The sequence below is a fragment of the Sarcophilus harrisii genome, chromosome 3, assembly GCF_902635505.1.
Source record: "Sarcophilus harrisii chromosome 3, mSarHar1.11, whole genome shotgun sequence".
Classification (NCBI taxonomy): Eukaryota; Metazoa; Chordata; class Mammalia; order Dasyuromorphia; family Dasyuridae; genus Sarcophilus; species Sarcophilus harrisii.
In genome coordinates this window covers 440,342,207-440,630,564 of record NC_045428.1, presented here as the reverse complement: position 1 = coordinate 440,630,564, position 288,358 = coordinate 440,342,207, and the positions used below count along the sequence as shown (strand labels likewise).

At 34.6% G+C, this 288,358-nt stretch overlaps 3 protein-coding genes across 8 annotated transcripts; 1 reads left to right on the top strand and 2 right to left on the bottom strand.

Annotated features, from left to right (window-relative positions):
- Window positions 1–38,189: 38,189 nt before the first annotated feature.
- Window positions 38,190–44,034, bottom strand: AMER2 (APC membrane recruitment protein 2). Its single transcript, XM_012545186.3, has 2 exons — window positions 42,932–44,034; window positions 38,190–42,760 (listed from the first exon to the last, which is right to left on the bottom strand). The coding sequence occupies exons 1-2, from the start codon at window positions 43,992–43,994 to the stop codon at window positions 41,880–41,882; spliced, it is 1,944 nt and encodes a 647-aa protein (XP_012400640.2). The 5' UTR covers window positions 43,995–44,034; the 3' UTR covers window positions 38,190–41,879.
- Window positions 44,035–151,524: 107,490 nt separating this feature from the next.
- MTMR6 (myotubularin related protein 6) lies at window positions 151,525–209,469 on the bottom strand. Of its 4 annotated transcripts, XM_031960781.1 has the most exons (16): window positions 209,317–209,469; window positions 206,885–206,934; window positions 187,206–187,322; window positions 185,356–185,518; window positions 183,574–183,731; window positions 182,176–182,304; window positions 179,326–179,460; window positions 176,494–176,607; window positions 175,193–175,325; window positions 174,562–174,671; window positions 165,284–165,409; window positions 160,197–160,246; window positions 159,471–159,671; window positions 157,207–157,338; window positions 156,997–157,123; window positions 151,525–153,976 (listed from the first exon to the last, which is right to left on the bottom strand). In XM_031960781.1, the coding sequence occupies exons 1-16, from the start codon at window positions 209,357–209,359 to the stop codon at window positions 153,713–153,715; spliced, it is 2,052 nt and encodes a 683-aa protein (XP_031816641.1). In that variant the 5' UTR covers window positions 209,360–209,469; the 3' UTR covers window positions 151,525–153,712. The 4 variants fall into 4 exon arrangements, with proteins under 4 accessions (XP_031816641.1, XP_031816644.1, XP_031816643.1 ...); XM_031960784.1 differs by lacking the exon at window positions 176,494–176,607 and having other exon boundaries at window positions 209,317–209,465; XM_031960783.1 differs by lacking the exons at window positions 206,885–206,934; window positions 209,317–209,469 and adding an exon at window positions 194,226–194,512.
- Window positions 209,470–209,536: 67 nt separating this feature from the next.
- NUP58 (nucleoporin 58) lies at window positions 209,537–270,329 on the top strand. 3 transcript variants are annotated; one of them, XM_031960785.1, is made up of 16 exons: window positions 209,537–209,882; window positions 217,307–217,455; window positions 220,114–220,149; window positions 225,189–225,341; window positions 225,905–226,039; window positions 228,265–228,375; window positions 229,154–229,178; window positions 231,818–231,883; window positions 232,666–232,840; window positions 241,142–241,221; window positions 244,285–244,403; window positions 245,148–245,230; window positions 249,740–249,941; window positions 255,588–255,689; window positions 257,515–257,610; window positions 270,184–270,329. In XM_031960785.1, the coding sequence occupies exons 1-16, from the start codon at window positions 209,773–209,775 to the stop codon at window positions 270,264–270,266; spliced, it is 1,725 nt and encodes a 574-aa protein (XP_031816645.1). In that variant the 5' UTR covers window positions 209,537–209,772; the 3' UTR covers window positions 270,267–270,329. The 3 variants fall into 3 exon arrangements, with proteins under 3 accessions (XP_031816645.1, XP_012400646.1, XP_003764506.1); XM_012545192.3 differs by lacking the exon at window positions 270,184–270,329 and adding an exon at window positions 259,047–261,296; XM_003764458.4 differs by lacking the exon at window positions 270,184–270,329 and adding an exon at window positions 259,047–261,296 and having other exon boundaries at window positions 209,687–209,882; window positions 217,313–217,455.
- The last annotated feature ends 18,029 nt before the right edge of the window (window positions 270,330–288,358 follow it).

Genomic DNA, 288,358 nt, shown 5'->3' with positions numbered 1-288,358 from the left:
AAATGCTGTGTAAGCCTTTAAAAGCTACATGTTATCAGCTAAATGAGGAGAGTGGCTACAGAGAAATTCAAGTTGATTTAACCACTATGATTATAACTATGAACCCATACAAAATCTAATAAAAATGGCATTAAAAACTCAAAGACTTGCCAGAATCATACTGCTAAATCAGTCAATATATATCTATTTAAGCACTTACTATATATTAGGCACTTACTAATGGTGAGAGATTTAAAAAAAAGGTTCTTTGTCTTGATTAGCTCACAATCTAATAATAAAAACACCCAAATAATTACATATAAACAAGATATATGCAGGATAAATTGGAAATAATCAACAGAGGGAAGGTTCTAGAATTGGGTAGAATCAGGAAGGGCTTGAAGATAGGATTTAGTTTGAAGTGAGCAATGGAAGCCAGGAGGTAGATATGAGGAAACAAACAATCCTTTTAGTATATATATATATATATTATTTAGTATATAATATATATATATATATATATTAATATATATTTAGTATATATATATATATATATATATATATTATATGTGTGTGTATACACACACACACACACACACATATAAAACACTATACACAACAATTCTTTCAGAAGTATTACAGGATCAATCCTAATTGGTCTCTAATATGACTGAAAAGGAGAAGAATTTGATCATGTCCCACAGAAAGAAGCATAGCTAGTATCAGAACTCAAAGCCCTTTGCTCTGAGACTTAGGTCAAAGAATCAAATTAACTTCAGTGGCTCTCTATTAACTCTGAGAATCAACCTTAGAATCCTCTGTTGGTCATTCAAAGTCCTTCCTAACTTAATCCTTTCCTACTGCCTCTGTTTCTCAATCCTTCTATTTGATGATATTAACCTCCTGCCCCTTCCAAAAACAAGACATCCCATCTCTTGGTTCTGGGCATTTTTCTGGCTGTCCCCCATGTTTCTTTCCTCATCTCTGCCTCCTGGATTTCCTTAAGTCCCATCTAAAATCCCCTTCTACAAGAAGCTTTTCCCAACCTCTTTTAATTATTCCTTTCCTCTGGCAATTATTTCCTATTTATCTTGTATATAGTTTACTTGTACACATTTTTTCTCCCCCCAATTAAATTGTGAAATCTTCCAGGGCAGGGACTATCTTTTTGCCTTTCTTTTTATCCCCATAACAGAGCATGGTACCAGGCACTATAAGATACTATAAGTACTTAATCAGTTAATAAACTTTTATTAGCAATAACTTTTGTTATTTTATTAATAAATGTTTGTTGACTGATAACTCACTTCACTCTGCATCCATTCATGCAATTCTTCCAAGGTTTATCAAAAAATATCCCTTTGATCATGTCTGATAGTACAACAGTGTTCCCTCACAACTACTGGATAACTTCCAGTCTCATTCTAGCCACTTTACCCACGGTTAACTAAGCTGCAGATAAGGAATAAAATCCTCACTGATTTGAAATTCATCGTTTGTCCTTTCCTAGTTTCTCTTCTGGTGCAGATTCTAATGAACCTTGAGGTGATGAGTCAGGATTGTAAATAACATCTGCCTCTGCAAACAGCAGTTCTAACCCCAAGGAAAGAATAGTCTTTTCTGGGACAAACTATAAAAAAGTCTGAAAAAACAAACAATATACCTCATTTTTTTTGAGATCACAAACTACACACAGGAGGCATAATCACCATTAGGGTCATTTGAAGGTCTATGGTAAATGGACTGACTAGGATAAATGGCCAGATACTCCAGTCTCAGAATCCAATAGCAGTTGTTTAAACCAGACAGTCATGTCTAAGTGCACAGTAAAATGGCAAGAGCCAATTGGGCCTCTTTCCAAATCCTACTTTTCAATGATTGCTAACTGTAGAATTTAGGTAAGTTAAAACATCTATGTGCCTTAGTTTTTTCTCATGTCAAATGGGAATAGAAATAACATCTATCTCAGAGAGCAATTACATATGAATGGAGGGGAGAGGAGAGTGAAATTTTGTATATAATGCACTTTATCATCTTCAAAGAGTCAACTCTTATTATTACCATTATTATTATTATTTTCAGTCTCAGGCTCCATAACCTATCTTTCAACTCTTTCCTGAGGTGAAACTATGCTGAGATGGTCACAAATAGGAACAAAACTTATAGATGGAATAAGCAAATTTTTACCAGGTTCAATTTGAAGGGTTCTGGAAAGCCCTCCCCACCCCTGGAAAAAATTCCCCAAGACCTGTTTCTGGTGCTTAAAAACTCACCAAGATGGATTTCTTTAGCTTAAGTTATATTGCTCTTCATGCTACCTCAATTATCTTTTATATGTATGGCCTTCCTCTACTAAAGTCATCCATTTAGGTTTCACTGTAATGCAAAGATGGCTTTGTATTTTTAGGAAGCTATGGCAGCAGGCCAAAACCAATGGCCGGTTCAGCCAATCTGGAAAGACTTCAGGTATTATTACTATTACTACTACTACCACTACTACCACTATTATTACCAGTATTACTATTATTACTACTATTACTATCACTACTAACACTATTACCAGTATTACTACTATTACTATTACTACTACTACTACCACTACTATCACTATTATTACCAGTACCACTATTACTATTACTACTACTACTACTACTACTATTATTGCCAGTACTATTATTACTATTACTACTACTACCACTATTATTACCAATATTACTATTATTACTACTATTACTATCACTATGACTATTATTACCAGTATTACTACTATTACTACTACTACTACTACCACTACTACCACTATTATTATCAGTATTACTATTACTATTATCACTACTACCCACTATTATTACCAGTACTACTATTACTATTACTACTACTACCACTATTATTACCAGTACTATTATTACTATGATCACTACTACTACTAGCACTACTGCCACCACTACCAGTACCATTATTACCACCACCACTACTACTACTACTACTATCCTTACTAGTACTAGCATTCTACTAGCACTATTACCACTATTATTACCAGTACTACCACTACTACTACTACCATTACTACTACTACCTCCACCACCAATACAATTACTACTACCACTACCACTACTACTACCACCATCACCACCACCACCACTACTACTACTAGCAAGATAACTAACTGACATTTATATAGCACTTTAAGGTTCACAAAGGACTTTACAAACATCTCATTTTATATAATATAAATCATAACATCTTTCTCTGGGTGCTATTATTGCCCTCCTTTTATAATTGAAGAAAATGAGACACATAGTTAAATGATGTCCTCAGCTTATGGTACAGCAATATCTATAGGAGCTCTTTCTCATGCTCTTGAAGGGTAAATAAGGAGAGTAAAAAGTCAATCAATCAAACAATGAGCATTTATTGAATATGTACCAGATATTGTGCTAAGTACAGAAATACAAATACTTAAAACAATCTTTACACAAAGGAGGAAGTTCTGGAGAGCCTGATTGCCTCTAAAACTAATGTTTTAAGTTCATTATATGCTTGTATCACAAGAAAATGAGCTAGCACAAGTAACAGAAGGATTCATTTATTGGCTATAGAAGGAAAAACTTCAGGTATGTGTTTAAAGAGTCTTATGTGACTGCAGGTAATTATGAGGTAATTAAGGAAACTGCACCACTAAGGATAAGCAACTGCACCAAAATTGAGGTCTATCTAGGCAGAAGCAAGAGCACTCTCTTGGTTCAACTATGATCCTGTTTCCTTCTCCCTTACATGGTCATTGCTGGCAAAAGTTATTAATGAAAAGATGCCAGATGGAAATCGCCTTGAATTTGGAATCTAGGTCTCAGTTTCTTCCTCTGTTAAGTGAAGGGGATGAACTATGTGATCTATACAAATCCTTCTCCCACTAAATGTATGAACCTTATTAATACAGGAAATCCATACATCCTAGCAACAACCCAGAAGTCTGCCCAGAGAATAATAGAAAGGCCACTATATGAACAACATAGTTCTTCTCAGCAATTTAGTGGTCCAAGACAGTTTAAAAAAACTCCTAATGGAAAATGCTATCCACATCCAGAGAAAGAACTGATGGACTCGTGACTGTAGACAGAAGTATACTTTTTTTCACTTTTCTTTTCTTTTTTCTTTTGGTCTCTTTTTTTTCCTCACAATCATGAGTAATACAGTAAAATGTTCTACATGATTGCACATCTATAATCTATATCAAATTACTTACCATTTTAGGAAAAGGGGAAGGAAGAGAGGAAGGGAGAAAAATTTGGAATTCAAAGTCTTTTAAAAAAAAAGACTTTTATTTTCAAAATACCTGCAAAGATAGTTTTCAACATTCACCTTTGCAAAGCCTTGTGTTCCAAATTTTTCTCCCCCCCCCACTCCCCTCCTCTAGATAGCAATATAGATTAAACATGTGAAATTCTTCTAAACATATTTCCCCATTTCATGCTGCACAATAAAAATCACATCAAAAGAGGGAAAAATGAGAAAGAAAAAAAAGCAAGCAAACAACAACAAAAAAGGTGAAAATGCTATATTGTTATCCACATTCAGTTACCACAGTCCTCTCTGGATGCAGATGACTCTCTCAATCACAAATCTATTGGAATTGGACTGAATTACCTCATTGTTGAAAAGAGCCAAGAACATCAGAGTTGATCATCACATAATCTTGTTGCTATGTACAATGTTCTCTTGGTTCTACTCACTCCACTTAGCATCAGCTCATGTAAGTCTCTCCAGGCCTTTCTGAAATCATCCTGTTGAGTTTTTTAAAACAGAAAAATAATATGAAATTCAAAATCTTAAAAATAATGAATGCTAAAAATTGTCTTCATATATAATTAGGAAAAAATAAAATATTATTAGATTTTTTTAAAGAATAGAAAAGGATTGACACCCAATTTTAGATTTCCTAAAAATAGTTTAGGAACCCAGCTACCTAGAATGAGCTGATATATGTTTATCAAGGTTAAAGACAACATACATTGTCTTTCTCTCTGTGGAAGATGAAAAGAAAACCAAGGAAATGATAGAACATTGCTTGAGACTGAATGAAATTATAATAATTAATAATAGACAGGAGGCAGAACTATTCAACTCTTATTTTACATTTATTTTTCCCAATTGATAAAAATGATTTTTAATAAGGAAGTATGTGGCAGGGGAGGTCAACAGGAAATTGAAATCCAACATAACTGAAAAGCTAGTAAGAGAGCAAGCGCTCAACTGTCCTCAATGAATTGAGCTCATCATAATTAAAGGAACAATTCCTAGGGTATTGAAAGACCTCGAATACATGTTTGCTTAGCACTAGCAATGGTTCTTTAAGTGAATGAAAGAGTTACCGCCCAAGTGAATATGCACAGATGTAGTCTTGATGTTCAAAGAGAAGAAGATCAATTTTTCAACTATAAGGAGCTTACCTGAAAGTTCTGACAAAATTTTAGAATACATTATTAAGATAATGGCTCATAAGCAGTCAGGCAGATAAGTTTTGATGACTAAGAAAGAACATAAATTCCTCAGGAGCAACTCATTCCAAACTACCTTCATTTCTTTTTCTGACAGGATAGATGAAGACAATGTTGTAGATATCCTATATATTCACTTTGGACAAGATACAGAGTTGTATACTGGATGATAATACAGAGAACTGGATTTCAGGCCGATTGAATGACCAGACCCTAAATATAGTCATTAATGGCTTAATGTCAAGATAGAGGGAAGTCTCAAGTAGAATGTTTCAATGACCTGTCTTTGATCCTCTTCTGCTCAACATTTTTGTCAGACTTTAATGAAAGTAGATGCAGATAGCATGTTTCTCAAATAAATGGATAACATGAACTAGGAAAGATATCTTACATGTTCAGTGACAGAATTAGGATATAAAATGATCTTAACTTATTAGAACTTTAAATAATATCTAATAAAGAAGCAATTTAATAAGGAAACCTATGAAGTCCAATGCATATGTTCAAACTATCAATTGCACAGAGAGTATGAGACATATGCCTACACAAAAGTTCATCTGGAAAATACCTAGGGTTTTAGTGTATTACAAAGTCAACATAAGTCAATGATGGATATGACATCAAAAAACAACCTAATGCTATTCTAGGATTTCTTTGACTTATCAGCTGCCACAGCACTCAGGCTAGAAGATCACCTTTTATTTAGTGGGGTCTCTTCTAATAAAATCTAGAAGTAAAAATAATAAGGCTTACCAGGAATACTGTTCAGCTATAAAATGAATTTTATGACGTCTCAGATTCCTTCTCATCTGGTAAAGTTGTAAAATGGCATGATTGAAAGCTCATTTTTAGCCCAATTTTGCCACATCTGTTTTCCCAATAACTAATTCTTTAAAATGACGGAAAGTCTCTGTTTAATCATTGAAAAGCCAAGAAAAGAGAAAAAGAACTTCACAGAAATGCATAGAAAGATATTTTCTCTGTGGATAACAAATTAGGAGGAGACTTCTTAATTCTCTTAGGTCAGTGCTGAAGGGGAATAGCAAGAAAGTAATTTTTAAGAGTTAACAATTTCAAAAGTTCTCATCTTTGTCCTTAAATTCTCACTGTTGTCTATTTCCGTTTGTAAGACAACTAATAAGGACTTGATGGAAGTTCAAAGCAGTATATAGAAATTTAAAAACAGCTATTATTATTGACAAGTGTCTTCACAAGGTTAAAATGCCCTTTGTCTATTATGATTCCACCATTAACAAGCAGTAGAAAGAGCAAAAATAACTTATACATTCCTCTTCAGTTTCCTATAAAAAACACTTAAATCTGATAAGTAAAAAAAATTGCTAACGTAATTCTAAGCTCCTGTTACATAATTCAAAGACATTATAGGAGCTTCCTTTATTTTTTTTTAAATTATTCATAGCATAAATCTTGTAAAATATTTAAGTGCCTTTCCAGAACTGCCAGAGAAGACTGCTGATGGAAAGGCTTATCAGCAGGTATTTTTGACCACAACTGATAGAATCTGGAGGATATAGGTGGGGTAGAGAAGGGAAGAAAGCAAGAAAAGGAAAAGGCTTCAAAACTTTATAAAGGTTTTGATTTCTGCATGGCTTTTCTTGCTGAAAGTAGGAATGTTTTTCTTTTGAAAATAAGGCTTTACTGAGTGGGACTATTTGTTTCAAATATTATTCTTCAGGAAGAGACTTCAACAAAACAGAACCAAGTACATTGGGGAATAAAAATGTCCTCCCACAGTAAATGAGAAGTCACTCATTAGCAAAACACTGGGTGCTACTATGAAGACAGTTGTGCAGCTGGCAGAGATCCTGAGAGGAGAATTATTCATCACCATGGTTACTGAAGCTAGAAATATTACCTCCTGCAATCAACATAAACAAAGATTCTTTCAAGAAAGTGTAGAAACCCAAGACACTATAAACAATTATTTGAAATTGTAAGATGCATGGAAGTTAAACACATACCATGTTACTTCCCAGGCATAGAAAGCAAAAGAAGACCACCACACAAAAAGAGAATGTTTGGGGAAAGAAAAAAGGGAGATATTCAAGATACAAATCAAAATCCTCAAAAAGGATCACAGTTCTTTCCAAATATAGTATCAATCACTAGAAGGCAGCAGATCTGAATTTAAAATCTACCTCTGATCCTTGCTTAATGGGTGAGCTTGAGTAGGTCACTGTACTCCTTTATCTCAGTTTCCTCCTCTGTAAATTGAGGATTTTTTATGATTTATGATTCCATGACACTAGGGACCTTATTTAAGAGCAAATCTAATCAATCACAGGATCAAAGAATTAGAAGGAACTTCAGGAGCCATCAGATCCTAATTATATCTGAAAAGGAATTTCCTTCTACAACATCTCTGACAAGTTTTATACAATCTATGATCTCTAGGTCTCCAAAAACATTTTCCATATATAGAATCAAAGTCTACCTTTCTGCACGTTCTAAAGAGTGCTTCAATTTCTTCCACCTAGGATCAAAATTAGAGTCTTGGGCAAATCATATAACCTCTCTCAGCTTTAGTTTCCTCATTAGTAAAATGGGAATAATAATAATAGCACCTATAGCAACAGTTACCATGAGGAACAAATGAGAGATAATATTTGGAAAGTGATTTGCAAAACTTTAAGTGCCACATAAATTCTGGTTATTATTCCACTTGCCAGATATTCAAATATTTGCCAGCAGATAGTTCTCAACTTTTCTTCTCCAACCTAACATCTTTGTTCCTTCAGTTGATATGAATGATTTTAAAGATTCTTTGACATCTTGGTCACCTTGTCTGGATGATGATGTAGCTCATCAAGATACTTCCTAAAATATAGTTCTATCAATAGATAGTCTAGCAGTATTTTGACCTTCCCTGGTCTCGATATCATGTCTCTTAAGGATAAATAAGATAACATTGATTTATTGGCTTCATTATTACTCTGTTGTCCCATACTTGTGGTCCACAAATATCCCAGATTGTTTTGAAATGAATTTCTATCCAGTCACAGGTCCCCCATCTTTGATTCAATCCAACATTTATTAAACACCTATTAAGTGCAAATCTTGGGGGATATAAAGATAAAAATTAAATAGTCTCTGCCCTCCAGAGACTTACATGCAGTCAGAGGATACAATAGTTGGTTGTTGTCCGTCATTCTCAAAGAGGATATTAGAGTTGAGTTACAGTGTGTCCAACTGTGGCTGATCAGACCAATGTGAGTTTGGAATGCTCTGCCACAGGTTGGATACAAATAGTTCCTATGAACATTTGGGGTGGCTTCTCTGGGTTAATTCAATTCTGCTTTGTTCATACATACTCTGATGAGGGCATGTCATGCTGGATGGTCCTGTGCCAGTGTCTCCCATATCATACAAAAATTCTAAAAGTTCTTAAGAGAGACCTTGAAAGTATATTTGTACCCCCTTTTCTGGCCACCTTGTAAGTACGTGCCATGTGTGAGATTTCCATAAAATAGTCTTTTTGGCAAGTGTACATTTGACATTCCAACAATGCCAACCCAACAGAGTTGTGTTCTCTGCAGTAGAGTTGGAATGCTTGGCCGTTTAGTTCAAAAAAAGGATCTCACTATCTCTTATCTTATCCTTCCAGGTGATCTACAGAATCTTCCCAAAACAATTCATATAAAAGTGGTTCAATTTCCTGGCCATTATTCTGGCATACTATCCAGGTTTCACAGGCATACAACAATGAAGTCAGCACAATGGCTCTATTAACCTTCATTTTATAGTCAGTATAATCCCTCTCCTCTCTCACACTTTCCTTCAGAGCCTCCAAAAAAAATGAGCTAGCTCTGGCAATGTCTGTGTTAATCTCATTATCAATGAGAGGGAAGTTTGTTGCCAAATTGGTGTGTAAGTTGAGCCAACACACCATTGGCAACAATGGAGCAGAAAAGAAGTGGGCAGCTTTCAGAAACTTGGGTGTACAGTGCAGCATTTGCTCATCTGAGTTATAATACTCACAAACATCAAGACTAGTTTGATGAAAATAATGAGGAAATTCAGAAGCTGTTAAATGAAAAATGAGAACTCCACTGGGTATACCAGCAGGATAGTTCATCCTCTCTAAGAAGATAGTATTTAATTGTATCAAAAGTAAAGTATCATCATAACTTAAAGAGATGCAAGATTCTTGGCTCAGGGAGGATGCAACATAGACCAAGTAAATGAAAACCCAGAGTACAAGCCAGGAAAGCAGTGACCACACCTCTCCCTAGATCATACCATTGTGGAAACACTGAAAACTCACAGACCTCTCTCTCCTCCAGAACTAATTCTGAAAACAGCAGCACAAAAAACCTGAAGTTTGAGATAATGTTCCCTCCAACCCAGGAGCAGAGCCCAAATTTAACATAAAGTTAAAAGTCAAAAAATAGCCTAGGAAAATGAGCAAATACAAAAAAAATAATCTGACCATAAAATGTCTACTATGGTAACAGGGAAGATCAAGACACAAATTCATGGGGAAAAAACCAATGATATCAAAATAACTACAAGAAAAGATTCAAAAGGGAAAAAGTGTAAACTAGACACAAGCCCAACAAGAATTTCTGGAAGAACTCAAAAAGGATTTGAAAAAGCAAAGATGTATAAGGAAATTGGGAAAATAAATGGGATGAGATTGATGCAAGAAAGTTGTGTAAAGAGAGTCAGCAGCTTGGTAAAAAGAAACTCCAAAACATACTAAAGGTAAAACACCTTACAAAATAGAAGTAGCCAAATGACAAAAGAGGCACAAAAATCTGCTAAAGAAAAGAGTTCCTTAAAAAGCAAAAGTAGCCAAAGGGTAAAAGAGGTACAAAAATTCACTGAAAGAAAGATTTCCTCAAAAAGCAGAACTGGCCAAATTAAAAAAAAAAAATAGTACAAAAGCTCATTGGGGAAAATAATGCCTCAAAAATTAGAATTGGCCAAGTGGAAACTAATGACTTCATGAGATATCAAGAAACAATAAAACAAAATTTTAAAAATGGAAAAAATGGAAAACAATGTGAAATATTTTACTGGAAAACAACTGACCCCAGAAAAATAGATCCAGGATCTATGCTTTACCAATGGAATGTAAATTTTTAAAAGAATTATTGGACTACCTAGATGACATGGTCAAATCCGATTTCAAGATATAAAATAAACCCATATAAATCATCAGCATTTTTGTATCTGACTGACCAAATCCAGCAGAAACCATTAGAAAGAGAAATTCCTTTTAAATTTATTGCAGACAACATAAAGTACTTGGGATCCTACCTTCCAAAGCCAATCAAACTACCAAAAATTATTTTTATAGAGGTACAAAAAATTTCATATGGAAGAACAAAAGATCAAGAATATCAAGGGAATCAATGAAAAAAATATGTTGAGGAAGGTGGCCTACTAATACCAGATCTCAAACTATAATACAAAGCAGTAATCATCAAAATCTGGCACTGACTGAGAAACAGAATGTTGAATCAGTGGAACAGATTAGGTATACAATGCATAGTGATAAATGATCTTAATCATCTAGTGTTTGACAAATCCAAAGATCCAAGATTTTGAGGGTAAGAGTTCACAAGAAATAAAACAGATAATTTTTATTGCAATAAACTAACCATTTTGAAAAATGCAGCCAAGATTAGAAGGAAAGAAGGAAATTAGGAAACACATTTTGTAAATTTCTCTAATAATGGTCTTATTTCTCCAATTATAGAGAATTGAGTCAAATTTATAAGACTTTGAGTCATTTTCCAATTGGTAAATGATCACAGGCAGTTTTCAGAAGAAGAAATCAAAACTACCTATAATTCTATTTAAAATGCTTTCTAAAAACTAATGAGCAGAGAAAATCAAATCAAAACATCTTTGAGCTTCTACCTCATATCTACTAGACTGGCTAATAGGACAAAAAAGTAAAATAACAAATGTTGCAGAGGGTGTAGAAAGATAGGTATACTACTAATGCATTCTTAGTAAAATTGTGAACTGGTTCAACTATTCTGGAGAACAAATTATAATTATGCTCAAAGGGCTATAAAATTGTAGCTTAATAGAATAGTGTGATTTGAAATCATCTTGCAAATTTTTGCACTTAGAGAGGCAGAGAGAAAAACTTCCTACAATTATAACCCCAAAGTAAAATTAGTTGTTTTGAAAGCAATAAGAAACTCCTTTATCGCTGCAGCCTCATTCAAGTAGAAGCTGGGGATGAGCATTTGTCAGGAATGCCAGAGAAGACATTCCAGTTTATATGATCCTTAAGGATACTTCCATCTATGAGATTCCAGTAACTCTGACAGTATGTTTTTTACTGGGAAACATTATACCAGTGTATCCTTCCACCAAGGGATTGCTTTCTATTGATGCAGGTGCTGACAAAATCTTCCAAATATTCCTCAAATTTTTCTCCTTAAGTAATTAGGTAGGATTAGCTAAATCTCCCTACCCTTGGTGGAGATGTACTTTCAGCAACTCTTAAAATATATATACTCTAAGGACTTCCATTCTGCTCTCCTAAATTAGTTAGGGGACCACAGCATTCTCTCACCAATCAGAATTACATTTGGATCTGGTTAATTACAAAGTCAGTAAATGTTTGCCATGTGTTTTGAAAATGTGCTGTTCTATACAATGTGCAGTCATTGTACAGTATTGTTCTTATCCTGGTTTGTAGATAGGCATTAACTAACTCAAGAAAATAATGGATTTAAATGGTATATCGTCTCGTCTACAGCAAATTATTTTTGCAAGTAATAACAAAAGATAGATTCACTTTCTGAAGAAACTTTTTAATGGATAGGTGGATAAATATATTGATATTCTGCTTAGAGAACTTTAGTACCTGGAACCTGTCCATATTGCTGCCATGAGATCTAGTCTCACACTCTGCAATCAACAAAGTGCCACCTTGGAAATAACTGCAACAAACTCCATTAATTTTTAATTTGTGATAATGTGTACTCAGGGTAAGATGAAATTTGTTTATCACTGCTTCTAAAAACAGATTTGGGTTAAGATCTAGGATTAAGAGGCAAGGAGTCCATGGACATATTTTTGCATGTCCATGAACTTAGAAAGGAAAAAGTTATATCTTTAATTAGCCTCTAACTGAAATTTCATATTTTTCCAATTATTTGAAAACATTATTCTAAGAAATGGTCCATAAGCTTCACCAGACAGCCAAAGGAATCTATAAAACAAAATAGCTTAAGGATCGCTCTTTTAGGTGATGATGATGATGATGATGATGATGATGATGATTATGATGACGACGATGATGACAACAGTGGTATAAATAGCTAATATTGTCTATTGCTTTAAGTTTTACAAAATACTAGGGATAAGACATTTCATTTTATTCTCACAAAAACCCTATGAGATGGGTGCTATTATTATCCCCATTTTATAGAGGAAGAAATTTAGGTATAAAAAGGATATGGTTATAGATTGCCCCATGTCATACAACTAAGTCACTGTCTAAAACAGAATTTGAATTCTTCAAATACTTTAAGAATATTGGTTTTATTAATGTTGAGTATACCATCAATTCATTTTGATTCAATAAGCATTTATTATGTACCAACTCACACTGAGGACATATAAACAAAAATGAAAAAATATCTGCCCTCTTGTGTTCTATTGAGGAACCTACTCCAACAAAATATATAACAATCCCCCCGCATCTTTTTGTCATTTCTTGTTGTTCTTCCATCTTTCTTCCATATGTCTTCCATGGAAGAGTCATCCAAACAGTTAGTTCTTTTTAATAACTAGAGCATTTTGGATAGAGGAAGTACCCAAAATGATTGGAGGCTTCCTCTAGTTCTTTCAATATCTAGGGAAATACTGGACAGAAGTATATTCCTCTAACCTAATTTTGTTCTGTGTATCCCAACCAAATTGACTTTACTCATTCACACAATTAGATATTCATCAACAAGAAATTATGACCTATTATAGTTTTTACATTATAAAAATATCAAGAAATAGAGACAACTTGAAGAAAAAGAGAAGATTACATAAAAAGGACCTGCCAGGAACAGATTAAGGATAGATTTAGAAGAAATAAATCTTTTTTTATCTCTCAAAAAGGATGACCACAGTCAGCAATCTCTATTCTTGGAATCTGTATCACCAAATGCTTCTGCAAAAGTGTCAATCCACCACCATCTAGTTGCTATTGACAAATGCTGCACCCCCAGGTGATATCTCCTCCTCTCTCCTGCCACAATTTCCTATTCCCCTCCTCTCTTGCGGTTCCAATTGTTTGTTGGTTTGCTTTTTTGTTTTGGAGTTTGTTTTTTACGCCACTTCCATCAGAATTGATCATCATATAGTATTGTTGTTGAAGTATATAATGATCTCCTGGTTCTGCTCATTTCACTCATCATCAGTTCATGTAAGTCTCTCCAAGCCTCTCTGTATTCATCCTGCTGGTCATTTCTTACAGAACAATAATATTCCATAACATTCATATACCATAACTTATTCAGCCATTCTCCAACTGATGAGCATCCACTCATTAAGATACTTATCAAAAATTTGAGCACTTGAATCAATAGGAAAAAAACGTTCTTCCTGCCTCAGAGTATGTAATATCTTTCATCCTTCTGGCTGGCTGACAGTGAATTTTGAGAATTATAGTTAGGTTTGGATCTTTTCCCTGGCCATGAGCAAAGAACATCTAGATACAAAAAAAAGATTAAATTTACTGTAGTTTATATTTGGGCTATATCATGGCATGTCAGAAAGAGTAAGGATACTTGAGTTCACATGGTGGCTCTGATATTGCATATCCATATCTAAATGACCTAACCTCTCTAAGTCTCAATTTTCTCCCCTGTGAAATGGTGTTAATAATGCTTTCACTACCTATCTTTGAGGTATTGTGAGGAAAGTTCAATCTCATTTTACCTTTTATTAATTATTCTAAAAATATTTTCAAATTTTCAAGTAGAGATTGGGCTAGAAGGAATTGATCATGAGAAGAGAAAATGTAATTCTCCCTCATAGATTTTTTTAATTTCTTTTTTCAATCAATCAATACAACTTTATTAAGAGCCCTTTGTGCCAGACACTATGCTAAGTACTAGGAATACAAATACAAAAAGAAAGATATTTCTGGCCTCAAGGAGTTTACATTCTATTAAGGAAGATGACACATAAAAGAGAATTGGAAAAGGTGGAGGAAGGAAGGGATGATAGAGAAATCTGGAGAAGTGTAGATTGGTGGGAAATAAAGAGATGGCTAGCCTAGGTGCCCTCCTTAAAAAAAAAAAAAAAAAGATTCTGGGAGGAGCCATCCAATCAGAAAGAGAGACTCAGGGGCAGAGGTTCCAAAGTGTGAGTTCCAAGGTGTGATTTTCCAGGATGAAGAGGTTTCTGGGGCTTGTTAGAGAACTCTAGAGAAGTTCAGCCTAAAGTTTTCCCTTCTTGATGCCCAAACTTGATTGGGCCAATAGGTAATATTTGTTTTATTTTACATGGTGCCTAAATTTTAAAAGATGCATCATTTTTCCCTCTAAGGCTCTTCTACAAACTAAAAATACCCAGTTCTTTCAAAAGATCATCTTATAATTTGATTTAAAGTTCCCTTACCTTCCTCTAGGTTACTTCCACTTTGTCAATATCCCTTTTAAAATGTAACACTTATAACCTGATACCATATTCCAGATATGATCTGAATAAGGCAGATCCCAATGTTATTAACTTTTCTCTTGCCCCTGCCTACTATATTTCTCTTAATACAGCTAAAAGTTATTTTAGATCATTTGTTTCTCTCATCACACCGCTAATGCGTGCAGATAGTCCATGAGAATCCCCAAGTTCTATTCACATGGAATACTTGCTAGCTCTGTCCCTATTGTTCTATCTATGTCAATAGATGTAACTTGACCCTAACATAGTGATATAATTTTGGTCCTCTCCGAGAACAAAGGGCAACAATCAACCAAAATGTATCATCTCAGAAGCTGTAATGTTCACAACTCTCTTATCTCTATGCCCATTGCTCTTACAAAAATTCCCCAACTAATTCCTTATACTTCCCTTGTCTCTTCTGCTTCTGACCTTTAATTCCTTATTTTGGTCTGGTCACCTGATTCTTCAAGCGCTCTGCATATGTTATCTCTGAGATGTGTGCTATTATTAGCTTCATTTCACAGATGAGGAAACTGAGGCTAAAAAGGGGTTAAATGACTTGCATGTGGTCACACAGACAATTCTAAGGCTATATTTGAACTGAGGTTTTCCTGAGTTCTCCAAGTCAACACTTTATTCACTACATTGCTTAGAGGTCTACAATGTGAGTCATCACTGGAAGAGTTCCTCTTTTCAGAGAGGAGGATGTACTTTTCCTGTATAACAGTCTAGCTGTAGGGAGTTTGTGACTTAAAAGGAGATGGAAGGTGATACTGCAGAAAGAACATTGAGTTTGGAGAATAAGAACTAGAGTTTCAATCAGTGTCCAGCCTCTTCCTTGCTGCGTGCCCTTGACTTTGTTTTCTGAGGATCAGCCTAGATAAGTAATTTCCTTACCTACCTTGGAGACTAAGTTCAAATCTTGTCTTCTACAGATCTCATAAGATTCCCCTCTGCCATGCCATACCCCAACTCTCATCAGTAAGTTCATTCTAGGGTTGTGCTTTCTTTCCTGGCTGTGCTTCTTTCTTTCCAGATTTTTCCCAACAAGACTTTTCCCAAATACCTTCTAGTTTCCAGCTTTCATCCCACTCTGGTTTTCAGCTCCTTTTTATGTGTTGTCTTTCCCCATTAGAATATAAGCTCTTTGAGGGCAGGCTCTTTCTTTTCATTAAAGCTTTTTATTTTCAAAATATATACATGGATAATTTTCAACATTCACCTTTATTAAAATCTTGTTCTAAATTTTTCTCTCACTTCCCCCATCCCCTCCCCTAGATGTTAAGTAATCCATTATATGGTAAATATATGCAATTCTTCTATACATGTTTCCCCAAATATCATGCTGAAAAAGAAAAATCAGGAAAAAAATGAGAAAGAAAACAAAAATGCAAGCAAACAACAGCAGAGTAGAAATACTATGTTATGATACATACTCAGTCCCCACAATCCTCTCTCTGGGTGTCTCTCTTCATCACAAGACCATTGGAAATGGTCTAAATCACTTCATTGTTGAAGAGAGCCACATCCATAAGAATTGATCATCATACAGTATTGTTGTCGAAGTGTATGATGATCTCCTGTTCTGCTCACTTCACCTAGTATCAGTTCATGTACGTCTCCCCAGTCTCTCTAAAATCCTGCTGATCATTTCTTAATATTCCATACCATTTATATACCATAACTTATTCAGCCATTCTCCAACTGATGGGCATCCACTCAGTTTCCAGTTTCTAGGCACTTTTTTTTGCTTGTATTTACATCCCAGCACTTAGCATAATACCTGGCACACAGTGAGTACCTAATATGCTTATTGCCTCATCATGCCATCTGGTTTTCAGCATTTGTTTTAAGATACTTATCTATATATTTCTACTCCACCTATCGCCCAGCTCCCTAACTTGATCTTCACTTTCCTTTGCTTGAAAGCTTGATGAGGTATACTAAGCCTAAACATCCTAATCATGCTTTTGGAGAAACACTTTCTCTCTCTCTCTCTCTCTCTCTCTCTCTCTCTCTCTCTCTCTCTCTCTCTGTGTGTGTGTGTGTGTGTAATTTCATTAGAGAACAACACTTAGCACAGCACTTGGCATACAGTAGGGACTTAATAAATGCTTATTGATTGACTAGTTAGGAAACTCTCCCTGTTGATTTGCAATTTTTAGTCTTAGAGAGTTGTCTGAGAGGTTAGTAACTTGCTAATCACAGTGTCACTGTGTGTTAAAGGGAAGACTTGAATCCAAGGCTTCCTTTTGGAGGCTAGCTCTCTATCCATTATTCCATACTCTAATTATCTTTACCAAATGAATAAGCTATCAAGTGATTTGCTGCTTCCTTCCATTTTTCTTTCTTCCTTCCTCCCTCCCTCCCTTCTTCCCTCTTTTGTTTCCTTCCTTCCTCCCTTCCTCCCTTCCTCCCTTCCTTTCTTCCTCCCTCCCTCCTTCCCTATCTCCCTCTCTTCCTTCCTTCCTTCCTTCCTTCCTTTCTTTCTTTCTTTCTTTTTCTTTTGAAAGCACTAAGCATTAAATCTTCTATACAGTTTATAATTTGTATCTGTAGATGGAATACCCAGAGAGATTAAAGTCATGGGTTATTGCAGTAATTCCTCAGCAGAAAGGAGGTCTAAGTGTCTTTCCCTGACAGCCTCAGTCTGCTGGTCCATTACTCCCTACCATTATAATGTTCCTCACTGGTTATAAGGTAGCATAGAAAGTGAATTTCTTTATCTACAGATTAAGAGCTGATGGACTAAGTTGAAGATGAATGAGTACATTAATTTTATCAATGACCTGAATGTATCTAATACCAGCTAAAATGACATTTTTTTTTCTGCTGGTGAAAAAAAAAGTGGAACGGCTTACTTTAGGAAGCTGTATAATGTCAAGTAAAAACTCAAACTGTATGAATTTTTATCTCTTGAAAGTACCCAGGATAGACTCAAGGACCTTTTGAAGTCTCTTCTGTATCCCTAGAATTCAATTAACCCAAGGCCACACTTAAATACTGGCCTTTAAAAATGTGTGGGAACAAGTCAAACCAGATGAAAAATCACATTTTGGAGATTAAGGAAATCTATCCTTGTGAAAATCATTTTGAGTAAATTTTTATTTATTCTTTTAATACTTTGTTACTCCAATGGCATCCACTCAATGTCAACGAAATTAGAGAAAGACCCTATTACTTTTGGCAGATTTTGCTGGAGAGCTTTATGGGAAGAATAAAAAGGCACAAAGGTAATAATTTGTAACATCTGAGGAACCACCCTCATTAATAAAATCACAGATCCATCAAAAATTAGTGACATTTTTAGAAATCAAATTCCCCAAACTAGAACTACCTTGAGCCCTAAGAGAACAGAGCCTATCAATGGCTTCACCTACTTTATATCAACAGTTAGTCAACTTAGAGAACTTAAAAAACTTATAGAACAAAAAATTTATTTTAATGGGTTTTGAAGATGAGAAAGGAAGCATATTAATGGTTATAAAATAAAAGGTAATTCTAGACATAAAGGAAAATATGAAAGGAGTCATGAAAACTATTCAGGGAGGAAGATACATTGGAAGGCAGTTTTGAAACTGAAGAGTCTAGAATAAAAGGAAATAGTAGACTAAAAGATGCAGGGAGCAGGGGGAAAGTACATCCAACTGGTAAATTGGAACAAGATCATGTTTCTCTCTGCTATGATATTTAGAGCTTCAAATTTAAAAAAAAAATGAACAAAAGATCAATGTTTTCCCCAACAAGTGACTGATTCTATGACTGATTGGACTTTCTGGAAAGTGAAGTTCTCCTTTAGGTAAAGAAAACTGTTAACTACAGGCAGGCCAAACCTTGTAATTTGTGATTGTAAGCCAGACCAAATACATATCACCCAAACTGAAAAATCAAGATGTGACAAGATTATCCTGAAATGCAGTCCCAGAGGGAAAAGTAAGATTGAGAAGCTTGTTAAACACAGCAGGTTAGCATCTGGAAGTCAGTAAAAGACATAGAGCTAAGTGAAACTAACATCTCCTGGGAAAAAGAAAGGTGCTAACAGTTGATAAGGCAAGATCACTCTGGAACTCCCTAGCTGTCCACAAAACAGGCTTAAGACGAAGAGCATCCAGTCTTCATTTCCTTGAAAGTAAAAAAATTCCAAATGACCTTGGGTTTATTCTTAGTTTCTAGAGAAACACGATAATAATGAAAAGAATGCTGCATTAGAAGCCACAATTAAAGCTAAATTGGTTTAAAGTTCAATTGACCTCAGAAATAATCTTCCTGGGCCTTGGTTTTCTTATCTCTTATACAATGATGTGAAAGGAAAGTATGAAAGGAAATGAAAGGAGAGGAATTAAAGCCTCACCAGAATTGGGTTCAAATTCTGTCTCCAACATATGCTAAATGTGTGACCATGGGCAAATTGTTTAATTTTTCTTTTTATTTTATGTAAATTTTACAATTTATTTTAAACTTAAATACAAAATGAAAAAAAATCACCATATACACAGCAGAACATAAAATAATTCAATATAAAACAATAAATTTCCATCTCAAGAAAAACGTAGATAATAAATACTACACGTTTTTAAAACTGTCCAGCTTTTTTTTACTTTTGTAGATTTTCTTTTGTTCTCTACTGTGCACTTTTTACTTCATTTTTCCCTCCCTCCCCCCACTCATTCTCCCAAAAGCTATAATTAAATGTGAATATATATACATTTGAATAGATATCTATAAACATAGACACACATATTTATAAGACTGTACTATACTTATTTCTGCTTATCATCTGTTTTTCTGAAAGTAAGTAGCTTCTTCCTTCATACATCCAAGTCTTTATATATATTTCCAAATCAACCAGCTCATCATTTCTGACACTACAGCAATATTCCAACCCAATCATATTCTGAGAGATTTCCCCCAATTTTCTTCATTCTTTCTATTCTGGGCTACATAGGTTTTATTTATACAGGAACAATTTAGTTTATAATAATCAAAATTATCCATTTTACACTTCAATAATTTTTAAGCTCTAATACTACTGAATCTACTTCCTTTATGCCTTTTTCCCCCTTGTTTTCTTTGAAGTTCCTAACTCTTTTATTTTTTCAAATGAACTTTGTGATCATTTTTTCAACTCAGTAAGATTTTTAGTAATTTAACCGGGGTGACATTGAATAAATAGATTAGTTAAGTAAAATTGTCATTTTAAAAATGATATTGGCTTTACCTATCCAAGAACAATAAATATTACTTTGGATATTTAGATATAATTTTATTTGTATTAAAAATGCTTTATTTTTAGGTTCACATAGTTCCTGTGTCTGAGATTATTACTACCCATGCGTTTTTACATAATAAATTCTACTCCTATCCTTCATTTTATCTTTGTGAATATCTATTTTTATAATGTTTCCTGAAAGCAACATATTATTGAATTAAAATTTTTAATCTCCTATCCATTTCTGTTTCGTGGGTAAATTCATCTCATTCACATTCTAAGTGTACAGGTACTTGTATATCTTCTTAACATACTACCCCTCTGAGTCCCTCCCTTATCTTCTCCCCTGCCCTACTCCTTACTCTCTTATTTCTTTCTGAATTTAGAAGACTACATATATATAGTTCCCTATTTAATGAGAGTAAAGTTCCAGCACTACTTGTCTTCCCTGCTAACTTCTTTATCAGTTTTTTTTCTTTTATGTCTCATTTGTATGAGATAATTACTCCTTTTTATCTCTCCCTACATAGTTTTGTTTATTTTAGAATCACCCCATCATATTCATTCCAGCCCAATTCTTTCTTTCAAACTACCCAAAAATGATGATAGTCAAGGGTACTGCTAATATTTTCACATATAAGAAGTAAACAATTTGATCTTATCCAGCCCCTTATAATTGGTCTTAAATGTTTACCTTATATTTCTCCTGGATGTTATATATATATATATATTTCCCTTAAGTTCTGGGGCTTTTATCACAAAAACCTGAAAGTCTTTCATTTCATTAAATATCCTTTCTTTTTCCATTCAGGACTATGTTTAACTCTTCTGGGTAAGTTATTCTTGATTATAACTCCAGTTCTTTTGATCTATGGTATTCCAAGATCTACAGTCCTACAATGTAGTAGATACTAGGTCTTATGTAATCCTTATTGTAGATCCATGGTATTTAAATTGTTTTTTTCTTTTCATTGCTTCCAGTATTTTGTCCTCAACCTGGGAGATTTAAAACTAGACTATGATATTCCTGTAAATTTTCCTTCTGGGATCTCTTTAAGGTGATGATCAATGAATTTTTTTCTATTTCTACTTTGTCTTCTTATTCTACAACTTGAGAGCAATTTTTCATCATAATTTCTTGTAATATTTCTTTTAATCATAATTTTCAGGTAATCTGGCTATTCTTAAATTGTTTCTCCTCAATATATTCTCGAGATCATTTGTTTTTCTGGTGAGATGTTTCACTTTCCCTTCTATTTTTCATTCTTTTGATTTTGTTTTATTATTTCTTATTTCTTAGAATGTGGACTTCATTTGCCCACTTCTAGTTTTCAAGGAATTATTTTCTTCCTTAAGTTTTTGATTCTCTATTTTAAATTGGTTAACTTTTTTCATACTTGTCTTGGTTTTCTTGTATTTCTTTTATTTAATTTTTAAATTTTTCTTCAAGTCCTTTTTAAGTTCTTCCAAAAACTCATTTTTATGCTTGGAACAACCTTCATTGCAAAAAGAGTGAGTTTTTAAGTTCCATTATCTTCCTCTAAATATGAACACATCTTAATCCTAATGGTAGCTATCTATGATTGGACTCTTTCTCCTTTGCTTAATCATTTTTTAAAATTATTGGTTAATTTTGTTTTTAGCAGTGTGATCAAGTTCTAGTCCTGAAGTATGGGGAATGATACCCTCAGGTCCTTCTTATTGTTATTTTCTGAGATCTGTCCAGGGGTCCAACCTTGGGCTCTACTCTCACTCTTAAACCATGACTAGTGCTCCCAATCACACTATCCTGAAAATGATATTGCTTCCTTCAGAACCTCCAGTGGCTGCTAACTGTAGATAGCTCTCTGTCCTGGAAGTGAAAGTGCAAGCTGTAAGTGCCCATAGTCAGCAGGCCCCCACACTTCTGTTTCTGCAATCACTAGGGTTTCTGATCCTCACCTCTGTACTTGACATATCTCGATAATGGAAGGTCCTTCAGTCTTCTCCCACTCAGACATCAGACCCTAACACTGTCAGCGAAAGTGTCCAAGGTTGAGGGGCCTCCCAACCCAACTGCTTCTAGGCTTGTTTGTTAATTCTTCAGAGTCAGCCTGGAGGGGTTTGCATTTCACTCAGGCCCCCAGAGGTCTGGTGTTTCCTAGGGTGTTCTTAAATTGTTTTAGCAGGACAATTGATTTACTCTGACTTTTGTTTATTTCCACTGCTCTACATTCCCTCTGAGGCAGTATTCTTTTTTTTTTTTTTTTTTTTTTTTTTTTTTTTTTTTTGTGGAGGAAATTTGAAGAGCTGAAAGTTTTCTGATGAACTCTGCCATCTTCCCAGAATCCTCTGTCATTCGTTTTTCAAAATCATGGACAACTCTTCTAAGCCTAAAGTAATCTCTAGAGGAAAGTTAAAGAGTTTTCAGTTTGTATTAAGGTAGAGAGAGTTTCTATTGTAGAGGTTCTCTACACAGATAAAATCATTAAGACAGACTCCTTCCCCAAATCTACATATCTATATATTTATAATAATACTTGTACAATCTACTCAGAAGAATATCTTACCCTTTCTCCAATGTCTTCTCTCCTTTTTTTCTCCTTCTTTCTAATTGTTTTCCTGTTGTTATTTAACCCTTATCTTCTATAAGAATACACAAACTGTTTTACAGAGTTTATAAGCCAGAAAATAGTAAACTGTTGGTTTGTATATATTTAGTTTTCTATTTAAACATAGATAAATTTGCTTTTAGGAAAAAATGTATCTTGCAAATATGTATAATTTTCTAACTTAAATGCATTCTTTTACAAAATTGTCATCCAAAATATTTTGGAGGGGGGGATTATCATGAGAAAATATGGAAGCTATTTATTTATTTAGAATTTAAGTAAGCAACTTATATATTTCTGTCTTTTTGTTTCTACTTCCCTAAGGGATTCATGTATTTCAAATAAAATACCATAATACTTTAGATGACAAGTAGGATGATTTCAGAAAAACCTGGAAAGACTTGCATGAACTAATACAAAGTGAAGTGAGCAGAATAAGGAGAATATTGTGCACAGTAACAACTATATTGTACAATAAAGAATTGTGAATAGCTTCATTATTCTCAGCAATACAATGATTTAAGATAATTCCAAAGGACTCGTGTTGAAAAATGCTATCTATCTCCAGAAAAAGAACTAATGTTGGCTGAATACAAAATGATGCACACTATCTTTCATTTTCTCTTTTCTTCTTTCCTTTCTTCCTCCCTCCCTCCCTCCCTCCTTCCCTTCTTTCCTTCCTCTTTTCCTCCTTCCCTCCCTCTCTCTCTTCTTCCCTCTTTTCCTATTCTCCCTTCCTCCCTCCTTCCCTATTCTCTTTTTCTTCCTTTCTTTCTTTCTTTTTTTCTTTCTTTCTTCCTTTCTTCCTTCCTTTCTTCTTTCCTTCCTTTCTTCTTTCCTTCCTTTCTTCTTTCCTTCCTTCCTTTCTTCCTTCTTTCCTTCCTTCTTTCCTTTCTTCCTTTCTCTTTCTTTTTTTTTGTCTTTAAACAAAATGACTAAAATAGAAATGTTTTACATGATTATACACATATATTTGATATCAAATTGCTTACCATCCCCAAGTGGAGGGAGTGGAAGAAAAGAAGGATAGAATTTAGAACTCAAAACCTAAAATAATAATAATAAAATTGTTTTTACATGGAATTCCTACTAAATAGTAAACAAACAAACAAACAACAACAACCTCAATTCTAAGATGGTCAAAATGTCTTATCAGAACCACCCTGAGATGTAGAGACACAGGACAGAGTACACATGCATGCACCAGGACAGGCTTTAAAAAAGGGAAAGCCCTTATTGGAGCAAAGCCCGCCAATTATTTCCGCTTACTTCATTTTGCATCAGTTCATATGTATTTCCAAATTTTTCTGAATCAATCCTGCTCACTGTTTTTTATAGCACAATAGTATTCCATCATAATCACATGTTACAACTAGCTCAACCATTCTTCAATTGATGGGCTATTTGCCACCACAAAAAGAGCTGCTAAAAATATTTGTGTACATAGATATCCTTTTCCTTTCTTTTATCTCTTTGGGATATAGACTTATGGGTATGCGCAGTTTTGTAGCCCTTTAAGACATACTTACAAATTGTTCCCTAGAAATGCTGAACCAGTTCACAGCTTTTTCAAAAGTGCATTAGTGTACCTATCTTTTCATATCCTTTCCAGCATTTGTCATTTTCTTTTTTGTCATGTTAGGCAGTCTGATAGGTCTGAGGCAGAACCACTAGGGTTGTTTTAAATTGCATTTCTCTAATCAGTAGTAATTCAGAGCGTTTTTCATATGATTATTAATAGTTTTGATTCCTTATAGAAAATTTGCTATTCATATCCTTTTATCATTTATCAATTGGAAAATGACTTTTATTTCTCATAAATTTGGCTCAGTTTCCTATATATTTAAGCAATGAGATTTTTTTATCAGAGAAACTTATTTTTTTTTAATGGTTCCTAGTTTCTTGTTCTCTTTCTAATTCTGGATGCATTGGTTTGTGCAAAAACCTTTAAAATGTTCATATAATCAAAAGTATTCATTTTATTTCCCATGATCTTCTTTCTCATTTGGTTATAAACTCTTCTCTTAGCTATAGATCTGACAGGTAAATTTCTTTGTGTTCCCTTAATTTTCTGATGATTTCAGCTTTTGTAAGTAAATCTTATACCCCTTTTAACCTTATTTTGGGATACAGTATGAGATGTTAGTCTATAAATAATTTATCTTAAATTGTTTACAGATTTTTCCAGCAATATTTTCAGATTGGTGAGTTCGCCCCCAAAGCTTGATTTTTTTTTTTATTTATCACACTCTAGATTGTAATGGTCACTTATTACTGTGTATTATATGCCTAAGCTATTTCATTGATCCACCATGTTATGTCTTTTCTAGCATCAGATTATTTTGATGATTAGCACTTTGTAATACAGTTTGAAATCTGGTACTGCTAGCTTGCCTTTCTTTAGATTTTTGTTTTCACTGATTCCCTTAATAATCTTGATTTTTTTTGTTCTCCTGAATAAATTTTGTTATCATTTTTTCTAGTTCTATAAAAGAATTCTTTGATGGTTTCATTGGTACAGAGCTGAATAAGTATATTAATTTAGGTAGAATTGCCATTTTGTCATTTTGGATCAACTTATGCACGAGCAATTAATATGTCTCCAGTTTTGTTTTGTTTTTTTAGAACTGTCTATATTTGTTTTGCAATTGTTTTCATAGCATTCCTGAGTTTGTCTTGGCAGGTAGATGCCCAAGTATTATCTAAGGTTATTTTTAAATGGAAATTCTCTTTCAGTTTTTTTTCTGTTGGACTCTGTTGGCAATATATAGAAATGCTGATGGTTTATGTGGGTTTGTTTTATTTCCAATAACTTTGCTAAAGATGTTAATTATTTCAAATAATTTTAAAATTGATTCTCTGCGATTATCTAAGTATATCATCATATCACCTACTAAGAGTGAAAGTTTTGTTTCCTTGTTTCCTATTTTTATTCCTTGAATTTTCTTTTCTTCTCATTGCTATAGTGAGCATTTCTAATGCAATATTAAATAATAATGATGATAATAAAAATCCTTACTTCATCTCTGATTTTATTGGGAAGGTTTTGAGTTTATCGCTAAGAAGGATAACACTTGCTCTTGATTTTAAATAGTTACTACTTACCACTTTAAGAAAGATTCCATTGATTTTTATATTTTTTAGTGTTTTTAATAGGAATGGATGTTATATTTTGTCAAAAGTTCTTTTTGCATCTCTTGATATAATCACATGATTATTGTTTTTGTTACTGATATGGCCAATTATGCTTATTATTTTCCTAATATTAAACCAGTCCTGCATCCCTGGCATAAATCCCATCTTGTTATAATATATGATCTTTGTGATGTATTGTTGTAATCTCCTCGCTGATAGTTTATTTAAAATCTTTGCATGAATATTCATTAGGGAAATTGGCTTATAGTTTTCTTCCTCTGTTTTTGTTCTCTCTGTTTCAGGTATAAAAAATTTGTTTTTATCACAAAAAAATTTGATAGTATTCCTTTTTTTCCCCAAATAGTTTTGGGGTTAATTGTTCTTAAAATGTTTGGTAAAATTCATTTGTAGAATTAATATCTAATACTGAAGGTTTTTCCTTAAGGAGTTCATTTATGACTTGTTCAATTTATTTTTCTAGGATAGTGTTATTTAAGTATTCTATTTCCTCTTCTATAGAGTTGGAAAATTTATAATTTTGAAACTATACATTAATTTCCCTTAGATTTCCTGTTTTACTGACAAATGGGCAAAATATCTCCTAATAATTGCTTTAATTTAATCTTCATTGGTGGTACATTCACCCTTTTCATTTTTGATGTGGGTAATTTCTTTTTCTTCTTTTTCTTTTTTAAATCAAATTAAGCAATAATTTATCTACTTTATTGACTTTTTTTAAATAAAAACAACTCCTAGCTTTATTTATTAGTTCAATGGTTTTTTTACTTACAATTTTATTACTCTCTCCTTTGATTTTCTGGATTTCCAATTTTGTATTTAATTGGGAATTTTTAATTTGTTCTTTTTCTAGTTTTCTTAGTTGCATGCCTAATTCATTAATCTGCTTTTTCTTCTTTTTATTGATGTTTGAATTTAGTGAAATTATCAGTTGTTTCTAGGATCTATTTTTTGACCCACTCATTCTTTAGGATTAGATTATTTTATTTCCAATTAATTTTTAATTTTTGCTTCCATAGCTCTTTAATGAGTATAATTTTATGCATTATTATCTAAAAAGGGTGCATTTGATACTTTTTCTGCAATTTTTGCCAGGTTTTTATGTCCTAATATATAGTTAGTTTTGTGAAGGTGCTATAAATAGCTGAGAAAAAAGTAAACTCCTTTCTATTCCTATTCTACAAAGATCCATCATATCTAACTTTTCTAAAATTCTTTTCATCTCTAACTTTTTTCTTATTATTTTATATTTAGATTTATCCATCTCTGAAAGGAAAAAAAATTGAGATTCCTCCACTAATATAGTTTAATCATTTCCTTCTAACTTACTTAATTTTTCCTTTAAGATTTTACTGCTATGCCATTTGGTGCATATTAGTTTAGTATTGATATTACTTCCTTGTCTATGACACCTTTTAGCAAAATGCATATTCCCTGATTATGTCATTTAATTGGGTCTATTTTGATTTTGCTTTTTCTGAGATCATGATTGCTACCTGTGCTTTTCTTTACTTCTGCTGAAATATAATAGATTGATTCTGCTCCAGCAGCTTATTTTTAATTCTGTGTTTATCTTTCTGTTTCAAGTGTATTTCTTGTAAAATATATATAATGTATATATACATACATATATATAATAGTTGTATCCTGGTTTCTAATCTATTCTGCTATCCACTTCCATTTTATGGGCATGTTCTAATTCATATTCATATTTATCATTATTGTGTGTTTCCCTCTATCCTATTCTCTCTCTTTGTCTCTGTCTCTGTCTCTGTCTCTCTGCTTTCTGTCTCTCTGTCTCTCTGTCTGTCTGTCTGTCTCTCTCTCTCTCACACCCACACACCCACACACAGTTTTACCTTGACCCTTTTCTTTTGCTTCTGATCACTGCCTCCTTTAACCCACCTTCCCTCTTCTCACCCCCTCCCCAATTTCTCTTATACCCTTCCTCTTCTAGTTCCCTGCTGGGTAAGATAGATTTCTATGCCCAGCTGAGTGTGTGTGTGTGTGAATGTGTATGTATGTGTGTGTGCACAATACCATAGAGCATATAAATACAACCTAAATTTGTTTATTTGCTTTTGCTTCCAGATGTCAAAATTGAGACCACAATAAAAAGATAATTTTATTAATTTTTTAATTTTATACTTTATGACAGGAATTTTTAAATGCTCAATTAACAAACAAAAATTTTAAAATCATCATACATGAAACTGTAAACTCCATTACTTTGTTTCAAATGTTTAACTTTAACAAGATAAAAAGAGCAATCCTATTTCTGACTCCCTTACTGAATTCTTTTTATATGTATTTTTTCAGATTTTATTGGTTATTATTAATATTTGTTAATGAATATATTGCTATTTAGAGTCTGATTTGATGTACTGTCTTCTCCTATAACATTTATTCTTTGTATTTCTCATTTCTTATGACATAATCATATCTATATACAAGTCACAAACTGTTCAATCATTTCCTCAATCATCAAATGTAAGAATTGTTTTTCATTTTAGCTTTTGTAACTTCTGTTCCATGTGCCAATGACATGAGACTTTGTCCTTATTGATGGAGATGAAAGCCCTGCCCTGCATGAGGGGCAGGGCAGAGCTGAGAAGAGGTAAGAGCTTCAATTCTCAGCAGTCCCTCTTTATGGACCCTTCAACTGGGAGTCCCCTTTGGGACTCTCCAAGCAAAAATCTTCAAATGTGAGTCAGCTTTCACTTTGAGAAAGAAGCAAACAACCACATTTCAGGTTGCTGAAGGAGAAGACTATGAAAACATAAGAGTTAGCAGTCTCCATCAAATCTCTGCTCCCAACTTGCTACACTAGAACATTAAAATAATAGCAAAACAGAAATCAGAGCATATATATGCATGTATATTAATATATATAAATGTTTATATATGTGCTCTGAGCTTATATATATGCTCTGATTTCTGTTTTACTATTATTTGAATAAATGAGTTTCTTTACTTTTTGCTGTGTGTTCACTATGGATTTGGTATTTAATGGGAAGTCAAGTCTTAGCTATAGAGCTTGGGGCTCTACTTCCCCTTAGAAATATGGAAGTAACTAAAGATAGCTGGAAGCTAGATGAACATCTTTAAGGGAATTCCCTTTTAAGGGAATAGACAGTTATATTTCTAGTCCCATATCCCTTCTTTCTGAAAAGGACAAAGGAACTCAAAGTTAGAACTCAAAGTTAATGCTTTCCCTCTTGGCAGGAATGAACGTCTCCCTTGGACATAGGTCCAGGGAGAAGAGGCTGAAGGATGTCTATTTTTCCTCCTTTCAAATCACATGACAACTCCCTCACAATACAACCCGTAGGCCTCTCTACATATATGGGGTCTATTCTCTATCTCTGTGAATCAATTCATCCCATATGCTACTATGATTAATAATGTTTTGGCTATCTTTTTTCTAGTAAATTTATTTATTTTAATACATATTACTTTACAAATCATATTGAGAGAGAAAAATTAAAGCAATAAGAAAAACCATGGGAGAGATTTAAAAAACAGAAAAAAGAAGTGAAAATAGTATGTATTAATTTACATTCAGTCTTTTGAGTTCTTTTTATGGATGCAGATGGCATTTTCTGTACAGTCTATTGGGATTGTTTTGGATCACTGAACCACTGAGAAGAATCAAGTCTTTCAGAATTGATCATTGCACTTCTTCCTGTTATTGTGCATAATGTGGTTCTATTTGTTTCCTTCAGCATCCGTTCATGTAAATCTTTCCAGGCTTTTCTAAAATCAGTTTGTTCATCATTTTTATAGAACAATCATATTCTACTACTTTCATATACCACAGTTTATTCAGCCATTTCCCAACTGATGGGCATCCACTTCTTTTACAATTCTTTGCTACCACAAAAAGAGGTGCTACAAACATTTTTGCACACGTGGGTCCTTTCCCCTCCTTTAAGACAGGTAAGTTGCACTGTGCATAGAGAACCAGCCCTGGAATCAGAAGGACCTGAATTCAAACCAGCCTCAGACACTTTAACATTTACTAATTGTGGGACCCTAGGTAAGTCCCTTAACCCCAATTGCCCTGCCTCACCTCCTCTCAAAAAATACTGTACCAATTCATAGACCTACTGGTAATGGGATTGTATGCCTGGTCCTCCATAGCTCTGACAATAGCCTAATTTCCAGGTAAATTTTAAAGGATTCATTTCACTTCAGTTCAATTCATTTCTATTCACTAATCATTTATTAAGCCCCTACTCTATTCAAGGCACTTTAGAAAGGGATTACCACCAGCTAAAACAAAGTATTTATTATGCTCTTACTATGTTGATTATTTAAATTGGTGCTTATGTGTATTTTGTAGTATAATGTATCCAGAAGCCCCTGGGATATCTCTAAAGGGAACTTGGTAAGGTTCATATCACATTTTGTGGTAATCTGAGATGATCAAAGAAAGGTTAAAGATTCGACAAACAGCTTTTGTCTTCAGATCTAATCACCCAGAGTCTTTAATAAAGATATTAGAAATTCTTTGTTTCTTGATCATTTCCTTCCTCACCTTAATTTTTTTATTCATTCATAATAATAGCGTCTTCTGACACCCTATTTTTGGCTTATTGAATTACAATCCATATAGATTCATGAACTAAGTTGTTTATTTTGCTACTCAGTTTAATTCTTGTTATTCAGCCACAAAAGTCCCTACTTATGATCAGCACTATTCTTAGAAATGTAAATATTTTCCCCCAATTGATTTGATTATAATTTCAAAAATCTTCTGTTTAAATATAAATGTTTATCAAAAATTCATAGCATATCTAGGCATGTACATACTTTTAATCTTCATACTTGCCTAGGAAAGTTGAAGCAATATGATACACCAGGTAGAATGTCATCTGAAATTAGGAAGACATGGATGCAAAACAGTGTTCAGCTACTTACTAGCTATACAATCATGAATAAGCCATTTAATCTCTCTGAGTCTCAATTTGGAAATCTAGGACAGGGCTTCTTAAATTTTTTCCACTCATGGCTCCTGTTCATCCAAGAAAATTTTGTGGAATCCTGAGTATAATAAGTATATAAAATAAAAATCAAACATTTACTGATAATAAATCACATTTTTGTGACCCCCCCCCATATTTAGTAATAAGACTCCATATGGGGCCACAAACAACAATTTAAAAAGCTGGGATTCTACATCCTTAGAGCTTAAGCTTCAGATTTCTATTATCTTTCTAGTTTTCTCTGATACCACCCTTTATTTTTGTACAACAATGGTGTCTAACTCAAATAGAAACAGATCCCTGTGGGCAACATATTGAGTCAGAAATCCATAAATTAACATTAGATTGTTGTATTATATTTTTATTTATTTTTGTTAAATATTCCCCAGTTATATTTTTAATCTGGTTTCAACATTGTAGACCACATATTTGACACCTCTGCTGTACAAAACTGTGTCTAACTCCTACCCAACTCAGCTAAATATACTTTTGGTACAGCTTATATTGTCATCTTTCCTTTTTCATAGTTTTATTCAGAGCTTCACAATATATACCAAGATATAATAAAAACAAAAACAAAAACCTAAACTGTTCTGAGAAGTTCCCATTGAGTCATTTGAATATTTAAAATACATATAACCCCACATGTTTAACAGAAAGAAGAAGGAGAAGGAGAAGAAGGAGAAGGAGAAGGAGAAGAAGAGGAGAAGAGAAAAAGAAGAAGAGAAGAAGAGAAAAACAAGAAAAGAAGAGGAGAAGAAGAGGAGGAGGAGGAGAAGAAGAAGAAGAAGAAAAAGAGAAGAAGAAAAAAGAGAAGAAGTAGTAGAAGAAGAAGAAGATGATGATGATGATGATGATAAAGGGAGAAAGGTTTCAAGAAGAAAATAGAACATTTGGGCAGCTTCATGTCTCTTTGTCCTTATATTTGGGGGAGGTGAGGATGAAATTGTTTTAATCAATTCACTACAACTGATTAATTCATCTTTATGAAGAAAAATGGCAAGCCATTCCAGTATCTTTGCCAAGGAAACTCCATATGAGGTCTCAAAGGATGACTAAACACCCGAATAACAATTCACATGTGTGCAGTCTTGGAGCCGTCCCCAGCCACAAACAAGGGTCCCTCCTCTCAAGGTAACTGCAGCCACCAACCAAGAATGAACCTTCTCACATAAGCAGTGTAAAAAGCTAGCCATAGATTGGTCTTGTCAGAGGCAATCGCCCAAGGTTTGGACATACTTTTGCACACACACCCAGACCTGGAGTGGGGCAGCATATACAGCCCCCAGCCTCATCCTCCTGCCTGTTCTATGTTATCACTGAAGATGCATGTAATCTTGGGAAAGCTGCCACTAGAGAAACTAGAAAAAACTTTCCTATTTGTCACTGAATGCAAAATGACAGCAGGATTTATTGGCTGGATTAATCAAGCCACATCAAATGACAGTGACTCATTTTCATTTTAAGAGGTTTGAATGTGATAAGAAAAGTGCTCTTCACCTTGATGCTTTCATATTCACTAAAAGGGAGGCTATGTGAAGCAGTAGCAAGCTGAGCACATGATGGAACAAATGCTCATGCACTGGAATCAGAAAAATAAATGTACATAGCACCCCAGTAAAAGGTGTACAGGTTTGAAAATATAATCCCAATTATTCTATTTTATTAAAACGTGGAGGTGAGTTTTAAAAAAAAAGCACCATTCACTATTTATTATTTTTAATAGGTTTTGTAAATGTGTAAACACAAAAAAGTAATTCTAGGAGACAGTTTTATAAATTTACAAATGTTGGGGAAACCAGTGTTCTAGAAGACAGTTTTTCCAAAGTTTGGTGGAAATCTTGAAGTCAAGCTACTATAAAAATAACATCTGCACTAATTGGTTCAGAGGATAAAAGTGCTGGGGCTGAAGTCAGGAAAACTCAACATCCTGAGTTCAAATCCGGTCTTAGACATTAAAAGCTGTGTGACCCTGGACAAGTCACTTAACCTGGTTTGCCTCAGTTTCCTCATCCGTAAAATTAACTGGAGAAGATAAAGAAGGCAAACCACTCCAGCATCTTTACCAAGATACCTCCAAATGGGGTCATGAAGAGTTAGACATGATTGAAGCACAACTACAATGCCGCTCTTCCTGACTCCAGTCCCAGAGCTCTGTCCACTGTACGACCTAGACCCCAGCCTTCTTGTTGTTGCTCAAACAAAAAGCTTCGTCTCTTGACCCCAGGAATTTTCACTGGCTGTCCTCCATTCCTGGGATGCTCAACATCCCCATTCCTCCTCTCTGGTTTCCTTCAAGTATCAGCTAAAATCCGAAGCCAGTCCTTCCTAATTAATCTAAATTCTGGAGGTTTCCCTTTATTATTTACTATTTATTTTCTCTACATCTTGTTTAAAACATAGCTGTTTGCATGTTGTCTCTTCCATTAGACTGTGGGCAGAGATTGTCATTTATTTCTCTTTGTACATGATCTAGCATAGTACCTAGCACATATACATAGGCACATGATAAATGTTTATTAGCTGACTGACTAAGGATGTAAATTGTCAAATGTACTTTATAAAAAGGAGATCTGGGCAGATCTTCAAGCCAGTGTAGGCAGCCCTAAGAAAGTACTGATTTAGGATTAGTCATATGGTCTATTTAATTGGGCAATCATTTATTAAGTACTTTGTGTTATGTCCTGTGCTCCATGCTACAGATACAAAAATACAAATGAAACATTCCTTGCCTTCAAGAAGCTTGCATTCTACTACACGTACTGCAGATGAGGAAACTAAGACTCTAAGAGAATCCGAAGATTGCCCAAGTTCCCACATATAGGTGGCTAGTGGCTGAGCCAGGACAAGAGGGTGAGGTTTCCTGACTCCTCTTCTACTGTTCTCTTCCTTATTCAACATCATTTCTTGCTCTTGGAGTCAGTAGAGCTGAAAAGAACCCCAATATATTACCAGTAGTCTCACCATTTTAATAGCTTTCACTTACTCCACGATTTAAAAAAAAATGTCAGCCAAAGTGGGCATGTGGTCATAAAATTTGTGTGTATATGCAACAGTTCTAAATTGATTGATTAATAAATAGATTATTAAATGTAGACAATGTGGGAAAGGCTTGAGTGAGAAAAACTTCTAAATTGTAACCCTCTATAAACAAGATATCATTTGGTTAGGGTACATACAAACTGGGGTGTGTTCAAACTTACTTAGGAGAGCCCATTGTTCATTTTCAGTGTGAGCATTTATGCCTTGGAAATCAGCAAATGCTGCAAATCAAGACTTGATTTATTGTCTTATTGGTTGTCTAGACTTAAGGAAGGCATAAAGAAAATTACAATAATGCAGATTTTACTTTAAAGTCACGGGTATATTTTACACCCCATTCCCAGGAAAGCACCAGCATACCACTGCATACAAGTCAACTTTCCCTGGGAAACTTGAATTTTTTGAATGTCCTTGCTAAACATTCTGGTCATCCAAGTAGAGTTAGATGCATGATGAGTGTGAGCAGGCTGCAAAAGAGTGCTAATGGAAAAATTGAGCTAGAAAAGGAATATAAAGGAGGTTGTCAAAATTTAACTGAAGAAAGTAGACTAGTTGTGTGACCATGACTAAGAGGGACAACAGTGGGGTCACAGATTTAGAGTTAAAAAGACCTCAGAGGTCATCTGATCTAATGCCTTTATTTTATAGAGAAAGAAAGTGAGTTCCTAGTGATTTATATCCACATGATGCTCAAGAGAACTAGAGGATGATCCCCCAGCACGTTGGATAAACTCCCTTGTACAAAATTCATGAGAAGTATGGATGAGAATCACACAGGATGAGATGGGTTACATATGTACCATCAGAGGAAATATACCAATCAATTAAATCACATATTCATCTAAATATTGAAGTACACTGAGAAATGAGGGGGTCCATAGGAGGGTGGGCAAGGGAACCTATCCATTGAAATCACTGGAAACTGGACCAAAATCATTAAAATAAATATCCACAATCATTAAAAGCTGGGTTTTATCCTTCCAGTTCAAAAACAAAGTCAGAATAGAATTGAGACTTGAAACTACTTCCTAAAGTTGCAAAGAAAACACATTCATCTGCAAATCTGAAACTGTGATTGGCCACGATTTAGAGGTGACAGAGAGCCCAGAAAACACAGAGCTTTTGAAAAAAGCCAGGACCTCATTTCCCCAATTACAAATTACATTAAAGAGAGGGATGCCTCCATTAGCTACCCCTGGAACATGCTGAGAATCAGAGACAAGCCTGGGAGGGGCTTTTGAAAGAAGAAAAACAAAAGGGGAACGTGTTCAGAATGGCAGAATTTCTATCGGAAAACCTATTACCATGACAACTGAAGAGATTCTGTCTGTATGTTAAATGTTAATCTCAAAAAAGGGAGATACCTTTAAAGGAAACAGAGTGTTTGCCTACTAACTATAGAAGAAGAACAGATTTTTCTGTAAGTAGTTGAGAGCACTATAATCTCAGACATAAAACCAGTTTTCAGCTTTGTGGACTGGGAGTTAACGTCTCCCATTGAGCCTGTAGACTGAAAGTGACAGTAAACGGTTCTGATAATAATTTTATTCCCTAGGCTTTGTATAGCTCTGTTCACTAGGGCCAGGCTAGATAATACTAAGATGGGAGATCCTCCATTTCTGGCCTTTTTTAGGAAATAGAGATCCGGAAGGGAGTGAGGGGAGGGAGAAAACATCCATTACCAAAGGCATGAATATCCGGTACAGCCATGTTTGAGTTGTCAGTTCCATTAAAAAGAATTCTAAGAATACGAGAGCAGAAACCACCAGGGATAAAATGTACCACATTTCAGTCTTGGAACTCTTATAAACTGCTAGCCTCATCTTGTATTTGTGTGAGCTTGCATCTCAATAGATGAGAGGAGGCTTCTCTAAATCATCCCCTAAAAAGTATGGGCAGTTAGCCCTGTTAAGTGACTATTGTTGCAGTGAGCTGTCTCCTCTGTAGTGTTAACATAGAGGGAAAAAAAGACTTCTGACGAACAGTCCCCAAAAGCAGCCAACAGGAAAGCTTCTGAGCTAGCAAGGTTGCCAAAAAGATGGCTCCCTCTGAGGAGTCAAACACAACAGCACACTGAAATTTTTGACTGTTGAAGCTTTGTTTTCCAAACAAAAATTCACATTGTGGCCTTGTATCTCCCTTCTTTTGTTACTTTCTTGAAAAGGTCATTAATTCACCCTATTGAACATTGATCCCTAATCATTTAAATATATTGAAGTTGAATTTCCACAAGGGAGAATGAAAATATAAAATGGGGAAATCATTTCTCTACTTAACCCAGAATGGGAGTGAAGTATGGAAGCTAGGATAAGCTTTGAAATTTTTGCTTTTTTTCCTTCTTCAGGAAGTCACTTAGCCTAGATTCTACATAGCAGATTATAAACTCCACAAGGGAAGGAATAGCTTGGGTCTTTGTAACCCCAATATAAAGTTGTTTATATCTTAATCTAGATTTATTATTTTATCATCTGTGAATGGGGAATTCCCCATGTGGAAATTCTCTTCAATGAAAATTGGCAACTGATCCACAAGTTATTATCTTAGAGTTGCCTGTGGCTATCCAGACAGCATATGTAAAGCCTTCCTAACTCCTAGAGTAGCCATCTACCCCCTTCTAGACCACCTCTCACCATGCACAGGGTAGCTCTTAAATAAATGTCTGTTCTGTTCCATGGAATTGACCTCCTTGTTCCCCATGGTGATAAGACTACTGGCCCACTATTAATAATAAGAAAGTGAATATGCCATTTTCTAATTTTTAAGGACACAGATTTTTCTAAAATGTGAATCTCATGATGATGTCAATTGGAACAAATTAAAGGAAGACAAACAGGAATGAATGTCTTAGTTCCTGCCAGAAATCTAATGTTCAAACCAAAGGCCCATACAGAATCCAGGAAAGGAAGTCCCACACATATGTGGAATGCAAGGCAGAAACTCCAAGTACCATGCAGTACAAAGCACTACTCAGATTTTACAAAACTTGCTATGAATCAATATTCTGGACTTAGCTTCCAATTTCCTCTTCTATTCATGATATACTTACATACTAAGTGATCCCTGTAACATGCTTTGGGGTAATTAATACTAAGTTGCTTGAAACAAAAAGGAAGAGAGTCTATCCTTTAAAAGAGTTAGGAGCTTCAAAGTTGGTTCCTGCCAGAATGAAACTGTTGGATTACCTAATGTTTTAGAGAAAGAGTACTACAGAATTAAAGAGACATATCTCCAAAACAATTGATGGGTGAAATTAATTCAGTCAAGCATCTATCTGGCCAATTTATTGGGAAAAATATCAATTAAGTAATATGTGTAAGGTGCTTCACAAACTTTAAAGCACTATATAAATGCTATTTATCATTATTATCATCAATAATATATAATTGTTATTATTAGTTCCATAAAAATTGCTAAAATAAATCTTTAAAAAAATTTGTATTTTACATATCTACATTGTTGTGTGAAGAACTCTGTCTTGATATTAATATTGCCTTACCTTTTTCCTTCTTGAATGTTTGAACTTTAGACTGTATTTTTAGGAAGATCAGATGCAAATTGAATCACACTTCCCCACCTCCCATCTACCACAGTAATAGAAGTTTAATCTGTTTTTCCATCCAAGGTGAACATTGACTGGCTAGCTTCCCATTTGAGCATAGATCTAAGCTAAGTGTGAAATAATGAAAAGTTGTACAGAGTTCAGACAAAGAGATCCTGGGGACCTGAAAAGATGTAGTTACCTTGGTGACTATTGAGGCAGTAGATACCATACATGTTGCTCATTTGGGTGCAAGTCATTGAAGATTCCCTCCAAGACTAATGACTGGAAATTTTGATTCAGTAAGTCACCAGCTTCACAGGAATTAAGCAGGTTATTATTCCAAAGGGCAGATTACTTATAGAAAATATGCCTTTAATGCTCTTTTCCTATATCATTGAAATCATTATGGAACATTCCTCTTGTGGTCATGAAAATAGCCTTGGGAAAAAATTTCTCCAAATTGTCAAATGATGCATAAAAGCAACAGCTACAGCCTGAGTAGAGAGTTACTTCATATAATAAAGATACTTGTCATAGAGATGCGTAATAACAGGTTGTATTTATGAAGAGAAAACAAAGCAGGTCAGACAACTCATTGGACTGATGACCACTAAATTGCTTAGCTGTTCAACTAGAGTGACAGAATCAACCAATTCTTGGGGTTCTCTAATAACATCCACCATCAATACTTATCACATAGTAGGAATTTTTAAATAAATAATTGCTGATTGACTAAACAACCAACATTTATATAATGCTTTAAAATCTGCAAAGAGCTTTATCTTACTCAATCCTGACCAAAAAAAAGGAAACAAATATTTTTATTCCCATTTTACAGTTGAATAAACTAAAATTCCAAGAGATTAAGGACAAGGTCATGGTCACATATCTTGTATGTGTGAGAGGTAATAATATATCTGACCCTAAATCTTCCTGATTCTTAAGTCTGGTTTTCTGATGCTCAAGTCCAGCATTCTCTCTAGTAAGCAATGCTGCATATTCACTCTGTTAGATCTACCAAGCTCTTTGCTGAAAATGTCAGGAATGTTGAAATTATATAATTCTAGTGTATATTGGCTTTCAGCTCTGCTGTTCTTTTATAACCATTATTTAAAATGTAGTCATTGTAAGGCAATTAAATCATACTCAAAGGATTTACAAGAAAATGGAAAAGCTTTAGAAAAAAATAATCTCACAGACTAATAAATGAAATCATAGGCTCGTATTGGCTATCAGCCTCACAGAAATGTCCCTGTCTGTGTCTATAAAAGAGTTAACCATGTTTTTCTTACCACCCCAATGCCCTCTTAGTAAATAGTCACAGAGGCATTACATACCCCAAGACTTGACTCCTTTCTTCAATTGATAGACATAGAATTCTTTGGGGGCATAATAAGTGAGAAACATGAAAGAAAATGATAGAGAGAAAGGGAAAGAAAGAAATAAAAATATCTTTAATATTGAATAGCTAGTTAGTCATTCAGTAAAGTGTCCCTTGTTTATAACAAAGAGAACATGATATACAAATCCATTGAAGTGAATGAAGAAGTGGATCATAAATTCTTCTCAGTTGAAAATGTATTTCCCCTGGGGTTTAAATGATGTACCTTTACCTTTATAACTCTATGATCTGGTCCCTACAACCCTGGAATGTGCCATAATTCTCCAGTGTTCTCTCTCTCCCTCAATTTCCAGTTCTCTGTACAAATAGACAGACATATTTTTTCTGTGTATTCATGCAAAGGAGAATATCACTTGTATAGGGAGGAAAATGAGATTGAAAGAAAGATTCTTTGTCTTTTGGTTAGGATTGAAATTATGTTCTCTGCACTCATTTGAGAGAGTGAATTACATTTTTAGCCTTTAAAATCTAGAAGCCAGTATTGAGTCAAATGCAACCTACCTCCTTCCTGAACCAAAAACAATTGTCAGAATCTTTCAAAGAGGGAACCAATTAGCTTTTCTTTGTCAATTTATGCATGGCTAAGTAAATGAGCATATGAATAGGTTGTGTGTGTGTGTGTGTGTGTGTGTGTGTGTGTGTGTACTTGTGCATCTATAAGCAGGAGGAAGATATTTTGCTTCTGTGTGTGGTTATGGATACAGTATATTTAAGGCTGTGACTTTGAGTAACAGGGTCACACATATAGACAGCAGAAGGAAATTAAATATTAAAACATTACTTCAAAATAACATTAAGGATATACATTCCAGAAAGCAAAAATGTCAGGGGTCTGACTCTAAGAAGCCAAGGAATCACTTCTTCCTTATCCTTAAATCAGGTTAGCAGGTTTTAAAAAAAAAAAGAAGAAGAAGAAGAAGCAACCTGCTTTGAGTTTTTGACACAGATTTGCATTTCCTCTCTCTTGGGATATTTTGCATCAGGTCCTTAATATTATCAGAACTGTTATCCTATATTTAATTTTCCTTCTTGTTCTATTTAGAAAGCAGAAAAATACAGTAAAAAAAAAGTTTGCAAGTAGCAGTTAATCACATATGAAAGCACTCAGGTAAATGTGTGGTTATGTAGAAGTGTTTACATCATTTAAGTATTTATAGGTTCATTTAACTCTGTCTAATACTGATGCACTGAAACATCTCCCTGTAGACACTCTGGTCTATTGATTAAATAAGGGTAATCTGTTTCAAAATGCATATTATTTAATCATTAGACCTTAATGGCATTGTAGGAGCTGTTTCAATCTATCATCCAAATTTATAAGTAGGCATAGGATAAATCCTTATGAAATAAATTTCCTCTTTGAAAAATTAGACAATACACATTTATAGGGAAGCCACTTTAAAAAAAATCTTGGCATAAAAATATTCATTATACACAAACTTGACAATTTCATATTTTGAGTCACCTGGATCAGTCATTAAAACTAAAAACAAAAGCCAAATGTCATAAACAGCCAGATACATCTTTTTTCTTTTCATTGTTTTCTTTAGATGCTCCCCATCTTCATTTCCTCTGACTGAAAATTGACTTTGGAGCCAAAGACATTTCAAGCCAAATTAGCAAACCCCTGAAAACTGGGATTTTGTGAGAGAATTCTGACAGATTGTTACCAAAGGCAAAGACAAGCCAACCTCCCACCAACAGCCACAGACTAAAGGAAAAGAATCCATTTAAACAAACAGATTTGCTCGAGTTCACAGCCTTACATCAAAGATAGAATTGGGTTTAAGACAATTATCTTGCCTAGCTACAAAAACTGATTGCTTCAATTTTGGGTTTTACTGACAGATTTTATAAAATGTCAAACTGCAAAATAAGCATTTATCTACACATAAAGAATGCTGTATTTTATAAATGCAAAAAGTACTGTCTATTGGCATTTAGTGAAATATTTCCCTGATCCTGGTTTCTACAATGGATAAGTATTGAAGCAAACGTCTGCACCATTGAACTAGATGTGTCTGTTATTCCTCATTTCAATTGATCTAAACCAACAAATATATATATATATATATATATATAATACATATATATGTATCTGTGTATATATATACATATACACACACTCACATATATACATACATATATATAAATACATACATATATATACAGACACACATATATACTTCTGTTAATAGAAAGTCATCTCTTTTCATAGCTAGCAACCAAAAACCAAGTTACGTCTGTGGCCAATCACTGGTTCTCTTTGTTCATTGGATAAATACCTGGCTCATTCGACTTTGTGATTTTCCCCCATACAGTAGTAATGCAGAGAATAATTTCTCCTACCCATGGGGAAAAAGAGAAAAAAGTATACTGGAGAGAGGCCCTCTTTTTCACTTTGAGCTGTACCCTGGCCATTCTGGACAACTCTTGGCACAACTTAGCATCATGGCTAGATGTTTGCTAAAAGTTTGTTAAGGTCCTGTTCTGCAAAAGCAAGAAAACATAATCTCCATCCCAGTGTTTAGTGCTTCCCAAAACGTGGTAGAAAGTTAAAAAAAAAAAAAAGAAAGAAAGAAAGAAAGAAAAAAGTGCTTGAGAAGAATCTTCAGTGAAAAAGTTTGCTTGAGAAGGGAACCTAATGGGTAGCACCCCCCTCTCACATAGGCTGTATCCCTTTTCCCAAAAAACATAAATAATTCCAGTCCGGGCTATGTAGAAGAGGCTGTCCTAGAAGACTTTCCTTAAATGAAGCAAAACTTTCCTTAGTGGTTTCCAGTGAAATTGCCATTCCTGTGATGTGGTCTCTCTTGACCTTCAAGGCCTTACAACTTTTTCGCACCTTCATGGCAGGCTGCGGCTCTGATTGTGGTCCCAGCTAAACCCCTGTTGCTGACCCTCCGGACCAGCACTTTGGAAACAGGGATTTTTGTTCTGGGGATCTCACTCCTGGTCGGGTGATGGTGCACCACAGGATGGCTGGCAGGAAGGGACGCTAGATGTTTGATGCTGATGGGAATCTTGGAGTCCTTGATCAAACTGCTGGGTGTTTTCAGGGGGCAGGTTATGGTTACTGGAGACACTGGCTTGGAGCGAGACAAGGAGGTCACGTTTTCATCAGAGGGTAGACCTACTGGATTTTCCTCCGGATCTGTGTAGAGATCATAGAGAGCATCCCCACTGTAGCTGTCCCTGGGGATCCCTGCCTTCTGGGTACTGCTGGTGCTGTCTTCTTCTGGGCCAGGAGTGGTAGAATCCCAGTAGCCTTCATCACTGTTGGGGATACCTTCCTGCTGCTCTTTTTCTCGGTGCTTTGGATCCTCCTTCTGATGTAGCTCAATGGGAATTCTGCCAATCCTACTTCTTTTAACCAAGGAGCCATCCCTAGCTCCTTCCTTAACCCTGCCATCTTTGGAGGATTCAGGGGCTACCTTGGCTTCCTTGGCTGCTGCTCCTGCTGCTGCCTTGGCTGTGACACCTTGGGGCTCTTGTGCTTCTTGCTCCTCTGTCTGGGATAACATGTCCCAAAATTCCTGGAGGTAGGTGTCGTCCACTTCATCTGGGCTCGCCATCTCCTCCCCTCCTCCTTGGTAGGCCACCATGTTGGGGTTCTTTTTGGAGGGAGCTGGCTTGCCTGTCCCAGAGGCATTCTTGTCGCAGCTGGCACCTGCCTCATCCTCCTGGTCCGCAATAATATCTCCACAGCCTGTAAGAGAGTCAAAGCTTTTCAGTGAAGTGACGTCAGCAAACATCAAACAAATACGATCAATCGATGGCTCTGAGGGTGGATCAATAGAGGAAGGGTCAGGGGCAACAGTGTCAGGGCCACTGTTACACCCAGGTTCAACAAGGGGGATAGTCTTTATTGGAACGTCACCTGTTCTAGCCGCATCCTGGGCTGCCTGGCTGTCCCCAGTCCCGGGCTCCCGCGATTCTCTGGGTCTCTCCTCCTGCCGATACCCAGCGGCATCCTCTCCCCGTGTGTTTTTGTTGTTATGTAACACCGGACTGAGTGACTCCCCAGAATTCCTCACTTCGGGCTTGTCCACTGAAGCATTCACCTCTTCTCCCCCCCGGAACTCACAGGATGGCTCTTTTCTAATTTCCTTGGTGAGGTTCTCTGGTTCACACAAAGGTTTGGGAATTTCCTCCTTGATACACTCCAAGCTGGCTGTTAGCGAGCCAGGCAGAATGAGGCTGGACTGGATTTCAGAGGGTTCCTCCTTTTCCTCTTCCTTTCCATGTTTATCTTTCTTATGCCAGCGCATACTGCTAAAGATCCCTTTCAGCCCTTTCTTTTGTTTGCTGCCAGCCTTGTTTTGATCTGCATGCTCTCCTTTGCCATTCTCCGATCTCCCATTCTTTCTTAACAGCGAGAAAAAACTGTGTGACTTGGCCACGGAGCTGTTAGCTAGAGAACTCACAGTGGTCACCGCAGCTCTGGGGTGGGTATCCGCGTTCAGCTGGTCCCCGCTACCGCCGCCGGCACTGCCCCCGCCGCTGCTCGCTTCCTCCTTCTTGCTGCTTTCCAGCATCAACACCTCGGCTAATCCATCATGAGTCTTGCTTCTCACCATCCCCGTTTTACTCGAGCTTTTCCCATCCCCTTTGTTTTTTACCCCAAATATACTGGGCATAGTGCCACCCGATTTCCTCTTCTTAAATAATTTGAAAGCAGTTTTATTAATCTTCCCAGAGGGCTGCTCTGCTGCAGGAGTTTCGGCGGCACAGTCACAATGCAAGTCCATGTCTGCTGTGTGTGTCCCCGATTCTGCCTCCTCCTTCCTCCTGCAGACCCCCACAGATGCCTGATTGCTGATTCTCTCCCTGACAGCCTCTATGCTCCTGCTGCTGCTGCTGCTGCTACTGCTCATCTCCATGGTAACCAAGAGGGATAAGCAGCTTTCGTCAGTCATGGGCTGGAGCCAGGCCACTGTCATCCATATTCTAAATCAACCTGAGCCACTGTTGCTGCTGCTGCAAAAGCCACAAAAATAAAAGACCTCCTCCCTTCTCCAGAAAGGCTTATATAATAACCTAACCCACTTTAGTCTTGGCTTGGAGGGTTGTAGTGCCGATTCTTCCTTTTATCTCCTGTAGGCAACTAAGACTAAAGCTGATTATAGGAATGGACACCCATTGTATTCCTTCAACTCTTTCCATAAAATCCCAGTCTCCTTATACATCCCTCCTCTAGACTTGGTATTTCCCTGAACCCAGTGTGAGGCTACCAGCAATCCTTCTCCCCCCCCAAAAAAAAAGGGAAGGAAAAGTTCAGCTCATCATAAAACCCATAACTGTGTTATTATCTGGCCTTGACTTCATATGGACTCACTCCTTTCCCAAAGTCATTCACATCTGTCTACATCCCTGAGAGAGCAAGTTCAAAGAGCATGGACTATGCCTAGGTCTGCATTGTGTTCAATAATGGGTATTTCCAAGGCAGTGCATTATATGCTTATTTTGATGTTTAGAACTATTCCTGTCCAAGCACTAGCAATCCACCAAATGCAAATTATAGACGTCGCTGTAATAAAATTAGGGTTATTGTATAGGGAGGAGGCTGCCTGGTCAATTGTGATTTGAAGTTCCTATCCCAATTCCAATAACTTAAAAGTGAACTTACAAATCTACCACCTGACTGCCTTCAGTTGACATCTTTTGTGGTGGATAAAATAGAAAGGCTAAAAATTAAATTGAAGGGCACACAAGCATGTGAATTACAGTGTCTCCTCTACAGGTGGTCCTTTTAATTCACTGACCTTGACTCTCCCCTTTGCAATCTTCAAGTTATTGGCAACCTTCTTTTTCCTATTATCACCACTCCAATCAGCATAGCTGCCGTGACTCTGGTTGTTATTGTTGCTACTCCCATCCTTTTCCCTGCCCATGCTCCCAGGATGAAGAGTAGCTTCTCAAGTGAAAGAGAACCCTAAGAGAACATTTCATTCAGTGTTCCAAGGTGTTAGCACATTCAGAAAGGCAAAGCAATGGATCTATGTAGCATGAAAGCAGCAACTATTGTATCCCAAGCTAGTGAGTGACAGAGCCAAGATTTAAAGGCAGATTTACTCCTTCCAAATCCAGCATTTCTTACCCAAACAACTTTCTTGTAAAGAGGGAGAACAAGAGAGTCAAATGAGAAGTCTATGTAGCAAATCTCTACAGCTCTGAGGAATCTAATTATCTGGGTGGCTCTCTGTGAGTACAGACCTATTTTGTGCTCCACTGTGTTGTATGTACTACTAGGGAAAATCACATATAGTGACTTTTCTGTGCTTGGCTGTATTCAGGTACAGTATACATTAAAGATATTGTTTGAGTAGGATGATGTTGCAACAAGGTCAGCAATAACCATATCTTTGAGAGCATCTTTTGAGCCCTTCCCTAATACTCAGGTACTCCTATATTGAGGCTAAAAGAGCCTCCTAACCCTCAGCTGAGTCAGAGATATTCCTCCATTCTTCAGGGCTTCCATGGCGAGTGAGATATTAGTTCTGACATACTGAGCCAGGTTGAGGGTCCCAGGGGCAGCCTGGTTAGTATTCTATTGAGTTTTGTATCCATGTACTCCACTGACATCCAATTTATAACCACAGACACGTGACTTAATTGTAAGCAATCCATAAGGATAATGATGATAAGTATGATTACAAATAATTATGTGAAATTTTTGGGGGGGACAAAGGTTTTGGGAACGTTGTCTTTCCTATACTCCTTCCTTTCACCTGGCATATTATATTCCACCTATTTTTTTATTATTAGTTCCTAGGAGGGCTCATCTTCTTAAAACTGTATTTTCGTTGATCTTAATAAGTGCCAATCATTGCCATTTCTATTTTAATGAATTGTGGTTATTTTGTACCTGTGCCCTGAGGTAGTGGTGATGCTTGTTTTTAATGATGCATATTGCTCAAGAAAACTAAGAAATCAGAAAACATAGGGTTGAGAAAGGAATTAAGTCTCAGGATTCTTATTACAGTCTCTCTCAAGCCACTTCAGAACATGAGGTTTAAAGCATCTATCTTCCCAGAACTAGGATTTCATCAATGTAACTCTCAATGTGGAAATTCCCTTCCCTGATAAAGATCAACCACTCATTTGTAAAGTATAAGGCTTAGTTGCTAGGGGCACTGAGAGATTAAGTCTTACACAAATAAATGTCAAAGGCAAAACCTGAACCCAAGTCCTCTTGATTCAAAGAAGGTCTTGTAATGCAAAGTCTTAAAACAGAAGCTGAAATAGGTGGGATTTTTTAATAGTCTGATTCAGTCAGTTAAAATCAAGAACTAATTACATAGTAACTCAATTTAGTGGAGTTATCTTAGTCTCTCTCTCTCTCTCTCTCTCTCTCTCTTCTGTGTGTCTCTGTGTGTCTCTTTCTGTCTCTGTCTCTGTCTCTCTCTGTGTCTCTGTCTGTCTCTCTCTCTGTCTCTCTCTCTCTCTCTTCTGTGTGTCTCTTTCTGTCTCTGTCTCTGTCTCTCTGTCTCTGTCTCTCTGTCTCTGTCTCTCTCTGTCTCTCTGTCTCTCTCTCTCTCTCTCTCTCTCCTATAGTGTGTGCTTGTTATGTAAACACATCAGTATAGAGCAAACGTGTCAGCTGGGGCATTGAGTACCTGGGCCCAGAATAGCCAATACTGAGTTTTTTCTTTTAATGATACTTCCTATCAACCCCTAGGTACCTCCCCTTCTCCCACACACACATACTTAGGATGATGGTTCATTCTGACAACTCTGTTTGGGGGTGTCCTGAGTGAATGAATAAGTCAAAAACAATTGTGCAGGTTGAAAGCTGCCCTAGTTTCTGTCTCACACTCCATATGTTGCAAGAGTTTTCTGCAGCACTGAATTTTTTTTGAAGTTTTTTAACATACTTAAGGATTTCCCTATCTAGTGTCTGTTAATTGTAATTTCCTAACTTTCAATTAATAGATTCCTCTATTCAGAAAATTCATTAAGGGTCAACTGAAGAAATCTAAAAATATGCATTTTCTATATGATAATTATTAGTAACCAACATTCTGATGAACATTTAAGTTTGCAAAATACTGCTCTAGGTGGAACAATAACTATGATCCATGTTTTAGGAATCAGGAGCACCTGAGTTCAAATCTGGTCTAAGATACTCCTTGAGCTGGGCAATTCATTTAAAATGTCTGATCTTTAGAAGCTTAAAGAAAATGTGACTTATTGATAGTCACATAACTAGTATTGTGTTGGAATAGTATTTAAACCCAGGTATCTTGACTCCAAATCCAGCTCCCACTCAATTGTCAAAGGGATCCACAGATCTAACTCCTCTATTCAGTGAACTCTTAAGGGTTTCCTATTACATAGGATCAAATATATAATCCTCTGTCTGTCTTTTAGACCCCTTCATAACCTAATATCGTCCTATTTTCCCAATCTTTTTTACATGATTCTCCCTACCCTCTATGCCACGTACTCTATAATTCAGTATCACTTGCCCCCTTGCTGTTCCTCACACAAGACATTCTATCTCCTGACAGGGCAGTTCCATGCCTGGAACTCTTGCCTGCCCATCTCCATCTCCTGACCTCCTTCACTTCCTTAGTTTTCAACTAAAGTCCTTCCTTCTGCACAAAGCTCTCCCCAGTCTTCCTCAACCTTATTACCTTCCCTCTGAGGTTATCTCTAATTTATATTGTATAAAGTCTGGACATAGGTATTTGCATGTTGTCTCACCAATTAGACTGTGACCTCCTTGAGGGGAGGGAGTTTTTGCCTTTCTTTCCATCCCCACACTTAGCACAAGGCCTGGCACATAGTAATAAATGCTTGTTATAAGGATCTATGATGAAAAATGCTACTTCCAGAGAGAGAACTGATAAATTCTAATTGCACATTGAAACATATTTTTTTATTTTATTTTTCTTGTTTGTGTATGTTTTCTGTTCCAACACAGTTAATATAGAAATATTTTTTGCATGACTTCATATTAATAATATATATTTCTTGCCTTCTCAAGGAGTAGGATAAATGTGGAAGGGAGAGAGAGAATTTGGAGCTCAGAATTTTAAAAAGTGAATGTTTAAAAATGTTTAATTAATTGGGAAATATTTAATAAAGCAAATAAAATCTTTAAAAAAAATACTGAGTTTACTTGACTTTCTCCATTGGGTCACCATTAAAATATATAGTGAAGAAAGGGTTTTATAAGGGTGTGCTAGGCTACAGACAGACTCTGTTACTAAGAAGAAGCTTCCCTGTGGTGGGTCAAAGTCAGCTTCACTTACAGCTAAACTTTTGGAAGGTAGAAATAGAATTAATACTTTTTAGAAGCTAGAATATTTGTTGGAACAAATGCCTAAGCACTCCAGGAAATGATGGACACTATAACCTAGCAGTATCTATGCCTGAATGAGTCACTGACTTTTCAGGGAACAAAACAGTTACCTTTAATCACTGAAGGTTCAACTTACAGGATACCTTGTAAATTGAGCACAGAACCAAGTCACACACCGTGAATCCAGGCCTTCTCTAACCTTCTGCCTGAGGCTATATTTATATGAATATAAAACCAGTTGACTGAAAGAGGAAAAATCAGCCAATCCACCAGAATGTTTTTATTTACTGGAAATCAACATTTACTTGTGGTGTAGTAGAAAGAACCCCAGATTTAGAGTCAGAATTCTGGGACTCAGTGTTCTTATCAATAGAATGAAAAAGCTAGACCATATCATTCCTAAGGTCTCTATCAGCTCTAGGTCCTTTGAATTTCAAGTAAAACGGCTTCTTGTTGTTATCATTGTTGAGTTATGTCTCATTCTTCATGAACCTATTTGGGGTTTTCTTGGTAAAGATACTGGTATGGTTAACCATTTCTTTCTCCAGCTCATTTTACAGATGGGGAAACTGAGATAAACAAGATAAGTGATTTGCTAGGGTCACACAACTGTTAAGTAAAATCAAATTTGATCTCAGGTCTTTCTATCTTTAGGTCAAGCACTCTATCCATTTCACCATCTGAGCTCCCCACTAACCACTAAATCAGTGGTATAAAATTCAAATAGAAATGGGGTCACTAAATAGCAAATAAGGATACCTGGGGCAGCATATTCATTTAGAAGACCACAAATTGAGATTAACTGTATTTCATCAAACTTTATTTATTTTGCTAAATATCTCCCAATTATATTTTAATCAAGTTCAGGATATTGAAGGTCTATGTTTGCCACCTCTACTCTAAGTAAAATATCATCACTTCGGTTGGCAGTCAATTAGCATTAACCTACTATTCATTTAGCACTATGCTGAGTGCCAGGGATACAAAAAAAGGTAACAGACAGTCCCTGCTCTCAAGAAGCTTACCATAACCTTCAAGCAAGTGACATCTTGTTTGACCCAGAAGTCACAGGCAGAGATAGTAGGGAATATTCATGATCAAAAGACATCAGGATCTTCATTAAGCACCTAACTTCTATTCCAGTCAGGTCAGGTGGCCCCAAGCAACAGATGGGGTTCTACCACTAGGTCTTAAAGGCTGCCCAGGTACCTTTCCAATCTGATTGCCAAGCCCAGGTTTTTCACCCTTATCTCGCTGGTTTGTCAGGCCCTTTGACTCATCTAGAACGCCCTTTGTTTGGCTATAAATGGAAAGTTTGTTCTGAATTAATAGTGTCAAACTTAAATAGAATGGGGGCTAAAAGAATATTAATCACAATGGCCACTAAATTATACATAAGGATCCCTGCAGTCTGCATATTCATTTAGAAAATCACATATATACATATAAATTTCTTTTTTATTTGGTACATCAACACATTACAATCAGATGGGCTCTTAATCTGATTTGGGTCTTACTCAGGATTGTGGGCCACATGCATTTCACAGGTTTCATGTTTGACATCTCTGTTCTAAATGATGTCTAAGGCCTTTTGTAGGTTAAAATCCTAAGCAACCTTTTGGAATACAACCTTGCCCATAAGTTAGGAGAAAGCCTATGATGATCATGAGTCAGCTCATTGCTACCAGCAAAGAATATGGAGTCTACAAAGAAACCCACTTTTTATCTCCCCATCAGAATGGGGAGAAAGGATTACATACATTTTTACTATTGCTCTGGTCCAGGGCTGCTCTGTAAGGGTCCTGCCCTTGAGAACAATTTCAGCTGTGCAGCTCTGAAAGGGGGTTTGTCTAGGGTCAGGAGAAAAGTTCAATGACTTCTAAAGATGTCCAGCCTCATCTCTATGATTGTATAATAATGCTACCGCTTTGGAGGAACTTAGCTTTTGAAAGGCAGACTAATAAAGGGAAAAGTATAGTCCCAAGTACTGTGCTTGTTCACTCACCATCCCCCCAGCTTTTATTTTCTTTTTTTCCTTTATCATTTCATTTGGAAGTGGGATGGAGAAAAATGAGTGAGAAGGGAGAAAGGGGAGGAAAAACCTTCAAAAAAGTGCTGTTCAATAATGATAAAAAAAACTTTTAGAAATGTAAACATCAAGAGGGTTTTGCCAGAAAAACATGCTGAGTTGTCTTTTCTGGCATAAGGAATCTGTTGTCATTCAGAAACTTCTCTCTCTATGCAGCCAGCTTTCCTGAAAGGGAGACTGACTGAAAAGAGAAAAGAAATGAATGCAGGAGAGACAAAGGGACAAATGTGAAAAACCTTACCCCTTTTGCCAGAGAATCTTCTAAATAAGTCACTCTGATCTATGTCTTTGTCTAAAACTTCCAAGTTTGTTAAGTGGACTCACGACTGGTATTAACTATGAGGGGCAAAACATAAAGCAAGTCATCAGACACAAAAATCTCTGGTTAGAAAGGACAATTTCATTTCATCCCATGCTGCATCACAGATGCTGAAAATCCCACTCAACCTCCATATTTCCACATTAAGGAACTTAATCCAGTTTACCTCAATTCCTATAACTGTGGCATTAAGACAAAAGAAGAATTAAGAAACAGAAGGAACTTTGACACAAATGATCTATTCACCAGACCAAGCTACCAGGGTTTAGTATTTTCTTCTTCATAATTGTTTTTAGATAATTTTAAAGATTGGAATTGATTTTCCTCTTTATGTCCCAAAGGAAAACCTCCCAATACAGAAAGTAGACCTTCCCTGAACATTTATTCCTTATTCTCATTTTCTTTGATTCACTTGAGTGATACCTGGTAGAAATACCTTGGCCATACCTAGAACCCTTTAATCATCTTGTGTTCTGACTCTTGATGCAGATGTGCATCTGTTTTATGTGAGGAGGAAGAGGGAATCAATCAAGAGAATTCCCTCTTCAACCTAGAAGTTTGCTTCTGATATAATTAATTTACAGGATTATTGATGTTGTCATATCCAACTCTCCATGAACCCATTTAGGATTTTCTTGACATAGATACCAGTATCATGATTTGCCATTTCTTTCTCCAGCTCATTTTACAGATGAGGAAACTGAAGCAAACAGGGTTAAATGACTTCCTTAGGGTCTAAGCTGCTAAAAATCTGAGGTCAGATTTAAACTCAGATTTTCCTGACCCCAAACTCAGTGCTTTATCCAATGTGAGCTCTGACTGCCTCCTTAAAAGACTAAAGTTTTTTTTATTAAATCGCCTTATAAAAATTGGACCAGCCCACTGGCACTATCTTGAGAATCAATCTACAATATCTTTTTAGAAGATAAGACAACTTAATAGATCTCAATGACTGGGATTGTTCCCAAGATGAATTGATAAGTTTGTAATTGCCTCCATGGAACCTCTTAGAACATAAACATCACGGATGGAGACTGTTTCCAACACAAACTGATTGTCTCAGACTCTTGGAAAGATAGTTTCTTGCTTGGAGAAGTCACCCCTTTTTAGTGGCCTGTGAAAAGAGCTGTTTAGAAAAATACCTTTTTTTCTATTAGGACAGGGTGCCATCTTCCTCTAGAAATAACTAATATCTGCCTTTTGGCAAAGTATGTGAAATAATATATATGTTTACCCAGATCCTAGAGAAGTGTTCTTGAATAGCCTTTCACAATCACCTTAAGAGAAAGCCCAAGTTCAATAATCCTGAAAGCTAACCTTGCAGCTAGGGAAGAGAGATGTCTTACTTCTAACATCAACAGTTACTTGAACCTAAATCTTCTAGAAGTTGCAGTTTGATTTAAGTTGAAGATATACTAGCTGTGTGGTTCTGGGCAAGTCAGTTAATCTTTGTTTATTTTAATCCCCAGGAGAAAGAAATAGCAGACCATTTTAGTATCTTTGCCAAGAAAATCCTATGGACTGTATGGTTCATTGGCTCATAAAGAGTTGGACATGACTGAACAAGAACACTACCGTTACCACAATATTCCCTGCCTATTTTCAAGCAAATGTGTGAAGATTTGGTGAGCTTTCTTCCAGTCATGAATGACAGAGGAGCTAGTGTTATTATTATGAAAAGTTTTCTAAGTGGCCTTAGATCTGGAAGCACTAATGAGTGAGTCAGAAATGAGTTTGTTTACAAACCAATCAATGCTCCCTCTTCCTTTTTGTAATCTTCTAGTGAAGAACTCTTGTGTCTAGGGGAAGAAGGTAAAGAAGCTAGGTCAATGGCCTCAGCAGTCTTATCTCTCTGCCCCGTCACCATGTGTCCTTAATTAAATGGCAGTTCTGTTTCTTTTGTCTCATGTTTATTCTTTCTTAATTACAGGTGAATTGTTATCTTGAGACAGAGTATGACCTGTGAGCTTTGAAATGTCAGAAGAACCATTAGAAGCCCAGAAACTAAAAATACTAATTGAATTTGTCCATAGATGCCACAGCAGCCAAGTCTCCTGAAAAACTATTCCTGAGAAACAACTGCTTGATCTAGCCCAGCTATAGTGAATCAGCTTAGCAGCCAAAAACACTCAATCATGAAAGCAAGATAGCCATTTGTCTTCCTGTCTTTGCCACACTTTAAAGTCAATAAACCAAGTGAGGACGCCAAGAAGTCAGAAAAAGGATTGTTGAGACCCAAAGATATCCATCTTGGTTCCTTGTGTTCCCTACATGTGTTTCTCAGTATCTTGGGCTTCACATTTGAGCCAAATCTCCCCGGAAACTAAATATGTACATAGGGGAGGGTAGGCCTTGAATTGAGGTCTTGTTTTTATAACTTCCATCTTTTGCTTTACCATCTCAGTAAAAATTATGTGATGATAATTTGAAACTGAATTGCTACCCACTGATTAATTGACATAGGGAGATAACGACTAGTTATTCAATATTAGGGTGGAACATACTAGACATAAGTGTTAAAAGCCCCAACTCCTAACAGTTACCCCCAAGGAGATAATTTGTCAGCTTCCCTCTTTGGAACCAGCATGCCAGGTAACTTGGGAAAGAGGTATTACAAATGAACAAATAAATTCAGAGAATGCCAGTACAACAAGGAAGGAGTTGACTTCCTAGAAACCCCAAAGTATGTTTCTCTTCTGGAGAATTCAAGCCCTCAGAGGGACTCGGTAGGTTAAAATCGGGGAATAATTAGAATGTTTCTTGTCTCACAATGTTAACGTGCATATATTTTCAGGAGGGAGTACAAATCATAGGATGGTACTATCAGTCTGGGATAAGGGCAAAGACCATATAGAAATGAGTAGCCCACCAGAGAGAAGGAAAGGTATATTGATTGCTTTGCTCTTATTATAAATCCCTTTTTTGTGCTTTTTGCATTTTTTAATCTGATCCTTTAAGTTTTAGGCAGTTTTTCTATAGAGCAAAATAAAATCTATCCTCTACCTCAGAACTGCTTATAATGCCTTGAGTTTTTGTGCAGGAACTGAGGACCCCTTTCACTTATAACAAGCTATATTCTAAGATTTCTTAGAATAAACTCTGTTGACAATACGGGCCAAAGAGATGAATGGTCTTGTAGGGTAACCCTAAGATTAGATCTCAACCATGTGAATCCAGACTATTTATATTTTAAATGACAGAATCTTAAGCACTGGAAAGAAATTTTTGCCAAGATGTTACACTACAGTCCCTACCCACAAATTGGTTACAATTTGCCTGGATAGACAAGACAGTCATATAAAGTTAGATGGCAATAAAAAGGTTTAAGTGCCAGTTCAAAACTAAACTAGAAGAGATGTCATAAAGGCAGCAGATGATTTCTCACCAAATAAATTATATAGACAATAATTGTAGCAGGAATTTCAAGGAGAGATTGAACACTTAAAACTGGGATTATTGGGAAAGATTAGACAAAACAGATAGACTTGAGCTGAACCTAGTAGAATGGCTAGAGAAACAGCACAAAAAAGTGTCTAGAGAAGAAAACACAGGGCTATCAATGTAGATAGAAGCTTTAGCATTTAGACCACAGGGCAACAAAGTCAGGAAGAGGGATCAGGTACAGCTTATAAACCCACTTGGTGTACATGATGCTCTACCTAGGATAAGCTGGTTACTTGAAATTTCCTCAAAGTGATGCTTAACTCAGCTTTGGATTCTCAATACCTCCCCCACTACCCCAGCCTCCTCTCCCCTCTGATAGGAGGGATAGAGGGTGGACCACTAAACTCCTCCCAGAGTTTTCCTTTATAGAAAATAATATAAATGTCTAAGGTCAGATATATAAACTTGGTCTTCCAGACTTTAGACCCTATGCTCTGTCCACTTTCAGCTTTTTCTCTACTTTCCATCTGCAGCATTGCTTGGTTTGAACTCCTAGGTATGTGATTTCCCCTCACTTGATACTATCCTAGTGGCCCCCCTCCAGCTTCATTTTCCCCATTTGATTGTAAGCTCCTTGAAGGCAGGGATTATCTTTTTTTTATTTGTACCTCTACTGTTTGTCACAATTCCTGGCACATAGTAGGTACTTAATAAATGTTTATTGAATTGATTCCAAGGAAAGGCATCTATGACTTCCTTTCTTTCAAGGTTGGTAATGAACCATGAATTACTTAAAACCTGGTTTCAGCAGTACAGAACTATTGGTAACAAAGGTTGACTGATGTCATTCAAAAGTGAAGTATCAAGATGAGTTTAAAAAAAAACTTGGAAAGAATCCCTAATTAAGTGGTGATAGTGGGGAGGGGATGAGAAGGTTCTTTCCTTACACATGAATTTTCTATGACTCTAATCCACATCCTTTACTTCAAAGGGGATAGTCAATTGTATGCTTCATCTTTCTTTCTTTGTTTCCAAGGGAATAGATGCAGAAGTATCATTTATCCTATCTGGCTGAGAAGTTGGAAGCACACAGCATGGAGATCAGGGCCAAGAAGAAACCGGGGAAATCCTCAAGTGATGAAATGAATCTTCTCAGACTCGATTGCCGTCTGCATATCTGCAGTGTCTAACAGATGCCTTCCTCTCCTCACTGAGAGTATGCTTCCTCCAAAGGCACTACTACAAGCATGGTCAAAGAATAACAAATAGATCAGTTTGATTAGAGTGAAGAGCTTATGTTGAAAATAGTAGGAAAGGTAAGTTAGGGACAGATTGTCCAGAGAAATATTATTCTCCCAGTCACCAAAAGGTCAGCACTACCTTTGACTCTTCTTTCTAATTGGATCTCTGTCATACAATTCATCACAATCCGAATAGATAATTCTCCCTTTACATAGATTATTCTTTCTTTGTAATGTCATTTATGTTCATTTGAAATGTCATTTTCATTCATTTTTTTCTTTGGCATTTCTACTGCCACCATATTGAGCCAGGTATTACTATTTCATGACTATTTCCACAGCAGTTTAACTGGCTTCTTAGGTCCAGTCTGTCCCTTCATACTACCCACCAAAGGCAGATGATTGGTTTTTAAAATAAATAAACTTTGATTATATTGTTTTACTGTTCAAATACTTTTTGTGATTTCCCATTGAGAAGCCTAGGTATTATCCTTGATTTCTCACTTAACAGTAAGAGGCAGATAAATAGTAGTACAATGGACAGAGTATGAGGTCTAAAGTCTGGAAGACCAAATTTATATATCTGACCTTAGACACTTATTAGTTGTTTAACTCTGGGCATGTCACTTAAGTTCTGTTTGCCTCAGTTTCTTCAAGTGTAAAATGGAGAAAATAATAGCATCTATATCACAGGGGTTGGGGGAAGATCAAATAAGGTAATATTTGTAAAAAGCACTTTGTTTGAGGCCTGACATACATTAGGTACTATATAAATGCTTCTCCACTTCCTTACTTTCTCCTATCCACCCCCATAGGCAATCAGTTGCTGAGTGCTATTGATCTGATCTTTGCATCTGTCCCATACCCCTTCTCTCCTCCAACACTGCTCCCATCTTTGTACAGATACACTCACATCTCACACCTGGACAACTATAAGAGTCTGCTGGTTAGTCTCCCTACCAGCCTCCTTGCTTCCTCTCTCACAAGATGCTTCACCTCCTGACTCCAGGCATTTTCACTGGGTATTCCCAATGCTTGGAATTTTCTCCCTCCTCGAATCTCTCTCTTGACTTCCTTCAAATCTCAACCAAAGTCCCATCTTCAAAAACAATCTTTCTTATGTTCAAATAGCTATAAAGCTGTGCATACCCTCTGATCCAGCAGTGTCTCTACTAGATCTGTGTCCCAAAGAAATCATAAAAGAGGGAAAGGGACCACATGTGCAAAAATGTTTGTGGCAGCCCTTTTTGTAGTGGCCAGAAACTGGAAACTAAGTGGATGCCCATCAATTGGAGAATGGCTGAATAAATTGTAGTATATGAATATTATGGAATATTGTTGTTCTGTAAGAAATGATGAGCTAGATTTCAGAAAAGCCTAGAAAGATTTATATGAACTGATGTTGAGTGAAGTGAACAGAACCAGGAAGGAGAATATTGTAAATACACAGTAACAGCAAGATTATGGGATGATCAATTGTGATGAACTTGGCTTTTCCCATCATTGCTGTGATACAAGATAATTCCAATAGACTTGAGATGGAGATGCCATCCACATCCTTAGAGAGAACCATGAAGACTTAATGAAGTTCGAATCATACCATTTTCACTTTTGTTTGTTTGCTTGCTTTTTCTTCCTCCTAGTTCTTTCCCTTTCAGTCTGATTTTTCTTATACAGCATCACAAATATGGAAATATGGTTGGGATTTTTTTAAAGAATCCTTTCCCAATTTTCCTTAATGTTAGTGCTTTTCCTCTTCGATTACCTCCAATTTATCTTGTTTACAGATAGTTTATTATATGTTGTTTCCTCTATTAGATTGTGAACATGCTAAGGGCAGGAACTGGGATTTTGTTTTTTGTTTGTCTTTCTTTATATCCCCAGTGCTAAATACGATGGTTGTCAGGTGTTTAATAAATTTTTGTTGACAATGTAATTGAATTTGTTAATAAATTAGTTTCTTAATAAATTTGTTAATAAATTGAGTTTGTTCATAAGTGTTTGTTGAATTATACAAGACCAAAGGTGCATCATAAAGTAGCCCCTAGCTTTCCAATTTAATGGTAGATAAATCTATTATTCCAACAAACTAATTACCACTGCTTCATGAAAATTCCTTACATAGTCTGACTACAGCACTCTTAAAATAGCCTCTTGAAATTTCTCTATTAGTCTAAATCTGACCTTTCATATCCCAGCTATAGTTTCAATTCTTCAACAAAGCCCATTTTGTCTACAATGATAATTTTCTCCTCTGAATTCCTACAATACTGATAAGATAACATACTATTTATTTTTTCTTTCCTTCTATCCCTAATGTTTACTTAGCACACTATCTGGCACATAATAAGTGTTTAATAAATGCTGATTTGTTGTTGATTGACTCACTTGAAACAGAGTTCAGTGCTATTGCTTCTCCTCTTTCTTGCACTGTATCCAGAAGCTAGTTGATCCCCCATACACTTATTTTTCCCTGCTGGACCCGGGTTAGCCATATTAAGATTGATTCCAATGGGCCAAAAGACAAAGGAACCATCTCTTTTCAAATTTCCTCCTTGACACTTAAATCTACTTGTTGTCATAACTATTATTCCCTTTAGCTATGGCTGCTTCTCTGATTCCTTCCTATTGCCTTGAGTTTTCATCTTCCTTCATAGTTCTGTCTTCGAGTTTGTTCTCTGACCTGATTTTGTTGCTGATGCTGTGTGGGGCTAATCAATGGCTCAGACTAGTTTATCCTATTAGGCCAAAAGGTAAAGCTTTGCAGTGTGGTAGATCTTATTTGCAAATGGAATACCACCCTAACCCTAGTGGAAAACCAGCCAGCTTTTATGTCTTGTAAATCAGTGCTGCTTTCACATTGAGAAAAACAAATGGAATTTAAGCAAATTCAGAATCTTATATCATAGCCATAGAAAGGAAAAAAGCTGGTTCTTGGTGTTCTACATTTTCCTCTAGAGTTCTAACATTTCCCCCCCAAAGAATATTTAGAAGGAAATTCAGGATTTGGGTGAAAGGTTTTTGGAATTCTTAGGGTTAATTTAACAGATGTTCTGGGCATGTGGCTACTGAAAAGAGAGATTAATTTCTCATTAGCAGCATGCCAGAATATGAGACCAATGTAGCTTCCAACATTTCCAATTAACCCTAATGTATAATTGCCTATGTTGTGAAAAGTCTCCTAATAGCTCGATTCCAGCTTTCATTCCATAATTGTTGCTAGATATGTAGAGATTTTTACTTATTTGTACAACCTTGCCCTAACCAACTTTGTTGACTTATTACATATTTTTACTGCTCTACTTCACCTACTCCATAGTCCAAATAAACATTTAATCTCCCATATTTTCTGTGGGCTTTACCCCATTGGTTTCACCTCTTCCTCTGAGAATTCCTAGCTTCCTGAAACTCACTTTCAAACACAACCTTCTCTAGAAACTCATCTTAGAGTTGCACCTCAAATTACTGCAATTATCCAAATTTGAATTTGCTTTACAGATTGTCAGAACTAGAAACATCTGGGTTCAGATCTACCCCTAATATAGATTGCTTTTATGACCCTGGGCAAGTTACAGAAATTCTCAGTGCTCCTCTAGGGGTTATGCAACTTTTTGTGTCATGAACCTATTTGACAGGTGGAACCTATGGACTTCTCAAAATTATGTTTTCAAATGCATAAAATATATAGGATTACAAAAGAAACCAATCATATTGAAGTACAATTATAAAAAAATTATAATTTAATCATATAGAGATTAAAACCCTGTTCTAAGGTTACAAATTGCAGAGAAGGTATCAGTTTGCATCATTATAGGGAATATCCTTATCTGTTTCTTATAAAATGAAGTCATATGCTTGGTCCTTCTCCCTATACTTTATATGTACTTATTTATGTATATGACATGGATTCTGTGATAGAATGTTAGCTCCTTGAGGATGGGGACATCTTTTTTTCTTTGTCTTTGTATCCCCAGTTTCTAGCACAGTGCCTGATATATAACTATTGCTTAATAAATGCTGTAGAGAAGTCCATGTGGTGGGGATTGCATCAGGCACAGCTAACTGCAGATACTCACAAGGAGCAGGACCTCATTGGCCAGTCTCCATTACACTTGATTGATGGATTCTTCACTAGATTGGCTCTGAGGGGCAACCAAGGAACTGACAATCATTTCTCCTCCTCCTCCTCCTCCCATATTTCCCCTATTGCTGGTAGAAAGAAGCACTTTCTCTTATTCATTTGCTTGGTATTTGGCTATTGCTGTTTTTAGAAAATCTCTTCTAAAATGAAATAAAGCATATCACCAGTCTGGTGATGTATAAATTCTGCACTTTGCATGTGGGAGAGTTCAAGCAATCCAAATTCAACACTGCTCTCCCCCTCCACCCCCAACCTCCAAAACAGAGGGTTCCCTCTATTCCCTGCATAACCCTGCCTGGATTCTGGAGCTGGCTAGATGCCAGCCATGTGTCTCAGACAATTCCCCAGGTGCTGCATCAGTTCTTAGATGTTCAGAAACCAGGGAAAGCCCACAGCAAGAAAATTGTATAGTGAGTAAGAGGTCCAGAGACGGCAGAAAGAAGAAATTAGTGAAGGAGGGTGAGAGAAAATCACTCAAATGCAGAATGCAAATTGAGATGTAGATGTTTTCAGACAATTTGAGAATTTGGCTTGATAATACATATTGGTCACATTTGTATTTTTCTTTTTTCTCCCAAAATGGGAAATATGGGGAAGGTGGGTAGTAAAGAAAATAGATTTTTGTTCACTGAAAAAAAAATAGAATTTTATTTAAGAAAAAAAGAAAATCACCCAAACAACAAATCCTCCTACTTTCACCTTTACTGTCTTTTCCTGTCTCTTTCAGTTCATATCCTTCCATATCCCCTTCTGGATCCATATAATATAATAATAGCTAAGATAGCTTCAAGGTTTGTCAAGCACTTCACATTTCTTACCTCACTTCTTCTCACTTCTTGTCCTGTGAGGCAGGTGCCATTATTCTTATTTTACAGATGAAGAAAATGAAGTAAAGTAGTAATTTGCCCAAGGTCAACTGGCAGAGGTAATGACCTCCTGATTTCCCCTGGCCCTCTACCTATTCTACCTCTTAATTTCCCCACTAGTATAGTTTGTCCCCATGAATTGTAAATAAAAATAGGTGCAAGATTTAAAACATATCCTTGGGTACAAACACACACACACACACTTTTCTATTCTCCATCCTGCCTGTTAAGCATTTCAAACTCAACATGTCCAAAAAAATCCATTATCTTTCTCTCAAACCCATCTCATTCTCCAAAGTTCCCATTATGCCATGTCCTATCTCTCCTGTCTTTGAATTATCTCTTGTCCCTCTTGTGTCTCCTCACCTCAGCCTCTAACAAATAAAGAAGGAAAGAAGGAAGAAAGGAAGGAAGGAAGGAAGGAAGGAAGGAAGGAAGGAAGGAAGGAAGGAAGGAAGGAAGGAAGGAAGGAAGGAAGGAAGGAAGGAAGGAAGGAAGAAAGGAAGGAAGGAAGGAAGGAAGGAAGGAATATCTGTGTAAAAACAAAATCATTTTATGGTTATATTTTACAAGAAGAGCTAGTACTAATTTCTGCCCTCAAGGACTATTCCACTAATATTTAATAGATCTCTGAGACATAGACAGATCCAATTCCTCTCCCAGCTGGTGCCCAAAGATTCTTTTGTAAACTATCCACCAGGGATGCCTGTGCCCCTGAAAGAAATACTTTTCTCTTCCCTTGCAAATACCTTCATCAACATAGAGCCATTGGTTTGCAGAGGAAGATGCAAGTGACCCAAGATGATGTTAGTCTCTACACAACATTATTTTAATTATCATGGAAATTAAAGCTATAGGACTCAAGGCCAGAATCGCCTCACACTGGGTGCCTTGAACAAGTATAAGCCACCATAGATGGTTTTTGAATTGAATTGAACTGAAGCCAAGGCAATATGTAAAGCCTTCCTAAACTCTCCTGGAGATATGCTTATGTAGCATGGGGCCCAGGTGTTATACAGCAGCAGTGAGACCTAGCCATGTGTGAAATGATCTACTTCATTAATACTTTATTAATCAATTTTTCCCCATCATAAGCACTGAGCAAATAAGAGTAAGGGCTTTAGGAGGCTGGAAGAAAAAAGCAGCTTTAACCCATTAAAAAAATACATCTGCCTCCTCAAGGATTAATCCTGATATGGGCAGGCTTATTTGTGCCCCAGATCTCTTATCACCTACTGAGTTTTCTTCTCCTTCTTTAGGTTAAATCCCTGGATCTGGCTTCATGTGGCTTTCATTTATGTTTCATTTGTCACTTAACACAGCAAGGTTGTTGCTAAAAGGACAAAAATCCCAGCAGATGTATTCATTCTAGAATGATTCCTAGAAATACACCAGTCAGCTCATTAGCCCAACGTAACCACAGGGGTTTGCTTGGGGAGGGGGGTAGTTTGGGGGCTTTTTTGGTATGTTTTTTTTAGTTGGGCGCACACAGCAGGATCAAGCAGCTCTTACTTACTGAAGGGCTATTTTGCAATGGTTACAGAATTTACCCTCACAGAGAAGACCCATGCTTTGTTAACAGGTATTGTTAATGGGTTGTTTTCTGTTTTGTTTTATTTTGAACATGAACATTAAGGAGGCAAGAAAATGATTAGCTCAGTTACACTTTGTTCTAAAACCAAAGAAAAAATTATTGTTAAGCCAGAAAGAACAGCAAAACTATGGTTTAGGACTTTGGAATAGTCTTATTTGATTACCCATTTACTCCAGTTCAGATTAGGAAGTGATTAGCCCAGGAAGTCTGGCAGATGGAAATCACTATTATGATGCCCCATGTGGAGGTCCCAGTTTCTGAGGGTCTGTCTAATTAGGAAGCATGTAGTTACTTTTTTGGGGGAGCCTCTTCCTGGAGACAAGACAAGTTATGAGCCCCTATGAGTTTCACATCTCGATGTTTCTGAGAGTCCCTCTGATTTCCAAGAACAGAATCTGTTCTTGGTCTTTCTTTGTATCCTTAGCTCTTAGCCCAAAGTCTGGAATAAAGTAGGTACTTATTAAATGTACCTGAACTTGACTAAACTTGCCCTCATGTTTCTTAGGCTATTTGGGTCATTCTGAACCTACCTTCCTTCTCTCTCTCCCCCCACACAATCTCTCCACCCATTCACCATACAATGAGTTGAGTGACTTTGAGATTTTACCTGGTGTTTTAAAAATCCTTAATGAAATAGGATAGGGAAAGGATTAATTATTACTGTATCAAATTGGCAACTATTTCCAGAGCCAGTTTCAAACAACCCTGTGAAACAGGCAGAACAAGTACTTTGTTTGGTTTGAGTTCAGACCCAAGAAACAAAGAACCCCATTTCTCCCCATTTGATCCTTCCAATCTATGAGGCATAACTAACTAATACTGGACTTGGTTGATGCAAAATTCTTCATAGGGAAATATAGGGAAAGGGAAGGACAACTTCTGATGAATACCTCTTTCAACATAGATAGGAAAATGATGTAATTTATAATCTTAGAAAATTGCCTTAACAAGGAAAACACATAAGAATTTTATTGCTAAATTTTGAAATTCCCAGATCAAAGAGAAAATTTTACAAGAAAGAAACAAACCAAAAAAATTCAAATATTCTGGAACTACAATTAGAATTGTATGGGATTATCAGTAGCTATAATAAAAGATTGCAGGTACTGAATAATATATGTTGACAATCAAAAGAACTAGGCTTGCAGTTTAAAGTATCATATCCAGCAAAACTAACCAAACATTAAACAGAAAAAAAATGGACATTCAATAAACTCATAGATTTTCAGGACTTTGTATCAATCAAACCTGAATTCAATAGAACATTTAATATAGGAGTCAATATCAAATTTTAATTTCAAGGGACTCAACAAGAACAAGTTATTTATGTTTTTTACATGGAGATGTAAGCCATGTGTTTAAAATTGACATCAGTAAGTGAGCAGTGCAAAATAAAGATTAGAATACAGCTGAGTATGATCTGACTATAAAAAACAAAAGGGGGGGAGATAGAAATAGTAATTGTGCTATACAAACAAGGTGCAGAGGAAGAACTGACACAGAGGCTTTAGAGGAGGAATATTGGTAGTTCTGAAAGCCTACTAATATTGGAAATGGGTTTAATAGGGAACAATACATATACATATACATATACTAAAAAAGATATAGCATCCTCCAAAATCTATAAAGAAATGGGGGGGGGGAATCAATAGGAATAAGGGGGTATAGAAGGGTGTGTAGATTAATGAAGGAGAAAAGGTGTGTAGATTAATAGGAAAGGAACAAAGAGGGAGGCAAAGGGTGGTATGGAATAAGATGGGAAACAGAATGGTGTTTAGATTAATGAGAGTGGGATAAAGTGTGCAGATTAATGGGAATGGAATAAAGAGAGAGGTAAAAGGCAGAGGGAGAAGCTAAGGGAAGGATTTAAAGGTGGGAGTAATGGCAAACCAAGTTAAAGAGTAGAATTAAAGTGGAAAAGTTAGATAGGATAGAAAGGTAGAGATATATACAAACACTATAACAAGGTTCAGGAGTAGAATTTGTTAGGAAAAAAAGTAGGGCTAGTAATCATTTATCTCAGACAAAGTCAGATTCAATTAAAAGAGAAATAAATATACATTCCTATGTCAGCCATGTTAATATTGTTTTAATGCATGTGCATATATGTGTAAATGCATGTGTATATATGTGTGTGTGTATTATTCATATAGGTGTATATATGTGGGTGTCAATATGTATAGGTGTGTGTGTGTGACCATACCTGTGCTAACTATAGTGGTGGGGGTGATGAAAGGGGGAAAAAGAATAAAGTAAAAAGTATACAACAGAGAACAAAAGAATAACCTACAAGGAAGCGAAGATGGGCAGTCATGAAATATAATCTCTTCTATTATAAAAATGCTTTCTTGAAATGAAAATTTATTGTTACATATTTAGAAACCTCCCTGATGTTCCACTGGGCATATGAGTGTTTTGTTTTGTTTTGTTTTTATTTTCCTTTTATGTCTTTCTTTTTTCCTATTTTGTTTTTTCTTACATTGTATTTCTTTTTAAATAAATAAATATAAAAAAAGAAAAAAGAAAATTGCCTTCATCAACACGGTCATTGGTTTGCAGAGGAAGGCAACCCAAGCTGATATCAGTCTCTACACATTATTTTAATTGTAATGGAAATGAAACCTATTAGACTCAAAGCCAGAAGTGCTCTATATAGAACACCTTGTACCGGTGTGTGTCACCACAGATGTATGCTGAATTTAATTGAAGCCCGAGGCATTTAGAACGTAAGTAATTTGTTCAGTATCACACTGTAAAATATATCAAGGGGAACATGAGCTAAGTTTTTCCTGACTTTTAATGGGCCATATGGGAAATTTCTTTCTGACTTCCAAGAGGCATCCCATACCAAAGGGTCAGTTAGAGAGGTTAAGGAATTTGATCATTATCATATAACTAAGTATTAGAACCAAGATTGGAATTTAGGCCTGGTAACTCCAAGTCCAATGTTCTTTCACCCCACTGCCTTTTAGTTCTGACCTTTGATTGTTATGGGCTTTCTCCAGTCAAGCAGAGTACTTTCATATCTTAGCAAAGATGTCAGATGGATCCAGCTCCAGAAGGGCAGAGGCCCTTTTTTTTATTTAGCTTCCCTTTACAATATAGGAGCTGCTTGGTTTGGTCTCCTACCTGTGACTAGTATTATTCTTTGACTCTAAAGAAATGCAGATGGAAATGTCTGGACACTTTTTTAATCCAACTCTCCTTTTCCCAGCAGAAGGGTCACTTCTAGTCCCATTTCCTTTAGTAGTGAAGGGCATCATGTTTGGTTGCTCTTTTCTTTCAGCAAAGGACCTTGGGCAAACCTTGAGCACACAGGAAGAATGATACCATAAATAATGCAATCAATAATAAATAAGCTTTTTAGCTTTTCTGTGCTTTAAATTCCTCTCTCACAGATCTCACATGGATGTTTTTAGGAATCATTTGATTCCAGACTGGAAAGGATTTTGCAAAGCACAAAATGTTATAGAAACCATCAATATCCAAACAAATTCCAATTGCCTAGCCCTCTCCTCTATGGGTGAACTGGCTCTTTCCCCATGGATGTATACATTTTTTTCCTCCCACCTCTTCTGCTCTCTGGGAGCTAATGGCATAAGGGATCAAAACTTTACAACTGAAAAAAAAATGTAGCCATTTACTTTCTCTGCAGACAGTTGCCTGACTATTCCAAGTGATATGCCAACAGCATTGCTGAGAGAAAGCTAAAGCAGAACTGTGCCAATAGAGATCAATGAAGACCCTTGGCACACGGACTATACTGCAGAGAATGCCCCCCCTGCAGTTCCTGGATCATCACCAATTTCCCTCCACAGATGCTGAGGAGAGGGCTCTTTAAAACATGAATGGGTTTACCTTCCCCCCTGCAACACAGAAAGACAAAGAGAATTAACCCTAGCAGGCCCTCATTTAATTATCCCTGTTACCACATCTTAGTTTCTGACTGATTCTAAATGATTTACCCTTGCTGTAAACAATGTCTCTTTGTGGAGCTGATATGCCTGTTCCCCAGAGATATGTAAGCCACAAGGGTTGAAAGGGATTTGGGCATCTGAGTCTGAAGCAATTTCCCTGAATTTTAAAGGAAATTCATTTGAGTCATGAGATTATTGCTCTGCTTCCCCCTGGAAAGCAATATTGCTGGCTGGTGTGATGCAGGGATAGAATTTATTCATGGTATGATTTACTCAAGGTAAACAATTGTTGTATGTAAGTGGTACCTGATCTGTTAGCAAAAGCATGGAATCCAAAGAGGTAGGGGAAGATGACTTTTTAATGATCAATAATTTAGAGTAAGCATTTCGTGTGAGTGCTTCAAATCAACATCATTATCTTTAATTTTTATAAATCATAGCCCAAAAAGTGGGTTTCTGTATAATCAGAAACTTTCCATCTAACATTTTTATGTGCAGTCTTATGTGTTTCCCTCTTTGAGATTGTTCTTCCTCTTAACTTCTCACTCTTAAAATTCCTGGCTTCCTTTAAGACTCAGATCAAGAATCATCTCCTACAAAGGCTTTTCATGCACTTCCCAATCCCAGACACTGGAGCCTTCCTTTCTCAGATTATCTTCCCTTTATTCTGTATTTATCTTGTATGGTCTCTGCCTTATATATACAGTCTCCACCATTAGAAGATCCTTGATAAAAAAAGAAATGTTTTTGTTTTTTTCTATGTCTCCCCAGGAGACAGTAGACAGTAAGTGCTTAATAAGTGGTTTTTTAAGTGATTCAGAAGCAATGCCCCCAGACAGTAATGTATGAAACATTTTATAAATGTAGCATGTGTGCTCTGACCTTTTTTCTCAGAAATAGGCTGGTGTATCTTTGTCTCTTAGATCTCCAAGGAATAACCCTGAAGGATGAGGCTATGTCTTCTCTATATGATTGGACTGAGTCCCACTGGCTGTGTTCCCTCCATTGTTAGGGACTAGTGACTAGATATGGAAAGAAGTCTTTGGCAAAAATGGATAGCGCACTAAAAATCATATCACCTTTCTAACAAAGGACCATATAGTCAAAGCTATGATTTTTCCAGTAGCAATGTATGGCTGTGGGAGTTGGACTATAAGGAAAGCTGAATACCACAGAATTGATGTTTTTGAATGGTGGTGTTAGAGAAAACTTTTTTTAAAAAAAACTTTATTCTGAATTTTATTTATTTGTTTTATTAAAACTTTTTATTTTCAAAACATATGCATGGATAATTTTTCAACATTGACCCTTGCACAGCCTTGTGTTCTGAATTTTCCCCTCCTTCCCCCCACCCTCTCCCCTAGATAGCAAGCAATCCAATATATGTTATACATGCTAAAATAGATGTCAAATCCAATATATGTAAACATATTTATAAAATTCTCTGTTGCACAAGAAAAATCAGATCAAAAAGAAAAGAAAATGAATAAGAAAATTAAGTGTAAATGAACAACAACAAAAAGAGTGAGAATGTTATGTTGTGATCCACACTTAATTCCCACAGCCCTCTCTGGAGATAGTTCTCTTCATCACAAGATCATTGGAACTGCCCTCAATCATCTCATTATCGGAAAGAGCCACGTCCATCAGAATTGATCATCCTATAGTCTTGCTGTTGCTGTGTACAATGATCTCCTGGTTCTGCTCATTTCACTTAGCATCAGTTCATGTAAGTTAGAGAAAACTTTTGAGAGTCCCTTGGACAGCAAAAGATTATATCAATCAATACTTAAAGAAATTGATTCAGACTTCTTAGAAAGTCAAATATCTATTTTGTAAGGTTTTCTGATTTCCAAGGTTATGAAATGCTTACACTGAAAATTTAATGACTTGCTTTTCTTAATTCCTGACACCATTGGCTTGGAGGACAAATAATTCACCTTTCTTCCACCTACCCCTCCCATGTCTGCACCTCCCCCACTCTCTGCTGTCCACTGATAAATATTGTCTATGACTTTACAGAGGTTGTTGGTAGGCTTGGGAAAGCAAAAGTAGTGTGTAAATCAAACCCAGCAATGAAGAAGGGGGAGAGAGAGTTGCAGTAGGGCTAAGTTAGGGAAAGGAAAAGAGCTCAAAATGAGAGAGAGAGCAATAAAAGAAGGGGGGAAAGGGAATTCAAGAAGAGGATGAAATTAAGGGAGTAAAAAGAAAAAAGGAAGAGAAATTATATTGACCATATAGGGAATCTATTAACCACAGTGACCCAAGATGTCTTGGGGATCCCACTCCTGAATAAATTCCAGGCTTCTAATACTCTATCCCTGCCCTATTACCAAAGAGGTGCCATATCTGTGGTATTTAACCACAGTATTTTAAACCAGTATTTAAAAAGTCTTTTAATGCCTGTTTTATACCTTTCATCCTGCCCCACCCCCAGTCACTATCATCCAAGTTATATGTAGCTGCTTTCTATCCCCTAGTTCCTGCCCATGGCTCCTACTTAAAGCACAGGAATGAAGAGTCATGGGTAGACTCGAGATGTGGAGAGGCTCCAGTCAGTGAAATAAATGCTAGTACTAAAAGGAACTATCAGGAATTAAGTTAAAAAAAAATTTTTTTTGCTTTGTTCTCTCTACACATCTAAGCACAGTAAGATTAAACCAACTTCTCTCAGACATACAACTCTTCTCGCAAAGAACAAAGCTAAACCAAGTTGATAGATTTTGAATGTTATATGACCTATCACTTCCCTACAGGGTGTAAACTGAAAACATTTAAAGATTCTAAAATAAATTCCTACAAACACAAATTTGGTATTTTAGATAATCAGCACAAAACCTTCAGCATGCTGGAGAATAAACCTTTCTTTTTAAAACTAAACTTTGAAGTTGTTTACCGATAAAAAGAGCTATCCAGGAGGCAGTACTGAAATAGGATAGAATTAGAGTTATTTGGAGTATATCTGAAGAGCTCATCAAAATTTAAGAATACAGCATTAACAGATTTCCACCACTCAGGTCCGCTGAAGTATATGACAGGGCAAAAACCACTTAACTGAGACTAAAACAAATTCACATTACAGTCTTGGTAGGATTGCTGAAATTTTTTTTATCTTTATAGAAAATTAAAAATATTTTTCATGTATCACCTGAGCACCTAAGAATATTCCCCAAGCTATTATTGTAACCTTCTCTCTGAAAAGCTCCAATTCTAGCCATACCTTAAATTCAACAAAAATGGATATAATCATTATTTTCCAATAATGCCCCAAAGAAACAGCACTGTTAATGGTCTGTGAAAAGGGGGATGATAACTATTTTACTTTTTGTTTCCACCAATAGATAAATATTCTCAACTCACCATAGGGACAAGTAAAACAATAATCCCATGATGTCACTGATCCTCTTCTAAAATGAAGGATGAACAATAGCAACAGCAAACATTCCCAAAATTCGTCTGAGATCAGGGATGGGTAGAAAAGATCATGTTGAGCATTCCACACCAACCCAGGAGTAGCTGTTATTCAATCAAGACAGAGCAGCAATTAGAAATAGAATAGGGAAGGTATAATGGATATGTCAATTCAATTGCCACAATGATTTTTTTTAAACTTAAAAGAACCACATTTTTGTGTCTCCATCTATGATTTCATCAGTATGAGGAACTCTCATTATAGAAATTCCTTCCTCTGGAACTGTACCTTATAATCTAAAAGATATGTTGGAGGCACTGAGAAGACAAGATGGTCACATAGTTGATAGATCTCAGAGGCAGGACTTGAATTTAATTAGTCAGTAGCCACTTCTAGATGCCAGTAGCATCCATTATTCTGCATTTTGAATCCTGGAAAATAGTGACCATTTAATTAGGTAGCTAGGTGGTAGTGCAGGTAGATCCCTATATTTAAGGACCAAATGAAAGATACATTAAAAGTGTTTTGTGAATCTTAGAGCACTATATAAATGCTAGTTATTGTTATTGTTACTGTTGTTCAGTCATTTTCAATAACATTTGACATTCTGGATTTTCTTGGTAAAGATACTGGAGTGTTTTATCATTTCCTTCTCTACCTTATTTTACAGATGGGGACACTGAGGCAAACAGGGTAAAATGACTTGCCCTGCTCACATAGCTAAGAGTCCGAAGATAGATTTGAATTCAGGAAGATGTCTTCAACTCTGGATCAGCATTCTATCCACTGCATTATCTGGCTAACTCATCTACCTGAATATCATGGACTCATTTGCAATCAGATTTCTCCTACCAATCCAGATCCAATAACCTTTCTTCAATGTATATATAGTCTGGTCTGGAGCACTAAGAGGTTAAGTAACAATAATAATAATAGCAAAAATAGTAGCTAGCATTTATATAGGACTTTAAGGATTCTTCTTATAAATAGTATTTCATTTTATTTTCACAATAGCTCTAGGAGAGAGATATTATTATCCTCACTTTTTGATGAAGAAACTGATAAGTGATTCTTCTTCCTTCACCTGGCTGATCTTTGAGCAAAAGTCTGGAGAAATAGATTAGGAAAGAAATCAGTAACTGCTGAGGAGAGGAAAAACTATTGAGCAGGGGAGGCACTGGCTATAGGATCAGTGTCCAAGTTCTGATCTAAAGTGAGATGCATGGGAGTTGCAGGAACCTCAAAAGGCCTCTATTTGGTCAATATGCACTGTTTAGGCTTTTGGAAGCTAACTAAACTTCAATAAGTCAGAGGCAGACATAAATAGAGCTAAGAAGGGATAAGATGATTTATCCCAAAAAAACTCCCAATTGCACTCACAATGAAGAAATTTCTCAGTGAATTTATTCTTTGCTACTGGACTTAGATTCGAGTCTTATTTTGGATTTACCTGTTTCATATGAAATATATTTATCATATGTCTTAGTTAGTACATGGTAAGTTGACTGGAATACCTTAGAAACAAGCAAAATTCAGAGGTTCCCAAAGATACAAGGAGATATTCTTTGGGTAAGCAAAATATGATCAATTTATATTGGTCATATGCATTCTTATGAGTGTATATTACTGAAAAACTTCTAATATTGAAACTAATCTGTATATGACCTCAGTTGATACATATATTTTATTAGGGGTGGGAGAAGATAGGGAGTATTCAGACCTGTGATTTCCTCATTATAGATAATTCCTAATATGAAAACTTCTTCACAGACTGGAAACTCATGCATAACTTCCATAGCTCCTAGTTCCTATATTTAGAGCCAGAAGGGACCTCAGGGCCATCTAAAGTCTTGAGAGGTTAAGCAGCCTACTCATGACAGAACAAATAGTATTCATCAGAGAGGGGATTTGAACCCCAGGTTTTATTCACCTCACTGTATCACTAGCTAGTACAAATAAAAAATTACCCAAATAACTCACATTATTCAAATTCACACTATACATACACATATTTTACATCATTTTAACTTCAAATAATGCAATTTTAAATACATATGACTACTTCAGAGAATTCATTATTGACACTAAAGTGGACCTAGCTATAATTCTTGCCCATATATGGGTTACTGGAGCTGATTCCAGCACAATCCTTGTTCTAAGACCAATGCACACAGCTTCTATCCCTCTGCCCCTCTTCTCCTCTGACACAGAACTTATAGGTCTTTACCTTTCTTTCTTTCCCTTTAAAGTCAGGGATGTATTAAAGCTAGCTCTTAGGGGTTCCTGAGTAAATGGCACCTCACTTCACACTAAGAATATTTTTCTCTTTGGAAGTACTTTTCTGCCCCTAAGTCTCATCTTCTGTTTGTCTGGTTCTTCTCTAACTTCCAATTTAATTAGGAGGGAGGTCTGGGTCAAAGATAGATATCTTCATCTCTCTCCAGACTGCACTGGACTCTGCTTACCATGTTATAGAAACCTCCTTATATGTTAGAAGCTTGCACCATCCCAAGACTACTTCTCATATTGGAATTGTTCTCTACCCCTGAGCCTCAGCTTCTGATTGACTGGTTCCTCCCAGAACCTCAAACCCATTCTCCACTCCACTCCTCCTTTCAGCTCTCTTTTATATGTTATCTTTTCTCATCAGAATATAAGCTGGAGAGCCTTACTATTTTTCTGTTTTTATTTGTATTTAGAGTATTTAGCACAGTACCTGGTACATGCTTAATAAATGCTTGAACTGGCTCCAATTCATCCCACTTAAGGGTTTTATTTTTAATGTAAGCTCCTAGTTGGCAGAAATGGGGGAGGCATCTTCTTTCTTCTCTGTCTTCTCCAATGTCTAATACAGTCTCTACACAGTAGGTACATAAAATGTATTTGTTGAATAGACAAATCTCTAATTTCTAAAATCTCATGTTCACATTAGTTAATCTTTTATCTAGTTAGGTCCCAGCCCTTGGTCATCAAAGTAAAACTTCTTATAGACCTGTGCTTGTGCTCTTAAACTATTCTTGGCACTAATGATCTTTAAAAAATAATTAAACAGGTTTGATAAGTTATTCTGTCACTTATTCTTAGAAAGAATGAAAGTGTCAAAAATGAGTATGGGAAGAGGAAGAGATGTCAGTTAAGAATACCATAAAAGGCTGTGTAAATAAGGTTGGATGATGAGGAGGTTGGATGATGAATCTTTAACCTCACTGGAAAGGTTAATGTCATACTGATGCTACTTTGCTCGCAAGAAATCCATATTTCTTCATTCACCTGTCTGTTTCTATTTCCATTTCAGTCTGTATATCACTAGACAGTACCTTTTCTGAGGTAACATAATTTATGTGGTTGATCATAATCTTTGATTATTATGGATTATCTTTAAATTTTTTGTAATCATGGAGAATAATCTTATCTAAAAGTTTTTCAGCCACCAAGATATTCACTAGCATTCTTTTATGTGTGTACATCTCATACACACTAACATGTCAGTACTCCTAGGGTCATGGCTTCAGGATATGGAGTCAGAGAACTTAGAATCAAATTCCCAATCTACTATATTACTTATTTATCCTTTAGCACTTAACCTTTCTGGGCCTCATTTTGCTCCTCTGTAAAAGAAAGGATTGGACTAGATAACTTCTAAGAAGCTTTCTAGCTCTTAACTTGTGATTTTATGAGCTATGAAATTAAGTGATGGTTCAATCCACTTAAGCTAAAAGACGTCCTAGAATTTCTTGGTTAATGGGAATAGAAAAAATAGAAGATAGTTTTAGGAATTGTAGAATGGCTCCTAATAGCTCTGTTGTTATCCACTCATTTCAGCTATTTCCAACTCTTCAGGACCCCATTTGAAGTTTTCTTGGCAAAGATACCAGAGCAGTTTGCCATTTCCTTCTCTAGCTCACTTTACAGATGAGGAAACTGAGGCAAATAGATTAAATGACTTGCCCAGCGTCATACAGTTGGTAAGTGTCTGAGGCCAGATTTAAACTCCAGTCTTTCTGACTCTAATTCTATAGCCCAATCACTGAGGCTACTGGCTGCCCTTTTAATAAATAGAACAAGATAATTCAGTTTAACAAAAATGTTTTAAGTACTTATGATATTCAATGTACTAGGCCATGCACCGGGGATACAAAAATAACTAATAATATAGTCTCTTTCTACACCAAACAAATACACTTTCTATATGATCAAACAATACTTCATTCTCACAATAAACCATCTCTAACTGGCAGGTTTTCAGCTCTGAGGAATTTATTATAGTCCATAAGGAAAACGAAAGTCCATGAGAAAAACATGAATGTCATAGCAATCATAAAGTGACAATCAGCACCTCCTGCCTAAACCTGAGGAAACCAGGTAGATAAAACCAGGAGTCTGAACTCCTACCACCATGTATAGTTACTGAAGGGATATTCTCCATGTTCAAAGTTTCCTGCATTAAATAAAGCCATGTGGAGTGCAGGCTCAGGACCTAGACAGGGTTAAAGCCATCTCTATATGCACATTAAGAGCAAGGCAAAGGAAGACAATGATATTATTCTCTGGGATTAGTTTTATTCCAGTGCTTCTTCTCATCCCTATTTATAAACATTGGAAAGCAAAAGAGCAGTCCCAGCAAGAGCAGCTATGCTGGGAGATCCTTTTTTTTTTTAGTATCTCCAGCTCTTAGCACAGTGCCCAGCACATAGTAGGTACTTAATAAATGTTTGTTGACTAAGTAGTTCAGTAACAATGCTGGAAGACATCAGTAGTCCTATTGGGTTGTAGGTATGACTTATCCTTCACACATATGTTCTGGTTACATATGTTCCCTATATATGTGATTTCTGCTCCATGTGTGTTTCTTAGGGATAGCTAATCTTCCCATTGATGGCATTTATTTGGGGGTATGTCTCAGGTTTATAAGAGGAAAATGTTTTATTACTACTTTTCTCATTATGCTATTTAATGATTATGCTCTGAACCATGTTCTCTAGCTGCCTAGCAAAAATCACACATTGTGAGGGAAAGTGCCATTCACATCCAGAGAAAGAACTATAGAGACTGAATGTGGATCAGAATATAGTATTTTCACCTTTTTGTTGTTGTTTGTTTGCTTATTTTTTTTCTTTCTTGTGTTTTTCCCTTTTGATCTGATTTTTCTTCCGCAGCATGACAAATATGGAAATGTTTAGAAGAATTGCACATGTTTAACCTATATTGGATTGCTTGCTGTCTTGAAAAGGAGGGATGGGAGAGAGAGGAAGAAAAATTTGGAACACAAGGTTTTGCAAAGGTGAATGCTGAAAACTATATATATATTTGGAAAAATAAAATACTTAAATAAAAATTCAAGAAAAATAAACACATTTGTGGGGGCTTTGTGAGCTATGGTTTTAAAGGGATATGTACCTACATAGTGCCTTGAATCTGGGATAAACTCAGGGAGCATTTGAGATAGAAGGAGGTGGAATCCCTAGGTATTATAACCATATTACAATCATATCGAATCCAGTTTACCCTTTCAAGAAGGAAACTTTCCTTCTCTTAATCCCATTTTCTAATCCCCAATAAAGAAATTTCCTAAAACAATAAAAAACCTTATTTTAGGAAGATACCCGAGGACTTAGCTCTATCTAGATAAAACAAATATCAGTCTTCCAGAGAAAAGTTGTCAAACATAGGAATTTGTGACTGGTAACAATCGTTGGTGTGGAAACCAGATTAAAATGTAATTGAAAAATAGTTTTTAAATAAATAAAAATGGGATAAAAATATAGATAACAATACTTATTTAAACAAAGTCAATATATGGTCTAGCAGGGATCCTTATGTACAGATATTAGCTCCCATTTCTATTTGAGTTAACTCTACTTGTCTGGGTGATGAGGTCAGGGTAGCAATTCTTAGTATGAAATAAACATGTAGCAAATTCACAATGTCCATTATCTTTGCCAAAAGGTAGATTTATTTAGAAGAAGAGGTTACAAACATAGTAAGAGGCAAAATAAGCACCAGGAATGGCAAATATGAAATCGATAGGGGAGAGCAATAGGGTTACCAAGGAAAAGAGTTTGGAAGAATTCATTAAGAATACATAATACACATAGATTTACCATTGATTCTCAGGTTAAATCTATAGAAGAATTTATTGGACTAACCAAAATTAGCTATCAATTAAGGAGAAAGACACCATTAAAGAAAGGGTACTATGAAGAACAGAGGGAGAGTAACCTCATAGTGGGCTTGATCCTAAAGAGGACTTAGCAAAGATCTTCATCAAGAGCAGATCTTTTATAGAAGAAATGCAACCTTGAGAGTTTCTCAGAGGAAGTGAAGTTCCAAGGAAGTCAGAGGGAGGAGCCAAATGGAATACCTGGCCAATTGGGTCCCAGACCAGTCTAAAAGATATGATAATCATTATCTCAAAGATTGTTCAAAGATGTCCAGAGATTAGGGAATAAACAATGGAGGGTGATAAAGATAACTTTAAACAAACAGGATAGTCTGGGAATTGGTTGTGCCTGATAATTGCCAGATGGACTTCTTCCTGACAAGGAAAGTGAATAAGTCCATAGCATAAGGAGTTAGCAATCACAGAACAAAAGCTGAGAATGATGACTTAAAATTTTAATATAAAAAATCAAATTTAGCTCTACCTTAAGAGAATACCTATGAATGTTACAGGCTTTTTCACCTCCCAAACATACTCAGATCATGAGTTTCAAGGCACCATAGAAACCTCATATCAGCAATAGAGTAGGGATATAAATTAATAATTAAATGCATCAAATCAAAAGCTGAATCTTGCAATATCCTTATTTCCTCCTTGGAAGAATGATTTTGCAGGAAATGAGGCAAGGTCATGCTTCTTTGACATAGCCTCTGTGAATAAGTGAATCACATTGTCTCTGAAAAATGTGCTAGAAAAATAATAGAAAGAGCTATGAACGTGTTTAACATTTATTGGATTACTTGCTGTCTAGGGGAGAGGGGAGGGTGAAGGCAGGGAGAAAAAAATCTGGAACACAAAGGTTTGCCACAGTGAATGTTGAAAACTATCTTTGCATACATTTTGAAAAAAAAATCTATTATTTAAAAAAAATTAAAAGACTATGATATCTGTCTGTTCCAGAAAAAAACACTGAAAGCACTCCTATAAGATCAGAATAGGCATGGTTTCTAACATGTAATCCTATTAGTTTCTCTGTAATCATTTGCATAACAAGATCGATGTCTGACAGCCTATATGGTGAAGAAGCTTTGACTCAGTGTTTGGAAGCAGCTACAACAGATGTTCTCTTTGCTCATTTGAAGTATTTAGCTTCAAAAATTCAATTTGGGGCCTCCTAAACAGGCTAATGCAGTCAAACCAGTTTAATCTGTTATTGGTCTATCCCTTGTCTGAGTCCCAGGGCAATTTGATAAATGGATCTTATGAGGTAGTGTGGTGTTTACTGATTGGCGAGCAAAGTAGTGTCATTATCTGAATCTTTACAGAATCTGAAAATGGGGCTACTTGCCCACAAACCAATCAAAATTCTTCAAAATTTGAGGGGGGAAATGTCACTTTATTGATAGCCACAGAAAAAAGAGAAGCATATTCTGGCAAAAAAGTCATTTTAATCTAGTTTCTTCCAATATTTTTACGTGTATAGACCCTTTGGCAGTAGATGAAATCTATGGACTCTTCAGAACCGTAGTTTTAAAAATAGCATTACAAAAGAAACTATTTATTAGAAATATCTATCTGTATATATATTTAAAAAACAATAAATTCATTGACATCCCTAGGTCTATAGATAATTTATAAAGCTGATGATAATGACTCCTATTTACATAATAATATCTTGTATTTATATGGCCCTAGAAGAAGAAGGAAGAGGAGGAAGAGAAGAAGGAGGAGGATGAATAGGAGGGAAGAAAGGAAGGAGGAAGAGAAGGAGGGAAGGAGAGGGAGAGAGAAAGAAAAAAAGAAAGAAAGAGAGGGAGGAAGGAAGAAAGGAAGGGAGAAAAGAAAGAAGAAAGAAAAGAAAGGAGGAAGAGAGGGAGGAAGGGAGCAAGGAAGGGAGAGAGGGAGAGAGGGAGGAATGAAGGAAAGAAGGAAGGAAGGAAGAAAGAAAATATTTTTTAAAAATAATAGTTTTTTTTAATGATAGCTTTTTTCAAAATATTTTTATTTTCAAAATATATGCAAAGACATTTTTCAACATTCACCCTTGCAAAACCTTTTGTTCCAAATTTTTCACCCTCCCTTCCCTCATCCTTTCCTCTAGACAGCAAGTAATCCAATAAAAGTTAAACATATACAATTCTTCTATGCATATTTCCATATTAATCATGCTAAACAAGAAAAATCAGATCAAAAAAGGGGACAGGAAATGAGAAAGAAAACAAAAAGCAAGCAAACAACATAAAATAGGTGAAAAAAACTATGTTTGATCCTTATTCAGTACCTATACTTCTCTCTCTGGAAGCAGATGGCTCTCTACATCACAAGTCCATTGGAAGTGGCCTGAATCCCCTCATTGTTGAAAAGAGCCACGTCCATCAGAGTTCATCATCACATAGTCTTGTTGTGTGCAATGTTCTCCTGGTCCTGCTTATTTCACTCAGCATTAGTTCATGTAAGTCTCTCCAGGACTTTCTGAAATCATCCTGCTGGTCATTTCTTACAGAACAATAATATTCCATAACATTCATATATCATAACTTATTCAGCCATTCTCCAACTGATGGGCATTCACTCAGTTTCCAGTTCCTTGCCACTACAAAAAGGACTGCCACAGACATTTTTGCACATGTGGATCCCTTTCCCTTCTTTAAGATCTCTTTGGGATACCAGCCCAATAGAAACACTGCTGAGTCAAAAAGGGTATGCAGAGTTTGATAGCCCTTTGGGCATTGTTCCAAATCCAGTGTCTTGGTTTTCCCACATCCTCTCCAAGATTTATCATTATCTTTTCCTGCATTATTTCCTGCCAATCTAAGGAATATGTAGTGGTACCTCAAAGTTGTCTTAATTTGCATTTCTCTGACCAGTAGTGATATAGAGCATTTTTTCATATGACTAGAATTGATTTTAATTTTTTCGTCTGAAAATTGTCTGTTCATATCCTTTGACCATTAAAATGGCTTGTATTCTCATAAATTTAAGTCAATTCTCTATATATCTTAGAAATGAGGCCTTTACAAGAACCTGGAAACTGAATGGATGCTCATCAGTTGGAGAATAGCTGAATAAGTTATGGTTTATGAATGTCATGGAATATTATTGTTCTATAAGAAATGATCAGCAGGATGATTTCAGAAAAGCCTGTAGAGGCTTACATGAACTGATGCTGAGTGAAATGAGCAGAACCAAGAGATCATTGTACATGGCAACAATAAGATTATACCATGATCAATTCTGATAGACTCGTCTCTTTTCAAAATTGAGATGATTCAGTCCAATTCCAATGGACTTATGATGGAGAGAGACATCTGCACCCAGAGAAAGGACTGTGGGAACTAAGTGTGGATCACAATATAGCATTTTCACTCTTTTGGTTATTGGTTGCTTGCATTTTGTTTTCTTTCTCATTTTTTCCCTTTATGATCTGATTTTTCTTGTGAAGCAAGATAATTGTATAAATATGTATGCATATATTGGATTTAACATATATTCTTACCATGTTTAACATATATTGGATTACTTGCCATCTAGGGGAGGGGATGAAGGGAAAGAGGAGAAAATTGGAACACAAGGTTTTGCAAAGGTCAATGTTGAAAAATTATCCATGCATATATTTTGAAAATAAAAGCTTTAATAAAAAAAAAAAGAAATGAGGCCTTTATCAAAATTCTTGGGTGCAAAATTTTCCCCAACTTTCTGCTTCCCTTTTAATCTTGTCTGCATTGAGTTTGTTTATACAAAAACTTTTTACTTTAATATTATCAAAATTATTCATTTTGTATTTCTTACTGTATTCTAGTTCTTCTTTGGCTATAAATTCCTTCTTTCTCCACAGATCTGCAAGGCAGACTAGCTTTTGTTTTACTAATTTACTTATAGTGTCACTCTTTATGTCTAAATCATGACCATTTTGACTTTTTCTTGGTATAGGGTGTTAGGTGTTGGTCAGTGCCTAGTTTCTTCCATATTATTTTCCAATTTTCTAGCAATTTTTATCAACTACTGAATTTTTATCCCAGAAGCTGAGGTCTTTGGGTTTATCAAACACTAGATTACTATAGTCATTGACTATCGTGTTTTATGAACCTAACCTGTTCCACTCTGTTTCGTAGAGTAACCACCAAATGGTTTTGATCACCACTGCTTTAGATCTGATCCAGCTAGGCCATCTTTATTTGCATTTTTTTTCATCGATTCCATTAAAATTCTCGACCTTTTTTTCTTCCAGATGAACTTTGTTATTATTTTTTTCTATTTCTGTAAAGTAGTTTCTTGGCAGTTTGATTGATATGGCACTGATTAAGTAGATTAATTTTAGGGAGAATTGTCATTTTTATTATATTAGCTCAGCCTACTCATGAGTACTTGGTATTCTTCCAATTGTTTAGATCTGACTTTATTTATGTAGAAAGTGTTTTGTAATTGTGTTTATATAGTTCCTGACTTTATCTTGCCAGACTTCCAAATATTTTATATTATCTACAGTTATTTTAAGTGGAATTTCTCTTTATATCTCTTATTGCTGGATTGTAGGTAACATATAGAAATGCTGCTGATTATGTGGATTTATTTTGTATTCTGCAACTTTGCTAAAGTTGTTAATTGTTTCTAATAGCTTTTCAGTTGATTCTCTAAACATACCATCATATTATCTACAAAGAATGATGATTTGGTTTCTTCATTACATACTCTAATTCTTTTAATTTCCTTTGGAAGGAAGAAAATCTAATCAAAACATTCATCAACCAAGTCTGACATGATATGCAACATTCCTCATCCACAATTCCCCACTTATACAAAATAGATAGGAAGGTACATTCTCATATCTCTTCTGAGTCAAGTTAGGACCATTATAATTTTGAAGCACTCAGTTTCAGATTTTTTTTGTTCCTTCCATTTACATTATTGTAATCATTGTGTATAAAATTAATAGCTATAAGTGTATATACTTAATAACTATGTTACTCTGGACAAGTAATTTAATTTCTGTTGGCCTCTGTTCCTTTATCTATAAAATAGGGATATTTCTAGCACCTACTTCCCAGGGTTGTGAGGATTAAATGATATAATATTTCTAATGTGCTTTACAAACCTTAAAGGTTACATAAATACATCCTATTTAACAATAGCCAGCTTTTTAAAAATAGCAATGTTATCATAATTTTTATATTGTTTTCCTAGTTCTCCTAACCTTAACTTTGCACTAAATTATATAACTAATTTGCACTGTATATCTTTTTGAGAATACTTTCTAATATTTAAATAGAAGAAAGTATAGTGAAAGTTTGTAGGGGTGTCTGCCAGAATTCTGTGAAGGAACCTTGGAATAGAATAGAATAATAGCTAGCAAGAGCTTTCAGATTTGAAACATAATGAAGCACATTTAATTTTTTTATCTTGATACCCTAAAGTCTAAGAGCCAGTCTACATGATAATGCTCACATCCAATCCAAGATGGGAAGTTAAGTTTCTTTGTGAGCTGCAGATGTGCTGGAGCCTGGGGTGAGAGCTGGGGCAAAGAGGAGATCGATGGTATCAGCCAAACAGAACAATGGTACCCAGTGTCTGATGTTTACAGGGATCATCACAATGCTTCGTATGGTTGAATGCAGCTTTTCAATCAAGTTTGAAAACCCTTAACTGAGGAAATTCTGAGGAGGAGAAACAGTTGAGTTTGCAGGGAATGAACTAGGTCTGATCTCAGAGAGGGACATAGTACTTCACTTTGTCATAATTATTCACTGGACAAAGTACACTTACGATCCCATAGTTAACTCTTAGAGGATTTTCTTTGTGAGCCAGATGCTTGGACCAGACTGGTACTTATGTGATGCAGCCAAAAGTGTCAGTTATAGCATCATTTCTCTTTCCAATGTGTTTTTGTCTGGATGGGTAAAGAATCTATATGCTAATTTCATGAAACAGATATTGAGGAAAGGGACATGATCTAATCTAATCTAAATATTTGTTACTCATGCTGAAGGGTACAGTGCAAAACTACAGACAGAGTAGCCAAGATCTAGAGCAGGGAAAGAAAAGTCAGAAACAGAGCATCATCACTCAGGAAAAGCAATAAGAAGGAATAAGGTAGGGCTTTCAATATTCTCCTTTCTCCCCCCAGCCCCATACTCTCCCCTCTGCCTTCTATCCAACGTGCTTCTTCCCAGGATCTTAGCCCTGACTCTGACCCTACTCAGATTCCCCCTGCCTCTGGCTCATTTCTCATTGACCCTTTCCTCAGAGCTTTTTGCAGGATTATCCCACAGAGCTTCTTACATATACCTCTAGTATAAGAGATCCACTTCAAGGACAGTGGATGGATGCAGAAAAATAGGGAAAGAGAAAAGCCAAGCAATGACACTTGAAGGGGAACAATAATGAGATTTCTGCTTGAAAACTGCCAGAGAACTTAGAGCACAACCTCTGTATGAATGGGCATACCATATGCTCATTTCTGCAAACACGGAAATGACTGCCCTCCTGACACTCATGACTATTTCATACACCTGGAGGCAAGCCCTCAGTGAGTCTACAACGTTGACTCTTAAGCTTGTAAGGGCCCACATTTTCATGATGTGGTCTTAGATCATTCTGCCATGTCATTTTTATCAGAGCAATAGAAGCTGGGAATAAAAAGAGTTAAACCCTTTTATGAAACAGGAGCCAGTGTTCTTCCTTAACTGCCTAATACAACCAGCTTTGCATTATTCCCAAACACTGGCATCCAGCCTGCTGAGTTAGGGAACAACAGACGTTCCTACACAAGGGAGTATATAATCACTGTAGTGATTACTATTCAAGATACTCTCCATATCACAAACACATAGATATTCCTTTTTTCTAAACTTCTCTTTGTTTTTGCACAAATTGACTCTATAGTTGTGTGTATATACATATGAATTTAATTAATATATACATGTGTATATAATGTATATGTGTGTACCCTCATGCATTCCTGTGTACTAGGGCAGTCTTGACAAAATTGTGTAGTAGATTATATAGCTCTGGTACATTCTCATTCTCATTCATATTCTGGTACCTTTAGAGTCTGTCTCCTTCCTGGCATTTCCATCCAAGGACCTTTATGGATATCCATGATGTGTGCCATGCCCTTGATCTCAAACTATCAATAGAGGTTATAGAAATGACCTGAAAATAAACTGTTAGAAGACAAAAGGCAATTATAAAGCCTTGTAATCTGATTAGAGATAGTGAGATTTCAGTCTTGTGACAAGGCAAGCCAACAATACAGTTTAGGACAGGGGGAATATCCCAGTCCTTATATATGAATGGAGGGAAAATTGCCCATGAAGAATGATTTGCAGAATGCCGAGAAGAACATCCTATTCCCCCCTGCTTAACATGTTGCCTGACATTTATTCATTCATTCTTTCAACAGTTACTGAGTGCCTACACTCTGCAAGTTACTGATTACTGTTAGGTCTTGAAGGCTTTTCAGAATCCTTCTTAAAATGTATATAGCTTTACCTTATCTGCCAAACCCTCAGTAAGGATTATTTGCAACTACCTCTGAGCAAGACCCCAAGGAACAAGACATAGAATGTAGGTCTGTGCGAAAAGGAGAGGAAGAGTTGGAATTGGGGTTGGCAAGAATTTAGGACAAAGGCACTGGGGGAAAATGTGAGGGATCCAAAGAGAAATCATGCAGACGAAACAGGGTTTGTAATCAGACCAGTATTTCAGCAGCAACATGGCAGATCTTTGACTAGGAAAGGTCAGCACTGTACTTGAAGTTAAGTGGACAGTAGAGAGAAGCTCTGACAGGACTCAGCCAAGTATACTAATGATTACATTCAAAGAAGTCAGTTAAACTAGAAGAAGCAAATGATTACCGCAGATCCAGACAGACAAGGCACAGAATCAAGCAGACTGGGAACCAAGTTTGAATATGGGAGGAAAAGGGGGAGGGACCACAGGAAAAGGAATTAGGCAGATCAGAGGACAAAAATCCTAGGCAAAATTCAGAAACAAGAATGGGGCATGATATTGAGCCTATTTAGAAAAAGAATTCATATGCACATAAAAGTACCCCAGCCAGATTGCCTCAGGAGTATTCCTTTATTGTTGCCTGCCCCTAGGGGTTAATTTTCTTCCATGAAGGAGAACTGATACTTTCTCCTGTTAGAGACCCTCTTACAGTTGGAGTCACCCCCACTGTATGTTAATGGTAAAGTATATATTCTTGGATTTATCATTAAGGAGATCTTAATTCAAATCCTGCCTCAATAATTTATTAGATTAATGACACTGGTCAAAACATTAAAAAAACTGTGCCTCGGTTTCCCCATTTGTAAAGAACAACATTATTGTGAGTCTCAAATAAGAGAAAATGTGTAAAGTGCTTTGAAAATCTTAGAAAACTATTGAAATAGTAGGAATAAGACATTTACTAGCTGTGTTATCTGGGCAAGGAACTAAACTTCTCAGGTCTCAATTTCCTAACTTCTAAAATGAGAAGGCACTTTTTAGAACTCAATGGCTCCTAAAATCCCTTCCAGTTCTAAATCTATAATCTTATGGTCTTCTGCCTTCTAATCCCCTTGGTTCTTCCTTTTAAATGTTTTAGCCCAATCCCCTGGGGTGTCAAGGGGCAAAGTCTTTGGCACAAATGGAATGGATGGTGGTGGAAAGAATAGGCTGGGGGAGAGGGGGAGGAGGGGGAGCAGGACAAAAGAAAACAGGGGAGAAGAGAGAAAACTTATTTTGCTGCTGTCCTGTGGTGAAATACTTGCCTCTACCTTCCTGGTAAAGTCTGATCTCCAGCAAATTCTCTTCATTTTCTTTAATATGTCTTTCCAGACCTCACCTCGAAGAGTACAAAAAAAAAAAAAAAAAAAAAAGAGTAAGTCAACAAAGGATTGTCAAGTTGAACTTGGCATCTAAGGATGTTCTAAGCATCTAAGGAGTTCAGCATTTTAGGAGTCCACCCCGACCAAAAGTCCTTAACTTGGGGTTCAAGGACCCTCATGGGTCTGTGGATTGATATCAAGGAGTCACATCATTGAGCTTGAGTGGGAAAATAAATTACATCTTTATTTCAAGATGATTAATTTCCTTTATATTCCTGTGTATTCTATCTTATACATTTAAAAACGTTATTCTGAAAAGATAACTAATACACTTCACCAGATTGCCAAAAAGATCCATAATACAAAAAGGTTAAGAACCCATGAAACTAGAAAGAAGGAAATCTAGACAATTAATGGATCGTACAGAAGACAAAAGTAAGAAGCATAAATCTCAGCATAGCAGCATTTATGTTCTAATAATTTTATAATTATGATTTTTATGGTTTCTAATTTGAGACTTCTCCAAAGACAGACTTTCTGTGATGTAGAGTAAGTTTGGAGGTTTTGCTGACTGACCATGTATTTGAAAGGCCAAGAATGTATCTAAGAAAGTAGAGACATCAGGGATGAGTGGAAGATATTGGAAGTTGTAACACTGAGAATCCCTGATTCCCAGAATTCTTTGGTAGTTTGGGGGCAATAGTTCTTACATGGTTAAAGACTCAAGCTTCCAAAATTCAGTTTTGGCTTCAGAGATTAAAATTAGGAGGCATAGGAAAGGCTCACCCTAATATAGGGTGAGATCTCTAAACCACTGGACCAGGAAGTGAAGTTCAAAAAAAAAAGAGCCAAGACTGCAAACTAATCTAGCTGCACTTACAGTAGTTTTCCTCAAAATCATTCTTATCTAGAAGTGTCTCTGATCTTGCTTCAGTAGAGTCTGGCCCCTAAAATTGAGACTATCCTATGAAAGCTAAAAGGCCTCAAAGTTGGTGGGTGCTAAAAACTAGCTTTTATTCAAAAGTCCATTGTTCAATTTTCAGTATGAATGTTTACACCTTAGAAGTTGGTAATCTCTACAAATCAGGGCTTGATTTATTGTTTGTTGATTATTGAGACTTTAGAAGGTGACAAGAAATAATAAAACAGATTAAATTTTAAAGTACACCAAGTATAATTTTTTTTTTCAGAGATCCGGAATACCTCTGTCTCAAAACTACTTACTTCTCTAAAAAGAACATGAGAAGTCATTCTATTAGGATGAAGATGAAAAGGCTGGGAGGGTTATTTTGGGCTGCTTTTGTTTTGTTTTAAACCCTGTGAATTGCGGTTGATCCTATGGCTAAGGACAGCTACTTCTAAAAGAGTTACAAAAAAATGAACAGAGGTCCAGGCTTTTGAATTAAAAGAACATTGCAGTCTACTCTTTTCATGAGCTATACATAGCTATACATTCATAGCTATACAGCCACATGAGCAATAAGACTGTGTCTGACAGCATCCAGCAAAGGTGAGTTCAGCAGAATTATATCCAGTAAAGTTTATGTGTCCAATAAAACAACATCTTAACAAAGGGTAGACCAAGGGGAAGCAACAAGGGACTCTGACATGGATAATGTAAACACCATATGATGGTAGGCAGCAAAAGCTAGGGTTTGGCCATGTGAAGAATTCACAATGGCCATTCTCTTTGGCAAAAGGTAGATTTGTTTAGGGGAATAGGTTACAAACAAAATACAGTAGACACCAGGAATGGTAATATGAAATAAAGTGGAAGAGCATATGAAAGACAAGTTCCTTAGTGTAACAGTAGAATTATCACAAATATCCAGGAGAAAGGGAGCATCCCATAAGGCTGGGGCATGTCCTTAACTGGCAGGCTGTCCTGAAAGGGACTTAGCACCTTAAAAGAGTTAGTTAGCTGTAAGGAGAGAAGTGGAATTGAAAAGCAGAGTGGAATTAAGGGATATTCCACATGGAAAGGGAAGGGGAAGAGTCCTGAAGGAGGGCAGCAGCAAAGTCACAGCCCATAAGTAGACTTTATGAGGAAAATTTAATTTCAGGGTTGTGACTTGGATTTCTGACTGGACATGGTAAGGTGAAACTGTTCAAGATCCCTACAGAGGGTGGTTCTCAGGGGTTTGACATAATTTAGCTTTCTGACTGGATAACCTCCCTAGAAGGTGAGAACATGAAGCTCAACTGGTCTCTATTATTACCTTCTCCCTACCTGCCTCGGGGATCAATTCTTTAGTTTCCCTCTATCCAACACGCCATTCAGGACCTCATCAATACCACTAGACAACATTGACACTGTAATTTAGGATAATGCATAAATTGTCTCCTCTCTCCCTATATTCTGGCCATATTTGTTTCCTTGATATATGCTTCTCCCCAAATGTTCATCCATGTGTCCTCTTTTCTCAGGGATGGCATGTTAATTTGTGGGAGATTTATGAGGGAAATGTTCTATTGCAATGTTTCATCCTATGCTGTTTCACTAAATGCTTTTTTTAAAAAATAAATTGTGTCTAGTAAAGGTAAGTACATCACTGAGATCTCTGGAGCTATGATTTTGTCATTTCCACTAATAATATCATATCCATTTCTGATATGTTAAACCATTTAACAATGCCAAGGAATTTAATAGCAAGAAGCTTCATTTCTGGGTCTTTCAATAGATGTGGCTATACTATCTACAGAAGTGGTTGCCAGGCTGCATTTCTACAAAGGTTTTTTTCATAAATGACTGCAGACTGGGCTGAAAATGTTGCTCTTGGCCTTAGGGTCCTGGGCTTTCAAGACAGTGGTCAAGGAAGTGGTGGTGGTCTTGGAAGTGTGACTTTCTGGTGCATGTTCCTCCTGCTGTTTCAGCCAGGCTGATTTGTTTGTTTGTTGGGTGTACCTGTGCCTTGTGTTCTGAATTTTTCTGAATTCAGGGTGGCAATTATTAAAGCTAACTGAACCTTTCTCCACAGGTACACCTTCCCTAGATCAGGGCTTCTTAGATTTTTTTCCCATTTACAACCCCTTTTCATCCAAGAAATTTTTACACATCCTCAGATATTTGAGTACATCGATAGGTATGCAAATCAAATATTTACTGATGATAAATCATAATTCTGTGACCTTTAGTTATGTGGTAACCCCCCTTTAAGAAGTTTAACAAGCTTTGCCCTATTTGATGGCTATAATATAAATATTATCCCCATTTTATATACAATGAAACCGGGAGTCAGGAAGGCTGAATGACTTACTAAATTCACAACTAATAAGATCAGACCTGGGATTCTAAGCCTGGTCTTCTAAATCTAACTTAACTTAAACACCATTCATTCCCAAAGGAAAATCCCATCTGAATTCCAAATAACTAACTTACAAATGGTTTGTCTGACTCATTTGTCAGGGGTTACCACTTCCCTGATTCTGAAGCATGGTACCAGGAATGAGGGAGGTGAGAGATAATCCCTGTGCTCAGACCTAGAAAACCCTCATCTGGAATATTCTCATTTGGGTACCACATCTTAAGAAAGGCATTGACAAACTGAAATACACAGAGAGAACGGTGACTAGGGTGGTGAAGGGTGTGGGAAACGTGCCATCATGAGGATTTTCCTGAAGAAGCTGCTTGTTCCACTGTAACTGGCCACTGCTTCCAAGCAGGATTTCTTTTTCCTGTGACTCACTGCAGAATGGAATACATTTTTTTTGTTCTTAGCTCCTCCCCTACTTTCCTGTTCCGGAAACAGCATACAATCCTTTTCAGTGGGAGCTGCCCAAGATAGAAGAAATAGTCAAAGGACTTTTGGCAAGGTCATTGCTTTTCTATAACCCTGTTTTCTTCTTTGTAAAATAAAAGGGTTTGACTGGATCAAGGATTCTTTACCTGGGGTCCATGGATTCCTAACGGTCCAATAGATTTCAGAGAATCCATGAACTTGAATAGGGGGAAAAAAAAACTAAAATTTTATTTTCATAAATCTCTAACTAAAATTTAGCATTTCATTCTATTCTTTAAAAACATTCTAAGAAGGGGTTTCTGGGCATCCCCTGACTATCAAGGGGGTCCATAACACAATAAATATTTAAGAACCTCTAGACCAGATGGGCTTTCAGATCCCTGACAACTTAGATAGTTTGTGATTCCTTGAGTTCCTCTAAAAGTTTTTAATGCCACCTGACATGAGGGCAGACAGATACTACATAAACCAAATGGAAGGCCAAGAGGAGCACTCACAGGCAGATAAATGTTGTCAACTACTGGCTGGTCAAGATCAATCTTTCACAATTTCTCCCATGTTTCATAGACCCACAGAAGTCTTCACCCTTCAGGATCAGCTGCTGGTCTGGTGCTTACTTGAAGTCCTAGTTTCTATTAGCTGAGCCCACAATACTGCTTTGATATTCCACAGAGCAATTTTAATGTGGAAATATGTTTAGAAGAACTGCACATAGTTAATCTATTTGAATTACTTGCTGTCTAAAGGAGGGGGATAGGGAAGGGAAGCAGAAGAATTCAGAACACAAGGTTTTGTAAGGGCGAATGTTAAAAACTGTTTTTGCATGTATTTTGAAAATAAAAAGCTATTATTTTTTTTAAAAAAAACAGTATCTCAGACATCATATTCAGGCCTATCCAACCCTAAGGGACTGAGGAGTATAATATGTGTGTTGGGGGAGGGAACACACAAAGGAAAAATCGAGCAAGAGCTGAATGCATGGCATCCTTGTGTTCATGCATCACCTGATGGCTACTGCTGGGAGAATTTGTAAAGATCCACCCAAGCGTTTTTATTGGAGGGACAAAGGAAAGAATTGGGAAGCAGTATTCTCTCCCTCTCATTCCCTCCCAACCTCCAATAACTCCTACCCCTGCTGTGATTGTAAACTGACTTTCAGAGTATCCGATTTGAAAATAGCAGGATTATTTCTTCATCTGAATTAAAAACTAAAACAGATTACATGCTGACTTGTTTTAATGTGTTTGTTTTCTCACTCTCCAGGATTTGGGGTTTATTTAATTTCCTTTGCTAAGTTCTTAATGTGCCTTCCATTTCATTTAGCTATTTTCTAAATTTGGGTCTCCTAAAAACAAGGCTGCCCTTGGTTGTTTTTTTAAATAGCTAAAGATGCTCTAGTTTTTGCCTTGGATGAAACAATTCTCAGCATTGTTTTGGTGTACAGTGGAGTGTGTGGTGGAAAAACTCCAGAAGGGCATTGCAGCTCCAAAAAGGCTGTGCTACATGCTGGGGTTGAAAACAAACAAAGAGAGGTAGGAGGTCCAAGAACAATAAGAATGGGTTAAAGGATGGAGGCCTGGAAGGGAGTGGGGGAAGGAGGAGAGAACATCTAGAAGAAATAGGGGAGGAGAGAAGAGAAAAGGGAGAAATAGAAGAAAAAGATTTATTTTAGTAGAGAGGCTCTGGACTTACAATCACATTACAAGACTAAGTTCAAGTCTAGGTATTGGCCTTCAACAAGCCTTTAAACTTCCCTAAGCTTCAGTTTTCTTATCTGTATAATGCTACAGTGCAATTGTAAGGAAACAAAATTTACTTATGTTCTGAGGACTTCAACCAAAAGATCAGCAATCCCTGCAAAGCAACAACTCTTCAAAAAGTAAGTTATATTTCAGATATTGCCCAATAAACTGGCATTATAGGAACGTGTCTGGTGATGTTCTGAAACCATCACAAACTTAAGCTATCCCCAAACTATTACAAAGATTGGTTTGTGGCTTTTAGAACCCATGCATGATGCCCTAAATATCCCTTCATTGCCTTTGAAGTTGCTAGAGGGCAAGAATTCCAGGATCAGGGTTTCTAGGCCCCCTAATCCATTTTATCAATTGGAGCATGGAACGGCACTGAACAAACAGTGCTAGTGCTATTACTTTTACTGAGTTAGAACCAAATAAAAATATTCATATGAAAGCAATAAGATAATGCATTGCCTTTAAACCACTTTAATTGCATTTTTATAGTAGGTTGTTTTTATTTAAAATGAATTTAGCTTTCGAGAGTTTCTAATAGAAAGTTTCTGGAATGGAATTTGTCAAATTTGTAGCCTCTAAAAAATAATATGCTTTTACTGAAATGCGTCCATGGCCTCTGAGGGTAATGCGACAGATTCTCAGAGATGAATGTAATGGTCAAACATGCCTGAGTCTGCCAGGGGCTGACTTGCATGGACTCATTGGGGGAGAGTGTTCCCTCTGCCCAGGGGGATTATGGATACTCCGTTAGAGCTCTCTTTTTAAAATTCTTTTTAATGTGTTGTTCTTTGGGATTTGCTCTTGTTGTGTATTGTCACGATTTTAAGGTAGGAGTTGCCAAGAATAGCTTTTGTAGGCAGAAAGTGCTATGATAGGGAGAGTATGTCTTCTTTCTCTTCCTTATTTGTGCAGTATATTGCCTTTTCTTATAATTCAAATGGGAGTCTATTAAAGCTGGGCCTTCAGCAACATAACTCACAGGCTGAGGATGAGAAGCAGAGGAGCATGAGACATAAGTTTCATTAGTGATCGCCTTGTCCAACTTTCATTTTACAAAGTAAAATACTTGGCCGAAGTCACACTAGATAGACAGTGTAATCCAGATTCATACAGGTAGCATCACTGGGCTTCAATTCTAGGTATTCAGATTCCAAATCCTGTGTCCCTTCAGCACCACTCAAGTGCTTTTTTTAAAAACACACACTTTTAATTATAGTACACACTAGAGTCTTAGCCATAGCCTTTATTCTGACTTACTCAATTTAGCCATATTCTTCCCACCATGTGTATGCTCAAGTGCCACCTTCAGTCCTATCTGAACTTATGGTTGGTTGATCCTCCTATGTTCCTCTGGCTTCTCCTCCACTATATCAAGTTGTCAACAGGACATGGAGGAGGTGATGCATCTTGGGGAGGTATCTGTCCGCCTTAGCTACCAATGCCCAAAGAGTTCTACTGAAGCAAAGAAAGCCCCATGGACCAGAAGGTCTGCCACAATGAGCTTTAGGAACTCAATTCCTTTAAGGACTATGTACCTGTTATCTGTCGGATACTTGAAATGCAAAGACAATCCTTATCTTCAAGAAGGGGACATTGTACCTTCTAAGATCACCAATTTAGAGCTCGAAGGGGCTAAAAGTTGTAGAATATAAACCCTCTGTGTTATAGGACCAGAAATTAAGTGACTACATAGATAATAAGTAACAGAGTAAGGATTTAAATGCTGGACCTCTGTCACTCCTCTGCTCTTTCCACTACACAACCCTGCCCTCATCCCCAGGCTGAACATTCTGCACATCCTGACCCTCAGCCCTCCTATTCCTCATCTCAAAATTAAATTGCCAAGCTTTATATTTGACATTCTTGCTATGTGGACACAACGCCCTCTGTAAACATTAACGAATTCACTTCTGGCTTAGGCAGAGCAAGTAAATACTATACTAGTGGCAGTCCAAATGATCCAGGGACATCTATTTCAGTCTAAACCAATGATCTAGGAGACCCAGCCCCTGCAGGTCTATGAAGGGAAACATTCTAGGAATACAAGGATTTGTGAAAAGTCATGTTCTACCTATGGCATTCTACCCATCACTCAGAATAGCCTTTGCAGGCAGCATCTAGTGACAGCCCCTGGACAGATCACTTGCCTACCCCCAGGATGTTTGTAGCACAGGGTAGGAAACTTATGTCCCCATACAATTGTTGGAATCCCTATTTTGGGACCCCCAATCCCAACCATTTTGAGTTATATTAATTAATCACAAAGGCTCTGCAAGAGTTTTTGGAAAAGAACCAAAAGAAAGAAGTCAGCTGGAGCAGCTGAACTTTGCCAGAGACCTAGTGTTATTTATTTTGCTTTATTTTTGTCTTTTGTCATTTATCAAGAATGATTCATTTAGACTGCCACAACCATAGAGTCTTGAAAATCATCAACATCCAGGATTAATGAGTCAGTTGGCAATAGGAGCGATATTCACCAAATTAGACCAGAGTAGAGTGGAGAGACGGACATAATCTGGCACAGTTCTAGAAGTACAATGAATAGATATTCGCCTCTCTGACCTGGTATGACATATATGATGCCTTGCCATTCGTACAACACTCTGTTTGAGAATTGGCATTTTAAATTTTCTGGCAATAGGAGTAGTTGTATATTTCATTGTTGACTACAATGTCAACCAACTCCTTGAATACTGGGCAGGATGTCAAATGGATCCAAATCATCCTTCAGCACCTATGTCAGAATAAATTAAAGAAACATCCAGTTGAGAAAAAGGAAATGGAATTCTTGGGGCACTTTAATAGGTCACCAGGGAGACTGGCTGGATACAGAGAAAGTAGAGTTCATCCTGCAGCAAGGGCGGCCTGACTCAGCAAACAACTGACTGAGACTCCTCACCAACATGAGATACTAACCGTGTATTGATTTCTTAGTTTATTAACAAGCATTTATTTAATACCTACCACCTGCCCACCATGCTAAGTGCAAGGGATACAAAGAAAGGCAAAAACAAGCAACCCATGGTCTTATTAAGGGATGACAAGATGTAAACAATTAATCATGCATAGTACAGAGCAAATGCAACAAAGTGGTACAATAAATACAGTGCCAGACCTGAGTTCAAACCCAGCTTCAGATACTTACTAGTTATCTTATTCTAAGCAAGTCCCTTAACCTCTGTCTTCCTCAGTTTCCTTAACTGTAAAATGGGAGTAATAAAAGCATCTTCCTTCCAGAGTTATTGTAAGGATCAAATGAGTATCAGTGTGAGGAGTGTAGCTAGATCACAGAGTAATTGGAAGGAAATAAAGTGAAGGAAGATTGGAAATTAAGAAGAGGCCAGGCACTTCCCAGCTTTCTGCCCCGATGTTACCTCTCACAGACCTAGTGAATACCAGAGGGAGAAAATATATGTGGTTCAGTGGTGGAAGCAATGTAGCCAGAGGATCCGGCTTTGGATGTTGTCTCTGACTCTTATTACCTTAGGGTCTCAGTTTCCTGAACCACAAAATAAAGGAATGAGACTGGGTGACCTCTAAGGTCCTTCTGCTCCTATATTACCTGCAACGATTTTACCTGGTCCTTAGTTTGTCTCCTAATGTGCCCAGAAACATTTCATCATGGAGGAGAAGGTACCCAGAATGACCATGGAGACTGTCCTCTAGTGGGCCATGTTTTCCTTCTCTACCTCCTGTCCTATATGTACTTCTCCCACAAGTTAACTTGTTGGGGTTGAGAAAAATGGTTATTAATAACCAATAATTGGGAGAGATCCAGTGTTCTCTCCTTTTTCTAAAGTCCTCATTTCAAAGCTCAGTCTCTGAAGGACATTGGTGATGAAACTGAATTAATTTTCTCCTCAATCTTAGACCCCACCCACTAGAGAAGTCCACTGTGCTCCACATAGGTTTGGATATATGTAAATTCTTTGATTAGATCACCCAAAGCGAGGCAGTTTAGAAGCAAATGACATAAAATTATATCCTCCAGTTCTTCATTAGAATAGGCCCACCTCTTATTGTAATATTCATTCTCTCTCAATGATTATTGACCAGTCAGATTGATTGCCACCTTTAGGAACACCTACTCTTCCAAACCCATTGTCATGACTGGTCTTTGGTATTTGAGAGTATCCCTGTCTCATCTATTAATAAAATACTAACATTATTAATAAAAGTGATTAGTCACATCTCTCAAACATTTTAAATATCACAAGGTTAGGAGGTGATATATTTGAACTTAGGTATAAGCATTAGAAAATAATATCATTTGAAAGGCATCCCTGGATATCAGACAACCTAATAGTTTTATCAACCCTGAATATGCTAACTAGTATATTTTACTAGCATTAGCAAGCTTAGTAGCCTGCTCTTTAAACTGCATTTAAGCAATAAATCAATCAATCAACAAGTATTTTTTAATCGATTATTATGGGTCAGACACTCTAGTGACTGACTGGAGATAAAAGAAAAAGCAAAATCAAGTGCTCCCTGTGATGGATAAGTAATTAGATCCTTATTTTACTCCAATTAGTATTATTCAATTTAATGTGATTCCATAGGGAGAGTGAATATTAGTGTTATCTATTAAGATACATTTAATCAGTATAATCAACTACTATTCATTCATATTTTATATATCTTATATTTAGGGATAATTAGATAAAATAGATTCTTATATTAGGCTCCAAAACTTTAAGCTAGTTTATCAAAAAGACTTACCTAAACCATGAAATTCTGACTAGAAGAATGGAGATTCTTTTGGCCTGGTCAGTGCATGACCAAGACCAACATGGATGAGAGGATCTCCAAACTTCTGTCCCTAATTAGTGTGACTTTGTCCAGTGTGAATGAGATGTCCCAATAACCTAGAACATCCCCCGATTTATTTTTGTACTTCCAGACTACCCTTTCTTGCCTAATGAGAAAGCACCTATTCTATGACTATTTAGAGAGCAAGATGACCCCTACCATGGCCATTCTGTGATCACCTGTGCTGAGGCTTTATTTCTGGCCCTCCTGGAGGATCAAAATTAAAGTCTATCCACCAGTGAAAATCTATATCTTATTTTGCTTCTTCTATATCATCTGGCTATGAAGCACTATAAAATTAAAGTCTATCTAATGTCCACTAAGGGCAACTCATAACATGTGGAAGAATCGAAGTCCCATTCAACAAAGTGGGCCATGTCTCTTTAATAAACTGCTATTGGCTCAGAGCTCTGTTTCAGTTTCTTTTATTGTAAAATGAGTGTTTTGGCTGCCCAAAATGTTTACATTCTAATGGAAGAAACAATACATGCACACATACACAGTGTGGATATGTGTATATAGATACATATATACATATATATAGTGTGTGTAATGTATATATAATATATATACATGATATATATTGTGTATATGTAGTATATACTTAACATATACAGAGTAGATATGTGTGAGTGTATGTGTATATACACACAGAGTAGATAGAAGGGAACTTTAGAGTGAAAAACAATAATAACTATGAAGAATAAGAGAATAGAACTGGAAATGGAAGGAAGTATTATTGCTTGAGCTGTCTCCTGAAGGAAGCAAGGGATTCTAAAAAGAAGAAGTGATGAAAATCACACACAAAGGCAAGGAGTTGGGAAATGTACCAGCTTGAGGAACAAGTAGGTTGGCACAGCTAAACCTTAAGAGCATTCAGAAGACAATAAGAAGACTGAACTGAGCTAAGAGAGAATCGGTCCCAGATGGTCTCCTGCTTGTACATCCCTCCTGGCAATTGGCCATGCTCCCAACTCTGCCACAGAAACCCAGAAATAGGCCACATGGATCTGCCAAGACCCAAAACACAGTAATCTAGGCCTTTGGAGACCTCAACTAGGGCACAATGTCTACTGGTATTGCCAGTTTTATGAATGTGAATAGAGCCAGGAGCCCATGTGATGGCCAGTAATTTTTTTTTTTGTAACCCTGAATTTTATCATAGATTTGTATCTATTTCAGGAAGTTGATGGTATTTCAATGGCAGGCACTCTGACCAAGACAGCTTACTTCCTCCTCTCTGCTGAATTCTACTTTTAGTGAAGAAATGTTTCTGATTCCATAGTCTTCCTTTTTACATTATTTCCATTAAAGGCCTCCAATCAGCTTTACACTTTTGAACAGCACTCTTCACGGCACTGCAGGTTAAGGTTTACTTTTCTAATGACATATTATCTAATGGGAAGAGTGACCCACTTGGATCCAAGGACAATATCCCTCTTTCTATACTTCCAATTTGGTATAACAGGGTAATTGTTTGCCCCTTTTTTCATGAGCTGTATAGCTTTCACTGTCCATGTTTTCCCAGGATGGCTCCCACTCCAGTTAATGACATTTGGAGGCTACCTTGGATGATGTAAACAAAACCCTACAGGCAGTCCACCACCATGCCCCTGAAAAGCATCTAAGCATAGGAAGACAAGTCTGGCTACATGTCCATAACATCCATTTCAAGAAACCTTCCTAGAAACTAACAGTCAGGACAATGGGGCTCCTTCCCCAGGTAGTGACCCCTATGGTCACCTGGGCTAGGATAATCTGTGTCACTCTGAATCTACCCCATATTCGCTTTGTTGTTACTATAGCAGACTCACCTCAACATCAGACCATATCCCAACTCTCACCCTTCCTTCACCGGCTTCGCCAAATTGCTGCTGGTATAATAGCAAGATTGGAGAAGGAAATGGTAAACCACTCCTGTACCTTTTCCAAGAAAACCTCAAATGGGGAAACAAAGAGTCAGATGACTGAAAAATGACTGAACAAACAGAACTGTAAGGAGAAAAATTTTATAAGAGAACTTATAAGAGAATTCACACTTCATATGGAGTTTTCTTGGTAAAAATACTGGAGTGGTGTGCTTTTTCCTTCTCCAGTTCAATTTACAGATGAGGAAATTGAAGCAAAATAGGGTTTTATAACTTACCCACAGTCAAATAGTATCTTAAGGTAAGATTTGAATTCAGGTCTTCCTGACTCCAGACATTTCACTATTATGCACCACCTAGTTACATAGTAAGTGCTTTTTAAAGTGCTTGCTTTTTAATTCTTTCGTTCATAGGATTTAAAGTTGAAAAGAACTTTACAGATCATCTCCAGGGATTCTCAAGACTTCCAAAGGGTTTATAGATAGATTTCAGAAAGCCTATGAACTTGAATAAGGAAAAAGATTAATTTTAATTTTACTAATCTTATGTGCATTTAAAATATTATTCTGAAAAGAGTTTCATAGACTTCACCAGACTATCTAAGAATCCATTTATGATGAAAAAAAAAAAAAAAGGTTAAGAACTCCTGACTTAATCCACTCCTTCACTTTACAAAGAGGAATTTGGGATTAGAAAGTCATTTGAGTGACATGGCCAAGGTCACACAAGCAGTAAATAGCAGAGCTAGGATTTGAATTAAAATCATTTATTCAATTAACCGATTAATAAGACACTTCACCCCCAACCCCAAAAGTGGAATGGCCAAGTATTCATTCTTTGGTCCAGGGGTGGGCTGGTAAATATTTAACAACCAGGTTCATTATAGGCACTTAATAAATGCTTATTGATAGGTTAATTGAATAAATGCAGTGCTATCATGTTCATTTACTTCTGTATCTTGGACTAGCATTAAACAAGTGGGTTCTGGTCCTGATCCTGCCACTGAAAAGCTTGGGTAGCTTTGGGAAAGTCACTTGGACTCAATTTTTCATCTGTTTAAAAAAAAGCAGGGGATTGGATGAGAAGCAGTGTGGTGTTGGGAGGAACAAGAGGATGGAACTTTAGATTGGAAATAGAGAGAATCTTAGTCTGTATCTGACCTTGATGTAGATAACTTGGAGCCTTAGATTCCCCAACTATAAAATGAGGGGATTAGACTGAATAATTTAAAAGGTTCTCTTAAGTTCTAAATCTAGGCTTCTAAAATCCTCTAGTGACACAATGCTAAGCTCTCTTCCAGTTCTAAAATTCTGTTTTTTGTAACCTCAAGTTGAGGCACAAAAGGGGCAAAGGAGGAAAGTGAAGCTTTTCTTCTCTCTGTGACTCTAGACAGGGCTTTTGTTTTGTGCTAACAACTATTGCTTATACTTGGGTAGTTGGTTATCTATTACTAAAAAGAGTGCAGGAAGAGCAATAGATTTTATTTTGTTTTGTTTTAGTTTAATTTTTTTCATTAAAATTTTCATTTCATTTCATTAAAAAAAAACAGAAAATGACCTGTATGTACCAAAAATATTCCTAGCAACTCTCTTTTCAGGACAAAAAAATTGGAAATTGAGGGAATGCCCATCAAATGGGGAATGACTCAATAAACTATGGTATGTATTTGTGATAAAATATTATTGTTTTGTGTGAAATGATGAGCAGGATGCTCCTAGGAACAACAATAACAACAACAACCTGAAAAGTCCTCCATGACCTCAAGCAAATTGAAATATATAAAAAGTAATACCAGCTATAAATGATTTTGCTATTCTCAGTAGTACAATCATCCACAACTACACTGAAGGACTTATGAAAAATACATTCTCAAAGAAGGAACTGATTGTATCTGAATACATATTGAAACATTCTGTCTTTCTTACTTAAGCGCGCTCTCTCTCTCTCTCTCGTTATTTATTTATTTTTGCTGAGGCAATTGGGGTTAAGTGACTTGCCCAGAGTCACACAGCTAGAACATATTAAGTATCTGACAATAGATTTGAACTCAGGTTCTCCTGACTTCAGGGCTGGTGCTCTATTCACTGAGCCACCTAGCTACCCCTTAACTTAATTTTTCATGAGAGTTTTATTTCCATTAGCGAGGGAGATCTATGCTTTCTTTCACAACTTGACTTTTATGAAAATGTTTTGCATAACTTCACATGTGGTTTCTCAATTGTGTATGGCAATAAGGGAGAGAACCTAGAACTCAAAAAAAAATTAAATATTTTAAAAGTCCATTTTTGAATGTACCTAGGGAAAATGTTAAATAAAAGAAAAATTTACAGTGCTCTGATTTTTTTTTGATTTTTTATAATAGCTCTTTATTTTTCAAAATATGTGCAAAGAAAGTTTTCAACATTCATCTTTGCAAAATCTTGTGTTCCAAATTTTTCTCCTTCCCTCCTCTTACCCGTCCTTCCCCTAGACAGCAAAAAATTCAGTATAGGTTTTTAGTTTAATTTTTAGAAAATTTTATATCCAATTCCAAATTTTCTCTCTCCCTTTTACCTCTCCCCTACCCATTGAAAAGTCAAGAAACATGATTATTCCCTATTATACAGATGAAGTCACACAAGACATATTTCTACATTAATCATGTTGAGAAAGAAAAAAAAAGGACACAATTTTTAAAAATTAAAAAAATATTATTTAATATGCATTGAGAAAGGAAACTAACATATTGTTAGTGAAGCTGTGACCTGATCCAACTGTTCTGGAAAGTAATATGGAATTATGCCCAAAAGGTTATCAAATTGTGCATACCTTTTGATTCAGCAGTGTCTTTACTGGGCCTGTATCTCAAAGAGATCATGAAAAAAAGGAAAAGGACCCATATGAGCAAAAATGTTTGTAGCAGCCTTTTTTTTGTAGTGGCAAGGAACTGGAAACTGAGTGGATGACAATCAATTGGAGAACGGCTGAATAAGTTATGGCATATGAATGTAATGGAATATTATTGTTCTGTAAGAAATGATGAGCAAGCTGATTTCAGAAAGATCTGGAGAGACTTATATAAACTGATGCTAAATGAAGTGAGTAGAATCAAGAGAATACTATACACAATTATAACAAGATTATGTGATGATCAGTTCTGATGAATTTGGCTCTTTTCAACAATGAGGTGATTCAGGCTAGTTCTAAGGGTCTTGTAATGGAAAGAGCCATCTGCACCCAGAAAGAGTACTGTGGGGACTGAATGTGGATCACAACATAGTATTTTCACATTTTTGTTATTTGCTTGCATTTTGTTTTCTTTCTCATTTTTTTCCTCTTTTTGATCTGATTTTTCTTGAGCAGCATGATAATTATGGAAATATGTATAGAAGAATTGCACATGTTTAACATATATTGGATTACTTACCATCTTGGGGAGAGGGTGGGGGAAGGAAGGGAAATTGGAATACAAGGTTTTTGCAAGAGTGAATGTTGAAAACTATGCATATGTTTTGAAACTAAAAGGTTTTAATAATTTTTTAAAGTATGTCATGAATACATTTCTACATCCACAAACCAGAACTGGTTGTTAAATATTTACAAGCATACGTCTCCTATAAAATGTATACAAAATAAATATAAGATAAATTTGGGGAGAAGGAGTCACTTAATAATAACTGCTGGAGAATGAATTAGGTGGTACATGAGCCAAGCTTTGAAAGAAACTGGGAGTTCTTTATTGAGGAAATGGGAAGTGGTCATTGCAGGCATTGGGAATAACCAAAAGAAACCAGGAAGGAGAAATAGGCCATAGAAGAACTGATGACATTTGAAAAATTTCATTTAAGGGTAATGATATATTAACAGCAAATGAAATGAAAATGAAATATCTTTTCAACACTCACAGCAAGTTGTTTGACTTACTAGATTGTGCTGTGATTACACAGTGATTTCCTGAGAACAACCTTAAAGTGGATCAGTCATTCTAAAAGCTTTGGAATAAAATAATATTTATAAAATACTTAAGGTCATAAGTATGTCATCCAGCTCATTAGACCAGTCATGACTCTCTTGTCACGTAAATGAGAACTACAATGTAAAATATTCTTCACTACATTATTTTACCATTTTCTCGAAATGAAAAATGAGAACATTTTATGAGAACTCTATTAAGGGTGGAACGAGTAACTAGCAAATTAAAAGTTCATTTATACTTCTGGCACTTGAGGAAATGTTGGGTGTGAAGATTTTTCAGAACTGTGCTAGAAAATGAGAAAACATAGGAAAATGGAATTATGGGATTTAGGGTAAGAGAGCATCTTAGAGAACATCTCTATTCCAGCCTCCTCAGTTGATCTCTAGATCAGTGTGGCTAAGGATTGGGGAGGGTTAGGGCTGCATACACATATCTATAACTAAGGATATTTTGACTGGAAAAAACGGTTGAACTCAGAGTCACATAACTAATAAGTGGCAGAGATAGGACTCTGGTTCCAAATCCAGTGTTCTTCCTAACATACTACATAGAGTTAACAAGCTATGTAGATGACTCCAACTCCAGCCTTTCTTCTCAGCTTCAGACTTGTATCTCCAACTGCCTATTGTATATGAATGGACTGTCCTAAAAGTATCTCAACCTTAAAGCATCCAAAGTAAAACTCGTTATCTTCTTCCCCCTTCAATCCTTACAAACTCATCCCTTCTCTTAATTTCCCTATTTCTGTTGAAGGTACCACCAATTTTTCTGGCTACCCAAGTTAACTATCACAGTGTCATTCTCAGTTTCCTTAGTCTTTATTAATCCACATATCCAATCATTTTCTAGTCTTGTTGCTTTTACCTCCACAACATGTCTTACATTTGTGCTGGACCTCAAGTCAGAGAAACTTGAATTCAAATCTGGCCTCAGGGACTTCCTATCTATGTGACCCTGACAAGTCACTTCACCCTATTTGCCTGGATTTCCTCATGTCTAAAATGAGCTGGAAAAAAAAAATAAAAAAAATAAAATGAGCTGGAGAAGGAAAAGGCAAATCCCAATATTTTTGCCAAGAAAACCCCACATAGGTTCATGAAGAATAGGACACAACTGAAAGGATTCAACAACAAAAATGGAAGTAATAATAGCACCCACCTTCCAGGATTATTGTTAGGATTTAATGAGATAATAATTAAAAAGCACTTAACACAGTGCTTAGTGCATAGTAAACATTATATATAAATGTTATTTGAGACAGCTAGGTAGCACAGTGAATAGAACGCCTACCCTGGCGTCAAGAGGACCTGAGTTCAAATCTAGCCTCAGTTACTTCTTAACTGTATATGCTGAGCAAGTTACTTAACCCCAATTGCCCCCCAAATAAATTAATGTTATTTGTTGTTGTTATCTCCCCCTTCACCTCTTCTGGAACAGCTAGTTCAGGTCCATGTCACTTCTCACCTGGACTATTGCAAAAGATTCCCCATCGGGCCCCTTCCTCAAATCTTTTCCCACGCCAATCCATCCACTGCAAAGTTGCTAGGATAATATTCCTAAAGCACAGACTGACTATGTGACTTCCCTGCTCAATAAACTCCAATGGCTTCTTCTTACCTCTAGAATACAATGCAAACTTCTCCCTTTGTCAGTGTAGCTTCTCATAATCCGGTTCCAATTGATGTTTCCCAACTTTATCATACCTCACTTCTTTTCACTTACTCTAGGATTTCTCATTGTTTCTCCCTTGCAATATCTTTACACTGTGTATCACATTCCCTCCTTGGCTGTATTTCTTAGAATTCTAGCTTCTTTTAAACCACAAATCAAAAGTCATTTCCCGTATGAGCTGTCTGTGCCCCCTACAATTTACCATCAGTTTCATGTGCCTAACCTCCAAAATTACCTTATATTTATTTTGTACATTCATCAATCAGTAACATTTCTTAAGTGCCTATTATGCACCAAGCACTCTGCTGAGGGCTGGGAATACAAAAAAATATTCCTCAAGTAACTTACAATAAAATTGGGGAGTCATGTAAACAAATACAGAGATAGATATAGATAGATAAATAGATAGATGATAGATAGATAGATAGATAGATAGGTAGATGGATAGATAGATAGATAGATAGATACACACACAGGATAAGTAGAAAATGATTAAGAGAGGGAAGACACTGGAATTGAGAGGGGTTGGGTAAGGCTTCCTGTAGGAGGGATTTTAGTTAGAATCTAGAAGAAGCCAGGGAAATAAGTAGATAGAAAATGTTTCAGGCATGAGAGAGAAGCAGAAAAAATGCCTGGACCAATGTGTATATACATATATATATATATATATATATATATATATATATATACACACACACATATATATATGTATATACATGTATATGTATGTATATACATGTATATGTATACATATATACATATACATGTATATACATATATATATATATATATATACATATAGCATGTCCTTGATAGAATAATCTGCTCTACCAGAAGGCAGGAATTGTTTCATCTTTGTCTTTGTATCTATAGAGCCTAGCACAACGCCTAACATTTAGCAGGTGTTTAATAACTGTTTTTTTTTTAACTTATTTTGCAGATGTAGGAATTGAAATGTTTTGCTAAGGTACAAAGATTTAGAACTTCAAGGAACCTGAGAAGTAATCTACTCCATTCTCCTCATTTGTATGATGAGGAAACTGGGATCAAGATACATTACATACTTATGAAAGGTCACACAGAGAGGTAAGATGCGAGGGTATCTTCTTCCAGAGAAAAAAAGAAAAGAACAAGTCTTTATGAAGTCATACCACATCTAAAGGAATTCTCAGTAGTCTACCCTGATGCTTGTAAACAGTACCAAGCTCACTCAGTTTCCAAAGCAATGACTTTGTGAGTAGACTTCTGGAAGGGACCACAAGGGAAGTAAGTAATTGGTTTACTCTGTTTCCATGGATGTGGATGGAGTAAGACTGGGTTAAACCAACAAGTGTACAGGCAGAGAATCTACCCAGTATGTCTATAGACTGAGGCATATTACTGGTGCTTTGGAGGAAATCTTCTCTTGAACTTCAAGAACCTATAAATGCAGGGCCCAAGGTAGAAATGGCTAGTGGGAGCTTTTACTTCTCTCCACAATCCCAGTCTCTGTACTATATTTCTTAGATCACCAAACCTGGGACCAAGAGAAACAAACATAGAATGAATGTGAAAATAGAGCCATCTTCACCACAATTCCTTAAATGAGGACATTTAGACTACCTTAACTTTTGGTCTCAATTGTTCCCTCCCCATTACTCAGAAATATTCTCATCCATCAACCCCAGCTGAGTTGTACAGCTGAACAGAAATCACGACACATCAGAGAAACCAAAAGAGTGTCATCTCTGCTCTGGGAACCAGTCTCATTCAGATACATTCATAATTTTAACAGAACTTTGCACAATTTTGTTCCATTTTATTTTAAATGAATGAGTCAGAGCTGAAGCAACATCAGGCATTTGGTTGAAGTCTAAGGAAAGAATAAGAAAGATTTTTTTAACCAATTGAACCAAATCTAGAATCCAAAGTTTGAAAGAAGATTCATGCTAACTCAAAAGTAGACATTGATTTCTATCAAATTATAAAGTAATAAAACCACAGGTTTGGAATTTTGGATTTGAAATTATCACTCTGTGACTGGAAGGAAAGCAGTCAATTAGATGAGATTAACTGGATCAGAATGCAACTCAATTTTAAAGTCTTACGTGCTACTTCTTTTTCCTCTGAATAATCCTAATTGAATATATCTTTGAATTGTAAATTGCATTTTTCAGCAATGGAACTGGAGATTTTTTTTAATAGTCTCCTCTGGAAGAAGGGTTTTATTGATTAGACTTTTAGGTTGTAAGGCAGTGATTTTTTTTAAAAAAAATGATAGTGATGGAGATGGGAACAGACTTTTCCTACCAATTTTTAATTCTCAGAACTGGTGGGGGGAAGCTCATTTAACCATGACAACAGAGGTATCTATTTCCAATTATATTGTCATTTATGAGTGACAGCCCAGTGGGAAGCTCAGCAAAACACAATGAAGCCCCTACATATCAAGTCCTATTCAAGAATATAGTCTTTTTCCCAGACCTGGGAGGACAGAATTGGAAAAATATACCTTACTCCATTCACATGGCCCTTTTCATCTATTTTGGGGGGAGGTATTCATTAAAGGTTTCAAGATCAGAATTTTATTAATGTCTAACCAAGGGGCACCACTAATGGTGCACCACAGGGGCATTTATCCCTCCCTGTCCTGCATCACTTTGTATGTGGTTCAGTCCTGTGGAGCCTAGCTTCTAATTAGAGGAATTAAGCTCATTTCTTTTATTCACTTTGGCTCCTTAGACACTTCCATCTTATCCCACTGAGACTATTTTAGTTTTGACTTATGTCTAGGGTCTTACTAAAAAAGAGGAACTTAAGGTACAATATGAGCTCATTTCTTTTATATGCTTTGGCTCCTTAGACACCTCCATCTCATCCCACTGAGACTATTTTAGTTTTGACTTATGTCTAGGGTCTTACCTAAAAGGAGGAACTTAAGGTACAATATGAATCAGATATGGGAGAACTAATTGATTCCTATTTACTTGAAAACTATTATATATAAAAGACTCACAAGCATACATTAACAGAACGGGATCCAGAAATTTAACTTAAAATCACTTGTACAATCTGCTTAAAATCTGATGCTTAAATCCTGTTAATATTTATAAAACTGGCTATTAAAAGCATTTTGCATCTTACATCTACTTTGCACTGTCCATTATCTGGTCATTATCTACTAGTAAATAATTCAATTCTCTTATGAGTGGCTGACTCCCCAATGCCAACTTCTTCAGCTGCCAGCTACCTCCAACTACATGAGACACAAAGTCTTCACCTTTTGACTTCAAAAGCTCATTTCTAATGGTGAGCGTGTCTACCTTAGATACTCATTCACCTAAGAGCAGAAAAGAACACAAAAGAAGCAAAGGAAACCAGGGGCCTGGGTATACCAAATGTCTACAAAAATCTAGGAAGGTATTCATCCCCAAAAAGATTCAAGGAATGAGTCATTATATAATGTTTGCAGAAACCCTTGAAGTTTCCAGAGGAGATCTGGAAATATTATCTCTGGAATGGCTCCTTTGAGACCACTGACTCTCCATTGTAAGTATCAAAATATTATTAATCTTCATCAGAGCTATTTTGCCATGGAAAACAAAGATCTATTTCATCATATTCCATAGATAAGAAATTGTCATAGATAAAGAAGCTGAGTTATCAATAGAAATAATACAATAGTGCTAAAAGTTCCTAAAAAGCATCAAAATAAAACTGAGGCACAACTCCAACTATGCCCAAATAAATCAAACAGTGTTTTGATTATACTTCAGCATCAGTATCCTTGAGTGGATAAAGAACAGTTTTTCAGTTTCTGTAATTGCTATTGAAGAAAACACATTCCCATGATAGAAGAGCTTTATTCACAGAAAGAAATTCATTTGGAACAGGATTTAATAATAGTTTATGTGATGGGACCTTTAAGTCAGGATAAATTGAACAGTCTACTTATGAGATCCATAATCACTTAGAAGAATTTGGACTAACTATTCCCACATTAAAAAATGACTTTTGTCCACATTATTGTAGGTAATTAATTGGGTGGACAACCTATACAGCTCACCTATTATCACATTTATCTTGGATTAACAATGCAAATGAATGGTCAACAAATCCAAAATTGAACAGGAGGAAAGCAGGCTAGCTTATCTTTTGAGAATTGTGCAATATTTTAATGACCCCCAACTTTCTTCCCAAAACACTTACCTTTTTAACCACAGAATCCTTCTGATCATGTGGTATGTCTACAAAGCATGAAATAATATAATGTAGAAAAAATTAAAATTGGTGGTCACTCACAGGGCAATGGAAAGGTGGGAATAAATAGGCAACAAAATATTTCCAGTGAATATTTTCACCATTTGAACAACTTAAAGTACTTAGCACAGTGCCTGAAACATAGTAAGTGCTATATAAATCCTTATTTATTTCCCTTCCTTTATGATTAAAGGGAACTGACAGCAGAAGCTCACATTGGAAAGGTCAGCCACCAAGTGGATTGGTCCCTCCCCATAGAGGATATCATTTGTAGACCTGTGACCAAAAAAAGAGGTGAACTACTCATGTAGCAAGAATGAGAGATAAGCCCATGAACACCATTAGTGTCCATGAATTTTGAAAAAAATCACTTTGGCTAGAGTACCTGGTTCAGGCATGGGGACTGGACATTGGTGAGAGTTGAAGCAGTATGGGAAGGTATAGATGCATTGCTCTTTTTACATCAGTGAGATCAGAGATCCATAGAAACATCTAAGTATTTTATGGCCTAAACTATTTCGTCCTGGACTTATTCTAAATCTTCTAATTAGGCCATTGTTTTTATATTCACATGAACATACAATGGCCATTTCCTCCATTGTGCCTCCATTCATGTCGCTCTACTCTCAGAATTTCCTTAAACATTTTCTGTTCCACTCTCCACCAATCTAAATCCCAACTCACCTGAAATTATAATGCATCCATACGAAGCATTCCATTCCGAGTATCTAATGTCTCATAATATCCTAATATCTCATATTTATGTAGATATATGCAATTTACAGTTAACAAAGCATTTTCCATGAATGGATGCCCTTCAATTGGAGAATGGTTGGGTAAATTGTGGTATATGAATGTTATGGAATATTATTATTTTATAAGAAATGACCAGCAGGATGAGTACAGAGAGGCTTGGAGAGACTTACATGAACTGATGCTAAGTGAAATGAGCAGAACCAGAAGATCATTATATACTTCAACAATGATACTGTATGAAGATGTATTCTGATGGAAGTGGATTTCTTTGACAAAAAGACCTAACTCAGTTTCAATTGATCAATGATGGACAGAAGCAGCTACACCCAAAGAAAGAACACTGGGAAATGAATGTAAACTGTTTGCATTTTTGTTTTTCTTCCCAGGTTATTTTTACCTTCTGACTCCAATTCTCCCTGTGCAACAATAGAACTGTTCGGTTCTGCACACATATATTGTATCTAGGATATACTGTGACATATTCAACATATATAAGACTGCTTGCCATCTAGGGGAGGGGATGGAGGGAGAGAGGGGAAAAATTGGAATAGAAGTGAGTTCAAGGGATAATGTTGTAAAAAAATTATCCTGGCATGGATTCTGTCAATAAAAAGTTATTATAATAAAAAAATTTTTAAATAAGCAATAAAAGTTCATTGAAATAAAAAATAATAATAATAAAGCATTTTCCTTGACTCGATTGTTAGAGCTAATCCTCAAAATGACAGTGAAAGATTGAATCATGAAAGAATTATTATTCTCATACAATACATGAGGAAACTAAAGTTCAGAAAGGTTAAATGACTGATTTACAGTCAGAGTTCTGGAGTTGAGAGGGACATTAAACGTCATTTAATCCAACTCTTCATTTTGCGAATGAGGAAACTGAGACCCAGAGAGATATTTGCTCTAAATTCACATAGATAATATCATTGTCAGGATTTGAAGCCCCTGCCTGTTTCTTGATGTCAGGATCCCTAAGCCAAAACCTCTTTCCTTTCACTCCTCTATTTTTACTATTAGGAGACATCCTATTTTCCAGAGCTAAGAGCCACCAGCAAGTACAACAATTCTTTGGGCTCATTCGGTAGGTGAACTCAGCCACAGAAAATCAACAGCCAAAGAATTTTTTTCCTGAACTCAGAAAAGCACCTGCAGGTGCCATGTTCCAGCCATGAAGTCCTGCTATCAATAAAACATATCTTATTGTTGCTGTTATCCTTCATTGTCAGGGGTATAATTCACTGTGTAGTCATTGGTATATGTATTAAGATTTGCTCACTCTAAAGTAAATTTCCTACTGGAGGATATATCTAATTTCCCTCTTCCAACAGAAAAAAGAAATTTTTTGCTTATGACTACTGCTATCTCTTTGGGTTTTTTTAAATTTTACTTTTCAGATTTAATTCTGGTTGTGATAATCCATGTAAGTTCTTTGATGTTTTCAGAATTAACAGAGGTTGTATAACCTCTTTGATTCTTTGGTCATTTTGTTTTCAAAGTTGATAGTGAATTTCTCCCAGGCTCTGAATTTTGAGGATGTGCCTAAACTAATCACTCTCCTTCCATTATTCTTCTTCCAAGTCTACCCAGATCTTCTGATTTCAAGCTCAGGGATCCTTCCCTGAGCCATAGTCATATAGTAGCAAGAAAGCAAGGATTTAAGTCCACTTCTTCATATCTCGTCAAGATTCTTTCCAACACCAGTCTCTCCAATCTCAATAGTTTCCCTCTCCTTATTCAACTTTTGACTCTCCAGATTTCTTCACTTTTGGCCAACAATCTTTCCATCATTATGGCTGCCTCCTGTTTGGTAGCAGATCCTCCCATTTGGGAGAAGTACCCATGCCATCCATCCTTACTCCTTTATTCATCTTCCAGTTCTGCTCCTGATACCTTGGATTGCCTTTCTTTTCTATCTTCCTTTTTTCAATTTCTTTTTCATATATTGTCTTTCCCCATTAAAATGTAAGCTCCTTGAAGTCATGAACTTGTACTCCCAGTGATTAGCATAAGTGCTTAATAAATGCTTGTTGACTCCTTTAAAATATTATAGTATTTATAGCTCTATGATTCCTTGGAAAGATCATGTCTTATACTTCTCATATCCCATCATCCTTAGTGCCTACCATGATAAATAGAACATGGTAGTAATCATAGATACTCATTAATGAAATATTATAAGCAGATTTTAAGGTCCACAGGGCAACTGGGGCTTTCTGCCCAATATCTTCCATTATCAATAAAGAAACAAGAATTTGTTAGGTATCTATTATATGCATAATGCTGGTAATATGAAAACAAGAGTGAAAGTCTGTGATCTCAAGAAGCTTTTATTCTACTAGAGAAAATAAATGTACATATAATTTTTACACCTCACTATGTAGTACCAGAGAACTTTGAGACATGGCCTACCCTGACACCATAGTGTCTTCTTCTTGGAATCACCTTCCCCCACCTCAAAAAAAGAGAGGGAGAGACAGACAGACACAGAAGAAAAACAAAAACAGAGACAGACAAAGAGGAGACAGGAGTAGGAGGAGAGAAGGAGGAGAGGGAGGAGGGAGAGAGAAAGAGGGGGAAGTTAGAGAAAAGTGGGGAGGCCACAGAATAAGGGTCAGAGACAGAAAAAAAAGATAGGGGACAGAGGAAAGAGAGAAAGAAAAAAAGAAGAGAAAAAAGAAAAGAAAGACAGACACAGAGAGACAGAGAAGAGAGAAGGAAAAAAAAAAAGAAGAGATAGAGAGGAGAGACAGGAGAGAGGCAATAGGCTGTCCCTTTACTGATACAATAGTAATTACAGTTGAATTATCCTCTTCTCTGCCCTCTCTTCAACTGAATTTGTTCCCAGTGCAAAGATTCCTTTTTAATAGATCTGAGTATAAGATGATTCAAAAAATAACTCAAATGGAGGAAAGGAGAGGTGGAGTAAGGGGGGAAGGAGAATAAGAGACTATAACCAACTGGGTAACAACCAACATACATTTGAGGTTTACAGAGCACTTTAGTGTCATTGAGCAGTATAAGAAATAAACTGATATAGTCAAGAAACCTGAAAACTCTTTCCTCTCTATTTAGAAAATTATTTTCTTATAAAATAAAATGTTTAGCAGGGAACACAATTCCACACAATTTTGTTATTACCTCATTAAATTTAATTTAACTTTTCAAAGACAAACTATGTTATAGAAACATAGTTTCATGTGCTTTTTTGTTCTTTGTATGTTAAAACGTTCATGTTTGTTGATAATTGTTTAGTATGTAATAAAAATAACCATTGTAAATAGAAAAGAAAATCTGATAATATGCTCCTTCTTTGATAGGAGGAATAAAATAGTGTGATACTGTTTGCACTCAAAGATTATCATTTGATCTGTGAGTTCAGGTTCTTATGACAGCCTGGTGCTACTGGTCACCGCCTCTCTCAGAATCATTCTTTTTCATTGCTTTTGTTCAAAAGAAGCCATCCTTTCCATTCAATATTTCTGCTTCATTAGATTAATTTCATTCCAGAGATCAATAAACTCATGATTCCTTTTATGAAAGGGGTTCACTGGAAAGGTCTTATGTTATTTTACCTGGACCATCTACTATTGATTTGTCAGATCTTTTCTTTTTTTTTCATCACTTCCAGTTAGAATGGAATGTCTAGCAACCTGATTTCAGTACGCTTTTTTGTTTGTTGCTTTTCTTTATCTCATTTAATACCACTAGCCTTCAATAGATAAATATTGTTTAAAGATCAGCTTTAAAGAACTTTTTAAAAATAAAGGAAGATAAATACTTAGAGGTATATGCATTCTTCATGGTTAGGGCATGATAGTAACATTAAAATAATATTACTTGGATCAATTTGCAACAATACTTTATTTATAAAACTATCCAAGAGTTCCACTGAAGACTTAGACAAAGTAGCAGCAAATGTCTTCTAGGAAAACAAACAAACAAAACAAAAAAGCCAAGATCTTAAGGGAAATAATAAAAAAGAGGAGTGAAGGACTAGCAATTCCAGATACTAAACTGTAATACAAAACAGTTATCATCAAAATTATTTGTTATTGATATAAAAATAGAAAAGTAGCTCAATGAAAGAGATGAAATAAAGAAAAACCAGAACTAACCATAGCTTTGTCCAAGGAAGTCTTGACTCTAAAGATGGCTATCTACTTCACTTACCTGTGGTAGAGATTTCTGAGAACATTGATTAATTGCGTCAAATTTTCTCTCTTCACCTTGTCAGACTTTTGACACTAGTCATGAATATGTAAAATATCATTCAATTCAAAATTCATTTTGATCTAATTGGCAATCATGACTCAAATTTTGAGATGTACCAGTACTTTTAAATCAGATTTTTTAAAAATTTGCTGCTAATATGATTTATTTTTTCTTGATCACCCAAATTGGAACATAACTAAAATTTTTCTGATTGAAGAAAAATAATACACATAGTTTCTCTTTAATTCCACTTCAGTTGACCCACTTTCAGTTCATATTTAATAACAGATAAATATTTCAGATCAAATATAAAACTTAAAACATTTCATTTTAAGCAGTTACAAAACTATTTAAAATTTTAAGAACCATAGTTCTTAAAATGGAATTTTCTTTGCATCCTCTAATTTCTGGGATTAACTATTTATAAAAACCAAAATAACTAAGAAAATATTGTTTAAGCTTCATTTGCATCAAACTGGCTTGGAATTCAAAATTCAGATAAGGACTGAAGTTAACTTTTGTGCCATCTTTTTTTAATTAGGTTAATAATATTCTCAACAATTGAAAATAAATAATCTAACAAAATATAGAATGTATTTAAATAAAACCTTAACAAATAAACCTATTTATATTTTTACTATAAAAATAATATAAAATACACTTTAGTCTAACAACAGCAAGAACAATCTCTTCATGCTTTATTTCCTAAATTCAATGGTTCATTCACCTTCCCCTCCACCCAGCTTTTTGAGGGGCAAGGCAAGTGGAGTTAAGTGACTTGCCCAGGGTCACACAGCTTGGAAGTGTTAACTGTCTGAGGCTAGATTTGAAATCAGTTCCTCCTGACTTCAGAGATAGGTGCACTATCTACTGTGCTACCTAACTGTCCCCTTATGATAAATGCAAAGATAGCAAAACAAACTCCCACAATGTCCATGTCCAAAATTATGTTTCAGTCAGAATACTGAATCTTTCATCTCTTTGTCACAAGATAGGTAATGTAGATTATCATTAGTCCTCTGGAATCATTAAGTTTTTCAAAATTGTTTGTCTTTGCAATGATGTTATAGCATACATTTCTCTACTGACTCTGTTCTCTTTACTAAGCATCAGTTCACAAGTTTTCCCTTTCATTCTTTATTATGATACAATAATATTCAAATATATCAATATACTACATTATGTTCAGTCATTCTCTATTTAGCAGGTACATGCTTAATCCTGGTTACTACAGAAAAGAGCTGCTATAAATATTTCTTTATATATGAATTCTTTTCCTCTTTTTTGATATTTTTGAAGTACAGTAAAGTTCTGGTATCTCCAGCTCAAAGAATATGTACAGTTTAGTGACTTTGAAGGCAAATCCCCCAAACTGCTTTCTAAAAGGACTGGAAAAAGTCATAGTCTTTCCAACATTTGTCATTTTCCTTTTTTGTCAACTTTGATAACCTAAAAAATGAGAGGCAAAATCTCAGAATTTGCTTTTCTCTAAGTATAGTGATTTGGAGCATTTTTTCTCCCTATGTTATTAATAGCTCAGATGTCTTCACTTGAGAAGTACCTGTTCATAAACTTTGACTATTTATCAATTGGAAAATGACTCCTATTTTTACAAATTGAAATTGATTCTTTGCATCTTAGGTATGAGGCCTTGATCAGAGAAACCTATTGCAAAAATTTTTCCCACAACTAAAGACTTCCCTTCTAATTTTATTTATCTTGGTTTTATTTGTGAAAAAGCTTCATAATAATAATCAAAATTGTCTATTTTAAAATTCATAATAATAATCAAAATTGCCTGTTTTAAGCTTCTATAATCTTCTTAAGAGAAGCCAAGTGGCACAAATTATAGAGTGCTGGGCCTGGAATCAGAAAAACTCATCTTCCTGAGTTCAAATCTCGCTGTGTGATCTTGGGCAAGTCATTTAACACTGTTTGCCTCAGTTTCCTCATCCTCATGAACTGGAGAAGGAAATGGCAAACTCCAGTATTTTTGCCAAGAAAACCCCAAATGGGGTCCTGAAGAATTAGACACAACTGAAATGACTGAATAACAATAGCAACATAATCCTTTTGATACATAATGATCATGAACTCATCTCCTTTTCTACGATCTAAAAGAAAACCTCTTTCTCTAATTTGTTTTTGATGTGATTTAAAAAAAATTTTTTAAATCACTTATCCATTTGGATCCACGAGATCAACTTGGAACTTTGAATTTGTCTTAGCATACAATCTAAGATGGTGATCTAAATCTACTTTCTGTCATTATTACTGTTATAATACTGAATCTTTATCCCAGTACCTAGAATCTTTGGATTTATCCAAAACTAGCCTACTAGGTTCATTTGCTTCTATAAGTTGTTTTCTATTTATTAATAAAGTCATGAGGCTATTGCTTGTTGTCTCTAGCAATTATACGGTGCTCTATGATTTACAAAGTGCTTTATAAATATTATCTAATTTGATCCTTACAACAACCCATTGTGGCATGTTATTATTACCATCACCATTTTACAAATGAGGAAATGAAGTAGGTAGAGAAAATAAATGGCTTTCCCAGAGTCACACAATTAGTCTGAGGCTAGATTTGAATTCATTTTCTTTTTTTTAAATTTATTTAATATTTTCATTTTTCCCAGTTATATGTAAAATAATTTTACATATGTTTTAAAACTTTGATTTTCAGATTCTTTCCCTTCCTCCTCACCCCATTAAGAAGGCACAAATGAAATTATACAAAACATTTTCATAAAAGTGATGCTGTGAAAAAAAACATAGATCTCCCTGCTCAAAAAAAAAAACCCTTAAGAAAAATACAGTAAGAAAAAAAAAGAGGGAGATGCAATCTGTATTCAGTCACAATTAGTTCTTTCTCTGATTGTGGATAGTATTTTTCATCATATGTCCTCCAGAGTAGTTGTGGATCATTGTATTGCTGAGAATAGCAAAGTCATTCACAGCTGATCATCTCACAACTTTTCTATTATTTCATACACAGTCACATTGTTTAAGTACTTGGAGGACTTTACAAGTTTTTTTTTCTGAGAGCATTCTGCTCATCATTTCCCATAGAACAATAATATTCCATCTATAAAAATATAGATTGCCCAATGAAATAAATTTTTTAAATACTCCCATTTTAGAAAAAGAAATAGAACTAGCTATTAATCAACACTCTAAGAAAAAATCTCCAGAGCCAGATAGATTTACATGTGAATTCTACCAAAAATTAAAAGAACAATTAATTCCAATACTATATAAACTATTTGAAAAAAACAGGGAAAGAAGGACTCCTACCAAATTCCTTTTATGACACAGATAAGGTGCTGATAACTAAGCCAGGTAGGGTGAAAACAGAGAAAGAAAATTATAGACTAATTTCCCAAATGAATATTGATGGAAAAATATTAAACAAAATTTTAGCAAAGAAACTATAGAAAGTCATCCCCAGAATAATACACTATGACCAAGTAGGATTTATACCAGGAATGCAGGGCTGATTCAATATTAGGAAAATTATTAGCCTAAATGACTATATCAATAACCAAACTAACAAAAATCATAACATTATCTCTAGATGCAGAAAAAGCATTTGATAAAATCCAACACCCATTCCTATTAGAAACACTAGAGAGTGCAGGAATAAATGGAATTTTCCTTAAAATGATCAGTAGTATTTATTTAAAACCATCAACAAGTATCACATGTAATGGAAAAAAACTAGAACCATTCTCAATAAGATTGGGGTGAAACAAGATTGCCACTATCACCATTACTATTCAATATTGTATTAGAAATGTTAGCTTTGGCAATAAGAGAAGAAAAAGAGATTTTAAAAACTAGAGTAAGTAATGAGGAAACCAAATTATCACTCTTTGCAGATGATATGATGGTATTCTTAGAGAACCACAGAGAATCAACTAAAAAACTACTAGAAATAATTCACAACTTTTGCATAGTTGCAGAATACAGAATAAATCCATATAAATCATCAGCATTTTAATATATTACCAACAAAGTCCAGCAGCAAAAGCTATAAAGAGAAATTCCATTCAAAATAATGGTCAATAGTATAAAATATTTGAGAATCTATCTGCCAAGTGAAAGTCAGTAACTATATGAACACAACTACAAAATGCTCTCCACACAAATATAGTCAGATCTAATCAGTTGGGAAAATATCATGGGTGAGCTGAAGGAATATAATAAAAATGTCAATACTACCTAAATTAATCTACTTATTTAGTGTCATAGCAATCAAACTCTCAAGAAATTATTTTACAGATCTAGAAAGAAAATAACAAAGTTCATCTGAAAGAACAAAAGGTCAAGAATTTCAAAAGAATTAATGAAAAATGCTAGTGAAAGTGGGCTAGCTGTGCCAAATCTAAAACTGTATTATAAAGCACAGTCATCAAAACCATTTGGTACTGGCTAAAAAATAGAGTAGTCAGTCAGTGGAATAGTTTAGGTTCACAGGACATATTAGTCAATAACTATATCAGTCTAGTGTTTGATAAACCCAAAGACCCAGCTTTGGGGATAAGAACTCACTATTTGACAAAAACTGCTGGGAAAAATGGAAACTATTACGGCAGAAACTAGGCATTGACCCACACCCAACACTTTACCAAGAAAAGGTTAAAATGGGTACATGATTTAGACATAAAGAGTGATATTATAAGCAAATTAGAAGAGCAATCTTTTTGGGGATCATGCCTAGTAGTGCTATTGTTAGGTCAAAGGATATACATGATTTTATAGTCCTTTAGGAATAATTCATATCTTTTGCTCATTTTTCAATTAGGGGATGGCTCTTATGTTTTTTTATAAATTTGATTCAGTCCCCTATACATTTGAGAAATGAGGCCTTCAAGTCTTCTTAATGCTAGCCTATGCTCCATCCACTGTAACACCTACCTTCCTTAGCAAAACAAAAAGGATTATTTTTATTTGTTTTTGTTTTTGTTTTCGATATGTTGGGGTTGGGAGTTAAGCAATTACATTCAATTCAATAAATATGTATTACATATCTACTGTCAGGTACTGTGCTAAATTCTGAGGAAGCAAAAAGAGTCCAAAAAAAAAAAATGATTCTTGCCTTCAAGGAACTTATAACCTAATGGGGAGGAAAATATTCAAACAAATATATGCAAAGCAGTAATATACAAGATAAATAGGGAATGATTAAAACAAAAAAACAATGGAATTATGTTGGGTTAGGGGAGGCTTATATTAAAAAGTGAGATTTTAGTTGAGACACAAAGGAAATTAGGGAAGTTAGTAATGAGAGCAAAGGAAAGTATTTCAAACATGGGAGACAGGGGAAAATGTGTGAAGCTGGGATAGAGTATCTTGTTTGTGAAACAGTCAGGATGTCACTATCACTGGTTCAGAGAGGACTCATTGAAAAGTGAGGTATAAGATTGGAAAGGTAAGAGGGGGCTCAAGGAAGAGATAATTCTAGGACTTTGACTTGATAGAACAATAATAATAACACATCAAAGAGAATAGAAAAAACTAAATCTCAGAAATAGAGAGTTGGAAGGAAGAGTTTAAAAAGCCACCTAGTCCAACAACATCACTTTACAAAATGAGAAAAAAAAAACTAAGGAGAAAAATAACTTGCTCAAAACTCCACATGTAGAAGATGTCAAAGGCAAGCTACAAACACAGTTCTCACTACTTTTCCATTGTCTTGTCTAGGGCAACATTGTTTCCCAGGAGAATATGTTTGCCCAAAGTTTCTTCCTTTTAGCAATATCTTGTCTACCCATAGCCTTTGTGGCAACTAAGCTCTTTAGAAGCCCAACCAAATAAAACACAAGTATTTGATTTTAAATACAGATAATGATTCTGCAAAGTTGATTGTGAAGGACTACTTAGACATATAGAGAACTATGATAGTGTTGTACAACCTAAGGAGAGAATGTATAAAGAAAAGAGTCATCAATAGTGTCAAAACTGCATAATCAAGAAGGGTGAGGATGGAGAAAATGGTTTTTGCTAATTTGTTAATGAACTCTTATTTAGTTTCCATTCCCTCTATCATGTAAAATGAGTTTGGTTTGGGAAGGATAAATCAAAACTAAATCACTCCCTCCTAAGGCAAATGAGTCCACTTTCTTCGGGTATTCAAGGAGAACTAGCATCTCTGATGCCCTTTTCAGGCTACTCATTTATCTTTGGGGTTCACCTGTCACCTAACATTCATCTATGGTTACAAGAATCTATCACATACTCAGTGGCGGGACCTGGTGGGGAAAACAGGATAAACTAGGTGCCCCAAAAAGATAAAGACTTTCCCTATGAAAGAGGCAGATGAGAACAATTTGTTCTGAATGTGGCTGAAGTAGACATTGTAGAGCACTTAGGGCTTGGTCAGATATCAAAGACACCCAAGTCATCCACTGATGGCCAATCATCTTGACTTTTGTTCTCCCATAGGATTTTGGTGAGTACATAATTCTACTTCACTTAAATACAATTTACTCAGAAGTCAAGACAACATTCAAGATGTCATTAGTCCTCTTCAAAAAAAGAAGAGCAAACAACAATTATTAGGAACATTTTCCTTATATCAATCAGTTAGTCCAAAATCATTTTCTTTGCAACTTCCATCCATTCTAATTCTGTCTTCTGTAATTCTGTTAAAGAAGAACAAGCCTATTAGCTTTTCACCATGATGCCCAAAGTTGAAAGCAGTTTTCATGATCCATTTCCCCCATTATCTTTGCTCAGGACTTTGAATCTTTGATAGTATCATGGATCTCTTTGATAGTCTGATGAAGCCTAAGGACCTCTTCTCACAATAATGTTATTAAATGTCTAAAATAAAATCCATAGGATTAGAAAGTTGAGTCAAGTATTTATTAAGTGCCTATTAAGTACTAGGCATTGGAGATACAGAGAAAGGCAAAAAGCTTCCCTACTCTCGAGGAGCTTACTATCTAATGGGGAAGATAATATAAATAGCTATAGTCAATCAAGATATATAGAGGATAAGTTGGAAAGAGAAGGAAAATTCGAACAGGCTTCTTACTGAAAGTGGGATTTTAGCTGTGATTTGAAGAAAGCCAGATAGGCAATGAAGAAGAAGAAATAAGGAGGAAAGGAATTCCAGGCATGAGGTACAGTTAGTTAAAATTCATAGAGTTGAAAAGATGGAGCATCTTGTAAAAAATAACAAAAATGAGACCAGTGTCACAGGATTGTAACAAAGGAGACTGATTCATTTGAAATATAGTCATTAAAAATTTTAAATAAAAAAATAAGATTCATGAAATCCAAGTTAAGAAATCTTGGATTAGATAATATTTCAGGTTCCTTCCCACTCTGTAATTCTGGGGGCTGTTTTAGATGCTAATAATCACTGTGCATATTTCACTTATTATACTGATACTGTTTAACATTTGTGACTCACTCCTCAAAGCCCATTCATGAGAGAATCTTATTGGTGAAGAATGATTATTTGATGATCCCTGCTTTAGTGAGGGACAGGTCATATATCTTTTCATATCTTTTTAAAAATTTCTTTATATTCTTCATATTTATCATTTTTATAGTTGACTATATAACTATTACCTGTCTATATAATCTAATAGATCTATGAATCTACCAATGTAGACATTTTCCCTATTGATGAAGATCAAACTCCATCCATACTTGCCCATTGATACCTCATCAGCACAGCATATACTTTAGTAGTATCTACCATCTTGGAAAAGCTTTGGATATAGTTTCAGGAATCAACTTTGCATGTTTTTTAAGAACTAATGTAGCTTAATAAAGAGAATTATTAGGCTGGACACTTGATTATAAATTCTTTTATTATAACAACCCATAAAATAAAGAAAAACACATTAATTATGTTATTCAGTCATTACACTTTAGAAAAGTAATTTTTGTACCATTACAAATTTTATTTTTTTACTATTATGCACCTATGAATAGTCCTGTATTATTTGGCTCTAAAAATATGGCCTTTTCCTTTGTTATTAATATCTTTAGAGAAAGTATTGTGTAATGAATAAAGAGTGGGTCTTGAAAAAAGAAAAAAGAAAAGGGTTCAAGTTTTGCTTCTGACACATACGAGTTGTGTGAACTTGGGGAAGACACAACCTCTAGATCCTTTAGCTAATTTTCTAAGACTATAAATAGTAGGTGAGTTGCTGAACATCAGAGGAGGGAATTTCCATGCCAGGAGTTTCCTACATAAATGAAGGTGCTGATCCATCCTTGGCCTATTATCTTGACAATGAAATCTTTGGACTAAAAGGTAAAATCAATTTTGTGAATCTATTTTCTTTTACCATAATAGTGTAAGCTTTTTGTGGAATATAATGCTACCAACAATGCAGTAATGTATATTTCCCTATAATACCTCTTTTGTTCTCAGTTGATTAATGAAGGATAGTTTGTATAAAAGCCTCTAACATTAAGATTACACATATATCACAATAGGCCATGTCCCTGACTTGGTGAATGTATACCTGATATTAAGGTTTCACCTGGCTCCCACAAGGGCAGAGACCACTAGACTGAATATAGTGTATAGTAGTGAGTAGTTCCAACTATAAGAAACAATTAAAGAAATAATGTAAAGAATAACACCTGAACTTAGCACTAAGGAACCAGCTCATATTCATTAGATTCCCAGACCTGTTCTATACGTTAGGACTTCTTCAACTTTTTCCACTCACAACTCCTTTTGCCCAAGAAATTTTTATGTGACTCTAGTTATGTGTATAGATATATACAGTCCTAATTTCACAACTCCCATATTCAGTTACATCATGAAACAAAGTTTAAGAAGCTTTGCTCTACATGGATAATTCTTTACTTGCCAAGCACTAGAACTAGAGAAAACAAAACCAAATGATGGTCTTATCATCTTATTATTTTATTATCATCTCTCTCTGCTGATGACTTTCATCCAGCTCCAGTCTTTCCCCTGAGCTTCAATCCCCATCACCAATTGCCTAATGAACATTTCAAAACATCTCGGAAACATTTCAAATTCTACATGTTCAAACCAGAACTCATTTTCTCTCCCCCAACACCCTTTCCTCTTCCCAACTTTCCTATTTCTGTTAGACATAAGCATTCTTTCAGTCTCCCAGGTTTATAATCGCAACATTATCCTGTACTTCCCCTCTCCCTCCCCCTATCCTCACATCCAGTCTTTAGCCAGATTCTGCCATTTCTATCTTCATATTTCTCACCCAATCCTTCCTCCCCATTAACAGGTACCACATTAATTCACGCTTTCATCCATCAGTTAGCCTAAACTGTTGCAAGCCTTCCTAATTGGTCTCTTTGCCTCTCTCCACTTCAGTCCATTTTCCACACAGCTGCCAAAGTGATTTGTCTTAAGTGCAAATCTGACCACATCATTTTCCTCACTCAATCAACTCCAGTGGCTTCCTACTTTCTCTAGAATAAAATACAGATTCCTATGTTTAGCTTTAAAAGTCTTTTACAGTTTGGCCCTAATTTATCATTCCAGCCTCAAAGTGCATTACTCACCTTCTCATATTCTTCAATCCAGCTAATTCATTTCAAACTCTCAGTGCCTTTCTATAGGTTATCTCCAAGACCTGGAATGCATTCAGTCCTCACCACCACATCATAAAATCACCATATTTCTTTTTCATGTCGCTCAAGAACCATCTTCTGCAGCAACAATTTTTCTAATCCTTTCAATTGCTAACATTCCCCTTCACATACTAACTTATATAACAATTACAACACAACACTTAACACTTACATAGTGCTTTATGGTTTGCAAATACATATACATACATATCTCATTTGATCCTTACAACAATCTTGTGAAACAGATGCATTATTATAACATTTTACAAAAGAAACATAGGCTGAATTAAGTTTTTGTGCTTTTTTCAGCATCACATGGAAGTGTCTAAGACAGAATCTGAACTCAGATTTTCTTTATTCCAAGTTCAGTAGTTTAATCCACTGTGCCACCTAGCTATATTTATTTGTATTTTCTGTGTGTATATATGTATATAAACATGTACAAAATAAAATTAAAGAGAATAAATAAAATAATATGTAAACAAATATATAAATTAAGGATTTACTTTGTTCTCCATTCCCTGAGGGCTAAACATATTACTTTTCATTTCTCCCTCAAGATTTTCTGGTATCCTTAGAGGGTTAGGGAGTCTCTCACCTCTGCAACTGGCTAGAGCCCCCACCAGTTGTGTTTTAGAGACACGGTAACTAGCACCATAGTTTAATCACAATACTAGCTTAGCTTTTATAAAGAAAAAAAATTATTTCAAAAATGTAAAAAGAATAAGCACACAAGCATTTCCTCTCAAGTGAGTTAAAATATAAGTCTGATCCCTCTCTCTTCCTCACATATTAAAATGGTGTGGAGAGATTATGGCCAGAGATTTGGGGAAAAAATGCTTCCTCCCAGAACCCCCATTTTGAGGAATGGCCCTAACTAGCCATCCTTTATTATTAGAACTTTACTTCCATGCTCCAGAGTAGTACCTCCCCAACCATCTTTTAGCTTCCTCTTATAGTACCCTCTCCTCCTCCCTACCATGAGAATGTAAATCCTTGAGGGCGGGAACTGTCTTTTTGTTCACATTTGTATTACAACACTTAGCACAGTGTTGCTATGTTACATAGTAGCATAGTAGAATACATAGTATAGCTAACATAGTAAATGCTTAATAAATATCTGTTGATTTGTTTCCTTGATTTGGGTTACCCTAGCTAACTCACTTAACAACTTGGTGAGTCACACAATTCTCTAAGACAAGAAGCTACTGACCAGTCATTGGTGGCGATCTGGAAAATATCTTAGATTAAAAAGACCAAGGTCTCACCCTGCATCCAACCATCTCCAGTCATTCTGATGTATATCTCTCCATTGGACCCATATAACTCTGGAGGCCCCCATATGGGGCTGGTGACTTTGCACAGCCCTCCCTCCTTTAAAGCCAATTCATTTACTTGCAAGACATAACATCACCTTCCTGATGTTACTTTAAGAACAAAGGATAAATAACTCCCTTCCCTCCCCCCACAAAAGACTATTAACACTACTTCCAGCTTACACATTACATTATACATGTGTTATTTCTAATAACAGCTATTTAAGATATGTAGGACACCATTACTTCCATTTAGAGATAAACAAACTGTAGCTTAGTGGGAACTTAATTGTTTGTAATGCCAGAGAAACTGAGGCAAGACAGAGATTGGTTTTTAATCTTTTAATTGTGAAGAGTTTAGATTAGTTGACCAGGATGGGATTTATGTCCAAAAATCATTCCGGCCCTGAGTGACTGAAGCAGGGAACTTTTATAGCTACAATCTTATAGGGGAAACAAAGGCAAATGGGGACGGGAGAGGACACTGGGTGAGTGGACAAGCCATAATTCCAGAAAAGGATTGTAACTTAGTCCTGACAGGATAAGGGTCAAGATAAGAAGGTCCAGGGGAGGAGACAGCAAGGCAAAGGATAATACTCAAAAGAAGGGGAAAATTATCCCAGCAAGGATTGAGATAAGGCACCTGGAACTTTATGACTCAATGGTATTTCAAGGTTTCTTTTCTGACTCAGTTCTCCCAGTCCTAAGGCCAGGAAAAAGGGGAAAGGCTATAATAATTTTATTCAGCAATTCTGAGCATAACAGTTCCAAAGGCACACAGCTAAGAAGTGGTAGAACCAAGACTCAAAATGGGGTCTTTTGGTTCCATTGTTCTTCAGAGTATGCTCCACTGTCTTTCTAAGCTAGAAGCCCCCTCCAGGATAGATCTGGACCAGGAAGCCAGGTGCTTAGTCTATTTATTTAAAAATACAAGGCTGGGTTAGGTGGGTGGGTGTGGACATTGAGAAATCAGAGTAAAGGACTGGACTAGGCCGGACTTGGTTTGACAAATACATGTTGGATGAGAGGAAGCCAAGCACTATTTTAAAAAATTTTTTTTTTCTTAAGCAAGCACTCTTCTTCAGACTGGCAAGCTAGGGAAGGGGTTGTAGGTGGCAAATAAAATGATATCAATAACCAAAGAAGTATGTAATTTATAGCATGGGTCAAAGCAAGAAAAAACAAAGAAGGAAGTGAGATGGTAGCCAAGCTGAGATCAGAGATAACAACTTAGTTATGCCCAGAGGGATATCTGATCAGTTTGGTTCCTTTGGGAAGGTGACTTCATATCCAGATGTCTAGGAATCATCAATTGTGTCTTAGGAAGAGAATTACATGACTCTGCACAAGTCACTTAACCCTGTTTGCCTCAATTCCTTATCTATAAAATGAACTGGAAAAGAAAACAGAAAATCACTACCAATACCTTTGCCAAGAAAACCCCAAATATAAAGTTAGACATGACTGAAAAACAAGTGAACTGAAAGCGCCTACTGTGTGACAAACACTGTATGAAATGCAGGGGGAATAAAATAAGATAAAATACATTCCCTGCCCTCATAGTCAAATGGGAGAGGCAACAAGCAAACAAATATGTATCAAAAAGGCTACATTCAAAGATAAAATGATAGGTCATAATTAAGAGAAGGAAGATATTAGAATTAAGAAGGGTTGGGAAGGGCTTCCTGTAGAAAATAGGATTTTAATTGGGATTTAAAGGAAGCCAGAGAAGCCAGGAGATAGAGATGAAGGAATTTATTCCAGGCATAGGGGACATCCAAAGAAAATGTTCAGAATCAAAAAATTTACAGCAATTGTTTTTTAATGATATCAAAGAATTGGAAACAAGGTATATGTCCTTTCACAGGGGATCTAAATTATGGTGAATGAACATAATGAAATAACATTCTTGCTGAAATGATAAATATAGAAGCATGGAAAGACATAACTTTATATAAATGGAATGATCAGAATCAAGAAAACAATATATACAATGACTACAACAATGTAAATGGAAAGAACAACAAATTATTTAAAAGAGATTATTATAAAACTATAATGACCCAGCTTGACTCCAAAGAAGAAATATGAAAAGGAACCTCCTTCTATTCTACCTCAGAAATAGGGATCTACCATTAGTCAAAGAATATAAACAGGCAGTTTTCAGAAGAAGATTTCCCATAGTCATATGAAGGGACACTTTAAGTCACTTTTGCTTTTAAAAAAAAAAAAAAAAAAGGCAAATTAAAACTCTGAGCCATCACCTTACACCTATCAAAAACAGCAAATACTGGAGGAAATGGAGTGAGGGAGAGGGGAAATTGGGACACTAATGAATTGGTCCAAGCGTCCTGGAAAACAATGTGGAACTAGGCCCAAAGAGTTATAAAATTATATATATATATATATATATATATATATATATATATATATATGTATATGCTTTAACCTAGCAATATCACCACCAGGTCTATATACAAAAAGATCAAAGGAAAAGGAAAAGGACCTATATGTTCTCTTTCTGTCTCTGTCTCTCTCTTTCCCCCTTTTTCCATATATATCAATTTTGTGGTGGCAAAGAACTGGAAATTGGAAGGATGTTCATCACCTGGGCAATGGCTAAACAAACTGTGATACATGATTGTGATGGAATACTACTGTGCTACAAGAAATGACAAACTGGGGGTTTTCTGAAAAACATGATAAGGTACAAAGAAAAGTAAGAAGAATTAGGAGATCATTGTGCATAGTAACAGCAATGTTTTAATGATGATTAATGGTGAAAGACATTACTCCTCTCATTAATAGTGATCCAAGATAATTACAAAGGATTCATGATGAAAAAATGCTATCCCTAGAGGGAGAACAGATGAACTCTGAGAAAGGAAAGAAGGGAAGGAGGTAGCAAGGGAGAGAAGGAGGAAAAGAGAAAAGAAATAGGGATCTACAATTTGGAACACCAAATATAATATTTTTTGATATGTTGATTATTTTTGCAAGATTTTTTTTCTCCAATTTTATACTTTATTATAAGGGATGGCTCTTTGGGAGAGATTAAGGAAATGTAGTCGATATTTTTTTTAAAGATTTTTAAAAAATTGTTAAGGAAGATCATTAGAGTTGAATCAAAGAGTAGTATTCAAATCCTGACTGCCACTTACCACTATAACCTTGGGAAATCCAATTAAATTAAAAAACCAAATTTTTAAAATGCCTACTACATGCAAGAACTGTGGTAGATCTCAGGTGTAAAAATGAGGCAAGACAGAGATGAGACAGTTTTTACTATTTTAATAGTGGAGAGTTTGGACTGGCAGCCAAATAGGATCAATGGCCAAACAGCTAGCTAGATGGGATTCTTGTCTCAAAGCATCCAACAATGAGCAAGGGATTCCAGAGATTCTTATAAGGCTCCAACAATCAGGAAAAAAAGACAAGGGGGGAAAGGGGAGCAGAAACTCCAGGAAGAACCATAATTTCAGTTCTGACAGGTTGGGGATAAAGAAGAAGGATCATAAATTCTGATGAGTTGGGAATGAAGAAGCTAGAGACAGGAAGTCTGGACCAGGAGATGGGAGGTGCCATCTAGGTATCTGAGATATAACCATCTGAAGTTTTATGACTCTTTGGAATGCTAGAGTGGCCAGGGCTCTGCAGTCCTAATCCTAATGGCCAGGAAGGGAGGGTTGCCACCAGGGAAATTGAAGCAGAACAATTCAGGGAAACTGAGGCAGAACACAGGAAAACCAAGAAAAAAAATAGAGTACCTCTCTGACCTCAAGAAGCTTACATTGTATTAAAGGTGGAGTACAACAAACAAAGAGAGAAAGAAAAACATAATTTGAGAAAGAAAACACTAATAAATGGGGAATTCAGGAAATAAGAATAATAATGCTGTTTAGTTGTGTCTGACTCTTCTTGACCTCATTTGGGTTTTTTTTTAATTTTTATTTCCCCCAGTTATACATTTAAAAAATTGTTTCCCTTTGGTTATACATGAACATTCTTTTTTTTTTTTTTAAACATATTTCCTTGTGAATCATATTGGGAGAGAAAAATCAGAACAAAAGGAAAAAACCACAAGAGGAAAAAAAAAAACAAGAAAAAAGAAGAGAAAAATGAACATAGCATTTGTTGATTTACATTCAGTCTCCATATTTCTCTCTCTGGATGCAGATGGCATTTTTCAGCCAAAGTTTATTGGGATTGCCTTAGATATTTGTGTTTGTCTTAGCAAAGATACTAGAGTGGCTTGCCATTTCCTTCTCCAGCTCATTTTACAGATGAGGAAAGTGAGACAAACAGGGTTAAGTAACTTGTTCAGAGTCACACAATTGTATCTGAGAATAAATTTTAACTCAGGAAGGTGAGTTTTCCTGACTCCAGGCCTGACTCTCAATCTAATGATCCCCCTAACTGTCCTAGTCTCTCAATTACCTTAATATTAATCCTCCTGAAGATTGTTTGACTGTTAATGGGACAGCTTTAGGGGATACTTACTAGTTCCTCATGCAAGTGACTGAATATGAAATTTAAATCTAAACACTACAATTTTGTCACTTTAAATTCTTATGTTTAATTTGGCCTTCACTTATGAACAAAAGAAAAATTTGTATGTGTCTAAATAACTAAATAAACGTATTTTTTAATTCCCTGATTCAAACCAAAAAGGGCCTGTACTGCATGGAACTAGAAGTAGCCATAGGCATCTGGCTCTCAGGATGGTTCTTTTAATATTTTTTATTTTTCTTGGTTTTTTCTCTTTTTTTGTCTTCTTTTCTTCTGTGGTTATAAACATAGAACTATATAAAGCTATATCATTTTTGTGGGATTTTTATATTTATATTCAGAATTAATGAATGCCAAAAAGGACATTTCCATATTAAAAACTAGAACAGAAAAAGAGGATGACACAGTAGATAAAGTGCCAGTCTTGGAATCAGAAAGATCTGAGTTCAGATCTGATGTGGGACACGTAAGAGCTGTTTGACCCTAGACAAGTCACTTCACCTATCCTCATCTATGAAATGAACTGGAGAAGGAAATGGCAAATCACCCCAGTATCTTTTCCAAGAAAAATCCAAATGGGGTCACAGAAACATGACTGAAACAACTTCACAAAATTGAACAAATTGAGAGACTTAAGGTTCTAGGAATTGTTCTGCCTGCCACTTTTCCTCACTCTGTTACTGGCAGGGGCTTGGGAACCTGCTCTTTGACTACTTCTCTTCCTGGCATTGCTGGCAACTCCTTACATCTTTTTCAGATTCAAGACCAGGCCAAGACGGAAAGGAAAAAGAGAATGGGGGGGGGGGGGAAGGAAGGGAAGAGAGCAAGAGAACAGGAGAAAAAGGAAGAGACAGACAGAGAGACAAAATCATAGAGACCCAGAGAGAAATTCCATATTCTAAGTCTGTTCTTCCAAACTATCTTTGACAAAACCATGAATGCATGATCTTCTGCCTAGATGCTTTTTGGCTCTTTCCAAGTCAGAGGGACATTCACAAACAATAATTATAACTTTGAATGTGAATGGGATAGAGCACCTCTCTAATATAAGAATATTATATAAGATATATATTATATTATGTAATAATATAATAGAACCTTTAAAATATAAGAATAATTTGACTTCTAGAAAGTTGTGACCAAAAAGAGAATCTTGATACAATAATGGAGGAAATAATTCAAGGAAATTGTCCTGAAGAGATAAAACATAAGGGGAAAGTAGACATAGAAAAGATCCAACCGATTACTACCTCAAAGAGATCCTTTATGGAAAACACACAGGAATATTATTGCCAAATTTCAAAATCTCCAGATCAAAAAGTAATTTCCAAGAAACAATAAAAAACAATTAGAGCTACAATTAGAATTGTACAAGATTTATCAGCTATAATAAAATTCCACAAGTCCCAGAATCATATCTACCAACAATAAAAAGAACTAGACCTTCAGCCAAAAATATCATATCCAGCAAAATTATTTATAATTTTGAATGAGAAAAAATGGTTATTCAATGAACTTGCAGATTTTCAGGACTTTCTATCAACTACACCTGAACTTAACAGAAAATTTAACATATAAGAGCCAATACAAAAGATCAGTTTTAAGGAGCTCAACATGGACAAACCTTTAAACATGGACAAATTATTTATTTCTTTTTTACATAGTAAATGTATATTTAAGATTCATATCAATAATAGAGTAGCTCAAAAGAAAGATTGGCAGAGTTAAGGTAAAAATAGAAATCATGTTATTCAAATGAGATGCAGAAGAAGAATAGACACAGAGGCATTAGAGGGAGGAGGGGAGCTCATAGTTCTGAAAACCTACTCACATCAAGAATGAGTTCAATAGGCAACACTACAAATGTGCCATGAAGGGTATAGTACTCGCCAAAGTTTATAAAGAAATAAGGGGTAGGAATGGGCAGATGGGGAAGCAAAGGGTAATGGAAGAAGACAAGGAAGGGATCATTGGGTAGGGGGAAGTGATAGCAAGGCAAGTTATGGAGCAGAATTTAATTAAAGAGTTAGTAGGATTAGAAAGGACATGTGTGTATATGTGGTGTGTGTGTGAGAGTATGTCTTTATGCATGTACATGTGTCCATATGTATACATAAATATATCTTCTTAATTGTAAGAAGGGGTAAGAATTAGGGAGGAGGGGAATCAAAGGGGAAAAAAAATAAGGTGTACAGCATTGAACCAAAGAACAATTTATAAGGAAGTAAAGAAAAAATGGATATTCATGAATATAATTGTTTCTTCTAATACATATACTTTCTTGATCTGGTAATTTGTTATTACATATTTTGAATCCTCCCTGATGTTCTGCTGGGTACATGACAATGTTCTTTTGTTTTGCTTTATTTTGTTTTATATTCCTTTCTGTTTTTCTTTTTTTTCTTACTCTTTTTTTTTCAAATAAAATGATTTTTAGAAAATAAAAAAAGAAAAGAAAAGAATGAGTGACTAAGCCCTTTGGGCTCTTATAAATACAGAAATTAAAAATAAAGGACATATGAAGAAAGATGCTATCTGCATCCTGAGAAAGAAATGATAAGTAGAAGTATGTATAGAATAATTTTACTTGCTTATACCTATTTGTGTTTAATGACAGCCATCTTGAGGACAAGGTTGGGGGAGGGGTAGAGAAGAAATTTACATGATGAATTACATATTTAAAAGGAATAGCAAATTGTATAGATTTGTAGTTTCATGTGCAGTCATCTTTTTTTATTGTTCTGTTATAGAAATGTTTGTTTCGTTCCATAAATTAAACATAAAATAAATTCTTAAAAAATCTTGTGGGCACATACATCTTCAGAAGGGCCAACCCCACAGAGCCAATGCTTTAAGTGGAAATAATTTTATTTCCTACAATATTTATATATCCAACTAAACCCCACGTCCTCCAAGGACAAAAACTGTATCTTATCTAAACTTTGAGTCTCTACTAGTACCTAGCACTCTAAATATAGTAGACACATAAGAAATATTGAAAAGAATTGCTCTTGTGCTGTATTTTTATCCCTTATCTCAGAATCTGAATTATATTTCTATATGTGTTCATTTATTTTTCTTGGGAAAGCAGTACTTGAAATTGAACATTTAAAACTCAAGCTCACAGATGTACATTCCCAATATATCTTTGTTACTACAAACACTTGTACTGGTTACTTCACAAATTATAATTTCACAGTATAAAATGTCCCCTCCTTATTCTCATCTTCATAAACACACTGTTGTGTAGAATTTTTTCTTGGAGACCCTTATTTTATTTGGAGATTTCAATTCTTGTTTTTTACTTCTATTCCTGTCCTATCTGTGAGTTGGGGAAAAAAAATAAGTCTGTAAATATTTGAGGATAAAACATGTATTTCCTGATAACCCAACCTTAATTTTCCCACACGACTCTCACATTTTATCAGTGTTTTGCAAATTCCTAATAAAACCTTTTAAATTTTTTGCTTTGTGACTCTGAATGTTCATAATTTAAAATATTGTTAGACGTATATTGGATCATTTGTTGTCTAGGGGAGGAGGTGGAGAGAAAGGGAGAAATTGGAACACAAGGTTTTGCAAGAGTTAATGTTGAAAAATTATCTATGCATATCTTTTGAAAATTAAAAAGCTTTAATAAAAAATAAAATAAAATATTGTTAGAGATTTCCCTCACGAAATTGCTTTAATGCACTATGCTTCCAGGATAGGCAAGTTCAATTTCAATCCACAAAGTAAATCCAGAATACTGAATAAAGACCAGAGTTGGCATTTTCTTTCCTGCTTCTGTCTGAGAAAGGAGATATGATGCTTGCTTGGCTCTTATTTGATTTGCAGATTAGTCTTAACATAGTAGAGTTGTTCAACCTCTGAAAGAACATATAGGAAATCTGAGCACACTCCAAGAACATCACACTAATCCTAGGATTCCAGTTTCAAATGAGCAAGTTGGCACTGGCTTCATTGATTCTCAATTCCTCATTGGTATTTATATACCTCAATTTCTTCAACTGTAAAATGGAAATAATAATAGCACCTACTTCTCAGGGGCATTGTGAGGAACAAAGGAAATAATATTTGTAAAGTGCTTAGCACAGTGTTTAACACATAGTAGGTGCTATATAAATTCTAGTTATTATTACCTGTTGTAGGTCAATTCAATAACTCCAATTCAACAAATTTACTGCTTTCTTATGTCCAAGGCATTATGCTAGTCTAACAAGACTGTCTCCTCCATAGAGCAAGGCTGTTTCAATCTACATGACTCAAAAGGAAACAAGAATAGATACAGCTAGTGTCCCCTCTCTCAATCCTTCTTCAAAGGTCACTCTGTTCTCCTCAGGCAGAGTGGGTGCCAGCCTCAAATTATATTTATCTGCTTCCTTAATTATTGTTGGTCTGGAGATACTTAGTTTGCCAGTTCAAGGTAAACTCCTAATTGCTGTTTCTTAACAGGCAAGGAGAATCCCAAGTATTGATTGGATCCAAGGCTTGAATGCTTTCCTACCAAATGCCAGTTCCATGATGAACACTCATATAGCAAATAAAGCAAAAAACAAAAAACTAATCATTTATTCAAGTTGATAGCAAAATAGGAATCAAAGAAAGTATACATAGGGATAATATATACCCAACAATGCAGAGTAAAAGGAGCTCTACCACTAAGAGTGAGGTAACTCAGTTCAAGCAAGAGTCTCAGATCTTTTCCAAAGCAGAAATTCCCCAAAGTCTTTTGTGTAGTCACCTAAAGATAGGTACACAATGGAGACTGTCAGCTCCTCTTATGCAGGTCTTTTTCCAGAATTCTTTTTTTTTCATTGACCTGAAGTGAGATTAACATGATTCATCTTCTATCTTGAAGCTGAAGGTAAGAAATACTAGAAGCTAGAAGACTCCCAAAACACTTAATAGCTCTGGAAGACTGAAGAGAACAGATCTCTCTTCCTCTCTCACCAACTTTGCCCTCTCATTGGGCTCCTCAATGCAAGTGCAGAGCATCACTCTCCATGAGTACAGGGGGAAAAGTTTCATACCACTGGTCTTTTGAGCCAGGATTAACCTAGAAAAAAAATAGCTTCTGTCCTCAAAGAGTTTGTGATCTAATAAAGGGGGATTAGACATACCTACAAATAAATATTTTAAGACAAAATATGGGTTCAAAAGAGAGGAGAGGTACTAGGGGCTAAGACAAAGGAGAGAAGGATAAAATTTTACTGAAAGAATTAAAGAAGGCTATGCAGAGGAAAAGCCTTTTGGACTGGGCCTAGAAAGGTTCAGCCTGAGGAGCTGTGGAATAGGGCAGTATGAACAATAGGGAATATTGTGAGAAAAGGCACAAAGGAAAGGCAGGACAAGGAATGTTCTGAGATTACTAAATTACTTAGTTTAGGGGTAAGGGAGAACAATGTGAGAAAAGACTGGAAAATGTAGGTTGGGGCCAAATTTCAAAAGGCATTGAATGCAAAGCTAAGAATTTTGACTTTATTCAAAGGCAACTAGGAAATATTGAAGATTTTTGAGCTGGGGAGTGATGCAATCAGAACAAGAGATTGAGAACATTACTTGAAATAGGAAAGAAATAGTTCTTTCCTAGCTTTAACAGTTTCATGAATTGATCAAAAAGTCATATATTGAAGAGGATAGCTTAATTTCCATGACCATGCAAAGTTTCGACCTCAATTTTAAATTTTTAAAATTTTATTTTAATAATAGCTAATACTAATAATAGCTAGCATTTAAATAATTCATTAAAGTCTTGAATGGGACTGATTGAAGTATTTCTCGGATTTGAGACTAAGAAACATGATCCCTATACCCAGAGCCAGAAGATGAGGCCTTGGGCCTCAGGTTTCAGAAAGTCACATGATCTGTATTCTCAGACCTTGAACCCCAGGATGCAGGAAGCTAGTGAAGTTACAAGAAGTGACATAACCCACAAGAAGTGATGTGACCCACAGGAAGCAGACAACATTAGTGACCATTGGTCAAAAATGGTTGCGTCCTTTTAGTCTAACCAATGAAAAGGCTCGGGTCTTTTACCTTTTAAATCTTGGACAAGTTGGAAGCTGGCCAGGTTCCAGGAGCACATGGCAGGAGTTGGGATGTTCCCAGGTGCGTCTGGGCCTCTCCCTGCAGGGATTAAATAAATGCTTTCTCTTTGTACCTGAAGATGTCTCTGATTAGTTAATTTGGGAAAGGGGGTCTTGCACAGTCCCACACACTCTGCAAAAGGACTGTACAAGCATTTTCTCATTTGATCCTTATAACAATCCTGACAGGTTCTTATAATCCCCATTTGACAGTTAAGAAAATTGGGGCAAACAGAAATTAAATGACTTGCCCAAAGTAATACAGCCAGTAAACAGGTATTCCTGGTTCCAGGTTCCTTTACTCCTAACTACTGTGCCACTTAGCTGCTTTTGCCTGATTCCTTATGGTGGATGCAGTAATGATAGGCTCTACCTCGCCGGAAAAGCTTTGTCTATAATGCTGCCAAAAGTCTATTCCAACTGTCTGAAGACCAACACAATTAAGTAAAGAGACATTATCAAGGAGGCTGGATACTTGGTGAAGGGAAAGAAATACATTAAAAGAATAAAGAAAAATAAAATATGGCCCTCAGCCCTCCAAGACTCCATTTATATTTCTGCAATGACAGAGGCAGAGTAGTAGAAATGACTAAGATCTTACAGTTTATTTTTAATTTTTTTCCAATTCACAAAATCTCTTTTGCCTTCCTCCCACCTACCTTGCTAACAAATATGCAGTCAAGCAAAATAAATTCTACCTTGGTAATATCCAAAAAGCACATCTTTTATTCTGCATACAGAGCACATGAATTCTCTGTCAGGAGATAGATATCATGTTTCATCATGAGTCCTCTGGAATTGTGGTTGGTCTTTGCATTAGATTAGAGATCCTAAAGTCTTACAAAAGTTTTTCCCCTAACTTTACTTTTTTTTTAAGATTTTAAAAAAGTTTTTTCTCACCAAGAAATAAAACAGAATATAAGGAATGAAAAAATAAAACAGAAGGCAAAACATCTTATAATAAAAACAGGTCTGAAAAACAGATCAAGGAGAGAAAAATAAGAAAATTTAGACTACCTGAAAGCTATAACCAAAAAAAGAACCTTAATACAATGATGCAAGAAATAATACAAGAAAATTGTCCTATAGAACAAGAGGGAAATGTAGAAATAGAAAAGATCCATCAATCACAATTTCACTGAGATCCTTTTGTGGGAAATACGTAGGAATATTATTGCCAAATTTCAACACTCCCAGATCAAAGAGAAAATTTTGCAAGGAATAAGAAAAAAAACAATTCAAATATGCTGAAGCTACAATTAGAATTGTACAGGACTTATCAGCAGCTACAATAAAAAAAACCACAGGTTCCTGGAATCACATATACCAGCAATCACAAGAACTAGGCCTGTGGCCAAAAATATCATATCCAGAAAAATTATTTATAATATTAAATGAGAAAAAATGAGGCATTCAATGAACTTGCAGATTTTCAGAACTTTCTATTAATCAAACCCAAACTCAATAGAAAATTTAACACATAAGAACCAATATCAAAGATCAATTTCAAGAAACTTAACATGGACAAATTGTTTTTTTACATGGGAAATATATATCATATGTTAAGATTGACATCAGCAATAGGATAGCTCAAAAGTAAGATTGGGGCAAAGTTAAGGTAAAAATGTTAATCATGTTATACAATAAGGTACAGAGGAAGAATAGCCAAAGAGGCATTAGAAGGGGGAGGAGGACTCATAATTCTGAAAGCAGACATTTAAAAAGACAACACTTCATATATAATATGAAGGATATAGTGTTCTCCAAAATTTATAAAGAAATAAAGGGGGTGGGATGGGCAGGGGGGGAAGCAAAAGGTGGGAGAAGATAAGGGAGGGATCCATGGGTTAGGGGAGATTAAGTAATACCAAGGTAAGTTAAAGAGCAGAATTAAAGCAAAGAGTTAGAAGAATAGGAAAAATCTGTCTCTCTGTATGTAGATATTTATATCTGTCTATCTATACATGAATATATTCTTGCTTAACTATAGCATGATTGGAGGAAATTGGGGGAGGTGAAAAAGGGAAAAATAAAGTAAAAAAAAATGTGTGGCAGAGAACAAAATAACCTATAAGGAAGTAAAGAAAATATATACACTCATAAATATAGTTTTTTCTACTATTATATAATTTTTCTTGAACTGGTAATTTATTATTGTATATTATGAATCCTCCCTGTTGTTCTGCTGGGCACATGACAATGTTCTATTTTGGGTTTTTTTTCTGTTTTTCTATTTTTGGTTCTGCTTTTTTTTAATAAAATAAAAAAATTTTAAAAGAAAATTAGAAGAATATGGAACATATTACTTATCATCCTTGTGGATACGACAAGGATTTATGAATAAACAAGAAATAGAGTACAGAACAAGGTATAAAATGGAAAATTTCAATAACATTAAAAAATTATTTTTTGTACAAACAGAACAAATATAGCTAAGATCAGAAGGAAAGCAGAAAAAAAATTTTTCTCTTCCTCTCATAAATAAAATCCATAGTTTTTGGACCACCTATAATCTTTAATATAGCCAATATATTCAAAATGTGAAATATTTGTCCAGTGATCAGAGAATAGGTCAATTACTACAGGAACTGAAACATATTCATTATAACAATCTCTCTATAAAGGAAACCAGAAGACAAAAGGAAGTCACAATTATATGGAGGAATGGTTAACAGGCTCTCTTTTTCTGGAGAGATGAATAAAAGACTGGATAGAGTTGATTTTTTCCATGCTTCCAAGGGCAACTCGAAATGGCATTTCATTGGACATTTGGTCCTCCCATATTTCAATGCTCCTACTTCATATTTGCAACAACAACAACAACAAAAAATACCATAAAAATAATAAGTTTATATACCAACATCTGTTGCAGAAGATGAAAAGTATAGAAAAATTCTTAACTGCTCAAATAAATTCAACAAACATGCTGAAAAGTAATGTGGGGTAGCACAGAAGTGTCCAAACTTTTAAAGTTATGTGCCCTAACAGTAAAGGAATTTTAGCATACCCAAATGAATACATATTTACTTATTTATAAATGTTACAGGTGAACTATGGTTACTAATAATGATGTACATTATAAAACTTACACACACAAAATTTTTAAGGGTGAAATATTTTCAAAATTGTTTTATTTTTAATGATGCAGAAATTGTTCTTTCACTACATGATTATAAATAATGATATTTTAGTGAGATCATTGAATATGAATATGCTTCGTTATTTTTTGATATCTTGGCTTAACACTTTGTGGCACAGTGATATGAAAAGTCAGATTTTAAGTTCAACTGAGTTCAATATTTGCTAAATGGCTAAACAAAAGACCTCACTAAGACAAAGAGATCCAAATGGAAGAAGTGTATTGGTGGCTACATTTACTGACTCACAATACATAGTTGTTTCTTGAAATTCATCTAGTCTCATCCCTATCATCCGTGGCTGTTCCTACAAAATAATAGGCACTATATTTTTATATTTGTTAACAAAGGGTTCAAAACCCATTGAAAATTTTATATGGAAAATTTTTAAATAGGTTAGAAAAGTCTGTTTTCAAGTTACTCAAGTTAATCTAACAAAAACAAGCATTTGTTAAGCATTTATAACATACCAGGCACTAACTGCTAAGTGTTGAGGATACAGAGAAAAGGTAAAAAACAGTCATTGACCTCTAGAGACATATATTCTTTTGAAGATTTACAGGAGTAGCACAAGAGAATCAGGCATGGATGGATTGCAATCCACATTTCTGGAGGGAATACCTATATCAATGAAATCTTAAGATCCAAGCCTGTAGAGATTATGACTTATTTCACAAATTCCATTCAGGACAGAAATATTTTTAAAATTTTTATTTTTAATTTATAAAATAAAACAAGTATTTCCATAACATAGTAGGATAAAAAGATGATTGCACATGAAACTAAAAATCTATCATACAATTTGCTAATCCTTTTAAATATAAAGTTATGTGAATTTCTTTTCTTTTCTTTTTTCCCTTCCCCCCTCTAGAGATGGCTATCACAAGACATATATGTATATATATATATATATATATATATATATATATATACATATAATTATAGATACATAAAATCATTCTATATATACTTCTTTTTATCAGTTCAGTGAATGCAGATAGATGTCTTTTGTAATTAATTTGGGTATTTATAATAGTCAAAATGACTTAGTTGCACAAAAATGCTCTTAAAATAATATTGCAACATACAATCTTTTCTTGAATTTGCTCATTTTGCTCTTCATTAGAAATCTATTTCTTAAAGTGATTTGAATAAGTATGTCTGGAAGAAGTATCCTAATAGCAGGAAAAGGAAGCTTTTAAAGTAAAAAGTCAGATAAATCTTCTTTTACTAATTTCTTTTTTTCTTTCTTTTCTATTTTCCTTTTAAAGACATAAGAAAGAAACAAATCTTTGGACTTAAAAATCCTGAAAGGAACACTGCTATAAATTTCATTACTTCAAACCCAAATCCCTAGGAACCAGAAAATGAACACTAAATCAGAAGGACTTAAAATGAAACAGATGGTTTAAGAGGAAACCGAAACCAAGCCACTGCAGAGTTGGAAACTGGGTTAAAACATTCAACAGGAGAAATCATGGAGAAATGTCGCATCATACAGTATGCAAAGAAGACTTGTTCTTAAAGAATATTGGGTCTCTTGTAGCAACAAAAAGAAGAAGCATTAAACATTTATTGATACCGTCTACTTTCACTTTTAGAAAGCATTTGGCAAAGATCCACTTGGCCTGATTCCTAGAACAGTGGCACAGTACTCTGGCTGCCTAGAAAATTGGCTAAAGAGTAAAAGATGTTATCTAAATGGAACCTTTGTCAAATTGGCAAAAGGCTTTTAGCCCAGTATTGCAGGAATTTCCATTATAAACCCAGATTCTTATTAAATCACATCAATATTGGAATTGAAAGAAAGAAGAAGAAAAAACTTGAGTTCCAACTTCTAAAAAATCCTAAAATATTTAAACCTATCTTCAGTTAGAGCTGGAGATTTTTTGTGGTATTTAGGGAAGATGGAGAGAAAAAGTTTGGAGAAAAAAATTTATACAACTTCAGAAAACTAGAGAATTATAAATTATTTAAAATCCATTTTGTCCTTTTTCATAAAATTAGTAACTATATTCAACTTTAAGAATTAATATTCTTGATCAAGTATTTATTTTTATGCCCTTATTTTAATGGATGAAAAAGCATTTACTATATTAAGCACTCCTTCTGTGTCAGGCAAAAGGCAGCAGGGTATAATGGAGATATGATCTTGAAACTAAGAAGACATGGATTCAAGTTCCACCACTAATACATATAAGCCTAGCACTTTCTGGGCAACTAAGTCTATAAACTATAGAAAAGTGCTGACTTTGGGGGATAGAGGGATTTTCCTCACCCAGGAGTTTTTCTATATTGAGAGAATCAAAGATTCAATTCCTATCCCTATATGACAGATAGTAGGCTAAGTCCTAGAGATATGAAGATAAAAAGGAGCTCAAAAGCAGACAAGATGTCTGTGTATTTTCTCTCTTGATGTCTCCTCACATTGGACGCAAGGGCATCAAGAGCTGGGGATGGAGTCAGGAAGACATCTTTCTGAGTTCAAATCTGGCTTTAGACACTTTACTAGCCATGTGACCTTGGACAAGCCACTTAAGCCTGGTTATCTCAAGTTTCCTCATCTGTAAAATCTGCTGGAGAAAGAAATGGCAAACTACTCCCAGGATCTCTACCAAGAAAACCCTAAATGGGGTCAGCAAGAGTTGGACATTATAGTACAGAACAACTCCCCCAATTAAGGTTGTCAGCTCCTTCAAAATAGGAATTGTCTCTTTTTCTATGTATATCACTTGAATTTAATACAGTACTTGCTACAGGATAAGTACTTACCATTGCTTTTGTATTCATTCAAAGGCAAATACAGAATAAAATGAAATAAATATAAGGAAATTTAGAGATCAGTAGAAATGGAGGAGGGGAAGGCCAAATGCAGGGAGATGAGGAAAGACTTTTGTGTACAAATTAATACTTGAACTGAATGCTTGAATTAATGTTTTACTCTAACTCACACTTCACCTGACAATCTTGCAACTTTATTTTCTAAACCTTATTCTTCTAAAATCATTTTTAATTCTTTAAAACCTTATAATTTTGTTAATGAAATTGCAGGATTACCAAAGATGGACACATAATAGTGGAGAGTTCTGATAAAAGGTGATCAACTAGAGAAGGAAATGGCAAACCACTCCAATATCTGCCAAGAAAACTCCATGGACAGTACTAAAATGTTAAACAATATATCAGAGATGAGTTCTTCAGGTCGGAAATGCCTGGTATTCTATGGTCCAGACGGATGTGACTGAATGACAAATTATTTAAGCAATAATAAATCTATACATCTATATATCTTCTAGATCTATCATCAAGCAGCAAAGAAATCCTGCCCTTCCTTGCAGTGACTATTTTGGGAAAAGTTTTCTCCTGAACTTGGAGCAGTACCAAGCTTTTGAGCATTGAATAGTAGTCAAAAGTTAAGTTGAAGGCTGATGCTAATTTTTGCAAAAAAAAAAAAAAAAAAAAAAATATTGTGTTTGTGGTGCTCAACTAAGTTGAGAACCATAAGGCTGACCTCATGAAAATCATATTAATCTTGAGGCTTCTTTAGATTGCATTTCCCCTAGATTGAAAATTCCTTGGCTGGGCAAGGATTGTCTTTTGTACTTTTTGTATATACAGCATTTAGCACAGTGCCTGGTACATAGTAAGTGCTTAATGTTCATTCATTGATTGATTCTTTAATTGCCTGTCTTGCCAGCATTCTCAATTTTTCTCCTCTCCAGGAGCTTCCTGTCTCTCCCAAGCATACATAGATTTCTCTTTTTGTAAACTTGTTTCTTGGCCTTGCTGTTTTTCTACTGATTTCCCCTGTGATTTTCCTCATTACTCCTATTCATTCAACACATATTAAAAGTAACTACTATATACAAGGGGTTTAAATGGCTTTAAAGACTGATTCTGGTACTTATTAACTGTGTGACCCTTAGCAAGTCACTGCACTACAATCTATCACAGAGGCTGATGAAATCACAAATCTTTGAAGTATTAGTACTTAAACAATCAATACTTGAAGTAGCCATACAATGAAATATCAATGTTCAGATCATTTGGGGGGAGAAGGGGAATTACAAAGCATAAGGCTGAGAAGATGGATCTAGATACTGAGGCCATGTTTTGTTTTGTTTTTCATTCTTCATAATGACAGACTTTTCATTCCAGTGGTTTCCCTTAAGTGCATCTTTCAGACTAGCACCAGATGAACTAAAAATACTTTCATTTCACTTGCAAAAATGCAGATAAGATTAGTGAAGAAGGGACATTATAAAATTCAACAACAACAACAACAAAACAGAAATAATTTTATACAAATTTCTTGCTTCTTAAAAGCAACTGTCACCTTTCTACTTACAAACTTCTGCCATACTAGTTTTAATTAAATCCATTCCTACAAGCTAAATTTTTCATTACACAAAGTAACTAACCTATTAGGAAATATCTTTTTAAAATATAACTAGAGGGGCAATTAGATAATGAAGTGAGTAGAGCACCCACCCTGGTGTCAGGAGGGCACCTGAGTTCAAATCCAGCCTCAAGTACTTAACACTTACTATCTATATGACTGCAAGTCACTTAACCCCAACTGCTTCATTACTAAAAAAAAAAAAAAAAAAAAGTTAATAGAAAACATGGAATATAGTATCTACAGACATATAACTAAAAAAAAAAAAAGTTAATAGAAAACATGGAATATAGTATCTACAGACATATACTCTCTGATGTGTTGTCACATATTAACTAGGCTTTGTTTCAATATTTTTCCTTGTAATAAGGAAGGAGTATGAATAGCAGTTAAAGGGAACTATTCAGTATAAAAACTAAGAGTCAACAACACAACTATAAAAAATATATATGTTTATAAGGTGATTCTTAATATGAAAAATGCAATTATGGAAATTGTTCCAATAACTTTTTCCTTTGCTAAGCCATCATCCAGTTTCACCCTCTAATTCACCACATTCTCCAGGTCGTTTATTTAGCTGTCTCCTCCATACTCTCCAGTTTCTCCCTTTATCATTCTTGTGTAACACCAGTGGGTGACACTGCAGGGAGGACTGTCCTTTCTGCTCCCTCCTTCCTTCTGGAAAGGGCAAAGCCAAACCTCATCTAAGCCTCACCTTTTTCACAATCAGCAACTAAAGATTTAATTACACACATTCTGTTAAAAGTCTAGGCCATAGATCACACAAAGTCCCAAATTACTGTTAGGCCTGACAGGCAGTGTTTATCTCTTTGACATACCTGCACTGCCAGTCAGTTCTCAAACTCCTGTCTCACTTCCCTGTTTTTAGCAGCCCTTTTTGTAGTGGTAAAGAATTGGAAATTAAATGGATTCCCATCAATTGGGGAATGGCTGAATAAATTATGGTATATGAATGTTATGGAATATTACTGTTCTATAAGAAATGATGAGGGGGCAGCAAGGTGGTGCAGTGTGATAGAGCACCAGTCCTGAAATCAAGAGGACCTGAGTTCAAATTGGGTCTCAGACACTTAACATTTCCTAATTGTATGACCCTGGGCAAGTCACTTAACCCCAATTGCAAAAGGGAAGGGAAGGGAAGGGAAGGAAGGAAGAAAGAAGGAAAGGGAAGGAAGGAAGGAAGGAAAGAAGGAAGGAAGGAAGAGAAGGAGGGAGGGAGGGAAGGAGGAAGGAAGGAAGGAAAGAAAACACACTCCTTACAGGTATTGTCTTCACTTTTGAATTTGTACTCCCATCATTAAGTAGAGTGAATAATAAGAATGCATTATTATAATCGCACAGTAGTAGTAAACATTTAATACCTTTTCATTCATTTCTTCAACCTTAACACCCTCTTTCAGGAGGATCTCAACAATTTCAGGAGTTAAAATGTCATTGCTATGCAGATGACTTCAAAATTATAAATCTAGCAATAATCTCTTTCCTGCAGACAACCCCCCACCTAGATTTCCTATAAGCATCTCAAACTCATCATGTCCAAGCAATAACTAATCTTTCCTTGCTAGGTCCATCCAGACTACAAACGTATTTATTTCTGCTGAAAACACTATCATATTTCTTATTTTTTTATTTATTTTTATTTTTTATAAAGCTTTTTTATTTTCAAAGCATATGCACAGATAATTTGACAACATTGACTCCTGCATAGCCTTGTGTTTCAGATTTTCTTCTCATTCCCCCCACACACCCCCTAAATGGCAAGCAATTCAATATATTTTAAACATGTTAAAATATATGTTAAATCCAATATGTATAAACATATTTATACAATTCTCTTGCTGCACAAGAGAAATCAGGTCAAAAAAATAAAGTAAATGAGTAAGAAAATAAAATGCAAGTGAGCAACAACATAAAAGGGTGAGAATGTTATGTTGTGACCCACATGCAGTTCCTACAGTCCTTTCTCTGGGTGTAGATGGCTCTCTTCATCATGAGATCATTGGAACTGGCATCAATCATCTCATTGTTGGAAAGAGTCATATCCATCAAAATTGATCATATAATATTTATGTTGTCATGTACAATGATCTCCTGGTTCAGCTCATTTCACTTAGCATCAGTTCATGTAAGTCTCTCCAGGCTTCTCTAAAATCATCCTACTGATCATTTCTTATAGAACAATAATATTCCATAGCATTCACATACCATAACTTATTCAGTCACTCTCCAACTGATGGACATCCACATAGTTTCCAGTTTCTTACCATTATGAAAAGGGCTGCTACAAACATTTTTGCACACGTGGGTCCCTTTCCCTCCTTGGAATATAGACCCAAAAGAAACACTGCTGGGTCAAAGGGTATGCACAGTTTGATAACTTTTTGAGCATAGTTCCAAATTGCTCTCCAGAAGGGTTGGATCCATCACAACATATGTACTTTTGTCTTAAGTCAGTGCCCTTGTCTTTTCCTGTCAACTTAGAAAATTTGAGAGGTGACACCATCATATTTCTAGGCAAAATCTCCAAGTTATCCTTCCCTTCCCCGTCTCTCCTTCCCATTAACATATGTACTTTTGTCTTAAGTCAGTGTATAGGTTACGCTCTTCCCCTCCTTTAAAAATTGGCAACAGTCTCACTGTGTTTTCCCAGGAATCTATAGAAAGAATTAATTCATATTTATGGAGGAGGAGGAGGCTAAAAGAGAAAGGAGGCATTTTAAAAAAAGAAAGAAAGAAAGAAATATTAAAAGCAGAAGATTCAAAAAGTTTTGTAAAAAATTTTAGGATTACATAAATTTACATATATACATGTAAGCAATACTATTACCTCTCTCCTTTCTCCTTCCCTTGACTGGATTCATATGGTACTTCCTATATATATATAAATAATACACACACAAAGGAAATGTACCAAAAATGTACAGAGTCCTGAAGATATACTGTAGATCTCTGAGGTTGTCTGACTCCAACATTCTTAAACTGCCCATCAATTTCACTGTGCCAATTTTCTAAAGCCTAAGTGCCCTCAAATGAATGACTAAATAAGTAAATAAACAAAGCCCTAACAATCTTATCTTTTTGGACAAAGGACAATTATGTTATACCATTTAATAACAATAACAAAATTAAATCATTTGAAAGTATTTGAGATAACTTAACCATTACAGACATCACCTCCTTCAGCTTCCTCTCCCTTCTATCTGGAAGGTGAAGTATCAAACTCCTCCAGAAGACGACAGAAACTGGAATCTCAGCTCACACCATTTTGTATGGGAACAAGATATCTCCCTGCACATTACCTCCAGTGTCCCATCTTTCATTGCTCCTGCCTCTATTTATGTTGTCTTTTCCCATTAGATTGAAAATTCCTTGAGATCTGGGATTGTCTTTATATTAATTGTATCCTCAGTGCTTACCAAAGTGCCTGGCACATAACAGGAGTTTAATAAATGTTTATTGAATTGAATTGGAGATGGACAATCTCCAGGTAGGTGGTGGTGGTGAGCTGATTTTTCACATTCTTTTGTTTCCTCCTGACCCATATCTACTGAAGGCACACAAGGAGGTCAGAATGGAGTACTTGTGTTCAAGGAAGACAATGGTTTTTATTTACATTTTGTTGGGAACTACAGCTGTAATCTACTTCTGCATCTTACTCCCTAAATGGATTCATTCCTCAGTTACCAAAGCAATTTTTAAAGCACAGATCTATCTAGATCATTCTTCGCACAAGAAACTTCAATGGCTCCCTATTGCCCCTAGGATAAACACTTGCTCTTTTGTTGCAACAGATTGGTTCAGCCTAGCTTTCCAAATTTACTTCATATCACTTTCATTACATGCTGTGTTTCAGTCAAATGAATTTACTTGATCTCCCATTTAAGCCTATTTCCCTACTCTTGTTCATTTTCTCTTATTCTTGAAATGCATATTCTCCTCACTTTCTAGTTTCAAGATTGAATTCATGTGCTTGTTTTATTTTACATTATTCTATAGTCTTTTCTGTCAGCTCTCATTATTGGTACTCTCTCCTTCAAATTATACTGTATTTATCTTTTTAAATATATGTTCCACTGCCAAGTAAAATGGAAGTATTTTGAGGACAGCGATTTTTCCCCCAATTTTGTCTGTATCACCATATCACTTTGAACACAGAAAGCAAGTCGAATCCAAAGATCTACTGAGTAATCATGTCAAGTGAGCTATCTCTGTTGCCAATCATAATAAAGGTCTCCAAATATTACTTGTCAATATTATAATTATGACAGAGCCCGGAACGCTATAAAACTTCCTCAGTGAAAGATAATAATGCAAAAACATCTAACTAGCCACACTGAAAAAAATTAATGGATGAAAAATGTTAGGAATTGTTAGGCAGCTGGCCAAACTAGTTTGTCTGTTTTTGTATGTCTACATATACAAACATATATACAATACATAATGAAAGTAGCTGTAGGTCCTACAATGAGAAGGCAGAGGGACTGTAATCATCTAGACGGAATATCTACCCCTAGTGAAATTGTAGATTCAATGAAAAGTATGGTGATCCAATTTCAAGATGAAGCAATGAGACTACAAATGAGATTCAAATGAATATGCCCCATAAAGATGATTATGTTTGAACAGATGGAGAAATGGGGGAATCAAATAAATGTGAACAATACAGACAAGATGAAAATGGCTTTAGCATGGAGTCTGGTTCAGAGATGAATCTGAAACAAGATATATCTGAAGACTAGAAACCTACATGGGGGCCTACATGCTAACTTGAAAGCAAGGAATTGAAGTAGATTTTAGTATGACAGGGAACAAGGCTTAACCAAAGATTGTGTGGTGATCTTTTGAATAATTTTGTAAAAAAGTCAAAGCTCTGACCAACTGATCCAAAAAGTTCTAACTACTTGGGAATTTAACTTTTGAGACCCAGAAGCTTGTAGACAGGATATACTAATGTAAACCAAGATTTAGTGACAAAGTACTTGTGCTAAGATTTACAATCTAGTGGTTTGAGAAATGGTCTCAAAGTGAGATTAAAATTTTCAAAGCATTAAAATAAACCTATTTCCACAAATTCACTTAGAAGATTCCTCTTTGTCATCCTGAAGAAATGTTCTAAGGGAACATAAGGGTTTCATGAATGGTTTTTGACAACCTGGGGGATAGCATATTTATACAAAACCTACAGTTGAATTATATTAACTCTGTCCATAATATATAGCAACACTCAATGAAATAGAATCATTCAAGATAACCATTCCTATTTTTAAATGTATATATGAATATAAATTACAAAGTCAGTTCAGTATATAATACACAGTCCCAATTTATCAAAGGTTATTCTAGCCATAACAAGTATTCACTCACCTCAGACAGGTTTAGAAATATGCTGCTAAACAGAAAAGTCCTACTTGGTATGTAATAATATGCCTAAACTTTATCAGTTTCCTTCATCACTGCCCACCAAGCTTGAGGATTTAAGAGAAAATTAGGAAGATAGGGAGAAGGAAAAACACAAGAATTCAGTGTGTTCTGATACCAAATATGCCTTAGGTTTTGTTTTGCTCTCCTTTATCTTATTGCCAGTCATTTTCTCTTCTCGGATTCTTGTTTTTTCCCCTTCTTTTCCCCTTCCCCATCCTTATTAGCAGATAGCTACCAATTATCTATTTTCCATTCTCCTTTGGCCTCTACTTTAGGTCTAACCTCCTAAAGAACTGCCCTACATATATCACTGATAACAATTCCCCACAATAATCCTACTACTATAAAATTTCCAGGCTCTAAGCTTTGAGCTACCCATATATATTGGGCAATTTTTAAAGCTAAGATATATGGTATAAAAGAGATACAAAACTGTAGCATTATTAGTCCCTTGGTTCAAACTGTTTAAAACAGGAAATTTGGTGTCATCTCCACAGTCAAGATATTTGTAACCTGTATTACCCCAAATATTGCTAATTTCTGACCACCTTTATTGTTTTATTCTCATATTTACTTGTAAAATTGTAATGTCTGGGCTAGCTTTCTGAAGATCCTTCGGAAGGGCCTTAGTCTCAGCTGGATTGTCACCATGAGGATGAAGAATAGAATCCAAAGTTTTTATTGTCTCCTTCACAGTCTGTGTCTGTCATAATCTGACCCAGTCTCCTCCATAAGTCTGACAGTCTGACAGTCTCAAACAGTTTTCCCCTGAGTCTGATTTTGTCCCCAGTTTAAATACCCTATTATAATTACATTATTACAGTATACTAAGCATATGTGAACTAGAGAACCATTACATCACCATGCTAAGTACTAAGTATATGTATACTAGAGAACCATTACATCATCAATTCCACTGAGTTAACACCTTTTTTCAAGTATGTTTCTCCAGAGTTCTGGCCTATTATATCTTCTGCTTTCTTTTGTTTTAGAACATAGGTGGTCATACCCTCCCTGACTTCTCAGGAAGGTGAGAACACCAAACTAGATATTGTTAGCAGGTTTCCTCTGGATTGAAACAGGTATAATAAATCCATCAGCATGGGAGGTATTACATAAGCACATAGTTATATAACACAGGCTAGTAGTGATGTAACAAATAACATGAATCAACATGAGGAATTATACATGTCCATAAGTCCTAGAAGCAGGCTACAGAAGTAACAATCACACATACACCTCCTTCAGCAGCCAAGAGATAGTCCAAAACCAATTGTCCATTACTTCATGTGTCAGGGAATCCAATGATTCCTGCAAATTTTTGAAGTCCTGCAGTAGTCTCATCAACAATTTTTGATGTTCATTGTCATGCTCTTTCAGTGATGGGCACAGTCAGAGATAGAACCAGATGTTTCTTGGGTCTTCTTCATTTCAAGGGTCTGCTCCATCTCTCTCTGATGGACAAGGCAAATATGGCTCATTGGCACCCATCTGATTCCTTCTCCATCTGTAGAGATAACAAGCAAACCCTTTCCCCCAAGCAATTAATCTACCTGGTCCCTTCCATTCACCACTTTCTGGATCTCTCCACATCACCTGGAAATTATCTAAAGATAGTGGAGCTGCTCGTACTGGACACTGACCTTCTGGTGGGTTATAAAATCTGTCCAGTGGAGCCAGTGCATCTCCATCAAAAATTAAAAAATTAATAATATATAGAGTTAAATTTAGAAGTTCTGTAGGGTTACCTGTGGCTCCCCCTTTTATTTTTGGAGTAGAGTCTAAATGTCCTCTCTACTATTGCCTGCCCTTGAGGATTAAAGGGTATGCCAGTGGTGTGTAAAATTTTATACTGTTCACAAAAGTGTGCAAAATGTTTAGAAGTATATGCAGGTCCATTATCTGTTTTTATTGCTTGTGGCACACCCACGATTGCAAAATCTTGTATAAGGAATTCAGTGACTACTCTTACAAAAGAATCCTGAAAAGGTGTCTACCACAACATGGATAAAAGACAAGACAACCAAAAGATTTATAATGGCTCACAGCCATTTGCCAAATTTCATTAGGTCTCAGACCACGAGGGTTTTTTCCTGGAGGGAGCATAGACACGTGGAAAGGAAGGCAAGCTGTACAGGCTTTTACTATGCTCCTAGCTTCCTCTTTTGTTATACCAAATTGAAAATGTAAAGCTCAAGCAGCCCGATGATATTTAGAATGAGATTCTTGGGCTCCCTGAAATAAAGGAGGATTGGCCAACATAGTTAGAATCTGCCTTTGAATTACCATCAAAAATAGGACCTGGTGGACATGCAAGATATAAATCTTACCTGGACACTTTCTCACTTGCTCCTGAAGTTCCTTAAAGAGCTGATTATATATTAGAGGCTACAAATTTTATTTGGGCTGTGGCAATTCTTTGTACCACGCCTACTGAATAGGCAGAATCAGATACGAGATTTATATCTCCTAGATAATAAATAAGAGCTAGAATGATTGCATTCAATTCATTCTGCTGAATGGACTGAAAAGGAGTTCTGATTACTCTCTTTTAAAGTTAAATTATAAGAGTACACAGCACAAATGTTAAGTTTGGATGCATCTGTAAAAATAGTTGGTCCTTTAAGAGGCACTTTAGAAACCTTTTCTTCAAGAATCCATTGCCAATTATGTAATGTTATCTTTAATGGAGACCCGTGTGTAAAATTTGGAGATGTGACCAATAAAATCTGCCACACTGGGATGGTTTCACAGCATACAATAATTTGTGCATTGGTATAAAAGGTGTATATCATGTCAGGTCTTATGCCAGATAATTGTACTGCTTACTTAATGGCCTTTAATAAAATTCTAGCCACAAGCACTGGGTAAGGAGTAAGGCTTTGGTCTGCTTGTGCTGGGAGGTTCACCCACTTGATCACACTGTCTCCTTCATTAAGGACTGCTGTGGGTGCCTCTTGTGTAGCAAAAACTGATATTTCCAAGGGTTTTTGAGCAACTCTTTCAACCACATTCATTGTTTAACAGAGCCAATTCAACTTCTCTCTAAGCCAGTTGAACTTCTTTTGTAAGCGGGCATGGTGAGTTTAAAGCACTGTCTCCCCTTAAAATGTTATATAATGGTTGTAATTGATAGGTAGTTAAGCCTAAGACTGGACACATCCATTGGACATCTCCTATCAATGTCTTAAAGTCATTTAAGGTGTTCAACTTCTCTATTCTTAAAGTTTTTGTACTGTAAGCACCTTAGGATATACTTCACATCCTAAATATTGAAAAGGAGTGTATCTGAATTTTTTCTGGAGCTATATGCAATTTGTAGTTCCTTAGTGTTTCTATGGTCTTTTGTAGATATGCTTCTAACATTTGAACCTTCGGTGCACATCCCAATATATCATCCATGTAATGTAACAATGTAACTTTTGGAAATGCTTTTCTTACTGGGGTAAGAGCAGCAGCAACATACATTTGACAAATGATAGGGCTATTTTTCATTCCCTGTGGCAAAACTGTCCATTCATATCTTTTATAGACTCAGCTAAGTTAACACTAGGTACTGAAAAGGCAAATCTTTTCATATCCTCTTTATCCAGAGAGATAGAATAGAAACAATTCTTAATGTCTATAACCCAAAGAGGCCATTTTCTACCAGGGTCCTCAAACCAGATGCAGCAGTTGAGGACGTTTAACACCCTCACCCAGGGCTATGCAGTTTCTTTATTTAAAGGCCCACAAAACAAAGTTTTTGTTTTTCTGGCCCTCCAACAGTCTGAGGGACAGTGAACTGGCCCCCTATTTAAAAAGTTTGAGGACCCCTGCGAGGCAATTGAGATGGAAATCCAGGCTGAAGAGTTCCCATAGTTTCCATCTGTTTATTTACTTTTCTCAGATCAGTCAACATTCCGGCCTTCTACATAAAATTATCACCTTTTGGGGAAACAGGTACAAGAAAAGAGGTTAACTTCCTGTCTCAGTGATTTAGTGGTGTTATCCAAGTCTCAAGTTTCTTTCATTCTTCCTCTCCATAACATATCTAACCTTGATGTTTAGGTACAAATATATGCAAAGGCAGAATTTAAAAAGTTTCTTAAAAGTTGCTTCCAGCTACATATAATGGTCTTCAGAGTGTTATCACGAAATTGTGAGAACACAGTAACTGGAAAATGAGGTAGGCTCATTTGACCCCAGCAATTCTGTACCAGTTGAGGCTACTCTGGGGGATTTCTGGTTTTCTTTTTCACAGAAAGTGATAATAATTGTCCTTACACAAGTAATACAGTTGGTACTTTGAATTACAGGTTGCCATCTTTCTTGAGATGTGGAATGATCTCATTCCTCCTACTGTGAAGTATCACACTCAGAATTATACTTAACTCCATTCTTTTCACCTAGTTTAGTTGGCACCTCTCCCTGCTGCTGTTTCTTCTTTTTCCTTATTTTAATACTTATAAAATTTCCTAAAGCCAGTTGTATTAAATTATATGTATTAAGTATGTCTTTGGAAATTGAGTTTAAGTCCATTTTTATTATAGAATTGACTAAGATTCTCTCCTACTAATTTCCATTCGTCTAAATCCAATTCTTTTTCCAGAGAGAAACAAGGACATATGTTCTTAACAGTTTATAAAAGTTCAGTGATTTGCTGCAAAATTATAATCAAACCTTGGCTCCATAACCTTGACAATGCTCTCTAAACATTTTCCTTGAACAGAAACAGAAGGCTGTTTTCTAAATATCTGTCCCATCTTAGCTGAAATTCTACTTTAACTCTTTTAACAAAATTTCTTTGTTGTACTCACCCTAATTTCTGGGTCAAGAAGACTTTTCCACTGGATTCAGGATCAGAGGATTTTCCACTGAAATCAGGATTTTGCCAGTGACAATGTAATTTTTTATACACAGATTCCCTGTTCTATTTTATTTCACTAGTCATGGCACATTAAAGTCAGCTGTCTTACAAAACAAAAGGGTCAATTAAACAACTAACAACAGAATGAGTAACAGAAAACTTTAATTTAGATGATCATTACCAATGATAAGAACTTGCCCTAGTTTATGCCACATGTATCTTATTTAACTGGTAGCTAAGAGGAAGTCCCTTAGTTACATGAAAGATTAGGATACATTACAATTTATTTCCAGAACCTGTCAACTAAGAATGAACTCTTCATGTCCCAGCATTACTTCCTAAGCTATTGATATCTTCTCCTATTTTGCTTCCCCTATCAAAATACCCCTCTTTAAATACCCACAGCCAAAGTTGACAGATTTTTTTCTACAGTTGTCTTTTTCTCATACATACTATTCAGATCTCACACTGAATGAGAAAAACTGCTTTCCTGGTTTCATGCAACTTTAATCTTCCCAAACTGAAAAATCATTAAAAAAAAAAAAAAAAAGATGAAATTCTGTTTGCATCATCAGAAAATAACATGGACATCATGAAAATAACCCAATAGTTTTTAGCAACTGTATTAGTTGCAGACTACTTTCCCTTTTTTTTAATCCAGTCTTTCCCTCCAAACAGGAATTAATCTACATGTCCACTTTGGCTATTTTTAAATGAAAATTTTTTAACAAGTATATCTGAGTGAAAAAATTAATAGTGCTAAAATCTATATATACCATTATAATCAATAAAAGTGAAGAGAATCTCAACGGACAACCAGCTCTTCCTGATTTTTTAACTGGATCTTTTTCTTTCTTATGCATAGGGAAAAGGGAATGGCACAGACTGGCACTTTTATTTAAAAAAAAAAGAAGAGATTTCAAAATAGAAGCTATACATTTAATTAACTATATAATATATATGAAATAATATATGTTATGATTCCCATACACATGGAATGTAAAGATAATTTTACAAGACATATACACAATCTCATTTTTACCAATATTTACTTTGTAGGACACTGTGAATGCTAAGTGATTTGTTTATATTTACTGTCCGTTTAAAGATTAAAACAATAAACAAGCAAAATACAAGAAATTTGCCATCAAAGACTTCAATACCCAAATCAGCAAATAACAAGGCACCAAAGTTTCCCTTTATTAATGGATACAAAAATGATTATGCTCCCTATTCTGATGCTTGTAGTTGGAAGGGAGAGAACATTACTAACAGACAAATTGAACATGTAACATTTTTTGCTAGTATTTATAAAGTATTATTATTATTATGTAGTGTGCTCTGGAAAGCCATTTAGGGATTACATAATAAACTATAAAGTAAGGCTTTTTTCCTTTTGAAAATCTTTAATGCTTCTGAAAGATCAAAATTCATCAAACAGATTTAGAAGTAGGACAGAGCATGAGGTTTCCTATATAGCTTTCCCAACACTCATTCTTCAATTGTGCTACTCAAGTTACTCTGATTTAGAGCACATTAATTAGCTGAGACTGGCAATTGTGTGTGATCGTGCTTTCTTGGAAGGCTGAAATAAATCTACAAAAGTGGACAAATGATAACTCAAAACTCTTTTTTTCCCATGTAGTGATAAGGTACATATTGTGAAAACCATAACCAGATGCTAATTTTTGTGCTTATACTACTATTCAAAATAAGGCATCCACCATTTGTTAGTAGTACAGTTTTGAAAACTATTTTTCCTTTTTACTAGGGAAACAGTGATGATTATATGAAGCATATAAAGACTAGGAAAAGAGGAGACTAAAGGAGAATTTTATTTTAGCTGTGGATGAGCTGTTATAAAACTTGTCAAACAAACCTTTCAAGATATGTTATTAAAAGTCTTTTCCTACTGTTTCCCCTCTCATTAAAAAGAGAAGAAAAATATCCTATGCTCAAGTGAATTATTTTTTGAAAATAACACTTTTAAGCAAACCTAAACTACCTATTCCTCTTATTTTGTTGTTAAAAGGTTTTATTTTAACCAAGACAAATTAAGGACAACAGAATATGAGGGATAAGGCCTTTCTTCAATGACAGTCTACAATGTGTTTTTCATTATTTCTTTAAAGAATAAAATGTATTATAGGATATTGTTTTGGGCTCTTTATACTTCACACATTTTTACCAAAAAAAGAAAATTCACCACAGCAAGCTGATAATTCATGAAATGCAATAATTGATATATACAAGCCACAGTCTTAAATATCCTGGCACATGCACTTGAAATCAATAATCTATACATGTAAATGATCTAAAGTGGTAATATATATTTAAAAAAAAAAGAGGAATGGAAAAATCATCAAGTTTTACTAATTTTAGATTTGACATATTTGTAATTCTCAAAACTGCTCAGACCATAAGATTCTTAGAATATTCTATATTCATATGAAAGTTCTTAACAAGGCTACTCTTGCCCTCCACTACCCATACACACACACACACACACACACATATATATATATATATGATATAAAAATTAAAAGGGAAGACAAAGCTTAAAACTTGTATTAAGGCCCGTTTCAGAATATTTAACATGGCACTTCAACTTTAAACATCAATATTTACCAAATTCTGTAGGAATCTATTTTTGTGGATAAGTAAATGTATTACTTCAGTTACAGAGTAAATAAAATATCATTTTGTTGACTTTTTTCCCCAATTAAAATTAAGGTAATTCATGTTCACAGGAACATAGAATCATCTAGCTATAATAAACATAAACATCATAAACTAACATCAGTTTTCAAGGCTACAGTGCAAATTGCATTTTTATTAACATCTCTCAAATAGTGCTCATTTCTTTTTTATCACAAATGTCATCCCTTTCTAAAAATGAAATCAGACTGACTTATTCCCCTCACAAGAGCAATTTGCATGCTGTTCTATTCTAAAATCTAACATTAGATAAATTAGCTTTTGGTCATGCAGCACAGACCATCCCTTAATAATCCATCTCTTGCAGTTTAGTCCATCCAAAAAGAAACACACTTCACTGTGATAATTAACAGGTCATCCTTGCTACTCCATACTCCAAACTGACAACTGCAGGTTCAGTTTTGGAAAACTCTTCAGCATATTCACTATAGCGATTGTCTGCCGTGTTGCTGCCCTCTATAGTTCGAATAGCATCATTCACAGGTAGCAGGGTCTGCTCCTTCTTAAAACACAGGGAAGGTTTCAGGGCTGGAGAGTCAGCATGGATACAGTGCAAAGATTCCTTGGTGAGAACTGTATCAGTATGCCTGGTTTTCTGCTGTTTGATTTTCTAAAACAAATTCAAATTTGAAAAATTACTGACTGTTAGGCCTTTTAGGTTTATGTATTTATTGTTAAGTTTAAAACTTGTAAACATTAATAAAAAACAAGTTCAAATAAATAAAAGGTAGTTATAAACACTGGTTCTTTAAACACATTCTCATTAAGTTACAGTATTAAAGTGTTTTTTAATAAATTCAGCTAGATAGGACATGAAGGAAATCATTCAATCTTATCCTTACACATATTGCAGATATGCATCATTACCCAGAAAAATGTGCCTATGCAATATAGATTTTTGTATTTCTCAAACTTGACTTTTCATGGAAAAGTTTAAAACAAAGAAATTAAGATACCTATTACATAAATATTCTCTATAAAGCTTTTCCTGATTTCTCCAACTACTAATTCCCTCAACTACTAGTTTATACATACAAATGTATATCCTTATTATATATGCATTTGTCTCCTTTATTAGACTATAAGTTTCTTAAGAGAAGAGATTGTTTCAGTCTCCATATTTGTATCCTCAGCAGGTAGTACAATGTCTTAGTAATAGTAAGTGCTTAGTAAAAATCTGTTCATTGATTGATACTTCACATGTAAAAAAGAGTAAACGAGAACAGGATTGTGGTCTAATATCAGTTAGTTTATCAACTATGACATAAAAAGTCATTTCTAACACTGAGTCCAACAAATATTTGATGTGCAATTTATAGTATATTCATTCCAAATCCACAACTCTTATATGATTTAACTCAATAAACATTTACTAAGTGCCAGGTACTAGAAATACAAAGATAAAAACAAAACAGTCCCTCCCCTCAAAGAGTAAGTCCATATAAAATAGTTTAAAGAGCAACAGAATAAGGATGAGAAAATAGCCTATGGTAAGTATTGACATCCAAGCTGTACTCTAAAGGAAAGGAGATATATTATAAGACAAAGGTGACAAACTTCATAAACACGCTTATCTAAACTATCCCTAATCTACATAAATATTTAATAATGCTCTTCCCTACTATTGTTTGCTATGTTCCTATGAAGGACTTTAAAGTCTTCACACTTGAGGCCAATAAACTTAACTGATTTCTGACAAAATTCTGACAGCAAATCATCAAAAAAAGAATGTCATCTATTTTTATAGAAAACATGAAGAGAAGTGGACTAGATGATAATATAAATTAGATAAATTTAGACTTGACTGAATTTCTGGACTCATTAAGTAGCCACTAATTGTTCAGTGTCATCTTGGTTGGAAGTCTCTAGTTGAGTACACAAAGGATCAGAGTTCAACATGTGGTATGTGTTAAAGTAATGACATACCCATCAAAATTTCACATGATATAAGGCTGTGAGAAAGAGTTAACACATTCTATGAAAGTCAGAATACAAAAAGATCATAACAGGCTAGAGCAGGACTTCTTTAACATTTTCTACTTTTCACCTAAGAAATTTTTATGTGACCCTGAATAGAGAGGTATACAAATCAAACAATTCCTGATAATAAATCATAATTTCACAACCTGCACATTCAGTTACATGACCATAGATGGGGTTGCAATTCACAGTTTAAGAAGCTTTAGGCTAGAGCACTGGGCTGAATCCAGGAGATTAAGTTCAATAGGAATAGAAATAACTTCTCACACTTGGGTTAAAAAAAAAATCAAGAGTGCCAGGAAAAGCAAAATTAGACAGTAATTTGTCTGAAAGAGATACTAAGATTTTAATGGGCATCAAGTCCAACAATTCAAAAGTGGAATGTGGTAGCTAAAACAAACAAATAAACAAAAAACCTAATATGGTCCAGAGCAGCATTAAGAGAAGTCTAATTTCCAGAAATAAGGAAGTGATAGATAGTCCCTCAACTCTGCCATGGCTAGACCAAACTAGATCTATAGTCAGTGCTAGGTGACAGTTTAAGAAGGAAATTGGTAAGCTGGAGAATATCCAAAGAAAGGAAATCAGAATAGTAGAACAGAATCCATATCATATAGAAAAAGCTGAAAGAATTGGGGATGTTTAGTCTGGAGAAAACTAATAGGGGACATAAGCTACTTCCAACTATTTGAGAGCTCTCATCATATGGACAAGGGATTGAATTTGTTCTGTTTGGCTCCACAAAGCAAAACAAGGAAAAATAGATGGAATTTGCTAGGAGGCAAATTTTGGCTTCTTGTCATGAAGCCATTTAAGTATTAGAAACAATCAAAATGAGAATAAGCTGCTTTTGGAGATAGTGGATTCCTCTTCATTAAAGATCTTTAAGCAAAGCCAATATGAATGGATGGTTTTTTTAAAGATATATATTCAGAGAGGGACAGCTAGGTAACACAGTGGATAGAGCACCAGTCCTGGAGTCAGGATGATCTGAGTTCAAATATGGCCTCAGACACTTAACATTTCCTGGCTATGTGACCCTTAACCTCAATTGTCTCAGGAAAAAAAAAAAAGATATATATTCAGAGAGACTAGAATAGGTGGCCAGTGAAGTCTCTTCCAATTAAAATCCTATGATTCTATTCACTTTCCTTAGATTGGAAAGAAAGAAAAGAAAAAATATTTCTCAGAAGATAAACTGAGCCTTTCAATTGCTTGAATTCCTTCAGATTCACCTTCCGTAATACTGACATCTTCCCTTTTGCTATCTTTTGATGCCCTCATCCTGTGAGTCATTAATTTCCACCGTAGCATCAACCTCTAGGGAAAATATTTAAGAGATTGGGCAAATCTATGTGAAATGATCTCCAAAGGAAACTGTCTGGGAAAAGTTCTCCTTGATGAGTGATAGATCAACCAGATTTTCTCCAAAAGTCCCCTTTAGTTTTTCTTGATTTTAATAATCAACATTCTCTGTTTCTCAACTACTTAATAAGGCCCAAAAGATAAAATAACTATATAAATGATATAAACTACCTTCTTTAAAAAAAAAAAAAAAAAAAAGGAAACAGAGATTGATCTATGATAATACTATTGACTTAAAGAACTGAACTTAATTCAAATTAATATTATGTATTTCAGAATACTCACAGATTCTAGTTCTTTAATTTCTTTTTCCAGTTGTTTATTTTGATCATTCTTGTTCATAATCAGCTTAAATACAGACTGCCTAGGATGCAATGTTCGGTCAAACTGATGGTACATATTCCTCCAAAACCTCAAAGGAAAGAAAATACAATTATTTTACTAGATTGTCTTCATAGGAAAAGATTATGTAGATGCTCAGGCAAGACTACTTACTTAAAGTTGAAAGGCACTGTATTAGGCTCCAGTACTGTAAATTTCTGAGAACTGGGAGTGTAGAAAGGATTTAAGTACTTTTCTTGGTCATCCAAAAGAAAGGGCCACAAGGAATAAGTCTTCTCTCTCAACCTAATCAACCATAATCAGAATGAGAAAGTTCTCAAAGTAGATAAAAGACACACCATTCAAACTCATTTTAGTTCAATATTGTGATTCTTGCCTTTTACTCTTCTATACTCATTACAAATGCAAATACAAAGCAAACCCTATGTGACTTAAGTGCACTAAGTGAAAATAAGAACATTATTAAGCACACTCTGGAACTAAGTTTTAATTAACTCAATAGATTAGAACTCCTGGAGTTTTGTCTGATTCTGTTCTCTTTATCTCTATTATCCAATCTGTCATCAAGAAATATAAATTACCTCTTTTAAATATTTCAGTTTTTATTTAAATATTTAACTTTCTCCTTCATCTCCATTGCCACTGCCACAAACTTAAGTACAGATCTCTGTCACTTCACACATAGAGATTTAATGCTGGAGATTCCTTGCAAGATACTGGCAACTCTCCTCCAATCATTCATTTAACAAATAATTTCCCAACACTTTTTTACATGTGAAGCACTGTGCTGAATGTATAGGGTGAGATACTAAGACAATGCTGCCAGAGTAAGCTTCCTTAAACTCCTTCATCACAGCACTTCCCCATCCAGAAATCTAATCATTTTCTACTGCTTACATGAAGGTTAAAATGTTTCTGTATCACTTTCAAGGTCCTCCATAGAACCTCTTTATATAACTCCCAGGTACTATCAACTTAATTAAGTTACTATACCTAAAATATTGCTTAAGAACAGGAGATTTAACTAGATGATGACCAGTTCCGATGGACCTGGCCATCCTCAGCAATCAGATCAACCAAAACATTTCCAATGGAGCAGTAATGAACTGAACCAGCTATGCCCAGCGAAAGAACTCTGGGAGATAACTAAAAACCATTACATTGAATTCCCAATCCCTATATTTTTGCCCACCTGCATTTTTGATTTCCTTCACAAGCTAATTGTACAATATTTCAGAGTCTGATTCTATTTGTACAGCAAAACAACGGTTTGGTCATGAATACTTATTGTGTATCTAATTTATATTTTAATATATTTAACATCTACTGGTCATCCTGCCATCTGGGGGAGGGAGTGGGGGTAAGAGGGGAAAAATTGGAACAAGAGGTTTGGCAATTGTCAATGCTGTAAAGTTACCCATACATATAACCTGTAAATAAAAGGCTATTAAAAAAAAAAAAAAAGAGCAGGAGATTTATACTGGAGAAGGAACAAGTTCCTCCTACAAGGTGACACATTTGAGGAGTGAGAAAGAAATCCTCGAGGTTAGAAGAGTAAGAAAGTGAGTTAAAACAAGTTTCTGGTACAAACTTTACTACTAAGTAGAGGTATGAGTCTTTATAAGTTACAAGATTTCTGTACCTGTTTTCAAGTATAAAATGTGGAAATCAAACTGGATAAACTGTCAGATTTAAAATTAAATATTTCTACACAGAGTGATTCCTGAAACAATCTGTGATTATTATAATGGCTAAACATCCTCAAATATTTCTATTTTTATTTTTATTTTATAAAATTATTTACTGGGAATTATAAGAAACCATTTTCTTATATTTTAATTAATAGTTCAAAATTTGATCAAATTTTCTTTCCTCCCCCAATCTAGTCCAGTAATTTCATCAGAGTATGGAACTTCCAGTAGGAAAACTCTAATCACTCACAAAAAAACAGTAACTCATTTACATAAAGCAAAGCTTCTTAAACTTTTTCCACTTGTGACCCCTTTTTATGCATATATATGCATGTAAAATATGTATAGAAATCAAATATTTATTGATAATAAATCATAAAGAAATTTATTTTAAAACATTCTTTGATATATAATTTTTACCACTTATTAAAGATGAAAACAAATTTGCATACTAACGAGATAGATTTGATATCTCTTACTGTTGCCAAATTTTTCCAACTCCCATTTTTAGTTATGAGACCCACAGTTTAAAAAGTTTTGGTATAGAAAAGATACTTGGGATTCGAGAAATTAAGTGATCTGCCCCTGGCCACACAGAGCAAAGACTTGAAACAAGATTTTCATAAATCTAAATCCAGGTCTCTTTCTATCTCACAATAATTCTGTATTTATCAGCCCTCAGTTTGCTAGATTTTTTTAAAACCCACTTAAAATAAATAATCTTACTTGAGATCTTCTCTTTCTTTTTGACAATTCCCAAGGAAGTTTCCAAACTGGCATGAATGGACATGCTCATGGATCTGAAGAAGAAATGCTTCATTGTATTCAAAAGCTTGTGGGAATTGTTCTGTCAAATGCCACACACATTCCAAAAACTGAGTAAACACTGGTGAAACTTCCTTTGGGTCACCATCCAAATGGCCACACCTATATAAGTCCCCCAAAGCAAAAAGTTTTTAAAATGTATGCAAAAGAATTTAATCAATTAAGTATTATGTACACTACATACATGAAAAAAGTCCAAATATTTTTGTTGTGTTGGCAAATGAGAACTGGAATTAATTTGCTTATAATAAGGTGTATATATATATATATACATATATATATATATATATATATATTTAATAGCAAGCCTTGTAAATACATTTGAACCAAGACAGACTAAAATGTCTGCTGCATTCAATATTGAACACTAAAACTTGTGCTCAATAACTGAGTTACTGTTATTTACATATCATCCAACTAAGCCATTAAAATAAATACATCTAGAGAATTGAGAGCAATTTATTCTGGTAGGAAACAAATTAGCTTTCTTGTAAGGAATAACATAATTTATAATAGCTCTGATATTTCAAGTGCTTTCTTTCTGTCATTAGAATTCAGTTCAAATACATTATACAATGTTTTAAGACTAAAATCATCAATTATACAAATTGTACAACTATTCTGTACCTATCTGAAAATTTGTGTCCAAAGGAGATCCAGTCTTTCTCTATCAAAACCTAGAAGAAAAATAAATTACCAAGTGATTTCCAAAAACTGCTTTTCAATCTACTCTGAATGATCAAAACACATTAGGCATTTTCCTAAATAGTTATTAAAAAAAAAAGTCAAATTTTAGTATTTTCCTAACTGTAACGTTTTCTTTCCCCATATCTAACATACTACTGACAAGAAAGAACTATTGACACTATTGATAAAAACAATTAGATTCCTATTATTCTTTAATAATGCAGCAGCTATCATTAACACAACAAAGGAGGCTTTAAAACACTGTTAAGAAATTATTTTAACAGTACACCTTAACAATGAATCCAGATGTCAGTATCAACTAACTAGCTGATTCCTATTGGGTTGAATATAGACTTTAAAAAGCTTTACAAAAGAAAAACTGCAGTCTTTGCTCAAGGAATTTTTTAGGTTAAAAAATAAAAAGTTTATACTTGTGTAAACACAAGTTTACACAAAATTGTAATAAAGTGGATTTTTATAAGTATTATGAATGTCAGGTTTTTTAGAGGATTCACAGAGAAGGTGGATTTAAAAGTTTTAAAGTATACTTTATATATATGTATATATTTAAAGTATATTTAAAATTTATCTAAAGTATTTAAAGTATAAAGGAATGAGGATAATAAGAAGACACCTAGCTTCCCTTGATGAATTCAAGTTAACTTGGCCCAAGTACATTCCATTCTCTAATTCTAATTTAAAAAAAAAAAAAAGGCTAATGTGATTGATGAATTACTGTTAGTAATATTTCAAAGACCATGAAAAATTATAGCAATACCACAAAACTGGAAAAAAGGGGACATATTGTTCGTATTTTCAAAAAAAAAAAATAAGAGAATAAAATCTGTATATTATAAACGAGTAAACTTGACTTTTGATTTCCTGGTTGAAATGATTTTTAATAAGCAATTATCAGGCAGAAATTCAGAGGTCCCCTCTTCTTCCAAAGTCTAAACTTTAAGTTGTTTTCTGGAAGGACTTTACTAATGAGATTGCATTGATTCTGTTCTGGGTCAGATACCATCCAACTTAGCAAGAAATTTAATCTAGGATGGGCAAGTCATATTGTTCTACTCAAGCTTAGATGGAGACAGATCCTTTTGTCTAAACAATCCAAGGTTAAATAAAGGTGGTCTGAGCAGAAATAATTTCTATGTTTAAGGTTCACTCTCAGCCCCTCCTTGAACACCTAAGGACAAATAAACTGTGTTGGTCTAAGAAATAATCTTCTGGCCTTATTAATTTATACTGATTTTAGAAAAGTTTTTAATAAAATATAGTATTCTATGAAGAGGAGAGATGATGATTAGATGATGATAAAATCAGATGCTGAACAAGTTAGATGGCAGTCCTCAAATAGTAGTTGGAAATTGTTCAATGTCAACATAGAGGGCCTTTAGAAGAATACCTTAGGCATCTGGGCTTAGCCCTGGCCTGTTTTTTTATCAGTGGGAGGTATAGATTTTGTGGATAATACAAAATTTGAAGAAAAGAAAAGAAATGGAGTGTGACAAATATAAGAGTCTGGATCCAAAAAGATCTCAAAACAATAGAGCACTGGTCTGAATCTAATAAGATGAAATTCAATAGGCTTTTATTCTTGGAGAGAAAAAAATAAACAAGTACAAGATGGAAGAGAAACAAAAGGTTAGACAGTAATTATTCTGAAAAATATCTGGGGGTTTTAGTGGACTAAAAACTTAATATGTTAACAGTGTGATTGATATATCAGGGAAAGAAGCTAATAAGATCTTGGTTACATTAAGAATAGCAAAGCTTAAAATTATAATAGAGTTGTATCATTGCATTCTGCCCTTAGGAGCTCCCATTTGTGCTCAAATCTGGGCTCCATATTTTAAATAAGACACCCATTAAGGTGGTGATTATTCAGAAAGGGCAACCATAACAGTAAAGAGCCTTGAACTTATGCCATATAGGATCAGTTGATGGAATGTGGGGTATTGAGCCTACATTAAAAAAGACTTGAGGGATATTCATACTGTCTTCAAGAATTTAAAGTGCTTTGGTCAAAGATATGAAAAGGCAATTCCCATACAAAGAAAACAAAGATATTTATAGGCACAGGGGAAAAAATGCTCTAACTACTGATGAGAGAAATTTTTTTAAAAGTTGATTTTTTTTTTTGGGGGGGGGGGGTTTGAGGCAATTGGGGTTAAGTGACTTGTCCAGGGTCACACAGCTAGTAAGTGTTATGTATCTGAGGCCAAATCTGAACTCGGATCCTGACAAGAATTGTAATTTAAAACAACTCTGAAGTTATCACCTTACACTTATCAGATTGGATAAAATGAGAGAAAAGAAAAATAACAAACATTGGAAGGAATGTGGGAAAACTGGAACACTATTGTACTGATGGTGGAGTTGTGAACTAGAGCAATTTGGAACTAAGCATAAAGGCTTAAAAACGTCATATACCCTTTGAGCCAGAAATACTACTACTAGGTCGATATCTCAAAAAGATTTTTTAAAAGATAGGGGAGAGTGAAAGATCATATTTATAGTTGTTCATTCTGTAGTGGCAAAGAATTGGAAAATGGGGGATGCCAATCTATTGGGGAATGCTTGAACAAGTTGTAGTATATTTGTGATGGAATACTATTGAGTTATAAGAAATGAGGAGAAGGATGCTTTCAGAACAATCTAGAAAGACTGACATGAACTGATGTACACTGAAATGAGCAGAACCAGGAGAACACTGATAATAGTAACATCAATATTGCATGATGATTAGACTTAGCTATTCTCAGCAACACAGTGATCTAAGACAATTCCAAGGGACTTATAATGAAAAGTGCTATCCACCTCCAGAGAAAGAACTGATGGAATTTAAATGAAGATCAAAGCATACTAATTTTTATCTTTTTCGTTTTTTTGTGTTTGGCTTGTTAGGTCTATATTTTCTTTCACGAGATGAACAATGTTTTGTATTCATGCACATGTAAAATCTGTATCAAATTACTTGCCATCTCAAGGAGGGGAAAGAAGAAAAGGAAGGAAAGAATTTGGAATTGAAAATTGTAAAAAACAAATATTAAAAATTGTTTTCATATATAACTGAAGAAAAAATTAAATTAAAAAAAAAAGAATGTAAAGTACTATCATGTCAAGGAGAGATTTATTTGTTCTGTTTAACCCAAGAAAGTGGAAGTACAAGTTAAAAGATAGAAATTGCAAAGATGTTAATTTATCCTCAATATCAAGAAAAAGTTCCTAACAATTAGAATTCTCCTAAAGTGATACAGCTTGCCTTGGTAAATGGTGAATTCCCCTCCTTGAAGATCTTCAAGGAGATACTGTATAATCTCTTGTCAGATATGCCATAGTGGGGCTTTCTTTTGTGTATTGGTTGGACTATTTTAGCAGTTGAGGATTGAGCAGTTGGGTGGTGCAAAGGATAAAATGCTGAATTGAGAAGGAGAAAGACAGATAAGCAGGGGGGTATCTAAAAAGTTCAAATCTATCTCCAGATACTTTCTAGCTACTGTGACTCTGGACAAGTCATATAATCTCTGTCTGCCTCAGTAGCCTCACCTGTAAAATAGGACAATAAGAGCATCCATCACAGGATTGTTGTTTATAAAGCATTTAACATAGTGTTTTGCACACAGTAGGAATTTAATAAATATTTATTCCCTTCCCTACTGAAGTCCCTTCCAACTCTCAAATATTATGATTCTATAATTATTTGTGGAAAACGAATTGGTTAACTTTGAAAAATATTACTGTTGCAAACAAACTGTGAAACTGAAATAAAGACATTCAACATCACAAAAAAGAGAAGTAACATAGCCAAAACTCAAATACAAGTTCTTGACTACACAGGTTTTTAAATAGTAGAACTTCCAGGATAAACCGACACAAACTCATTATGCCAAGAAACTCTGGCTTCTGAAATTCTCAGACACAAATTTCACATTATGATAGTTCATATTTAAATAATTCAAAATTCAAAATAATAATCATATGTACAGAAGCACAAAATCTCAGAGATGTGAAAGACTCCAGAGGTCATCCAATCTACTTATATTTGAATAAGAATTGCCCTATGCCATCTTCAGCAGTTGGTCACCCAGGCTTTCAATGAACTCTTCAGGAGAGAAAGAACTCACTACCTCCTAGGACAATCCATTTCATTTTTGGATAGCTCTAATAAGTTAGCTTACCTTTAAACTGCTCCCCAAATCTGATTCTCTGCAGCCCTCCAATTTGTTCTAGTACTGCTCTTTAGGCCAACCACAAAGTCCAACCCCTTTGCTGTAAGACAGTTCTCCAAATACTTGAATGAGGTTTTCACCATATCCCCTTCTAAGTCTTTTGTTTTTCCCCAGGATAAATATCCCTAGTTCCTTCAACTAATTTTCATATGGCATGTTCTCAAAGCCCTTAACTATCCTGATTATTGCATTACAGAGATCTTCCAACTTGTCAATTTAAGTACTAAAATATGGAACACAAAATTGAACACAATACTTACTCTGACCAGGACAAAGTACAGCAGGACTATTACACTCTTATCTTAACTTCCTGACATGAAACAAAGTTTAGAAGATCACTTAATAAAAACGTTTTCTTCATTTGTGTTAGTTGTTGTCAGGTTCAATCACTTTTTGTTAAAAGATGGCAATGTGATATTGTATTTAGCATATACTTTAACATATATAACATGTATTGGTCAACCTGCCATCTGGGGGAGGGGGTGGGGAAGAAGGGGAAAATTGTAACAAAAGGTTTTGCAACTGTCAATGTTGAAAAATTACCCATGCATATAGCTTGTAAATAAAAAGCTATAATAAATAAATACATAAAGATGGCAATGTGTAATCTTTTATAAGTAATTTTAACCGAGGAATAAGAAAAACAATTTTCAAAGTATAGTACTTTTAAAAAGATTTAAAAGAAAATTCTAGTACACTCTTCATAAATTTTACAAAGTCACAAAATTGCATTTTGTACAGATTATGCTACCAACGAGAAACCTTCATACTAAATGTCAAATAAATCCTCACCATGAATCCTTTGATTGTTCTATAATAGGAATCCAATAAAAGAGTTCCAAGGGAACAAACTTGCGAGGTCCTGTCCCAACCATCAGAACAATGCACTAGCACACTTGCACTTTCATTCACTATTGCCTGAAAAAAACAAAACATTTGTGTACACACCAGGAGAAAACATTTTAGTTGAATAAGTAACTCTACTAATTATAAATCTACATAATCTCTAATAGCAGGGTCAACTGAAAAGATAATATTTGTCACGATGTTCTATATTGAATTCATTTAGAAAATGTTCCATGCTAGGATAATATAAATTAGGTCCTAAAAAAGTGCAGTCTCTAGGGAACATACTATAATATAAATATAACATGTATTTCTAAAAACTGAATAAAAGTAAATGTTTCTTTAAAGATGAGGCTTATTAAAAGTTATTCTAGAAAGAAAAGGAAGGATTGAAAAAGATAGCTAGTAAAATTCAGAAGTCAAATATCAGACATAACTTCAGTTTCTAAAAAGTTTAATCCTGAAAACAAATATCTTCACATTTTTCAACAATAATCCAAAAGGGTCAAAAAATATTCAGAAGGGCTAATGAATTATTCAATCAACAAGTACTGATTAAACTGCTTATTATGTGTCATGAAATAAGCTAAGGGCTAGGGATACAAAGACAAAAAAGAAAAAGTACCTGATCTCAAGGAGCTTTTATAATCTAGCCATAGAAGACATAAAACTGGTATCAAGGTGAGGAATAGGGGGTGAAGGGACAAAGAACCAATTCATGTAGAAGCTGGTGCCTGAAATATTCCTTGAAAGAAATTAGAATTCTAAGAGTTGGAGAGTAGTGCATTCCAAATATGGGAGATAGTCAAGGCAAAGACATGGAGAGAGGAGGTGGAATACTATCAGGAAAAGTAAGAAACTAACTAAGGCTGGGCAATAACAAGCATCAAAGGGAATAGCACACAATAAAGTTGGAAAAATACGTTAAAGACCAGACAATGATCAGTATTAAACATCAAAGAAGAGTTTTTATTTGATCCTAGAGATATTATGGAGCCAACGGACACTATTAAAGTAGGGAACAATATGGTCTTATCTGTTGTTTGGTCGTTTCAGTCATGTCTGAGTCACCATGACCATTTGTGGATTTTCATGGAAGAAATAATGAAGTGATTTGTCATTTCTTTCTCCAGTTCATTTTATAAATGGGGAAACTGAGGCAAACAGAATTGTTTTGCCTAGTAAGTGGTCTACTGGGTAAGTGTCTGAGGCCGGAATGAAAAATCAGGGAGATAAGCCTTCCTGATTTCAAGCCCAGTGCCCTTTTCCACTTTGCTATATAGTTACTCAGGTCATCTCTCTACTTAAGGAAAATCACTCACAGTGTATGAAAAATGCATTGGAGTGAGAAGAAATGTGAGGCAGGAAGATCAATTAGGAGCTGTTAAAATAGTTCAGAGAGGAGGTGATGAGAACCTGAACTAGAGTGACAGCTACATGAATTAAGTTTTAGGTACAAGCAATACTGTAGAAATAGAAACAAGATTAGAAATAGGGGGTAAATGAAAACAAAAAATCAAAAATAGAGCCTTGGTAACTAGAAGAATCATATCATCAACAGAAATAGGGAATTTGGGAAGAAGAATGGGACTAAAATGAAAAATAATGAGTAACATTTTGCTTAAGATATCTGTGGGATACCCAGGTCAGAATTTCCAAAAGATAGTTGATGATGTAGGCCTAAAGTTCAGAAAGAGAACAGGACTGAATAAAAAATGAATTCAGATTCATCAGCCTAGAGATAAGAGAGAGAGAGGCAGAGACAGACAGAGACAATGAGAGAGGAAGACAGAGAGAAAGAAAGAGAGAGAGAGAGAGAGAGAGAGAGAGAGGAGGGAAGGAGGAAAGAAATGGGGGAGGGAGATAAGGAGGGAGGAAGGGAGAAGAAGGGGGAAAACACTCAGGACAATACCTTGGGATTCCCATTTATGACTGTTACTGTTGAATTGTTTCACTTGTGTCTGATTCTTTGTAACTCCATTTGAAGTTTTATTGGCAGAAATATTAGAGAAGTTTGTCATTTCCTTCTCCAGCTACATTTTAAGGCAAACAGGATTAAGTGAATTCGCCAAGATGAGAACTAGGAAATGTCTGAGTCTGGATTTGAAATCAAGTCTTCCTGACTCCAGGCCCAGTATTCTATTCACTGTACCAGACAGCTGCCCACATATCTAGTTAAAAAGGCATAAAATAGATGATGTAATCAAATGAAGGAAACTGAGACAGAGTAGTAAACCACAAAAGAACAACGCCACAAAAACCCAGAGAGAAGAGAGTCTGCAGGAAGGGAAAAGGGTGGTTAACATACGCTACAGAGAAGTTAAGAAGGATAATGATTAAGAAAAGGCCATCATCTTTTTAACAATGAGATAACTGACGCTAGTTCCAATGATCTTGTGATGGAGAGCCATCTATAGCCAGAGATAGAACTGTGGGAGCTGAGTATGGATCACAATATAGTATTTTCACTCTTTTTGTAGTTCTTTGCTTGAATTTTGTTTTCTTTGTCATTTTTTTCCTTTTTGATCTGATTTTTCTTGTGCAGCAAAACAACTGTATAAATATGCATACATATATTGGATTTAACTATATATATATACACACACACACACACACACACACACACACACACACACACACACTTGGCTGAGGCAATTGGGGTTAAGTGACTTGCCCAGGGTCACACAGCTAGGAAGTATTGTGTCTGAAGCCAAATTTGAACGCAGGTCCTCCTGACTTCAGGGCTGGTATTCTATCCATTGCACCACCTAGCTGCCCCCATTTTTCACTATTTCAAGAATTGTAAAGAATGCTATACAAAGAATCTTACTATGGGAATAGAGAAGAACAGGGTTCATCTTCAGAGGTGGACATTGAAATTTAAAAAAAAAAAAAAAAAAAGCCTCTTCTATCCCAAAGAATTATGTTAAATGCTACCTTCCCAGAGAGAATTTATAGAACTCAAAAAAGACTTTTAAAATCCAATGAGATAAAGAATGAGGAAAAAATGAAAAATAAAAGCCAGGAAAAACAAGAAGATTATGAAAAAAGTTAACTCACTAGAAAAGATAAAGTCTTAAAGAAGAAAATAATTCTTTGAAAATTAGAATTAGACAAGAGGAAGCCAGTGAAGCTACAAAAAACCAAGAAATAACAAAATAAAATATAAAGACTGAAAAATAGAACAGAATATGAAACATCTTATAAGGAAAACAACAAATCTAGAGAACAGATCAAGAAGAGAAAATATAAGAATAACTGGACTACTTGAAAGCTGTGGACAAAAAAAAAAAAAGAACCTTTGACTCAATAATGCAAGAAATAATCCAAAAAAAAAATTGTCCCAGAGTGATAAAAGATGAGAGGAGAGTAGAAATAGAAAAACCCATCAATTACTATCTCAAAGAGGAGAAACACATAAGAATATTATTGCCAAATTTCAAAAACCCCATACCAAAGAGAAAACTTTGCAGGAAACAAGAAAAAAACAAATATGCTAGAGTAACAACCAAAATTGTACAGGACTTAGCACCAGCCATAATAAAAGACCATAGGTCCTAGAACCATATATACTGGGAATCAAAAGATGTAGGCCTGCAGCCAAAAAATATCACACCCAGAAAAATTATCTGTAATACTGAATGGAAAAAAAAAAAAAAAAAGGACATTCAACAAATTTTCAGGACTTTCTCTCAATAAAACCCAAATCTAACTAAAAATTCAACATATAAGAAACAATATCAAAGATTAATTTCAAGGAACTTAACATGGACAAATTGTTTTATGTTTTTTATATGGAAACATTTGTTTAAAATTGACGTCAGTAATTGGGTAGTTCAAAAAAGAAGATTGGGGCAGAGTTGAATATGATCCTGCTCTAAAAAGCAAAACTATGCAAGAAAAGAATAAAAACAATAATTATTTTTATAAATGAGGTGCAGAGGAAGAATAGATACTGAGGCATTGGGGGGAAGAGGGAAGACTCATAGTTCTCTTATGAATTTCTATGAACCAAACCTACTCACGTTGGGAATGAGTTAGATAGGCAACACTATATATATACTATGAAGGATATAGCACCTTCCAAAATCTATTAAAAAATAAGGGACAGGGATGGGGGAAGGGAGAAACAAAGGGTAGAAGCCAAGGAAGAGATCCATGATTGGGGAGAGGTTAAGTAATAGTAAGACAAGTTAAAAAATAGAAATAAAGTGAAAGTCAGCAGGGATAGAAAAGAAGAAATATAGACAAACACTACAAGTAGTATTGGAGAATAAAAAAAAAAGTAGAGCTAGTAATCATTGATCTTAGACAAAATCAAACTCAAAGATTCAATCAAGAGAGAAATCTATGTCAGCCAAACTAATCATTGGTTTAGGTACATGTTTACATATAAATGTGTGTGTGTGTGTGTGTGTGTGTGTGTGTGTATGTAGCTCTATGTATGTGTGCATAGAGATATTTGAATGTGTAAGGGTCTGTGGTTGGGTGTGAATGTATATGTGTATATATATCTACATATGTATATGTAAATATATCTATGCTTAATTGTAGCCTGCTTGGGAAATGTGGGAAGGTGAAAGGGGGAAAGAAGAAAAATGCAAAATAAGTACACAGCAGAAATCAAAAAAACAACCTATAAGGAAGCAAAGAAAAGATGGACACTCATGAATCTAATTTCTTCTATTATTATATATACTTTATTGAAATGGAAATTTATGGTTATATATTTTGAATCCTCCCTGATGTTCTGGGCATATGACAATGTTCTTTTTATCTTGTTTTGTTTGTTTATTTTCCTTTTCTTTCTTTTTTTTCTTTTTTTTTCTTATTTTGCTTTTAGTGCAATAATTTTTTTTTAAGAATGTTGTACACATGGCAGGTAGTAAATATACTTAAATACTGGCAATAATATAAAGCCTTGTCTTCCTACAAACTGACAGCTATATGGACCATTCCATGTTCATTATCAAAATCTCAGATAGGAAGAGGAAGGTCATAGACCTTGCCCAAAATCACACAAATAATCAACAGCACAACTTGCTTAAAAACCCAAATTTCATTTCTAGTCCATGAAATCAAAATACTTCTGGTCATATGTCACCTCTACAATTCAAGCTGTATTTGACCAAAGGCAAATAGCTTTCTGAATATAGATCAAGATCAGCCAGTACAACACAATAAGTGGATGCAAAACCACCTGACCTACAAATATCTTTACTTTGTTCTTTGATACGTAATAAGCAAGTGAAATGATTTTCATCATGTCTTTACTATAAATATAATTTATAGGGAAAATAATTTGCTAGGAATAATACTGTATGTGTTCATTTTAAACTATTTTCACTAACAAAAGTTTTGAATTATAAAACTTCCTTGAATTCAGTATTCAGGATGCACATAGATTTTGTAATTAGGTCAAGTAAAATAATATAAATGTTTCCTGAGTAAAACTCCCCTAAATCTAAGTTAATATTTGTTTTTCTTCTACCTACATTCTTTTTCCTTTTTTTTTATACAAGGTCATGGGATTAGTGACTTGCTTAGAGTTATACAACTAGTGTCAAATGTCTGAGGTCACAAGTAAACTCAGGTCTTCCTAACTATAGGCTGACAGCTCTATCCACTCTAGCCACATAGCTGTCCTTTACCTACATTCTTCATGACAGTGTTTCCCAAGACCTTGAAATTAATTGTGGTTTGAGAGCATTGTTCTTTGGAAAGAGCTAAGGAAATTACTAGAAAGGAACTGAAGAATGTAAAGTTCCACTTTAAGTGAAACTTCAGGTACCATCAGTGGAGCTGATTTTTCAGATTTAGTTTCTTTTATGGATTTGTTAATTCATTCCTCTAAATCCCAGACACTTATTTAATATAATGGTATATCTGTATGCCTTTCATACTCACAGCAACTTTGCCAAAATACTAAGCATTAGTAAAAAATCTTATTTTAAAAAATACCTGTATACTCACAAAATCCTAAATCATCTTATATACATTAAATGATATTCAAAAGCAATGAAACTAATTTTCAAATGCAATTATGAAAAGAGAAGAAACAACATCATAGGAAAGTCAGAGAAATGCTGCAATGAATAATTTTACAACAATATTAAAGGTCAACTCATTCAGTTGTTTCAGGCCAGTATTAAAACAATGAATTTACTTTGAGGGAATAACATCAAATTCTGTGTGATACAGAAAAAAAAAAAAAAAAAAAAACAATTAAGTGTTAAACTTGGTATATAAAAAGGATATTTTTGCACATAAGTAATGTCAGGACTGAAGGGTTTTCCAAAGACTCTAAACTCATTATTTAACAAAAATTGCTAAGAAAATTTCATAATAGTATGGCAAAAGTTAGACATAGACCAACATCTCACACCCTACCAAGATAAGGTCAAAATGGGTTCATGGTTTAGACATAAAGGATGAAACTATAAGCAAATTAAGAGAGTAGGCAATAATTTATTACCTATCAGATCTTTAGAGAAGGGAGGAATTTATGACCAAAGAAGAACTAGAGAACATTATGAAATGCAACATGGATAATTTTGATCACATTAAATTTAAAAGGTTTTATATAAACAAAACCAATTCAGTCAAGATTAGAAGGGAGATAGAAAGCTGGAAAATAATTTTCACAATCACCGTTTTTGATAAAGGCCTCATTTCTTACATATATATATATATATATATATATATATATATATATATATGTCAGATTTATAATCAAAGTCATTCTCCAATTGAGAAATGGTCAAAGGATATAAACAAACAATATTCAAATGAAGAAATTAAAGCCATCTACAGTCATATAAAAAATGCTCTAACCCACTAATGATTAGAGAAATAAAAATTAAAACAACTCTGAAATACTACCTCATATCTATAAGGATGGCTAAGATGATAGGAAAAGATAATGATAAATGTTGGAGAGGATGTGGAAAAACTGGGACACTGCGGCATTTTTGGTAGAGTTGTAAAATGATTCAACCATTCTAGAAAACAATTTGGAATTATGCCCCAAAGGGCTATCAAACTGTGCATTGCCTTTTGATCCAGCAGTATCTCTATTAGGTCTGTATCCCAAAGAAATTATAAAAAAAGGAAAAGGACCCACATGTGTAAAAATGTTTATAGCAGCTCTTTTTGTGGTGGCAGGGTACTGGAAATTGAGTGGATGGATACCCATCAGTTGGGGAAAATGAATCTAATGGAATATTATTGTTCTATAAGAAACGATTTCAGTGAGTCTTATGGATTGTACTGGTCTCAAGGGAAGGTGGAAATGTTTAATACCTCGCAGAAAAGAAAGAAGAGTTTTTGAAATTGTCTAGGGGTTCTGTTTTGAGTTCTTTTCCATTTTCTGTTAGGTTAAATAAAACCAGTTCTATATCCAAAAAAAAAAAAAACTGATTTCAGAAATGCCTGAAAAGACATGAACTGATGCTGAATGAAGTAAACAAAATACAGAAGAACACTGTACACAGTAACAGAAAGATTATAATGATCAACTATGATAGAATTTAGCTCTTCTCAGCAATGTGATGATCCAAGACAATTCCAATAGACTTGGGATGGAAAATGCTATCTGAATCCAGAACAACTATGGAGACTGAATGTGGATTGAAGCATACTATTTTCACCTTTTTTTTTGTTTGCTTTTTGTTTCTCATGGTTTTTCTCTTTTGTTCTGATTTTCTTTTACAACATGACTAATATGGAAATAAGTTTAAAATGAATGTGAATGTATAACCTATATTAGATTGTTTGCTGTTTTGACAAGAAGGGAAGTAAGCAGAGGGAGAAAAAAATCTGGAATTCAAAACTGTACAAAAATGAATGTTGAAAACAATACTAGATGATGACCAGTCCTGGTAGATCAGGCCATCCTCAGCAACGAGATCAACCAAATCATTTCTAATGGAGCAGTAATGAACTGAACTAGCTATACCCAGAAAAAGAACTCTGGGAGATGACTAAAAAACCATTACATTGAATTCCCAGTCCCTATATTTATGCACACCTGCATCTTTGATTTCCTTCACAAGCTAATTGTACAATAATTCAGAGTCTGATTCTTTTTGTACAGCAAAATAATGTTTTGGTCATGTATACTTATTGTGTATCTAAGTTATATTTTAATATATTTAACATCTACTGGTCATCCTGCCATTTAGGGGAGGGGGGGGGGGTAAGAGGTGAAAAATTGGAACAAGAGGTTTGGCAATTGTTAATGCTGTAAAGTTACCCATGTATATATCCTGTAAATTAAAGGCTATTAAATAAAAAAAAAAAAAAATCCAGATATCAACCATAAAAAAAAAAAAAAAAAAAAAAATGAATGTTGAAAACCATCTTTACATGTGAGTTGAAAAATAAAATACTACTGAGGGGGAAAAAAAAGATTGGAGGATTTATTTTTACATGAATATATAAAGCAATTAAGGAAGATATATCCATGACAACTGCACAAAGGGTTACCTAAATAGTTGCTAGATTTATTTCAGTAAGTTAAAAAGGTCAGACTACTACAGTGCTTAACAATATTTGGTGCTTAATAAATGTGACAGATTTATTCATTCACTTAACAGAATTATGGTGACAAAGAGCTTTAAGTTTCTGAGCAAATCTACATAAGAGGAGTGAACTTTAAACCTATGAACCTTTGTCAATATTTTAGTTCACTGAGTATTTATATTAGCTAGTCTGATAAACAATCTTACTGACCAAATTTTGTCCTGGTCACTTTCAGCTATTCCTTAAAAATGAAATTCACCCTTGTAACACAAAGATCTGATGCCATCAAAGGTATATTTTTAAAAGTGCCATCAGTTCTAAAGATAATTAGCAATCAACTTGGAATGAACAAATAATTTTATAAGATAAATACTTTCTTAAGGACAACATTCACTTGGACATATAAATTCTGACATTTATTTTTTTTAAATCAGCCTCCTTTTTTTAGAAGAGTATCCCCATCTTAATAAAATTAGAAGGTAACTAGACTATCTGCAATTTGAAGTGCTTTGTACAGTATTGCTCCAAGTAAACTAGATTATAAAAGAAAAGCAGATAGATATTGAAGAACCTTATTTTTTAATATCTTAGCATTCAATACTAATTTAATTGGAGAATGACTTAAAAAATACAAAAGTAATGAAAATACAAGGTAAGTTAAAGCTCTCCTCCTTGCTTTAATTACAAAAGTAAAAAGTTACTTTGGCTAAGAAGATAGCAGCATCCAAAACAGCTTTGATGTGACGAAGCCATCCAGAGCTCTCCAAACCCGAAAAGAAATCACTCACAGAAAGACCTTTAGTCCCATTGACTGGAAAAGATAAAAGGTATTTTTATTACAAAACTGAATGAATTTCTACTTTTCTTATTCAGTGAGGTTAAAAAAAAAAAAAAGTAAAATCATTCCTTTTATTTTCACACTGAAAAATGCATGATTATGGAGGCACAATTATGCCAGACTATATCAAATAAATAGATAAGATTTCCTGTGGAAAAAAATTATCCTTTCTCTTTTTGATTTTAAAAACAAAAAAGATCATTAAATCACAAGACTTGAAGCTAGGAGAAAGAAATCATTTAGCCTAATCCCTCAGAATATGGTGAGGAAACTACTTTTAATTTTTTTAAAGTTTCTAAAATATCTTGTTAACTGAAACAGACTCAACTTGATTTTCCTAACAATAGCGGTAACAATCAGTCTAATATACAAAATATAATCTTAAGTTTTTGCTACATTATACTAGTTATTTTTAGCATAACTTTCTAGGAAAAAAGTTCTAAATAATTATGTAAAAAAAGTAATAATAAGTAATAAGCAGTAATAAATCATACCTTCTAAAAGTTTCTGCAAACTAGTTCTCATTACATGAATATTTTCAATTCCAACAAACTGGAATCTAATGTTAGAGTAGTTGTCTTCATTTTCATAACCTTTTCCAGCTGCTCTGTTAGCCATAGCATTCAGCTAAAATATAAAAAAAAATAAAAACTTTTTGAACCAAAGTTTATTTTTTTGAATTTGTCTGCTTTCTTTTAAAAATGTTTTATTATAAAATTACATGTAAAAATGTAAGCATGCCATTTTTAGCTAGCAGATACTTAAACTGTCCTCTTGCTAAATTTAATTAATAAAATTGATTAATTAAAAACTATTTTAAACAAATGAAAATGTTACTGGTTTTTTTTCCTAATAATGAAGAAAAATAATGCTAGAAAAATATATATCTTTTAAAAAGGAAATCTCACAAGTTAAATTAATGAAGGATAAATATTTCATGACTGAGGAATGCAGCGTTCAGACTTGAGCTGCTCTACTGTTTAATTTACTAGTTAAAATGCTTATAATATGTAATTTTCATATATAGAACAATTTTCACTTATCTGAATCAAAAGTAATTAAATTGCTATACCTAAACATAAATATAAAAATTTATTTTAATTCTTCTAAGTCTTCTGGATATTCCATGATACAATAGAAAAAAAAAATTATTAAATTTTTCTTATAATGTTTACAAGACATGGTCTAATGGGTCAAAAAAGAAAGGGACTTAATCATTTGATCTGGCCCATAGGCTAACAATCACTATTGTTCTGTATAGCAGAGTTATGCATTTATTAATTCATTGAATGTAATTGATATATTATTTTTTAAATGAAGCCATAGACAAAAATGCTTCCAAAATTATCACTACCTGATTTCAAGCCTGAGAGAGTTGATAAATTAGTATGCATAAAGAGTAAATCATTCTCAAACCTATTTTTCTAAATGTCTTACATTATAATTAATTGCTATATATACAAACTGAAAAAGAACTAGTTCTAATAAATGACTCCACCCATTAAACTAAGCCAAAAATATAAAACTAAAGACTTTCTTACTGGAAATGTCACCAAAACTTTTGGTCCTAAAATATCAACTTTTTAAAAATTATTTTCACAACTTAGAAGCTTTATAAGTTTATGCATTTTCTTCCCTTTGATACTTCATAATATTAGTCATTAAGTTCAACTCATCTTCCTTTTCACCATTTCTTTTTCATTTGCGACTGCAGGATGAGGTAAATTATGTCTAAAACAACTATCATTCCTTTCAAAAGCTGCCTAAGAATAGTCTTGGGCTCTAGATCGCTCACTCGCGCTTTCTCATCGCTTTCTCTTATTTTCTCATCTCTCCAGATTTTTGAAGAAATCCTCACTACAATTCTGCCAATGTCCTTTTTTGAAGCCCACCAGCTCTGCATTCGATGCTATAATAAAAATTAAAAGTAATGTTAGGTATAATGATCTAATTGGAAAATTAAAATTAGTTCAATGTTCAGCACCCAATTTGAATTGATTTCAATTTTGCTTATTATAACTAAGAAAAAAGTTTTCAGGTGCTGGGCCTATACATCAAAGTTTAACTTTTTAAATCAGCCAAAGGAGAATTTTTTTGTTTAATATTTTCATTCCTCTGGCTCAGTGTTTCCTAAAATGATTCTCCATCTGTTTTCCTAAATCTTTTATGCACACTTTTCTCTAAATAAAATTCACTATTTTAATAATTAGGAAATTTCTCCAATTTACACTACTAAAATGGAAGACATCTAAATAGCTCCATCTTCCAAAATGTGCTTTGTACTATATGGCAATACAGTTAAATTATAAATGCATATCATTAGCAAAATCCATTTTACATGGAAATTAAACTTAACTAAAACAAATTTTTTCATACTGGTAAAAATATAACTTAATCATCATTACATAAATGCCTGTATTTTATGGCTATCTGTCAATCAGTTTCTCTACAATTAAGAAAAAAATAGATTAAATTTCTGATTTTGTGAAAATTACTACCTAACACAAAAAAAATCACTATTTATATTATATTATCAAGAAAATTTGTACAATATATAATTTTTACATATCAAACAGTTTTTACTTATCATAATCACAAATATTAAATTGCTATATCAATTAAGCATACAAACATGGAAAACAGAATTACTGGAACCCAACAAACCAAAAATAACGCTTCAAAATTTCCACAAAACACACTAAAAACATTAGAAATAATCAACTTTTCAAAGGTTCACAAGTTACATACACATACACCAAAATATACTAAAGATGATAACTGTGTATTGCTCAGAAATTGTTCTTATTCTGTGGTGCTATGCTGGACTGATATTCTGCAATACTAATATGCTGTAATGATTATTATTAGTCCCTATGAAAGAAAAAGGGTCAGAGCAAAAATATAATTTAAAAGAGGATATGAGATTACTACTTCTCTCTAGAGCTCCAAAAGAAGTATATTGCTTGAACCAGAAGATCATTATATACTTCAACAATACTGTATGAGGATGTATTCTGATGGAGGTGGATATCTTCGACAAAGAGAAGATCTAATTCAGTTCCAATTGATCAATGATGGACAGAATCACCTATACCCAGAGAAAGAACACTGGGAAATAAGTGTGAACTGTTTGCATTTTTGTTTTTCTTCCCAGGTTATTTTTGCCTTCTGAATCCAATTCTTTTTGTGCAACAAGAGAACTGTACGGTTCTGCACACATATATTGTATCTAGAATAAACTATAACATATTTAACATGTATAAGACTGCCTGCCATCTAGGGGAGGGAATGGAGGGAGGGAAGGGAAAAGTCGGAACAGAAATGAGTGCAAGGGATAATGTTGTAAAAAATTACCCATGCATATGTTCTGTCAATAAAAAGTTATAATAATAATAAAAAAAGAAGTATATTGCTTGATATCTAAGGTAAAAGAAAAAAGATGCCTCATCACTTGCCCCACTCCCAAAAGATTTGTGAAGTATGTTCTGAATTTCAAGCAAATAAAAAGCTAGTTACAAGTCCTATTCTATGACATCTTTAAAAATAAGATAAACTAGTAGTTTTAAAAATTCTTAGGCAATGATATATGGTTACTTTATCATTTTATAAGAATTATCAATTAATCCAATCAACCAGATATGCATTAAAGTGACACTTTTGAAATAATTTTAGCTTGGCCCCATTTAAAGAAACTCTAATTTTATGTTGAATAAATGTAATTTATGTAATATGTAATATAGTATGTAAATGTAAGGTACATTTAACAATTTTTAAAAACAAATAGAAAAAAGGCTTGTATACACTTGTGGGCCCAATTTTTCCCCAATATATAAAATCATGGTTTAGTAACTCTAAATTTAGACTCTCTAGGGAGATACTTAAGAAAGAATTGGAAGTATTGAAAATTCCTAGAAATTTAATTAAGAATACCTAATGACAATTTTATTTCACAGAGAATCCCCCAAAGAAGAAAACAAATTATCTTTGCTCATTGTAATCAACCTTACTTATAACTATAAGATCCCAATTAACATATCTAAATGATATTCCTTAAATATTATGCTATATTATATTTTTTTATCTCCACAAAAAGCTATCTCAAGACTGGTCTATTTATATTTTAACCCCTCCCCCAAATATTTATATTTTTATCTGTCACATGAAACTTAAGCAACTTTGAAGATTATGGTCAATTTTGAATTTAATAAGGCTCCTTTCTAGGTTTAGCATGATTCTCCACATCACAAATATATGCAGTAAAGGAAGTGGCTTTTAATATTTTCCCACTTTGGGTAGTTTAAAAATGTTTTTCTCATTTTCAGGAAAACATCTTTAAAATAACAGAAAAGGAAATGCCCCCTACATGTGATAATTATGAAGTTCTGTGCTTTTACAGCTAACATCCACTCAAATGCCAAATACTGGATTAAAAATTAGCAATAAGGACAAAAACATCAAATAACATTCAAGGAAGATTAAAATACTTTATAATAGCTTTACTGTTACCACACGTTTGAGCTTTAAATTAAGATCTAAAGAAAAAAACATGCACCTTTTTCACAAGTCATATTGTAGCTGTTAGGAATATTTTATTTAAATACTACTCCACAATACTAGAGATACATACTTTAGGTCTGGTGTCCATAACATACATATACCGATTGCTTGGGTTGGCTTTATTGATGGCTTGCAACATGTGTTCATCCTCCAGACACCTGGCACTGAAACCTGAGAGAGGTTGACTGCATCTGCAAATGGCAGCCTAATTTTTTTTTTAAAAAGGGAGGGAGGAGGAAAAATATAAATTATTTAAATATCACTAAAATATGTTTTAAAAATGCTGAAAAGGAAAAAGAAAAAATATTTACTTAACTTTAAAATGAATTTGTAATACCAATTGAAGGACATTAGTTTTAAGACACTGTCTCAAAAATAATTTCTAATATTTTGGCTTTTCTAGTCATTTTCTTAGGTGCCCTAAATATTACTTCTATAAGATTATAATAGATCTGAAGACTACATAAAAATAAAGTGTATCCAAATCTAATGACCCTTTCTCATACTGAAATTAATTCCAGTTTATAATACCTAATCAATTAAGATAATGCACATAAAGTACCATTACAAAATACCATTAGCATTACAAGTGCCATATAAATGTGATCTAGTGTCACTGTTGTTCTGATTATTCTCTAAGTGAAGTCTGTCATTTCAAGGATGGATAAACAGTTAATTAATCAACAAACATTTATTAAGAGCCTGTTGTGTGTATTGACTAATATCTTTAGTGAATATCAATGCAAAAATTGTAAATAAAATTTATCAACATATCACAAAGACTATATGCTATAAACCTGCTGGATTTGTACAAGGAGTACAGGACAAGTTGAATAGTAGGCAACTATCAATATAAATGACCATATTAATAACACCTAAAATTACATGATTAACAGGTATATAAAAAGCTACTGACAAGATCCAATACCTATTCCTGTTACAGATACAAGAAAGCAGAGGAGTAAGCAGATCTTCCCTTAATATTACATTAGAAATATCTATCTAAAACCAAGTGTCATAACATATAATTGTTATAGGAATAAACAAGAAGTAGAAAACAGAAAAAATATAAAATCTAGTTAAAATAACTATAGACAACATAAAATAGTTGGGAATCTACCTGCCAACATTACATATAGTAATTATATGAACACAATCACAAAGCATCTTTTATTCAAATAAAGACAGCTCTAAATAATGGGAGAAATATTAACTCCAAATAGGTAGGCCAAACCAATGTCATAAAAATAACAATTCTACCTAAATCAATAAAATTATTTAGTGCCATACCAATCAAACTATTAAAATATTATTTTATAGAGCTAAAAAAAAAATATGACAAAATTCATCTGGAAGAACAAAAAAGTCAAGAATATCAAGGAAAGCGATTAAAAAAGTGAAGTTAGGTGGTCTACCCATACTGGATTTAAAACTGTACTATAAAGTGATCATTATCAAAACAATCTGGTACTGAATAAGAAATAAGAGTAGCAGATCAGTGGAATAAATTTAAGTACAGAAGACAGTAGCAAAAGCCCATAGTAATCTAGTGTTTAATAAACCTAAAGACTCAAATTTTTCAGATAAAAACTCACTAGTTGACAAAAACTTCTAGGAAAACTAGAAGATAGTATAATAGAAACTAAGTAGAAACCAACATTTCACACCATACACCAAGATAAACTCAAAATGGGTACTTGGTTTAGACTTAAAAGGAGATACCATAAGCAAATCAGGGGAGAAAGGAATAGTTTACCTCAGATCTATGAAAGGAAGAATTTATGATACACAAGAGAGAGCATTACTAGATGTAAAATGGATAATTTTGATTACCTTAAATTTAAAAAGTTTTGCAAAACCAAAAACCAATGCAACCAAGATTAGAATAAAAACAAAAAACTAGGAAACAATTTTTATAGCGTCTCTGACAAAGTCCTTATTTCTCAAACTTAGTCAAATTTGAATGTTTTACATAATTACACATGTATAACAAAATCAAATTGCTTACTAATTAAGGGAGGAGAAGGGGTAGGAAAGAATTTGAAACACAAAATTTTTATAAAAATGAATATTAAAAAAATTTTTTTTTACATGTAAGTATAAAACAACAGTAAGTGTAACAACTACTAATGCCCTCTTTCCAAAATTGCCTTGCCTTTAACTGGCAAAGCCTTTAACTACTTTGTTTATGATTAACTTTATATTTATGGCATATATATATTTTTATCAGTATTTATTATTTTCCATATTAGAATATAAGTTCCTTAAGGAGTAAAAATTGTCTCATTCTTTGCACTTATAGCCACAGAACTTGTCACAGAGACTGACACATAATTAGTGTCTAATAAACACTCATGGATTAAGTGACTGGCAGAAATAGAAAAGTACGGAAGAGACTTAAAAGTATGAGAGGAATGGTAATTGAGTTCTGATGAAATGTCCCTGGGACATTGTTAGAAATATCCAATAGGCACTGGTATTGCAAAAGCATATGGATATTTCAAAATCTACTAATTATTCAAAAAGGATATATAAAATTATTGATTTGGAAGTCCCTCTAGTAATCCAAGATCAAAATCCAGAGAGGCTTATCCAATCTGGACAGCATTTGTACATGTTCTCTCAGAAGCTCACTAAAGGGGTGAACGTCAAACCTTCTTTGGAAATCTAAATTTCCTCACCTACAAAAAAAAAGGGATTAAACTATATGATCTTTGAGGTAATTCCCAGTTCGAAATTTATGATCTTAGACACTACAGATTACTAGATGTCTACTTTATTTAACTTAAAAGTTTTAAAAATTTAATAAAGAAAATGAAACCTGGTTTCTCTCAGTAAAAGCATTAGAAGTTTTTACACCTAGTTTCTGCTACTTTGGATCAATGAAATTTGAACACAGACTCATAATGCAAGTTTGTACCTGTTTATCTTGATGATAATATGACAATACGGGGAATCTTCCTTTGCTCCGGAATTTGGAACTACCAACAATTGTTGGTTTATTTGCTGCTCGGGGAACATAAAGGTCTCTGGGATAGGTTTCACAAATCTGTAATAGAGAAAATAAATTTAAACATTTGATGCATATTCTAAAAATAATCCTCATAAAAGTTGCTAAAAAAAACTCTGTATGTGGATTTTTACTTTTAAAAGTTATCTGATCCACCAGAATGTCCCCAAACCCTAGTAATTAGAAAAAAAATATCAAAATACCCCTCAAAGCATATTTATCATATTTATCAAATCACCAAAGTTCCCCAAAAAATAAAAAACTTTAGAGGTAGCTAGGTGGTGCAGTGGATAGAGCACTAGCCCTGAAGTCAGGAGGACCTGGGTTCAAGTCTGGCCTCAGACACTTAACACTTCTAGCTGTGTGACCCTGGGCAAATCACTTAACCCCAATTGCTTCAGCAAAAAACAAAAACAAACAAATTTTTAAAAATTAAATTAAATTAAAACAAAAAACTTTGGGAGAAGCTGTGGAAAGATAAGTATACATTAATTTATTGCCAGCAGAGGTATAAATGGGTTCAATTCTTCTGGAGGACAATTTACTATTATGTAAGAAGTTACTAAATCGTCCATTCCCCTTAGTCCTGAGATTATTAACACTGTTGGAACTATATTCCAAGAGGGCTCTTCACAGCAAGAAAAGATCCATCTATATAAAAATGTTCTCAGCATTATGTGTACCCAAACAAAATAATATGTGCCCCACAATTAAGGGAAGGCTGAATAAATGATAAATATGAAAAATTCAGAGAGACAAGGGAACATTTCTGTTAGGAAGAAAAGAGCCCAAAAAAACAAGTCACATAACTACAAAAATGTAAATAAAGTTAACATAGAAAGATAAAAAATTTCCAAACAAATAAAATGACTCATCTCATTACTATGATGTCAAAATTATAGAATACTTTTCTCTTTTCAGTAACCAAATGGTAAACTAATTTTGGAGGGAGGCCCCCTAGGAATATGCTACCAATAAAAATATTTTAATTTTAAACACAAAAGATATTAGGAGAAGTGTTAGTTAATTCCAGAATAACAATATTAGGTTATAAAAAAACTTTACAGCAGGACTTCTTGACTTTACCATGGATTTTGGTTACATTATACTAAATAACATACTGCAAAATGTGACTGGTTGAAATAATTTTACATAGCAAATGGCTACATAACTTAAACCAAAAACATAAACCAAATATTATCATGCCATTCTCTGATCTTTTCCCCTCTCCTCTGTAATTGCTGCCCTTCTCTCCCAAACACAAGTGACTTTGGGATCTCTCAAGAAAAGTGTCAAATCTAGATTTACCTTGTAGTCTCGATTTGCGTCAGATAACTTCCAGTTTAAATTGGGAACATCCATTCTTCTATATTCCTCAGCCAAGTCAATGAGTTGCCAACCTTGAATCTGTTCAGACTCATTTTGCTTGGGATTATAAGAAAATGCATAGAGGTCTTCATATTTTGCTATTGGGGAAAAAAAAGTAAATTTTAATAGAAGAATCTTCAGAAAAATAGCTAAATTTTAACATAAGTATAATACTTTTGAGGAGATTTCTATAATAAAAACATCTCCAAAGAGATGTCCATTGCTTGAAAACATTTAAACACAATCTTTTCTAAAGTTTTTTAGATGCAAATACATTTATATATACAGCAACTTATAAATTGTTTTAAAATATCATCTAATAATCCAGGATGAAATTCAGCAAACTAAAAAACTTCAGATAGATGAATAACTTAGTATACCATAAATTTAATTTCTCTACTAAAGCTTTTCTTAGAATTAAAAAACAAAAACTATTTTAAGCAATTAAGAACACTGGCAGCCATCTCTATCTGTTCATCTACCATCTCTCCCAAATGAGGTAAAATATATTCATGCAATAGTAGTACTGTAATTAAAAAAAAAAAAAAAGATAAGAATAGCAAGCAGTCAAGAATGCATAAATCCTAAAGGAAGTAGGATGATTCAAGGACTCAAAAACTAAGAAGGCAAAAATTACAGGAAACTCAAAAGTGTCTAGCTATCCAGTCAGCAGCCATTCAGTGGTACCAGAACCAGATTTAAGATGAAATAAGTGAGGTGGTGTCGTAAGTCCCATGACTTACGGCAGAGAGAAAAAGAAAGGAAATGGAATCAGAGAAGAATACAGGCGTATACAATTGCTCCCAGCGCATCCGAAAAAGCTAGAGCTGGTCAGTTTAAAAAACAAAGAGTACCTAAATACTAAATATTCAATTTTAGCTCTCAAGCAGATCCATTTAGAATAGAAAGTCATTCAGATTCCCAAAGCTAAAACAATGATTAAAAGTCACTCCCTATGCTCCATATTACTATAGACTAGGGGTCCTCAAACTTTTTAAATAGGGGGCCAGTTCACTGTCCCTCAGACTGTTGGAGGGCCAGACTATAGTAAAAACAAAAACTTTATTTTGTGAGCCTTTAAATAAAGACACTTCATAGCCCTGGGTGATGGGGATAATCGTCCTCAGCTGCCGCATCTGGCCCGCAGGCCTTAGTTTGAGGACCCCTGATATAGACTATAGGATGCCTTTCTCTGTTAAGCATATTACCTATAGTATTTCTCTATGTTCATATTTCAAATAACCATTCCCTCTCTCCCTCCATCACCCCCGACACATGCATACATAGCCAAGACAATCTATTCTTATTGCTATGAGAAACTGTGCACAAAACATGCTAACTAAAATACCCTGCCCTAAGTTATTTTATGCCCTCTAATGTCAAACATGATACTATTCACCCATGTCATATAATGCCCATTTAAAATTTGTTATTGCTCTACTAGTTCCCTATAACGTTCCAAAGTATTTAAATGAATCTGTAAAAAGTGTTATTCCTCAATATCTTAAATTATTCAGATCATCTCTCTGGGCTTTATTCTAACAATTCAGATTAGCACTTATCTGACTGTCTCCAAGTTAAAAATTATTTTCTAAGATAAATTATTCAGGAATCTGTACGGTATGTTACTCATAAAGTCAAACTAATAATAAATATCAAGATATTAAATACTCTATTCTAAAAGTGATTCAGTGATCTCTTGGATCTAAGTAGAAATCATACCTTGTCTTGAAAGTTGTAGCAAAGAGTTATAAATATCATGGCAATCTCTTTCTCTTGGAACAATGAAATGTACTATTCTGAAGTTTTTACACTGAATCACAAGGGGACATCCAGCAGTGGTCAAAGCAAGTTTCTCTACTGCAGCAATGTGATGATGCAATATCTATAGCATATAAGAAACATTCAGATCACCAATGTGAAAAGATACAAGCAAATTATCTTTATGGTCACACAAAAATTAGTTTTGAACAATATGTTATCTTAAAAGGACAAAAGAATACAACATACCAGAATTCAAAACCAAAAAAAGTAATATTTTAATCACTCAAATGCCCGTGGTTTGTCCTCATGTAGAACTTTGTTTTGTACTTCTCTAATGTGCTTATTAGTATGTACTATCAGGAATATCAGTTGTTGATGTTTATATATTATCTATTCCTATAGGATGAAATAAGTGAGGTAATATCATGGGCCCTATAACTTATGGCAGAGAGGAAGGGAAAGAAATAGAATCAGAAAAGAATATAGGCATACAAAACTGCTCCCAGCTCATCCTAAAAATCTAGAGCTGATCAGATTAAAAAACAAAAAGTACCCAAGTACTAAGTATTCAATTAACTGCATGTTGTTTAACTTAACCTTGCATCTCCTCCAGAGACAAGCATGCTGCTCTGTATATGTGTCCTTAATAAATGTCTGTATAAACAAATGCTGTTAAGTGTAAATTAAAGCACACAAGAAAAATGCTTTATAAACAAAAGATAAAAGATGCAAATCTGTATTAGACATATTCTGACTCACATTCAGCTCATTTTTAATAGGAATTTTAGAAGATCAAGTTTATTCATACAGATCTAAATATGGGACTTCACTCTTTAAAGGTAATTTTGTGACTATTATTTGCTTTACTCTTTTTTTCCTTTAGGTTTTTTTTTTTTTTGAGGGGGAGATGTTTTCTTTCATAATACGATTTCTATGGAAATGTCTTGCATAACTTTACATATGCTTTAATGTGGGATGGGGAGGAAGGGAGAGAACCTAGAACTCAAAGTTTTAAAAAGAAATGTAAAAAAAAAAAAATTGTTCTACATGTAACTGGGGAAAATAAAAATATTTCAAAATATTTTTTAAAAATTGGATTAAAATACCACTACTCTATTTAAATCAAAATAAATCCAGGCCAATTATGATGCTGAATTCACATCAAACCTAGTGTTAGCAATAGCAGAACCAATTTAAAAAGGCTGAGACAGGACGGTATAGCATAAGGATAAACTTTACTAACTATCTACTTAAAAAAAAAGAGAAATGTTTGACCTCTGATACTGCTTTTAGTTTTACAGAATTAAAAAATATGATTTTTTTTAAATAATACCTTCTACCAGTATAGTACTTTATAAAATACTTTCTCAGAAATTATCTTATTTGGCTCTCACAATAATCCTGTGAAGCTGTCAGCATCAAAGAAACTAAAACTCATGGAGATTTTGATTTGTTGGAGATCAGATAGCAAATTGAAATTGGAGTTAAGATTAGATTACTAGGTTACAATGTTAAATTTTCTTCAATTTATCCATTCTCATTTTCTCTTATTTGCATAATGCCTATTAAAATTACAATAAAATGACAAAAATGTTCACCTTAATGAAATCTGATCAAAATATGTTTGTCAGGAAATAAGCTAGAAGTAGTTCACTATACTTTTTATTGTAAACACAAAAGGTTGTTGTTGTTGTTGTTGTTGTTGTTGTTTTAAGAAAAACTTCAATCATTAAAATTTTCCAAGCCACAGTCAAAAGGCCAAATGGCTGTTATTACCCAGCTAAACAGTAAGGATCCAGAATCCTTACCCAAGTTTCTTTCTGAAGAGAATCTATAAATAATAGATGTGTTGCTGTAAGGTAGAGTGTTCCTGTTAATGACTTGTTGCTTGTGCTGAATCGGTCAAGTAATTTCACCTGTTCAACCTAAAAGGAAACAACATATGATTTTAATTCCAAGAACTGTACAAACACTCTCCATTATTCAATTTAACAAACATTTATTCACTTCATTGTAAGAATGACACAACACAAGGTTCAAAACAATTTAAAAATGACAAGAATCCTCATCTCCATAGGAAAAATCTCACATACAAATCTGATAAAATACAAAGTGTCTACAACAGTTTGCATTAACCTATTAACATTTAAAACTACAGTAAAACTTTGAGGACACACTGTATTAAAATGTGTTTGGACAAAGAATAAATATGGACAAAATGTTACAAAGAAACAGAGGGAAAAGTACTTTCAGGAGGAAGAAGCTGATCCAAGCCCTAAAGTAAGAAAAAAAAATTTCAACAAGAGTAAGGTGTGTGGATTGCATATAGGATGCAAAATACAAGCTGATACAGGATTAATTAGTACAGTTCAGCTGACATATAAAGTGATTAAAATAAAGTTGGGAAGAAAAGTTTAAAACTAGATCGCTGATTTCTTAAGTGTTTGGCTAAGTAGCTTAGAATTTGTCCTATAATCAATTAATAAATAACTGATGAAGGTGTTTGAGCAAGAGAATGGCATGTCTTACACATTGGAAAGGTTGTTTTCACAACTGTGTAAACAAAAACAGGAAAGGATGGAGCTAGGGAAACTTTTTAGGAGGCTATTATAATAGTCCCTACAAGAAAAGATGGAGTTTTGAATTATAGTGGCAGTATAAGTGGAGAAGAGAGGGTAGGATGGAGAGATTATGTACAAATAGAATCAACAAAACTTAGCAAGTGATTAAATTTAATGGAAGAAGAAGGAGGAATCAAAAATTATTCCAAGGTTTTGAAGCCAGATAATTCAGGAACCAAAGGTGCATGCCATAAACAGAAACAGGTAATTAGGGTTAATAGTAAGGAATTACAAGCATCAAGTTCAGACCACTCTTTCTAGAGTGACAATGAAGGTAATAGCAATGAAGGTAAAATAAATTGTAATACAAACACACATAAACATTAAATGATTCCTGCTGGGAATTGGGAGATATACACAATTCAGATAACACACAGTTCCTATCTCCTGGAATTTGTAGTAGAAATATAAAAATCAACAGCTTTAATATACAATGTTACATAATAAACATATTACAATTACCAAAAAAAAAAAAGTGCTTTATGTAATCTAAGAGGTAAACTCTTTATCAATTAGGGAGCAGAGGAAAGCTTCCTGAAAAGAAATTACATTTGAGTTCAATTGAGATGGATAGAAATTCAAAGAAAGAATAAAAGAGAGGTAATTCCAGTCACAGGAAATAATCTGAACAAATAACAATTATAATCGAAATTTAAACAGCACTTCGGGGTTGGCAAAACACTTTACATATATCACCTAATTTTGATCTTAACAATTCTAGGATGCAGGGTTTACCGGCTAGATTTCTTTCTTTGAGAAAGAAGGACAAACAACTCTTTAAGACTTACATGAACTGATGAAAAGTGAAATAAGTAAAACCAAGAAAACATTGTACACAATAATAATACTGTATGCTGATCTACTATGAATAACTTAACTATTCTCAGAAATACAATGATTCAAGACAATTCTCTAGAACTTATGAAAGATTCTGTCCATCTCTAGAAAAAGAACTGGTAGGGCCTAAATGTTGAACAAAGGTACTTTTTCTTTATTTTTTGTTGTTGTTTTTTCTTTTCGGTCTGGGTTTTCTTTCACAGAATGACTTACATGGAAATGTTTTGCATGACTACACAATGTATAACCTATGTCAAATTACTTGCCTTCTCAATAAGGGAGGGAGAAAATTTGGAATGCAAAATTTGAAAAAAAAAAAAGTTTAAATTGTTTTTAGACATAATTGGGAAAAAATAAAATATTAAATAAGATTCTAAAAAGTCTATTAAAAGGCGATACTGCCCTGGGCCTTTACTTTTATTGTCTCCTTCCTTTAGACCACCTTATTAATTAAGCTGTAGAACTACTGGGAAGGTATTTTAAAATAATTCCATTTAAAATTATTTAAAAGGCATGAAACACTTTTAAGATGTTTTTCTCATTTGTTCTCTATGGCAACCCTGAAAAGAAGGTGGAGTAAGTGGTGCTATTTCCATTTCACAGATTAAGAAACTGAAGCTTACAGAGGTTAACTTGTTCCAAATTCACAAAGCTATTAAAAAGAACCAGAACTAAAACTCAAATCTCTTTAATGCAGAGCCAGTGCTCTCTCTACAGTGTTATCTATACATATTCAACTTAACAGTAAGGAATGAATCAGGTACAGAGAAATAAAAAGCCTTTTATAATTTAAGTGACTATCTCAGCAAAAATGTATCAAATTCATGCTATCAGTTAATAGTTATGATGGGAATTAAACTCTTATTCAGTGTCCTGAGCAAAAAGCTCTTAATCATTGTTTTTATGGACATGCTTTTTTTTTTTTAAAGCTACTTTAAGCTATTTTTTAATGATTTCCAAAATAAAGTATGTGTCTTCCAATGGCTGAGTAAAACTGTTCACCAGGATATAAAAAAAAAATTACTAGACTATTTATATTTATCTTGTATATAAAAAATAAATTAATCTTTCCTAATAATTAACATGCAGTGCCCTTGCTCCTTAGATCAGCTGGTCATTTATCTTAAGCCAAGTATAAATTCCACAGTGCAAAAGGGTTGACATTAGCACCTTGTTTATTTGTTTGTTTTCAGTGTACTGAGATATATTGAAGTCCAGTTGGATGAATTTATATATGTTATCTAAGTTTAATTAAAATTAATCCTCATAAATTGGATAAGTGACTTAGAAAGACTTTTGCAAAGAAATTTTATATTGAAAAGAGTAGTAATAGAAGCACAACAAATAAGAAAAAAATGATGGCAATGACACTTTTCAACTCCTAATACAACCTCTTCAACAGTCGCATTACAATATAAACACACTAACAATTTAATTAGATCTGACAGGAAGTCAGCCAAAAATTTCCATATTATTACAAATGGAATATATAATATTCCATATTAGTTGAAATATACCTGGTTCCATTGCCATTGATGAATCCTATCCTAAAATATTTATTTTCTTTGACATACCTTAATTAGTAAGACATTTAAAAATTAAGCTTTTGTTAGTGAAATTATGTCACCTAAAAGACCTCACATCTTTACACCTGGAAAATTTGGGGAAAGAATTCTCTAATCTGTATAAAAATCTCCCAAATGAAGAGTTTCAGTGGGTTTCAAATTCATTCTTCAAAAATATAAAAATGTAACACCTTCTGATTGATCTGCAATAACAGGGATGAACATTTAGAAGCAAAATTTCAACATAAATCCATTAAGTAGTGGACAGGATTGAAAAATGAGTAAGCATGAATAAAGATAAGATTATTTCCACTTTCATTTATGTATCTTTATCAGGTATCTTTTTCAGCTATGACAGCCATGAAAATCAAGTATCAAAATAAATAGCTTATAACTCGACTTTCAATAGTGTATATTTGTAAAAAAGGGTTTTGTGCTGTTAAAATGAAAAACTGTTTTAAAAATATCTATATTTCACCTTTATTTTTCTTGCTCCTATCTCAGCTAAGAAAAACAATTTCACAGCTAAGATTTTTAAAAGCTATGTTTTCAGTCTCTGTTAAATTTTTAAAATAAATTTTATTTCATTTTTTACCCAAAAAAAAAGAATATTTATATTTCACCTTCATCTTGTTATAAATTTCTATTTTATGACATATAGTACAGGAAATGAGAGGCAAAAAATTAGAAAGTTGGAGAGGGAAATGAAATACTGGATGACTGAAAGAAGCATAACTAAAAGTATGAGAAAAGACTAAAAGAGGAGTTAGAATTATAAAAACAGATACTAAGTCAAGAGGTATTTTTATTGTGCAGGTCTATTTTAGTATAGGAACAATAGGTCAACAGCTCTTTAAGGAAGTATTATAAAATACTTTCATGGCATAAAAATTAAAGATACATTACTTAGTCCCCATCTCCTAAATTCTAAGAAGCATATTTTTTAAGAAAGCAGTTAAAAGCACAACAGATTTCTGAAAGATTTCTATGCATAAAAGAATCCATTTTTAAAAAGTTTTGAACTTGAAAAATAAGCTTCAATAAAAAATTCACTTTTGGGGAAGAAGACCTGCAGATTCTAGATAAATCTGGTATTATTTTAGTACTTCAAATTTGCAAAGTGTTTACAGAAAAATGATCATAATGACCCAAAGAAATCAACAGACCCGTTTCTCCAAAGGAAAAAAAAAGGGACTATTTTTTATCACATTCAAAGCCCACAGCCCTATTATCATTTATAATTAAACAACTATATACAAAAATTGAAATTGTTTTATTACGTTTAGTTAGGCTTTGTTTCCAAATGTTATTAGCAGTTGGCTATCTATTTTTTTTAAAATAGAATAAGGGGAAAACTACAATTTAAAATGAATAAAACCTCAAGCAATGCCAGAAAATAAATTATGCTCTGAATTACCAGCTAATAATATTAGCAATTTCCTTATTCTGAAGGAGCTCTATATGTCTTAGTTTTATATTCTCACTTATTTAATTTGTCTAACTAAATGAAATGTGGCCTATTTCTAAAGGACAAGCTGTTGAGCACTGCTTTGGGGATATGTATCTAATTGAAGGCTCAGATTTCCAAGAGAAAGAGAAAATTCTATAATGAGTCCTAGGAAGTGTTATTTCACAAGGAATCTAGAATTATATGATTATAACTGAAAGGGACTTTAGAGAAGTTCTTACTCTCTTCCATCATTATCATCCTTTATTTCTTCTATTAAACACTATAAAGACATCACAGTTTAATTTGAAATAGTATGGCATGATCAATGTGTCAGAGAAAAAAAAGTTTGTATAATGAATTGTCTTTGTGTATTTCTCATTGTTTCTTGGTAAGATTACCTCATTAGGGCTAAATTAGAACTCAGTAAACAGAGATGGCTCTGAAAAGCAATTGTCTTTAGTTTAGCAGTGCTCTTTCAGAGATCCAATCAGGCATTTTCAAATTTATGATCTTTCATAGATACCAGAAATTAAACCTGGAATGTTAGTATATTTATTCTTAAACATAAATATTTAAAAGCTTCTTATGATAAGTCCTTTTATAAAATAATTCAGTTTAAATGTATTTATAGTTGCATAAATAAATAACAAACTGACAGTAAAAGTGTATAGGTATGCCAGGAAATTTGAGAGATAGAAAGTTTTTAAAACAATTATTAAGTTTTGTTGCTGAATAAGCAAACCATGCTACAACTAATGAAAACCCTGCTTATTGACTAGTCAGCAACACTAAGAGGAAGGGATGGATAGTCTAATCACATCCATTCTGGGATTAGAATTCATTTCCTATATGCGTTACTGGATCAAGTCTCTTACTAATCATTTTTTATTTATTTAGAAGATAAATTTGACTAGTAAAATGATTATAAAATCACAGAATTTGAATTGGAAGGGAAATCCAGAGTCATTCAGTCCAACTCATGCACAAAAGGTACTCTGACCACAAAAACCTGAGATGTTGTCATCCTCATTCCATGAGGCTGGAAACCTCATGAAGACTGAATTAAAGTGTCACTTCCTTCTTTACAAGGCTTTTCCAATCCAATCCACTCTATTCCTCTCCCACTCCCTCCTCCTGGAAATTTTCCTGTATTTACTGTGCATATATTCTGTTTCAAATTATATGTATACCTATTGTGTGCCAACATATGAAATTAATTATTATTTGTGACCCAGAATGAGGTCATTTAACCTTTCCTCATCAGTAAAAATGGGAATAACAGTTACTAGCTTCCAAGGATGTCTTAAGGACTAAATGAAATATCTATAAATGCTAGCTATTGTTATTCTTTGTAGGATGCAAACTTCTTAAGGTTCAATTCTATCAGCAATCAAAGATTACTTCAATACTTTAATAGTTCGGTTGTTTAGTTAGTCAAACACTTTCAAATCTTAAATTCGAACTACATAAAAACTTGATTTAAAAATAGGAAATCCAGTCGAAAGCAGGGCAATAAGTTACGTACAAAGGAGTTAGTTATTACTTTTGATTTAATTCTGTATTTTATATACAAAGACAAAGTATGATTCTGTTTGGAACCTAGATATACTTTAAATAAAAAAGATTCGAAAACTAGTTTTGAAATAGTTGTGATTGGGAAAAAATAAAGGTAACTGTTTATCACCACCACTTCCCTAAATGAGTGGTATTTTTTTTTAGATGGGCAGGGTTGGATTGATGATTTCAGCAAAACACAGTTAGTTAAGATTTATTTTTCCTGGTACTTCATTGTATGATTTTTAATCCAATCCTTTAACCAAAAAAAATAAATAAAATAAAATTTAAAAAAAGGAGAGTGAATCTTTTCCCTTCCCTCCCCTCCCCCTGCCCCGAAACCTGCCGTCAAACTTAAAAACAAAAGACAGGAAACCCAGCTAACATACTGGCATATTAAGCATCCAGGGTTCCCCTAGGATGGAGAGGGTGGCAAGCGGTTCCAGGTGCGCAGACTGACTGCCCATCCCCTGCCCCGCTCGCTGCCTTTTCTTTACAGGAAAGGGTGTCCCGGCGACGAGAGCTACAAATGAGAACTTCCTTAGACCTAAAATTCCCCAAATCATCCCCGTCTCAAGGGCGGAAGAAAGGGTACACAGAAGGCCTCCCTCCTTGGCAAGGCCGGCTATGTTCCTCCGGAACCCCAATGGCAAGGCAGGTAACACTTCTGTCCCAGAAGCAGGTGGTGTCAGGGGGACCCCCGCCCCCTCAAGCCATAGACCCCGGGAGGCCGCCGACCCGGTCCGTCCTCTCGGAGCCAGGAGGGCGACGGAGACTCCCTACGTCCCGCCTGCGATCTACCTTGGTCGTGCGAATATGCTCCATCCCTAGGCCGCTTCGGACAGAAGGCCCCAAAGCCTGCCTCACAGGAACACCATGAACCTGAGAGGAAAGCCACTACGACAGCTACAGACGTACAAGCCACCGCGACCGGAGTTACGGCACCCGGCGCGGCGCGCCTCCGCCCCCCACCTGCCCCGCCCCCAACCTAGCGGATGTACGCAGCCGCAGGCTCCCGTCTCCTAGAAACCCTTTCCGAAACCCAGGCAAAGAAGAGAGAACGAGTTGGGAGGAGAGAATGCCAAACAGAAGCCAGCTACATTCTCTTCGCTGGGCCGAGTTCCTCACAGCGCCTCCTTTAGGTCGGAGGAAAAATAAGCTCACTTACTGTTGACCAGGAATCCCACGGGACTTTTAGACTTTTTAAAGGGGAAGGTGAAGGAACGCAAGGTTGAATGTCCCGGATCTAAATTCTGGAAGCCTTTTCCCTCAGGCCTGTTACTAAGAAATAAAACTCGAAAACTATAGAATAATGCGGGAAAATCTATTACAACATCTTTTTTAAAATGTAAATCAGAATTTTAAAAAATATATATCTTGAACATTGTCTTTAAATTTCAATTTATATTTTCACTGTGAAATAGAAAAATTGCATCTCTAATTTGACTTTAAATAGGGCCTTTTGAATTTTGTTTTGTAGTTATTCATTTTTAGCATTCTTTTTTCCTGATTTTTAGTTTTAAATTTTCTCCCTCTCTCTAATTCTCCCCCATCCACTGAGAAAGTAATTGATATGATGTCAATAATACATGGGAAATCATGCAAAATATTTTTCCATTTTAGTCCTATCACAAAAAAGCAAGAAAAGTAAAGTACTTCAAGTTGCATTCAGTTCATCTGTTCTCTCTCTGGAGATGGATAGCATTTTTCCCATCATGAGTTCTTTAAAATTAGTTCTTGGATTATTGTAATGATTAGAATTGATAAATCTTTCACAGTTCATCATCCTTAAAATATTGCTGTTTCTGTGTATTATGATCTCCTGTTTCTGTTCACTTCACTTTACATAAATACTTATGTTTTTTTGAAACCATTCCCCTCGGTGATTCTTATAGCATAACAGTACTCTATCATAATCATATGCCATGACTTAATCAGCCATTTCCCATTGATGAGCATCCCCTCAATTTCTAATTCTTTGTTACCACACTGTTATAAGTATTTTTATATGTACAGGTCTTTTTTCTTTTTCTTTGATCTCTTTGGAGTACAGACCTAGTGATGATATTACTGGATCAAAGAGTATGCACAATTTTGTAGTAGTTTGAGCATAATTCCCAATTGTTCTCCAAAATGATTGGATCAGTTCAGAACTCCAACCAATAATTCATCAGTGTCCCAATTTTCCCCTTATTCCCTCCAGCATTTGTTATTTCTGATAAGTGTGAGGTGGTACCTCAAGGTTGTTTTAATTTACATTTACTAATCAATAGTGATTTAGAGCATTTATATATGATTATAAAAAACTTTCATCTTTTGAAAACTGCCTGTTAAGATCTTTTAACCCTTTATCAATTGGGGAATCTCATGACCGTGTTAAAGAAAAATTAATTCAAAAAATGTAAATTATGCCAGTAGTAAATTGAATAGAATTATAATAAATATGAAACCAAAAATTAGCCTAATTAAAAAACACTGGACTTCTGGCCAAGATGGCATAGAGGACACACACATCTACGTAAGTTCTATCTTTTCTCTCAGAATAATTTATTTCATGACAAGCCTTGGAATTACTGCTTGACTGAAAAAAAAAAAAAACACAAATAATTACCAAGAGAAGATATCCTCCAAATTCACCAGAAAAGGTCTGTTTTTGCTCACAGATGGGGATGGATAGATTGGGCACAAACTGAAGGCAGGCAGCAGAGGCACAGCAGACAGAGTAAAGCTCACAGTTTAGCAAACCAGAGGTGGGGTGGGGTGTGATCTCAGCCATTTCTGTGAGATCTTTAACACAGTGTTGGCTACTTTGCCCTGGCAGCAAGCCAGTAGATAAGCAGATTATCTTTTAATCTTAAAGCTTAAAGATGAGCTTTACACAGGGGGTAAAGACTATAACCCAGAAAAGCTAGGGTCTCTTGGGACCTACCCACACACACCCTTAGTGTCTCAGCATGCTCTCAGAGTATCAAAGTTTCAGAGCGCAGACACACTGCAGCCATTGCTGTCCTGCTAGTGCCTTGCTGCTGCCCCTTGCAGTCTGTAGAGGAAGCTCAGTAATACCATCCAGCCCCCCCCCCCGCCAAAAAAAAAAAAAAAACAGACTGCATGTGTTTTTCTTCTTAGTTTGTTTTCTTTGATCTTTTTGACAAAATGAGCAAAAAAGTAAAATGGACCCTAACCATTTATAGCTTCTATACAGATAGCGAGCAGATTTTAAACCCTGACAAGACTAAAAACAGACTGTCTCCAGATGAATCCCCAAAGGGGGATATGATCTGGTCCTCAACACACAAGACTCTCATAGAAGAAATTAAAAAGGCTCTCACAAAAGAGCTAGAAGAAAAATGGTAAAAGGAAAGGGAAGCATGGCAAGAGAGTCTGGATAAATCATCCCACTCATTTAAAGATAGAGTGGATAAAGAAATCAAATCCTTGAAAAACAGAATTAGTGATTTGGAAAAAGAAAATAGCTCTTTAAAAAATAAAATTGGCGAAATGGAAAAAAAATTCCATAGAACAAAACAACTCACTTAAAAACTTAATTGGACAATTAGAAAAAGATATAAAAAAAGTGAGTGAAGAAAATAACTCATTAAAAATCAGAATCAAACAAATGGAAATGAATGACTCGAGGAGACACCAAGAATCAGTGAAACAAAACCAAAAAAAAATGAAACAATGGAAAAAATGTCAAATACCTTCTTGGGTAAATAATAAACCTGGAAAATAGATCTAGGAGAAATAAAGTGAGAATCAATGGACTTCCTGAAAAATATGATGAAAAAAAAAAGAGCCTGGGCACTATTTTCCAGGAAATTATCAAAGAGAACTGCCCAGATGTTATACAAAAAGAGGGTAAAATAGACATTGAAAGAATTCATCAATCACCCTAAAATCAAAACTCCAAGAAAAATAGTGAATACTGCAAGCTGGTAGAAAAAAATCAATTCAAATATAAAGGAGCCGCAGTAAGGATTACTCAGGATCTAGCAGCATCCATATTAAAGGAGCAAAGGGCCTGGAATATGATATTCCAAAAGGCTAAGGAACTTGGTATGCAGCCACAAATAACTTACCCAGCCAAAATGACCATCTTTTTCCAAGGAAGAAGATGGACATTCAACAAAATAAGTGAATTTCATCTATTTTTGATGAAAAAACCAGAACTAAATGAAAATTTTGATCTACAAACATAGAACTAAGAGAAACCTAAGAAGGTAAAGAGAAATTTTGGGAACTATATTTCTGCTATAAAGATATATAAAGAATATGTGTATACTTTGTTCTAGAAACTAGAGGTGGAAAGGAAATTGTACCCAGAAAAGGGTAAAGTGGGGTTACTACATCTCATGAAGAGGCAAAGGAAACCTATTATATCTGAGAGAAAAAATAGAGAGGGATGAACATAGTGTGTAGCTTACTGCCATCAGAATTGTTATTAGACATATTCTATTTATGGTGAAACTTCTCCCACCTCATTAAAATGTGAGAGGGGGGAAAGTGAAAAGGGAAGGAGTAAGCTAAGAGGAAGGAAATGCAGAAATCGTGAGGAAAAGGGGTAAGATATGGGGAGGAACCCTAAGGTGGGAGAAGAGATACTAAAAAGGAAGGGCTGTGAGAAGCAAGTGGTGCTCACAAGTTTAATACTAGGGAGGGGGGTAAGGGTGAAGGAAAGGAGAAAAGCATAAAGAGGGGTTAACAAGATGTCAAGTAATACAGAATTGGTAATTTTAACCATAAATGTGAATGGGGTAAACTCCCCCCATAAAGCTGAAGCAGTTAGCAGACTGGATTAAAAGCCAGAATACTAAAATATGTTGTTTACAGGAAACACACTTGAAGCAGACCAATACATACGAAGTAAAAGTAAAAGGTTGGAGCAGAACCTACTATGCTTCAGGTGGAGTTAAAAAAAAAGCAGGGGTAGCCATCCTGATCTCAGATCAAGCAAAAGTAAAAACTGATCTAAATAAAAGAGATAAAGAAGGGCACTATATTTTGCTAAAGGGTAACATAGATAATGAAGCAATATCAATATTAAACATATATGCACCAAGTGGTGTAGCATCTAAATTCTTAAAAGAGAAATTAAGAGAGCTGCAAGAAAAAATAGACAGCAAAACTATAACAGTGGGAGATCTCAACCTTGCACTCTCAGAATTAGATAAATCAAACCACAAAATAAATAAGAAGTCAGAGGTAAATAGAATACTAGAAAAGTTAGATATGATAGATCTTTGGAGAAAACTAAATATTAGGACATAAAACCTCAAACTCAAATGCAGTAAGGCAGAAATAGTAAATATATGCTTTTCAGACCACAATTCAATGAAAATTACATTATAAAAAGCCCGGGGAAAATAGACCAAAAAATAATTGGAAACTAAATAATCTCATACTAAAGAATCATTGGGTGAAACAGCAAATTATAGACATAATTAATAACTTCAACCAAGAAAATGACAATAATGAGATGTCATACCAAAATATGTGGGATGCAGCCAAAGCAGTAATAAGGAGAAATAATCTTTACAGGCCTACTTGCATAAAATAGAAAAAGAGAAGGTCAATGAATTGGGCTTGCAACTAAAAATGCTAGAAAAGGAACAAATTAAAAACCCCTAGTCAAACACTAAACTTGAAATTCTAAAAATAAAAGGAGAGAATAAAATTGAAAGTAAAAAAAAACTATTGAATTAATTAATAAAACTAAGAGTTGTTTCTATGGAAAAAAAAACAACAAAATAGATAAATCTTAGTAAATCTGATTTCACAAAGGATAGAGAAAAATCAAATTGTTAGTGTTAAAAATGAAAAGTGAGAACTTGTCACTAATGAAGAGGAAATTAGAGCAATAATTAGGAATTAATTTGCCCAGCTTTATGCCAATAAATTTGATAACTTAAATGAAATGGAAGAATACCTTCAAAAATATAGCTTGCCCAGATTAACAGAGGAAGAAGTAAATATCCTAAACAGTCCCATCTTAGAAAAAGAAATAGAACAAGCTATTAATCAACTCCCTAAGAAAAAATCCCCAAGACCAGATGGATTTACATGTGAATTCTACCAGTTAAAGAATAATTAACTCCAATGTTATATAAATTATTTGAAAAAATAGGGATTGAAGGAGTCTTATGACATAGACATGGTACTGATACCAAAACCAGGCAGGTTGAAAACAGAGAAAGAAAATTATAGACCAATCTCCCTAATGAATATTGATGCTAAAATCTTAAATAAAATATTAGCAAAAAGATTACAGAAAATCATTCCCATGGTAATACACTATGACAAAGTAGGATTTATACCAGGAATGCAGGACTGGTTCAACATTAGGAAAACTATTAGCATAATTGACTCTATCAATGACCAAATTAGCAAAAACCATATGACCATCTCAATAGATGCAGAAAAAGCATTTGATAAAATCCTATATCCATTCCTAATAAAAACACTTGATATTATAGAAATACATGGACTTTTCCTTAAAATAATCAGGAGCATGTATTTAAAACCATCAGTAAACAGCATATGTAATGGGGATAAACTGGAACCATTCCCAATAAGATCAGGAGTGAAACAAGGTTGCCCACTATCACTATTATTATTCAATATTGTATTAGAAACCCTCAGCAATAAGAGTTGAGAAAGAGATGAAAGGAATTAGAGTACATAACAAGGAAATCAAATTATCACTCTTTGCAGATGATATGATGGTATACTTAGAAAACCCCAGAAATTCTACTAAAAAGCTATTAGAAATAATTCATAACTTTAGCAAAGTTGCAGGATACAAAATAAATCCACATAAATCCTCAGCATTTTTATACATCACCAACTAAATCCAACAGCAAGAGATACAAAGAGAAATTCCATTCAAAATAACTGTCAATAGCATAAAATATTTGGGAATCTATCTATCAAAGGAAAATCAGGAATTATATGAGCAAAATTACAAAACACTTTTCACAGTCAAATTTAATAACTGTCAGATTTAAATAATTGGAAAAATATTAAATGCTCTTGGATAGGCCGAGAGAACATAATAAAGATGACAATACTACCTAAACTGATCTATTTATTTAGTGCTATACCAATCAAACTCCCAAAAAACTATTTTAATGACCTAGAAAAAATAACAAAATTCATTTGGAAGACCAAAAGTTTAAGACTTTCAAGGGAATTAATGAAAAAAAAAATCAAATGAATGTGGCCTAGCTGTACCTGATCTAAAACTATATTATAAAGCAGCGGTCACCAAAACCATTTGGCATTGGCTAAGAAATAGATTAGTTAATCAGTGGAATAGGTTAGATTTGCAGGACAAAATAGTCAATAACTATAGCAATCTAGTGTTTGACAAACCCAAAGATCCCAACTTTTGGGATAAGAATTAATTATTTGACAAAAACTGCTGGGAAAACTGGAAATTAGTATGGCAGAAATTAGGCATGGACCCACACTTACCACCATGCACCAAGATAAGATCAAAATGGGTCCACAATTTAGGCATAGAGAACAAGATTATAAATTAGAAGAACATAGGATAGTTTACCTCTCAGACTTGTAGAGGAGGAAGGAATTTGTGATCAAAGATGAACTAGAGATCTAGAGATCATTACTGATCACAAAATAGAAAATTTTGATTATATCAAATTAAAAAGCCTTTGTACAAACAAAACTAATGCAAACAAGATTAGAAGGGAAGCAACAAACTGGGAAAACATTTTTACAGTTAAAGGTTCTGATAAAGGCCTCATTTCCAAAATATATAGAGAATTGACTCTAATTTATAAGAAATCAAGCCATTCTCCAACTGATAAATGGTCAAAGGATATGAACAGACAATTTTCAGATGATGAAATTGAAACTATTTCCACTCATATGAGTGTTCCAAATCACTATTGTTCAGAGAAATGCAAATTAAGACAACTCTGAGATACCACTATACACCTGTCAGATTGGCTAAGATACAGAAAAAAATGATGAATGTTGGAAGGGATGCGGGAAAACTGGGACACTGATGCATTATTGGTGGAGTTGTGAATGAATCCAACCATTCTGGAGAGTAATCTGGAATTATGCCCCAAAAGTTATCAAACTGTGCATACCCTTTGATCTAGCAGTGTTACTACTGGGTTTATATCTCAAAGAGATATTAAAGAAGGGAAAGGTACCTGTATGTCCAAGAATGTTTGTGGCAGGTCTCTTTGTAGTGACCAGAAACTGGAAAATGAATGGATGCCCATCAATTGGAGAATGGTTAGATAAATTGTGGTATATGAATGTTATGGAATATTATTGTTCTGTAAGAAATGACCAGCAGGATGAATACAGAGAGGCTTGGAGAGACTTACATGAACTGATGCTAAGTGAAATGAGCAGAACAAGGAGATCATTATATACTTCAACAACGATATTGTATGAAGATGTATTCTGATGGAAGTGGATTTCTTTGACAAAGAGATCTAACTCAGTTTCATTTCATCAGTGATGGACAGAAGCAGCTACACCTAAAGAAAGAACACTGGGAAATGAATGTAAACTGTTTGCATTTTTGTTTTTCTTCCTGGGTTATTTCTACATTTTGAATCCAATTCTCCCTGTGCAACAAGAGAACTGTTCGGTTCTGCACACATATATTGTATCTAGGATATACTGCGACATATTTAACATATATAGGACTGCTTGCCATCTAGGGGAGGGGGTGGAGGGAGAGAGGGGAAAAATTGGAACAGAAGTGAGTGCAAGGGATAATGTTGTAAAAAATTACCCTGGCATGGGTTCTGTCAATAAAAAAGTTATTATAATTAAAAAAAAAGATTAATAGCTCTTTTTTTTTCCTTTCTTATTCTTGACTTGAAACAAAAAACTTGATTTTATTGTTGTTTTATCACTTCCTATTCATCTCTAATACCTCTAATATATATATATATATATATATATATAATGTATATAACATATATACATTATATATATATATATTTATATATATATATATATATATATATATATATAAACATATATTTTAAAAAACGGAGTAATTTTCCAATGTCAATCCTGATGACTCCCCTTTTCAGTTCTGGGTCCAGTTCAATGTCCACTTGCAATGTCAGTCCCAGATATACATACTCAAAGACCAATCCTATGAGCCATACAAATGAATATCATAGAACAGTGATTAGACTTATAATTAAACTGATATAGTACACTCTCAAATTCAGGTAGCTCCCCCTACCACAAAGGCAAAAAAAACAAAGACCATTCCAAATATGCATAATCTAAATTCCAGATTAAAACAATTAATTGATTGAACTAAATTATCAAAAAGTTCAAGTTTAAAAGTTAAAAGAGGATCAAATACTTTTGACCCCAGCCTTACACAAAAACAAATCACAAAGAGAACATTCCTAAATATTCACTTATATAAACAGCTAGGTGGCATTGTTTGTTCCTTTAAATTGTGTCTAACTGTGATCCTACTCAGGTTTTTTTTGGCAGATTATTGAAGATATTTGTCATTTCCTTCTTCAGTTCATTTTTCTTTTTTTTTTTTTTCATGATTACAATTTTGAAATGGAATTTAGATTGAAAATCAATCAATTCCAGGGATGGTCTATAAATTATCAACTAAGTTGGGAAGAGATTCCAAAAATTAGAGCAAAGTGATGTTATAGCTGAACTATTCTCTGTATCTTCCTTTTTTTTTTTAAAGAATTTTTTAAAAATACTTTTTTTTAAAAGCTTTTAATTTACAAAATATCTGCATGGGTAATTTTTCAACATTGACCCTTATAAAACCTTGTGTTCCAAATTTTCACCCCCCCTCCCCTCAATTCCTTGCCCAGATGGCAGGTAATCCAATACATATTAAATACATTAAATATATATATATTAAATCCAATTTGTATGTATTTTTATACAGTTATTTTGCTGCACAAGAAAAATTGAATCCAGAAGGAAAAAAAGACTGAGAAAGAAAACAAAATGCAAGCAAACAACAAGAAGAATGAAAATGCTGTGTTGTGGTTCACAGTCAGTTCCCACAGTCCTCTCTCAGTTCCAGTCACAGTTCCCTTTTAATGTCCTGACCCAGTTTCCCTAATTGTCCTATTTAGTTACTCTGCCTCAGGTAATAACTATTCCCTCTTAATATTTGATAGGATATAGGTCTTATATCTTCAACCTTAGGCTATACTTATTCCCTCTTAATGTCTAATGGGATAAAGGTCTTTATCCATTTTAGATGTCATTAGAATATCAGGAGCTTCTCCACCAGTACTTCCCATTATGTCATCCTAGGTGCCTCCTCCCATTAGGTCATTCCCCATCCAGGTACCTCCTCCCTTATGTCATTGTTCTTGTTACCCTATAAAAGAATCTTGTTATCTACATTCAAGGCTGGATTCTTTGAGATGATAGTCTCATTCAGTCCTGAGACCAAACATGGATCTATTTGGTCCCAGTAAATCTCTCCACTTAATAAACTAGTAAGTTGTTCTCTAATCTCTGTCTTGCTCAGTTTCTCTGGCTTTACAAGACCACAATATAGTAGAGAGGACATGTGTTCTGGAGAGGTGTCTGTCCTCTTAACAAGGAGTCAATGCTTGGTTTTCTTTGACTCAACTCCAGTCCTTCAGGAGAAAGATTTCCAGAATTGTGTCCTTTTCCTGTCCTTTCCTCCTACCCACCCCACCCCTCCACTTGCTGCTACTATCCCCTAAAGTTGCCTTTCAGTTACTCTGTATGTATCTTATAGGTACTGATTTATATGTGTTATTTTCTCTATTAGATTGTAAAGTTGAAGGCAGAGGCTGTTTTGGCTTTTTCTTTGTATCTCAACTGCTTATCACATAGTAAGTACTTGTTGATTGATTGATTAGCAGTTGGAGGGACCAATAAAGAATTTTTTCCCCAAGTTTAAATTCATTCATTCATTTATTTATTATAGCTTTTTATTTACAAGATATATGCAAGGGTATTTTTTTCAGCATTGGACATTGCAAAACCTTCTGTTCCAACTTTTCCCCTCCTTCCCCCTACTCCCTACCCTAAATGGCAGGTAGACCAATACATGTCAAATATGTTAAAGTATATGTTAAATACAATATATGTATACATATCCATACACTTATTTTGTTGCACAAAAAAAATCGGACTTAGAAATAAAGTAAAAATAACCTGAGAAGGAAATCAAAAATGCAAGCAGACAAAAACAGAGGGAGTGGAAATGCTATGGTGTGGTTTATACTCATTTTCCATAGTTCTTTCCTTGGGTGTAGCTAGTTCTCTTCATCATTGAACAAATGGAACTGATTTGGTTCATCTCATTGTTGAAGAGAGCCATGTCCATCAGAATTGATCATCACATTGTATTGTTGTTGAAATATATAATGATCTCCTGATCCTGCTCATTTCACTCAGCATCAGTTCCTATAAGTCTCCCCAGGCCTTTCTGAAAACATCCCCCTGGTCATTTCTTACAGAACAATAATATTACATAACATTCATATACCACAATTTACCCAACCATTCTCCCATTGATGGGCATCCATTCATTTTCCAGTTTCTAGCCACTGCAAACAGGGCTGCCATAAACATTTTTGCACATACAGGTCCCTTTCACTTCTTGAAGATCTTTTTGGGATATAAGCTCAGTAGTAACACTGTTGGATCAAAGGATATGTACAGTTTAATAACTTTTTGAGCATAGTTCCAAATTGCTCTCCAGAATAGTTGGATTCACTCACAATTACACTAACAATGCATCAGTATTCCAGTTTTTCCCTCATCCCTTCCAACATTCATCATTGTTTTTTCTTGTCATCCTAGCCAATCTGACAATCTGCAGGTGTATAGTGGTATCTCAGAGCTGTCTTAATTTGCATTTCTCTGATCAATAGTGATTTGGAACACTCTTTCATATGAGTGGAAATAGTTTCAATTTCATCATCTGAAAATTGTCTGTTCATATCCTTTGACCATTTATCAGTTGGAGAATGGCTTGATTTCTTATAAATTAGAGTCAATTCTTTATATATTTTGGAAATGAGGCCTTTGTCGGAACCTTTAACTGTAAAAATGTTTTCCAAGTTTGTTGCTTCCCTTCTAATCTTGTGTGCATTGGTTTTGTTTGTACAAAGGCTTTTTAATTTGATATAATCAAAATTTTCTATTTTGTGATCATTAATGCTCTCTAGTTCGTCTTTGGTCACAAATTCCTTCCTTCTCCTTCCCTCCTTCCTTACCTGAGAGGTAAACTATCCTATGTTCCTCTAATTTATAATCTCTTCTTTATGCCTAAATTGTCGACCCATTTTGATCTTATCTTGGTGCATGGTGGTAAGTGTGGGTCCATGCCTAATTTCTGCCATACTAATTTCCAGGTTTCCCAGCAGTTTTTGTCAAATAATGAATTCTTATCCCAAAAGTTGGGTTTGTCAAACACTAGATTGCTATAGTTATTGACTATTTTGTCCTGTGAGTCTAACCTATTCCACTGATTAACAATCTATTTCTTAGCCAATGCCAAATGGTTTTGGTGACCGCTGCTTTATAATATAGTTTTAGATCAGGTATAGCTAGGCCACCTTCATTTGATTTTTTTTTTATTAGTTCCCTTGAAAGTCTTGACCTTTTGTTCTTCCAGATGAATTTTGTTGTTATTTTTTCTAGGTCATAAAAATAGTTTTGGGGGAGTTTGATTGGTATAGCAATAAATAAATAAATTAGTTTAAGTAGTGTTGTCATCTTTATTATATTCATTTGCCCTATCCAAGAGCACTTAATATTTTTCCAATTGGTTAGATCTGACTTTATTTTTGTGGAAAGTGTTATGTAGTTTTGCTCATATAGTTCCTGACTTTTGCTTGGCAGATAGATTCCCAAATATTTTATACTTTTGGCAGTTACTTTAAATGGAATTTCTCTTTGTATCTCTAACTGTTTGATTTTCTTAGTGATATATAAGAATGCTGATGATTTATGTGGGTTTATTTTGTATCCTGCAACTTTGGTAAAAGTGTGGATAATTTCTAATAGCTTTTTAGTAGAATCTCTGGGGTTCTCTAAGTATACCATAATATCATCTGCAAAGAGTGATAATTTGGTTTCCTCATTACGTACTCTAATTCCTTTAATCTCTTTCCCAACTCATGCTGAAGCTAGCATTTCTAATACAATATTGAATAGTAATGGTGATAGTGGGTAACCTTGTTTCACTCATGATCTTATTGGGAATGGTTCCCGTTTATCCCCATTACATATGATGCTTACTGACAGTTTTAAATAGATGCTGCTGACTATTTTAAGAAAAGCCCATTAAATTTATTTTTTAAATATATATTGTTCTATGAATCATATTAGGAAAGAAAAGTCACAATAAAAAAGAAACCATGGGAGAGGAAAAAAAAAAAAAAACAAAAAAGAAGTGAACATAGCAGGTGTTGATTTACCTTCAATCTCCATATGTAAGACCTTTTTGTAGAAGATGATGGAGCTGAATCTAAGGAAGGAAAGAAGAGATTCAGTGAGTCAAAGGTCAACAGAAGATGCATTTCAAGCAAGGGGGACAGCCAATGCTCTCTTTCACACAGAAAGAGATGAATTCTCATGTATGAGATACAGTAGCTGTGTTATTTTTCAATCATGTCAGAGTATTTGTGAAGATACTGGAGTGGTTTGCATTTCCTTCTCTTGATCATTTTATAGATGAGGAAACTGAGGCAAACAGGATTAAATGATTTACCCAGAGTCACACAGTTAGTATCTGAGGCCAGATTTAAACTCAGGAAAACTTCCTAGACCCAGTTCTCTATCCACTTTGCCATTTATGTGCTTAATGAAAAACAGAGGTCTTTTTTGGCTGTATAGTAAAGTACAGCAAAGGAAATAATGTATAATCAGGATGGAAAGATAGGTTGGGGTCATATTGTGTGAAGAGCTTTAAAACCAAAACAGAAGAGTTTATATTTTATCCTAGAGACAATAGGTACGATGTAAGTTTATTGAGTAGAGGAGTTACATCATTAGGTCTGAACTTAAGAAAGATTGCTGGCTTTGTGGGAAAGAGCAACTGGAAGGGAGAGATTTGAGGCAGGGAGAGCAATTAAACCTTTATTAAAATCATTTAGCTGAGTGGTGATTAGGCCCTGAACTAAAGTGATGATTATGAGAGGGGAAACAATAAATTAGATGTGAGAAATGTTGTAAAGGTAGAAATGGAAAGCTCAAGCAACTCCTTGGATTTGCATGATGGGAGAAAGTAAGAAGCACTCAAAACAAAAATGATAAAATTTGGAAGAAAGGTTGATTAATTGGAGGAAGGGAATAAAATTACTGCTTTGAGGGACATGTTGAATTTGAGATGCCTTCAATGATATGCAAGTTCAAAATGTTTTACAGATAGTTGGTGATGTGGGACTAGATATTCCCAAACTGGCTAGGGCTGGATCAGGGAGTTATCTGCATGAATATTAAGCTCACTTGAACAAGAAACCCAATCTCCCAAATCTGGGCATTTTCAATGACTGTCCCCCAGGTATGTAATATTCTTCTCCTTGATGTCATCTATTAACTTGCAAACTTCAAGTCCCAGCTAAAATCCCATTTTTTACAGGATATCATTCCTCTATTATCTCCAATTTACCTTGTACATATCTTTTATATAGATAGTTATTTGTAGGTTGTCTGGTCTATTAGACTTTGAGTACTAATGAAGCAGTTAAGTCTGATTTTGTCTCGCTCTTCTTTGTCCCAGCACTTAGAAAGTGTTTGGTACATAGTAAGTGCTTAATAGTTTACTGACTGACTGAGCATTTTTTTTCCTGGCTGTCCTCTAGGCACTGAGCTCTCTTCTTTGACTCTTCCAAATGGCCTTCTTGACTTGCTAAGTGGAGACTAAAAGCTCATCTTTTACTGGGAAGTCTTTCCTAACCCTTCTTAATTCTAGCACCTTTTTTTATTTTCTGTGCTTTTGATTAAGGACCCATGGAGCATATTTCAATCATTTTAAGAATGTTAAAAGGATGATAGAGGATCAGTTATATCAACAATGAAGCAACAGTGTGAGTCCAGGCGCTTAATGTCACAAATGAAATTGAGAGTTCTGACCTTATACAAGAAGGCAGTGGTTAAAACTTAAGTATTAACATGTACCATAAAACACCATCAAGCCTTTTGTATCGTAGTTACTTTAGTCTACAATTGCTCTCCTCCTTAAAACCTTGCAATTAATGCAAAGGCTCACACATAGCAATTTTGATTCATTCTCATCCCCCTTTTTTGTTTTAACGGGGGCAATGCCGGAAAGACTCACCGATGTCACTAAGCTTTGTTATATATATTGTTTTTATATTTGTTTGCACTTACAAGGTGGCCAGAAAAATCAGTGAAAGGACACTCAAGGTCTCTCGAGCAATTTAGAATGGATTGCATGACATGGGAGATAACTGGCACAGGACCCCCCAGAACTGAATTAGCTCAGAAGAAAATCGGAGAGATGCGCAAAGTTAGAGAAGCCACGCCAAATGTTCATAGGGACTATTTGTGTCTGACTATGGTTGAGTATTCCGAGTTCGTAGTGCTCTGATCAGCCAGTCCCCACACATTGTAATTGGACTCAACATAGTGATGTCGTTTTGGTCCTCTTCCAGAGCGAAGGACAAAAACCACCAACCAGCTTGTTTTATATATTTGTTTGCTAGTTGTCTCCCTCGTTAGACGGCCTGTTCCTTTAGGGCAGGAACTGGATTTTGCCTCTTTTTGTACCCCCTGCTAAGTTTAGCACACTGTCTGCACATAGTAGGCGCTTAACCGACTAAAGCGCTCTGGCGCCCCGTTTTTTCAGTTGAATCTGATATGCATATGCAAGTTCAAAATGTCTTACAGAGAGTTGGTGTATCTTCTAAAGAGATATGAGTGGACAACATATAAAGTCCCTTCTCGCCACCAAATTTGCGGTGCAATGATTCTAATCCAGGAGGTCCATCCCCGAATTTGCCCACGAATCAATCAACTTAAGGCCGGGACGCAGGAACCTAAGCGGAATGGTCGCTTTGGAGAGCGCCTGCCCCTTTAAGACGCGCACTGCTGACGTCCGGCTCTCTTCCCGTGGTGCTCCGCGGTGGCTCAGCCGGCTCCCGCGCGGCGGCGTGCGCGGGCCCAGGGGTTGCGGCCGCTTCCTCGCTCTCCTTTCCCGCCCCCTTGGTGAGGGTCTAGAGGCCGCCGGCCCTCTTCGAAATTCTGCCGGACCCGGCAGGCCGCGGGGAGGGGGATGCTGCGGCTTCCCCAGAGACTCTGAGACGAGAGACGACGCTCGAGTCCCGGCCGGCCGGCTTCAACCATGTCGACTGGGTTCTCCTTCGGGACAGGGACGCTGGGCTCCACGGCCACCGCCACGGCGGGCACCGGGACCCCGGGAGGAACCTTCTCCTTCGGGACGGGCACTTCCAGGTGAGCTCCGTCTTCCTCCCCCGCAGCCGCGCGCCCGTTCGTTCCGGGCGCTGCGGGGCTCGCTTTAGCTTGGGTCCAGCTCGAATGCGGGAAGCCTCCCCGGACTGTCCCTCCTCATGCTCAGCGGGCGCCGTTTCGTACCTCGTCCGAGGGCGGAGCTGCCGCCGCCCCCCCCCCCGGCTTCCTTCCTTTCCCCTTCCACGCTCCCTTCTTTGTCTCCCCTCCCCCTCTCCCCTCCCCGCCCCCTCGCCCCCCCCTCTTACTCTCCCTCTCTCAGGCTCCCAGAAGATCCGTTTGGTTCTGTCCGCGACCTTCCCTTTTTTTTCCCTGGGAGCTTCGCTCTCTTTGGTCGTCCCTTTTCCTCTTGGGCTCTGGTGGGATACGAAGCGGGGTTCTTCCTGAGACTTCTGGGGTTTAACAAAGTAGCTTGCTTTGCTAGTCTTGGCGAGCCCGGAGGCAAAGGATGGGAGCCTAGTGATGGATGCTAGGGGACAGTGGGGAGGGAAGGAGTACCTGGAACTGGGAAGGAGAAACATTAGAGTGCCAGCTCTGTATTTTACTTTCTTTGTAATCGTAGCGTTTGTGTGACATTTAGCAAGTGTCTGGCACAGGGTAAGCATTTAGTAAGCACGAACTCCATGACAGACACTGTTATCGCTGGGTATACAAGGAAAGGAGGGGAATGGTCCCTAAAGACACATAAATGATGGGGACTATTGGTAACTTCCTTTTGGGGGCTAGAGCAAGGATTCTTAATTTTATTGTACCTTTTGGCACAAATGAAACTTAACATACTCTATTCTAGAATGATTCTAGATGTATGAAGTGTATTTTTTACTTTATACATATAGAATCATTAACTTCCTTTTGGGGGCTAGAGCAAGGATTCTTAATTTTTTTGTGCCTTTTGGCACAAATGAAACTTAACATACTCTATTCTAGAATGATTCTAGGTGTATAAAGTGTATTTTTTACTTTATACATCTAGAATCATTAACTTCCTTTTGGGGGCTAGAGCAAGGATTCTTAATTTTTTTGTACCTTTTGGCACAAATGAAACTTAACATACTCTATTCTAGAGTGATTCTAGATGTATAAAGTGTATTTTACTTTATACATCTAGAATCATTAACTTCCTTTTGGGGGCTAGAGCAAGGATTCTTAATTTTTTTGTACCTTTTGGCACAAATGAAACTTAACATATTCTATTCTAGAATGATTCTAGATGTATAAAGTGTATTTTACTTTATACATCTAGAATCATTCTAGAATAGAATATGTAATTTTTCTCCCACCATTCAAATTCACTTACACCCTGATATGTATCCTTAGATCTCAGATTAAGAACCATTTCATCCGCAGATTTGATAAGGAGTGATAGGGGTTTGAGTTTAGACTTCAGTTACATATCAGATAATGAAATTCTTAATATTAATGCAGCCATCTTCTTAGTGGGCTTCATTAATGACTTATAGGACCATGAGTGCTTAGACTTTTTATTTGTATAGTAATAAACACATAAATATGTTTTTATTTGATAGGAGTGGAGAAAGCAGTGAATAGTTAGCTTCAAGTTTTGGAAGCTTGAATACCTGAGTCTGAGACCTATTGCTGACTCAAACTGACTCTGGACAAGTGATAACCTCCCAATATCCTAGGCAGCTCTCCAGGAGTATAAATTTAAGGGAAAGAACTGAATTTATATTCTAATGAAATCATAGATACTGGATCTTTTCCCTGGGAAAAAAGGTACAAAGGTCTGATAATAATGATGATAACTTATATTTATATAGCATCTTTTTTGGGTCTAGGCATTATGCTAACAACTTTGCAATTATTACCCTCTTTCTAATTTTACAGATAAGGAAATAGGCTAAGTGATTTGCCCAGGATCTCACAGCTATTAAGTTTCTGATCACAGCTTTGAACTCAAGTATTTGAGTAAATCAAACTGCAGGCTCAGTGCTCTATTCCCTGTACCACCCTAGCTGCCTCACATGAATGGTTAAATATTTATCATTAATGTTTTGCATGGATAGAATAATATTAATTGGTTTTAACAGCTTTTGGTATTCATGATCATTTTAAATTTTTTTGATGTTGCTTATAGCACCATTGTTCACACACTACTGCTTAAATTTTGGACCTGTCTTTCACTCCTGATTCTTTTACATCCATTTCATGATTTTCTACCTCCCCACCCTCGCACCTCATGCCACATCTTACATATATGCCTCTTGCAAGTCACTGCTGTTATTACATTTGTTTGTGTCTTATATGTGGCGTATTGGGGAACAGAGACTTAATACCACTTATTTCATTACACCCTAAAGTCATACCTGATCTACCAGCTTGAAGTACTTTTCTTCTCTGATCTTTACTATTTACAGAAATTTCATAGTGTATTATAGAAAGGGAGTTTAGTGATCTTATAATCTATTGTGATATAGTCACTCCTCTCCATAAGGAGACAAACTTTTTTTTCCTAAGGAGGTCATGTAGCCAACAGTACAGAACTGACTTCAAACCTACACTTACTCTAGTGCTGTATCCATTTGGTCACTTTATTACATTGTAACCTATTTTAGATCAAAGATCAAAATCTCTTTAAGAGGGTATATACTCATTTTTTTCCCTTGTATTTCCAGCATCTAGTACTACTACTAGTATTCTGCACTGTGTTCAATTGTTTTCAATTGTTTCAATTGTTTTCATGACCCCATTTGAAGTTTTCTTAGCAAAGCTAGTGGAGTAGCTTGTCCTTTCTTTCTACAGCTCATTTTACATTTGAGGAAACTGAGGCAAACAGGGTTAAATGACTTGCCCAAGATCATATAGCTAATAATTATCTGAGGCCAGATTTGAACTCCCAGAAACTCCCATTCTCAGCACATTTTCCCACCTAACTGCCTTTTCTTCTGTTCTGCACAGCAAATGCTTACTAAGTGTTTTTGAATTATCCACCTTTATATTTCCCATAACTTGTTGACAGATAGGTACTGAATAGACTGGTTGAATAAAATATAATTTTATTTATTTATATTGAAATTATCTGCATTATCTTTCAGAATGCAAAATGTAAGTTATCAGTTTAACACCTATATTTGGAGTAGGATTAGACCTATAATTTCACTAGTACTCTCAAATAAAGAAATATGTTCCAATGTAGGTCAACATTTTCTTTGCAACTCATAGTCTTAAGAGAATTAAGAACACCGAAAGGCCAAATTATTTATCACAGCCTGTCAGAGGCAACAGGTGAACTCAGATCTTCATGACTCCTGGGCTAACTCTGTCACTGTCTGATAATGGGGAAAGTGATATACCAACTGAAAATTGTCCTTAATTGTATCTTTTATCACCCTTATCTTTTGATATATAATGCATAAATAGAGGAATACTGTAGCCATAAAGTACCACTAGAAGGAAACTGATTTAGTACTATGTTGTTTTAGTAATGCGCTTATTGCAACTGAAGAAGATAGTGTATATTAAATAAAGTACATTAATGAATCTTCAATGTGAATCTTCCATTAATGGGAATCATAACTTATCCCAAACATTATCATACTGATTCTTGTTCACACCCTCCCATAAATTCTTCATAGATAGCTTGCTCAATTTGGAGCTTTCTTGACTTCAGATTGTAATGCTGGGGAAACTGAGCAAGACAGAGATTAGAGAACAATTTAATAGTTTAATAAATGGAGAGATTTACTGGGACCAAATGGATCCATGTTTGGTCCCAGGGCTGAATGAGACTATTGTCCCAAAGAATCCAGCCCTGAATGTCGGATAACAAGATTCTTTTATAAGGTAAGAAGAAGAATGAAATAATGGGGGAGGTACCTGGATGGGGATGACCTAATGGGAGAAGGCACCTAGGATGACATAATGGGAGGTACTGGTGGAGAGGCTCCTGATATTCTAATGATGTCTAAAATGGATAAAGACTTTTATCCCATTAAACATTAAGAGGGAATAAGTATAGCCTAAAGTCTAAGATATGACCTTTATCCTATCAAACATTAAGAGAGAATAGTTATAACCTGAGGCAAAGTAACTAAATAGGACAATTAGGGAAACTGGGTCAGGATATTAAAAGAGAACTGTGGCACAACAAGATCTCTTGACATTATGTAACTAAGCAGGAGGAGACTAATGGATAGTTTTTACTTAATATATTATTTTAAGAAAATTTGAGATGTACAAGATTGATGCTAGTTCTGTTCCCAAGGCCAAGAATATACTGAAAAATCCTTTAAAAGATATTTGAAGATAGCAATCTTGTTCTCTCTGAAGTTCTTCTTCAAACTAACCTTCTTAAGAAATGACATGATTTCAACTATGCTTACATGCTTTTTCCTTTGGTACTTTATATGATACACTTAGAGGCATCATATTTTCGGTGTGTTCTGACGAGGGTAGAGTAAGACAATTCTGTAACCAGTACTCTTTCTTTCAAGACCTTCCATTTTGCCATGTCTGTGGTACCTCCTTGATAAAGGACTGATTATAACCTGAAGAAATACTTCAGAATCTTTTCACTGAGAAGATAAACATAGAGAAGTACATTGGAAAAGATGGCTGAATTTGAAAGTTGAACCTTGATTCAAATTTTAGCTGTATGTGACCTTGGACCTGTCAATCAGTAGCTTTGAATAAATAACTACTATATGCCAAACACTGTGCTAAACCCTACTGATACTAAGAAAGGCAAAAGATGGTTCTAGCTATCAAGAAGCTTATAATCTAATCATCTCTTGAGATTGTTTCCCCATCTGTAGAATAAAGGAGATTGAACTAGATATTTTTTAAGGTCCCTTCCAGCCTTTTATATGAGATGAAGACATAGTAGGAAAACTGATTCTGGGATTGCTACATTATAATAATAGTTCACTTTTTAAATAGTGCTTTAAAATGTACAAAACACTTTGTGTCCTATATCTTATTTATACTTGCTTCTGAGTTGATGGAAAGAAATGAGCAGGATTGATTGATTAAATGGAAATTGCATTAATCATTTCTGTATGCCCCATTTCCTCCCCCTGCTATTGCTGCAAGTCCCTCTTTCCAATCTCAGTGGATTATCCTTTCCACCTACAAAGCTTTGAGACTTTGAAGTCTTGGTAAAAGTATTTTAATAGTTTTGAATGGTGTTTTCATGTATCTTATCTAAAATAAATGGAAAAGTTTACCTGTTTAGCACTTTACTTTTAATAAGTTTGCAGAGGAGAGAACTGCTATTCACAATATCCTGATAGAATGATTATATTTGGACTCTCATTCTTAAGATAGGAGAAATATGTATGTAATGAGCTTCAGTTTTGCTCATGCTGCTTAATTTAATTCAGGGCTTCATAGGGGCTTACAAAAGGAGTGCAAAGGAGGTAAGACTCTCCTGTCCACTTTCCCTACCATTTAGTAGCGAATATTTTCTAAATGGGTACTTTTGTGATATCATCTGCTACACCAGAAAAGTGAACACCCCTCTCCCCATAAAACTTAGGAGCCAGATTTGTTTAATGTTACTCTATTTTTCCAAATTCATGCAAAGATAGTTTTCAACATCCACCTTTGCAAAATGTTGTGTTCCAGATTTATCTCAAATGGGATGGTGCATGTAAAGTATTCTATACATGCTAATTTTTAAATAACTATTGGAATTCCATCTTTTATTGCTTTCTTTTCCAACAACTTTGGAATGATTTGTATCCATTTCTTTACCAAATTACCCATTAGAAACCCTCAGAGACACATAAAATATCTAAAAGGAATCCTATGATCAAACTAGGGGGAAAAAAGTTCAAGAAAATGAGATTGTCATTCAAACATCTATGTTCTGATAGTAAAAATCAAGAAGGGGAAAGGTAATTATAAGCAACAAGGTCATCACTAAAGGAAAAAATAAAATCACATTCTCAGTCATTTAAAAATTTTTCCAGGAAAATTTTGGCTCCTCACTTTTGCCCTATTCTTGTATTTAAAGGAGAATTTTGACAGATCACAATTGACTTGGAGACTGTTCAGTTGAAGTTAGTTGATAATCTAAAGCATTAACCTCATCTAATTATTTGCGTAATCTTTCCTCAATTTGCCCTTTACTTTACCCATCTGCCAAAATTATTTTACTAATGCATAGCACTGATCATATCAGTACTCTTCTTTTAAAACCTTTGGACCCCATTGCTAATTGTATTTAGTTAGACTAGATCCATCTAACATGGTATTTATTACTTGGTGACAATGGATGCCAAAGCATGTTTTGTGGGAAAGTATGAATACTCTTGTCAGACATCTTCTTTTCCAGCCTTATCTTAGGCTGGTTTTTTCCTCATATGCACACATTTCTATCAAACTAGAAAATTCTTTGTGTCAAGTTCTGTGCTTTTTGCTTATGCTGCTTGTGGCAGTGTTATAGTGCTCTGTTCAACCCCAGTCCTCAATCTCTTGAAATTTACCAATCTTTAAAGCTTGTCTCAGCTTCCCTAGCTGTTTTCCTGGCCTGAAATAATCTCTCCTTTTTGGATTATTTATGAAACTTTACCTTGCCTGCATATCCATTTGATCAGTGCAGAGAATTTCTGGTGAGGAAACTTCCTTTACATTTGCAGTTTGGCAAGTGTTTAATTTATAATCTCAGAGAGTTGTATTGAGTTCTTAAAGGTTAAGTGACTTGTCCAAGCTTACCCAGATAATAAGGGGAAGAAACTGGACTTGAATTCATCTCTCAGATTGAGGCCAGAACTCTATCCACCAGATACATTTGTCTGCATAACTTGGAGTACAGCTGAACAATATTAAAATGTAATTGGAAAATGTTTAGCAGACTAAAAATACATATATATAGTAGAACACAGTAATATGAATTTGTAGTTTTCTAAGTCAAGAAGCCAGAATGTATCTGCTTTTGTTTAGTACTATTGCACTATACCATGCTACTATGCTCCTATATTTTTGTCGGTCTAATTTATATATTTTATTTTTTATCATTTTCTTATGGTCTCAGCTAGATTGTGGGAGAAAAACTCGAATAGTTCTTGAAGGACTAGACAATGTCTTATTCATCTTTGTATCTCCCACAATTTAACAGTGCTATGTATGCAATTGGTGCTAGATAAATTTGTCAAATTGAATTGTTTATATGTTATCCTGAGAGCAAATTTGCATCATGAAGATGTACATGCATGTGTCTATCTCCATGTATTTTAAAAGACAGAAGAAGCATATTTTTAAACTACTTCATTAAAAAAAATTTTTTTGTATTAAGGTTATACATTGTATAAGATATACCAAAATAGAAGAACACATTGGAAATTATAAAACTCAGTTTCTCTTTCATTTCTGATAGTCTTGTTATTCTAGTCTATTGTATTGACTAAACATCTTTGTTTTGTGTTTTTGTTTTGTCTTTTGTTATTAAGTAATAGCACCCCAACAGTAGGACTCAATTTTGGGTCTCTTGGAAGCACAACAAATCCAACAACTACAACTGCTCCTTCTGTGGGTTTTGGAACTGGACTTTTTGGTTCAAAATCTACAACAGGATTCACTTTAGGAGGCACTAATACAGGTAGGGAATATTTTTAACTACATGTTTAATACAGATTTGGAAATTAAATTTCTAGCTTTTATGCATGCTAATTCAGAACCCTTTTCCCCTGCTTTGAAGCATATATTTCTGTTGACAGGTTTTGTGGTTGATTAATGATTGCTCTTATATTTTCCAGCAAGAGGTATATTGGGCAGGTGGGGATGGGAGAGGAGATGAAATTAATAGACTCTGAAGGTTGAGAGGGATAGAAATTAGAAAATGGAAGGAGAAAAAAATCTAGCTGGTCAGCCTAGACCCGTTAAAAGACTCAGGTGTACATGAATGTTGTAACAATGAGTAGATTGCTGGAGTGAGTTAGATCAAGATTACACAATTTGAGCTCTCATTTTTAAAATGAGGCTCTCACTGCAGTGGAGTAGAGCTCACGAGTCTCCAGGCATAGCTAATAGAAGTAAAGGACCTACAATACATGTCTGTTCTTAGTTGGGTAGATAGTTATTAATATATGAAGCCTCAATAATATTGTAACTTATTACTGACATGGTTCTCAGTAATAGCATAAAAGAATATCTGCTTGTACATTGGAAAATTTTTTCCTGTCTAGTAAACCTGAAGTGGTACTTTAAGTCCTGTTGTGCATGAGAGAGGTTTAACTTCTTCACATAAAAGTATCTTGTACTCCTAATGCAGTTTGTAAGCATTTTTTTCTTCTGTTATAGTGGTGTTGATGTGAAAATAATTGGAAATTCAGGTACTATTTGGTTGGTTCAGCTATTTAATGTTTAAATTTAATTTAATATTTCATCTCAATAGTTTGATGAGGATTTGTGACTTTATCTAGGTTTAACCTCATATCATAATTTTTAAACAATTAGAATCTCAGAAAGTAGGTATAGAATACAACACTATAGTGAAAGAGAACTTTAATTCACCTTTGGGTTTAATATATTGGACTGTGAGCTCTTAATAGTGAAGACAAATGAAGATCTGGATTAAGTTACTTATCCAGGGTCACAAAGCAGGACTGGGATTGGAACCACAGGATTCTGACTCCAACCCCATTCTTTTTTTTCAAGTTAAAGCTCTGCCCATCTCTACTAAAGCAAATGAGAATATATTTCATATCCCTTGTGCTTTGGATTGTTAATATGGAAGAAAATTTAATGTTGCATATTTGGAATGTATAGAAACATGCAATTAGTTTCCACTGTGGATATACCCCAAGGCACTGCCTTAGGCTCTCTTAACTTCTCTTGCTGTACTTTCTTTTATAGAAAAACTTATTATTCCCATGTAGATGACTCCTATATTCATAAATCTAGCCCTAATCGCATTCCTGAATCCTAAGCCTATATTACCAGCAGTCTATTGGACATTTAAAATTAAATGTTTTTGTTAGTATCTCAAATTCAGCATCTCAAACAATTCTTTTTCTTCCCTTCTTTTAAACTTCCTTATTTTTGTTAACTATCCTTGCAATTTGAAACCCCACAGTCATCCTTGACATCTCCCTCCTATCTCCTATATTCAGTAAATTGACAAAATCAAATTCTACCACCACAGTATCTCCCAAGTTCATCCCCTGCCTTCTACTTTACATGGCCATACTTAGTTCAGGCCCTCAACCTGTTTGCTGGATTTTTGCAATAGAATTCCTAGTTAGTTTCCTTGCCCCAGAGTCTCTCCTCTCTATCCTCCCCATACTACCAAAATAATATTAAAACATGATTTGATCACATTATTCTCTTAATCTGTGTACTCTAGAGGCTTTTATCTTTACGATAAATTACAATTCCTTCACATGTCATCTAAATTCCTTTATATACCATGAGCCTTTCTTAACTTTTCGGGTTTGCTAAACATTCCCCTTCTTTCACTTTGAATTTGCCAAATTGACCTTCTTGCAGTTTCTTAAATACTTGCAACATTACGTTTCCTGTCTCTGTGCCTGGAGTGCCTCCTCTTAGACACTTAACTTCTTAAGAGCTCAGCTCAGGCACTATCTTCACATGTAGTATCAGCTTCTAGGGTCTTCTTTTGAAAATTACATGGTATACAAATTAGATGTATATATGTATTTGTATATTCAGTTGAATATAAATAAACCCTTGGAGAAGTAGGACTGTTTTTCTTCTGTCTTCATATTTTTATTGCTTAGCACAGTGCCTAACTTGTAATGTGTACTTCAGAAGTGCTTATTGATTGCAACCATTAAGCAGAGCTCAAAATCAATATCAGTGAAGAAGAGTTTTGTATTCTATTCAGTCAGTATATATTTAAACCAAGCAGTTCGCTAGCTATTGGGAATACAAATTTTAGAAAATGTGAAGTCTCTACTCTTAAGGAGCTTATTATTACTCCATTCCAGTAAGATGACATTAAGGTACTGCATTTTCTTGTAGATCATTCCAGATCTTATTGGAATGTTGTAAATAAAGTATGAGACTTTCTAGAATTCCTGGGTTCTTACCTTAGACTCTAAGCATTGTGACTCTGGTCAAGTCATCCCTAAGCCTTGGTTTTCTCATAATTAAAATGAGAATAGTAATGTCTGTTGCACCGATACCAAGAATTGCCATGAGACTCAAATAGTAATAAAATATTTTGCAAACTTTAAAGCAATATATAAATGTCATTAATAATCATCATTATTAATAATTCTTCTTTTATTTTTAGGAACAGCAACAACTCTAGGTACAGGACTAACTCTGGGTAAGAACATTTTGAAAAAAGATCTGAAACTAATTATTTTATTGAGTTTAACCTTTAGGGCATGATATTCTTGCAACCCTGCTTAATTTTGTCCTCAGAGCTGTGGATATTTGAAATAAATGAACATAAGTCTTTTGAAGTCTTAAGAATCTAGAAATTGTTTTTCCTGTTTTAACTGGCTTTCATAGTTTTTTTCAGTGAATTTTTTAAAAATATATACTACTACTGCTTTTCATAATTTACTTCAGAGAGCCATCTTTAATGGGAAAATCTTTACACCTAAAATTCACCAAACTTGGCATCAATAATTAATTAGGAATGGTCATTTGAAGTTTGTTTTCACATTTGTAAAATGTGAACTCTAGTGCCAGTACTGACCTGTGTGCCTGATTTCTCTATATCCTTTCACAGCATATGCAGACCTGTATATTGATTCTGTGATAAATTAGGCCTGTAGTTCTGTGTAAGAATCTTTCTAGAATGTTGACAAGGGTATTTATTGGAGGATGTCTGGCAGTGGTTATATTTAAGTTAATTATTAACTGAGGTTTCATTCAGTCAGTCAATATCATTCAAAAAACATTAAATACCTACTACAAGCTAGGCACTGTGCTAAGCTAACATTGTTAGCATATAACTGCTTTGTCTGAAATAAAGTAGAAGATTAGAGATGGCCTTCTATGATGGTTTTGCCATTGAAATCAAGTGCCTTCTACACTTCCATTGACAAGATCCACTCTCCTAATGTTACCAAGAAAGGTTTTATGTTTTACCCCTTCCTGAAAGTGCTGGAGATTGTTGGTCTTGATTGTTGGTGCCTTTTTCCTATTTTGACTCCGAAGTTTAAGAACAATAATTAATAATTGGGCTTAAGAAAAATAATTTTAAAATTATATTTGTTGTGTTGGCAACTTTTAAGAGAGCATACTTTTTAATATAATAATGGCTTTTTATTTTTCAAAATACATGCAAAGATAGTTTTCAATATTCATCCTTACAAAACCTTTTGTTCCAAATTTTTCTCCCTACTTCCTTCCTTAGATAGCAAGCAATCCAATATAGGTTAAACATGTACAATTCTTCTCAACATATTTCCATATTTATCAGAGCATACTTCTTTAAAAAAAGAAAAAAAAAACAATTTTTACTTTTGATAGTCTGATTTGCTGCTCTTACTTAACTTTTTGCCATCTGTTTGCTTAATAACCATTTGATGATTTCAGTTATATCAATTTTTTTGCTAAAATTTATTTTCAGCAACTGTAGTTTTAAAATTAATTAGAATTTTTGATAATCAAATTATTTGGGATAAGTGAATAAGTAAGTGAATTAAAAGGGGGAGAGAAGGGAGTGTCATAGAATCATTGTATTCTAAACCTGGTCAGACCATTCTGACCATACTTGAGTAGTTGAATGAACTTCTGGGTGCCCAGAAGGGGCACCCTTAGTGTTAGTGAGGGGACTCCAAACGATTGCCATACAAAAATCAGTGGGAAGAAGAATACTGGATTTGTAACCTTAGTTTTGAAGTTTGAATCTTGGCTACACTATTTCTTACCTGCATGTTGTTGGATTACTCAGTTAATCTTTCTGGAACTCATTTTCTTCATAAAATGAACAAGTTGGATTTAGATGTCCTATGAGACTCCTTCCAGCTCTAAATGTTATCTTATCCCAGAGAACTGAAGACCTGGTTTAATGGGAAGAAGGGTAATGTGATATGATATGTCTTCAAATATTTGAAAGATTGTATGTCATCACCTTGGCCCTAGAAGTCAGGGTTAGCATTAAGAGAGAAAAACTCCAGGGAAATAGATTTTGATTTTTTTGTATGGAAGAATTTCTTACTAATTAGTGCTGTCCAGATTACCTTGGATAATAGTGATTTGAAGTACACTGAAAGACTTCAGACAAAGCCTGGATGACTACTTGATAAGGATCTTGTAGAGGGGATATTTTAGATAACAACAATAATGGTAATAGCAACATTTATAGAAAGTTTTAGTATTTGAGAAATTCATGATACATATTAACTCATCTGATTCTCACAATAATCCTGTTAAGTTATTAGGTAGAGGCTATTTTTAGCTTCATTTTTCAGGTGAAGAAAGGGTTAGACAGTTAAATAAGTGTCTGTGACAGTTGAACTTGTATTTCCTGACCCTATTTCCCACAGTATATTCATTGTACCCCATGATTTCTAAAGACGCTTTCAATTTTAGAATTTACTGCATAGGAGGTAAATTTTGACTATGTTATACTGGCTTCCAGGGGAAAATAGACCAAAAATGGAAACTAAATAATTTAATCCTAAAGCAAGAGTGGGCAAAACAACAAATCATAGACACAATCGATAATTTCATCCAAGAGAATGACAGTGATGAGTCAGCATACCAAAATTTAGTGGATACAGCCAAAGTAGTTCTTGGGAAATTTTATATCTGTAGATGTTTATTTGAATACAGTATAGAGATAAAGAAGATCAGTGAATTGGGCATGCTAAAAAATAAATAAATAAATAAAACTAGAAAAAGAATAAATTGACTCCCCCCCCCCCAATTTGAAATTCTGAAAATAAGAGAGAAAATTAGTAAAATTGAAAGTAATAAAACTTTTGAGCTAATAAACAAAACTAAGGGTTGGTTTTATGAAAAAACCAACAAAACAGGTAAACTTTTAATTAATCTGATTAGAAAAAGGAAAGAAGAAAATTAAAATGCCAGTATCAAAAATAACCACCAGTGAAGAAATTAAAGCAATAATTAGGAACTACTTTGCCCAACTCTATGCCCAAGTAACTGATAATTAAGTAAAATGGATGAATACTTACAAAAATATAAATTGCCCAGATTAGCAAGAGGAGAAAATAAATAAAATTGTCCCATTTTAGAAAAAGAAATTGAACAAGCAATTAAACCAAACCCCCCTAAGAAAAAAAATTCCGGGGCAGATGGATTTCTAAGTGAATTCTACCATACATTTAAAAGAACAATTCCAATACTGTGCAAATTATTTGGGAGAATGGGAAAGGAGGAGTCCTACCATTATGATATAGATATATTGCTTAAAATACTAAACCAGGTAAAGTCAAAACAGAGAAAGAAAATTATAGGCCAATTTCCCTAATGAATATTGATACAAAAATCTTAAATAAAATATTAACAGAGATTACAGCAACTTATCACCAGGATAATACACTATGACCAAGTAGGATTTATACCAGGAATACAGGGCTAGTTCAGTATTAGGAAAACTATTATCATAATTATCAGTAACCAAACTAACAGAAGTCATATGATTATCTCAGTAGATGACAGAAAAAGCATTTGACAAAATACAACACCCATTCCTGTTAGAAATAGTAGCAAACATAGGACTAAGTGGAGTTTTCCTTAAAATAGCATCTATCTAAAACCATCCACAAGCATCATATGTAAATGGGGATAAACTAGAAACATTCCCAGTAAAGTCAGGGGTGAAACAAGGTTGCCCACTGTCATCATTACTGTTCAATATTGTATTAGAAATGCTAGCTTTGGCAATAAGAGAAGAAAAAGAAATTAGAATAGGTAATGAGGAAACAATATTATCACTTTTTGCAGATGATATAATAGTATATTTAGAGAATCAACTGAAAAATACTAGAAACAATTAACAGTTTTAACAAAATTGCAAAATACAAAATACATCCACATAAATCATTGGCATTTTCTATGTTACTAACATAGTCCATCAGCAATAAAAAAGAGTAATTCCATTTAAAATAGCTGTAGATAATATAAAATACTTGGGAGTCTGCCTGCCAATACAAAGCCAGGAATACATTTTCACACGAATAAAGTTAGATCTAAATAATTGGAAGACTATCAAATGCTCATGGGTAGGCCAACCTAATATAAAACAGTGGCTTCTCTTAAAATAAGTTGTCTTACTCAACACTATATATTAGCACTTAAATTTGCAAAGTGCTTGTAGTTTTATTAATTGAAGTGAATAAACTGGCATCATAAAAAGAGTGCTAACTACAAATTAAGAGTTGTGGACCCTCATCTTGGTAATGTAGCTAATTGGCATTAAGAACTTAAGACAAATCATTTCACCTTTCTCATGAAAATTAGGAGATGAAATCAAAATGATTTCTAGTTTTGCTTGAGGGATCTTTTAAGTTCTCAGATGTGTTCACTTTTTAATTTAGTTTCATTGACAATAGATATGCTTTGGGAAGTAATGTATACTGGATGTATATGTATATGTATACTTTTGGAGTTGATGATGATAACCTGAGTTCAAATCTTTGAAACTTGGTATTACTCTAGGCCTTAGTTTTTCTATCTGTAAAATTATATAAATAATATCAGTAGTATTATAACCTTACAGGTTTGTTGAGAGGCTCAAATGAGATCAACTATGTAAAATCCTTTGCAGAATTTAAAATATAACCAAAGTATTAATTATTATTTTCTCTGTTTTGCAGTCCAGTTTTTAGGTGTGAACATAAGCAGCCTGGAGCAATTATTATTTTGGATAATAATTCATGTGGACTTTTAGTGGCGTAATACTATTTTCCCATTAAAATAGACCTTTTTCTCTTCTCCCATCCATTTCTTAGGCTCTTTAGTGTTAATTTTTCTTACTACGGCATCCAGGACTAAAAAGGTTATCAAAACTTTTATTATATAGTCATATCTATTTTGATCAAGAGAATTCACAAAGAATCCTTCAGATAGCAAGTCCTTAGTTTTACTATTTTTCCATATCTATTCATATTGACTTATTTTTCCATCTTCTCATTACAAAATACATTAGATCTTTTCTTCCTGCTTATTATTTTCCTTGCTGGCTTCACTGGTGTTTGCAAAGTACTTCATATGCATCATCTCATTTGTTATCTGGCTCAAAGTGGACATTTAATAAGCTGTCATATACAGTCTATGAAGAAGGACTACAGGTGGTATTATTACATCCATTTTACAAATTAGAAAATTAATAGTTACAGTTACAGAATATTTATATAACACCATGGAATATTTTTATTATAGGAACTCCTGCCACTACATCAACAACAACAACAGGTTTCAGTTTAGGATTCAATAAACCTGCAGCATCTGCTACACCATTTGCTTTACCTATTACTTCTACCTCAAGTGGTCCTCTCTCTCTTTCATCTGCCCTTACATCAACTCCAGCAGCAGGTAAATTTTGTGAAATTTGTAAAACAGGCAAATTTGGCCTTTCTTAATATATGTGTGCCTATATACATACATACATACATATTTTTGCATTTCTAAATTAACTTTTTGGGGAGAGGAAAAGTCAACATTATTTAATTTTAAGTGCCGGCTTAGAAGTTTTTATTTTGTTCTCATTTTGTTTACTATTGTTTGAATAGTAAATATTATATATGTGTATACATATATAATGAAGATTAATAACAAGAATGTATTTATTTATAATTGTTCTATTATAGAGCAATGCTGGATAAGTTTTCTGTATTTTGGATTTTAAGGGCAACTTGTTATTCTAAATATTGCAATATAAATACATAAATGGTGGTACTAAATGTTGTCTATTAAGTAATGGCTACTTTTTTTTTTTTTTTTTTTTTTAGCTTAACTTGAAAATTGCCAAGAGAAAAATTTGTCCCCTTTTAATGTGATTTCATTCATTTAGGAGTAAAGTTGTACTTTTATTCAAGAAAAAGTTATAGTCTATGAAGTAGGATTTCTATGCTTAGTCTTTCTTTTTTTCATTTTAGCTTCCACAGGCTTCTCTTTAAATTTGGGTGCAACACCTGCCACAACTACAACTTCATCAACAGGACTTTCTCTAGGGGGGGCCTTAGCTGGTTTGGGAAGCTCTCTTTTCCAGAGTACAAACACAGCATCATCAGGTGATTGATTATTTTTATTTCAAATCTATTTCCTTTTCAAATGTTAAAAATCCAGTACCAAAAATAATTTGTTTTTCGCTTATCCTTAGTTGCTGTTTTGAGCAGGTTTATTTTCTTAGAGGATGAAAGTCTCTATTTTTCAACATAAACCTTTAAAATATTTTATGTAATTTGTGTATGGCATTTTTTATTATTGAGCAATTTGACTTTATTTTTCATATGCATTTTTTTCTGTTTCTTAGAATTTGTTTGAACAACTAGTGGTGTGCCAAACTCTAAATGAATATTGCAAAACTATTTGAGGAGATCTCTAACACCTAAGAAAATTGATGTTTTTGTCAAATGACTATTCTCATTTCACTTTAAATTGGGATGTTGAATTGTAATGTTTTATGGTTTTTGTAACCTCATTCCATGTTATTTTTATTATTTTATTTTTGGGGGGGGGGGGGAGAGACAATTGAGGTCAGATTTGAATTTGGATCCTTCTGACTTTAGAACTGCTGCCCCATATTCTTAAAGTCATTGTAGTACCAGAGAACTTAGTTCACTGGGGGTGATGTAGGGTGGGGGGTTGTTTTCTGCATATCTATACTAGGTATCAATAACTGATTGTTATTTTAAGTAGCATTCTTTTATAGGTTGATTATAGTTTATTATAGGTTACTACATTCTATAGAAGAAACACTTTGAATTGGTGGTCATAATGGCCAAATCATTTTTCCCTTGTTCATATTGATTTTACAACACTCTTACATTATCCTCATCAAACGGACTATTCTATTTATTTAGTTGGTTGGTTTTTTGCTGAGGCATTTAGGGTTAAGTGACTTGCCCAGGGTCACACAGCTAGAAAGTGTTAAGTGTTTGAGGCCAGATTTGAACTCGGGTCCTCCTGACTTTAGAGCTGGTGCTCAATCCATTGCTCCACCTAGCTGCCCCTGGATTATTCTTAATAACCTAAAGTTTACATCATTAAGACACATGAATCTATTTGGTAATTATCCATTCTAAAGTTATCTTAGATACATTTGAAAAATTCCAGACAAAGCAGGAATAGAAAAGTTAAATAAATTATGACAGAAATCTATTTCCTGATTTTTTCCCCCCTAATCTTTTCTAATTCTTCTTGAGTTTGTGACTATGACTGCTAATCTGGAGATACCACATAAGCCTTTCAGTAAAAGGCTTGAAAGATCTTTATGGTATTTGGTCAGAAAGAGGCAATAGCTTGTAACAATAATATATTCTGGTACATACACATGTACATACAGTATAGATTTAAATAGAGGTAAATCAGCATGATGCCTTAAATTTGTTTTCTATTTTGGTAACTAATTTTCATTGATCTCAGTGTTAAAACGAAAAATACCACTGGTAAGAATTTGGACTCGGAGGACTTGGGCTTGAATAACCATGTGTGTAACTTTGTCAATCAGTCTTGCTGGGTCTCAGTTTTCTTACCTATAACTTGATTTAGACTAGATGACCTTTAACATTTCTTCAGGTTCTAGAGCTGTAGTTTTATGATAAAAAATGAATTAAATTTTCAAAAAATTACTTTAGAAGGTCCAAAATGCTTTATAATATTTATAACATTGAAATGTAATTATCCACTATAAGAAAGTGAAGGAATTTTTTTTCTTGTGAATAGTAAGTCAAATAGTTTTATACTCATGGATTTGTATTCTTATCAATATGGATATTGCCTTCAACATTCAGCAGCGTATATTTTAAAGAGGTGTCCAGCCTTGAATTTGGGAAAACATGTTCAAATCCTGTTTCTGACACATACTTGTGTTACTATGGGCAAGTTGTTACTTCTCATTGCTCCTAGGAAAAATTCTAAGAAAGTTATAGACAGTTGCTAATCTGCATATGTAGAGGAAGTTTCCAAAAAGACCATCCAACATAGTGAAGAAATCAACAGTCTGAAGTAAAAAAACAAAAAAATTCCAAGTAACTTCAATTTCCACAAAAAGTAACTTTATTGCCTTTTGGGTAAAATTGCTGGATAATGTAAACACATTTTCTTGAAATTTCAATTTTCTTGAACATATTTTATAAAATATCTTACTCTGGATTTTAGCTGGTTTCCTTTTGTTTATTTCTCCTAAAAGTCAAGTGCAGAAAGATAATTCTTCGTTCAAGTTAATAATGTTTTTTACTCTGCTATATTCATATTGCATTTTTAGACATCTTTTCCTTTATATATCATTTTATAGGACTTGGGCAGAATGCTCTGGGCTTAACATTGGGGACTACTGCCACTCCTTCAACCACTGGCAATGAAGGGCTTGGTGGTATAGATTTTAGTAGCTCTTCAGATAAAAAGAGTAAGTATTGTCTTCATGTCATTTACATTTGTATTTAGGGGAAAGTAGAATGGGTATTGGAACCCAAACTACAAAACCAATCAGTGAAAATGCTTTATAAGTATAAAATAGATTATGAGTTACAGTTTTAGGCTGTTTTGTTTTTATTTTAAATTTTCCTTGATTTCATTGTCATTGAAGTAGGTGTCATAATTTTGGGTTTGAATGTACAATCAAAAAAAACCAAGAAATCTCAAATTTAAGGAAATAGTTTAGTATACATTACAAATTTACTAATTAATGATAGACCCTAGGACTTAGAAGTAAATAAAGGCAGTATCTGGCCAGAGTGTGTTCATATAGAGGATTGTAGTGTGGGCTGTTTTTTAATAGTACTTTCATAAATGGACATACTTTGACTGATTAAAAAAAATAATTTTACTTTCTGTGGTACAAATTTTAATTTTATGATGGGTCAGATCATATATCTCCTATGGACTTTTGAGTCCTCACTAAAACACTTTCTTGAAGGGTAGGATCAAAACAAGGGCGGAAAAAGACTTTTCAAACCTTTCTTTGGACACTAAATGCCTTATCTCAGAAATATTTTAAGCAAATTATTTAAATTCATAAAATCTAATAATATTGGACATTTACAAATTTCAAATGGGGCCAAGACTTTTTTTAGGTATATATAGTCATAGATTCAGATCACTAGCATTTTTTAAAAGTTGTAATACTTGTCTTTGAAAATTACATATATAATATATTTTCATACAGTACTTCTTTAATTTTTTAGGTGATAAAACAGGAACAAGACCAGAGTAAGTAGTTTTTATTTTTATTTATTTTTGCTGAGGCAATTGGATTAGGTGATTTGCCCAGAGTCACATATAGCTAAGAAGTATTAAGTGTCTTAAGACCAGATTTGAATTCAGGTCCTCCTGATTTCAGGGCTGGTACTCTATCCCCTGCTCCACCTAGCTGCTCCTTTAGTTTTTATTTTTCAAAAAAAGAAAAACAAAAAGCAAAAATTTTGTTTCTTAAATTAAAAACAACTTAGCACTTAGATACTAAAGTTTGGAATAAGATTGCTATTTTCTGTTCACTTCGGAAAATTATTTTACCTTCTTGTTCTTATTGTCTTTCTAAAATGGCATAATAATCAGATAGGACATAAACAAGCTAATACTAATAAATCCTATAATTATGTTATTATTTTCTCTTCAGAAATTTTCATTTGCTTTTCTTTTGTCCTAAACTCCAAACTTAAATCTTTCAGAGTCCTTCAGTCCTTCATACTCGTTTCCTATCTATCTCTCCCTTTCTCTTTCCTTCTGCCCTTTCCCCCTTCTCTCTCTCTCTCTCTCTCTCTCTCTCTCTCTTTCTCTTTCTCTCTCTCTCTCTCTTTCTGTTTGGTTTTCTGTCTGTCTCTCTTTCCCTCTCTCCCTCTCCATTTCCTTCTTTCTATCTTTTGTTTTTACATCACTTAAATTTCCTTATTTCCACTTTTTTGCTACCACAAAAACTGTTGCTATTAATGTTTTGATGAATGGAGCATCTTTCTTTTGATTGCTGACATCCTTGGAGCATGTGCTAATCATGGAATCTCTGGGTCAAAGGGTATGGACACTTGAGTCACTTGGTTGTGTGTGTGTGTTTTACTATTTGAACATAATTCTCAAATTGCTTTCTAGAATAATTGCACTAAATCATAGCTCCACCATTAATGCCTGAATGTGCTGGCTTTTAACATTCTTTCTAACATTGACTACTCATCTTTTTTCTTTTTGCCAGTTCTCTTGATAGGAGTTGAGATCTCAGAATTGTTTTTCATTTTAGTAATTTGGAACATTCTTTCATGTGGTTGTTTATAGTTTGTAATGTTTTTTTTAAATTCTTCTTTTGAGAACTGTTTATCTCCTTTCTTTATTGGGGAGTTATCTAATTTTTTATTGATTCTTATGAATACCCCATGTTCCATTTGTCTGATTTTGCCCAACAATACTACATATATTTGAAGAATGTAAATAAAATTCTTATAATACAAAATATAAGGTAAATCTACCCCCCAAAAAAATCTGTACTTGAATATTATAAATAACAAAAAAAGGAAAGTAAGTTAGAAAAAGAACATTTACAGTAATAATGTAGCATTAAATATTTGGGCTTTAATACATATTACAGTGGCTAAGGCAAGGACATGAGTTCAAATTCTGACTGTCACTGAATAGCATTGTGTAAAATGAGACAGACCAAATAGCCTTTAAATCTCTTCTAAGTGTGAATGTGCAATCTCTTTAAAATAATTTTGACAAATTAGGAAAGAACTGAACACTTGGGAGAGATTATTTTTTTCCCTACAATGGTTATATCAAATGAATATTATATAAATGTTAATGCTTTTTAGTTAAACCATAGCTTTAATGAAAATAACATTTGACATACAAATAAACTAAAGAATTAGAGAAAAAGAAAACAAAATTTATATAGAAACTTAAATGGACAGGTATATCCAGAGAAATTATGAAGGGAAAAAAATCGATTGATACCTTGCTAAATTTCAAATTTGTTTTGAGTAGTATTAACAGATATTATATAGTACCGGATAAAAGCAGGAAAGTAGAACTCTTAAGTAATCTAGATACAGTACCATACTACAAAAATGTTTGGAGTTTGATAATTTTAGAACTGAGGAAATTGAAACATTGGGGAGAAGAATAAAAATTGTTGGAAAAAAAAATCAGGATGTTGTAAAATAGGTTTGGATTCAAACCTTGTGTTACGAAAAATTAATACATATTTGTTGCCCAAATTAGATTGAGGAATTGTCATGTTGGATTAAGTCAGAATTCTTCATTCTGACATTCAAATAGCTCTCTAAACCTGGCTCTGCCTCATTTATTCAGTTTTATCTCCTTTAGTATTCTTAATAGATCTTTTACTCAAGTCTTGATGGCATTTTTAGTAGTTCCCCTCATTTCTTCTTCTACTGACCCCAAACCCACCTCTGATGTTCATATCACGTTTATGTTTTTACTCATAAACTTTTAGTATCCCTCTGCTTACCTAGTTCATATAACAGTAGCTCATGTTTTTATTCTGAAGCTTTAAAAAGTGTTTCTCATAACCATTTTCATGATTTTTTTGCTAAATAAGGTCGGACTAACTATTAGTATTTTATGTGCATGCCAACAAGAAGGAATTTATTAATGAATTGCTGATTTTATGGGCGTCTTATAATTATAAGATAATAAACTATATGGATGACTTAATAACTGTAAAGTTAATTAAAATTCTTCCAAGAAAGGATCTATATAAATGGAAAGTATTGTGATCATGAACAATGAATAAATTGTTGTCATGTATGATTTTTGCCATTGTTTTACCTGTTTTTGAAGCAGTTTCAACTTTCCTTTTTTTTTTTTTTTTAATTAAAATAAATGTATGATGTTTTTCTTAGGGATAGTAAAGCACTGAAGGATGAAAATCTACCTCCTGTAATTTGCCAAGATGTTGAAAATCTTCAGTAAGTTGTAATAAGATTAGAAATGTTGAACTTCAAAGATAAGCATTCAAGTTGAATATCTGTTTTTCTTGAAAACTTGGAGTTTGAATAAAAACTTAAGTATGTATAAAAGAAATTTAAGCATTAGAGGACAGGAAGCAAAATATGACTGTTCTCCTTGGCATTTTATATCATAGATAGTTTTATATTCAGTTGTTCTAAATATAGGGTTTATTGATAATATACAAACCAACCTAATAGAAAAAAAATATTGAGAATTCAAGCTGACTGATTGCCTCACTGTTATCTGAGCCTCCATATTGGCTCCTGATTTGAGAAATGAAATAGCATAAACATTGTTCCTAAGCCACTACCTTTACCCCAAACTTTGCTAACCATTTAATGGCCTGGGTTGGTGAAAGTCTGTATTCTCTACTCTAGGACACAAAAGAGCAATGTCAAACTTTTACAAATGCTCCAGTTTTGAGCAAGTAAATTCCAGTAACCTTGGGATACACTAGTAATAAGTAAATCAGATTAAGTTAGATGTAAGAGTTAGTTTAAAAAAATAAAATTCTGGTGCCAGGGGCTATATTTAACTAGTTATCCTATATAGTTGTCTCTTTCCCTTGACTTCCGAGGGGAATGGGCCTAGATTGTATTTCTGCAGTAGGATAATGTAGGTAGACCTTTTAAATGTATTTCTGACACTGAGATTTTGATACGTTGGCCAGCTTATCATTAATTGTAGTTGGTTTAGAAAATAGATTTTTTGAAATTATATTTTCTTGAAACTTTTGCAGGAAATTTGTGAAAGAACAAAAACAGGTTCAAGAAGAAATTAGTCGAATGTCTTCTAAAGCAATGCTTAAAGTCCAAGAGGATATTAAAGCCCTTAAACAGCTTCTCTCATTGGCTGCCAGTGGATTACAGAGAAATACTCTCAATATTGACAAGTTGAAAATAGAAACTGCTCAGGTATTGTATAGTCATTTTAAAATAATACAACCTAATTGAAACATTATGAAGACATCTGTCTCCATTGATCAGAATAAGAACTACATATAATAGTGAATTCTAATAATGATGCATGATGGCCATAGTCTCTTAGTAGCCTACATCTTCCAGAATCATTTAATTCATAGTCAACAGGAGATACATTTTAACTCATGTATTTTCTATATTTAGAATTGGATAAGACCTTAGAGGTCATCTTATCCAACACCTTCATTTTACAGATAAGGAAACTGAGGCCCAGAGAGGTAAAATAATTTATTCAAAAATCACATCAACAAAAAAGAGGCAGATTTGGCAGTTGGAAGTAAGTTGTCTGCTCCAAAACTAGTATGATTCTTTTTAAAACTATGCCACGTTCCCTCACTTTACATGTTACAAAATAGAGATAGGATTTGTTTAAATACTCAAAAATAATACCTACCTGGTCCCTTTTTTATGTTGGCAGATTCCACACAAGTTGGAGAGAAATGATAGGTGATTGTTATAGAGTCCTTTAGTAATGTTTGACTTCTCACTAATTCCATGGACCACTTCATCCATGGAGTTTTCTTGGCAAAGGTACTGGAAAAATCTGCCATCTCTTTCTCTAGTGAATTCAGGCAAATGGGGTTAAGAGATTTTTCCAAGGTTATATAGTTAGCAAGCATCTAAGGCCAGATGACTCTAGACCCAGTACTCTATCCACTGAGCTACTTAGCTGCCTCTTGGCAGTAGGTAATTAGCCTTAGTTATTGAGATAGAGAGAGAGAGAGTTATATCACAGTATTATAAAGTGTATTTGGGTAGGTTTATTTATTAGTGACAATTTATAAATCTTTCCCAAAATCTTCTTTTGTTTAAAAAATGTGTTCAGTTTCATAAGGAAGCTATATAGTAAATAGAATGCTGGAATTGAAGACATTAAGACTTTGGTTCAAGTCTTACCTTGGATTCTGAGCAAATTGCTGCACTCTTTGGGCTATTTCCTCTAACAAATGAGGAAGCTAGATTTGATAATTTATTAAAGTTCCTTCCAGCTCTATAAAATAATTACATCATATAAATGATATTTGATCTCTACCTTTAAATGTTCTGTTCCATGTATGTCTTTAAACCAGATAATTATTAAGTACTGTTAGTGATGAATATACTAAAAAAAAAATAAAATCCTATATTAGAAACATAACATTTGACTTCTGAAGTCTTAATGTGCTTTTAGGGGATATAATGGCCACTTCTAGGTTTTACTTCCCACTTCAGCTTCTATGACAGCTTGCTAGTAAGCCACTTAGTACTACAAAAACATCATCTTTGCCTTCCTTCTGTTGTTCTTCTCTCAGGCATACCTTCTCTTGTCTGCCACTAGATATTGACTACCTTAATTTACACCAAATGCTATTTATGAAACTAAGAAGCCTTTGTATTTGACAAAAATTATATGATGTCACTAGGAAAAGGACTTGGTGGGTAGGGGGTGAGAATAGTTATAAGGAAGAGAAATCTTAAAAAACAAACTGTAAAGTTAGAGGTAAGTAATTTATCAGTCGTGGAGTCAGGCTTCTAATACACTTTAAATCCTCTTAATAATTCTTCAAGTCCATGGAATAGCCATAATTTTGGGGGGTGTTGGGATCTGAGAAAATTGAGCATATGTCAGAATTATTATGGCAGTCTAAAATAATTTCAACAAAATTTTATAGCCTTTCCCTTTAAGTGACCTAGGAAGGATAAGATTTATTATAAAACTGATCCATATTGGACCTATTGTAAGGAATTCTGGGTACTAAAGAGGCCTTATTAAATAGTTTTAGGTTTTTCCCCTAATGCATTCATATAGTACAAACTGCTGAGGCTAGTATTGTATCATGAAACAATAAATGTGTGTGGGTGCAGGAAGAGGATGCAACTAGGATTGTATCTTATGCAGAAAACTAGAAACTAGATGGGAAAGCATAGTGGTGACAAGCTTTAGGATAAAGATCAATGAAGCCAGAGACATGGGTGATTGCCATTGGAGTATTTATATCACCTAGGCAGAGAAAATGCAGAAGGAGTTTGGAAAAGAGAATCACAGGCTTAGCACAAGTCATTTTGTTGTAGTGATAGAAGACTTCAGTTATCTGAACATCCATAGCTAACTTTCTATGCCAAAACTAGTGGGACTAATTATTTCTTGACTTGAATTCATGATAATTTCATCCTTCAAAAGATTGAACAAGAATAGGAAATTTTATTCTGGATTAAATTCTTAACCAAGGAAAAACTAGTTGCTAGAGTGGAAATGTTAGGAAACTTTGGAAGAAATGACCACATCGTCTTAGAATTTTTGGAGGAGAGAAAAGCTGATAATAGTCTTACATACTTTATAGATTTGAAAAGAACATATTTCAAAGGTTCTAAAGACAAGGTAATATCCTGTGGACTAAAAATTTATTGGGGAAATCACCCTAGAAAAAAGGGAATTTCTCAAGAATTAAGTTATGAAGAAACAATTTTGATAACAAAAAAAAAATTAATTTCCTAAAAGACACTAATACACATGCAAAGAAAATTGTTAATTTGTATACCCTGCCTTCAAGGAGCTTATATTCTAATTGGAAGAGACACTATATACAGGAAGATGCGTTTTTGGGGCAGATAACAAGACTTGGTGGCATAATAGCTTTAAGAGTACAGTAAATAATAACAAAGTGAAGTAGATATTATTTGAGGTCAGATGTTACTTTGCTTCTCTTTTACCTGCTAGAGTTATTGTGGTGTCGTGGGCATAGTGTTTATTTGAATGCCAGAAAGACCTGAGTTCAAGTCCTGCCTCCTACACATACTTGGTCTGCTACCCCAGGCAAGTTATATGGTCTCCCAGTGTTTTAGGCAACTCTTTGAAGAGTATAACTTGCAGAATAGTTGCTTACCTACATTATAGAGAGTTTACTTTATCTGGGAATTTTCTATATCAGTGAAATCATAGGTCCAATCTTATTCCCTGTGTTCGTTTTTTGCCATGTAAAATGATAGTTTGCTGGAAAGGACACAATAAAAATGCCTAAGAGAGAGTTGATACCTAAAATAAATAAGGAGTTAGTAAGAAATGACTTACTTTTATACATTTGTCATTTGGAGCAGCTTAAGCACATTCTGGGTTGTCTGAAGAACTGGCAGAAGGTTTGACTGAGTTCTTGTTCACGAGTCACTGAGAGGGAATTGGAGAATGGATTATATTTTGCTAGTTTCAAAAATAGAAAGGAAAGACTGCAAATTATAAGCAAATTAACATGACTTGAACTCACGGCTAAATTCCAGTGTATATTATTAAAGACTTTTCTAATGAACATCTAATAAACAAATGATCGTTCACAGTAAGCATTTATAAAGTGCATGTTCTGTGTGAAGAGCATGCTTGACACATGCATGCAAAAGTAATAGTCTCTCAAAGTACTTACTGTGGGTGTTATAGGATATTTAGAAAGAGTTACTAGCAGAGCTTCATCAAAAGTAGTTCCTACTTGACCGATTTACTTTTTTTGATAAGGTTATTAAACTAAATATACATTGGGACAGCCAGGTGAAATTAAAAAAATCAATTTAGAATATAAATTATGTGAAATTTTACAAAAATAAGGTTAAAAGAAACTTATGAGCAGCATCATGTCATAAAACAGAAGCATTAGAAAGTAAAACCAATTAGAAAAAATTGGAGTGATATCCAGATAAGCAAAACAATTTTGAGAGTATTGAATAACAGCAGTAAACAAAAGAAAAAGTGGGAGAGATCTATAAATATTAATAGTGAACTATTTCCAGTTTTACAGAAAATAGATTGATTGCACTTGACATCTAACATATCTCATTTCCACCTGTGCTTATTATAGAGGAGGTAAAAATTCTACTAGACAGAACTGAGATGGGACTAGATTTAAACCAGGTATATCTCAAGGACTTCCCTGCTGCAAATTACATGCTTGTGAGAGTATTGAGGATAGTAGAGAGAAGAGAAGATACCAAAGATGTAACAGAGAATCAAATTTTACTAATACTGACATAAGGCAACAGATAATGTTGACAATCACCAGCCTGTATGTCTTTTTTGCTAGCTAGGTAAGATTCTTGGGAGAACTATCTCTTTGCAAAATGGAGGGCATTTGTAGAGGGCTGGAACTCTGAAAAGGTGTACTTGAATCTAAGACAGCAGAGTACTTAAGGCTAAGTACCTACTCAATATGAGGTAATGTTCTATAAGCATATACTTAGATGATAAGGTGATGTGATGGCTCTCCTCACAGTTGGTGCCTGATGAATGTGTTATGGTGAGGTAATCGTAGGGAACGATTGGAGGGCTGAGGGAGAGAGTCAGAATCTCTCTGCCATAGCGTGCTCATGAGGGAAGACTTCAGGCTCCAGGCTCCAGCATCCAGCATCCATCTTTGACAAGACACATGGCAGCTTGTCTGTCTCCTTCACTTCTAAAGACCGACTCTGACTGATCCTGAGACTCTCCAGAGAGCTAACCCAGACATTATAGGGCGTCATTGATAAAATTATTAGAAGGGAATAGTTAGGTGTTCACAAATGAACCACATCTTTACCATCACATAATTGACTGAAAGATGCATTGAATACATGATCTTATGGTGTTCAGTATTTATTCATTATAAAAAAGACATTACCTTCGTGACTGTTCTGATAAGGGGTTGGAAGTTTCATGTTGTAATTCATTTGTAGCAAATTGTAAATCTTATCCAAAATTTAAATGGGTTCTTTTCCTTAAGAAATTCATGTGATTTCATCATCATCTGAGTTTAAAACTTGCTCCAGATGCTTAATTGTATGTTGCATCCCTTAATTTTTCTGTTATTCTTTTGTACATCACAGCTATGTAAGATGTCAATCAAAGGTTGTACAGTATTGTACAGTGATCTCTTGATCCTATATATGATGAGATATAAAATAGGAAGATGGATTCTCCACTGTAAAGGAGAAATCCTTCACAGAGCTTAAGCAGAAGAGGGATTCTCTATGGGTGGTTTTGTACTTTGTGACTGCTCTGATTTGTGGATAACTGTTATGGTTGCATTAAGTCCCAGAGATGCAGTCTCCTGGATAAGATCCTTAACAATTGAAAAGAGTTTGGCCTACTCAGTCACACAGGAAAAACAAGTGATTGAATATTATCTTGCCTAGATTATGACATACTGTTGAATAAACAACCATTAAAGATTGTCCATCACTGTGTATAGCTGAGATAAGTACAAATGGACATAGAATTGGGTCCAAATAAGAAGAGAAAAATGGTTTGCATTGTCTTGAGGAAATTGCAAGGAACTTTAATGACCCCAAACTTTCTCCAGAAACAAAAGTGCTTTTTAATGCTGACATAATAGCTATCACATTGCATGACAAGATTCATAAACATCTTGACAAGCTAGTCTCTTTCCACAGTTGCAGTACTTTATCATTAACTTTTTATTAGAGATTTCAGGATGTCTAATAATATGTCCCAGAGACATCTAAAACTCCAAATGTGTAGAGGGCCACATATAGTGAGGAAACTCTGGGTGAGGTATAAGATCCTTCAGCCCAGAGGGAACCTGTTAACAATGTCTGATTCAGTTCCCCATGTCCTCTAAGGGCTCTTTGCCTTCCTGAGACGTCAGGGGGCGGTGACAACCTGTGTTGTGATTGAAGCAGAGTGATACCAGGTAGCAAACTATATATAATAGCAAGTTGCTTATGTGGTCCCATGTACAGTATATACTTAGCATATGCCCAGTGTTGTTTTTACTACATAAGAATATTAGAGTATGTAAAGGGAGAAAGTCCTTGAAATAAACAGACTACATTTTTCCATCATCCTCAGGAGTCCCACTTCATCATTTCTTCATTAAGATGGTATATTTTAATCACCCCATATGGGGGCTCTAGAAAACAACAATACATTCTGTCATCCCAACTTGGGGGCTTTAGAAAGCAGTACACAACAAAAATGTCCAAAACAGAATCTTTCCATTTCTCTTCTGAACTTATTTCTATCAAAGGCACTACCATTATGCTTCAAGTCACCCATTTTTTCAGTTGTTTTTCCTGAATGTTCACGTCCCTTGTATCTAGTCAATTGCCAGTCATTAATTCTCCACAATCTGTCTTTCATTAATCCCTTTTCACTTTATTCTTGTGACTGTTCCCCTCAGTCAAGTATTTCATCATTTCTTATCTGGTCCATCCTAATTGCAGCAGCTGGTTCACTGGAGAGTTTTGCCCTGGGAGTGAGGAAAACTTTGAATTTTGCCTCAGACACTTACTGTGTCATCCTGGACAATTCCCTTAATCTCTCTGTCTTGGTTTCCTCATTTGTTTCAGAGGACTGTTGAAAAGATAAATAAGATATGTTGCAAAGTGCTTTGCAAACCTTAAAATACTATGTAAATACAATTTTGCCCCTTTCTATTTCATTGTCTTCACAGCTGACGAAATAGCTTTAGTCAAGTGCGGGTCTGAATATTAGCCTTCTATTCAGTAAATGTCAGTGGCTATCACCTTTAAGCTCAAATATGTATTCTTCTGATTGACATTGAAAGCTATTTAAACCTTCACTCTAACTCAACTGAATCTTTCCTACCTTAATTACATTGCTCCCCTTTACATGCTCCACAGTCTAGCCAAACTGGCCTTCTTTACATTCCTTATAAATGATGCTCCATCTCCTCTCTCTGTGTCTTTGCATGGCTCTTTTGTATCTGGAGTGCTCATTCTCTTCATATCCCCCTCCAAAAATGCCTTATTTCCTTCAAGACTCATTTCAGTAGAAGTAAGTGTAGAAAACGAAAGAACCAAGACTTAATTGGAATTACTATATTAAATTTATTTTATACTCATAATAATGATTTATGGTTTCATATAAAATTCTCTTAATTCTTTGTAGAAATAAATCATTGTTTCTTATTGTCTGTTAAGTTCAGAATAAAAAAAAGTTTATAAAGATTCAGCTGCCTTTTAAATAAAACTCTTACTGATCATCCCTGTTCCTAGTATCTCTTTCTCCATCCAAATAGGTGTTTATTTGTTTTGCATGTATCTGTATGTTTGACTTCCCTTGTAGTGTGTAGAGCATTTAAGGGTAGATAGACTTTCATTTTTTGTCATTAGATCTTCAGTAATTGGTCAGGGGCAGGAGCTTAATAAATGGCTTGTTGATTGATAGAACCTTGGGTTCAGTTAAGTAAAATGAAAGTGAATAGAGATTAAGTATAAAGCTTTACAAGTAGATTCAGATTTCACAAATATAATATGGGGAAGGCTTGGGTAGATATGAAAATGCTTATGGCTTTTTTTTTTAATAAAAGATAAGTTATTGATACATTTTGTTTTTATATTGCCATTTCTATAGAAACAAAAGTGCTTTTTAATCCTGACACAATAGCTATTACATTGCATGACAAGATTCACACCTTTGGACCTTCCACCTCTGCAAAGGAAGAAGAGAGGGTATCTTCTCCTTTTTCTTGTCTGGCACCATACTTATAATTTTGCAGCACCCATTTTCACTTGTTTTTGTGATGATTCTTTCCAGTTACATTATGGATAATCCTTGTATAACTTGTTTTCTTGACTCTGCTTTCTTCACTTTATATCAAACACTAGAAGAAGAAAGCTAGTATTTTAGGAAGCATATAGAAAACTAAGGTGTTCAGGACAGTGAAAATGACAAAACTTTGCTAGGGTTATACCATGTTGTTAGTGTTGTGATCTATTCTGACCTTTGTGTTTTCTGAAGATTATTAATAGGTTGGAAAATTGCGTAAGGTAGTATGACCGAGGTTGCTTAAAGGCCTTAGGCTCATATTTTAGGAACTGAGGATTACCCTAAGGAAGAGAAAACTTGATAGGTTTTTCAAGGATTTGAAGAAATGTCACATTGAAAAAAGTTGAGATTTTTTTTTTAAACCATAAAGAGCACAACTAGAAATAAAAATTGGGAGCTATAAAGAGGACAATAATTAGAAAAAGGGAGTAGAAACTGCAAAAAAGGCAATGTATATTTGACAAAGTATTTTCGAAGACTTGAAGACTTGCACTTATCTAAAATTGTGTGATGCTTTGGAAGACCTTCAAGCAAACAATAGATGTCACCTTTATGGCGTAATTTAGAGAGGATTCTCATTCACATATCTTGGACTATTTAAGGTTCCTTCCAGCTGTGAGATTCTATGGAATAATTGAAGGTCATCTGCATTTTCTACAACAACAAATAACTGATGTATATTTTCCCCTCTTTCCCTGCATCTTTAGGAGTTAAAGAATGCAGAAATTGCCTTAAGAACACAGAAGACCCCACCTGGACTTCAACATGAAAATACAGCACCTGCAGAGTAAGTGAATGCATTTGATACCAAATTAGCAGCTCACTCTAAGATAGTGTTATTTGCTTATTACTTCAGCAGACATTTTTGGTTACTTATGTTCGTTTGCTTTTATATTATGTAACATAACAGTTTTTTCACCAAAATGTATTTTCCAAATCATTGAAGCCTCTTCCTTCAGGTGCAAGTTTTCCAGTATTACTTATTTATACCATGTTCGTTGAAAATTTTCCTCTGTTGTTATACTTCATATACTCATTAGCCAGAATAGGAAAAATAATTTTCCTCTTTTTTGTTGACTGGGATTCATAACTATGAATCAGTCATATTCTGGTGTATTTTCCAGATAGTTATATGAGGCTGAGACTTCTCACCTTTGAGTAAATGGATAAACCTGCTTTTGGTTGGTTTTGATATTCTCATCACTATCACTAATTAACCTCTGGAGCCTTGTAGAGTGCACTTTCACCATTAGCAGCCATTCACCTTCAACCTTTAAATTTATCGTCTCTTATTTGCTGTGACTCTGAAGTCCTATGACCAAAGCTATACATAACTTTGTGTTCAGTAACTGGCTGCAGACTAGTAACTGGTCACTCAAAAAATTGTTTTTGCTTCTCTGTTTTTAGAGGATTGAGATATTTAGGATGCTGAGACTTAGAATTTGCTTTGTTAAGTAACCATCTAAGTACCAGTTTTCTTCATGCATTTAAAATAGGACTCAATTGCCAATTTTTTTTAATTCTTCAGCAGCATCTCACATCTTTCTTCTTTTCTATTCCACCTTAATGGGAAAAGATAGAGCAGGCCTTTATCCATTCTGCCATCTCAGATGGCTTGGTCTTTGTGTTTTACAGCAGGACATTAACAACTATATGAGCTTTTTGTGGGAGGTGGCACTTGAGTTCAACCTTTGACAAAAACTAGAACTAATATGACAAAGCTTAAGAGCACTTTATAATTAGGAGAGGTAACTTGTACAAAGACAAAGATGAAACATTGCAGGATAAATGTAAGGAATAGCAAGAAAGCAATTTGTGTTGGTCTGTGGGTGTTTATGTAAATCCAGTGCAACAAGTTAGCAAAGTTAAGCTGCAACCAGTTTATGAAGTGTCAAATAGAAAAGTTTTTTTTTTGTTTGTTTGTTTTAATTCTAGTGGTTTTAGGGTAACACAAAGAGCATAAATGGAGTAGTTAGTCTTAGAAAGGTGAAGGATAATGTCTTCCATTGTAATAGTGGGGAAAGAGGGTTAATAGTCATTTGAACATGAAAAAGAGTGTCTGTTAAAGATGAATTGAAAAAAAAATCTATAAAGCGGGATGTAGACCAGATAATTAAAATTGCTAGTGGAATCAATTGATCAGGTTTTATGACCAAGGTGACACTTGACATCCTAGAAACAAGAGTGACAAAACTGATTAGAAAGATGTGGGAAGACGGTCAATGAAATGTATAGCCAGTCATAGGATATAGGCTCAATAGGGAAAGAAATGAAGTAGATGTGAGCTGATAGTTTGGAGGAATAGGGAAAGTTTCAAGATTAGAGAGAATGATAGGGGCAAAGACTTTAACTCAAGTTCAATAAGTTTGTCAAATGTTTCAATTTCTAATTTTTAGAGTTTTATAACTATAAGAATAAGGTGGGAGAAATAATAGATGAATGACTTAATTGGAGTGGGCACTATTAACAGGACAATTCCCTCCACTAATGTAGATCAGCACATCTATAACTTAAACTCTTAGAGAGTTGTGTGAGCTACTGAGGTGTTGAATCATTTGACAGTGAGGTGGCATAGAGTATAAGAGTTCTAGATTTGAAGTTGTGTCATAGACACTAGCTCTGTGGCCTGAGCAAGTTATGAAACTTCTCAGTCTGTTTTCTCATGTAAAATGTGGACAATAATATTATTATTTTCCAATACTGTTGTGAAGATCAAATGAAATTTGGGAAAGGGGAAAAAAGCCATATAAAAAAAGCTAGCATAATGAATTACTGTTATTATTATTAGTCACACAAATAGTATGTGTATAAGGTAGGACAAGTCTTTTTGACTCCAATACTAATTAACTATTTGCTGGTGCTACCTTCTGAATGTAAGAATACAGGACTTCTATTTGATGTTTAATATATTGGATTATTGTTTTTAAAATAAACCAGTATGGGGCAGCTAGATGGCACCATGGATAAAGCATCAGCCCTGGAATTGGGAGTACTGGAGTTCATATTCAATTTCAGACACTTAACAATTACAACTTTGTGACACTGGGCAAATCATTTAAGCCTAGTCATCTCACACAAAAAATAAATAAGTAAATAAAAAAAAAAAATCCAGCACTTGGATAATGGGATAAGACTTCTTATATTTCATGCTAATGTCTTTGTTTTTGAAAAACACCTTAGAAATCATGTAATACAGTCCTTTTATTTTATTTTATTTTTATATGTCCATTTGTTTATTTATTTATTTTGCTGAGACAGTTGGGGTTAAGTAACTTGCCCAGGCTCACACAGCTAGGAAATGTTAATGTCTAAGATCAGATTTGAACTCGGGTCCTCCTGATTTCGGGGCTGGTGCTGTATCCATTGCCCCACCTAGCTATCCCTCAGTCCCTTCATTTTAAAGTTGAGAAAAGTGAAAGTCAAAAAGTTTAGTGACTTGCTCAAGTTATACAAGTGTGTATTGGCAGAACTAGAACTTAAATCCTACATCTAACTGAGGTTAGTGCTTTCTTTGCTGCACCATTAAGTTTTTCACTTTTGTTTATTGTGCTTCATTACTTAAGGTAGCGTTTTTGTGTGAATCTTCATTGAAAAAAGCAAACTCCCTCTACTAATGCAGATTGACAACCTTTTGCAACTTAGTCTTAAAAGAGCAGCTTGGGCTATAGAACATCAGAGTTGAGACTTGAATTCACATCTTTCTCTAGCTGGTTCTCTTTCCATTACTCCATGAAGCCATATTATTATGATTATATGTTTTCTATTAACATATATAAAATGTCTCCTTTTCTCTTGCCCACTCCCCAACATAATCTCAGTGATCTGATAATATTTAAATGCATTCATATAGCTACTTCAGAATCTTGGTTGGACAGTTTGAGGTACAGCTACAACAGTACAGACAGCAGATTGAAGAATTGGAAAATCACCTTGCCACTCAAGCAAATAATTCACATATCACTCCACAAGGTAATATGCTCTTTTTGATTTCCTTCACAAGCTAATTGTACAATATTTCAGAGTCTGATTCTTTTTCTACAGCAAAATAACATTTTGGTCAGGTATACTTATTGTGTATCTAATTTATATTTTAATATATTTAACATCTACTGGTCATCCTGCCATCTAGGGGAGGGGGTGGGGGGGGTAAGAGGTGAAAAATTGGAACAAGAGGTTTGGCAATTGTTAATGCTGTAAAGTTACCCATGTATATATCCTGTAAATATAAGGCTATTAAATAAAAAAAAAAAACCAAAAAAAAAAAAACAAGGTAATATGCTCTCTGTAATCATTTTTCACTGCAGCACTTTTTCAAGATTGGAAGTTGAACTATACTATATAAATAAAACATTAGATGCTAAAATTGGTATTTTGGAAATGCTATTTAGAAATTTGCTTTTGAGGTTTTTGTTTGATTTGGTGACATTTTTCTTTGTTAAATACAAAATACAATGGATTGGAGAATTTGGTAATAATAAAAGGAAGCTCAATGACAAATGTTTTGTTCTACTAATTTTACAAATTTAGCCTTTTCAGGCATTTCTTTGTCCATATTTCTGTATGATATCCTCTCTATTTGTTTATAAAAATGTTAGTGTGATTTTCTCTTTACCATGTATTTTGTTTTGAACAATAGAAGTAAATTGATCTTATTTCTTCTCATGTTTTTACAATTAGTAAATTTTTTTTAATAATTTAAATTTTATCTTATAGATTTGTCAATGGCTATGCAGAAAATTTATCAGACATTTGTAGCTTTAGCTGCACAACTTCAATCTATCCATGAAAATGTAAAGGTATGTATGTATATATTTAATAAATGTGAGATGCTATATATACCTCAAGTTTAATAGCCATATGTGTAATATTAAGAACTGTTTGACTTTTTCAGACTAGTTTGTCACATAGTACTTTCTCGTTTTTGTTTAGTTAAAAAGAATGGCTATTTTGATGACCAATTTTCAAGATAAGACAGATTTCATTAAATGAAGAAAAATTATCAAGTACTTTTAAAAAGTATTTTCCACATTTTTAACTTTTAGTATTTTTTATATTGTTTAACAAATTTTGAGTTCCCAAATCTATCTCTTTGTCCTGCCCCTCACTCTACCCATAAAAAGGGAAGCAATATATCTGTTATACATGTGAAATAATGCCAAAATATATTTTTACATTAGCCATATCACAAGAAAAAAATAAAAAGAGAAAATTATACTTCACTTTGCACTCAGAGTACATCAGTTCTCTCTGGAGGTAGATAACATTTTTTCATCATGAATCCTTTGGAATTGTCTTGGATCATTGTATTGATCAGAACAGCTCATGAATCCTTTGGAATTGTCTTGGATCATTGTATTGATCAGAATAGCTAAGTCTTTTTCAGTTATCATCTTTAAAATATTGCTTTTGCAGTATACAGTGATCTCATTCTGCTCACTTTATTTTATATCAGTTCCTATAGGTGTTCCTGAAAGAATTCCCCTCGTCATTTTTTATACACAGTATTACTCTATCACAATCATATGCCATAACTTGATCAGCCATTTCCCAGTTGATGGATATTCCTCTTGTTCAATTCTTTGCCACCACAAAAAAAAAGCTGCTATAAATATTTTTGCATGTATGTTTTCCTTTTTTTTTTTTTTTTTGATTTCTTTGAGATACAGATCTAATTGTAGCAGTATTGCTGAGCCAAAGTTTATAATGTCTTGAAATATGATGTCTAGGCTCTTTCTTTCTTTCTTTCTTTTTTTAATGGCTTTTAGGTAGTCCAACTATTCTTAAATTGTCTTTTTTTTGTTTGTTTTCCAAATACATTTTTCTGATGCAATATTAAACATTTTCTTCTATATTTTCATTTTTTGAGTTTTGTTTTACTTCTTGATAATTCATGGAATCTTTGGTTTCCAATTCCAGTTTTTAAGTGAAAGAAGGCACCAATCACTTCCTGAAAGAGACCCCAAAATAAAAAATTTTTAGTCAAATTCCAGAACTCCCAGAACTCAAGGAGAAAATACTGTAAATAGCCAGAAAGAAAATTCAGTTTGCAGAACCATCATCAGAATTACCCAAGATGCCACATTAAGAGTAGAGAGCTTGGAATTTCTTCAATGAGCTTTTGTACCTCCTTTTCCATTTATTCTATTCTGCCAAATTAAAAAATTCAGGTACATTAACCATTTTTAATTATAAAAAACTAATGAAACAAAAAACTGTTGAGCTTTTGATTTTATTGAAAATACACTTTTAGACAGAATAATAATAAACTGACTTAGGTGGTTATTTTATGCCTTGTTCACATGAGAGATTAACTTGTTGATGCAGCAATAGTCTTTCAGAATTTCAGCTACCCTAAATATTCATAAATAAGGAACTGGAGGAAAAGTAGCTTCAATGGACTCTACAATAAACTTCACTTTGCCATTTCTAAGGTTCCGTAGGTCATTTAGGGAAAAACAAAAATGATTGTAAGCTTCACATGTCATGTCCAAATATCCAAGTGTGGTTTAGTCTTTACTCTACTTACAAGTAGACTGTATACATAAATTATGAAGTAATTATGAGTAATTCAAAAGTATGAATAATTCCGTAATGTTTTTTAAATAAAGCATCTGAGGTTATTAAAAATATCAGCTGCTGTTATGATAATATTCTGAGCATCAGAAATTTCTTCTTTAGACTAACTGAAAAGAACTTGAGTATTGATAACACAAGTCATCTTTTTAGGCAATCTAGTTCTTTAACCTTAACTCTACCTCTTCCTGTGACAGTCAGGTGGTTGTTTAGGTCAACATACCATTCACACAAAGCCAGAAGATCTTTCCCCACATTTGTGCAGTAAGTAGTCCTAGGAAATGTTGCTGTGATGATGCTAGCAATCTTGGTACCATCCTCGAGCTATGTACAAGATAGGAAAAAAAGGGAATAACAAAAAAAAAAAAGCATTAGAATAAGAGATTGGGAAAGGTTTCCTGTTAAAGAATTTTAGTTGGGGCATTAAAAAAAATCCACAGGGGCCAGAAGTTCGAATGAAAGAAGGACAGGGAGTCAGGGATGAGGAGAAGCCAGAGCAAATGCTTGGAGCTGAGAGATAGAATGTGTTGTTCTTGGAATGGCCAGGAAGCCAGTACCACTGAATGAAGAGTATGTTTTAAGAAGTAAGATATTTAAAGGGCTTTGCCAAACAGCAATTTGTTTATGATTCCAGTGATGATAGGGAATCAGTGGAATTTATTGAGTAGAGAAGTGGCATGGTTCATATTTTAGGAAAATCGTTTTGGTGACTGAATGTAGAACGAGGCAGGCAAACCCACAAGTAAACAAAGGGACAGTTATCCGTTCATGAGATAATGCGTACCTGGACTGTAATAGTGACTGTGTTAGATTAGAGAACTGGGACATAGTTGAGATGTTTCAAAGGTAAAACCAATAGGCTTTGGCAACAACTTGGATATAAGAGATGAGAGATGGTGATGAGTTCTGAATGACCCCTAGGTTGAGCCTGGGCATTAGGGAGAATGGTGTTGCCCATTACATTATCAGGGAAGTGGGAATGAGGAGAGGTAAGAATGTTAGTTGGACATGTGAAATTGGAAGTCAGCAGAGATTGGAGTAGGATAGGTAAATATGAGAATCATCGGCATAGAGATGGTAATTAAATGAATGGAAATTGATGAGATCACTAAGTGAAATAATATAGAGGGAGAAGAGAAGATAGAACACAGAATCAGGCCCTTGCCACTCTTCTCTTTTCTTTCTCAATTTCCTGTCTTTGCTTACATTACATCTCTTAAGTATCCTTTAAAAATCTGACTTTTAGGTATCCTTTTAAAATCTGACTTTTACACCAGGGATTCTTTGTCCTAATGGCCTATAAGATAGACTTCCAGATCTAATCCTTCCACTCAGATTTCTTAAAACTCAAGTCTGATCCTGTCACAATACTAGTCCCCTACCCCACCCTTTTTTTTATTTTTTTTTTATTCAGTAAATTCCAGTGGCTCCCTAACTTGTCCCCTTATTCCCATTTTTTCACATCTTACACCTTATAACTGCTAAAATATAAGATTCTCCTTTCCAACTCTAGGTGTTTACTCTGGCTGTTTCCCAGGCTTGGAATTCACTCCTTCCTCACTCATCTCTGCCTCCTGACTTTTCTTTCTTCAAATCCTGGCTAAATTCCTACTTTCTACAGAAAGGCTTTCCTTATCCCTCTTAATCCTAGTTCTCTCCCTCTGTTGATTATCTTCAGTTTATCTTACATGTTATCTCTACCCCCTTTAGACTGTGAATTCTTTGATATCAGGAAGTGTCCTTTGCCTTTCTTTTCTCCCCAATGGTTAGCATAGAAATTGTAGGCACATAATAGGTGCTTAATAAATGTTTATTACCTGACTTCAGGGCTAGTGCTCTAACCACTGTGCCACCTAGCTGCCCAGGGTATTTATTTTTTAGTGATTTCTACTGCACCAGAAATGGAAATTTGTAAAAGATAGGAATATCTAATTTTGTGCCTTAAGTCAGTGTCTAGATTGTTGCCTTTGGGGCCCTTGTAATTCTTCCCTTCCCCCCTCCCCCCCCCCCCCCCCCCAATTGCCAGTTAGAAAAAAATCATTTGAGCTACTTTCACTGGCAGCAGAAAGTGGAAATTGTAGTGAAAACATGATTTTTATTTCTGTTCTTAAAGGATAAAATCCTACTTAATTATACATTTTATTTACTGATGTCCTTAAAGCAGAAGTCATTTACACAATTATTTCTAGCAATATAATGGAAAATACAAGCATAATTTGATGGGAATTCTACATTTTTCTTCTAGTACTTCTATTTTGTAGGTATGCATTCAAAGTTATTTTTCATCTTTTTGATAAAAACTTCTGATTCTCCTCCAAGTAGGAAATCGGGTTCTATTCATTCCTTTACTAGAAAAGTTGACCAGTTGGGATTGAGTTAGTTAACAGGAGGAGAAATAGGTTTGAAGTAGTTCTAAAAGTTTATTTCTACTTCCAAAACTTAGCTAGGTTTTCTTAGATTTTATTTGTATAAATGTAACTATACTATGTCTACTCTCAATGTGGCAAACATAGATAAGTAATACATAAAATGAATAAAGAGATTTTTTAAAAATAAATTCAGGAGAGAGTATACCCTTGCAAAAATTTGTCAGTTTAGAAGGAAGATTGTTAGTGGGGAGTGGCTATGGACTCTAGGATACATTGTTGGTAATGTATTTCACAATTTATATGACTATTAGATATAATATAAAGCCTTTTTGAAAACTTTTTTTTTTAAATTTATCCTTTTAGATGCTCAAGGAACAGTATCTTGGTTATAGAAAAATGTTCCTGGGAGATCCCATGGATGTTTTTGAGGCAAGACGAGCAGAAGCCAAGAAGTGGCAGAATGCTCCAAGAGTTACTACCGGCCCCACTCCTTTCAGCAACATACCAAATGCAGCAGCCGTTGCGATGGCTGCAACACTCACACAGCAGCAACAGCCTGCTACAGGTCTGAATGCATTCAAGTTATAGCTTATTAGTGTTACAACTACAGTCAATTTGTGTACATTTTTATATAAGGTCTTTGTGTTAGTATTTAAAGTTTCTATGAGTAGCTGTTATCTAGAGAAATCTGATCATTGTGACAAAATATATGTTAGAAAATGCAGGGTAGACTTAGCAATAATAATAAATCAGTTAGGTATTTAATGTTGTCAGTATTCTTAATGGTATTTGCTGAATCACTCAGTACCTTATGGGACTTGATCTTTTGCTATTAAATTTCCCTAAAGAATATACTATTAAATTCTAAAATTGTAATTATGTAGTACATAATTTCAAAGTCAGAAATGAGCAATCCAGCTACACATTACATTTTCTTATGTAAAGCAATTGATTCATTTTCATCATTCAACATTGTATCTGGCAACCCACATGTACATATAAAATGAAGTTTACTTTTGCTGAAGGTATGTTAAAGGTAATGCAGGTGTTATGTGTGTGTTTGTGTTGACTGGAAGGCATATGTACTCACTCACCAAACCAATTTTTGAAGAAGATATGTGTTAGACCAACTTTCGGTCTAGTGCCTTGAAAATGAACAGATATGATGAGAGAAAAGAAAGCTATGAAAGCTATGTGCGTGTTGAAATTGCTTAGGTTAGGTTGAATATAAAAAAGGTACTTGAATAGAGGAAAACTAAGCTGATTATAAAATAATAGTTGAGAAGGATATAATCAGATTATTTTTAAATCTATTTCTAGGCAAATCTGCATTTTAGGCTCAAATTAATTCTTGTTAGGTTTACTCCAATTCTTTATCTGTAGTCTTATTGCTTGCCCACTTTCACAGACCTGTTTTAGCTGTGATTGGCTGCACTAGATTTTGGCATGTAGAAGACATGTACTTTATTTAAATGAAGATGATATTTCTCCTTTTTCATGGAAATAGATTTTTACAAAATATAAAAAACTAAGTTATTTCCTCCACAGCACCTTAGTTTGTTCTGGCATATATGTACCAAGAGGCTAGGTCTAAGCAGTAAGTTAAAATAGTGCAAGAAATAAAAAAAAAAATTTTTTTTTTAATAAAATCTTGACTGTCCTATGGCTTTTCAATTTATATATAGCCTCCATGATGAGAATAACATCATTAAACATTTTAAACACCTGTCCTATGTAAGGTATTATGAGGGGTATGAAGATGAATAATGTGATCCCTGCCTTCAATGAGCTTGCAATCTTGTATGTTCTTTGATGTTTGCTGCTTGGTTGGATTATTATTCTCACTTAACTTCATAAATGAAAATGATATTGCTGACCCTCCATCATTAGAGCACCTTGAATTTTTTTTATTAGTGGTAATAGATTTGCACTGGCCCATAGACACTTTCTACTTCCTGGTCATTTTGTGACCAGTGGTGTGTATGTGTGTGTATACATATACACAATAGATGACTATTATTGATGTGTGATCTCTAGTCATGAAACAGAAGAATCCCTACAGAAAGCAAATCCATAATTAGGGAATCATAAGCACTGAGCACTGAGTTAACTACAGAATTAGAATAGTACTAATTTCTTTCCTGCTTATAGAAATTTTTGTCAGTATCCATCCCAGGTGGAAAAAGTTGGGAAAAGTCAAAATTATTAAAGTGTCATGCCAAAAAAAAAAAAATTACACTTTATTGTAATTTATCTTGGTTGTCTGTATTCTTCTGCAACAGACAACCAAGATAAATTACAATAAACTGTTCTGTCAGGTGGAAAGTTAAAACATCCTAATGAAACAATTTTATTTTGAAAGTTCTTGGGGTTTTTTTCTGGTTTTGGTAATATATTTATTATGAAACTAAAGTTAGAGTGCCTGTTAATTACCTGCAGAAACAATTTTCTTGTTTGCCCATATGCTTTTATTTTAAAATGCTGTCCTTAGCCTTTGGGGAAAATCAATTATACCTTTTCATCACTGCAGAAATTCTGATCCTATGATGTTTTCTCTTATGAAGTCTATGGCTTTTCAGTTTAAGACAGGAATACCCCCAGCTTTGTTAGCCTTGTCAGTATTAAAGATAAATGAAATGGAACTCTTCAGACCTAAACAGCTGAGCAGTTTTGATAACCAGACTGTATTCCTCCTTTTAGAGGTATTCCATGCCTACGATGCAGCCATTCTGTTGGGCTTTTGCCCAGTGGAAAGCTTAAGTGATCTTAGTGCAGTGATTGTCAGTATTAACATTTAACGGGAATGAGTGCATGTATAAAGCAGTATTCTGATGAGTTTATTGACTGCTCCGCTGGAAACTGAGTTAATTATTGATTTATATGCTCTGTTATTCATACAGCAGAGATAACTTATTTTTTTGTCCATGACTTTGTGGATCTGTTTTAAATAAGGGAAAACTCTTTCTCTAATACATGCTAGTAGAAAGTTTTAAAAATCATCTATGAGCAGCTAGGGTATTTTTTACTGTTTTCAGATGCCACTACTGACCTGTGCAAGATTTGAGCCATTTTCTAAGTTGTCAGGTGCTTTTTTGGTTTTTAAGAATAGATCCAATCCTTGCCTGTTGAGAATGTAAATATATGGGTGCAGAGCTGACTTTTTAGACAACTATTTCTTGCGGATGGTCCATGTGTCTTTCCCAGAGACAGAAATCAAATGATCTGTTGAGATTGTTTCTTAGTTTAGTTTTTGATTTTTTTTTTAATGCAGATATAGTTGTAGTTCTTAGGCAAGTGTGTTCTATGGCTACTGTTTTTCTGGAGGCTGAGGAGTACTGGCGATGTTAGAGAGCTGCTTGTAAGTGAACATGTACATATGAAAAAAAAATGAGGATAAGAGTTCTTAGATAAGTTAAAGGACAATGGGAAAGAACTCTCAATTTGCTCTACAACAGTTTCCTTAGCCTTTTTATAAATCAATGTATAGTAATTTAAATGTAATGTTTGCAGTATAATTGTTAACTGAATAGAGATATAGAAAATCCTAACTTATTGAGTTATCATTTGCTTATTTTAAAAAGTATTTGATGTTTACATAATATGAGACTTTTTCTCATACTTGGCTGCTGTTCTTAAAGAGAGCTGAGACCATTTTGTTAGAAATTCACATTTTCTAGCTTTGAATATAGGTTTGGAAATCTTAGGTTTAGTGTTAACCTGGAAATCCTAAGTCTTCCATCCAGAAATTTTAGGGGTTTGTGATTTTTATTATTATTTATTAACCAAAGGAACATTCCCCATTAAATCAGTAAGTATGAAAATTTTCAACTGTGGGGAGGGGCGGGCATTTGATTTTTTTTTTTTCTCAAATAGGATTTGGTAATTTTAAAGTAGCATCTTAAGGTGTTTGATCCTTGAACATCTTAAAGAAGTTTTAAGCACTTGCCTTTTTTTGTAAGTCAGATCTAGAAGGTAGAATTTATTGATAGAAAAATAGTAATTACAATGTTAAGCTTTGATTGAATTGTGTGTGAATGTTATGTGGTAACTTTGGTAAAATGTTACTGTGAGTAAAGGTTCACTTTGGGCAATCATGATGGCCTATTACTACTTAAATGGTTTCTTAGTGGAGAGTTTATTTATTAAATTAACAGTCCTTCAGGTATAACTATTTTGAAAGTATACTTTTTTTGAAGTATACTTTTAGACTTGTTAGAATAACTCTTTTCTGAAGGAGTTGTTTCTCATCCTGAAAATGAAACCAATTTATGATAGTAGCCAAAGAATGCATTATCTGCTAGTACTTTGGCACAAGACAAAGTTTTCACTATTTGAAAATGATGTACATTTGCCTACTAGATTATAAATGATGTTGCCTTCAGAAATTTATGTTAAAGTACAAAACTCAACTGAAGTATATATCCTATTTCTGTTGTACAATGAAAAAGCCTGTCAGCTTTAGGGATGGGTTCTGACCTTTTTTTTCTATAGCTTGACTGTTGGTATTTAGAATAACCATGTTCTGTTGGTCTTAAAATATACACACAAAACAACAAAAACAGTATGTTATATTTGATAAAATTCTTGATTCGGAGGGCTGAGAGATGTGGTGTTTTTATTCTTCTTGGTCTTCCACCAGCAGTGCCTCCTATTAATGTGTAACTTGAGGCCTTCCCTTAAACTTGAAGAAACTGGACATATGTTTTCTTCATATTTTGTTCAAATTATGAAATTGTCTTTAGTTTATTTGTACTGTCATAACAGTTTTTTAAAAGAGCTACTAAGCAGATATCTGAATCTCAAAAAAATGGATGTAAAAATCAATTTTTTAACTTATTTTTTAAAAATAGTAGTGTAAGGACCTTGGCTGCTATCAATTATGTTACTTTTTGTTTTATGTTTACAATCTATTTGGAAAACCCAGTTTATCTCATTATTTTAGACAGAACAAAGTTTCTCAGTACTTATGGGTACTTTATAATTTAACACTAATTTTTGAATATACAAACCTTATTCCGCATTGGACAACTTGAAGATTTTGGTTTCTTTTAAAATTTAATTTTTTTAATGTGTGTTTTACTTGAGTAATCTCCTATCCCCACACTTTGAGATGCACTGATCACTGTGTTTGAAAATGACAAGACAATGAAGATTGTACTGTGCAGAAAACCTGTCGAATCATTTTCATAAATCATTTATCAAAATGAGAGATTTTTAGACTTTTATATTCTGGGTCACTAACACTGTTTAAAGAAGAGGCTAGTTTGTTTCTGTCCTCACCACACTCAGCCTAAACTATAAACTAACAGATGGGAAAAGAGTTTCTAACGAATCTTGATCTGAGGTATTCCAAAATTATGGGGAAAAGTTTCTGAATTGAAATCTTGAATGTATTTATTGAATTGGTCAAGGTACACAACTGTGCCTTTGTAAATGTTTATTAATCTATCATATTTATTAATCAGGTGATTTGAATAATTTAACTTTATGGAATGGTGTAATGTAGCAGAACTTAACAACAGAACTCGGATATCACTTTTTGTGAACAAGTTTGAATTGTCATGTTACTGTGTAATTGATTTACTTTAAAATGAACAATAAATTTAATAAAATAAAACACTGTCTTGTTTTTTATCCATTTATTGTACATATAAAATTTGATCTTTCAAATGCAAAACCATAATAAGTTTTTAGTTTTCACTCTTGGTAACATGATAGTTTTACAATGTTAGCACCAGTCTTTTTAAAATCTGACACTAACAGGAATCAAAGTTTCTCTCTAAATAAAGAACAAAAACCATGAAATCCTACACTTGATTCACTATCTAATTTTTCTTAAAAGGTGAGTAAGAGAGTTAAAATAATTTAAAAACTAAACCAAGAGAATTTGAATTGATAATACATTAAATATTTTTGTTATTTTTGGTGTATAATTTGTTAGATTAGAAGGTTTATATTTATATACTTTATAAGTTCCTTTCCATGTGGTAATACTGTCTTAGTTTTCTAGTGTAAAATCTTCATCTTAGATTTCTCAGGTGGAAAACATAAGTTAGTTTTGGGAAAATTTTTGAGACTCAGATTTTAAAATTTTTAACAAAATTTGTCGAAAATCACTTCATGTTCATTCTTAAAATAAAGAAACTTAAATCTTGAAAAGAGTAAGGCAAGCTTTTTTTTCCCCATTTTCTTTTTTTTTTTTTTATACCAGGGCCACAGCCATCTCTGGGAGTTAGTTTTGGAACACCATTCGGCTCAGGTATTGGCACTGGCTTGCAATCAAGTGGCTTAGGTTCTACTTCAAATCTTGGAGGTACACTTTAACTTTTCTAATGTTTCCTTTAACCTTTATATATCTGAACTGGTAATTACAAAAATTTTAAATGAGGATCTTCTGATGCTTCAGAAGTTAAAATTAGCACTGACAGGAAAGATTCTCCTTATTTATTCCTTATAGTGACAGTCTCAGTGAAAGAAAATAGATGATTATTGAGGCTATGAAAATTCAGTACCAAAAAAAAAAAAAAGGTGAAGGAGATCAATATAAAAGTAACATTTTAAATTATATTAATTTAATTAGTCCATAGTGTTACTAATGCTTTGGAGGCCTTAACTATTTTCTCTTAGTTAAGCTTAAAAAATTCTCATTTGTAAAAAAAGGGAACATTTTAAGCAATGAAACACATTATAGTACAGAAAATAAAAATTGAACAATTTATATAAATTTAAAATTAGTTATTAGCTTATTTATGCTAAACTAAGAGTAATTCCTGGTCACTAGCTTTGCTTATCTATGGCTGTTTTTGCATTGTAACTTGACTTTTACCAATGAAGCACAGTTCTTTGTTGAATGCCTGATTAAGCACCTGCATGTTTAAACATTGCAATATAATGTGCAATATAATGTTAATGTTGCCATAAGAAAATCCAGTGTTAAAAAAAAAAAAAGCAACCATAATGTATTTTAATACTTTTGGCATAGTGAGTTGAGAGAGTTGATCATACTGTGAATAAACTGTTTCTGTATAGCATAGTTCCCCCATGTTATAGTTCACAAAACAAGTTTTCCTTGGGGAATGAAGTTTTAAGTTGTTGTAATTAATGCAAAAACAATTATTCTGAAATTGTATCATGACCGTTAGTTGTACAGAGAACTGTAATGTTTAACACTAAAATGTCAGAGTCAGTATTTGAATAAACTCTGCTTCAGAAAGTTTTGTGAACTAATAAAAAGGTTTTTATATTGTAAAAAAAAATTTCAAATTATTTGTCATATAACTTGTTAGGATTGTTACACAAGCTGGTTTTCTTACATGTGGTCTTAAAGGAATCCTTTATAATTCCTTTTGCAATTTGTATGGTTGGGAAAAAATACAATTTGTTTTTGCATTTGTGAAAATAGTTTTACTGTCTACATAGAAACATTTTCTATTTTTGTATTAGGACTTTTGGAACATGATAGCTAATTGGATTTCATGAAGAAATGGAAACTAGTACAGATTTCATATTTAATTAAAATTTTTGCATATTAAAAGCAAAATAAAATGAGCCTTTAATATGTAAAAAAAAAAATCTGTAAACATTGAATTCTCCAATAGTGATATGTGTCATGCTCATGAAATCTAGAGAATCATTTTTCATTAAATGAAGTGATTTACAAGAGGGAAGTACTTTTGTACCAAATGAGCTGGAATTAACTCATGGTGTTTATTAAAAATATCTAGCCCATTTGATAAAGAAGCTAATGATTATGTTTTTGTTCATGTTCTTGATCAGTTAGCTGTTTTCTTATTTAAAATGTGAATTGTTAATATTGATTCTAAATGAGTGCAAATTTATTTAACTCAAAATTAATATGATTGTTTCTTTATGACATCTCCTAATTAAAGGAAGGTTTATATGTCTGTGCAGCACCGATTTGAGCAAATGACTGGTAGATCAATGTTGTGTATGTAGTTATTTCAACAATTCCATAAATACAAATTGCCAAACAAGTTTTGAAATAAGCATATATTTACATAGTTATACATCCAAGATTGTATTTGTAAAACTTTGGACAATTTTAGATTTTATTTGTTAGTAGCTTTTGACTTATCTTTTATGTGCCATTGTATGTTTCTCTACCACCCTTCCACTAGGATTTGGAACTAGCTCTGGTTTTGGAAGCAACACCACAGGGGCCTCCACATTTGGATTTGGAACAACAAATAAACCCTCAGGAAGTCTTAGTGCAGGTTTGTTTGTGTCTGAATTTTAGAAAAATTTGAAAGTGTAAATAATTTGATTTAAAGATTTAAACAATGCTTTTATTCCACATATCCAAAAAAAGATCATTTCACCCTATATTATCGTATACAAAAATATACCTATATAGATCTTAATCTTTGTCCCGCCTCTTCTAAACATGTCAGATTTTTCAGACTTCTTAATTTAATCCCCTAATTATTCTCATCCTTAATAATGATAGCTGTACTAAAAATACCTAGAATTTATGTAGCTACTACCGCAGACTATGGTCTCTGCAAAGCATTTTACATATATTATCTTTTATCTCTATTAGCAAACTTGGGATGTAGGGTTATTTTCCCCGTTTTACAGAAGGAAACTGAAGGTAAAAGAGATTTGTTTAGTGAGCTGTCCAGGTTCCCCAAAACACCAAGCCTCATCCTTTATTCATTGCCTTATCCAAACAGCAGTTCTTTTGGACACTAGTGACCTATTTCATTTGAAATCATTTAGCTCAGCTTAACAAATTTTATCATGAAATTGCTGCCAAATATTTAATAAAATTCGCTCATGGAACATTCTGGGGAAGGATTTCTGTTCCAAAGATAAGACATTTAGCAGTAAATGTTCCACTTGACCTTATTTCATGTGAAACCATAAGTCTGTGCCTATTAGAACATCTATTAACATTTAACACTTTACTTTTAGAATATAAATTTTGATAGCTATTAATACAAGGCCTCAAGTGAAATAAAACTTTGGAACAGTTTTGGATTAGTAACTAATAATTGATATTTTATGTTTCTTTAAATGTTCATTGTTTGATAATAAATAGCATGCCCCTAAAATAGCTTGTATTGATACGTGTTTATTTTGAAAGACATTTAGTTTGTAATTGGCTATGTTTCAAATGGACATGTCCAGCTAGCCTACTAAGCTAGTTGTGATGCTTTTCCCTTTTGAGGGCTATGAGGATTGCTGTTCTGAAGATGATAGTGGTGGTATGATTAACTCAACTAGAATGTCATGTCATCTTAATTACCCAAAGGTAATTTTATCAAACCAGGCTTGCAAAATTATTCATCTTTTCATTTTGCCCCTTGAAATTAGACATTATGTGTGGTGGTGGGCTGCTTGGTTGTAGAAAGGGAGGTGTATGAGGCTTGAATAGTTAAGATAAGACTCACTTCTTTCACACAGAGTTGAAGTGGTTATGGTAGGCCTTCAGAAACAAGGCCCTTGGCGTAGTCTGCATGCTTAATCTCTGATACCAGAAAGATTTTTCTTGCCTAATGCCACGTTAGACATTTAGTAGCCTGAGATTACTGAGCGAATTTAAATTTCTTTCAATTCTTTCAGATACAGATTGCTTTTTCCAAGAAATATGTGAAATTGTTGTTGTGATTTAATTTCTGACATAAATATTTTTTCCCCTACACACAAGGCTTTGGCAGCTCAAGTACAACTGGGTTTAACTTCAGCAATCCCGGCATCACAGCATCAGCTGGCCTGACATTCGGGGTGTCCAATCCTGCCTCTGCAGGATTTGGAACAGGAGGACAACTCCTTCAGCTGAAGAAACCGCCAGCTGGAAACAAAAGAGGAAAAAGATAAACATTTGGGTGGGCGGGGCAGTAAAAACTGCAACCGCTCTATTCATTCTATAAATCTATTTTTCTAGGAACTGATGCAACAATTAATTGCATCCCAAGAGATTTATAAGGTTTTGATATTTTTCCCTACTCTGAAATTTAAATTGTATCCACACCAGTCATGATGAACAGCTATTTTCTTGTTAATATTAACTCAATTGTGTATTCTTATTATTTTAGTTCCTAGCTTTAGAAATGTTTTGATGATATCACTGAGACAACTTGTAAAACCATTATTTAGCCTAATGTTAGCAGTGTTTTTGTTAATAAGGCCTATTCATAGAAATTGATACATCTTTGATCCTTGTACATATATAAAGTATATTCTAGTATGGATATAAGAGTTCATAATTTGTGGGGTGTTTTTTTTTGTTTGTTTTTGAGAAGGCCTTTTGGAATCTACTGCAGGGCATTTCTGTGAATATGTATGTAAATATATACAGCATAATGCACACATGTTGTGTACATATTAAAATATATATTTACACACGTACAAATCTTGCCTCAATGTTATCTTTACCCCCTTTTGAATATTTCCTTTTCCGTGTTTTTTTTTTTTTTTTCAGAGCCTTGTTGCTTATTAAGATATTATGTTGTCTTCCATTGTTAACCAACAGTTTCCTTCATTGCCAAGCTGTTTTTTCTCTCCTCATTTTAGCCTTCACCTTTCATAGCCACATCAAAGAGAGGACTTGCATCATCTGGTCCTGTAGCACATTCCAAGGGCTTTTAAAAACTTATCTGTTCCTATGTTGATCAGCACCCCGGATGATAATGAGGTTTTAAAAACTTGCTTCCTTTTTTTTTCCCCCCTAAGATTCACTTTCAGGAGAATATTTACAATTCTAGACCGTTGGTTTAGGTGCAAAGAACTATGAAGCCAAAGTTCCCAATTCTATGCAGGTGATGGATGCACTGACTGTTCCTCTAATGGCAACTTTTCTAGCCATTTCAATATGGAGTTTTTTCATATAGGGCTACTGACATCAGCACCAAAAGAAATGGCTTTTATCAGCTCTCAGTGTCTTTAAGTAATTGCTTAATATGGAAAAGAGAAATAGTATATTTTGAGAGCAAAATATTCATTCTTGCCAGCATCTGTAAACTATCCCTAGTCTTTCTATTATAGGGAACTCCATGTTATAATAAGCTAATAATATCAAAGCATATCTGTGTAGTTAGTGTTTCTAAAGTAAAATTTTAGTTGGAGGTTGGAGGGGAATCCCTTTTAAGGAATGAACTGCCTTACATGAGATTTATCACAAAAATAACTTCCACCATCAATCCGTGAATCATTTATCTTGCAAGTACAGGTATCAGATGGAGTGTGAGCATGGAACTTCATTGACAATAATATACTTTTTTATATAGAAGGGTTTTGTATATAATGTGCATCAAATCAAATATTACAGGATCATTTTCACCAAGACAACTTTTTTTCTAAAACAAGTGTTGCATATACGTGTGTATCTATCTATCTATATATATATCTTACAAATATATATATATATATTTTGGGGGGGGGTATGTCAGTTGCTTTTGATTGTAACAGTGTTGTCAAGTACCATTTTGTATGTTTGAAATGGTTCTACATACAGTGATTGGTCCTCATTGAAATGGATTATCTCTTCCTTCATAAATTTTAAAGGGGGTATATTTTTTTTTTAGTACTAAAATTGCTTTCACTTTTGTTAGTGAATCTGAGATTAAGGGGAAGGGAGATATAGAAAAAGCATGTTATTTGTCTTTTGAACATTGGACATTAAAACGTTGCATTCAAACCAAACTTTTCTTCAAAAGTTGTATTGCATTGGGGTGCAAAAAAAAAAAAAAACAAAACAATCTGGGTATTTGCATTTCTCTGTTATTGCTTTGTTTCTTTTTTTTTTTTTTTTTATGTTAAATTTTAAAATGTTGAACCACTGGAATTCTTGTACCATTTGTGAAATTTTTAAATGTGCTGCCATTGTCCACATTGTCTGCACTTTGTCTGCAACCTACCACTGTGTAAACAATAAAATTTATTGCATCAGTGCTCCAAACTCTTATAGCTATCACTTGCCCATTAATCTGAACATTTACTAGTGGTTCTTAGAATTTTAGCCTCTTAGTTGGATGGGTCATCTTGATGTGTTTTATTAATTGGTTTATATTCTTTTAAATCCTCCAACAGTATCTCTTTTGTGTCCTCCACATCTGTTTGCTCATCACAAAAATAAGCATCATGTCAATTTTTTTTTTCCCTGAAAAAATGTTCCCCTTTTTTGAAACAAGCTAAGTTCCAGTAAATACTACAATAATGGCTGGTGTTTTGCTATGTGGATATTCGTTTTTAGAACAAGTAAAATTTGTTCATTTGCATTTCTTAGTATGTACATCTAAGAATGGCATCCTTATAAAGCATTCTCCAGTTCATACAAATGCAGAATTACTTGATCGAAAATGTCCCTGAGGGTTGAGAACTGCAAGTATACTTTGGTCAAGAGGCTTTAAAAACTTACTTTCTCAGTGGCACATGCATCTTTTCTTGGTTCAAGGAGAGATTCAGATAAACCTGCCACCATATTGATTTTGCCATTTCTTTTGGGAAGTGTAACTGGTAATTGATTTACTTTCTGTTGCTACTTTAAAACAAGAAATTTAGTACCCAGCCTTCATGTCCTGCTGTGTACTGTATTGGGAAAGTCTCTATCAAATTGGGTAATTGGTTGTTCTTGGCTTGTCTGTTTGGCTGTGAACAAATAGAAGGTATACCATAATAGGTTGCTAGATTTTCCTTTTATGCTAAATGTCAAATGTCTTACTTATCAAATCAATAGAAAAGAAACTAGCTAACATTATGGTTCCATAGGTGACCATTCCCCAGTGGAAGTAATATAACATTGAGTGGGAGGAGAACAGACAGGTTTTAACATGGTTTGCCTGCCAGGGGTTCTTTGTATTTTTAGCAATACCAAAAAAAAAAAACTTCTTAGACAATCATGTGACAATGGAGTACTTCATCATGAACTATGTATGATCTAGTTCATGGTTCCAATTTTGCTTAAACATTTTTCCATTTTGCCTTGTTGATTATTCTTTACCTAGAGACCAATAATATTATATTTGCAAAGAATTTAAAAACCTTTGGTTGACTTTGAGGGTATTATGATTAAAGACATGTAGATTCAGGGATGGTTCCAAACTCTATTTATGAAAAGTATCTAGATCTGTCATCGAAATACCCAGTTAACTTGTTACTTATTAGAAGCCAGCTGGAATCAAGCCATAAGAGGACTAACAAGCAAGGGATAATGACCAACCATTAGCCAAGAAAATGTATATTGAATTCAGTAAAAATAAAAGCATTATGTGCAAAGTACTGAAATACAGTGGTTATACATTGTGAAAAAAGCAGTGCCTGGTCTCCCCAAGGCAGATTAAAATGTAGACAAATAAATTAATACAAAGGCATGTGATAGGGTCAAATTAAATACCTTACACTTACGGCCCAAAGGGGCCTTAGGAAATTATCTAGTTTACTAAACTTTCTCATTTTATAGATAAGCAAATCAGTTCACAGATTGTGATTGAGTCAAGTAGTAAATAAACAAACTGCGATTACATTTGGTATCTTCTGACTCCCAGTCCAAATGCATATATTGCTCTGTTGAAAGACTTTATGCTTTGTCAACTAAGTTGGGGAGGGGATCAGGAGATACTGGAAGTGGTTGGCGCCTAAGTTGAGGCTTAAAGGATTTCAGCAGATGTTGAGATGAGTTTATAACAAAGATGGAGTATCAGGTTCTTGAGCATTATTATCAAAGTCCGGTAGTAGTTCTGAAACTAAGTACTGTAATGTTCATCAGATCATTTGGCATCAGATTCCTTTTCTATAGGGCGAAAGAATCAGAAAATAGGAGACAAAATGAGAAGCAGCTATTAGTCCAGTTTGTCAACATTTCTATTTAAGCATACATGCCAAAGTAGTTTTATTATGCAGCTGAAAATTGTGGGAAAAATTAGACCATTATCAGAAGTAATAGAGTGGTCCCAAAGGGTTTTAGGATTCGATCAGCAAAATATTTTCTTCAAAATCATATTTTAAAATTACATTGAAATTCTTTTTTACTTTGGTAAAGTCACAATGACTTGCACATAATATTTAATATTTATTAGATTGGATTTTTTGAGGTTCTAAGAGAATTATAAATTTTTAATTGGTAGAAATTTACAGTCTGTACATTGCAGTGGGAAAGTACTGTATTTGGACAGAAAAAAGGTTCAGATTCCTGCTCTCCCTCTTACTGCATGATTAGGTAATTGAGCATTTCTGAATATCTTGTTTCCTCACCTGTTAAAAAAAAAAAAAAAAGGGAAGCTGGACTTGATGACTTCTATGTAAGGTCCTTCTTCTGACCTCATGATCTTTTATGACCCCTTTGTTTTAAATAAGTAACCTGAAGCTGTCACATAAGGTAGGCTGTCACATAGATAGGCATTCACAGTGGTAGAATTGGTATTTATGCCCAGTTCTCTACACTCCAGTCTATATTGCTTCCATTTTGAGGACTCAAATATTTCATCATATAGGCCTGAATGATTTATGGTGATAGTAAAGGAAGTTGCATTTATAGGCATAACATTTCAAAACTGAATAGTCCAGTATTTTTAATCAGTAAAAGCTTTTTTACACTAATGACCTTTGGCCATTTTGCATTGAATACTGCCAATGTGGAAAATATACCCAGATAATAAAAATAATTTATATGTTTATATTATATATATTATATTTTATAAAATTTATAATTTAATAATAAAATAATTTGTAGGTATTAGTAAAAGTTAAATATTTATAGATTGGACTTACTCATTTTGATATGTATCACAGTTATAAATGGAATAGAAGAATCTGATACTTCTGCAAGTTCTCATAACTGTAGTTTAACACCTTTCCTTGCATTGTTATTTCTAACTAGACTGGGATCTAACAGGCAATTTTCAAAATAATTTTTTTCCAAAATCATTTCTTGATATTTTTTATTTTTGTTCCTCAATCATTTAAACTTAATCCAGATCCCCAGAATCACAATTGTATAACAGAGATAGTGTAGACACTAGGAGTTGAGATGGCAAATGACACCAGAAATCTTTGTTTCTTGTATACAATTTGCCTTAAGATAGAAAACAAAATTCACAATTCAAGAGCTGGGGGTATCTCAAAAGATGATATAGTCCATCCCATGCCTGAGAAGAATCCTCTTTATAGCAATACCTAAATGGTCATCCAGCCTTTGCCCAAAGATTTCTAGTGAAAGAAAGCCATGCTCTCTCTACTCCTCTCCCTAGGACCATTCTACTTTCTTTGGAATGGGCAGCACTAATTAGAAATGCTCTCTGCTAAATTGTAGCTTCCATTTATTGTTCCTATTTCTGCCCTTCATGGTCAAGCAAAACAAATCTAATCCATATATGTGATCTATTTTCCAAATACTTAGAGAAAAGTTATCTTGTCCTTCCCTTCCTAAATTTTTCCCCCCATAGGCTAAATCATTCTTTTCCTGACTAATACATTATAATTATGAACTACTTTTTAGAATTATACACTTTTAGGAGCAGGTAGGTGGCACAATAGATAGTGGGCCAGGCCTGGAGTCAGGAAGGCTCATCACCCTGAGTTCAAATGTGGTCTGGACACAACTAGCTATGTGACACTGGATAAGTCACTTAACCCTGTTAGACTTAACTTTCCTCATCTGTTAAATAAGCTGGAAGAGAAATGACAGACAGTGTATTTGCCAAAAGTGTGTATATATATAGTGTTATGGCAAGTCAGATACAACTGGGGGGGGGGGGGGAATGATAACACATTACTTCTAAAAATTTTTGATATATTTTGGTTTTATATCACAGATAGCTCCAAATGTTGAACAAACAATTATAAAAATGAAGGGAGGGAAACAACTCGGCCTAGATAGCCAGTATGTTAAAAATTGTGATTTCATTGATATAAGGAATTGACACCTGGCAATTTCTAGTCTTAGAGCACTGAGAGGTTAACTGATTTGCCAGGCTACCTCAGAGGTAATACCTGAACCCAGGTTCCTGACTCTAAGCCTTGTTCTATTTACTACAACAAACTGCCGCAAAAAAAGACTGACGTTCTGCAGTAGTCTATCCATAGTTCTCAACCTTTATTTTTAAAAAAATATGGAGAGGGGAGATGGCTTCTCATATCTTTTTTTGGGGGTCAAGCTTATGTTTTTATTTCATTGTTTCTACTTATTTGCTTTCTATTTACATTGTCATTTAGTATATTTTTTTTCTGGTTCTATTCACTTTGCATCAATTCATGAGGATTCATTTCTGGATCTTCTATTCCTTTACTAATCAATTTTACTAATTTTTACTAATTAGATTCAGTTAATCATGTTTTGCTGATTCTACCTCCATAAAATCTCTTCACTTTTATTGGTTCAATTTATCATCTTTGCAAATGATTCATCTAGCAAACCTTAATCTCCTGAGTTCCACAGGTTTGACTGCTAGCCATCTACATTTGAATCTCAAATTCATTATGTCTGAAAGAGAACTCGCTATCATCTTCACCCACAAACCCTCCCTTCTTTTTAAATTATTTCTGATAAGGATGTCCACCATTCTTCCAGTCATCCAGGTTTGAAATCTAGGGGTCATCTTCAACTCTTTGCTCTAATAATATCTCCATCCTCCCATCTAATCAATTTGGTTTTTAGAGTCCTTCATAAACTGCCCCACCCCCCATTTCCAGTCAGCCTTCTTACACCTTATTTCCCTCCTGTACCCTTCAGTCCAGTTGCCCTGGACTACTGGCTGTTCCATGAACAAGATACTATCCTCTGGCTGTCCAACATGCCTGGAACACTTCATGTCTGTCTCCTGGCTTCGGTTAAGTCCCAACTAAAATTCGGTCTTCTAGAGGAAGCCTTTCCCAACCTTTTTTAATTCTAGTGCTTTACATCTGTTAATTATTTCCCATCTACCTTAATTATTTGTCCATACTATCTCCCATTTGATGGTGAGCTTTTTGAGGGCAGCCACTGCCTTTTGCCCCTTTGTGTGAGTGCAAAGCCCAATGTCTGACACACAGTAGACATTTAATAAATGTTAGATTTCCGGCCCCATCTTGCTGATTTTACCTCCATAATTTATCTTGTCGCTGCATCCTTCCCCTCCACTCACAGCTACTACTCCAAGTCTTTGTTGTGCTAGCCTGCCTCCTCATTGGACTTCTCACCTTTGGCCTTAACTCTCTCCATCTTTCATGTAGCTTCCATATTGAAACTCTTACAACTCTGGTCCGATTGCTTTATTTTCCTCATCAAAAAGCCAGTCAGAGACTCACTGTTTGCCTCTAAGATAAAATACAAACTCCTAATGGTAATTTAGTCTCGTAGTCTGGTTTCAGCTTGTCTGGGAAGCCAGGCTAATCACAAATGACTTTTCATGCCCTCCAAATTCCAACCAAACTGACCCATTGTTCCCAGACATGCCATTCCACCTTTCAGGTATGTCCTACATAAGATGCTTGTCCCTCATAAGTAGAACCTTTTCCCTCCATAACTTTTTTTCTTGGACTCTAGTGTCCTGCAAGTCTTGGCTCCAGGGCCACCTCCTATAAGATTAATTCTAATTCCCCCAGCATTAATAGCTTCTCTGAAACCTCGCCCCAATTGTATTACATTTATTTTAAACTTAGCTGTGTACATGTTTTTCCTCTCAGTAGGGTGTAAGCTCTTTGGATACACTTTTTAAATTTGTATCTCTAGGGACCCATCTGGTACTTGATTTTTGTTACCTAACATATTAATGATACATCTCTCCCTCTTCTCAGCATACACATATTGTATCATTTGCAAATACAATAAGTAAAAGTATCCATATTCTTATCATGGACAAAAGAAAATGTTGAGTGGGACCAATTTAAGGTTGGAGCCATATTCCATCTTACTAACTTTAACCTTCTTGAAACTTTGTATTCATAGGCAGAGATAAGGACTGTACTATGTAAAAAAGACAATGAATTCAATTGAAGTCAATGTTTCCACATAGAGATACCCTTTCTGGATACATAAATTCACATTTTAAGAAATAAAACTAGTCATCTTTTTCATATGGAATAAAATCTTCCTAGAGATGTCCACCTCAAGGCCCGAGGACAAAATGTAGCCTATAAAACTTCTGAATCAAAATGCATTGGGAAATGTTTAACAAAAATAAAAATACAATAAAACATAGGTAATGTTAATTTGTGTTTTTTTAAAGTCAATAGCGAATCTGTTTTTGAGGTTAACATCACTCTTCTGGACTGATTAAGCACTGATTCCCAATAGATACAATGGTTTCCTTATATGATTTCCATAGAGATGCTACTGGTTACTGCATAGTATTGGATCTCTTAATATTACTGTGGAAGGGCAGCATACCAAAGCAGTTCTCCTTGGAATCAGGGATACTTGAGAGTAAGTCCTCCCTACATATATTGTGTGATCTCAGTCAGATCCCAACCTCTCAGCACCCCAGTAATTCTCAAAAGATTGTGTTAACTATCTGTTGCCAAGGTATAGCCATGTGCATTGGAAATTTCTTAACTGAATGTTCTCTTTGCTGATGAAATCACAAATCTGCACCAAGAAATGTACTGATCTACTATAATATTACTGATATGTAATCTAATTTGTAGCCTAGCTAACCTAGTTATAAACATGTTCTTAAAATGCTTATACAAGAATCATCTTTAAAAGCTTATGCTTGTAAGTTATGCAAAACTATAGAAATATTTGTTGGGTTTTAAAGAGTATTTTGACAAATACTAACTGAGTTAAATGTGTTATGTAGATAACAGTAGTTTAAAAGACTGCCTTACATATATGTTATGAAGAATCTTCAAATAAATTTGGATGTACTGTCTCAATTATGCAAAAAAAAAAGTTTTATTAAAATGGTCTGCTAGGTGTTAGGTAGAAATTAAATTTACTGTTTGTAATTTTTTAAAATTTCTGTTATTCTTGATGCATCGCTAAAAATTTTAATTCCATTCATTTAGAAATAGTTTTAGAAAAGTGAGCATGAATACTGCTTTTATTCATTCCTTTACTTGGCTCCATTTATTTCTTATTTCCCTGTAAATCAGGATTTCCTGCCTACTTAATTTCCTTGATTATTTCATTATTTTGCAGAAACATCTATTTTATTAAGTGTCATTTCTAAAATATTAATATGAGGCTGCCTATATAGTGAATAGAGAACTATTCTTGCCTCCTCAGATACACCATTGGTTGGGTGACACTGGGCAAGTCATTTAATGTTTTAGTGTTCTAAGTGATAAAGAGAATGGGCAGTTTCTCAACCCAGAAGTCCCTTATACAAGTAATAGATCCAGTCCCTGACACTATGCTCATAAGACTTGAAATCTTGCTTATTTGGGTTTCTTTCTGATATTCTATAAGAATTTCACATTAACTTTCCCATATTTTCACTTTTTCCTACCTCTTTACTCTTTTTTTCCTCCTTTTCTATGATTCCTATGAGTTATAGAGTCTTTAGTATAGTCTTTATAATTTCACATTTTCCTTCTTCCAATCACTTTGTCTAATTACTACAGAAGTTCTTTCTATCCCCTTGATCTTTTAATATCTTTGTATAGAAAGGAGAGGGAGATGCTATTCCCAATGAACAGATGGAGAAAGATATGCAAAGAGATTTAATGATTTATTCAAGATCAGTAGGTACGATACTGAGATTTCCTGACTCCCAGACTACCATGGCTCATCATTTATATAATTTTAGGGATTTATTAATGCCTTTTGTCTTTTCACATCACAGCCACTTTCAACATTTTACTACTTCCCCTTGAAACCTTCCCTGGTCAGAAAGAAAAAACAGTTAAGCCAAACTAACAAAATAAACTCATCTTACAGTATATACAACACTTAATACTTGTGGTCCTCCACCTCTCTGTTGAAATTAAGGGAAGTTATTTCAGTATCTGTTCCCTGAGACCAGGACTGGTAACATTCATTGCTTACTTTCTCATATTTAGATATACATTTGAATTATTTAAAAGTGAGTTGGAAAAGGTAAAAAGCAAAACAATACTCAGGTATGAGAATTAATTCATAATCATGCAAATTTGAATAGTTTAAGGAAAAGCCAAGCATCATCTCCATCTCCCTGAAATAGTGAATTATTTTATTCTAATACATTGCAATTCTGCTCAATTGACACCAGATGGCAGGAGAAACCATTCTTTCTGTAGAGTTGGTTAAGTGTTTTCTTACTGGAAATCATTAGAAATACTCCATTTGTTGTATATGAATTTCTTTAAATGATGTTTTTTTTCCTTTACATTTTGTCTTCTCCTCCTTTGTGAATAGTCACAAAAAATAGTGAGGCAAGCATTCTGTAACTTTAAAGCCTCTACTGTCATGAACCTATCATTATTTTTATGGTAAAATAGATTGAGAGCTAGAGGCTTAGCTGAAATGTATGTTTGCATCTTCTGCTGAAGTTGAAAATAGGAAACTGAATTTTAAGAGCAATACTATAGGAAAGGGATGTTTGAGGATTTTCAAAGGATTTGTCAAAGAACAAAGCAGATGTGGGCTTGAGGAGGCATTCCTTACTCTGGCAGGATTTCTTCCAGTCCTAAATTGTATGATCTTGGGGATAGAAAAATAGAGAAGCAAAAATATGCAAACAAGTATATGTGTGTACATTCATATATGGAACTTCTGATTCTAGTCTCAGATCAAGTTTCACACATGGCTTTTCAAGCATCTAAACCATCAACCAGTCTCTAATTTGCTTCTTGGGAGGTGTGGAGAGACTAATATCCTGAAGAACTACTTAATTTTTACTATGCTTGAAATAAAATATTGTTTAAACTGGTATTTTTCCTCTTTCTCTTAGATAATCACCAACCAATATCACTTGAACTTCCTCAACCCAGTGTCATACAGAGTAATGAACTTGGAAGAAAAATTCAATTCTGAACAGTCACTTGCACCCAGTTCTACTTTGCAAAGAAGTTTTGAACCAATGTATTTCAAGCAAAATTTCTAGATGTGATTACTGTATTCTCTAGAGACTTTTCATCTTATCATGAAAACAATTGCACTGGAAAGTAGGCTGACTAGTTCAATGGTCTTTTTCTTAGTTTCATGATATCTTGAGTAAAAGTAACTAATCTGATAAATTTGGTAGCTTTCTTCTGGCTTAAGGGAAAAAAAATTGCTCTAAATTATGAAATAAAATAATGCCCTGTTTACTCATGAACATCTTCCCCCAGAATCCATCCTTTCCACCTATTTTGAGAATTTGAAGAAATGAAGAGAAATATTCTCTTAACAGCCACTCCCCACTCTTCTTCAATACAACATACATACCTTTTTTTTTTTCTTTCCTATCCTCAAATAGCAATTACAGCTGCCTGTTGAGACTCTTGGGGGTTTTAAGACCATTAATCAATTTCACAGCTGGAGGCAAAGCATTTTCCATGGGGAACACTTTTTACATGAAACATTAGCTGTTTTTACCTTTCTAGGGCAGATAGGGGGTTAAATTAAAGGAACAGTATACAGTACCTGGCTATTTAACAATGACTAGGATAGAAGAGAAAGTAAATAGGCACCTTCTACCTCAGCATAGTTGCTTCCTTTTCCCCTTCTTTTTCTATTTCCCTACCAGAACCACATCATCTCTGGCCCTGTCAGAAGATATTGGATCTATGAATTGGGGATGTAATAGCTACCTAGTCCTCCTTCCCTTGACAAAAGTATTTAGACCTATACCTGAAATGAGGAAAGGAAATCTTAGATGGAAATGGCATATTCTATCATTTAAAAAATAGTTTTGTTCAAACAAATCATTTCTCTTTCCCTCCTTTTGTGTGCTCTGGTGAACCTATTAAATATATACATTAAAATCTTCAGATAGTTATATATGCATGTAAATATCAAATTATGCATATATTAAACATACATGCGAATGATATGTATGCATTATTTGTATATTATATATGCCATAATAAACGTGTAATTATACATATTAAGGTATAGGACTGAAAGATGAATATTCAAATAATTTTAATGAATTTGCTTTATAAACAAAATATTAAGGTGAAAACAGGAGGAATTCTGTAGGTGAATGCTTTAAGATGAAGGCACTACAGAACCTATCTACAGAAACAATAGATATTATTAAACAGAAACATTAGTTGAATATACCCTTCCTGCTGTTGACATCTCCCTTTTCCTGGGTGATCAAATAATTAAAAGGGGGCTGTGTGTATCCTTTCTAAAAGGAGGGCTATGTGTATCCTTTCTAAAAGGGGAGTACTATTTAATTCTCAACTAATATAGATGACTACTAACCTATTTCTAAAAGTTAGTTATACACATATATATGTACTGGTGAATGTTAAATAGCTGTCTCTTAGAATACATAACATAATTCTAAACTAATCTGCATTATTAATATTTTCTTCATCAAATTCTTTAATCCAGACAATCAAAATAAATCAAACACTGATTTGTAGCATTTACTGATTTCAGAGGCATGAACACTCACTGAAAATTTGATAATTGGTTCTTATTACTATGACATCTTCAATACTTTAGAGATGAACAATTTTGACAATCTAGGTATGGTGTCCATCAATGCAGAGTATAAGCCATTTACTAGTTAAAATACAATCTTCAAGTGTGGCTATAGCCAAAATATTCATCAGCCTATGGCCAATTCCAAGGTGGGTCTCATCATCCTTATATTGACTGGTCCTTGGAGCACACAGTTGTTACCTATTTGATATCGAAGCTTTTTCACCTGGGTGGGTCCTCCCAAAGCATATATATTGGAATAGCCCTTTAAGAAACAAAATTACCACATAATAATGAGACCTCAAAGTAGGACCCGAGGGAAGGCTTTTAAAATATTCTTAATAATAGTAATAATAGCTGCAGTTTGATAATACACCTATAATCTCAGCTACTGTGGAGGTTGAGTCAGCCAGATTTCTTGCTCAGGCATTCTGAATTGGACTAAGCCAATTTTATATGCACTGAGTTTGGCCTTAAAAGGACGAATGGGATAAGGTATGAACTAGCTTGCCAAAAGAGAGATAAACTGTCCTAGGTTGGAAATAAACTGGCCTAAGCCAGTCGCAGTGGTACCAGGCCCATGAGTTGCCCTTATGAGAGTGGAGGTTTAGTCTTAATCTACAATCTACAAACATAAAAGCAGCAGCAATAATGACCTTCCACAGTTTTAAACATTAAAAATATCCTTTTTAACCTATTTCAGAGTAACAAAAAGTGCTTTACAGTCACATTGGATGTGCAAGGAAACTGACTTCTCTAATTGATTTCTAGTTGGTAGAACTTGTTAATGATCTGCTTCTAGTCACCAAAAGAACTATGCTCTGGGAAGTCTATATTTTCCCCAGAGGTTTGTACTTTGTCTCATTAGAGAGTTAAATCTTAGGAAATGCCAAGCTCTGAGGCCCCATCTGCCCCCCAATTCTGCTTTCTGAGGGTACCTGTGTCATCTTGTCAACCCAAGGCAGGAATTCTTAACCTTGTTTAGGGTCATGGACTCTTTGGAAATCTGTTAGATCCTGTGGACCTCTTCTTAGAATAAAAGTTTTAAATGAACAAGTCAGATTTCAAGGAAAATCAATTACATTTAGTACAATCATCATCATAAAAAGTAAAGCCCAAGTTCATAGATCTCAGATTAGTAACCCCAGATTGAAGAGTTGTAGTCAATGTAGAAATTACCATGAATTCTCATCTACTGGCAATCCTGCCTTTTCCATATGTCATATTTTTCAGACTCCTGGTGATACTGAACTTAAAGGAGTCAGAAGTCTCCTCTTCTGTACAAACACACATCCCCAATTATTGTATCTAATGTTTTATTCTTTTGACAGAGTCAACAAAAGAAATAAAAAGAATATACAAAATAACATGTACCATGCAATTCACAGACATGCTCCAAACCCAGAAGTTTGAGGAAAGACAAAATTGTTCAATTATTTTGCTGGAAGTAGGCAAAGCAGAGGAAATACAATGCAGCCCCCAAATAATAAACTCATGGACTCCACTGTCCACCTTAGCAGAGGATGAGATGGGAGTGGGACAGGGACAGAGATCTTCAGAGGCTCCCATTCTCTTCCAAGGTAACAATCTCCAGTACCATCCTTCCTAGTTTGCTGTGGCTGGGCTGCGTAGGTCCATGACTATCCTGCCAGCTCATTCTTCATCACTAGGGAAGTTGTGGACATAGGTAAGGAGAGATCGACATATAGAATCTCTCCACTCCAGACACCTGGCCACATCTGTGCTTCTGTATCCTAGAACTTCCTTTTTGCACAAAATGTATGTCACTGTCCTCTGAGTTTCTTCCAGTTAACACACTGAGGAATAATACTGCCAAAAGCAAGAGTATCCATGAAAATTTTGGTGCAGGTCAGTGAATAAGGTAAGTGTCTAAGGCCACATTTTTAACTTGGGTCATCATGACTCCAGGTCCAATATTCTATCCACTGCCCCACCTAGCTGTCCTTTTCAAAAATATAAAATATCCAAATTATCAGAAGATCAGATAGAAATTAAATAGCTCAATCTCAGAAAAAGAAATAGATCTAGCCATAAAGGAATTTCTTAAGGGAGAAAATAAGTCCTGGTCCTGAAGGATTCTCAAGAGGATTTTCCTAACAAACTTTTATAGAACAATTAGTACCAAGAATACCCAAATTGTCCACCAAAATTAAGAAAAAGCAGACTTCTTTTATGAGACAAATATAGTCTCAAGACTATATAATTCTAAGAACTATATATATAATTCTATATACATATATACTATATATGTACATATACATATAGTTCCAAGAACTATATATCAATATTATTAATGAATATTAATTCAAATAAAATCCTAACAAATTATAGCAATTCATCTAAGAAATCATTCATTATGACCAAATTGAAGTTATATCAGAGATATAGACTCAACATTAGGAAAACAAGTAACATAATCAAATTAAAAACAAAAACAGCCAAAACACATGATCATCTCAATAGGTGTGCAAAAAAGTTTATGAAAATGTACAACTCAGATTTACAACAAACTATCTAAAAATATAAGAATAAAGGAAGCTTTTTTAAAAAAAAAATCATAAATGTGTCTACTTAAAACCAGCAGCAAGCATAATATGCATTGGGAATACATTAGAAGGTTTCCCATTTCCCAATAAATTCAGTAGTAACATATATGTGCCCACTCTTCTCACTATTATTTCATATGATTCTAGAATTGACAAAAATAGTAAGATAAGAGGAGATTAAAGATGTATATGGGTAAAGAGTAGATAAAACTGTCCATATTTATTGATGACATGATCGTTTACTTCTTTAAAAAATCCTAGGACATTAGCAGGAATACTAATTGAAACAATCACTTTGGCATTTAAATATGCTCGTAAAAATCAACAATATTTATATGTAATGATAACAAAATTCTAAGGGGAAACAATAGAAAGGGAAATATTCAAAATACCTACAAATGCATAAAATTCTTGGGGATCAATCTAACAAAGCACACAAAATACTTGGATAGATTCAATTACAAAGTGCTCTTTAAAAAAAAAATCTTTTTCTTAAGATCCATTTGTTTATATCTTTTGACGACTTATTATTGGGAAAAGGCTTTTGGTGTTACATAGATACATGTTTGTAAGTATATATCTATATATAATATAGATATTATATGTATATATATTATATATCTATATTATATATAGATATATGCCTATATAGTTTTTGAAAATTACATATATTGGCTATGAATTATTATCTGAGATACTTGATAACAAAGAACTGAAAATAAAGCAGATGCCCATGAACTGAGGAATAACCAAATAAATTGTAGTACATGAATATAATAGAATATAATATTCTATATATCTATAAGATATGATAAAAACAGAGGCATAAAAAAGATTTATATCATCTAATACAGAATGAAGTAAGCAAAGCCAAGAAAATCATCCAATTACACTTTGAGCTTGATTTGTGAATATCAAGCATTTAAGTACCATGTGCTGGGTACTGTAAGCTCTGATGACAAAGACAAAAATTAGTCTCTGCCCACAAAGTTCTTACATTTTAATGGCAATCCATTTACTCAGGTCAAGTAATTTATTGCAAAGATAGGCAAAACTTGTGTTAGTACCTGGAACATCTGGGTCCAGTGGCCAGATATAGATCAAGATGACAAGATGGCCCTGGATGCAGTGGAAGACCTTTTTAATCTAAGTCTTCAACTGGTCTGTTTGCCTGTGGTCGCACCCATTCAGTGACTAAGGCTAGGTAGTAATTAAGACAAAGAATCTCCTTTTTCACCTAGTTAAAATATATATATATATGGAAGGGAAGATTCTCAGGGTTTCTGGACAAAGCAGAAATGATTGCTCTTTACATTTAATCTGAATCAATCAGGACCCAATGACAAAATGGGGCTTGGCCAATAGGTGGTCAATTAATACACTTGATATGTACTAGCTGTGTGACCCTGGGCTAGCCACTTAATCTGATTGTCTCACCAAAAGAAATGTGAGTTTCTAATTCCATCTGTATTGAAAGTTTGAATCGAGGGGCATGTGTTTTAATTTTGACGAATGAATGCCACAGTTTAGATTTTCTATACTTTATAATGTATTAATATCATTAACATAAAATCAAAGAAAGCATGGTTGATCCATTAAAATGTATCATTAACTTAAAAATCACCAAAAAGTATTTCTAGTTATTACTTCTAAAGGAAAAGTTTTGGGTGAGGAGAAGAAGCTGGAGAAATATATCAGCTAAAGAAGAAGTCAGAAAAAAATTGGAGGTGATTAGGGAGGCTTTGGACTTGGGACAATGGCTAGGAGTTGGATTTGAGACTTGAACTTGGGAGAATTTGAGAAGAAATTGGTGAAGTAGGTGAAAGGATAAAACTGAAAAAAAAAAAAAAGAAAATCTAAAGCTGAAAGAAGAAAGAGGAATCATTTCATGAAATGTCCTTTTAAAGAAAAACAATGAGAAATACCCCACCACCCCACTTTATCTGCTTGCCTAGTCCCCTTGGCCCACAAAGGATCTGTGATCTCACTGATTTTGGAGTTCTCCCCAATGATATAGATTACAAATGATCTATCCCAGTCTGTCTTGTATGGCTTTCTTCCCTGTCCTTCATAAATTCAATGCACGATTTTCACTCAACATGTCAGAAGCCTTTTTCTATATCTCTTTACATCAGCAACATATCAGTTACCAATAAAGCATTCTAGCTATATATCTGTCATCCCGAACCCTCACCAAATAAATAACCGGCCATCTGCTCTATCTATTGCACAGCAATATGATGGCATCTTTTACTCTTCTTCATTGAAGATCCTCGCTGCTTCTATGGAAGCCGCTCACACCTACCTACCCTACCCCTTTCCATGATTCTTTAGATATTCCTCAACTTCAAGTCTTCACAGATGAGTTTTCCATGTCTTAAAACAAAATTAGAATATTGACATTAAAAAGAGGAATCATTGTTCCTAAGGTATGCTTGCAATCATTAAAGAAGTTTTATAATATTCAGAAGTAGTCCAGCTTTTTTTCTTTCTGTTAAATTCTGGGATCAGTTTGCATAGGTCCATTTGTATGTTTATTCCAATATTTATATATAAAAATATATGTATATATGCAACTGGATAATCTATGTACTTACATAGGTACATACATATATATATATATATATATATATATATGTATATGTACACACAAATTCTATATGTTAATCTTCCAAATACATAATATAATCTGGACAACAGATATTTTTAATTGACTTGGTATTTCCTATATGGATAGCCAGGCCAAATCCTTTTGAGTAGTTGGAGATATCTTCCATGAAGATCTGCAGTGGTCTCAGCTTGATGCAACCAATGTGATGTCATCCACAAACAAGGACATCTGAAGGACTTCACCAGTCCCAAGATTGAATTTGGTCTCTGTGCTGGAGAGAGCAGCTATCACAAAAAGACCTGATAACCCCTTTTCAGCCCAATCATATGAAAATAAACATTTAATTTCTTATTCTGTAACATTTCTACCTGAAAGTATTTCTGTCTCTTTAGTCACTTTGCATTTTGAATATTAAATATCCATTCTTTGATATTTTGGTTCATCTTTGCAAGAGACAGTATTTTGGGATATCAGCTGACATTCTTTGCTAAAATATATTCCAATTTTTCCTTTAATGTCTTATAACCACCTAATAATAGGTGTTTAATGTTTACCCTTTGCAATTATTTGTTGTCTGAAAGATTTGCTCTTTGATGCTGCAGTTGTGAAATTAGTTTACAATGTTTCTTGATAATTTGAACTTGGTGTTTTGTGGGTTTTCTTAATCTGAACCATACCATCTGTTTTTAGTATTTCTGGACAAATTTTTCGAAGGATTTCTTAGAGTTTGATACTCAGTTTTCTTTTTTGGTTATTCTTTTCTATCAAGTCTCTAGTCCTTATATTATCCCTGAAAGCCCCATATCCAAGATCAGCATATTGGCTTTGTAGACCTTTTTCTTGTTTTATGACTTTCCTAGAGTCTGAGAGAACACACTTTCAATGTGTTCTTCCAATCTTGGTTTTGCCCCATTACTTTTTCTTTCTTTTCTGCATTTTCACATTCCACTTCTAGTGTTTTCTTTTTCAGCAAATCTACTGAAATGAAGAATATTTCTGCTTTTAATTTTACTTTCTCTAGTTGTTGGCTAGGCATAGCTAGTTTGCCAATTTGTTACTTTAAAATTCAATTTTAAGTCCTTATTTTTATATTTTAAGTGAAAATTAGATTAAATTTAAATTTTAATTAAAATCCAATTTTAATTTTATTTAAAATTAATTTAAAACTAAATTAAATCTTAATAATTAATTAAATTAATTATTCTTTGCTCTTAAACATTCTGCATATTCCTGGAATTTTCCATTTTTATTTCCAGGGACTTTGAAGAATCTGTTTCATTATTCTCATCTTCCCTAGGAAATTTTGATTCTATTTCCTCTATTCTGAGATACATATTTCCTGAGGAACAGTTAGGTGATGTAATGGATAGAGCACTGGTCCCAGAATCAGACATTTACTAGTTGTGTGATCCTGGACAAATCACTTAATCCTTGCTTCAGTTTCCTCATCTATAAAATGAGCTGGAGAAGGAAATGGCAAACTATTCCAGGATCTTTATCAAGAAGAAAACCCCAAATAGTGTCACAAAGGGTCAGACAATATTGAAAACTACTAAACAAACAGCAACTTATCTGGGGTGGTTGATCTTATATTTGAGTGCTTTTTCATTTCTTTTTCTCACTTTTTGCCTTTAATAAAGGCAGTCACTGAGTATTATTATTATTATTGCTGAAAATATACTTACTACTTGTTCTTTCCCTTCAGAATGTCTAACATTATTACATCTCTTTTCTAGCCTTTGTTTTGTGTTCTCCATTCTTTCAGACCCCTGTTGTTGGATGAGGCATATTTTCCACAAAGATAAGAGTGGCCAGTTGGGATCACTGTTTACTGCAGGGATACCCAGCACCTACTGAGGTAGGACTCTTTTATCAGTCCCTTCTTTTAAGTTCTGGGATGTAACTGGCTTTGTTCAGTCCCTTGTTCAGGTCCTGGAGCTGATTATAAAATGGGGGGTCTCCTGGGACATTGCTCTGAAGGGTACCCCAATGCAGCCAGAACTCTTCACTTTTCTCTCTTTCCCTTTCCAGGCTGCATCAGAAAGATTCATTTTCATTAGCTCAAATCTAGCCTCAGACACTTGCCAGCTGTGTGATACTGGGCAAGCCACTTAACTCTGCCTGCCTCAGTTTTCTTATCTGTAAAATGAGTTGGGGAAGAAATAGCAAACTACTCAAGTATTTTTGCCAAGAAAACCCCCAAATGGGATCATGAATAGTAAGATAAGACTGAAACTACTCAACAACAACAAAGATGTCGCAAGACCAAATAAGAAAAGTTGATAAGACAAGGGAAGAAGTAAACAAGAGAAGAGATGAGAAGTTGGGTGTAACTGTTGGGCACTAAAGAGGTGATAAAGAGGGTGAAAAGGAGAGTAACAACTTCAGAGTTAAATACCCTTACAAACACGTTGTCCTAAGCATACACTGATTATAATAAAGTATACAATATATTGGTATTTTTGCAGCCATATATGTTTAAATTATGGGTTGATATCCATCTTAGAAAGAAAGTCTTAGGGCATCTAGATGTGCAGTGAATAGAGTGCTGGCCCTGAAGTCAGGAGGACCTGAGTTCAAATTCAATCTCAGACATATAATACTTCCTATTTGTGTGACCCTGGGCAAGTCACTTAACCTCAATTGCCTCAGCAAAAAAAGAAAAGAAGGAAGGAAGGAAGGAAGAGAGGGAAGTAGGTAAGGAAGGAGCGAGGGAGGAAGGAAGGAAAAAAAATTTCTCTGTGCTTCTAGAGATCAAGGAAAACTGATGTTCCTTTGAAAGTGGAAAGAAGGGTCAAAGTGTTAAAAAAAAAAAGTCATTCAATAAGTATTTATTAAGTGTCAGACACTATGTTAACTTCTAGGGATTCAAACAGAGGCACCAGTCTGAGTCCTTGACAAGTTTACAATCTAATAGTGGAGACAACAAGCAAACAAATATGTTTCAACAAGCTATATGTGGGATAAATAAGAAATAATGAACTGAAGGAAAGAACTAAAATTAAAAAGGTTTAAGAAAATCTTTTTGCAAAAGGTGGGATTTTAGTTGGGTCTTGAAGGAAGCCAATATAGGTAGAGATGAGTTAGAAGAACATTCCAGGCATGGGAGAGAGCCAGAGAAAATTCCTGGGGCACAGAGATGGAATGTCCTGTTGGAGATCAGTGACACTGGATTAAAAAATACATGGAGGAGAGGAAGGAGGAGGGATTTTTTATTTGAATCTGGAGGTGATGGGGAGCTACTGGAGTTTATTGAAAGGGAGGTGGTGTGGTTGTAGCTGCAGTTCAGGAAAATTACTTTGATGACTGAATGGATTGGGAAGAGATTTGTGACAAGCAGACTTGCAGGTTACTACAATAGTGTAGGTATAAGAGTATACACTAGAGAGGTGGTAATGTCAGAGAGGGCAAGGCAAGATTATACACAAGAGTAAGATTATACACAAGTACACAGAAAGGTTAAAATCAATAGAATTGATTTTCCTACCAAAAAATATTGGATAAGTAAGGTGGATATAATGAGGCATTGAGAATGACACCTGGACTGATGCCCTGGCAATCTGAAAGAATTGTGATTGCTTCACTAGCAATAAGGAAGTTTGAAAAAGGGTATTGTTTAGGTGAAAAGATACGAGTTCAGTTTTGGACATATTTAAGGTATTCACTAAACATCTATTTTGAAATGTCTGAAAGGCACTTGGAAAATAAGAAAAAGGATTATAAAAAAATAGAAGAAATGTGAGTTTTTTCCCTTTTGATCTAATTTTTCTTGTGCAGCATAATGAATATGGAAATATGTTTAGAAGAGTTGCACATGTTTAATCTATAGTGGATTGCTTGCTGTCTAATGAAGGAAGAGAGAAAAAATTGGAACACAAAGTTTTTGCAAAGATAAATGTTGAAAACGATCTTTGCATGTATTTGGAAAAATAAAAAGCCATTATAAAAAATTTAAAATAGAAGGTAATAGTAGCTTGAAGAGTAAAAGAATATCTCATGGAGGAGATAGATGGAAAAGATCTCTGAATGCTGAAGCTAAGAAACAAATATTAAGCTCTTCCCAAAGAATATAAAAAGCATATTTCAAAGCCACATAGAGTGGCTATGAGAAAGAAATAATAAAAGCAATAAAGATACCTAAAAGACCTAATATTTTAATGGATCTGTAATCTCAATTATGTAGATATTTCCCCAATAGTAATAATAATTAATAATAATAGCTAACATTTATATAGCACTTACTATGTGATACTGTGCTAAGCACTTTACCAATATTTTCTCATTTGATCCCATAACAACTCTGAGATGTAGCTGCTATTATTATACCCATTTTATGGTTGAAGAAACCAAGTTAAACAGGATCACACAGCTGGCAAACAGGATCACATGAGGACAGATTTCAAATCTGGTTTTCATGATACCAGACCAATGTGCTTCCAGCTGCCTCAGTGACACAAGTTGATGGACTCTGAAACATATCCTCCCTTAATTTCACTAAAGAGTCATGAGATGTGATGATGTCTATTCTCCTTAAGTACTCTTGAGACTGCAGGTACCCAAAAAGAGCACATAGCGTCCATTACTCCTCCTCCTTCTTACTATGTGACTAGCCCTAACCTCCTTTTTTATTATACATTTTCTGAGTAAAATCCTTTACACTATATTGTTTAGTTGTGTATGACTTTTCTTGACCATATTTAGGGTTTTCTTGGCAAAGATAATAGGGTGACTTTCCATTTTCTTCTTCAGTTCATTTACAGATGAGGAAATTGATACAAACAGGATTAAGTGACTTGTTTAGGGAAACACAACTGATGAGTGTCTAAGGCCAGATTTGAATTCAGGAAGATGAGTCTTTGTAATTAACTTAGAACTCTATTCACTATGACATGTCTTAGCTGTCCCCTTTACGCTATGCCTCTTTTATTTCTCATTTGTAATGTTTTGTAGCCTGCTAAAACTCACTGTTCGTTTTCATTGACTTTTAGATAATTCTCAGTTTCAGTTCTTTATGGATTGCAGCTTTCAATGACTTGCAGCCAACTTTCATTAGGAAAATATTGGTATTAAAAAGACAAGTGCATACCCTTTGATCCAACAAGGATCTATATCCTAAAGAGGTCATAAAAAGAGGAAAGGACCTAACTGTACAAAACTATGTGTAGAATAGAGAGATAAGGTGAAGAACTTACAGGAATATGTGAATTCTTTTTCTGTATTTTATTTTCATTATTTCTGTGTTTCCCCTATGACCTGTATAATATGTGCAGGCCCATATTTACTTGAACCTTGGCCAGCTATACCACTGTCTGCTTAATTATTTGAAGCCTGAAGGCCTGAGTTTCTGTTTCCTAGAAATCAGGTGATTTCGGGGGAAACAGAAACTTTCCATTCCAATCTCTCTGTATAGAAACAACCAATTAGATGCCTCCCCTCCCCTTCTCAATGCTCTCTTACTTGTGATGTAATCTCTTATATAAAATCTGTGTATCTTTACTACTTCTTTATACCTCCTACCATGAGCTTTCTCTTTCCCTTATCTTGTGATGGGACGGCTCATCCTCTGGAGGTTTAATAAACAACCTTTCTGCTTTCTACTGAGTGATCTCTGAGTAGTCATTTTGGGTAAGGGTCTTCTACATCCCACACAAGGATTTATAGCAGCCCTTTTTGTGATGAGAAAGAATTGGCAGTTGAGGAGATGCCTGTCAATTGGGTAATAGATGAACAAGTTGTGGCATATGAAAGTAATAAAATACTATTGTGCTATAAAAATGACAAGCAGACAGATTTCAGAAAAACCTGGAAAGACTCATATGAACTAATGCAAAATGAAGTGAGCAGAACACTGTTCCCAGCAATAGCAACACTTTTCGATGATCTAGTATGATTGATATAGTTCTCAGCAATACAATGATCAGAGACAATTCCAAAAGACTCATTACAGAAAATGTTGAGCACATCCAGAGAAAGGACTGATGCAGTCTGAATGCAGATCAAAGTATATTATTTTAATTTTCTTTATTTTTGATATGGTTTTCCTTTTGCTAACTATAATTTTTTTTTTTGCAAACTGTTTCTTCTTTCACAACATGACTTATATGAAATCATGTTTTACGTGACTGCATATCTATATACCTATATCAAATTATTTATTATTTTATTAACCTTTTGGTCAGTTAGCACAGTGGATATGGTACCAGCACTGAAATCAGGAAGACCTGAGGTCAAATTTGAACTCAGACATTTAATGTGATCCATGTGACCCAAGGTAAGTCACTCAACCAGGACTCTCTTTAAAAAATGTTTTTGTTTTTGTATTTTTAAAGACAGGTATCATATTTGTTTCAAGGAAAATCTTGAAATCATTAAGAGAACTTGGTAATTTCTCAAAAGCACTTGAATTCAATCTTCTATTAAATTCATGGTCTAGATAATGGTTCATTTGCAATAATAATAGGCACTCTTTATCCATTTAGTTTTTTCCTCATGGAAAGTTAGGACACTCTTTTGAATGATTGTGGATCTTATTTGGGACACTCTGCAGAGTTCCAAAGACTTAATGAAATCATCATGATGTCATCTGGTAATAGAAGTATATGGAGGACCTCACCACCTATTAAAAAAATCCTTGTTCAACAGGGATCTGTGCTGGATAGCATCCATAACAATGTTAAGTACCTTTGGCAAGCATACATATCCCTGTTTTTTATCCAGAAAATTTTCAAATAAAATTATATCTGTTGTGTGTCCACCAAAGCAAACTATATAATTTTGACATGTATATGGGGCAATACCTTTTTTGAAGAGCTTCTCTAATTGAGCTTTCTATTTTCCCAAGTTGAATGTTCTTATTGAAGCCAACAAATATTTAATATAGTAGGATTTTCTACTTTACTACTATAAATCACTTGTGTAATAATAAATAGGTGGTTTATTATGGAATAACTCTTGTGAGAGCCTGCTCATTCCCTTTCAGTATGGTCATCAAAGATGCTCTCAATAAATATATAGATTTTTCTCATTACATTTTCATATAGATGGGAAAGCAAGCATATAGATGAGAAGTTATTGATCCTCTCAATCAACATTTTTTTTGTAACAATAAGGTTAAAGACTTTTTACCTGTGCTTTGGCATCCATCCTTTTTTCAGATAGCTTGAGAATTGATCCTTCAATAGATCAACATTGTGTGGCCTCCAGAACAAAGTTTCTTGCTATCTAGTATCATTGCACTTTCTCAAAATGCATATATCTGATATTTTGTAGTAGCTCCACTATCCTTAATAGTAAAAGAGCTGATTGTAACAATCTTCACAAATGCTTTTCATTTTCCATTTTTTGTTGTTCTCCTTTCTGTTTCATTTTTAATTGCCTTCAGCGCTATTTTGCTTAGTTTGGATTCTTCTTAATCTTAAATTTTTTTTTGCCTTCCCTTCAAATTTCTTTTGCTCTTTTTATAAGTTGATATTACTGATAATAATATTTTAACATCTTTCTCTGTAATGTTGTATAAATAGTTATCAGTGGTAAACTGGTATTGTTCTAGACCACCATTTTCCCTTATTTGACAAAGAAGTTGAATGTTTTCTGATAAATATGGTTTTTCAATGTTGTTTTAGCTTGTTATGGCAAGTGGCTGAACTTTTATATCAAATTGGTATGATTTGGTGTTGATATTCTTTCCCCAATCCATTTCCCTGTTTTTATCATCAGTCCTTTGCTAGATCAGGTTAGAGATTTCAGAATATGACCTTCCTTGAACAAAATGACCAAAATTAATACAAAATTGGAAGAAAAGCTATAAATGAAAAAAAGAATAGAATGCAATGTGTTTTAATTGTATTCTATTCTTTTGTTCATTTATAGCTTTTCTCCTAACTTTATATTTAATTTTTATCTTTGATCTAAAAATAATTGATCTCTTTCATTCCTTACTTTTAAAAATATTTTCCAATTTATTTTTTTTTATCATGGAGTCTTCATGGGCTCCCCAATGGTCATCTTTGCTTTGAATGTAAATTTATATATTTTTTAAATTGAAGTCATGATTGAGCTCTTCATAGAACTTTTTCTTCATTCTCATTCTTGGCTATAGAAAATGCAATTATTTTCATAATTTTTTTTTTGCAAATATTTATTAACATGAAATTACCAAATGTCCCATGAGACAGTGCTAGCTTTGGATGGTGATAAAAATATTTTTTCCTAATTCCTCTTCAAAAAGACTCCATCCACTATTCTTATTTGAAACTTCCTCTTATGTTCTGATTTTGGTTACAGTAACGTGTTAACACTAATATGATTTGAATCTTCCATTTGAATTTCTATTTGTTGACTGACGGATATGGTTCTCACATTTAAAATTCTGACAATGTTCATAGATGATCTATAACTTGGGCAAGTCTTAGAATTCTTTGCTCCTTTTAATTCTCTCTGCTACTTTCACTATGAAAGTGGAAGGAGGTCACATAACATTAGTTATTTTGTGTTTCCCTTTGGTTTTTCAATTGTACTAGGTAAGAATTTATCAGCAAGTGATCTGCCTACAGATCTATCTGCCTATAGACTGGTTTGTAGAAAGCAGATACAATCTTTTTTTTATTGAAAATAAGGCATCATTGATTTCTTTTATATCACTATAATTTCTCTTATTGTCCCTTTCCCTCTACCTGTAGAAGAGTCATTCTAAATAACAAACAATATTTTTATAAAGAAAAAAGAGGGAAAATCAATATATCATTATATTGAAAAAATCTAAAATTATGTACAATGTAAAATACGTATGTCCTCCCCATCTTCTCAAAGGAATGGGAGTGTCTTCTCATATCTTTTCGTTGGAGCCATGCTTAACTTTATAATTTTGCAACTTTTACTTTGATTTGTATGTGTGGTCAGTCTTTACATTTTGCATAATTATAGTCATTGCATTTATTTTATTCTTGTAAGGTCAGGGAACTTAATAGTCCAGAATGAAGTAAGAGCAATCTGTATCACTTAATGTAGATCTTTCCATATTTTTCTATATTTTTCTCCTTTTTCATTGTTTAAAACCATGGTAATATTTTATTAGATTCAGGTATCATAATTTGTTATTCCATTCTTCAATTAAGGGGCATTATTTTGTTTCCAATTAGGCAAGAATTAAATAAAGTGAAATTTAATAGGGATAAATGTAAAATTTTATATTTGTATTTAAAAATTCAATATTATGAGTAAAGTGACTCACCTGGGGTCACACAGCTATAGGTATCTGAGACCTGATTTGAATTTAAGAAAAATCTTCTGACTCTAGATCCAGCACTCTATCCACTATGCCACCTAGTTACCCCAGTGTAATCTTAAGTTTTATTAAAAGAAACATTGTGTACAAGATTAAGTTTGCTGTTTTCTACCCTGATCACACTACTTATGACATAGTTGTGTTTAGTTTTAGGAAGGACATTAAAGGTAGAAAATGTTGATAAGAGAGCAACCCAGAAGGTGCAAGGTCTTGAATTCATTCCATGTGAAGGTATGTTGTAAGAAATTTAGCCCAGAGAAAACTCAAAAGACTTGATGCCCATCTTTGAGTATTTTAAGGGCTATTATGTATAAGATTTATCACTTTCTGGATCTCTCCACATCACCTGGTGATTATCTAAAGATAGTGGAGCTGCTTGCCCTGGACACTGCCCTTCCAGTGGGTTATAAAACCTGTCAGCCGGAGCCAGTGGGTCTCCATCAAAATTAATAATATATAGAGTTAAATTTAGAAATCCTGTAGGGTTACCTGTGGCTTTCCCTCTCTTTTGTTTTTGGAGGAGCGTCTTGATGTCTCTGCTCCTCCTCTCTACTATTGCCTGTCCTTGAGGACTAAAAGGTATGCCAGTGGTGTATAAAATATGCAGGTCTATTACCTGTTTTTATTGTTTGTGGCACACCCATAATTGCAAAGGCTTGTATAAAGAATTCATTGACCACTCAGACAGTCTCTTTTGCTGCTGGTATTGCAAAAGTAAATCCTGAAAAGCTGTCCACTACAACATGGATTTCCCAGATTTCTTTTTTATAGCAAATACAGGGGGCTTCCAAGGACTTAGAGAAGGTTGTAAGTGTCCTTGGTCAAGTTGTTCCTGTATTACACCTGAATTTTTTCACTGGTTAAGGGCCACTGTTCTACCCACACTTGTGTATCAATTTTCCATTGAATGGGAACAGGTGAGAAGTACTCAATTGTAATCCCAACTGTTGTAAGATGTCTCTTCCCCATAGATTGATGGGAATTTTTTTTAACTATAAAAGGAGCAAAAACTCCTGTTTTATCTTCAGATTTCCATGTCAAAGGGGTAACACTAAGTTCAGCTGCTATTGATCCTCCCATGCCAGATATATGGGTGTTTGCCATACCCTTTGGCCAATGGCTGGGATATTGGCTACACATTCCCCAGTTTCCCACACCAGTGTATGGATGGACACTGTTTTGTAAGCACTCTCAAGAGGTGAAATGGTCAAGCCTGTTGTGTGGGGAGCAAAGAGGTTTATAGCCTAGACAGAGACAGGTTTCAGCTCTCCAGGGGATATCTCAGTAGTCCCAGCAGGATACAGCTCTGTTCTCCCTGATTGCAACCCTTCTCGCCATGGGCTTACTTAAAGACTCTCTGGGTGTAATAGCAATTGCCATCATGTCCCAAGTGTTTTTTGCCTTCAGTGCTGGAGCTGAGCCCCACCTCTTGTAATGAGGATATGGAAATGGGCAAAGCCGCTTTATGGGCAGTGCCAATGGTGTCATTGCTCCTCCCACTTCTCCTTCCTCTCCCCCCCCCCCCCCCCCCCCCCCCCCCCCCCCCCCCCCCCGCCCCCCGTGAAGGCCAAGTTGAGGAAGGAGGGAAGTTAGGAGATGGGGAATACTCTAGGGGTGCATGTGAAAAGCCAGCTCATCAGCAAGGTACTTAAAGTACTTAATTCCTTTTCTGCCCAACTGACCTTGCCCTGAAAATCTCCTAGAGCAGTAACAAGCATTAAAAATCAGTAAAATATAAAAAAAAAAAAAAAGCTTCCTTAGCTCTGCCCCAGGTGCTGAACCCTCCACAGCTACAGGCACCAACCCTCTGCTTGTTTTTCTCCTTATACTTCCTGATTTGACCACCCATGTTAAAATCTTTCCTCTTTTTAAAACCTGTAGGATTCCTTAAAACCAATTTTACTCCATTGTATTCAATTAGTTCTTCTCCCACTAACTTCCACATCTCTGGCTCCAAACTCTCTTTACAAAGCCACGGAGACTTGCACTACAGAGCATCTGAGAACTCAGTGATCTCTTCTGAGTT

Coding starts and splice junctions, on each gene's coding strand:
- MTMR6 (XM_031960781.1), bottom strand. CDS start 209,359: ATGTTGTCCACTCATATCTCTTTAGAAGATACACCAACTCTCT. Junction 159,672..160,196: donor GGACACAAATTTTCAGATAG/GTACAGAATAGT, acceptor GGACTTATATAG/GTGTGGCCATTTGGATGGTG. Junction 153,977..156,996: donor AAATTAAAGAACTAGAATCT/GTGAGTATTCTG, acceptor AATTTGTTTTAG/AAAATCAAACAGCAGAAAAC.
- NUP58 (XM_012545192.3), top strand. CDS start 209,773: ATGTCGACTGGGTTCTCCTTCGGGACAGGGACGCTGGGCTCCACGGCC. Junction 229,179..231,817: donor AAAACAGGAACAAGACCAGA/GTAAGTAGTTTT, acceptor TGTTTTTCTTAG/GGATAGTAAAGCACTGAAGG. Junction 249,942..255,587: donor GCAGCAACAGCCTGCTACAG/GTCTGAATGCAT, acceptor TTTTTATACCAG/GGCCACAGCCATCTCTGGGA.
- AMER2 (XM_012545186.3), bottom strand. CDS start 43,994: ATGACAGTGGCCTGGCTCCAGCCCATGACTGACGAAAGCTGCTTATCC. Junction 42,761..42,931: donor CCAGGATGCGGCTAGAACAG/GTGACGTTCCAA, acceptor ACTCTCTTACAG/GCTGTGGAGATATTATTGCG.